The 212,743-nt window shown below is 40.8% G+C and overlaps 3 protein-coding genes across 11 annotated transcripts; 1 reads left to right on the forward strand and 2 right to left on the reverse strand.

Moving 5' to 3' along the window:
- Positions 1 to 1,760: 1,760 nt before the first annotated feature.
- On the reverse strand, positions 1,761 to 30,834 carry FAM20B (FAM20B glycosaminoglycan xylosylkinase). Of its 3 annotated transcripts, none has more exons than XM_037404219.1 (8): positions 30,735 to 30,834; positions 20,901 to 21,431; positions 18,068 to 18,154; positions 14,868 to 14,977; positions 12,461 to 12,632; positions 9,528 to 9,719; positions 7,150 to 7,209; positions 1,761 to 5,505 (listed from the first exon to the last, which is right to left on the reverse strand). In XM_037404219.1, exons 2-8 carry the CDS (start codon positions 21,275 to 21,277, stop codon positions 5,274 to 5,276), a joined length of 1,230 nt encoding a protein of 409 aa, XP_037260116.1. In that variant the 5' UTR covers positions 21,278 to 21,431; positions 30,735 to 30,834; the 3' UTR covers positions 1,761 to 5,273. The 3 variants fall into 3 exon arrangements, with proteins under 3 accessions (XP_037260116.1, XP_037260119.1, XP_037260117.1); XM_037404222.1 differs by lacking the exon at positions 30,735 to 30,834 and adding an exon at positions 29,453 to 29,669; XM_037404220.1 differs by lacking the exon at positions 30,735 to 30,834 and adding an exon at positions 21,534 to 21,885.
- A 27,254-nt stretch (positions 30,835 to 58,088) lies between these two features.
- Positions 58,089 to 192,327, reverse strand: RALGPS2 (Ral GEF with PH domain and SH3 binding motif 2). 7 transcript variants are annotated; one of them, XM_037403569.1, is made up of 21 exons: positions 192,040 to 192,327; positions 184,583 to 184,678; positions 164,567 to 164,698; positions 160,824 to 160,931; positions 150,667 to 150,717; positions 142,116 to 142,199; positions 133,280 to 133,369; positions 129,683 to 129,775; positions 123,269 to 123,395; positions 97,434 to 97,571; positions 96,424 to 96,514; positions 93,687 to 93,754; positions 92,880 to 93,015; positions 91,912 to 92,063; positions 80,971 to 81,025; positions 77,229 to 77,306; positions 75,554 to 75,659; positions 74,741 to 74,833; positions 67,993 to 68,098; positions 66,680 to 66,771; positions 58,089 to 64,481 (listed from the first exon to the last, which is right to left on the reverse strand). In XM_037403569.1, the coding sequence occupies exons 3-21, from the start codon at positions 164,621 to 164,623 to the stop codon at positions 64,452 to 64,454; spliced, it is 1,755 nt and encodes a 584-aa protein (XP_037259466.1). In that variant the 5' UTR covers positions 164,624 to 164,698; positions 184,583 to 184,678; positions 192,040 to 192,327; the 3' UTR covers positions 58,089 to 64,451. The 7 variants fall into 7 exon arrangements, with proteins under 7 accessions (XP_037259466.1, XP_037259464.1, XP_037259467.1 ...); XM_037403567.1 differs by lacking the exon at positions 192,040 to 192,327 and adding an exon at positions 191,492 to 191,782; XM_037403570.1 differs by lacking the exon at positions 192,040 to 192,327 and adding an exon at positions 191,204 to 191,221.
- ANGPTL1 (angiopoietin like 1) lies at positions 99,611 to 119,878 on the forward strand. The gene is made up of 5 exons (XM_037403574.1): positions 99,611 to 100,535; positions 107,209 to 108,066; positions 113,135 to 113,328; positions 115,602 to 115,872; positions 116,872 to 119,878. The coding sequence occupies exons 2-5, from the start codon at positions 107,241 to 107,243 to the stop codon at positions 117,057 to 117,059; spliced, it is 1,479 nt and encodes a 492-aa protein (XP_037259471.1). The 5' UTR covers positions 99,611 to 100,535; positions 107,209 to 107,240; the 3' UTR covers positions 117,060 to 119,878.
- Positions 192,328 to 212,743: the final 20,416 nt, after the last annotated feature.

Genomic DNA, 212,743 nt, shown 5'->3' on the forward strand with positions numbered 1-212,743 from the left:
CTTTACAGTGAAAGTGTCATCTAAAAAGGAAGGAAAAACAGCACCACAAAAACGGCGTTATGCCTGGCTTACTCAGCACCCCTAACACAACGTATTACAAGCAAACAGGCAGAGGGAACCTCGTAATCCACAATTTTATACTCCAGGGTGTATCTGCTGGACAGTCCAGAGATGCCATGTATCCATCCTTTTGTGTTTTTTTCCAGTTTCCACATAGCAATGCCTTCTGCACATCCACAGATGAACTCTGACAGAAGGCAGGAGGAGGAGGAAGAGGAGGAAGAGAGTCTCCTTCCAGAGCTCAGTACAACACAGCTACAGATTAGATCACTAAATAAAACGAAGATTGGGAATAAAGGATGTAGGGGCAGTCCTTTCCCCGCAACAAAGTCGTATCCCCAGTCTCCTAAAAGTATCAAGACTCCACAAAGAAAAAGCAACAGAGCACCAGTCCCAGACTTGGAATATAGGAACTAAGATCTTCTTTTAATTTCTAATTTTTAGAATCAATAAAAATTCGTAAGGAAAGATTTGAAAGAAATTCAGGGAAAAGGGCTAATTCTCAAAACCCTTCGGATCTCCACTGGCTCCAAGTTGTTCATAATCAGAAACACTCTTAACATCTTCCAGTTATCCGAATTCTCCCCCTGCTACTAAGACCAACCACTAGCAGTAACACAAGGGGCTTCTAAAAACAGCTGTCCAACTAGCAGTCTCAGCCTTTCAAAGCTTAAAAGCATCTGTAGTTTCTGCAAGTTGCTGAACTGTTTATACACAAAAGAATCCCGTCCTCCCCCCTGAGCAAACTGGCACCTCCGAAGCAGAGATGAAGAACATGAAAAATCATCACCACACAACGCCAAGAGACACCCCCCACCCCTCAGAACATCCTCCCCCCCAAACCAGTTCTTCCAAAATTCAGCTATGCAAAGTTTCAACTGAGAAACTCTAGTCGGGGAAATAAATAAAATAAAAAAAAATAATTAAAAAAAATAAAAGCAGGTCCCTTCGGTTGTTTGCCAACACGGAGCTGACGCCACAGAGCAGGTCACAGACACCCCCCCCCCCCCGCGCCTCCCGGAGCAGCACGGCTCCGTGGTGCCCTGTCCTCAGCAGCTCACCATCCTGAGCACACAGCAGCTCTCAGCACCTCCCGGATGCCCAACGTTCCCAACTGCGGGCATCGCCTCCTACCTCCGAACCACTCCTGCAGGGGGTTAAGAAAACCAGCCAGATTCAACCCTCGCACTCTGCGGGCACAGGTTCTGATGCCTGTTTACTTGGCCAGTCTCATACAAGGGCTTCAATAAAAGCTTGGAAAAGCCAGCCGTGAACACCTGCCGAGCCGACAGACGTCTCTTGCCGACTCTGTACACATCCCTCGCTCCACAGAACAAAGCCAACCTACTGGGGCACAACCAAGAAATCAGCCCAGGCGCTTGGGAGGTGCGGGGCCATGGGATGTGGTTTCAAAAAGTGTCGGAAGAGTCTCCTGTTCTTCTGCATCACTCTGGGACGCTCTTCTTACAACACATCTCTCCTCACCAACAAGGCTCTCGCACACAACCTGCACATTTGACCCCGTTCTCAGATATATGTGACCGGAATAAATGGCATTGATATTAGCAAATGAGTAACTATGGAACACCAGCAGCAAAACACTTTAAAAATTCAGTCCACCACATGTCAGAACAAGAGAGACAGACAGACAGGAGAGAGAGAGAGAGAGAGAGAGAGAGAGAGAGAGAGAGAGACTTAAACAATCTATCAATGTTGCTTTATTAAAATCTTTATTCACACAACGTTGCTTTATGCAGAATCTGACCCTGGGGGATACAAGTAGAACGTCATGATTGCGTTCCGTTTTCTTATTAGCAACCTCCATTTGTGCAGCTGCTCCCAGGGGCGATCCTCCGACAGCTCCAGGAGGGGTGTCTGTTTCGAGCATCTTGCTCCAGCGCCACAGCAAATAAATTACCTTCTTAATAAATTAGTATTTTTCAGCTGAAGTTTGTTTGGCAAGACACACTCCAGTTCATTAGCTGCTGGAAGAGGAGCAGACTTCAGTGCCTCCTCCAGCTTGACTGCTGACTTAGGAAGGAGGAGATAAATAGCAGATGGCTGATGATGCTCTCTTTTTAATTAGTTCTTGATTTCTGTGCTTCAAGCACTCCGATATTACTAATTTCCACAACACAACCATTTTGTAACATCTGGAGCCAGTGGATTACAGCGTGCGCAGTGAACGAGAATTAGAAGGTGTCACAAAAACCTCATCAGCAGAGCTCAGCACCTGCCTCACAAATGACGCTGTTTTTCAGAGATTCACGCAGACCCTGTTCGCATGTGGATGCTGCTTCTTATTTCTTTTGCAATGGTTACAATCTAAAATTTCTCAGGGCTCTGTATTCAAGCAAAACAACAATCGCTGCCAAAATGCCAGAGTTTATCACAAGGCCAAAATCAGATCTTCCTGATTTTGGGTAAGAGAGAAATTTATTCTTCTTTCCTGCTGCAGAACACCAAGCTCCAGTGGTGTTTACAATGACCAGAAGCATCAATATGAAGAAAAAAAAAAAAAAAAGGAAGAAAAAAGCAACTCTTCGTTCCTTACTTCCTTTTGCTAACAATGCTGGACTTCAACGCCCTTTGCTCACAAGTAAACCAATACACTGCTGTAAACCTCTGATGTTCGTACCGGGGAAGAACTTATCCCCAGGCTCCATCTGATGGCAAAACCTTCAGCTTAGAGCCCCGTGGACAAGCAATACTAAGTCCTGAACGCTCATTGAATTTCCTAAAGACAGAAAGACTTTTTTGGGAATCCATTATTAAACCAAACATAAATGGTCAAGTGATCGTATGGAAATCAAAACATCAAATTTTGGTAGATCCTTCCCAAAATATTAAGTGCTTATGATTAAGCTCAAAGAGAAGAACATGCTTTTAAAAATACTACAAGCTGCTACCATGTGCTTCGCCCTCTCGCCTTTCTGTAAATCATCTTAAATTTCCTGGGAAACAGTTTACGCCAAAATGCCTCAGTATGAGCCTATTCTGCTTTCGAATAAAAGCACTCACTAACCACCCAGCTGTGGCCCACAGTACTTCCCAAAACTGTCCTGCTCAAGCACCAGGCTGGCTCAGGCGGGGGCAACCCCTGCGCCGCTCCTGCCCATGCTCCCGCCGCCCCGGGGGAGCCCAGGCACAATCCACGGCGGTGGGCGAAGCTCACCGAAGGACCGTGGCTTCTAAAGCACGTGTTACATTATCAAGTGCAGCAATAAAGAGGCGCTAGCTTACCAGTGACCTAAAAGCTGGCTGCGCATTGCAGTTCTGACCAGTGACACCAGTAACTAACTCCAGATCCTATCCTGGCTCAGGGGTGGCTGTGTGACGTGGCCAAGTCCAGAAGAGGTCTAGCAGAACATAAAATTCAATTTCAGATAAACACTGGCTTTCAAGATACTCTGCTCATGCAATGACAAAAGGACTGCAACAAAATAAACCTGCGTTTTTAGAATAAGCTCTCACTAACTCCTCTTTGATCAGGTCCCTTTGAGCAGGCAGGTGCAACAACAGGAACAGCACTTTATCTGCCCACCACACTACAGCAGAGCTAGAAAGATTTTGACGGACAAATCACGGAAAAGGTCTTAAAGTGACATTTTGCTGCTCTTGCTCACAAGTCCAGTAATACACAATCGCTTTGGGAAGTCAGCTCTTATCCTGCTTCTAAGGACCACACCGTCCAAACCGAAAATTAATGCAAAGCTGTTCAATTTGGAAACGTAACCATGAAGCTGCTTCCCTTCTAGACATGGATTCAGACCAACAAGTGTGACAGGTCCTACGGCCACAAGCTCACCTGCAGCACAGGCAGACGGTGCCGAAGGGTGACAGGACTAGCACAAAATAAGTGCTACAAGTCTGCCCTGAAAAGCCAACTTACACCAACTCTCCCCTATCTATGGCAAAACCGCTAGGAGTGAGAACCCCGAATGCCCACCCCAGTCAGAACATGGCAGCGGGGGTTAGGGGAAGCAGCTGGGAAAGGCAGAAAACTTACTGGAAGCTCTGGCAGCAGCCAAGCTCAGCCACAAGCCACCAGGTAAACCCGTGGGACTGAATAACCTGCCGGTGCCCCACTAAGAGCAGCAGGGAGCTGCGGGGACAACAGCGTGCTCTCTGCGTACGAGATGAAGCCAGACCACAGCTCAGGGTTCCCTCCATTCCCCAGGGCCTGGCCCACAGCTGTGGGTTACTGGGAAGCCCAGCAATACACCTCTCCCCCCACAGTGCAATGCCCCCAGACCCCCCACCTTAAAGCAGGCCCACAGTAAGCAGCATGACTTCGCGAAACGGAACCTGCTTCCACGGACAGATTCTGTCCTCCTCCTCCTCAGCTACAAGATAATGAAAGTTTGGTTAATACGGACACAGGACTGCAAGGGTATTTTCTCTACTCAGACCTTGCCAGATTCCTTATAAATGGAAAACAGTAACGGGAACACATGGAAACATACTTTAACTCCTTAGATGCCAAGTGCTGTATAACCACCCTGTCCTCCCCTGAATCTCCAACCCTGTGGATCAATCTTTGATAGGCCTTCAGCAATAACTCTGAAGCATTACCACGTACAAGGCAAACCCCTTTCCCAGCCTTTTATCGAGGAAAAGACAACTGAGCAGCAGAGGTCCTCTCTCCCACCCCTAATGGCATTTAGAAGAACATCCCACCCCCAGGGGGGTGGCACAACTCTTCAGTCTAATAATTGTTTTATTCACCACTTCCTCTCTCTCTAAAGAAGCAGTAAAATGCCTAACCAGCTCACAGCTGATTATGCACAGCCCTGAATCAGACAAAAACTCGCCAGAGTGTATGTGGGGAAGAGAAGGGGAGAGGATCGTACTGTTCGTCAACATTTGTCCCCTCTAGATTCAGTCCACAAATTGGCGTCTACGTTCCGCACGCTTCCACCGACACCAAGAGCCGTTTTTATCCAGTGCAACGTCCACTGCCGGCAATGGACACAGCACAACGGCCAAGATGCCATTACGGGTACTGAGCCGCCCGAGGCTCCAACTTGCCACCTCTCACCGCTGTCAGCCCAAGGTAAAAGCCAGTGCCACCTCTGTTTCTCCGGCTCGGAAGCTTTCCTGTTCATTTCAGTCCATCTTGGCCACAGCCTTTCTGAACCGATTGTGCTGTTTTTCTATCACTTTGTTTTGTTTGTTTTTAAAAAGGGAGTTTCATCTGTGTTCCACTACAATTACAAATGAGACAGAGTCATCCTGTCTTCCACCAGCACAACATCTGGCCCAAATTGGTCTGTGCACTGCTTCACTGTGGCCAGAATGCTGAGAAGCCGCTGGTCTAGGGCATCCAGATGCGGGTCAGAAAGCACTGGTGAGATGGGGTCATGCGACATAGCAGTTTTTAAGGCAGACTTCAGTACTCCATTCTTCAGGTAATTAAGTCTGTTCCAGGTAGAAACCCGGATGCTGCAAAAGAAAGACAAACACAGTCATCATACCACTGTCCAGCTGAATTCTCACCAGCAAACCCAGAGCCAGCCTGTCAAGGGAGCCTGCTACATCAGGATCGCAGTATTATTCCCTGGCAGTTTGGGGATGAGATGTCCAGGTACAACTGCATTATATGCAAGACCTAAGTGAAGCCTGAGAACTGAAGGTGAAGAGGAGGAATCTAGTATGACATAATTCCTGTGTTATACAGGGCCACTTCCAACTGCTAGCAAGGAAGTTCTTCGGTCCTGAAGATTTTCAGTTTGAAAAGGAAAGGAAATTGACAGTCTGGCTGTTAATTCAAACACAAAACTGGCGTCACCTCAGAAAGAGCATCGCTGACCAACAACTGATCACAAAGGACCAAAGTCAGAGGACTGAACTTCCAAGAAGGTGAACGCAGCAGCGATCTTCCCGCTTCACTGGTCACCGAACTTGTTCGTGTCAGCTCATCTGAGCTGTCTTGTTCCGTGAAGTCTCTTGGGATTCTCCCTCAAATTTTTGTGGTTTAGCACCACTGGTCTACACTCTTGGCTTTTGATGATCTCTAAGGAAACCAGAAATATAAGCAAGTGTCGTAACAAACCTATAGTTAAAACAATTATGCATAAGAATCGGTATGTGGCATTTGCCTGGTATCAGAAACAAAGATGAGAAAGACTCCAAAAGATCCTCATAAAGCAGGAAATTAAATATGCATTTAAAATTAATGCAGGAAAACTAAAGAACTGGAAAGTAACTTTAGTTTAACTGTTCTCCACATGGTTTCTAAGGGAATCTGGTAGAATGTAGGCCAGGTATACCACAGCACGCATAGAGCCTTGCTTAGTTCAAGCAGGAAGTGACAGCTCAGGCTTTCCGCATAGTTCCCAGGTTCCCTGAAGAATTTGGGAGACAGAACCTTCCAAGCACAGGCTCCAGGAACTCTCAACTAAATGGTTATTTTGGAAGCCTTAAAGGAGTTAATGTTATTTTGAAATAACAGAGGCAGGAAATATATACCAGCATTTTTCTCCCTGGAACTTTTATCTATTTGTTAGCGAGAAGAAGCAACGGCCTGGTGAGGGAGCGAACATGGAGAACAGATAGCAAGTCACAGTCTCGAAAAATAAAACGAACACAGCTCAAAAGGCCCAAGTCGAAATGAAATCCTGCAAGAAAACTACAAACTTCCTTTTGAAAGGAGCACGCTGAGCAGTGCTGCGGTCTTGTTTAGAAAGACCCTTTGGAAATGAAGGTAGTTAAGTTGCCAGACACGTTGAGTCCTTAGCTTCTGTCAGGGAGAACTCAAACTGTGATGTGAACTTTTATTCAGCAGGAGCTGGATGGAGACAGCTGCAGAGGCAAAGGACCTGTCATACTGACTAAGGAGAGAGCTGAACCAGTGACCTGGAGGCGAGACTACTTCCTACAGCCTACCGTCTGATTTACTACCTTAATGAAAATTTATTTCTCGGCTTCTTAAGCAGTGATAACACATCAAACGAACGTCGTGCCTCAAAAAAATAAAGCACTATGTGCCCAAGTGAACATTTTCAGGTTGCCAGAAGGCTTCAAAACTTAATTATATTGCAAACCTAAGGATCGCATAAGTGAACAGCATCCCTGCGTTTCACTTACATGCAGCACTGATAAAGAGGAGCCAAGATGCTTCTTTCATCCAGGGCAGGGTTTCCAAAGCTGAAAAACAAAATTAAAACCAAGTGAACCAGCTGAACTCCTAATGTTGTTCTCAACATCAATGGCATTTGTGAATAATTAAACAAATAAAAATAAAAATCAATACTAGGCAATTTCACGCTCCAACAGATCAAATAATTTACATTAAAATGTAAACAGGCCATGCCCAATTACAGATATAACTCTCAACAGCATCAGCTAACATACCAAGTAAACGGAAGCAACAACAGTGTACCTAGTTCTTTATCAGACCAAGGCACCTTAGAAATGAACTTCAGAGTAGTTTAGAAATTGAGCTCATCTTGCAAAGCCAGGGAAAAGAGTAATTGGTATTCTGGACACAGAGAGTGGGAGCTTTGCCTGCCTGACACAGCTGGACAGGGAATGAAGGAAACAGCAGCCACGTGCTGTTTTAGATGGCCAGGCTTAGATCAACAGTTCAACTAACAAGGTGATCAACTTTAACATTTCACGATCATGCTCTCTAAGGAAGGCCTGTCAAAAGGGTTTCATAGTATTTCAAGCCTCACCTAAATATTTCTTTAAAAAAAAAAAAAAGTTTCAACCTGCTCATAATGCTGTTTTCAACAAAAAGCTTTCCCCTCAATGAAGATAACTTATTCTAGGAGTCTGGCATTACGCTGCTCAAATAGCTATTAGTAGCCTTAAAACTGGAACAGGGTCCCCAGATCATGGCACCAAGGAGTGTCTGGACAATGCTCTTAGTCATATGGTTGAGTTTTAGGTAGTCCTGTGAGGAGCAGGGAGTTGGACTTGATGATCCTTATGGGTCCCTTCCAACTTGAGATCTGTGATTCTATGAAAAAAAAGTCCCCCTGCCCTTTATCTCAAAGCAGCTAAAAGCACTTAACTTAAGCTTTCAAAAAAACAATTAACTTCTGGGCCTGCAAAGCTCCATCAGAAATGTTTTCATACCGTCATAAGCACGTACCATAATGAAAGGTATTATGACATTATGACAAAAGCAAATGAATGACCTTCAACTACCACAGTCACTTCCAGTGACTTAACACATCAACTTCCTCCTAGCCCATTGCCAGAGCATTACAGAAAGACAATTTTTGCCAAATTCATCTAAAACGGTCTGAAAGCAGCAATAATTAAGCAGCCCCAAGGTGGAACACATCCTGCTGACATAACTGAAGGTGCGTTACTGAACAGGCTGATGCATAAAGACAAAACAACTCAGCCACTGCAGGCAAATTAGAAACAAAGGAAAGAAGGAAGGAAGGAATCCACTATAGGAAAGGCAAAAGGGGGAAGAAATCCTAACTCCAAGCCTTGCAAGGATCTGTCTAGAGGTCTCAACTGCTGTGCAGGCTTCGTACAAGTGGTACGCAGAACCGCAGCAGAACAGAGCCCTGCGCAGGAGCTGCCAGCGCTACCCACCAGAGGCTGCCCCATCTGCAGCAGGGGAAATTCACTGACGCTGCAGATGGCAGCACCCGTCAGGGAAACAAACTGGCGTCTCTGGACTAAATTGTGAGGAAGTGGAATAGGTTATCTGTGTCTTTAAGAAAAATTCAGCAAATTGTTGTGATTTAAACAAGGCTGCATATTCAATAGGATTTTTAACTTAAACTATTCCAGCCACTGTACAAAAAACATAGCAAAGACAGAACAGCTTACTTTTAAAACACATACACATCCTAGTCTGGCCACAAGAAGGACTTCTCATCAGTTCCTCCCAGTTACTACATGCTCCATTTTTGTTTTGGTAATAGTTAATATCCACGCTCAGGACATCATCATATTTTCCTCTCATATCAGTTTTATCTCCATTTTAAACTTCTAACCTTTTAAAGTCAGAGCAGACATATCCAGAAGGCAGGGAATGCCAAATCATTCAGAGACACTTTTCGAAAAGATCTGCTTTCACTACGGCACTCACTAATACTTACTGGGAAATAAGAAACCGTAAGTTTCTAATCTTCCATTAATTAAAAGCATAAAAGTGAGGGGCTTTTCTGGGGATAGGAGGAAAGACACAAGCAAACTCTTGAAAGTTGCCTGGGGGGAAAAAAGGTCATACTGTGCTAATTTGTGGGTTTCTGTAGTTGGGGTACGACTTTGCCGAAAGCAGCCACGGTATCTAGAGCACAGACTGAGCACCACAGCCTTTGAAGGACCCCAGCACTTGGCGAGGTAATTTCTGGTAAGAAGGAAAGCTTTAGGTTTTTAGCACAAAAGGTAATAATGAAAAAATCAGAGAGAAAGAAAACAGAGACACAGAAAGCAGATAAACGTGTGCCCTTGTGCTCGCCACTACCTGGCCACCAGATTTCCCTCACCCTCACCTTTTGGCGTTATCCAGGAGGATGAGCATACTGGCTCCTTCATCATCCTGGAAACTCTCGTAGTGATGCCGGTCAGCATTCCCAATCAAATAGTCAAAGACGGCGGTGTCAATGATGTCAAGGAGACGAGGGCCCGAGTCATATGGTGAAGTCTTTTTCACAGCATCACAATAGCTTTCGTCATACTCCCACCTGTGGGCCGTCAAGAGAAACCAAATCAGATCCTCAAGGAACGCTCCATCATCGCACACCAACACTATTTATAGCTGTCCCTTTATTCCCTTATGAGTGCATAAGGAAAAGGTGAGTGCAGCAGTCAAGGCTATATAAAGAAGAAAGAGTTAAACAAAAGTGTTTTCTTGAAAGAGTAAGCCCTGTACTAGCACCCTAGCGTAAGGGGCAAGCTGTAGTTTCAGTGCAAGGTTACACACCACCTTCCTACAGAAAACAAGGTCAGAGATTGCTTCCTCGCTGCTCACAATGCAGCAGTGGCTGGGCTGCCTCATGGCATGGTTACTGTCACGACTTGCCTGCCTTAACTTCCTAACTAAGGACTCCAAGGCCGGTCTCTATTTCTATTGCACTGACCTGCTTCCATCAGTCTTGCCTTCCAGCGACCCTCTTCATTTTGTCTAATGCAAATAGCCTCATCACGGTTACTAATGACCTCCCGTGCCCTGAACAGAAGGGCCTCACGTACATTCGTTCTCTTTCACTCGCAGTTGTCCTTTCCTCCCTACTTTCCTTTCAGGGTATCTCACCTTCTTCTCCACCGGCAGGATTCCAGCTTCCCTTTTCTCTCCTCTCCTTCTACAGGTAACCTAGGCATGTACTTCTGGTCTTTAACATGGATGTCATGTCTCAGTTCTCCAAAGCTGGAGAAATTTCTCATTTTCTTCTTTACAGTTTTCAAAGCTATTCAACACCACCACCGAAACAGCCAAATCTCTGGTGGATATCCATTCCATCTGTCAACCTAGATAACAAGTACATCTATAACATCTTCCATGCAAGGACTGAAACGATCCTTCACAAAATAGCAGTTAAGTTGGAAATGCCTTAAACCATCTGTGACTTGGAAACAGAAATGGAGGAAACACAAGCTGGAGAGGCTCACTGACATACTCCAAATTACAAAGTTGTAAAAGCGTGGAGAAGATCAGAATTTAACTATCAGAACAGCCACATACCCCACGCCATCTTCTGGAGGTCTGGAGCCTAAGCTCTCGATATCCCATCTTTGCTCCAGTTATCCAAATCAGAGCAGCCAAAAATTTATCTTCTCGATGCTTCTGTTAACACATCACACACACTCCCTCAAATGCTGTCACTAGTTCCCTTTTGCATCAAGGTCCAACTCACATTCAACTTATAGCACAAATCCACAAAGCTACATTATCAGAATGTACCCCTCCTTGTACTGGATACATTTCTTTTATGCTACATCCCTCTCTCCCTCAAGTCTTTCCCTTTCCCTCATTTTACTTTAGATCAGTATTTGAACTCCTTCCAACAATTTTTCAGACATACTATGCTCTCTCCTCTCATTTTCCATTCAGTCTTTCAAGGCAGACCTTTCTCCCACATTTATTTCTGATAATTTATATTGTACTAGCACACGACTTCGAAGGTCGGGGATTTTATCTATTACACGTCCATTAAAAATCATGTACACTAATGTGACTATATGGATTACGTTCCAAAGGTTAACTCAGGACAGAGTAGAAGCAGCTAGATCAGGAAAAAAAAAAAAAAAATCCCACAAGAGTTATTTTTCCATAATTACCAGACACAGAAAAAGGAGAGCACGACATCTAGAACGTTTAATCACCCTGCTGCTCTCAAAGTGAAAAGCGCGACATGACAAAGTGCAAAAGAACAGAACCACGTAACCCCATCTGAACCAGGCAGGAGCAAGCAAGTTTTAAATACAGTGAATGTCAAATTAGCATAAGTATCAGGGTAAACTCCAGTGTAAGCAGGCAGTTTATGGCGCAAAAGTCTCCCCAAAAAACCCCACACCTCCAAGAAAGAGTCCATTCATTACTGCAATTCACCAGGCACTAAATACAGCTGATGTTGACCTGTTGGAAAGGAGATAACATCTGCTGCTAAAAAAATCAGACTTTGTACTTAATACTCTAAAACAATTCAATGAAGCCTTTGGATGAGATTCTTTCTGAGAACAATCACATCATTGGAAATCAACGGGTATTTTAGATCAAGAGCTAAAAAAGAAAATAAAATAAAAAAATCTTTTTAATGACTTGTTCAGGGGACAGACTTGGAAAAATTTGCTAAGAAAAAAACATTTGCTCTGGTCATGGCAAAAATATCTCCAACCCAAATACTCAGACATGTTACATCTATCGTACAAGACTACCAGATCCCATGTTTGCTCTTCTCTAAAAGCATTCTTTAGATGCTGAGCATGGTCACCAAACGCTGACGGTATTCAAAGCAAAGAACTTTTCAGCGCCTACCTACTTAAGCTAAAACAGCTCCACAACTCCTGAAGCCAACTACAAGGACCATGAAATCAGGTCTGGCAGAAAATAGCACAGCGCTACCGTATTTTAGTGGGCCACAGAGAGGTGCAGGGTCAAAAGAAGGTCTAGTGGCACAAGAGAAGAGTCTCTGCTTGCCCAGAGCCGGGACTTTCAGAGCCTGGAGCGACTGCATGGGGGAGTTTTGTTCCAGCCAAGAAGCAGGAAAAGGACAGCACTTAGTATCGTGGAAAACCAGATTTCTTTCTTGTTCGTTTTAATTTAAATCTCATCCTAGAATTCTTGACTTTTATTGTCATATCAAGAAAGCTGTCAGGAAAACTCTAGGTTTTGAAAGCACATGCTCCTTAATTAGCCACTGTACTGCAAGGGTATTTCTAGTACAAATTACCATGTGTAAAGAACAACCTTATCATGCTCTCATACCTGGCCAGTTTGCCTTCACGGTAAGTCCTACCCCATGGGTGCCGATGTTTCTGAAGAGGCCAGACATCGGGCAGCCACAGAGTCACCGACCCCTCCATGATGTCCCCATCTGCACAAGCTGGTTCTGTTTCCCGACAATAGTAGCACTTCCCATAGAAGCAAGTGTTATTACCTTAAAAAATAAATAATACATATCAAAAGAGCAGAACTTAATGCAAGGGATGCCAACTGAAATTCAGGAGCATATTGTTGCAGCAGAGCCTTCCTTGCAACAGGATTTCCTTGCACTTGACGTCATGCTTCCCATCGCTGAGAGGGAGAGGCTCAAAGGAGGTTAAACAGACATCTATTAATTCAAAGGAACATGAAGGATTAATATTCAAAAGACAGTAAATCTATTTTCTAATGTTTCTGTCACTCAGAGTTAATACAACACTGCACAATCAACAAGGTTTTGTGACCCCTCCCTAGTCTTTAGGACCTTGACTTCGCAACCTTAGCACTGCTTGCTTTTTAAACTTCACGCTTCGTGTGTCAGTTTTCCCACTTTTTTGAAAAAGTTGACCAAAAAGAGACAAGTGAAAAAAATACTAAGCAGAACTCAGATGGATTTGGAGCCCTGACACCTGCCACACGCCTCAGTTACTTGAGCTGACTTAGCAGGGGAAATTCAAACAAGCTGTCATCCCTATATGATCTAGGAATGCAGAGCTGTCAACATTTTCATGAGTGTCTTCTGACAAGGGAGGAACAATGAAATCCTGCCACCTTTAGTCCGTTAAGGCCTACATAGCCTGCAGCGTAAAGTAACCTACGTAGCCTAGATTAACATTTTCAGCTTTTCTGTTTCACCCTTCTAACCTGCCTTGGCTTGACGCTTGCCAAGTTAATTCCGGTTCCATATTCACAGATGTTCCTACAAAGTTCAACTGTGTCTCACTTCCTTGTCATTCCTCTTATTCCCTGCCCTTTCTTCCTTTGCCTCTGCATCCAACACCCTCCTCAAACCAGGCCCAGCTCACTGAAAAAATAAAAGCATTTCTCACTTTCCACCCTTACACACCACAATCCCTCAGCCAGCCAGCACTCCTTTGCTGTCCTCCATCCAGCCCCGGCTCCTGTGCTCCCACTAGCCCCGTCAGACAACTTGAGGGCATCAGAGAGATCATTACCATCGACATGGAGCTTGCAGCAGACCAGACCTCTTACCTGTGTGGAAAGCCCTGCAAGCCTCTCTTCCTACCCGCAGCCTGCAGCAGGTCTAGCCAGAGGCAGAATTCTTTGAGATTCTAGCTGCAACTCAAGCAAATCTGCACCGAGTACGCACGAATCATCTTTTCTTCAAAAAACTCAGAAACCTGGTCAAACGGGGGTTGACAAGAGATCACAACCTTGTCCCCAGATCCACCCGTTTCTTTGGTTCATGCTCTATACAGCAGGCGGTTCCAAGGAATCTATCTATGGGAAGGCACTGAAGTTTTGTGGAGCCATACTTTTCCAGTCAGCATTTCTGCTAGAAAACTGCTTAGTTATCTTGGCTGAAATTTGAAAAAGTAAAGTCTGCCTGAGGCAGACACCCAATCTGAATGCAAAAAGAGTTTGGCAAGGCAGAGCTACTCTCATCTGAAAGTTACACCTTATAACTGAAAGTGTTAGGCAAACTTAGTAGGTGAGAGTACCAACAGTGCTTGTAATAGAAATAAACACAGGCACGCATATTTACCAGCTGTAATGAACAACCACCTCTATGGTCTTCTTATTAGGGGGGGGGGAAAAAAAAAAAAGAAAAAAGTAGTAACTGGGTATTTTATAAAAGCCTGAAGAACTTAAAGGCTGCTGCATAAGTCATTTCTTGGTGCTTAATGACCACCTGGTAGGAGTTCACATTAAGAATTCCCATTAGGTGCCCTTCACAGCATTACTGCTGCAAACAACGTACGGAAGTTCTGACACATGTAGTTACAAATTCTCAGCAGACTCTGATGGAGCACAAACAACATCTAATACCAACCAACGCATCAGCCCTAAAAATCATCCCAAATCACCACTGTGTTTGTCTTACCTACAATTCCGTATTTTTTTTTCCTTTCAGGTCTCATCACAGACTTTTCTAACCACCTCTGACAGCAGAGAGAAAATTCTTACTCAGAAAAATTCCCACCCATAACAGCAGCATGAGGGAACACAGAGAAGTTACAGAGGAAAAACTATCTGGAGAAAATGGAGCCCTCCTTCCCCACCAAATGGGGTTATACAAGCGTTAAGATCACTCTTGGCAGAGGAAGAGACTCAGCAGCTTCCAGCATCACAGTTAACTGTTCTGTCGCTGTACCAGAGTCCCACAGCTCCTTCTCCCCATTAAACAAATTTGTCTTACTGGGCTGCACAATCCACAGCCTCCACTTACCCACAGTCATGAAGGTGCCCAGAAGCTGCTCCGTGGCTACCGGTTTGATCTCCGTACGTAGATTCACAAACCTCCCAACCACCAGCGGAGCTCGTCGGAAACCCAGAATTCTGATTTGGGGGGAAAAAAAACCACATCATGAGAATGTGCAACATAGGCAGCAGTTCTAAATTCAAACAAAACCAAACCACAGTCTCTGTGCTGTTGTCTGACATCGAGATGACAGACCAAAGAATGAAGTTGGAGAAGGGAGGAGGTTGCTGCAGGGCTCCAAGGTGAAGTAAGGAAACTAATTTTTCTTAAGTGCCTGGATGTTAAACTTGCTTTATAAGCCATCAGTGACACTATTAAAGCATTTGCAGCAGAGCAACAGAGGATGCACCATGCTCCAACTCAGAAATCAGACCCCATACCAGAAATATCCATCATCTGTCTTGGGTGCAGGCTGAAGCAGTAACCATATGGCCTCTGAGCCGGTCACCTGGAAAGATCATTTATAATTTGTGGGAATTACCATCTATTACAATGTTATGTTTAAGCCCAGTTCAATTACACTTGAATGTAAACAATCAAGGAGTTATCTCATTTGACATGAGGGGAGAGAAGGGAAGAGAGAATGGTAGAACAAAACTGAATGCCTGAAAAACGTCTGGAAAAAAAAGAGGTGGGAAGAATAATTATAAAACTTGCAGACACAAGATCCAGGTTCCACTCCCACGTCTGCCACAGCCTTTGGTCTGTGACCACAAATGACTTGAGTATTTGTAATGGTATTTTAAAAGTGCTTAAAGGAGGAGTACAAACATCAGTGTATCAGCCCCAACTCTCCCAACGTACTTTTGACATCCTTTTGGTAGCCTTTGCATCTCAGAAAAAGAGCCTGAAAAGGGAATGATCCGCATTCCACAGACATACTGGGACAGCCACTCTAATAGCAGGGGTTTTAGATATTCAACAAGTCCACTCCCTTCCATAAGTATAAAATACCTCAAAGAAAGGGCAACACCAAACATCTGCCTGAACAAATCAGGTATGCATAAAGACAAAACTCATAGCAAATACAGAGTTACGTACAGCTTGAGGAAAACACAAGTGTTCCAAGTAAACAGGCACAGAGCTTAGATCTGAAAAACTTGTCCCTGTATTTTCAGACCCACAGCTGAAAGGCCACTATCCCGGCTAGCACAGCCTCCCCGTTAGCTGTGAACATACAACAGGATTCAGATCCTTCTTGAAACTACGGCATCCTTGGACAAAATGTGTCACTGTCACCATTCAAACCAAAGGTACATGCTGAAGTTCTGAGGGCAGGTGTTGCTAGGTGTTCTTGAAGAATACAGAGGTGCAGACCCACAAAGCGAGGAGAACGGCCAAAGAAACAAGCACAAACCCACAACTGAACAGACAGCAAGGAAGAGCTAAGAACAAGGGGGCTGGACACCACGAAGAGTTTGAGTTGGTGCTTTACCATGTTTGATTGCTGCTTTTTCAGGGGAAGTGAAGTCTAGGTGTTTCTTGACAGACAAATGGACAACAGCCATCTGGCTACATCACCTTTGTCTGGGCTTAAAATAACCTGATTCTGGCCAACCGCCTCAAGACTGCAACAGCAGCAGTGGCTATTACACAAGTAGTTAGCACCAAACCTCCCTACAAATACTAATGTCCACTGCCTGTGCAATCCCACAGATGAACCAGGACTAACAAACCTACCCTTTACCACCTATGAATTCTGTCACAGTGATGAGCCTCTTATTTGTGTGCTGAGAAACCTCACTTTAAGGGCAGCCATTCTATTCTTTATTGTATTTGTCCCTCCTTACTCCTTTCCCCAAGATTTTAAGTCTCTTCCTGTAAAATTTTTTTGCATCTTCAATTCTCTACTGAAATCTTCTCCCATGTGCCACCATAGTCCTCTTACCATGAGCAGACCAAGACTGCGCTCATTTATTCTAGATGATACTGCACCTCTAGCAGTATTGTTACCGAAATCTCAGAATGAAGAACTTATCAACACCAACGTGATGCAGATAAGCAGACACTTCTTTATTGATGGCTGGGTGCGTGAGTGAGTCCTCTCACGATCAATGCACACCAAGCTTCAAAATCATACACCATATATAGAACTTATTCATGCATATTCATTAAATATTTGTGCAGAATCATAGTATTTCCCAAAAATCATTAACATACCCTCCTCCCAAATCCGATTCTGCACAGTAAAGGTTAGAAAAGTCTAGAAATGGGTCTGGGGTACGATTTGGGTAGGTGGTACATGAGTCGGTGGTCGCGATCTCCCCCCTGCCGGAATTACCTTTTACTAAAGCTCACGGTTTCTTGGCAGGTAACTACAAGCTGTTCCAGTCGACTCTTCTCCCCAGTTCCCATTAATTCTACATTCTGACATTTCAAAGCATTCTCCCAGTCTACTGTAAATACTGTATCCAATTATCTTCAATCATCTTGAATCTTAAGTCTATTGTCTAAGTATTAATCATTCCTACTAGGTGATTCTGACCTATTCTTCTGGCCTTGGTACAGGGCTGTACAGAGGATTTCATAGCAGCTTTTGCTGTGCAACTACAAGTTTCATTAAAATATATTTCTTATTCCAAATGATTTTATAAAATCAAATAAAATCAATTAACTCTAACTTATTAGCAGATCTGTAACAGTATTTCACAGCTATCAACATGCAGTGTTTGTATTTTCAGTCCCATTCTTTGTACTCCCTGTAACTTTGTTTTTTCTTCTGGTAATTGCACCTCCAGCTCAGGCCCACACACCCACCTGGGTACCTGTATATGAAGAGCTGTTTCTCCTCTAGGATGCACCGATTCATAGTCAGTCTAGACATTAGGCTTAACTTCTTAGTGTACTGGACATTAACTCAGCACATATGTGCAGCATTTCACACTCTTCCACAGCATTTGGCCAAGTTATTTCTTCCAGATAACGTGTCAGTCCTTTCAGTGCTCACTCTCCTTTTCAAAATTTTCACAAAAATCTCAAATGTTAGAATCTCACACAGATCTCTGAAAAGAAGTTTCACGAAAAAGCTGATCCTTGGCCTCAGTGTGGTATATCGGCAGGTTAGAAACAGCTCGCATCTGAGAAGTATTCAAGGAGCTCCTTTTTCCCCAACTCCGATAAAGCATTTACCCGACACAATAAAACCCGGTAACCCAGTAATTCCATACCTGTCCAAGTGAAAGGCTGCCACTTCTGCGTTGTGTCTGTCATAGCCAGCGTATGGTTCTCCTTCCACTACATAATCCCTGGCATATCTGTAATTGAAATAAGTCAAACAAAGTGATTCACGCAGGATTTCCATCAGTTTCGCTGTTCAGAGTAACAAACGCAATAGCAGCGCTACATTAAATAGACTCTGGGTCACTTTGAAAATGATTGCCAGTAGGAGAGGGAAAAAATATTAATGAGATTAAATAGTGTACCAACTGTTGAAGTAGTAAATAAGGAGGAAAGGTCAGCAATGTACTCAAGAGTTTGGGAAGCGCTGCCCATTCAGACTAACGGGTTTTAATTCAACCATATGCCAAGTCACATCTAAGAACAAAGAGCACAGACCCAGCTACAGAACAGAGGGCTATTTATACTGGAAAGCAGCAACTGCGCAAACGATTTTGGGGTTAGAATGGATCGTAGATTAACATGAAAATACAATCTGATATTGTGGAAGAAATGCCAAATGCAATCTTTAGTAGCTAGATGATCAGCAAACATGAACCCGAGGACAATACTGGATATAAAAAGACCCTTTATTCTGGTGGAGAAAAGACATAATGGACAGCAAGAAACAGAAAGTTGACACTCATTACAACAACCGTGGTATATTTTGGTGAAGTGTTGGGCTTTTTTTCCCCCCCTTTTTAAAAAAAAATAAAATGTTACATAAATAGTCAAGGCAAACACAAATTTCCAAGATTCATGACATTTGAATCAGGTGTAGATACTGTTGAAGAAGCGTGCTTCAGATGAGCATGAAATACCACAATCAATACCAAGCAAATGCGTGACATGCAATAACATTTTCAAATAAAGGAAGGCCAAATTAGATTACCTATTTTCTTATTTTTATCTGTGTCTCAAACTGTGTCAACCGGATTATTTCCAACAGGCCTGCGGTTCAAGCAGTAGCACCAACAGTGTAAGAGAAGCCGCAGTACTCTGATGTTTTAACCCTGCTCAGAGAAGATGTGGGGCAAGATGACAGTCCATTTCATTAGTCTGAGCAAATGCTTTAGCTTCTCTGCACGGCAGCTCAAAATGGCATTAACCAGTGGCAGGACGGTATGGAGTTTTTGGGTAGAGCATCTGACAGACTCCTGCCAAACTGGAACTTTACACCAAACCAGCAACTTATTTCACATACACCACTGGCATGCGATGGTAGCAACTGTTAATCATCAGCGATTTCGGCTGGATTTTAAGTCACTTTGAAATGAGACAGCTAAACCTCAGAGCATGCCCTCCAAGGCAGGTCTTTTGTACATACTTAGAGCAGGCTTTGGAGAACACGGCCACATGCTGAAAGCTGCAGAGCTAAAACTTAGTGGTAAAAGAACCAAATTCTTGCTTCCATGCACAGTAGGCACCTAGTCCTTTCTAAAGCAAAGGCAACAAGAGAATTCGTTCTTCCCCAACCAGTAAGTTTTCTCAGAACGTTTTTTAGTAGTAACTTCGATATACCGTTCAGGTCAAAACCGAGTTCAATAGACTATCTTTCAATGCCAGAACAAGTCTCTACCTACAAGCCTAACTATTTAGCAGTCACAAACACAACACTGGTCTACCAGTATGGCTAGGGCCATACTGCCTAGCACTCCCATAAACTCCTAGCACTCCTATAAACACTCCCCGCTGCACACGTCCTTGATGGAGCATAGTCACTGTGTTCGCCTGCACAGACATTCTATTATGGGAATGTAATTTAATGCTTGGTGAAACGCTTTATGGCACTCAGTTATACAGAAAACACTACAGAAATGCCATGTCTTGTTCCTGCATTTACTGGACGCACCAACTGTCACGCTGCTGAGACCACTGCCTGAAAGGTTCACACTGTTCAAACACAGCCCAGCCCCACAGCAAAGCTCCAGCCAGACCAGTAATTGACCATACAGAAAAGGACTGTGAATTCAAGAAGTGGAGAGCAGATTATTTTTCCTCATTCTCTGATCATTTATTAACATGACAGGAAAAGTTCATGCTTGCTCAACCCAATATCCTTCGGAGAGAGATGTACTCATCCTGTGATGACACCACTTACATCTGTACTCCAGTAAAACACACCTGCCTTACTTCTTTCCCATCTTTCTTTCTTCTACTTTTCCCTGAAGGCAAACAGTTCAAAAAACTTGCAGGCATGCACAAGATTCTTCATAAATGTTCAATCATACCAGATTTCCCGGTGGATCACTGTAAGCAGAGGCAGTATCACTACTCACCCGTCCTTACATTGCTCCTTCAGTATTCACTACCGCCAGAGAGAAAAATCAGGGGCTTTCACTCACCTACCAAGCCATCTTTACAGCCTTTATGCAGCTACACCAGACACCCAGGTCTACGTTTACGACTACTGTCAACTTTCACTCCTTCCCTGTTCTCCAACTGCATCCCCTCGTGGCAGTTTGACACGACCCTTTCTCGGAAAGGGTACCGAGACTTGCCTCCACACTGCCAGAACCTGCACTTCCACAGTGCTTCCGCAGTGCTTCCAAACATCAGGTTGCACCAACACTCCCTCAGGACTAAACACGGTGATTATTCTTTTAACCTAAAGGCAGGCAGTTCCACACATCAAAGCTATACAGCCTGAGCGGCAGCTGGCACAGCAACCTAATGTTACTAGAGCACCAGCAAGGCTCTATCCTGTCCGCCTCACAAATAACAGAACAGACTTTCTATTTGCATGTAAATTTGTAGCTTAAATATTAATGCAACAACACGGAGATAAAAAAGAAAAGTATACACAAAACAGTTATTGATCCAGTCACCGAAAGCAGTATTTACCTCTTGGGTTTGAAGACAACCTTCTGTCCTCCTTCAAGTATTAGCAAAGCTTTCAGTTGGGTCCCTTTGTATCCCACATCAGCTTTTATTATTTTCTTTGTTGTCATGGCATGCATAACAGCCCCCAACTCGGGGGTCTCCTCGGGATACACCTCCCGCGGCACCACCCACTGGGCTGCAATCTCCCAAGGGGACTGCAGCGTATGGTCGAGCCGGGGGTCCAGTTCCACGTGGAGGCTCGCCATCATACGGTGAAAGGCGCGCTGGTCCTCCCGGTTGGCAGCTGAGGTGTCCAAGTTGTCAATGAGGAAAACTTTTGTGAAAATGAAGATGACAAGGAGGATGGCCAACAGCACAACTCGCTGCTTTAGCTTCATGGTGACCTTCAACCCTTCTCCCCTGACCCTTTCTTCCAAGCGTTACAGGAAGTCTATGGGAGATCAGGGTGAGGAAGGGGACGTTAGTTAATGGATTTCATTCATAACTTGCATTGTGAAAGAGGTATGACCACTGAAGCATCTTCTGGCACCCCTAAAAATAAACAAAACACAAACTTACAAAACTGCATTCCTGCAGATCCCACCAAACTCAAAGTCCAGTTTATGCTTGGAACATAAGTCTGCATTTACGTACACTTGTATCCTAAAGCCCAAACATTTCTGCTAAAGCACATGGGGTTTGCTGTCTTCCTGTAGCCTTTCAGTGATCTGCACAAAAGGGGAAATCGTCTGACAGCATCTCTATACAGCTGGAATCACAACAGCTGCAACTACCCCAGGCAAGACTTTTGCAGAGAATTGTAGTACGAGCTGATGGCTCCAACTTCACAAACACTTTTCCATTAGTAAGAGAACCCACGAAACTCTGGTTTTCCCTAAAGATCTGTCCCTCAAGAGAAAGCTCCCAGGTAGATTCTCTGGCATCCAACAACCAGCGACAACAGCTGCAGCCTAGTTTCCTGAAGGTATAAGACAGAAGGAAAGAACATGCTTAATGTGTTTATTGTCTTTCATTTGCCGCCACTAGAATTTACTCAGCTTTTTCTCCCATTTAAAAAAGGAAAAAAAAAAAAAAGAGGGGGATGAGAACATCTTTGCTTCCTTGCAGTTAACCACATATCTTCTGCAGTCAACTGTAAAACCAATAACCACAAAACCCATACAAAATATCTGCAATCTCAACACCAAATTAACAACAACAAAACCCCCCAAAACCCAGAATACTAATAGTGCCTCTTCTCAGAAACCTCACCTCTACCACAGTGCCATGGTTTAGCCCCAGCCAGCAGCTAATCCCCACGCAGCCGCTCGCTCGCTCCCCCCTGGCGGGATGGGGAGAGGATGGGAAGGGTAAAAGCAAGAGAACTCGTGGGTTGAGATAAAGGCAGCGTGACGGGTACAGAGAAAGTCACATGCACAAGCAAAGCAAACCCAGGAGCTCATTCACAACTGCCCATGGCAGGCAGGTGTTCGGCCATCCCCAGGGGAGCAGGGATCCAGCACGTGGAACGGCGACTTGGGAAGACCAATGCCATAAGGCTGAATGTCCCCCCCTTCCTTCTTCTTCCCCCAACTTGAAATACAGAGCATGACACCATATGGTATGGAATATCCCTCCGGCAGTCGGGGTCACCTGTCCCAGCTGTGTCCCCTCAGCTTCTTGTGCCCCTGCTCGCTGGCAGAGCATGGGAAACTTGAACAGTCCTTGATTTAGAGTAAGCACTACTTAACAACAACTAAAACATCAGTGTGTTATCAACATCATTCTCATACCAAATCCAAAACACAGCATCGTACCAGCTACTGAGAAGAAAGTTAACTCTGTCCCAGCCAAAATCAGGACACAGAGTTAAAAGCCACATCTGTGTTTCTGCCTTTCTGTACAGGTGGCAAGACGTGTCTCACCCCTCAAGCCTTGGCTGGTACAGGTTCAGCAACGTGCTCGCAGCCCGGAGAGCCACCCGTGCCCTGGGCTGCGTCCCCTGCAGCGTGGCCGGCAGGGCGAGGGGGGGGATTCTCCCCCTCTGCTCCGCTCCGGTGAGACCCCCCTGCAGCGCTGCCTTCAGCTCTGGGGCCACCAACGCGAGAAGGGCACGGACCTGTCGGAGCGCATCTGGGGGAGGCCACGAAGATGCTCGGGGGGCTGGAGCCCCCCTGCTATGGAGACGGGCTGGGAGAGCTGGGGTTGCTCGGCCCGGGGAAGGGAAGGCTCCGGGGAGACCTTCCGGCAGCACCAGTGCCTGGTGGGGCCGGCGGGGCAGCTGGGGACGGGCTTTTACACGGGCACGGAGTGATGGGACACGGGGCATGGTTTTAAGCTGAAGGAGGGTAGAGGTAGAACAGTTATTATACTGTGAGGGTGGGGGGACACTGGCAGAGGTTGCCCAGAGCAGCTGTGGGTGCCCCATCCCTGGCAGTGCTCAAGGCCAGGCTGGACGGGGCTTGGATCAGCCTGGTCTGGTGGGAGGTGTCCCTGCCCAGGGCAGGGGGGTGGAACTAGGGGATCGGGGAGCTCCCTTCCAACCCAAACCATTCTGTGAGTCTATGCTGTAAGGACCACATTAAGACACAAACAATTGTATTTCAGTTATGAGGACAGAAATTATCTTTGCAGTATTAGCTGAACATAGTCAAAACCCAAATGGAAACTGATACTAAGGCAGATCCGAGGAACACTCAGAGGCAACAGATTTCTCTCTGCACAAGTGACGTTAATCATGAAACCCACAAAAGGCATCCTGAGCTGTGGCAGGACCAATATAGAAAAGCCTTCTCATGCAATTTAATATTGAGCGTATAAACCGGTCATTATTAATCATGACACTGGAAAAACAAGCTGCTAAGCTAATTTACCAGCAGCACCCAAAGGACAGCCAGACTATGCCTGACTAGCCAAACGCAGACCACAGCCACCTTCAGCGTCTGTGTGGATGCGGTGCCTGCAGAGGTCACGGCTGGTATGATGGATACAAGGAGCACATTGTTGAGGTCCATCTCCACCAAAGACTAAGGCTGCAGCAAACAGCAGATGACAGTAAGGCACATTCTTTGAGCAAGTCGTGAGTGCAGAACCAGGTTTGGTGCAGTATAAGAGTACTAGTACAGTAGGACACGCAAGCCCATTTACATTAAGCGTACAGCAGACCCACCCTACCTCCCGGCTCCATGGCTCTCCCACCTTCCCGTGCATTGGGGCAGCATTCATACAACCCAGCTGCAAGGTAGCTCAACGATCCAGGCTGCCAACCCACCCAAACATTAACCACTTTCTCCAATTTGTGTGTGAACCACCTATTAGTAGCAGTTCTTTGAGCCAACAGCACAGGTTTCATCTGACCACAAAACACCACTACCCGTGCAAGCCAGAGCCAAGGGAGGGTGGCACAGCAGCTCCGACAGTGGGAGATGACCCGTCATGTACCCACCTACAGAGGGGCACCTTAACTTACTCAGGTCAGCACTGCCACCCAAAGAACGGCCCTGCCCTCCACGTACTTCTTACCCTCATGGAATGAACTCCATGAAAGACCTGATCAGTGCTAAAGCTTGACTGTTTTTCTTAATTTATTTCTTCCCTCAGCCCTCCTCCCCCCAATCTGGTGTCCAACACAGTTTCAAAAGCATCTGAGGGCACGCAACCAGGCCAAGAACAAGTGTTTCTCCTGGCAGCAGCACGAGTGTTTATACATGTAGGTAAAACCATGGCCCAGGCCAGCCCAACAAATAAGAAGCAGCTGAACCACTTGGGAACAGCCACAAAGAGCCCAACCAACAGGGATGAGGAAATCTGGTAACAAACTGCCACATCTTCCTGTTTTCAAAACCACTCTTTTCAGCATAGCGACAGAGCCAAGCACCACTCAACTCGCAGGTGACAACACTGTGACGACGCAGAAGCGTGCCTTTTAGCCCAGCTTAGCAGCTGAACTGTTTCGCTGTCATTGTCCCGCCTCAGGTGACAGCTCAGTTCAGCTTGGCCCTTCCCAAGCTATGCATTTTGCCTCTTAAATACCTCCTATAAAACCTGTTCACTGAAGCAGTAAAGAAAGTGAAAGTCTCCTAATGACAAGGAGTTAAAACTGAAATGCAAACCATTAATAGCAGCTACTTAACAACAATATAGAAATCTCCACGAAGGGTAGAGGGTAGGACAAAAGCAGGCTACCAAGTCCCAGAGATGCTTCAAAGTAGTATTATGGTCCCCTGTTAACTGCGTAATACTGATTTTAATCTACTGGAAAGTAAGTGCTTGTGCTAACAGCAAAAGAACAAATCACGTGTTTATATGGAAATTAAAACATATCATCGTTCATCTCAGTTCTGTTTAGGCAGCCTCCGTTTCTCCAAACAGCAGGTCAATCTGCCTATCACACACGGCAAGCGTGAGAATGAGAAGCACAGACAACCAAGATGCACCCCACCTGAAAGCCCTTGTCCTTGCAAATACAGACTCGCCCAGCAGGAGAGCCCTAAATAATAATATTATTCTTAAATTTAAGGAAGTGAGCAAAGGAGATCAGGCTGTAACTTCATAATTTCACTTCCTTAAAACTAGTAATTCTAAATCACTTTGAACATTGCTGTTATAAAGATCTGCTTTCATTCATTTTTAAAATCCATTAAGAGTTTGTAAGAAGTTACACAGAAGAACACAGTTCATTTCAGAACGGTTACTCCTCATTATGAGATAGGTATATAGGAGATACGTATACGTGTACACACATGTTTTAAGAAAGCCTCACAGCCCAGTGTTAGCCAGCTAAAGCACAGGACAGAAATGTTCCGTATCTCTGGAGCTCAGGCTGGGCACTCACTTTCCTAGACTGATTTTCAAGAACACGGAGTCTGTCTAGAGGTGTTCTTCCTAGGGGTGTGGGGTGGAGAATATAACCAGAGCCACTGCTGAAATTAAAGGTCATTTACTTAGTTTATCTTTTGCGACAGCTTTGAACCTAATTTTGGCTGAAAACCTCCAATGATACAGATAGAATTTGCCAAAAAAATTAAATATTTGCTATTAAGACATTTCAGCGATTCCCTTAACTGAACAACCTAGCCTCACCAAACATTTCTCAAGTCACACAATTCCTCCCGACATCCCAACTAACCCCCTACCCCGATTTTGCTCTCTCTAGCTTTCAGCAGGTGACTCGGCTCTGACTTTTTACTGACATCTGCTGAAATGAGTCATGAGCTGCTCTCCTCCAACAAACAACAAACCACCCCTGAGGTTGCCATGCCATCGATTTCACAGGCTACCTGCGGAGCCCGCACATCACGCCTTCGGTGCCAGCATTATGCTCACTGCTGTGCAAGCCACCAAAAATGAAGCCCCTCGTGAAGAAGTTTACTGTGGGAAGAACTTAAGCTTTATCGTTTTCAAATGAAGATGGCAAGAGTGACAGTGTTGAGGTGTAAGAAAATATTTACAGTTATGGAAGAAAGTAATTTGAAGAAAAGGACAAGTCTTTGGAAAAGTCTCAGATTGGAAAAGAGGACTGTGAAAGCTCAGGAAGCATGAAGCTGATCCTGGAACGAGGACAGAGATGGGAAAGGTGGCCACAGAAACAAATGAAATAATAATAAACCCCCAAAATTTTAAAAAACTGAAAACCAGGGTGAGCTGTGAATAGGACTCTGTGGAACAAAGGGCAAAAGGGTCTAGGACAACAACAAAAATAAACCCGGGGAAAATCTCAGAAGGAGACCCAAAAAGGAAACAGTTCCAGAAACTGGCAGGGGTGAGAGGATAGGGCAAGGGTCTTCACACTTGACCAAAAGAAGAAAAGGGACAGAGTAGCCGCTTACTTCTACATGAGTCATGGGAACATGGGATGTGCAAAATGACAGCAGATGCTCTTGGAACCAGAAGGCATCAGAGAAGGAAAAACCCTGACAAAGTTTTCAGAAGTACATTTTAAGTGTCTGACCAGAGCTAACACGACAGAATGACAGAGTAATCCCTGTGTACCTGCAGTCCCAGAACAACACACATTCCCTCCTGCTGCTCGACGGCAGCTGCTGATCTCTTACCAAGGTCAGGTAACTCCAAGCGTTTTGTTTGGTTGGGTTTTTCAGGTTTTATTTTATTCGTTTGGGTTTTTTTTTTTTTTTTCCTTTTTCCCAAGCTTCTGCTTAGCATTATCTCCAGCTACCATTACTAAATGGAAGGCATAGTCCAAAGAGTTTCGCTGCTCTACCACCCAAACTCCATCTCCATGTTACACAAGTACAGAAAACCTAAATTCCCTCTGTACCATTTTCTGATACTCCTGATCAACCAGGAAAAGAAAATAGTCAAGAAATAAACAACCACACCAGCTTTTTAATAGTGGAGTCAACTGGCCGGTTTGCATAAGAAATGCTTCCTGTTTTTCACTACCTCTTCGGGATATTTCCTGATCAATTTTGCCTCTCATTACCACCAGGTCTGTATTCTCAGCAAGTAAAAAGTCTTCCAAGTCAATATCCAAATAACAGCATCTTTTATATAGCACAGTGGGGTCACTGTGCACACAAACGTCCGAACTAAAGCATGCCTACTGGCATTATATACCAACATCATACCACTTTATGCCCAGATCAAAAAACAGCATGAAACTCGCCTGTTACAAACAACAGTAAAATCACAGCTCCTGTAAGCAGCCTGCAAAGTTAGCAGAGGACCACACCCCAGAAAACCATTTTTATTGGAGTCACAAGATCAAGGCTATGCCACGAACCATGAAGCTCGAAAACTACTATCTCAAAAACACTTGTGTACAATTTGCAAGGATTTTGCCATGCTCCAAGTAACAAATAAGGTATGAGGGCAGGCAAAGGTTTGGTTTGTCAGCACAAGTACACAAAAAATCATCGCTCAGACAGATGCCAATGTGAAATAAATATGATTAAGTATGCTCTAATTCCTGTTTAAACGCACGTTTTCTCTTTCCAAATACACTGTGCCTTTTGGGATCTCCTATCAAAAGGTCTTTAAAAGTCCTCCAGTAAATCCTGGAAAATGCCTTGCAGAAACAGTGTATACAGTAGTGCCATTTTCCTCTTCCCAAAGTGTACTTCAGTCTCACCAGATCAATCTTTCTCCCTATCCTCCCCTCTCTGGCCAACTCGTCGGTAGCTCATGCTTTCCCTCTCTGTGTAAGCCTCGCTATTTGAGTTTTCACAGGCAGGCTCCTACAGACCTTTGTTTAGATTTTTCAGACTCATTCTGTCACTTCCACTCTCCGTATGCTGCCTGGTTTGTGTACGAGTTCAGTAATCCAGTGCATGAGGCTTCACACGTATTTCCTTGTCTGCTATTCCTCCATCTCTCTTTCTGTTAAAACCCCTGCTATCTATAGGCAAAATCTTTGCGACACTCTCTGCTCAAACTTTCCGCACACACAACTGCATCCCCGGTTGAGACCCAGACTATAGATAAATATAAAAGCTCACAAGCATTTTAACCACTGCATTATCTATACTTGCAACTGCAAACGTCAGTGACTGCCTGATATATTCTCCCACGTCTCCTGAGAGAAATGAAAGAATTTCGTCCATCTGTCTGTCCGCCTTGCCCCGTTATATTCCTTAGTAACTTTAGAATCCGTTACCGACATTTCTGCCAGATTCAGCAGAGGAATACTTGCACGGCCTTAACAACCACCACCGCCAGATGGAGGGCAGAAGCGTCAAGAAGCCAAGGACAACTGGATATATATCCTCAGCCCTTCCCCGCGGCCGGCTGGCCACTCGGCAAACAGGAACACCTGACTCAGCCGGCTGCACAAATACAGATGGGGCACATCAGGACACAGGCAGCACCTGGGCGCAGGCCTGGGGGAAGAGAAGCTACAGGGGGGACGGAGGGCGGTAGAAGACAGACAAGAGTTACTACAGTAGGAGGTGGCAAAACAAGTCCTCAGGAAACCAGGTTTCATTTTCTCCTCGCAGAAAAACTTTCTTTCAAGCACAGTTTCCTATGGAAACAAAGTTTATATAATCACACTTTTCACTAGTAAGCTTCTGGATCCATCCGAGGGAACAGTAGATGTTTTGAAGACAGGGTTTCTGAGTTTATTGGAAATTGGCAGCTGGGGAGCGCTGTGGGAAAGGCTGCAGCATTAGCTCAACAGTTGTCTGTTCGCCTTGGCCATCTGGGCAACCAGCGTGCGCACAGCTGGTACGAGGAGGGAGCTGGAAACGCTGCACGGGAAGGAAGGAACGGAAAGTACTGTGAAGTGGAACGGTATGAGACGCGGGCAGGAGCCAGGGGTACCGAAGCTGGAGGGAACCTGGTCAAAAACAACCAAAACCGTGCTAGTTGAGCTATGAGAACAACTGCCCCTTGTTCCTATCCCAGTTAACGAAGCTCCACCTGACCATCCCAGGCAGATAAGCCACAACAACAAAGCGAGCTGGAAATGTTTTAGGGGGCCTTGTTCAACTTGGAAGCGAAGCCAAAGCGGTAAAAAAAATCAGTAGTTTTCCTTCTGAACCTGACATTTCTATGTTAGTTCAGCTCAGCCATAAAAAGGGCACCAAATATTTAAGCAGGGCCCATATAGCTACCTGACATTTAGCAGCGACGAGCCTGTCTCTGCCGCAAAATAGTGCCAATCAGCCTCCCCTGCTCCCAAGAAATGAGGCTGTGGACCACAAGGCAAAGGACGAAAAATCTGGGGGAATCAGAATTGAGCTGCCAACTTTGTTACTGTGTGAGGCAACAAAACCCGCCTTGCCCTCCCGAGATGCTGTACTGCCAACGGAGAAAGATGTAGGTCAGGCTTAAGGACATAAGGAGTACAGGGAGTAATTTTCGAATTAAAGTAAGACCAGGGTATTAACTTGCTGTTGCGTGGTAAGTACCAAGTGGAATCTATTCATACGGTATTTGCTGCAAGACTAGAATGTACGTGTTGCAGTTTTCCCTGCTTGCTCAGCCCCTAAAGCCTGTACGTGTATGGTGGGGCCCGGGCCGCTGCTCGCAGACAGCAAAGCAGCCGCACTGCTTACGGGCAGCTGCATCGAGAAGGGTTTAAAGACAGATGGCAACTAGAAACGATTAAACCCACGGTAAACCCGCGGCTTTTGACGATGGCGGCGGCACTCCCGCCGCACGGCGAACACCCCATGGCTCCCGGGCGGGCAGTGCCCTGAGCCGCGCTGCCGGCGGGGCCGGGGGGGGCAGCCCGGCCTGCGGGGGGGCCTGGCTGGCAGAGGGGCACCGCGCACCCCGGCTACGGGCACCCCGGCTGGCAGGGGGGCACCGGGCACCCCGGCTGCAACACGGGGCCGGAGGGAGCAGACGGGAGAGCGCCGGTAACCGGCCAGGTCTGCCCCAGCCAGGCCCAAAGCGCCCGCCCGGGCGGGGCACCGGGCCTCCCGCACACCGACACGGCGGCGGGACCCGCAGCGCGGCCGCCCCGTTCCCGCCCGGCGCAGCACAGGACCGCCCCCCCCGCCCCGGCAGGCCCGGGCCCGAGCCCGGCGGAGCCGCTGCGCACCTGCGCGGCGCGCCCCGGCCAACGGCCGTAACGGTTCTAACGGCTCCTCCCCCCCCGCGCCGCGGGGCTCCTCAGCCGGTACCCGGCAGCCAGCCCCCGCCGCGGGACCCCCGCCGCCCCCCCAGAAGCGGGCCCGATGCCCCGCCGGCGGGCTGGCCCCGGCACCCCCCGCTCCCGGGCCGCTGCCCCGGGCAGGGCGAGGCGGCAGGGGCGTGCCCGCCCCTCAGGTGCCGCCGCCCCGCCGAGCCACGCAGGCAGGCGCGGGAGCGGCCTCCCCCCGGCCCCGCGGGCCCCCCCGCGCTTCCCCGCGGCCGCCGCCGCCGCCCCCCGCGCCGCACCGCACTCACCGCGCCCGGCGGCCCCGCTCCATGCCCCCGGCCGGCGCCGCCGCCGGCCCCCGCCAGCTCCCCAACATGGTGCCGCCCGGCCGCCGGCCCCCGCCCCGCCGCCAATGGGCGCCCGCCCCGCGCCGCCGGCCGCCCGCCAGCCGGCCAATGAGCCGCCCGCCTGCCGCTCGCCGACGGGCCGCGGCGCGCCCTGCCATAGGCCGGCTGCCAGCGCCCCCGGCCGGCCGCCTCCAATAGGAGCGGCGGAGAGAGCGGCGCCGCCGGGCGGCCAATGGGGGCGGAGCGCGGGTTAACCCCGTCCTGCCCGGCGGGGCCCGCGGAGCGCTGGCGCGGCGGGGGCGGCTTTGGGGTGAAATCACGGGAAAGCGGCTCTTCCGACGGGGCAGTAAAACTCCTCAGGCCTGACTGCGCGCCGCAGCGCAACGCCTGCTGTCGCGACACGCAGCACCCCCGAGGAATGCGGGTATCCCAGCACCACCGTTACCTGCGCTGTACGCCGCGGCGATGCTGCGCAGCCCCCGCTACTCCGGGTATTAGCACCACATTACAGCCCTAAACAATACATGTCCCCCCCCCCGCACGAGCAGACTTTGGGCACCTATGCGCAGGCGATTGCAAACAACATTAAATTTCATTTCCCCCCCGCTGCTCACAGGGCGGTAGCAGCCGCTGTGATCCGGCAGGCGTTACTCGGAGCGTGGCAGCTGGTGCGACACACCAAGCTGCCCCGGCGGGAGGCACCATGGAAGGGCACGGAAACGTCCCCGGAACAATATTACGGCAGGGAGGGCGGCGGAAAGGGGGGAGACAAGGTCCCGCTGTTCTGGCCACACGCACCCCCGGGCACACCGGCACGGCACGCGCTCCCACCCTGCAGCCTGCCCGTCCCGTTCCTCCAGGGTTCCTCACTGCCCAGAACATTTTCTCCATCGTTTCCACTTCCCGTGCTGATCCTGCGCGGTTTTTTCTCCCTTTTGCCGACCCGGTTTCCACCTCCTCCGGGACTCAGTCCGTCAAACGATGGAAGGTCGCTTCCCTCCCTTTCTTCAGACCTCCTGAGGGCACCTCCTGTAGTTCTTCACCAACCCAGCACCCTCCATCCACCTCCTCCCCGCCTGCACCTTGCATTTTATCACCCAAAGCCAAGACATCACATGTTTTTCTTTCATTTAGGTGGGGAAAAGGGAGAAGTCCTATCAGCTGGGAAGATGGTCTCCTACACAAACCACTCCCAGACCCTTGGATGAGAGGTGCCAAGGAAGCAGGCCTGAAAGCCGAGCCAGGAACAGGGAGCACCAGCTCTCACCTAGGGAACAGGGGGAAGGAGCACACTGCCACTGCCAGGACACGGTGGCATCGGCCATCAGGAAAGTTGCATCCTGATCCATCTGGCTTCCACCACCTCCTTCCAAGCCAAAGAAAGTTTCTTTCTCTGGTGCTGGAAAGCAATCCCTTGTGGAGAGACAGGCAGAATGGGGTGGGGAATGTTTCATCTTGCATGTGGATCTAACATGTCCTGCGCAGAGCATCCCCAGCGTGTTTGGTACCACGCATCCCAACACCACTATCTTCATTACCATGGCCTTGCCCTGACTTTACAAACAGTTGAATGCAGTATCTTTGGTTACTTCAATACTGCAACAAATACTGCCGTTGCAGACTGGCCTGTCTGAAATGGAAAATAAATAAATATCTTTCCAGGAATTTTCCCTTCCCCTCCTCCATTTTTAAGCCTCAGAATGAAAACCTTTTTTAACAGGACTTTTTAAAACCCCTTTGAAAAAAAATCCTACCTAGTGCTTTATGACTTCCTGCTCCAAGCTTCCAAGCGTTGCAAGCAAACATCTTCACAGCCATCCAGAGGCAGGATACTTGTGCAATGTTATTACTAGAGCAAAAGATACTTTAAAAAAAAAATAATCTATATATATTAATAGCGCAGTTTCATTGTTATGGACTGCATCTCTGCTAAGTCCTCACCGAATTAAAATTTTATACCTAACTACAATTACTGTTTTCATTATTAATTAGAATGTTAATATTTAATATTTAAGTGCCAAGCACTTGACTACAGCTAAAGAAACATCAGGAGCTGGAAGCAGCCAGCTGGATTAGGTTATGGACAAGCCAAGGAGATGGGGATGGTGGATGGCAGAGGGACCAGGAGGAGGCAGGGTAGTCATGATGGGCCAGTATCTTCCAAAGCTGACAGGCAGAGGAGCTCCATTATCCCTTGCCAAGGAGACAGAGGACTCCAGGAAAATCAAGGAAAAGCTGATAGAGCTGCCTACAAAAACCTGTAGGTCATGGGAACAAGGACTGTCTCAGGCTGGAGAACAAGGTCTGACTGGGGGAACAGCAGTCAAAGAGCCGTCTCAAAGGCTGGGGCTGGTGTGGGAAGGAAGCCAGAAAGGCTGTTAAATAATTCTATCTGCTCCAGGAAAATCTCTGCGTGCTCAGAAGGAGAAAGCTTTAAATCAACATACGCACTGTCACCAGATGCTGCACAGATCTTCCTATTCAAAGAGGTGTATGGTCCTGGCAACAGACCGAAATCGGATTATGCAACACAAAAGAAATTCCTGAGTCAAGAACAGCACTTAGACCCAGCGAGCGATGAGAAGTGTTGCTTTGCAGAAGATATCTACATAAAATAAAATCATGTGCCAATGGAAACAATAGGCTGAAGTTACAGAAATCAATTCAGACAGGGTGACGCTGAGGTCAGGTATCAAGCACAGGCTCTCGGATAGAAACTCCAACTAAATAGCTGCTACCCCCAACCCCATCCATTTCTCCCTGCTAGGTGGTGGTGAGAAGAGCAGGTACTGATGCCTTCACTTACCTCTGAAGATGAGTTCTTGGATACTGTGAACCGGGAATGGTGAAAGAACCTGAAACAGTGGGACCAGCAGAGATGAGACAGAGCCTGGGGAAGGATGGGGCAGGTGGGCTGAGGAGCACTTAGGTGCATGGGGTCTTCTTCACCTTGCCAGGCTTGGCTGCATCCCACCACGTTACTATGGTGCTTAGTGCGACCCAGCAGCCACCCTCTTGCCTTCCCTGGGGTGCTACCTTTAGGCAAAAGGAAGGGCCACAAGGTCACTGCTCAGTGGAAAGGTGCCACAAGAAAGCGTTCACCGTGACTAGGAAGCAGCAAAGGGCTCTCTCAGTATACGGTCAAAAAGGTCAGATCCTTAGCACTGGGATTAGGGGGATGGGATCTGGGCTTCGGGCAACGTGTAGACACGCAGGAGTCTCCCAGGCGAGCAGGAAAAGCAAGCGTGATGCATGATGACTCAGTCAAGGTGACCTGATCAGTTGACAGCAGGTTTGCTGGCACCTGAGGGGCAGACGGGCCAGGCAGGGCTTGCTCTCCTCGCCTGGACCCATCCAGAGGGAAGGATGGCACCAGACCTCCCTTTCCAGCCCCAGGCCCCACCACCGCACCCTCTGGCTGCTGGTCACCACCAGCAGGTGAAGTCACTAGCACCAAATTTCTGCCCGCAGAGAAGTTCTGCATCATCACCCCCTGATCTCCTCCAGGGAAAAAATCAGCCGGGTTCATTTGTACCAGCACTTTGAGCCACCTCGGGTGATTCTGCCTGCAGCAGATTCGGGAACGCACACCCCAACTGCTCCCCAGACAACGCTGGGTAGAAGCGTTACAGTAAGAAACTACACATGGTAGTATTTTAATGGAGTACTGCACCCTGAAGCGTGAAGTTAAAGCACTTATACAAGAGATTAAAAATCTTTTTATAGTGGTGTCAGACTTATTTCTACAATTAGAATGTAATTTTTGTAATTAAATACTTGGGCTGTTTGGTGGTGTTTGTTTTTTTTTTTTTTCTCTCCAAACCGGTGTTTAACTGGAAAGACAAAAGCATACGTTTAACATTTAAACTTCCTTAATTGCTTTTAAATGTCACTACAAATTAAACAGTGTTTATCTGCAGCGTAACTGACAGGCAGTGCTAAGATGTCACCCCTCCACCTGAGCTGGAAGGCTGGCAAGGGAATAGCGCAGCAATGCAATCATGCATCGCACAGGCTGATTTTATACCCCCTGCCTCCCCACTGGCCCCTCCGCGCATGTGTGTGCCTACCTCCGACGGACCCGTCCCCAGTTCTCCCAGTTTTCCTGCCAAATCCCAGCCTCGTCCCCCCTGTGCAGCAGCAGCCAGCTCAATACAGATCGAACCTGCTCGTGGCGAGGGGGAAGAGGCTTGGGTCCTGGGGAAGAAGAAAACAAAGAGCAGTCAAACGAAGGGCAGGCATCGGCTGGCGTGGGCTTCCCGTGGAGCACAACGGCATCCTTCCCACCGGAGGCTGTGCTGGGAGAAGAAAGAGAACTTGAGGATCAGTAAAAATCTCATCAGAGCTGCACGCACACAGAAAACCTGGTTGCAGCACTGGAGAGGCCATTTCAAATCGGTCAGTCCAGTCACAGCAAAAACACAGTCCAGGGAGTTCAAGGCAGTTTTCTAGGGTTTCATGTTTTGCATGAAAGAAGTGAAAGATTAATTAATTTTTATTTTTTTTTTTTAAACTCAGAGTATTTTTAAATTACACTGCAAGTCCACTTTGCTCGTTTCGTGAAGCATCGGTGGCCAAAATCAATTTTTGGAAGGTGGAATCCAGTGAATAAAAGCTGTGCACGTCATTCTGAACCTTTTAAGAATTTAAGAGATTAGTGTTCAGCACAGCCTGGGAAAAAGCAAGGGAGAAGCAGGGCTGCCTTGCTTGGAAAACAAACTCCACAGAGCAAGGCAGTGCCAAAGGAAAGAAGTAATACCTACAGCATGGAGATTTTTCCCTTTCTCACTAGAAATAATGGAAGTGTTAGAGGTATTGGAATAAAATGGTATTCTCAAGCTTCTCATAGCAAGTGAAGAGGCTGGAACAAGTCCCTGTGCCATGACAACACGCCAGTCAGGCTTTTGTATACCTTTCTTCTTCTCTTGTGTGCCTGTTACCCTGAAATCATGCAAAATGATTTCAATCATACCTAGCTGACTTCAAAGCAAGCCAAGCCAGCCGTGCAGGGGATCTTAGGGTTCTCCCCATCACTTTTTCAGGCTGTCAGCAGCGTCACGTGGGTGTTTCTCCTCTGCGTGACTGTTTTACCCGACCCCCAGGATGGAAGCCCTCCATTCCTCACGTGAGCCTTCTGAAAGCGCGCTCAGCTGTTTTGAGAGAGGTCAGGGCAAGGATCCTAAGCGCAGGCTTGAGAATCAGCTGGGGAAACTTGTCTTTCTCAGTTACTTAATCTTGACCCCAACTTGGCTTGCTTACCCGACAGCCACGGTTCCAGGGCTGAGAGAGTTGCTTTCATGAAAAAGGTTTCCACAATTCCTCTCCTGGTGAGACGGGACGCCACCCAAACTTACCCAACCTTTATTTAAAAGGAGCGATTGATGCCGTTTGTCCCCCAGGGCTACAAGCTGACCCCCTTCCTTACAGATCACCCCCTTGATGGTTTCCCTTCAGGGCTGTAGGCAGCTGCGGCAGAACACAGAGTGAATTCCTCTCTCCCCTGTGGTTCAGAAGGTGGCCGTGACACTGTTTGGTGGCCGTAAATTCAGGAGACCACCAAAAGGAGGAACATCTCCGCGACTGGCAGCCCTCATCACCCCACCTGCAGCTGGCAGGGCCATGGGTGTTGCAGCTGGAGCACAACCAGGAGGGGTTTTGGGTGCATGGGGATGGGGGGGAGAGAGCAAGCCCAGCCATTTCGGGGCTAAGCTATTCACATGTTGAGTCTAATCCTATTTCCATGAGCGTTTCCAGTCTTGGAAGCTGGATCAGTCCCTAAGATTTTATTTTTTTTTTAAGTGTCTATAAATACTTTTCATCTCAAAGCGTTTTACAGACAGACACGCTGGATCTGCGCAGAAATCCCTTCCCGATGGCTGAGATAGGGCTCAACTGCTTGGCCAGCTTACTGCTCCCCCACACAGCGGCTTTGCACAGCATATTAAATATTGATCTCGGCAGGGATGGAAGTATGGAGCTCATGGGAGGGTTGACAGAGCTAGTAAGTTAAGTAAAACCATACTGTAATTTGGCCACAGTCCTCAAGGATCCGTTATTTTGAGAAGTGAGACTGTATCTTTAAAGCCTTCGACACGCTAGAGCTTGAACCTCCTCCAGGATGGAAGGCATCTCCAAAGACGGAGTGAGGGTCTAGCGCTATGGCCGACTGACCAACGTCATTCCTGCAGTGGGGAAGTGATTCCTGGACACGGCGTAGCGCTAAGTGTATCCAGCCTCGCTTACCCACAGAACCAAAGATCAACTTCTCGCAAACAGCTCTAGCAGCCGTCGAGTTTATACCACAACTCATTTCTCCCGCATATTCTGTCCTCACTCAGCGCCGTCTAGCTCACTCTTCCCTTCTGCAGATGATGTAAACACGAGAGAATTAAACACATTATCATCCTCGGAGGAAATTACTTAGACCAGGCAATTCTCGAGGTGAATAATGCACTTCCAGCGCTCAGGTTCACTGCGTTTCAGACAGCGTAGGAGAAAAGGGAAACGCTCTCAGACTGCCAGCAGCTCCCGTGCAACGCCTGGCTGCACTCACATCACCAGGAGCCTCCTCGATAACCGTCCTCCTATTTCTGATCTTTAGCCCTGCACGTAAATGGGGGTCCTGTGCTCAACTAGAGTGAAAAGGGAAACTCACCCTTTTATTTCGGATGCCCTCTGCCCAGATGTAAACACAAAACGGCACCTCAAGAGCCAGACAGTCAACCCAGCGACTTGCAGCAAGAACATGCGAAACACAAAGCTGTTGCTCTGCTTATTCGAAATGCGCGTTTACAATCAGACAAACCTTACTCGCTCCTGTGTTTTTAAATAGCAGTCCAGGCTGGGAGGAAAATTCTTAGCATCCTGACTTCACCTAGGCATGGAATTCCCTCCAATGCTTCTCGCTGTGCAGAAGAAAGTCCTTTGGGAAACAACCCATTACAGGTAACTTCTTCAGAACTTGTAGAATATTCCTCATCCTCCTCCTCCTTGGCAAATGAGCTTTTGTGGGTTTAGCTACAAGATTAAAGAAAAATTAATGAATTAGTTCTAATAGAAAAGATAGAAAGGATTTTTATTTTTTTAATTGGACTTAGAAAAAGAGGAAACTTTCCACTGGAAAGTAATTAAAGTTTTCTCTAAGAGAGGACACAAAGGAATCCAATTACTGGCCTAAGGAACAAGGATCAGCAAGACCTGCAGGACTCTCCTCACATCTCCACAGGGTGTCAGTCTTATTTCAAATTTGGGTCATTTTACACTGGAATCAGACTAATTTTCTCACCACATTATTTTTATGAGTCTGCTCCTCAGAGAGCTGCTGCCACCACAGCCTGCTTGTTAGAGAGCTCCCCCTTTCCTCCCACAGCCAGCATTAAAATGAAACCTCTTAAAATGGGGGGACAGAAAAGCGTAGTCACGGTGGTCTGGGGACCACGGGAGGATTTCAGAGGGATTTGAGACAGGGTTGACATTCACCACTCCAAACCTACCACCAGCTTGCTGGTGGGATTCCCAGCTCCTGCTGGGGGATGATCTTCCAGCAGGTGATCCAGGGCTCTCTCCCATGCACCCAGCCAGGGCTGCGTGCCCTTTCCCTGACGGACCCATAGCCACAACGAGCATCTCTGGCACTCCACGCGACTGCTGCAACCCATTCTGTGTTTTAAAGCTGTTGGAGAGCTGACTCCGAGGCAGAATAAAGCTGTTTAAGTTGACCCTTGCCAAAAATTATTTTCCAGACACGTTACTAATATGGCTGTGCTGAAACAAGGTCCCACTGTACTCTGGCAGCTGTGGCAGATGTGTGGTGCGACACACAATATCCCCACCGACGGGCGAACTCCAAGGGACTGCACAAGCCGGCTTCAGTCCTTCCGCGGGGGCTCTGCGAGGATGGACACCCCCTGAACCAACGCTCCCCCTCTCAGCAGCTGCCTTCGGTTCCCCTTGGGCCAGCCTACCTTCTACAGTACTTCTAGTCCTACAATAGCTCCCCTCCGAACCTGTAATTTTGGGAATTATTGTAGGCACGCCACTGTTGAACGTGCAACAGGGATGAATCCCGGGTCACGAAGTTTCAACAATTATTAACTACTCAGCATTTCAGTTCTTCATCATATTCTTCTTCAGTGGGCCGGTTCTCATCAATATTAAGGTCACCATCCCAAAGAAGCTTTCCTGAAAGCAATGCTCGAGCACGTGCTTGTACAGGGACAGGCAGCAAACAGGCAGCATGTTGTGTGCTTAGTCCTGCGGAGGACATGCTCTGCCTTAGGTATCAGGCACAGTTTGACGGGCAGCAGTATTTTTTCAGCAGAAGCACCAGTTTAAGTTGCCCATGCCATGCTTCTCACCATTTATCCTCCCACCCCTACGCTAGCCCTCTGCTTGCACCGACACAGTAGCCTGCACGGCCGTGCAGTAAACTGAACTGCAGAATTGACCTCGATTAAAAGTGATCTGGCAACAAAGTCAGTAAGCATATGTTTAACCCAGATTAATTATCCCATCTCATTCACCAGCTGGCTGCACAGTAGCTGTGCCACCAGGAACAAGCACAGGCAGAGCGGCGGGTGGGAAGGACTTGCCGGACACCCCCATCAGCACTGCTGACCCCAGCCACATTCAATCCATACAGCCTTGGAGTTTGAGCTGCATTAGAGTAACAAAGACATGTAACCCTGGGTCTCCAAAAATACCTAGGGGTCCGGTTTCCTATAGGTTTCAAGGTTTTCATGATCCTCCTACACCAGCAACCAGCTTGCTTTCTCCAAGGAATCTGCCCCAAGCTCTGCAAGCAGCCAGGCTCGGAGGTCGGGATGGGGTGGGAGGACTCCTCATCTTCACCCGACACTCGCTTCCAAAGCTCAGCTGCTCCAGACGGTCCTTCGCCAGGTTACGGTTAGTCAGAAGCTGGTCAGTGGCCCCTCCACTCAGTGGCCAACCCTCCTTGCCATGGCCCTTTGCAAAGACTGTTCTACACGATGACCACTACCTCTACCAAGTTACAACAACTTTTTCGGTTTGAAGGAAGCTGGAGGAGTTGGGATGTTACGGTGGCAGGTCACGCAAGGGGATAAGGCCCTCGTGTTGGACAGGTGACCCGCTGGAAGGTCAGGCTCTGGGATCAATGCCAACACTTCCAGCACAGAGACAGCAGAGGAGGACATCTCCTCTAGCTGCAGTTCTCAAGGGGAAAGCAAGGATGATCACACGCCCCAAAGAAACTCTGAAACAAAAAGTTATTTTGTTTTGGTTGCAGACCTTTGCCAAGACTCCAGAGCAGCCATCGCACTGTGGGTTTGTCCCCCGGACTGGGAGAGCTGGTCCTTGCCACCCGCCCCCAGCACAGCCCAGCAGGGCACCAGGCAGGCTACCAGCCACACAGCGAGCCCTGCTCCAGCTCCAACCCACCTGGTGGTCTGCAGAACATCAAAGGAGTTTGGAACAGCTGCACTACATGATGGTAGAGAAGGAATATTGACTGGGACTGCTGTGGTGATTTCTTAAGTCTTTAAAAAAGAAACATCATGGCAGCTATTTAGTACGGGGTTTGAAAATTCAAATATTGACAGAAGGAAGTTTTCCAAAGGATGCCAGCAGCTTTTGCAGCAACCCCAGTAGTAGAAACACACTGCGGCGTCAGATGTGGGCTGTAGCATGGACCAAACCCACAAGCTCCACGCGGCGGGCGGCAGAGCTACCGGCGGAGCAAGAGCAGCGCTTCACCCCTCCGCAAGAGTGTGCGCTGGAGCAGGGGTGCTGGCGGTGGAGGGTGGAAGGGAGAAGCTCAAATGCCCCGAGGAACTACAGTCGCACTTGCCAAATTCTGCATTTTACTGGGAAAGGGAGAGAGTGACTTCACTTCTTACCTCCCCTTCCCCACTTCCCCTGCCCCAAACAGACAGATGTGGCTTTGCAAGAAATTAATTACAGATGGAGGCTGAAAAAAGCATGTGTGTGTGTGGGGAAACCTCAACCACAAGGCTTTTTCCTCTGCAGACTTGAGGATGGATGGGGCGACCTGGGAAAACTGGCAGATGGAAAACCCATTACAGACGTGAGGTTTGGAGAATAAGGCCGAGGGACAATTTGAGAGTTGTAAATTTTAAGTTTGAGGGTATAAATGCATTGCTTAGCAACAAAAAACAAATAGGAAACAAGAAGCCTCACGAGAGAGACGCTTAAATATTTTAGAATCCCTATTTGAGATGAAGACTACATTACCAGAGACCTGAGGGGCTGCTATTCTCAACAGTTAGAGTCAAGATAGAAAGAAAATTAGGACTTTAATCTCATTTCCACACAGAAATGTATATAACTTATTTTGGGCAAAAAAACCCCAGTTATTTGTTTGTTCCCATACGTGTTTTGCACGGTGCGTACCTGGTAAGATCAGAATACACTGTGTATCTGCAAGCAGTTTTCTACCTGGGAAAGATTTCTCATAATGTGTTCAAATAAATGCAGGAAAGCTGCTTTACTGGGATGTGCAATCATTGCTACCATATGTCTGACCCTCGCTACGTGGTCCAATGCCTTTTTATGCTGCTGCATAAATCTTCTAAAATTCCTGACATCTCAAAGGATGGCAGGGGCCTCCATCTCCAGGGAGAGAAGGAGAAGGGTGAAAAAGAACAGATCACCTGGAAACAAATGCTGAATGTTTTACAGTTTCTTTGCCGTGAAAAGACAAGGATAAAGGGGAAGGGGGGGTGGGGGGGGAAGACATTACCGGCTTTGGAAGGTCAAATGTTAACTGCTTTTGCTTTTTTTGATCCATTGAAACACTAGACATACAAAGTAAAGCAAAGCACAAAGCTTCCAAACAAGCCTGTGACCAAAGCCTCACCTTCTGCAGCAAAACACAAAGGGAACTTATTAAAGATTAAAGAAGAAATCAACAAGGAAGCAAAACTCCCTTTTAAAATTCTTTTCTTCTAAGACCCCGTAAGAGCAGCTCCTCAAATACATATACACACACATATATGCATGCACACACTGAAATACAAAAAAAAAAATATGTAAGCACCAGGTAGTTCTTTGCCTTATTATGGGGTATTAGCCCACCGTGTTACCTCTGGGATATGCTGAATCAGTGGCAGCACGCTCCAGTTCTCTCTTACACTGCTGCACATGACATCATTCTGTTTCCTTCATGAAGGAGGTCCGTCCACATGAGTGGAGTTCAGAAATAACCCAGACATTCCCATTTGGTTTTGCTGCTTGAGCTAAAAGGGATGCTCCAGACCTACTTTTTATTTTCCTTTACTTTTTTTTTTTTTTTTTTTTCCTATCTGAAAAAAACCCCAAGCAGACAAGCCCAACCGACTAACAACTCTGGAAATATCTAAAGCTTGCAAGAGTTAAAATCAATAGGAAAGTTCCTCGGCAGCTTCGAACTTCAGGTCAGTAAAACCAGCTGTTCGTTTTTAAAAATTAATGAAAAAAAACCCAGAAGCATCACGGACACATCTTGTTTAATCTACTTAGTACTTAAGTACTTTAAGTACTTAGAGAAAAGGCACTCTGACAAGAGGCAAAAAGTTTGTCACTCTCACACTTCTCCTAATTTGGAGAACTAGAAGAGTTTTATAATTCTCTAGAAAGAGAAGACAGAGTCCAGTATCAAAGGCAACTGATATTTTTGCCTAGAAATGCATTCAACTGCAGTCTTTGGTATACTAACGAAACCAGTTCAGAGTTTTGGCTTGTTTTGTTGCTGGTTTGGCTGGTGGTTTTTGTGTTGGTTTTTTTTTTCTAAAAAAGGTAGGAGGTTTAGATACTGATTTTTCTTTACCTCAATACAAGATAGAACGCCTGGAAGGGCTACCCTGGATCAGTGCCTCCTGTCCTCTTGCCTGCCTTGGGATCACATCATTCTTCTAAGGGGTGCGTTTGGTTTTGTTGTTAATAAAACAGTGAAGTAACACCACACAGGCCACCTGAAAATGAAAATGTGATGAGCTTACATGACAAACATCAATAAATGTTGAAGAGCTATCAGAATATTACAGGCCAGGGTTACCTTTAAAGACAAGGGAAGTAAGTATTACTATATAGATCCTCAACAGTTTTATGAGTAACACTACGTCAGCTGAAACTACCAGATGCAAATACCATGGACAAGAATCAAAGAACCAACTCCAACTGTGGTTATTCTCCCAGCATTAAGAGATGTTCAAAAGACCAATCTGCAGGCGTGCTATGAAGACAGTGTAAGTCAGAAAACAGTGTCTGCGGCTCAGTATCCGTACACCTGCCCGAAAGCCAACATTGAGCCATTCCTGGAAGGCAGCCTTTTGGGAAACGGCTTGATCTTTGGCCAAAATTGTCATGTAAGAAAAGCTCATACAGGGAAGATCTCAGATAGGTGGTTTTAGCTTGGCCTGGGACAGCAGCAGAGACCATAAGCAGGCTGATGGTGGGAACACAGCGTGCTGAAGGCACACAAGCTCATGTTCCCCTTTCCCATCTCCTTGGCTAAACCCACGCCGGCAGGACTATCAAGACTTCTTTCCTCCCCTGCCCTTGCAAGATGTTTTTTTGCTTTGCGGACCAAAGAAATGAAGAAGCATCCTTCCAGTCCCTGAATTAAAGACTAAGTTATTAAATTACCCACATATTTCATTTACCAGACTCAATTTGAGAAAACGCCTGCTGCAGCAATCACTGGGTAGATCAGCACGAGCAGATGACCTTCACAAACAAGCACCTTCACCTTCACAAGCAGCTCCCAGTAGAATTTTTTCTACAATTGGTTAAAACTATTTGACAAGATGGTAAATACACCCCAGAAACTGATGGTCTCATCTAAGCACAGGCTCCCCACTGCTGCTAATGCTTAATAACGCCACTAACCCAGGGTAATGTTAGCTGGAAAGTTTTACAGAGTTCCCTCAGATAGCCAGGGGTCTCTATTTCTGGGATTAAAAAGGCAAGAAAGCCTGGGATATTACACACACACACACAGACACAAAGCCCCTATAATTTCCTCTGTTTTCCTCTCTCCAAAATTCATACGGATCCTCACTGCACAATGCAAGAAAGCAAAATAAAACACAAACTCATTATTCCACCTTTGCCAGCTGCTTTTCCTCACAAGGAAGCTTTTTCCATAATGTTCCCATCACAGACGTGTCGTGAGACTGGGCTGCTGCAGCACTGCTTCCCAGCCTGGCTCGCATTTTTTTTTTTTTTGGAAGAGAGTGGCATAGTGAGAAACAAGCCTCGCTTAGTTGGATTCTTTCCTGGATAAAGGTAGGAGCTCCTACCAAACCCCACGTGCTGGCGGCCAAAAGCGTTGCCCGGGCCGATGATGTGACACCAGGTCACTTGACACAGGGAGCTTAACAAAGGGAGAAAAAAAAAACCCAAACAACAAACCCTTAGAGTTGAATCGTGCTCTTGAGTGAAAACAGGCTGCTAAAAATTGCACTCAAATTAAAGAGCATTATAGTGTGGAAACTGAAATCTCATCAGATATTCCACTGGAAAAGAGCAGGAGTGGCTTCTCCAAGCGCGAGACAGCACTGCTGCTCTTGGAGAGCCAGAGGCAGCGAGCAGCCAAGGGGCCGGGCAGGCTCGCCCAGCTGAACAAGCCTCGGTTTTTTGGATGCTGCTGAAACTTGCCACTGTTGCTGAAACCCTGGCTTTGATATGCGCTTCACGCAGAGGAGATAGATGTGGGGCAGGAGAGACGACGGGGAAAAGGGCACACAGAGAGATAGGAAGGGAAAGGGGCTGCTCTGTTCCCGAAACCCCTGCCTGCCCCATCCCTCGTGAAAAGGCTCCTTCAGCCAGACCTATCTGTCAGTCTCCAATCCGCCTTTCAAGATTATGATGCTCTTTGATTTTATTCATTCCTGCTGGAGGCTTTGCTTAAACATAAACAGCAGAGCATTTCAGCAGGAATCAAAAAAAAAATAATACAAATAAAAGAAATAAGAAATTCCCCAAACCTCCAGGCGCATTTTAAAACACATTAAAAAAGACACAACAGTAACAGCTTCATACATAGCACAGCTGCAGTGATCTGGAGCAAAAGTAAGGGACGCTGAATGCGCTAGTGTTTTGTTTTAAAATACGGCCTATAGACCTCACACTCGTGCAGGAGCTCTCTACCACGCTGGAATCTCCCCTTCTTTCCCCTGAAGGAGCGAGAAATCCAGCGATTCCCACTTTTCCCACCTTCATTTCTGCTCCTCCACGTGCCGGGCAGGCTGGACTCCAGGAGAGCAGAGGCTTTCGTGCGGTCCCCCGGACTCCGGGAAACACAGGCAGCTTTACACTAGGATTTACAACCAGTAGGTAAAGAACAACTCAAGAGGTGTTTTATTACTTGTGATGAGGGACTATCAAAGAAGCCACAGGGTACTTTGCCAACCGTTTGGTGGTGTTTCTTCAGTTCTTATTGGCAGCGCTCTTGGTTACTGCTCTGTTTTTCTTTCCCCTCCTGCTTGCTTATCTTTCATCTTGCTGGCCCCAATGTTGACTTCATTGCAACGCACCATATCTTGGAAATAAATCCACACAAACGCTGAAGAAATTTCGGCTGCTAAGAAGCAAAAAAAAAAAAAAAAGACAGCAGCTCAAGCTCCTGACACACACAGGGCAAGATACCACTCCAGAAAACAGAAAATAAAATATTGGCCTTGAACTTCAGGGCTCCCAGTAATCCTGAGCCCAGGACGCTCAGCTCAGCAGCACCTCTTTTCAATTCTGCCCTGCCAGCACCAGGGCTACAGTGAGACGAAAGAGGAACCAGAGACATGACCCTTTGGTTGACCAACCCCATCAAGAAACTCCCCCTGTAAGAGACGAGGAATGACCACAAACCTATGAGCTGTTTTCCTTTCCAACCTTACCCCAGATCCTTTTCTGCTTCCCCTGTTCAGAAAGGAAAGCGTACTGCCTTTGCCTGAAGTCAGCTCTGCCAGTCCCCCGGGCTACCAGTAAAGGCAGAAGGGTCTTTTGCCCAGATTTTGACATTTTGACATTTCTATTTTCTAGCGTGAAACACGGCTGAAGGATGAACAGCTTCTCCTTCAGCAAGCGCAGGGCTTTAACAATGTGTCCCACCTTGCAATTAACAGTCACGTCTTGGTTTCTCGACTCCTTTGACATGAAGAACGGAACTAGATAACCAGCCAAACACCATGTGGAAACAATAAGCATTTACCATATTCGTTTAGCCTTTCTCAAAGACTGCCCCAAATAAAAGCTCAGCCTTGCGCTGCGAGTGGCCCATGTACGACTGCTGTGACAGACAAAGCAATCTGCCAGGTTAAGAAATACAGGTGAATATCTACTGACACTCATTTGCACTGTGTGCAAATAAAAGGGCCCACACCAGGGCAGTTATGTTTTATAGCATCACAAATGTCAATTGAGATGGACTAGCTGCCGGTGCAACTTAAACAAAAACGATGAGAGAGGTGGCGTACGCTGGGAATCTATGCTGGCGGATTTAGAAGCAAATAAACCTCTATCAATCTTTTCTGGCTCGTATGTACAGATGTTTTGCTTTTTGTAACACTATTTCAAGTTGGACGCAGATGTTGTAAATCAAACTGTAATACTCATTAAATATATATATAAGAGAACATGAATTCCATCTCTCCAGCATGCCGGGCAGTTTGGCAGGGCAGAGCACCTACCCTCCGCAGGGAGCGCAGAGGGCATACGTGACCCTGGCAATGAAAGCAGTTCAAGCAGCAGATCCTTTTGTAAACTGCTCCTCCTCGAGCCAAGACTGAGCCTTCCAGACCAGTGCCTCTCTGGAACAGAAGGCACTGGTTTATAAAATGCACCTACTTTCTCAGCTGACAATAAACACAAGTATTGGACTGTGTATGCAGTTCTTTTTAGAACCAGATTTATTTATTTATTTTTCTCTCTCGAGAGCTACAAGGCATCTTCAATACCAAAACTGAATTTAAAGAGTGCTAACAATTTTTCTTTAATTTTTTGTAAATTCTGCCTTTGCCGAGAGCCCTACACGTTCATGAAATTCCCTATTCACCTTTTTCGCAGATCGCACTGTTTGGTGGCGACTGTTCAATTCTATACAGACCGCTGTGTAAATGGCCAGCTGAGCCCAAGCAAACATTCACCTTCTTTTTCCAATCCCACCATTACTTTTGTATTTACTCCTCTTTGTTTTCTGTTTTGCGGTTCCTTTTCTTGGCCTTGCAACCATACTTACTCACTACTACAATCCTTTCTATTACCAAATTGTTTAAAAGCAACATCTATGCTTTTATGTAATAAAACATTAAAAAAACCCCAAAAATAGAAAACTGCAGTCCAAAGTAAATCACAATGGGACACTGATAATAAACGAACCTTATTCATGCCAGATAAAGCAACACATCCTCATTTAACACACCAAATAATTTATCCTTAGCCAGAAAGACACTCGGTCCGACATTCAAACAGCCGTCTTTGTACATACAGAGAAGCTGCCAAGTCTCCATACTGGAATGATCTCATAGACTCCGGGGGGGGGGGGGGGGGGGGGGGGGAAGAAAACCAAAACATTTTACCATACAAGTTGAATACACAGGGGCATAAAAGGATCAACTTTAAAGCATTTTAGTGGTTTGGGTCCTAGTACAGATCTGCAGACAAGCTTTGGGAAAAATTATGACCACAAAGTCACAGAAAAATAAAAAATTAAGCAAAACCTCCTTTAAGTTTTCTCGCCTACGACAGTGCTATCAATGAAGAACAACCACTTCTAAATACCTGTTGCTGTTCTCTCCCCTACTCACACCAAGCCCAACTCATCCTGGTTTTGCAAACAAGGGAAATGTATGCAACAAATGATAACCCCTGTGGGAGAAGTTAAAGGCAGTAATGTTTTTCTCAGAATCACCAGAAAAAGGTGATCAGTTTTCATCTACGATGCCTTTTTGCCTTCTGGTGCCAGTGAGGCATCGCTTGGTTGAGAGGGAAAGGAGAAGGGGGGAAGACATGGATACAAGCGAACAAGAGGACATTGATCCGTGCTGCTACCTGGGAGAAATACCTGCGTGCAGCCCAGCTGGCTTGGGCTTAGGACGGAGCACAGATCGCTGCTGAGCTCAGCTTGGTGCCCAGCTGTGTACACTGGACCCGACTCCCTACTTGGGTAAATTTCCGTAGTTCAATTAGGCTGTGAACGATGACAATTTTACCAGCTGGAGACTGGCTACATTTGGGGTTTCTAACAACACTGCGGTGCCTTTCATCGTGCGGCTGCACATGTGAAACCGGCTCTGAAAGAGCACACGAGGTACACCTTACCCTGCCCAGATGAGACAAAGGCAAGCAGAAATCTCAGGTTTAAATAACAACCCATAGGGTTTGGATTTCTCCTTTGCCAATTGCTGGGTCAGGATGGGCTGAATTTCCAAATGTGCCGCATACTCAAACTCCCAGTTGACAAGAGAGACTCAAACAGTCCATTATACCACGGAATATTACGTCCCTTGAAGTGTTAAGCCAAATATGCATAACCAATCTTAAAAAAAAAACCCCAATAAACAGGAGTAAGTCACTTTGCCTGATGTAGCGCACCAACTGCACATGAAAAAATAACAGGGAACCTTTCGGAGGGAGCACGTGGATTTCCTTCACGCCTTACCTACTGGTAGCTAGTGTTTAACTCAGCATTTCACCGTGCTGTTTCGCTGCTGCTCACACATGAGGAAAGTGACATCAGATGCGAGAATCAACTCTGTCTCAGCATCCCTCACTCCACCTTAGCCTCTCCGTGCTGCTCCCACGCAGCCAGGTCTCCAGCGTTCCACCAGATTCATTTGCACGACCGAAACGGCACCAACGCTGCTGGGTTTTGTGCATTTGAAGATGCGGGGTGTAACCTCAGTGCTGCTTGCCTGCGAGCAGGGCCAGCCAGCTTTTAGCCGCGTAGGCACGGACGGAGCTGCGCTGGGCTATCGCGCCCTGCTGCACACCTGCAGGTAGTTCACACTCAGCATCCAGCTCTGGAATCTCTCTCTCTAGTCCTTTCTGCATAAATCAAGCAGCAGGGAGGCTCAGCAACATGACGAATACGTTGGCTAGAATATCTCCTGCTGTAAAGACACAGGGAGGAAGGGGGATACTAAACTAACCTTGCCTTGGATGGAAAAGCAGCTGGAATTTAATGTTCTTGGAAGCTGGCCCTGGCTGTTCAGACATGGATCTGCCAGGGAAGTCCCCAGCGGAGGCATTGCTCATTCCCCAAAACTCAAATGTCAAAAGAAAGCACTGGAAATCATTAAGCACTCCGTTCAGCATTACTTGAACAATCTCAGGCGGGGTGGGGGGAAGGAAAAAAGGCTTCTCAACCAGAAACAAAACAGAAACAAATTCTTAGTGTTCATGCAAAACGGGGGTGCGTGTGTGCGTGTGGGTGTCTCATCAGGAATCTGAAGTGGGATTTCGCTTAATTGTGTCAATCTGATACAACATCAAGCCAGCCTTTAAAAAAAAAAGAAAAAAAAAGGCAAGAAGGAAGAGAGCAGCAAGCAGAAAAAGCAGGAAAGATAACCAGCACTGTGTTTGGTCTGGGTTTTCAGGGACATCACTGTTCCAGCCCACCTTGTGCCACTGCCCTGCACCAGCTACGCCACCCGCACACAGCAAGCTCCGCTCCGGCACCAGGAACTCACCGTGGGACAGAAATGGTGCTCACATAGAAGGCAGCAAAGTCAGCTTTCCCCCGGGAAGGGCAAGCAGATCCCCCAAAAGTTTTATCTCACTGACAGAAACCCCGTTTGGAAGTACGTCACCACTTTTCCTAGAGTTCAAATTAAGAAAAACCAGGAGGTGACTTTGCCATCTGCCACAAAAGTGCAGCTCTAGAGAAAGCACATGTGAGTTTTAATCCTACACCAATTTAGACACCAGTACCAACTGGCTATTACGGAAATACGTTCCCAGAGTTCGTACCTCCCAGCCCTTCCAGGGTGAGGGATGATTTTCTTACAGATGTTGCCTCTTCTCCAAACACTTTGCTAGGGAGGTACCTTCTAAATCACCGGCAGAAAGGCATAATCAGCACTGAATTTTGATGCCGTGCTATGGAAATACGCACCATGGGAACCACCACCTTTCAGTAGGAATATAAATAACACAGTCGTGCCCGCTGAAATAGCTAAAAACCCACTGGCCATTTTTGCAAAAACAGAGGCAAACTTGGTAAGTGGCAGGTTAAACTGAATAGGTCTTTTTGTTTGATGTCAGAAAGATTTGTATGTTCTAACAAAATAAGGTTCTGTATTTTATGAGTGGGGTAAACCGGTTGCTTACTTGATTGGCTGATCCAATCGGTGCCAGAAACTATTTCCCTTTTTCTGTACGATCTGTAAAGCATTTGGCAATCCCTTTTGGAAGAAAGCTGTATCAAGGAAAAAAAATATAAATAAATCACACTATTGTATGCAACTGAAGTGTTAAATTCTCAGGAATCGACTGAGAAAGTACTCCACATTAGCTAAACTTTATTATTGTTTTCCAGTTAGGATTACTAACATTTCTTACAATGCTGGAAAACACAGGGAACAACTTTTTTTGGAATGGTCTTACTGAGGACCGCTGCAGATTGATGAAGCATCTAGTCTTACAGCAATGGAAATTAATGGAATAAATGGGAAAAAAAATATGGAAAAACGGACTTTATCCTATTCCCTGAATGCCTGGTGAGGTTCTGGCTCAAGCCGTGCTCTGGGGCAGTGGAAGGGGCAGGTTTTGAAGCATGCTAGAAGAAGGGTGCTTCTGCTTAACACGGTGGAAAAACTCATAAAGACAGAGCACAAGGTATAGGTGAATCCAGGAGCTGCTCATATGGAGCAGCTGACGGGGACCAAAAAGGATCCCCCCAAAGCAGCCCCGAGGGGAGCCTGGCACTGCCGCGCAACTTCTTTGAGGGCTGGAGAAGGAAACAAGAAAAGCAGAAATCTGAGGTACATGGGAGGATTTCTCAGATTTGTTTATATACATGTATTAATGGACACATTCCAGCAGAAAAGACAGATATTGCTTAAAAAAATAAATAATAAAAATCAACAAAATGAGAAACAGCCTTTGTGCATTGGGATGAGACATGCCTTCCCAGAACAGGCTTCCAAGCAGAAATAAACCACATTTATTCCAATATCTAGCAGCGTACATTGGATTTAAATTGACAGGGGTGGGGAAAAAAAGCAAAAGAAGTTTTATCCTCCCACAAGCTGGCTGGTATAGCAATTTTCATCTAAAGCTGCAGCAGATCACCAAGACAAACATATTCATAGGGATTTCCTGTCAAAAGTCACTCTAATGCAAACATATTTTAGTGGGAGAAAATAAAGCTCACTAGTGACACCAGCAGAACGCTATTTCCATTTAAAATGAGGAGCGTGGCAACTTCAGTTTTAATGGAAATTAAAGCATGCTGGCACCGTCAACTAACTGTAAAGCCACTTGCGGGTTTTCTTTAATTTTTAATTTCAAAAAAATAATACTTCTGAATAGGACATAGTGTCAATACTTTTACAGCTCCGATCCCACTTTCCACGTGTGCTAATGGAACACTTACAGTTCTCAGCTCACATGACTTAAATTTGAGAAACCACAAGAAACGTCTTATGACTCAAACCTTTAGCCTGATCTTTTAGGGAAAATTAAAAGAATATTTTTCCATAGCTTGTAATTACTTATGTACAAAATATGTTTATCCTTTGTTCCAATTAATCTTCTAATACTAACAAAGGAACCAGAGTCCATCTGCAGAGAAGTTGCATCAGTTAAACTCATATTTTTCAAGTAGCTGAGACCCCCACCATTTAAATTAGGACAGTCAGAGGCTCAAAGGTATTTGAAACCTCAAGTTCTTTGATGTTCAGATATAAGAACTTGAAAATGTTCATCTTAGAAACCTGAATTTCGATAGAAGGCATAATCTCAGGAAATTCTGGGCTACCCTGTGAGCTCCCAGAAAGTGGCAGATTTTAGTAAGAGTTGCGCCATTCCAGCCAGGGATACTTGTCCCTGCAGTACAATTGGGCTCAAATTAATATTTTGTACTGCCTACAAACTAGAAATAATACGGTATTTTAAAAAGTACCTTTAGAAGATGACATCTCCTTCACCACTGAGAATATTCGTAAGAGACCCCAGCCCAGAAGAGGCCTCCTAAATCACTGCGTGCTGTCTCGTGGTGCTGCAGACATCTAACAGTAGTACAATTTCTTTCATGATCTGATTAAGCCCCACAAAAAAACCCCACAGGTAGGGACCTGCTCCCCACGGTTCCTTTGAGAAGCTGCAACAGAAACTTTCCCTCCTTGACGGTGTGAAACCTATCAGTTATTTACTGCAAGTTTATGCACATTTGTTCATGTGAGCATCTTCTCTTACTTTAGATGTTTCTTTCCTATTTCTTGGGTTCCAGGATAAGGGTAAAGAGCCTCTTCAGGTTTCACAAGTGTAGGAATAATACATTTTTAAAGTAGTAAAGTGAATTCTGAACTAGATTTAAAACAGCAACATAACTTTAAAATATGGAGTGTTGGGTGCCTGAATAGCTCTTTAAAACAAACCATGAGAAATTAAAATTCATCCAGCTACCAACATTCAAAACAGCATTGACTTAATCCAGTTTGTTATTTCCTTGCCAGCAGCAGAGTTTTGCTTTAATCTAACCGCCTATTACATTTTCATTGCATATCCTTGACACTGAAGGCACAAATACTGGGTTGATATCATCAGAGCATTCAATGTCATTATCTAACTCGAAATGACAGGCAGAACAGTGTATTAAAGAACTCATGCTTAACTGAAGGACTTGATGAGCTCAAGGTGAACCAGCCTGATGCATCACAAAAGCCTGCTTTGGAAGCTCTTCATACATGCACAGCAGGAGGAAAAAAATCCCACTGTATTTGCTGGTTTACATTCAGCACTGAAAAAAGCAGCACTTCAAGGATCAAAAGGCAACACAAAGCACCGAGTTACAGAAAATAATGAATGTGTAAGCCTTGCAGGATTTTTTTACCTCCTCTTACTCTTGAAAAGGACCCTAATATGGGGGTGAATTAAGATGTTTGCGTACTTTCCTTTTTATACTTGGACCTAATTAATATTTTTTTCATTACCTTTTTAATTTGAAGGTACTGTTTTACTCATGTTTTCCCTGGTCACTTTTTGCAAACCAAATGGCAAAAGGGCCGGTGGCTTACCCATCCTGAGACCGGCAGAAGGCTGAACAGGAGCAGCATCCAAATCCATTACTAATCTTAAGTAACCACTTCTTGGGAGCATTGCTTGACACGCTATTGGAAAGTCTTCAGCTCAGTAAGCTTTGTCTAGAGACTATTTTCTTATAGCGGTTTTGATATTATGAGCTTCTTCGAGTGCAAGAGATCATTCTGTCTGCATGGAGCCCCACTGAAATCCCTGAGGCTGCACTTCCACGTACACCCACCTACAGCCCTGGCAGTACCAGGATTTAAATGATTTAGCTTGCCCAACGTTTTTCTTGGTCTGACTGCCTGGGAGACACCGCCAGCCCACTGATGGGCTTTACCTCCACACATCATCAGTGTCAAAAATAATGATTTAAATCAGGATAAGGGATATACTTTTGCCAGAAACACTGGAGCAGATGTGCTCTGACAAGTTCTTGCTTGATTCTTTTATGTGTTTAAGACCCATCGGAAAATGCACTGGATATAATCTCAGCAGAGCTGGCTTAATCTCCAGCCTGGCACTATTACTGCTGCATACCGAAAACAACACTTACTACTATTACTCTGCTGTGCCTCAGTTTCTCCATCTGTAGCACAAGGACAGTACGATACCAGTTTCCTCTGCAAGGCATTCCGAGACCAACTGATGAATCCCATGGGAAGAGCAGACATAGTGACCGCTTCCCGATATTAAGATTCGGGCAGTGAGGCATCACCACACTCTTGAGGAACGGCTTTCCCTGAAATCTTAAAACCACCGGGTCACTTAATTTGACAGCTTTCATTCAGCCGAAAGTGAGTGGAAGAACAGCAGCACAAGGAATACGATTTAAGCAAGATGGTGTTTAGTAAATATTTACTAGACACCATAGTAGCGAGCACGATACGTCTCTACAGAATGGCTAGCAGGTACTCTCAGATAACCAAATGGCTAATGCATTTATCCTGAAATAGTTTCCTTATTCCAACACCTCACAAATTCAATGCAAAGCTGTGCACAAGAATCTTATGCGGAGACATTACATGAAGTATTTTGACTCCTAAAAATAAGTAATACTATACAGATGTCTCTGTCAGGATGTAAACCAAGATTTAACACAAAGCCTCAGGCGTATTTCATATTGGCTTTCAGCTGGTGCATTCATGCCACACTGGTTCTGCTCTTTATCATCTTACATGCACAGCTTCAATCCCTTTTTGAAAAACATTCTTTCTAGAACAGAGGCTCAATGCACCACCTCTCCCCTCGCCCTATCCACTCCCCAAACACACTGTGGGATTTATAAAAAAAAGTAGGCTTCATTTACAACCTTGCTTCCAGCTGACAGTCAGAAACCTCTCGCACAGCTGCAGTGGTGCACAGCGCTGCAGGCAAGAGGTGTCAGGAACGGATTCTCCTTTCTCTATAGCTGTGGTACTCAGAGACTACTAGAAGCAAGAGTCGAGGCTAACTTCCAACTGAGCAAGTCTATGGAGAACACGAGTGTCAAAAACATAAAACAAAAGAATGCCAAACGTGCTGTGAACGTGCTCTCTCCAAGCCATTATGCCTGACGCGTTTCAGGGATGCTATACAACAGCCATGAAGCATCTCTGTGTGTGTGACTCCTCACAAACATGCAAAGACTGGATCCTTCCTGGAAGGACCAAGACGATTCCTGAGCCTTTCAATTGCTACCCAGTCTTTTAAGAGATCCATTCTGCAATGGAAGGTGGGGCTGTTGTACGCTCCCATGTAATCCCTTGTGCTGTCAAAACTCAAGGTTTTGGTGCTGGTATAAGCTACTTTTTTAATTATTATTTAATCTTACCTGAGAAGTCCCTACAGCTCTCAACTGTGCTGGCTGTGAGTCTGTTCGGTAATCCAGATTACTGAAATAGTCCAACATTTAAAAGTAAACTTCTAGAGAGGGGTTATTTTCAACATAGAGCTCAAGTATTTTTATTATCAGAAGTGTTTTCTGAATCTTCATTAACATACATTTTGATGGATTACACCAAGGAAACAGAGATTAGCAGAAACATTTTCATTATTGCAGCCATCATCATATTGGATGAAATTAAGAAAATGAAAGTATTAAGTTTTCAATACATAAGTCAGTCATTAAGTGTTAGAAGTTGCTTACCTTGCTAAAAGTTCATTCCTCATCTGCGCGCTGTAGGTTTATTCTTTCCTGCGGGCCTCTGATACAGGTATTGGAACAAAAGCAGCGCTGGTGTAACGTTATGGATTTCATACTGTTGGGAACTGATTACTGCGGCAAGAGCAACCCAGGTTTAGGAACTGCCCACACACAGTATTTGGGATATGCAGCAGAAGTCAAGAATTCATAAAATGCTTGCCAATAGCAAATATCCCCAAGAAATATAACAGATCACAATTATCCCATTGAGACCGTCTTGTTTTGGATAAATCTTAGATACATGTTTATACTCATTAATGAGCATACTGCTGTTTCAGCATTGGGAACTCAATTTGCATACACTTTCCCCAGTTCTATCATATAACGCGACTGAGCTATTCACAATACCATAAATTCTTCTCTAAGCCACTGCTTTGGGATTGCTCCTGTATGAGGCAATGGCTCCCTCTTCTCATGTTTGCTCGCTGTATTTCTATATATCTTCGCCTACAGAATAAGCTGCTTTCTATATTCCAGACAGTTGTTCTAAAACATTAAAGAAAATCTGCAGTCAGGTAGTGAGCCACACAAGCCGCAGTTTAACCTTGGCTGTAATCTTCAACAAGAAATGAATTATTTAAATGTTTAGCTGTATTATTTGACCTTAAAACAGTTCAGCTCCTTATCCCTTTTCCATAAGGAAAGTGAAACATTTTCCTACCTGAAAAGAAAACGAAAGACACATTAGCACTTTGTTGCTGGCTGTATTCTTGTACAAGGTCAGTCTTTAACTTAAAAAACTGGCTTGGAGTCATTTTGTGTTTTGCTACAGACAAAAAGACCCCAGTTTTTTAATCTGGAAAAACCGTGCTTTCACTTTTCCCTCTGCAGGTTTCCTTTGAGCAGACCCTTTTAAATGTTTCAGAATAAACACTGCAACATCTTACATGCCAGAACTTTTTGTCAAGTCAGTCCCTGACATGCTCGGTTCATGTTATACACATCACATACAAACTGCGTCTGTTAAAGAGCGAGGCAGAAATGTTCAGTAAAGACTAATTTTGCACAGCAGCAACTGACAGTCTCCTGTACTGGTTCAGGGAGGCAAGCAGGCAGTTTTCCTTTGGGATCTGTGTTTTGTCCTCAAGTACCAAACTGAATTAAAAATGTGGAACTGAAAGAGGCAAGTACCAGTGCAAAGGTAAATATTACCTATGTAAGGAAGTATGTTTCAGTAATACTGCTCAGTTTAGGTGAAAGCTAATAAAACTACTACTTACAAGTTAGAGCACGGATTTGGTCTTCTGTATTCAATTTATCTGCTATTATAAAAAAGCACATCTCCCCACTGTTCAATCAAGACATACAGTTCATGCCAAAATGGTACCATCTGCTTACAACTGGATATCATCCACCTACCTTTTTGTTACCCAACATTCTCACTTCCAAAAACTAAGCTTAATACAAAAAGAGGGAGAAGACCACCGCCTCTTTGCAGCTTATTTCATGCCTCTGTGGTTTGGATTCTGTTTCTCCCCCAGATACGAAGCCCCCTCTTCTCCCACTGCGGTTCCTTCACACGCAAAAAGACAAAAAGCCAAACCAAAGACGAAGTTACAAAACCAAGGCAGTAGTTTGTATTTTTTTTACAGTTTCAAAAGGAACATTTGTTGATGGACTCAGTAGCGTATGCACCTGGTGAAAGACAGCAGGAAGCATACCCACAACAAAAAGCATTCCAGTTGGGAAGCAAGGAAGGGGTTTGGTGCCCTTTAACAGGCACTGCAGAAAGGTGCTGTAGCCCTGAAGTATTTAACGGCAAGAAAGCATATGAAAGACAGAACTCACAGATAAAATGATGGAGGTAACAGCAGAGAGGGCCAGACTTGGAATCACTAGCATTGTTGTATAGACAGAGATGCAGTTGAAACAGGGGAGGAAAAAAAAAAAAAAAAAAAAATCTCTTCTGAGAAGAGGCATTTGACCCCAGAATCACTTCACTCTGCTTGTGCCTCTCCACTCGCAACCTCAGGCTCCCACCTGAGAGCAGGCAGTCAGCATTCAAATTAGTAAAGCAGCTCATCAGAAAAACTGTTTGCCAGAAACTGATGAGTAACAAAAAGAGCTTTGAAAAGGAACAAATATAAAAAAAAACAAGAAGAGAAAAACAGAAATCACCAGCTAATTAATTCTGTGTTTCTTTTTACACTATCGAGCACAAAGCATTTCCTCCAACAGTAATCTGGAACTAAGAAAAAGGGGGTTTACCAAAATCTACTTTATTTCCCTCTCTGTAAATCCATTTGCAATGAATTCTTCCATTAAGAGGGGGAAAAAAAACGCCAAAACAAAGGAGGAAAAAAGAGAAGGACCCCAAGGCTTACAATCTGACAGGCATTTCCCAGCCTGACCCCACAGCATTTCCCACAGAGGGCTACATGACCCCGTTCAGTAAGGCTTACCAGATTTTAAAAGGCACAGAAAGTAGAGGAGCACCACCAAACAAAAAGCCAGTGCAGTACAAAGCTTTGCAAGCTATTAATTCATTCTTTGGTTTTACTTCATCTTCCATGCAGTCGCTTCTTAAGTTTAGAACCAATCTGCCTGATGACTGCTTTCAGTGAGTTTAAATTTATTACATCTATAAGTGTAGTGACGGCAGACAAAAAACAACTGGTAAACTACCATGGAGAGAAAAACCCCACATCATTTAACAGAATATCTGCAACCAAATATAAATCTCGTCTGATTTGAAAAACGAACTGTATTTTCCAGCTAGTTTTTGCATTTCTTTTGTACCAACAGACAATGGTATGTTTACGTACCACATTTCAGAGGTTCATTGAAAAAAGCTACTAAAATTCCAGCTGATGTCAGCATCATTCTGACAGACAGTCACAGACTGTGTTTCAAAACCTGGATGCAGTATCAATGCAGCTTTCTGACGAGAAATCAAAACTTCAGACACAGGCCATCTTTTAAATCATTTATTTCAGTAGGAAAGATTTTTGAAACCTGTACTTAAATTCATTTAAACTAGCTTATGCAAACACACAATTTTCACACACACACACAGAATAAAGTATTAAAAAAGTTGAAGAAAAAGGCTAGAGGACAGCCAAATTGCACATCACTCAACGAGATCATGGTGCAATCCCTCTATCTCTAGAACGCCTCACGCCAGCAGGGAATATTAAAAATGGCTTGTTTACTGCATGACAACTTTGATCCCCCCTTCCAGTGATGGTTGGTCCTCACAGGATTATTATAAAACACTGTCTACGATTTCCTGGTGCTTTTCACACTTCAGTACAGTAGTAATTGAATGGATATGCTCCTGTACCCGAGGAGCTAGAAGTGCCTGTAAACAAGGCACCCTAGAAACCTTTATTTCAACATTTAATCCATTTATACTGCTTTTCAGTTTCATCCATGAACAGCTTTGGAATGGTAAGAAATACCTTCAGGAAACACGTGTGAAGGCCAGAACCTACCCAAATAAAGAGAAATAATATGCTAATCAAACACACAAAGGAAGCAGAATATTTACGATGCTTTTAGTCACTGGAGCAAGATCAGGTTAACAGCCACAACCTGCATTTCATTACATTTCATACACCTTTTTTCTTAGCAACGTAACTTCAAGAAAACTTGTCAGCTCTGTTCTGCAACAGGCACGGCTAAACTAAGTAACTGGTCTTTCCCCCTCTGACCTAACCCTTCTATTGTCTTTCAAGATTCTTAAAAAGAATAAGATGAATTTTCAACCTATCCTTCCCATTCTGACACCTGGATTTATAAGAACTACAGTAAAACCGCTATGTTTTTATAAGGATGTGTTCCAGGAAAACAGATGTTTAATTGCTGAAGAACAACACATTCCTTCTCTCATTTCCCCATGCGAAGCTTATAAAGTCTTGCTACTAAAACTATCTCTAGGAGTTGTTTCAGTGAAGGACAGTACTCTCTACAGTGTTGGCACGAGAAATACAATATACATAACTGAGCTTATGGGATATTAAGAAAGAATAAGATTTATCCAAGCCTTCTCTTTCCCCGAACAGTTTTTTCCTGTAGTATTTATTTTACGTTAACAAAAAGCTTGTAAGAAATAAATCTCCTAAGAATGGTCTCCAATGTTTAAATCAAAAAGGGAGAGAGGAAAGCAAGCTCCTTTCTAATAATGTGAGGTCTTAAGTTCATGTGGTCTAGACCATGACTTGGACTAACCTCTTCAATTTTTCTCTCCTACTAAATCCATTTAGAGACATACCAGAATAGAAATAAATTAATTTTGAAGAAGTCTGAGCTAGGTCTGATAAAAGCTGAGCAAGCCCAAGCTACCAAATACCTCTGCATTTTTCCTAAAAAGAGGCTATTCAAACAGAAAAAAAGCCACAAACAACTAAAGCAACTCAAGCCACAACTATTTCACATTGACCAAAACAACCAACTGCCGCAGAAATGCAACGACTGCAAGGAACACTGCCCCTTGGTACATCAAGGACATGGTACGCAGGTCTGCCACCGTGGTACTCTCAGCACTGAAATAAAGGAATTGGTCTTCAAGTTAATAATAAGGCACTGACAAAAGCCTCCTTAAATCCAAGCACTCACTCTCTCTTGATGCATTACAAATTCGAATGATGGTTTTAAAAATAGGATAACGGTCTACAGACAAATTCAATGTCCACTCGTACAGATTCTTTTAATGACACCTGTCCCAAGCCAAATCACCTTATGCACAAGCCACTTTTAGAGAAAAAATGAAAGAAAAAGCACAATACTTAAGTAATAACAGAACTTTTAAAACTTGTCCTTGTAGGGAGAATGAGGAATTAACTGATGTGATTTAGTACCAGCCCTGGTGTCCTTGCAACAGGCAGCATACTGCAGCCAGCCGTGGAAAAGATTGGAACTAGTAATGCTGTTGAGTTAGCATACCGAAAAAAAGGACAAAGAATGAAGAAAAATGCCACTGAAAGAGCCAGAAGCAGCAACATCCCACGATTTATCTTATCTTGATTTAGACAGGATTTGCTAGAGTTAACCAAGACCACAAAATCAATTTGCCTTTTATCAAAAGGGACCTCACCTCCTCCAGTGCCTTAGCAGCACAAAAACCTGCAATTACTTCTGCTGGAAAGCAAAGCATTTCCTTTTAACATTTGTTATGTCTGATGCCAAAAGAGGAAGACTTATTGTTGAAATTGTATAAACGCAAATACAGGAGGCTGATATTGCATGCAAAATTAGATTAGATGCATTTACTTCTAGTGAGGAAAAAACAACTAATAGAATCCTGCTGGTTTTTTTATGCTTCCTTTTGTTCCCAAGATGTTTTCAAATATGCATGCTTCTAGAAACGCTTTTCTTGGTAGAAGTTCAAGTGCTCTGTAGTAGCGTTTTGAGGAGGAAAGTTAATCAACTGATTCCCCAAAAGAGGCACCGATTCCTCGGGCAGTGGGCTAAAACATCTGCGTAACTAGGGGGCTGCTTAATGCAGCTGCAGAGCTGACAATAAGGTCTGCCACTGCAGTATTCTCCTTTTCAGATCTTTCTTAAGTAGGATATGCTTTTCACAGTAATTTAAAAGAACTAACTAACACAATTTAAAGCTGGGTGCTAAAGCTCATTCATGTAAGTATTTATGAGCATTCATTTATTAGTATTTGTCATTTTAATACCTGTAACTTGCACCTAAATATTTAATGAATCATAATATCCTGAGTAATATCCCTCTAGCATGAAATGTCTGCAAAATGAAATACGTGTCTGGGATGAGCTGTGTTTACTCAAATTATCAGAATTTTTCAAAAATAAATCTCCTTACTTGCTTTCTGAGAACACTGGAAGGGAAGTCAGGTTTTGAAAAACCTAGCCAAAAGCAGCATGGAGTAAGTTAGAAAGATAAAAGTTAGCAGTAAGTAATCAATAATCAGTGCAATGTTACGTATTTCCAATGCGCTGCACCAGTTCCATAAACCAGACATTCCCTGGTGTCCAGTCTTTCCCAAGACTGCTTGGCTAACAAAAAGGTTAGCAGGCAGCAGACGATTAACATTTGCACGTGAAGTCTTGCTAGGAAGATCTACTCTGAATACTTTTTGCTCACACGCCTCCAAAACAGGGAACTGTAAAGGGGCATCTTTAGTTTAAATATCAAAACTTTAAGAAATGAAAGTGACAAACATAAGCTGAAGTATTTCAGCAATTATTAACAAGGTAAAGAATTCGAGCAATATATTAAAAATAAAAGTCAAAAGAGAAACTGCCAACTATCTGAAGTAGTCTGGATGACAGTCTTACCTGAAATACGAGAGCTTGTTGCTGTCCTTGTTTTCTCAGCACTGGTTTTAATTATTTCAGTCTTTTGCTTGTTTGTTTGTTTTTTGCATTTTTTTGAAAGAGCATTACTATGTTCTTTACAGTGTATTTGACTTGTCAGTCTTTCCAAGGTTAGCTGAGGCAGCTTTCCCTCGGGGAACAAATCCACCACCTCTTCCTGAGCACCAATTATCTCAAAATATGTAACATTTCAGTCTTTCTGTGTTGCCTTGTAGGACTAGGTGGCTAAATAGGAGATCAACAACAGGAAAGTAGGGAACTACTCATTGTAACAAGTGCCAATAATGTTTTCCACATTGTCATTACTCACTCCAGTTACACTGGCTACACATTTTAAGAAACTCCTCCCACAACACTCAATTTCTCCCACGAAAAACAGCATATCTGTGGGCAGAAAAACAGCATTATCTGTGGGTAGAAAACCAAGGAAGAGTGGAGGCCGAAGAACAATGAAAGCTGGTAAGAGCAACAATTCACTAAATGATGATTTGTGAGCTGTTTCCCTCACCATCTTCCTACCATAAAAACCTAACTCAAAACAGCTGGAAAAATAAAAATAATAATAAAAAAATATAAATGACACCTTGTGACCTGGCTCTGTCTTTAGCAAAGCTGGGTGATGTCAGGCTGTGGCTCCCAGGTGCACGTTTCCTTTCACTAACAGAAGAACAAATACAGTTACACTGCAATAAACCTATAATAGCTTATTTAAAAATTCAAAATCCACAGGCTATTATCCACAACGCTTAAAAAAAGTACACACACTGTTAAAAAAACACTTAGTCATTGAGAAGAAACACACGTTAAGTCATTTTTAACATAAAAAACCCCAAAACTAAAGTTGTGCAAAGTCTACTCCAGTAACACCGCTGGCTATGAAGATGTTGCCTTTGCTACACACCCAACATGGGTAAACTTGGGAGATACGTGAATTGCAGAGGGATCCAGCACCAGTAACCCCTTCCCAAAATACATGACTTCAGGATCAGAACAGACTATTCATTCCCCATCAAAACAACAACAAAGAAAAATTGCAAAGGGACACAAATTCCCATGGTGCTTGTGGTGCAGTTCTGACAGAAGCATCCTTCTACTGTTTTCTTTCTACCAAGTGCCAATTTGCAAGAACAATTCTTGGAAACATAAACCAGCCTATTACCCTTTACATCACCAAGAAGGGGTTGGGGGTTTTGTGTTTTGTTTTTTTACTGTGAGATTGGATTATTCTTCTTTTTTTGCCCCCCCCAGTCATCAGAAATCAATCATTTCCATTAAGAGATTAATTTGACTCTGGAAAACAACCAAAACATGAATTTATAGGCTTCTACTTCGGTGCAATAAACAAACTGTACATTTTCAAACTAGTAACTGCTAGTAGAAACCTTTATTAGATAGTCAGAGAACTCTGCCACAGACTGGTAGGTAGCTTGTTTGTTTTTTAAAAAAGGAGTATTCATGGTGGAATCTGCAAGCGTATTTACGGCCACTAAACCACAATGTCATGGAACAGTTACTACTTTTTCACAGACTTCAAAGTTTTGATATCGGAGTCATATTTTGGACAATGTTTCCTTGCTTTACAAAGATAATATTTTTGAAGATTAAAGAAAGACTAATCAACCAGGAAACTATATCTAGGTGACGTCAAAGAAATCCAAATAAAGCAAGAATCAAAGTCTTAAGCATAAAACACGCACAGAAAGCATGGCTCCCTTTTTACAACCATAATGTTTTTCTCCGTGAGTAACTTCAGTGACCAAGAATTACTCCTGTCAAGGATGGAATTTTGGTAGTCCCACACCTTTTCTCTCCTTAGGTTATCCTACTTATCCTACCTTTAATGAATTAATTATTTGTCTGAAGATCAAAAGAGCTTCTGTACGTAAGGTCTGCTTTAGGCCGTGTTATCAATACCACACAACGTCAACTATTTTGACCAAGACAGATACTAAAATCAATTATTGCCAAATAAGAACATGAAAGCTTGAAACTGTGCCTCTATCTTTTTAAATGCAGATCTTCAGTGATAATACGAAACACCATACACTGTCAGTGGTCCCTAACTGATAATTAACAGATACCCAGAGAAGTAAAACGTCTCCGTGAGCTATACCCCCATGTTGGGTTTTCTGCCTTCGTACGCAGGAGAATAACACGTGTAGAATCACATGGGAAGAAAACACTCAGTTCTGACCCGACAGTGCTTTCAGTTTTCTCTTCCACACACAGTCCCTGACCACCCAAACCCATGTGAACTATGTTTTTTAACCAGGAATTAGGTAACAACATACCAAAAAATTTTTTGGCGTCTAAGTGCTCGGCCTTTGTGCCACTCATAGGGAATACGGCTCCCATACAGTACTAAGGTTTGCAAGCTTACTGCTATTTTAAACTTGCAGTTGTTAACATTTCTTATACTCGTAGGTCTGAGAGAAATAACATTGCTCCAGGCTAAGCGTGCCTGGGATAAGCTTCCATCAAGAATTCCTGGTATAGTATAGTCTAAACAACATCTTTCAAACGCGTAGTACCTCTTTTACCCGGTCCATACATAGCTTTTATACAACTCTCAAATACCAGGTTCACTTGTTTTCTTAAGAATGCCTAAAAAGGTGAGTTATATTCAAAATTAGTATAAAGTTAAAAGAAACTCAAACTAGCTACAATCTATTTTACTCAAGCACAGCACCGCCAGAAGTTTCACACACACTGTTTGGTGTCTCATGTTGTTTTTCCTTTCATTCTTTAAGGCAGTGGTTTCCACAGGTCAGTTCAGAGAATATAACGAAGCATGGTCCATGGCAATTCATGTTGCAACTCCATTTTTAATTTGGGGGACTCTGCTCCCCAATCATTAGTGGTTTTGTTCAGGGCTCCAGAGTTCAGATATCGAGTTGATGGGCTCTGTTCTGGCACAGAATACAGCTGGCACATTTTTCATCAGGACCTCGTTCTCAGTTATGAGATGGTTCTTTTGAATTCGCCTATTATTCAAATGTCATCAAGTTGGCAGGAACCTGAAAACAAAAATATAAACAATAACAGATTTTACTTCAGGTAGTAGCTACTTACACTCCACTGTTTCACAGACTAGCCACCTGTTTAAACGCACATCGTTTAACTCATTCTGTTTCAAAAAACAGGGAGGAGGATTGCAACTAGTGCTCAACAAATAAACTTAAGAGCTGTAGAATCTGCTATCGTTTCTGTAGAAGACACAGGTATAACCAAAATATTAAGCCGCTGGATCTCATTAATTCTGATGAGATTTACGTTGTCAGCCAAACAACCTTAACATGATAAATCTCAGCACCAAACTACACAAGCAGAAGCTTCTCACTTCAGTCCCAGCTAGAGAATTCTTGACACACAGGTCAGTGATTGATGTAGGCCCTCTAGTATTTTTAAGACTAATTTAAAAAAAATGAGGCATAAACACTTGCCTGGGCTTTTCCCATAGGAAACCTGAATGCCTGCTGCAGACGTCACTCCCTTTTATGAAGATTAAAGCTAATTTGCATTACATTAGTTTATACCCCCATTTTCTCCCCATCAGGAATTTGCCTGACAACAACATCTCTTGTTTACTCAGATTATTAAAAAGCCCCCACATTCCTGATGACTGTCAATAAATACCCAGTTTGGACAGACTGGAAACAAGCATTTCTTGCTTTGCATTTACCAGCGGCTTGTAGAAGCAAGAATAATGAACTGGGCTAAAGTTCCACCATTACAATTAAAAATAGTATCTATTATAATACTTCCCAATATTATTGACACCTACCCAGTTGAATATTCTATTGAAAATACATTTAAACATCCAGTCTTTCTTAGGCAGTCATACTGTTAACAAACAAGATCTTCCATTTTGAACAGTACCATAAGGCATCTCTCTACTGAAAGCACTGTTCAGGAGTCAAATCACAATCAAAAGAAAAATTTTAGAGGATTTTCTTGCAACTCATTTGGTAAACCAACCTTTGTAACCCAACGTTTGCGTAAAGCACTGCTTCTTCTGTGGCAGCAGCTATGCTGCAAGAACCCATATAGTACGACTACGCAACATGCCAGGAAACAGAAAATATGCAACAAATTATGGTAGCAGGGTTTTGGCCTTTCAGTGGTAGGGTTTTTTTCATTAATGCTCCCCTCCTTTTTTTCTTTTAAAGTCTCCTACACGTATCTTCACTTTGCTGTCATATTTTCCACAGAAGGCCCTGCCAAGCTCCTTATGCCTGCTGCTTTTGCACAAGCAAGGGGCTGAACGCTTTAAACAAGTTTGCATTAAATAGTATTGTTAAGCATAATTGAATAAAGGCTGTCCTCAGAGGGCAGTTTACAGGCTTGCCTGGAAGTCACCACTTTCTTGCAAACTCTTCGCTGCTATTCCCACATTCTCCAGCCAGGAACACAAATTTCGTCTCTTTTGCACTGTCTCAAACCCTTGCGAGGGAGCTTCTGCAACCCTCCTTACTCCTTAGATTTCTCTCAGAAGCAGAACTGAACAAGAAAGCACAGAAGGATCTGGAAAGGTCCTTGAAATTCAGCAGTACTTTTGCTCTGGGAACACCATAAACAAGTGTGCAAAGTAAAAGGGAGAGTTCAGGAAGACAAAGTGGTTAATTAAACAAGATTTTACTGATGGAAAAGGTCAGTAAGAATTTATATGGGAACAGAATTTAACAGGGGTTGGAGTAGTCTTATCTTCCTTTTTGGGTCATGGAAAATTCTACTTCTGCTTTCAAAGTCTGCCAAATGTTACCCAGGACAAAAATATTTTGTTATACATTTTAGAAATAGGTACAAACAACAGAAAACATGCATGCCCAAGACCTGACAAAATGGCACTGTGGGAGTTATCTGGAATCGATGCTGAATGCTACAGTTTACAGCTTTTTATGTAACTGTACAATAGCCTTTTGAAAATGGAGAATGACAAAAATACTGCCGCTTGGACAGATCTTCTAGAGCATTCCTTCCATTTTCCCAATTGCTTTGAATTGGCCCCAAATTAGCCCCAAATCTTTGTTCATTACCACAGAAGCTCTGAGGACTTGTTTGCAAAGGAACAAACAGAAAAGCTAAGGCAAATCAATAAGCATGTGAAATTGATGTGCCTTCATAGAAAGCCATCAGTTACAGCTCAGTTGTCTTGAAGATCTATCAGTTCTGAGCTCTTAACAGCTCATACACCTTTTCAACATTTTGTTCTCACCTGTTGTCTGTTGCTTTGGCAGGCAGCACTCAGGTGTTTAAACCACAGCATTGCATTCATTCTGTTTCCAGCTTGAAATTTATATGAATTTCCTAAGTGAGAAGGGTAGAGAAAAAACTGATAAATCCCCATCAAAAATACTATACACTTAAATCCTACCCATATTCAAATAACACTAGATTAAAACATTATGAAAATGTTTAATAGCAGAAGGTTCATGTAACTTTACACTTTGGCACAGGTGCAACTTAATTATTTGACCTAGTGCGAGAGAAGTTTCAGCTTGCCCGTCTTCCTTTCCAGCATTCTAGATTTCAGCTGACACCAGCATCAACCAGGGAAAAACAAAATATTTGTCAGAACCATACAACAACTTTTTTGTTCGTTGCTATTACTGCGATTTGTTTATAAGATCGTTTCATAATTTTTAATGAAGTGCAAGATAGCACTGAAATGCACTCTAAAAATCTACATTTGAAAATATTTGAAAGTTGTTCCTTAACATATTGATACATTTCAGACTAGTATTGTCAGCGTTTGGTGTTATACCAGCACTTGCTTGGGTTCAGAAAGGCCAAGTATTACAAAAACATTTCAGGCTGATTTTGCTGAGTTTAAGCTAACAAGCATTCATAATGTACACCACATATCGGTGGTGCTACAATAGATGCTTGGAAATAAAACGTACTAAGACTCGAAGAAGACAAAGTAATAAATAACATTAAGCTCCTTTATCAGAACTTCTAATGATGCTTTTTCTGCATAGTTTGAAGTGCTATGGAAAAGTAACAATTCCTTCACAGTTTAATCTGAAACCAGGGCGCTATGTTGGAGTAACAGAAATCAAGGCTTCTCTGCAAAACAGTCCAGAGCTCTTAGGGTTTGGTTTTTTTCCCCTGGTAACATTTGAACACGTGGTTTGGGTTTTTTTGGAGAGGAGAGAGGACTGGTCAAGCACCTAATATTACCTGACTATTGAAATTTTTTTATGTATTGTTACTTACATTTTCACATACGTGAAATGTATAGCCTCTGATGGGCTAAATATAGTTTAAAAGAATGCAGATGAACACTTCCAATAAAAATCAGAACTGGAGTTGTTGAAGTTTGGAGAGTTCTAAAAACTTAGTGAAGATTCTCCACAGACAATTGTTCCCATAGCATTCAAAAGGCAAACATGACATGTTAAAGAGCAACTGAGTAAGTGACAAGTAACAACATCCTTCCAATTTCATTTAGTTGCTTATGAATACCTCAGCAAAGCAAATGTTTATTCTGGGAATCACCGCACTCATGGTGCTAGCATTGCTTACCCTTCTCAGAATCAGTCAGTAAGAAGAGATCCGGATGCTCAGGGTCATCTGCCATCATCACCATCCAGCCCACCACTGACACATTCTTACTCGGCGTGGATTTGAACTGAAAATACAAGCAGAGATGTAAACTAACATAGAACAAGAAGCTTCGGCCAGACTGACAGCACTACGCAGAACAAGTCATCAAAAGGGCAGTTCTCAGTGACACTGTTAAAGACACAGAATAGCTTCAAAGGAAGCATGGCACTTCATAAGGCTAAGAAAGTTTATGAATTTTATACGGAATTAGTGCAAGCAGAACTTACCATAATGAATGATATTCAAAACAAATTAAAAGGAATATCACAATCCCCCCAAACATGTCAACAGACACCTAAACTGCACTGTATGAATACAACAGCATTTCTCACCACATTATTGCACACTTGTATGCATAATATAGTTCAAAAACGGTGCATTAACAAATGGCAAAGCTAATCCCTCCACTGTTAACACAGAAGAACTGAACTTGTCTGTGCCACAATTTTCAAAGTTAACATGCATTAATTATTGTAATAGTCTGCAATTACACCTAACATTAATCCTGTGGACAAGATAACTTCCAAACAGAAATGAAAATTTCTTTGAATATTCCAGTCAGTATTGAAAAATGTTAAAATAATTTTATCTGAAAGAAGGAATAAAGACAGGGAAAGGAAATAAAGTAAGGATATAGCTCATGAGTTCTTAAAAAAAAAAGTAAAACATATATATTCAGGACTTGTTATGGACCCACTGAAGACACTGCCTCGAAAAATAAGATTGACAATTTACACTTAAAAGGTACCTGCAAAATGCAAATTTCCAAATAGTCCCACAATGTATTAATAGGCCATCTTCATAGAGGTGGAAATTTGAGTCACAAAGCAGTTTTAAGAAGTTACAGATCAACAATGTTACCTCTTGAACTGCACTAATTTCCAGAGTTTCATGAAAACGGCACACTTGCACTTTCCTGTCTTAGTTATATATCATAACAGCAGGTACCCAGTGCGTGAAATCACCAGGCAATCCAAACTCCTAGATCTCACTTGTTTTTTCCTTCTACTCAAAACAATTAGTTAATCATCGTACTTCTCCAAAAAGTAAAAAAGCTCCACCACAAAAGGAAAATGTTTCCTGCCGGCATCAATCCATCATCACTTGAAACACATGTCAGTTTTCCATCCCTGCGCATGGCTGGATTTGTATTCCGTGTTTACACAGTCCCCCAAGGCAGTTCATTCTCCACTGATGCACAGAGCCTTGCTAACAGCAAGTCTGCTTTGTTAACATGAAGGGAATGAAAGCTTCATTGTAATTTAATGTTCCTGGTTCCTCTTTGCCTTTTTTTTTTTATATATATACAGACCACTGGAATGATAGTTATTACACATAGAGAACTACACAGCTCTGCTGCTACGCTTCACATAACTAATTACGTTGTTGTTCTGAGTTCAAAGGCATTTATACATAAATCTTTGAATCAAAAACTCCGAATTAATCTGTGAACAGACTTTTCACTCCAATCTTTTGGCACTTACAAATCTCCCGCTCATCACCTCTTGTTGAGATTTCATAGCCTTCTAATAGTCAATTATTTTCTCTGGCTGAACACACTTGCTAGAACGACCGCATTCTTTATCAGGGTATTTCAGTGGAAGTGCTTGAGCAACAACTACCAAGTTTACTAGGGTGCCAATAAATGGGTTGAATTTTGAACATAACATGCAGTGAAAGGCTTGGAATGAAGACGGGTTCACGTTCGAGCACGAAGCCTCAAAAAGTCTCTGTTGCTTTTCCAAGGACCTACAAACATGGAAAAAAACTCTGCATGCTATGTTGTCACAGAAATCGGCAAGACTCTTCCAGCCTGATCACTATAAAGTGGTTTTTTGGGTGTATGCACATTTTACAGGGTGAATGCTTTCTTTAAGACTGATTTTAAGTTGGCTGGTTTTACTAATTGCCTTTTCTAAAGGCGCACAAGTGCTATAGTGCTATCACAGGAGCATGTTTGTGGGCACCATTTCAGCATACGAGATAAAACACCTTAAGCATTCTACACACATTCCTCCTAGATTCTCCTGCTTCACATCTCTGGGCTCTGAAGTTCACATTCTCTTTATAAACAATCTTCCATTACTGTAGTAGTAACTGAAACCTGTTCACTACTTAAAACACAAAACTCATTATATTTAGTAGTCTTTCTGAGTAGATGCAGCACAATAAAGTTTGTCACATCCACCTAGATATAACATCCTCTTCCTTTTGACTAGATTCATATCTAGAATACATACTATACTGGATGCACTCCTTTGTCTTTGCTCACGGGCATGAGAAGAGCAGCTGGCTTGCCCGTGTCTAAAAGGGAGGGGGGGGGGGATTTCTTGCCCTTTTTGCTGGATTACACTGGGATTTTAATGAGGTAATTTTCCAAAGAGATTGGCTATTATAAGCCTGGAAGAGCTTTGAGTGTCAGCGCACTCCAAGTCCTCAGTCTCAGCTGCCTGAAGCAACAGCAGCAGCAGCAGAATAGTCAAAAGCATGCCTGTAATCAAGACACATTTACCACAACAGCCCCAGCCAGGAAACTTTACATAGCAGACTGACTTTTTCATTGCCAGTGTTCCTTTCCATGTCACAGAGGTCTTGAGAAAGGAAGCTAAAAAGACAGATGTTCAGATGGACCCAGAAGATGCTTGGAATATTCTACCTAGTAAATCTCAAACGTATCAACTTTTGAAAAAGAAACCTGCTTCAAATAGACCACATCATGCTTTTCATGCATTTAATCTGGACAGTAATAAAACAAAACCTAGATCTAACCTCAAGTCTCTTTACTTTGCAGAACTGACCCCTTAGGTATATCACTGGACAGTATTGGTAAAGTGAACATATAGCCATGCACTAGCTGTCTACGGATGGTTGACTATCCAAACCCACAGTTTATTCTCTCTTGATTAACTTTTTTTCTGAAAATGCAACCAAATGTGAATTGAAGCATGACACTTGACAAGTCATCTTCACGGATCCCAGAACAAAAGCTGAGGCTTTGTACAATAACCCTGTGGTGAAACGGATGGAAATCTACGCCATCAAGGCTCAGTGACAGGTTTTGCACTTGGGTCACAACAACCCCAAGCAACCCTGCAGGCTTGGAGCAGTGACTGGAAAGCTGCCCGGCTGATAAGGACCTGGGGGGTGCTGGGCGACCACTGGCCAAACGTGAGCCAGCAGTGTGCCCAGGTGGCCAAGAAGGCCAACAGCATCCTGGCTTGTACCAGAAACAGCGTGGCCAGCAGGAGCAGGGCTGTGACCGGCCCCCCGCACTCGGCACTGGGGAGGCGGCACCTCGAACCCTGGGGTCAGTGTCGGGCCCCTCACGACAAGAGGGACATTGAGGGGCTGGAGCGTCTCCAGAGCCGGGCAGGGGCTGGGGAAGGGGCCGGGGCACCAGGCTGGGGGGGGGGGTGTGGGGGAGCTGGGGGGGTTCAGCCTGGAGAGGAGGGGGCTCAGGGGGGACCTGATCGCTCCCTACAGCTGCCTGACAGGAGGGTGTAGCCAGGTGGGGGTCGGTCTCTTCTCCCATTTAACGAGTACCAGGACAACAGAAAACAGCCTCAAGCTGTGCCAGAGCAGGTTTAGATGGGGTATTAGGAAAAATGTCTGCACTGAAAGGGTGGTCAGGCACTGGAACAGGCTGCCCAGGGACGTGGCAGAGTCATCACCTCTGGAGATATCTAAAAGATGTGCAGATGTGGCACCTGGGGACATGGGTTAGTGGTAGGCTTGGCAGTGCTGGGTTGACAATTGGACTTGATCATCTTAAAGGTCTTTTCCAACCAAAACAATTCTATGATCCTAAAATAGCTAGGCTAAAAGCACAACACAGGTAGGCTAGCTGAACAAAGTTATAACCAACTACTATTAGGCTGTTTAATAAACCGGAGGCTCTCCCCCTAATCCCCCAACCTCAGTCTTCCACAGCAGTTACCAGTTTATTTTCCACTTGAATTTCAGTATAAAGATTAAAACTCTGTCCAGAAGAATGAATGTATCCACTGTGAACTACCTGTTTAAATAAAAGATAATCCAAACTATAGCTAAGAGGTATTTGCGTTATTTTAACTGTGACTGCACCTGGGAAACCAAATCAGAGACCTGAGCTTTATAACATGCTTTACATCCAGAAACAGAACAAAATACGTTTGTTGCCCTCAAAAGCTAAAAGCAAGACACCAGCTGTGTACAGCCAAACCCAAGGTTGCACTGCATAGTTCAGTCCAATTTCAGAGAGTTAACTCAAAAGAAATAAACCTGCTTTAACAGTCATTGCTTTTTACTACTGGTCCGCCACCTCCCCTTCCTGGGAACCTCATTGCTCAAATTCTGCTCAGAATTTGCAAGCCATAAGGCTGGCGGGCTTCTGATGGGTAATGCTGCCAGCATTATGGACTTGAATGTCTCCTAGCCTCTATCTGCAAACTTTGTTATTGGTCTGCTGGCACATCCGTGGACAAATAAACACAAGAACATAAGGATGCGAGACAGATTATAGCTTTGTAAGCACTAGTCTCTGTTCACTAGTAGCTTAGTTATTGTAGGTATCTCAACACATCGGTGACTTGGGGAATTTTAAGTCATTTCAATATGTTCAGAAAAGAATTTCTGAAAGAGCATTCTAAATGGATATGACTGCATTGCAAGATAAAAGTGAAGGCTTTTGCAGAAACAGAGACTCAAGAGGATCAGACACCAGACTTGAATGTTTACATTTGTTACTTTTTTACTTCATTTACTTTCCCTAAAGAAAGGGCAAGGCTATTTAAATGATTAAAACTGTGATTCTGCAGGAAACATATAAGCAAGTGGATCACATAAGAATTCCATATATTTCATTTCAAAGAATAAAATTACCAGCTATGCAATTCTTCCAAGTTCTCTAAACCTGTAGGCTATTTAGATTGTTTTGAAATATTTATATACAATACTGAAAAAGCTTCTGATTGAATAGGTACAAGTATGGTAAACTCCTCCATCATTCAGTACTTTGACAGCAGACAAGAGGGACTTACAAATGCATATTCTACTCTTAAAAGACAACAAAATGCAATTTTGGCATAAAGCCTAAAAGCATCACATCACTAATAGGAGCACAAAGTCTGACATTACAAAAAATTTTTTTCCCATTTCTCAACATTTCCAGAGAAAACGAAAAGCTAACCATTAGTGACATAAGGGCAGCACAACTTCTCTCTTGGTCCTTTCTTTTTCCTTTGCTTTAATACTTTGCATTTCTGCCTGTAATAGTTTATACGTCTGCTCTTTCCAGCTACCTTTACTTCTATTGGAACAGACTCCTTCTGTAAGGGCTTCACTGACAGGGGAGGCAAATACATCCAGACACATACACTTCGCTAAAGACACCAGGACACAGATGCCTGGCTAACAGGCCTTTGGTCTGGGCTAGTATTGTCTTAACTGGCAAGCCAAACTAAGTGAGATCAGTTTCAGTTTCACCTAAGCAATCAAAGCTAGTAGGGGTGAGGTAGAGGGATGATGACAAAAAAAAATATGCAAATATTTCTACAAGCAATTAGCTATTATTAAACTACTTTGAGTATTAGAATACCATTTCCTAATGAGCTACTTTCAATAAAAGTGGAAAATACACCATTTTTTGCAGATTAAGACAATATTACACGCAAACTTCTCACACAGGAAGTTCAAAGAGTCCGGGAGTCTATTAATCAGAAATCTTAAGCTTCAAGCCTCTACCCTCTGAACATAATAGGACAAGAACACACTATTTTGTACCAGAAAGAAATAAAGATAGTCCCCTTACAAAAATTCTAGAAGCACATCTCGGTTCGTAAAATTACATAAGCTTTGCTTTATGCAAAATAAATGTTTTTCAGTGACAGTTGTCATAAATTAAACTGAAACGCTGGCCAATGCAACTATAAGTAACAGTTCTGCGTAGGGAATGCACTCACATAAAGATCCAAGTACCTCAAATTTTAGCTGGTTTCTTAACAGAATTTCTGGCAGCATCCTTTTCCATTATAATTAACCAGTGAAAACAGGAACTACACACCTCATAACATCTCTGGAACACCTACAGAAAATCCTTTTACTACTTCCTCACATAAGCAAAGTATTTTTAGCTTCTTTCAAATAAAGCTGTGGCACAAGGAAAGCCAGCATCATACGATATGTTAGCTTTCTGCTTAACATACGAAGTGTTCCGTACTCTGGTGTAGTTAAGGGATTACATGATTTAACAGGAAAAGACAGTAGTCTAATTTTACCACATATGTGGAATCAGTACACGCTTAATGTCATATGTAGTGACTTCTCAGTCTTTCCACATCAATGCTTGTTTGGATTTTAAGTAGCCACCAACTGTTGCAAGACTCAGAGATCATCAAAAGCTATGATTTCTACCTTAGAAAAGCAAATGGACCCAAGACATAGTTCCCTTCCTTACAAGGCCAACCAACGCAATGAGATGCATGGCATATGCACAGCAGATGTTCTTGGGGTAGCACATAAACGTGCACGATATTTCCGTTAGGGCATATCCATATGAGGTGAGTGACTGACTGGAAGACAGAACAGCGCTGATTCGAAATCATACAAGTCCTGAACCACACAGTGTTTACATCAGGGAATCACATTTTAATTTTGGCAGATGATACTAGAATATGCCTGTTTTACATACATGTTTTCTCTCCGTAGCCTTCAGAGATTTTGCAGCGTAGTAAAAGAGTTGGGTTCCACACAGTGCTACCCAGTATTTCGTCCAAGATGCTACCTAGAGAGAAAAGAGAAAAAAAACGAGAAGCGCAACAGATAGGTGAAATGTTCTGTAATACTGCGCTGTAAAATAGCAAGCATCACTCTGCAAAAACGTGACAGCACTAACTGCCAGCTAAACAATCAGCCATGTTTCCAAAGCTGCTGTTTCTAGTTATTCGTGGAGGCCTATGAATGCACTAAAAATCTAGAGAGCGGAAAGAACACATGCCTTTCCTCACTATTCTGAGAAAAAACGTCTGCGCCTTACTCTATACATTCTGCAACCCTTATTGAACACTTCATTGGGTTAGAGTACATTTGTCCCTTTTTTTTTTTTCCAATTCATGTACGCCATAAGGTATCTCTTAGGCATCCGATAAGGTATTTTCGCTTACAATTCAAAATCAAGCATCTGCAATGCAATGCTAAGGGTTATTACCTATTGGTAAGTTGTTAGGATCCACATACCGTTCCGGAAGACAAAACATGCTCCTCTTTTTTGAATTGTAATTGAAAAAAATTTTTGTAGTCTCTTCCACTCCCTAGAATGTGGATGTAGTTATATAAACTGAATAAATCCACCAAACAGAAGAATGCAAACTCTAGCAGTGACCCTAAACCTTAACCAGCAAGGCAGAGGAGATCTCAGACACTTGAATTAGTTGTACAATGGCCATTTTATTGTATTTATAACTGGACAAAGGAAGAAGGTGAGAAAATGAATTAAAAATCTTACTGTAGGTTTTTTGCCTTCTTTCAACAGTGTCTTCCTCCTGAGAACACCTTGAATAGTAACTGCTCCTGGATACAAATGAACAGCCAAATCTTCAGATTCTAGAGAGCTGAAAGGAGCATATGAAGATTTGTGTGAAAAACTATTTTTCCTAAAGTAGTTTTCCAGTCATTACCACAAACTAACGCAAACATCTGCATTTTAATTTAGAAATGTCAACTTTTTTGTTTATTGGACTTCATTGTGGAAAAAGACTTTGGCTGTGACAAGGAATTGCTGTTGTGAATTTACACTCACAAGCAGAAGTGATCAGAAAAATTAATTAGCCAAGCAGGTAATCCTTAATTAAAAAAAATTAAACTCAAGACAACTGAAATACAAGAACAATTAATTTTGAAAAGCAAACATTTGAAGTACATTCATACAGCTGCTCTATGTGTTAAAACCTCTCCTTCAGCCCTTGCAAGAAAGATTTGAGTATTTTTTTTGTTAGAAACACTGGAATCATTAGCACACCAAAACCAAAGCATAGCTCAAACATGCACAATCTTTAAAATATCTGAAGGCAAGAAGAGTGGGAAGGAGGAGTAATAAAGAGTAGAAACCGGAACCACAGCTTTAAGGTGTTTTAACACATCTGGTGCTGTACTAATCATCTACTCTACGTAGGATCTAAAAGCAATGGGCCAAAACAAATGCCAGGTACGGCACTGTGAAAAGAAAACTTAGTTTTATTAAAATTACAAAGCTGACTGGCTTACAAAACATTTTCAGTCAGAAAAAAAGATAACAGGAATCATTTCAGTAAACGTCAATCACAGTAGCTAACAAAATCGCTGACCCCAGCAGCTTTCTAGAAAAGCCAAGAAATTGAACAGCACCTGAAATTCATTTCGAAGCAAGCCAGGAGTTGCTGTTTCATCCATCCTAACATTCATGAACGTTCAAAGCAAACTAGAAATCTAGCAAACATTTTCATTGCTGCGCCTAGTGAGGATGATGATATGGAGACGATTTTTGACACTGATAGATGTGAACATGAGTTTAATTCAGTGAGACAATGCTTGCTTCTTAACACGGGAAAAGTTTCACAGTTAACGGCCATCTCTTTCCCAACTGCAGTGCCGAACAGCTGGAGACAGAATTTGCATTTTAATTAATCAGAATAATCAGTTATACTCTTGTCAGCTTGCAAATGATATTATATGTAATAAATTTGGGCTGATTTTAATGCGTTACTCATTTTAGGCGTATCTCTGACTTCAGGGAATGGGGGAAAAGAAATTCAATACAGAACTGCCAGCAAAGAAAACATCTCGAATGCCATCCATTAGTGCAAGCAGCAGCTTTGTTGTCCACATGAGAAATACCAACACTGCTACGCAGTGGCAAGCAGTAAAAAAGCTACCTCTGGTAAAACATCTTTAAGCCTTGATATAAAGATCCAATGGTTCAGAATTTGGATTTGCAGACCAGAATGAACAAAAGCCCTTACGGTGAAACAGATTAAGTCATAGAAGAGGAAAGCTTTAAGTCTGAAGGAAAAGGTCTCTACCTTTATTTTCACATGTAAGTTAGAAAGATAACATCAGAAAACACCCACTTAATTATTAAACCAAACCAAATCACCAACACCAGAGGGAAAGTCTGACACCTCTGTGTGCCGTGGGGATTGTACCTGCTGGCCTTCATGTGGCCTCGATAGCCATTTCGTGACACTCTTGTCCCCGGACCGAGAGAATGGTACAACCTGTTCCTGTTGGATTCCATTATAAATTGTATGTATTACATATACTTTTATTCACACAAACAGCACGACTGCTAAAACAGCACAGTATTTTTTTGTGTGTGTGCATATCACAAAGCACCTTCTTTCACACACAAAACAGGGTAATTTTATTTAGAAAAAAGCATGCAGAGGTAGATACCATGGGTTTGTTATTTCATCAGATGTTCTCTTCGTCAGAACTCATCATACAGAAGTGTTTTATTGACACTGAAGAACAATACACTTTGACAGCAAATTCTGCGTTTAGATCTTAGAGATTAAATCAGTGTAAAGGATCCACATTAATAAAACTTGTCTTTCAATTCTGACTTCAGCTGTTACTACAAAAAATGGTTTCAACTTCTATGATTATGCACACACACAAGCTGCTGGGCTGAAAGAAATCAAAGGCACTGTCAAAACATGCCTGACACCATTTAGAATATTGTTGTATTAAGTAACATTGAAATAAGTGAAGCAATATTTCAGTTCCGCAGTTCACACAAGCTTTAAAACTTCACCTATAAGCTTCACATTTTAGAGTCCTTAACCTGATCTATACCATTATCCCTAACCAGAGCTGTGTTCTCCATCTGCCTTTTGAATGCTGCTTTGCTTCATTGAACCTTGTTTTTCTGGAACAGATCCCTTTGTCGACTGAATTCCATTTAAGTCAATAGAAACACAGGCACTTTGTCCTCACCCCCTATTTTCAATCCATTTTTCTAGTTGCTTGTGTTATGCTGAAAGATTGGAAAGCAGCTCTAACTCTGCAAAGCAGGCAGTTAAATACAAGCCTATGAGAATTTTACAAGCATAATCGCCTACACAGTAAAAATCTAACAATCTGTCACCTGTGAGAGGGGTTTTGCATTAGCTGGAAAGCTGCTTATGCACGGACAGGGCAATATTTCTCAGAATGGGAAACCTAAACAAGTAGCACTGTCATGTTTCAATCTGAACTCAGAATAGCACAGAGCAGGCAAGCGAGACGGGCTTGAAGATGGGATACAGTAAAGACCAGCAGCGTTAAACAAGAAGAACAGGGAGGGGGGTTGTTTGCTTTTGTTGTTTTGTTTTTTGAAACCAGATCAAACTATTGCCTTCGCTACAAGAAGAGTTATCAAAAAGATACTAATTAATTACCATCTACTAATCTATCCCAGAATTTGCCAGAATATGTCTTTCAACATAACCGCTACCTTTGAATTCATAAGTGATTTTTTTTAAATACGTTCAAGATATAGACGAGTAAAAGAATAATTAAGATGAAGGAAAGAAAACTGTAATTTGAGCTGTGTATTTGTGCATACATATATTTTACATGCAAATGAAATACATTCTCTTCTTACCTTTAAGCTTGGGGTTTTTTGCATAACAAGGAGGCTATATCACTCTTGGATTCGTGCTATTTCAGGGAAATCTATTCAGAGACACTCAGGATGACAACCAATGAGACTGAAGAGCTGTTACGTATACTGCCCTTAACGTGATATAACTGTCAGGACTTGGAATTAAATTGTCCTTCAAGTAATTTTGATTAGCCTAAATGGACACCCCAATGCTGAAAGCTATTTCTCAAGTTTCAGACTGTGTCTCTGTTGCACTTGAAAGCAATCAGTGAGTCCAATTCTCAGCCCTTCTGCATTTCCCACTTACAAACAACGGGAGGGTCAGGAAAACTGGGAATATTTGTTAGAATTCCTTCTGTTACCTGGGGAATCTGTGTGTGGAGTATCTCATTTCTTTCTCTTAGGCATATGATGCAGATTCAAGCCCCCTACCCAAAGATCCAGTTTCTAAATCACTGGGAAATACTGAATTCCCACTCACACTGCATAGGAAGTAATCGTTAATAACACTGAATGTATTCCAATTTTGCCAGTAGCTGTTAATTCCAGACAAACACTCCTCTGTCACTTGAAGACTCTTAGAAGAATGGACACCCACTGTAGAGATCAAAATTAGAGTCACACCCTTCTCTAGTTATCTTAAATGTTGACATTTGCATGTCAGTGTATTACCTATTGAATTACAAAACGTGCTTCACCATCTTACAAACCAAAGAACAGACACAGGGTTGCTGGTGTGTCTCTAGGAATTTCACACATGACGTTTTGAATGTCTGTAAGGAACCAATCCCTCTCCCTGGGAGCAGGCAAAAGAACTCACCCTGAAAAACGGGCAACTTCAGAGTTCTCAAAGAGCTCTCTCAGGAGAGAAGAAAGTACTGAAGGCAAGCGGAATTTGCAGGAGGTATCTTCTGACAAAATTGTTTGACGTGGAGCAAAGCTTCCAACTGGGAAGAGTCTGGACCAGCCAGTTCTCATTAGGACAGGGATGAAAAAACTCCACCTCAGAAGTCCACACAACGATCTGGAGTGTTACCATGAACTTAAGCCTGAGGCTTACTAAAACTATTCAGTTTCTTTTGCTGCTCTGAGTAAAAGCACTTAGTTCACCATTTTGTCTAAGGCTTTCCATATAACTTTTTAGCTTTGAGAAATAACCTGAAAATGATTAATTCCATAAAGCAACAGGGAAGAAAAAGCAAGAAAACCTTGTGAATCTTGCAGGTTGCATCAAAAAGCACATACAAGAGATTTTCTTTCTGTCGCAATTTTCTTTCTATGATTATGTGGACTGTTCTTATAGCTTACATGATAGAATCATAAGGGCATTTCTTCATGCATCTGTAATCATATTTATAGGATGAGGTATCAAAGAATTCACCTTTGGCACATAGAGATTTTCAAAGATTTCTTTCAAAATTAACACAGAACTTGAACTGCTTCAATGAATTCAAGCAATATAGGTTTGTGGTAAAAAATCCTGGCTATAAAGTTCTTTGACAAAAAAAAAATAAATCTACAAAACATGTCATCAAAGCATGGTAGAAAAAGTCACCCATGGCAACTCTGAAGCTGATGGATTACCTGAAACTAAGTTATAGAAGCAAACTGCACACTGTATTGTGCACCTTACTCAGCTGTGGGAAGATGAAATTTCCACCTTTTATTATATTAAATTACAGCTGTTAGTCTTTTTCCACATTCTCAAACACAACACGGGAAAGGACTGAAGTGGTCAATGTCACCTGAGCACTTGCAGTATCGGATAAGGGGCAAGATGTTAATTCTGGACCACAAAGCCAGACATTAGCAAAGGGCATTTCTGCATTTTTCCCGTGTAACACAAGGGCAAGTAACAAGTGAAGAGCAGGTGAGAGAGAGTGAACCAGGTGACTGTGTCAATGACAAGAACAAAGGGACTAAGAATGGATGAAATATCTCAGGGAAAGTGAAAATGAAAAACAGATGGGTCACATAAATAGCATACACAGGACATACAAATATAGAAAACCAGAAAAATCATTTGAGGTTTAATGGTACTCTGGTTGAACTATTTAAAAGAATGGGTGCAATGAGTAAGCACCCAATGAGACAAAAGCCCTATTAACTACCACTGAGCAGAAGGTACTTCTCTGCTGCTTTAACAGAGCCCATGAACTTACTACAGTTTATTAATATTCTTACACACAGAAGATCTCTAGATCATTAAAATCAAGCACCATTTTCAGGACTGAGTTAAAGATTGTAAGTAGCAATGTCTGAATAGAGAAATGCAGGTTCTGAGCAGCAGTTTTTCTTACCTTTCAAATGCTGGCCATGAAGTCTCTTCACTGAGTTCAGAACCATCACTGCTGCCTTGAAAAAGATAAGAATGAATGATACTTTTATTTCATCATCCACAATCCATCTATTTCAATTATGTCTGCTTCTCCTCAAAATATTCAAGTTTAAATGTATAAAAACCACTTCACTAAAATACTACAATGAAAATACTTTGTGATTCGCTTCAGGAACTCCACAAACTGAGGCAGAGATTTGAAGGGACAGGGTCTAGGTGCACATTAAGTTGAAGAAAAGGAGCACTAATAATAATAAATACAAAGGCATTTTCCAAATGTGAAGAACACCCTAAATGCAGATTTTTCTGATTAACACAACAAGCATTTAAAAAGAAAGGTCACTTTTTAAGTAATTCCTTATGAAGTCATATGTGGTCATAACACAGAGGTGCCAATTCACAGTACTGCAAACTCACTGCTGAATCTCCAATGTATCAGAAGGCTTTGCTGATGTGAGAAGCCTCGAACAACCTTTTAAAGCTATCTCCTGCTTACTGCATCAGACCACAACAGTATTTTTTCCTCCTGTGCTTCACAAAGTAATCCAATATTACTGCAAGTATTTTATTTTAAACACTGAAAGTTGAGGAAAAACGCAAAATCCCAAATATCTGATGCATCCACTTAGGGCAGGCCCATAAATAACATACTAACTTTACAATTCTAGTAAATCCCATCAGCCTGAAAATTCGTGTTTAAATATGCACAATAACACAAGGTAGCGTTATCTGTAATGTTGTTAAAAATCAGTAAATATGTCAGTATAGAAATGCTGTTAAAAACTCAGTATCTTCAGTTACTAACTGTCCTACAACCAATGTTTCAGCTGTTGCCTTGCTAGCTCTCCACCTTTCAGAGCAGACCAACTTCCCATGCCTGCTGCCATCCTTGCCCCCCATTTCAAGCCAACATGTGGGTTTGGCTCCTCAGTTTCAGCCTAATTCCATGTCAGCTACTGCTAAAAGCTCACCTTTCGGCACACTAACTTGACAGCTTGTTGGCTCTGCCTCCTGAATACCCGGCTATAAAAGAACGAACTGATTCACAATGATTTTCAGACACACACACACAAGCCCGAATCAGTGCGCCTGACTTAAGGTTTTCCACCCAGAAACAAAGACTGAAAACGGGAACAAGTTCGCTGTAGTTTTACACAGAAAATCAGCAGGGAACAGTGGTGTCCTAAAGAACAAAGCTAATCTGTACAAAGGTGAGTCTGGATACCCACTGAGTAAACACAGGGTAAAGATGGAGGCAATAAAAATTCACACACAGCAGGGGTAATTCCAGCCAAGAGCTGAACTGAAGCTCTCTCTGTGCAAAATCCAAGAGCAAATACAGGCGAGCAAATGCAACTTAGATGCTTCTTTTGCAAACATTAACTCAACATCCTCTTATTAACATGATCTCTAAGGGACAGTAGATAATTTGGTCTTGGTTTACCCTGAATTTTTCCCTAAAGGAAGGTCCTAACCTAGGTCACTCTAACATTACAATATAAGAGACTTGTATAGTAAAGAAGCTAAGGGACATACATAAAAGTGATGTTCCAGTGGAGATACTCGCTCCTATGCTAGGCATAAAGGTCTGCAAGAATGGGAGTACAATACTCTGCTGGTGACTAATTATTTTCTAGAAGTGCCTACGATTTTAGTAGTTACATTCTCAGATCATCGATCCTCAAGCATTCAACTGCTTAAAAGGTTACAGTAGCAGGTAGCTTGTCCATAAAATAAAAGAACAGTCACTTATACTTCTGTGACTTATACTTCCTCTGTAGCTGTGACAACAATGTATCAAAGAGCACAGTTACTACAGTTGAGTAAGTATTTTTACTTCACATGACTGCACAAATCTAATCTATCAGCAGTCATTCTGGTGCCACAAGACAGGTGAGCAAAAAGTGACTAAAAAAATAATCAGAAGTTCTGTTCAGCACAGTTTACAGCTGACTTGCCTCACGGAAAATTAAGAGAATCTGTAGACTGAATGCCGTAGTCCTACATGCTTCTAAACAAGAATACCACCAGACAGATCATGAAGTATCCCAGGCAAAACTGGAGTAACTAGTTGGAGTAACCTGTCTAGATAGAGCCTGCTGTTACGGTAGAAGTCTTTTCAAAATCCTAGAACAAACATTGGAATTTTCTGGAAGAAACAACTGCCACTTAATGTTTTCAGCAAATCCTACATTAAATCACAGTGAAAAGCTCAATGACTGATTATTTTTTTTTTTTCATCCAAACAAAAACACAGCTGCACTCTCTGTAAGGCAATATACTAAGTCTTTTCAAATAAATAAGTAACATGGTTTGGGGTCCAAGAGACACAATCAGATATAACAGAATTCAGAGACAACTTTAAGCAGGTATTTTTGTAAGACCTCGCAGCTGTCTGTCTTTGAGGAAGACTGTAGTAGAGTATCTTGTAGTAAGATCTTAAAGTACTGTAATCCTTTTAGCAGATGGAATGATGATTAGGAAGGTAGGTTTCAAGTATGATGATATCTCAGGAAAGGGAATCCAGCATCCTGGACAGTTGTGAAGACAAGAGTGAGTTTCTTGAGCCATCTAAACACCAAGGAGCACAAGTGAGGGAATGGCATGACTAGGAAGTGATTAACTGATGCTACTATCAGGTGCACTCGTGTCACCGTAAAGCACAGACTGCATGACTAAGCAAATGTAATAGCCCAGTATGGCAGCTCCTAAACTGTGTCTAAGAAGGCCTGATCCAGACCTGTCCAAACAGAGGGTCTCTCCTATTTGTTTCTATAGGTTATGAATCTACTTATATATTTTGTAATAACTCTGGCTCAAAGGGACCTTAGGAAGTCATCTGGTCCAACATTCTAGTGAGAACAAGCCTAACTTGGTGATCAGATTGCTGAGGGCTTCATCTAGTCATGTTCCTCAAGGAGTCTTGAAAATATAGTCTACAGTCTCTCTGAGCAGCCTGTTACTGTGTTTCACCACCTGCATGTGAAAAATGTTTTCCTTGCAGGTTAATTGAAATTTTCCATGTTGCTACTTGAAGCAGTCTGTGCTGCAAAATGCAGCAGTAATTCCTGTTTACCCTAGTCATCCAGCCAACACTGAAGTTATTAGGGACACTTAGAATCTGATTTATTTCTTTATTACTGCATAAATTTAGCTTTATATTAACAAAAAGTGCAACTTTAGTATGACTGCGGCTCTACTTGAGGCCCACTTGATTGAAACCCACATTAGAATCTCCGAACAGTCCTGTATTAAAGTCATTTTTTAATATTTAAAGTAGGCTGATACATTAAAATTTTATATGAAATGACATTTTGATGGCAACTGAATTAGCTTTGCTAAAAAAGTTATATTTCAAACCCTGTACTAAGTACTCTACAGAAAGATTTAAAAGCTAGTGTTGCTTTCTAAAAATGCAAAACAATCTAGAGCAAAAGAGCTGAAATCTCACATTTCAGAAAGTGATAATCCTTGTTACAGTACCAGTACAGTTACAAAAATTAAATTAACTTGAGGGATTTATAAACAAAGTTTCATTTAAAGAGTTCAAGCTATATAGAAATTGCCAATTACACTTTTAAAAGCAATGTTAATTTGGAAAAAAGTGGGCCAAACATCACAGCTATTGATTTAACATCTATATTGATGCCTACACATGTTTTAAGAAATAGTAACAAAAACCTGGAAAAGGTTGAATTTTAGCATTTGACTAGCCCTCTAACATCTATATAGTGCATCTTGTAATAGGATTTTTTAGATTCTAACAAACTTTAGAAGATTTTTTTTCACAACAAACGTTCTGATACTAAAAAAACCCTCTTTCCCCAAAAGCAAAAGGATATACATTACATCCCTCTCTCCCAAAACAAAACAGAGGTGAAAGGAACTGGTTTTACCTTAATAAAAGTTAGATGTCTAGCCAAATTCTGTTTAAACATTAAGTGCACTATTTGACTATCACCTCAACTGGAAATATTTCATTCAGTCAGTCCTTTAAAAATATATCACCTTCTTAAATTCTTCTCAAGTATGTACTCAATATTTGAGTTTTTCCAACAACCTCAAGTAGGTCTTCAGGTTAAACTTAATAACAAATCCTAAGCAGTATAAGCCTTCTCTATTAAGCAATGTTATACACAAGTTTTGGCTTTATATAAGGAGACACTTGACACAAACCACTATCCTCCTGGTTTTCTGTGCTGCTAATAAAATTTAAAATTTCTTGTACAGGATTAAAACAAAAACAAAACAAAAAAACCCCCAGAGTTGTGTTTATCTTTACTAGATAACATGAAGGCTTTTTCCTATCTTGGGGATAACAGCAATTGGCAATTACTTCTTGTTCGCTGTGCTGATGATTATCTGAGAAGCTTCAGGATTGTTTACATACAACTGTAGTGTTGCAGCTGAATACAGATATGAATTTTCTGGTTTCGTTTGTAGGTGTGCATATACGTATGTCTATGCTACAGCCACACAAGCAGCGTGAGGCTGCGTTCCTAGTTATGTGATAGGGAATGCCTACACCATTGCATACCCATTCCCCCCTGGTCACGGCATCTACTCATTTCTGAAAGTCTGAGGATATTGAACATTTAACACAGGCTTCCTTTATCCAGAAGTTAGTCCCCAAAGTTAAACAGGTGTTAATATAAACAAACCAACCCCAAAGAGTTTAAAAAGTATTCAGACTCAAAATTCTTTCCCCTTCTCAAATCTGTAGCTGACACTCTCTTGGCTCCAGTCACACAGCCTGACCTGACAGAGCTCGAAATTCTAACGTGAAAACACAAAAAATTGCTCAAGAGGCCTGAACACCAATTGCTGTAGTACAAAAAACCAAACTAACATCATGGAGATGGACTCCATGCCCTGAAAGTTATGTTCTGCCTTGTTGAGTCTATGACCACACTGAAAAACCTCATACGTATTTTAACTAGTTCACTACCATTTAACTATTGTACAGTAAAGTTTAAATAGCTCAACTTTGACTAGCTAGTTAACCAAATAAGAACAGTGTGAAGGCTGGCAAATGAGTCGAGCAATATGATGCCAGAGAACAGGCATTAATTTTTAATACCATCACTGATAATGAGTTCCATTGTGAAAAACTAACCCAAGCAAACAACCAAATGGATAAAGATGAGGAAGAAACAGGGAGGTTGTACAACAGCATTAATCACAAAATACCCATAGTACATGCCTTGGACTGAGCAATACTAATAAGGACTGGGGAAGAAATGGGGTACTAGAATTCCTGTATACCCCTCTCCTCCTCTCAAATGGAGGCCCCTACATGTGCATTTTCAACCTGAAATATTATACAGCTTTTGTATTAACCCTATCACTAATAAAGCAGTAGTTCACAACAGCAAAACAGGGTACCCACATTTAGGGCAGGAGACAGGCATCTATATACCCATTTAAATGGAATATTAAAAAAAGAACCACCAACATATTTCTTCTGCCCGAAACCCTACCATAACTTTGATCTTCTGATGCAGACTGCTGATGACTCAGAGTCCTAAACACCCAAACAACATACTATAGGGTAAGGAATCAAATAAACATTGGCTGTGTATAGTTCTTCCCTACTGTATGGGCTGCCAAAAACCTGAAAGTAAATGCATATACTGTATACCTACACCTATACTTCATTTATTTAAAGAGAAATATAATCCCTTGTAGAATTCAAGTACTTCAAGATGGTGACTTAATAGAGGAATTCATTAAAATGCTGATATTCTTATACGCATTTTATGCCAGTTCAGGTTTGAAAACATACTGTTCTTACAAAGGCACTTTCTTACATTAATCCACAATGATTCAAAATACCCTTCTTTGACTCTGCAGTATTAATTTCTCTGACTGCATTAGAATAAAGGCTCAAGTTATTCTCAAGCAATTGGAGCACACAAATGAAGGCAAATGTTCAAGAGCCATAGTTTTTCCACAGCTTTCATCCATATCATTGTAGGTTTGGAAAAATAAGTGGAAAAAAAGAAATAGTTTGAGAAAGAAAACACTGCAAGTTAGAACAGAAATTGCATCCAACACCACAACAAACATAATCCATTAACATGTTTTCTTTGAGTTTTTAAACACCTAAAATTACATTCTCAATTTCAGCCCAGTATTTCTGTGTTCATACCTCAACATCTATTCTTAAGTGCACCCTTAAAAAGAAAAGCCTCCTAAGCAAACATACTTTGCATCCCATACATTAAGTGCTGTAAGAGGAGAAAGGCCAAATATATGAAACGAGGTGTCTATTTTACACTGTTCTATTACCTCTAGGATTATTTGGACAATTAGCCATTGTGAACAAATTCAACTTCAGAAAAGAAATTCAGTAACGCAGCTGAGCCAAATTATAAAAAATGTTGGAAATCCCAAACTTCTGAAAACATCAATGAAGCAAGCTGAACATTGCTGCAAAGATACTTAGGAGTACACTTAAGCAAGAAAAGAATACTTTAAAAGTATAAGGATATCAAGGAGTATTAGAAAACCATGCATTCTTAAGAAAAATCTTACGAATAAAAAGGAAGTTTCATGCTATTTGAGTGGAACCACGATCTAGTAAAAACATCTTAATTTATGCTAGTTTTAGGTGAGGAGGTGACAGCAGGGAAATACATGCAGGAGAACAGCTGGTAAGAGTGTGCAGGTGGTTCCTCCAACTCAGCCAAGAGCAATGCTTGGACCCCAGAAGGGCAAACTCACTCTTCTTCTTGAGAGAGTACATACAGTGACCTCACCAAAACAGAGGGACTGCAGAACAAGATGATCTTGTAGCTTTAGGACTTACTGATAGCAAGCACTTGAGGTTCTCAATGAACTTGCACTGCAAAGTAAAAGCATCTGTCCCAGTTTACTTAAAGCAGATATTCTGGATTGTCTGCACAAAACATTTTCAGCAGTATTAATCTGCCTGTATCTTTAGGTATTATCTGTCAAAAGTCTCTCTGCAGTCAACAGAAATAAAGTGGGGTTTTAAGGACACAGGTCATATAACTTCTTTTTAGCCACCCACCTAAGAATGAAGTCAATCATATCCTTGATGATCTTAATTCTCTGTGTAATTATAAAGACCTCCAAATGACTAATTCAAATGCAGCTGTCTAAACTATGAATGTTTAAAACTTAGAAGAGACTATTTCCTCTTGTTACATTCCTGAATTCAAGAAAACATTTCCCATCTGATATTGTATATACGACTGGTCAAGTGTTTCTTTCTTCTAATTAGGATAGCCTTGGCACTGCTGGAGAAACATTTCTCACTTTTGTTCAGATAACAAGCACCTATGTTATAAAGCAAAATGGCAACAGAACCAGATGTACATGTCCCTTACTCCAGCAGAATATACGACCGTCTGCTGAACAGAGTCTCATACTTCTAGGAACCAGAACTGTTTTGGCCCAAGTACAAGAACTTTATATAACAGGGGTTATATCTCTAATTTTTTATTGTATTTTAGTTCCAGGTCTTTGCAGAATGCATTGAATGGACACAGTCAGCCTCCAGACCCTGAAATTAAGAAAAGAATCTGATAAAGATCACTGACCATGGCTGTTATGTTACAGACAGGCCTGTTTTCAGGAAATCCCATACCTGGCTCACTTTCTGCCTTGCTGCTGCTTTACAAATCGTTCATTGGAAGGAAAAATACCCACTTAATATATCCTTCTTATCTGAAAGATTAATTACATTGATGTAAAAGTTTTGGTACACTATGCACCATTGCCAGAATGGATCATCAGTCTTTCCCAGCACAACACAATCAAAATTATCCATCATCACCTGAACGTGTGTTTTTAGTTTAGATACACACGCACTGGCTGGATTAACTGCTCAGTGTTAACATGCTTACAGGCAGAACGGTTTCCTCCAGTCATGAATCTCACACCTAGTGATGATGCTCTGACTGACCTCTATCACAGCCTGAAAGCTTCTATCACAGGGGTAACTGAAGAAATCCAAGTGGAAGAGTCCTGATGTATCTGAAGCAGTTGGTGTGTTCAGTGGAAAAAGAAACACTATTCCTCATGAGGAAAGGCTGCCAGAGCTGAGCCTGTTCAGTGTGGGAAAGAGAAGACTGAGAGGGGATCTCATCAACATCTGCAAATATCTTTAGGGCGAGTGTCAAGAGGACGGGCCGGGCTCTTTTCAGTGGTGCCCAGCGACAGGACAAGCGGCAGCAGGCACAAACTGAAACACAGCAAGTTCCTTCTGAATAGGAGGAAGAACTTCTTTATTTGAAGGGTGACAGAGCACTGGAACAGGCTGCCCAGAGAGGCTGCGGAGCTTCCAATGGAGGCACTCAAAACCTGCCTGGATGTGACCCTGTGCAACCTGCTCTGGGTGTACCTGCTTTAGCGGAGGATTGGACTAGATGGTCTCCAGAGGTCCCTTCCAACCCCGACCAGTCTGTGAACTCAGACATGAGGCCTGATAAAAAAATGCATAAATTCACACGCTCTAACGATTCAGATAAGGCATCATAACGATACACCACTACATACAAACATCCTGTAGACCCTCACTACTGTTACATTGCTGCTTTTTGATATTTGATGTAGAGGTGGATTATACCCAGTCCTCCACTATGAAAGGATTGGGAAGGTGTGAACACCTCTGAGCCCTCAAAACCCAAGAGTGATTTTAAGTAGTATTACAGTCATCTTGAAGGTCATATTCAAGGTGCTGACATACCAGAAACACTGTGTATGTTTTGAAGAAGGGTCATTTATCCAAAAAGTTAAGTCCCATATAGGCTTATATCTAAGAAAAGGTAGTCCTGTTTCTAGAGTTACAGGTTTAAATCCACTTTTATGGGCAAGGTAAGGAATAACACTCTTTTCAGTACACACATTCAGAAGAAGTTTTCTTGACCGTCTTTTGAAGTTGTGTTGTAGAATACTGTAAACCTCCTCTCTGCTGCAGTGACTGTACTATTTCCAAATCCTGAGTAAACAGACTACTTCAAACATTATGGAGGAACTTAGCAACTTCAATCAACTTCCCTAAATCCTGCTGAAGCAGCAGTACAGAATGCCAGACAACTTAAATTTCCAAGAATTCTTCAGTAATAGATACTGCAAGCCTCCAGAATTTACTCTCTTCCTCCATATGTACTTCTAGCACCTCTTTTACATCTTTTGTGTAATTGCAAATTTCATAATCAAGAAGTAGCAAAAATAATAATGGTGCTAGACTGTCAAAACAGTGATAAAACTGAAGTATTTGAGTATGGGGAGGCTGGAGGTGGAAAAGAATGGGAGAGGGAAAGTTCTAGCCACAATTGCTGATCTTACACAGATTGCATAAGGTTGTTGTTTTACAAGTGATTTATAAAAGTCTTCTAAAGTGGCAATTCTGTTCCAGCTTGTAAGGATGACTACATCAAGTCCATAAGGTCATGCCTGAGCTAAGCAAGAGAACAGAGTTGAAAAATTCAGAGATGAGACGAAGCAGGAAAAACCCTGTATTCTCCAAAATGTCTAGATGGTGACTGGTTCTTAATTGTACCTCATGAAAAATTGCTTGTCAGCTCTGGCAAACCTTCCCTGCTAGGCTCTAATGGAGGTAAATAAATAATTTACCCTGGAAAAAAGGACCAACTGCAGAGAAGCTTCTTAGATATATAGATAGAAAACATCAGTAAAAAAATTGCACTAGGAAAAGGGTAATGCTACGTCTCAACAAAGGTGACAAAAATTTGATTCTCCTGTACTGTGCAATCCATGAGAAAGCAGTCTGTCTGTATGCTGATGAGAAGTATCACTCCTGCTGGATAATTTGGAAACAGCAAACTTTGCTATAGCAGAGAACTTGTAGAAACAGAGACAAGGCAACGCACATTTAACAGTGGAAGCTGTCTGATGTGAAGAAGTTCAAACTACTTTGGACTAAGCTACTTCCACAGCTTTACTTATTAACGTTGGGGTTTTTTTTAATTATTGCCTCCACATATTTGACTTTTTCCACATCAAAAATATATTTAACTTTTGCTCAGAATATAGCCTTCTCCTCAAGAAAATACATGAGCAGCTCCCGAAAACAGAGTAACTTGAAACTGTGTGACCTTGTTTCTCTCCGCGAGGGCTAAAAAAGAAAACTTCTTTTAAAATTAAGTTATCCAAAGAAATGCATAGCACTACAGAAATCTTTCATTACCATAAATGCATAAAAACTGAACACTGTTCAGTTCCATCAAGCTAGTAACTCTGAGAAAAAGGACTGTGATAGAGGTTCCATATTGCAATCCTGGCTGCAGTTAGGGGGATCTGAGAGGCACTGGCCCTGCCCTCCCTTCTCTCCAAGGATCTGTGCACAACAGGGAACAAGAGCAACTGCCATCACATAAGGAACTCAGGAAGCAGAAGTTCTCAAAAGAAGAATACCCTAAATATTTGAAAATAAATAACTTAACAGTATGAAGTAGATTCTGACATTACGTAGTATATGAATGTTAAATTGCTATCTAGCCCTGACTAAAGTGAGGAGTATTTAGAAATTATGCTCTTAAAGATTGTCAGCAATTTACAGTTCTCACTGTCAATTCAATATGGCATTTTAAATCTAAATCCTACCACAAGACATTTTTAATTTGGATTGATCTAGGGGGGGGAGACTAGGAAGAAAAAAAAAAAAAAAAAAAAAGAAGAAGAGTATCATCAGAGGTTGTATTGGTAAAGAGGGTAAAAATAAATCTTTTTTTTATTATTTATCAGTTCATACTGCATAAATTATGCTGCCCTTCACCTAGATTTCTCGAATTTGTTCTAAAATAGAATTAGTATTTCAGAACAGTACTGCTGCTTGTACAATCACCAACTAATCGTGTTAAAATCTTTATTAAAAGACCATGTACTGCCTGGGTACGTTTACATTTCCTACCTATTGAAATTCCACTAGAAAGGGTGGAGCTCTCCGCCTGCCCTCGGGATGGGACATGAGGCTCCATGACGCTGTCATCCAGTAGGTGCCTTGGTCCTGCGTTGGGGAATGTTGCACTTTTAAATTCAGCCGTATTCATTTTGTGTATGAAACTAGAAATGAACAAGGATAAAACCATTACAATGTTATCTTTGATACATTTCATGAACTGTTGCTTTAACATCCTGAACGACTGCAGTGTATTCCAAATACCAAACTAAATCACAGCTCATCACAAGCAAGTGTGCACAAACTATATTATCGATAGGAACTGCTAGTCTTAAAACTGCACAGCACTCTTGGAGCGAAGTCAGCAGTACTTTATAAAGTACTTTCAACATCAAAAGGTATTTTTGTCTTACGGTAACGCAACCGAACTTCAGAATTGCATTCTAGCTCATTAAAGGTAAACTTACACAACGTAAGGTAAGAGATTAATTACTGAATAGCTACAACTGTGCATTTTGAAAAGACGACAAGGGAACTGATGATATAATGATCAAGATATTAATTAAGAGTACACCTTTAAAGAAAAAAACCTGAAGCCACTGCTATACAAAGTTACGTGAAAGTCTACAAAGGAGGTCTCACTATAAAAATACCAATAAAGTAATTATTTCAGTTTGAATTTGAAAAAATTACACTGGCATTGAGTTGCTGTATGTGATAGTTTTGTAATTCAAAAAGCCTATTTTAGCTAATTCATTAGCTATTCTTATCATGTTAACAGCTGCACAGTCTTCCTACTTTGACTAACTCTCTTTGCTTGGGATACTACCGTTATAGTTCTGAGCTTGCTCTCTTGCCACAAATCGGTCTCCAAGTGAAGTACCATGCACAAATCATGCTACTTTTTAAAAGCAAAGCTTTTGTATTGAAAGATAATACATCACAAAGCTTAGGGCTTTCAGGTTAAATAAAATGCTGACTTGTATCCCAGACTGTGACACTTCCTATGTCCATGTGGTATCAGGTTCCTAGGCGAAGGGGGTGTTGGTGGTAGCAAGGCTCCTTCAGCCCCAACATTTTTCCGTCCACTTTGTGGAGACGCTCCAACTTCAGAGCCTGGGAACAAAAAAGACATTACGCCCAAGTAATTTTAGAATTACCTTCAGGGTTACCTGCCAGAAAATTGTGGAGGAGTTGCACAAAACTTCCTAACTCAGTTTGTGAGAGAGGGCCTGTAATAAAACTCATTGATGTACTCATATTGATAATTTAAAAACCCATACTTTATGGGTTTTGCACAGGATTAAAAATAAAGATACTTATTTCAAATAGATCAAGTAGTTAAAAGTATTTTGTAAGTCCTAAAGTTTGCTGCATTAGCTATATTGGCATTAAACAGGTCCCACTGATTCTACATTTTGAAACTCCTGCCTTCAACCACTTTTGGCATTGATCAAAAATAATCTACGTTTTTGGAAGCATATTATACCATGAAAAGTTTAGATGAAGGCCCTTCTGTCTAGACGCAACAAAGAATGAATATTTAATAGCTTTTCACCCCAAATGACACTACAAGTTAGTGCCACAATACATACAAGAAACTAAAAAACCAACTCAATTCCTTGGAAGAATTTCTTAACAGATCACCTTTAGACTTTTTATTACAAATACACAGTGTTTATACTTCACACTTCTTTATTAGCCTCAGGCAAATATTTTCCATGCTTGCAACTGAAAAATAATGCATTTGACAACCTCAAGTCTTTGCACATTTATTAAGCATTTACCTACTAAATCTTCTCTGGAAGCAGCAGAGTGGGGGGTGCTGGTCCCTGGTTCTATCTTTAACGAAAGTCTGCATTAAAGAAGCATTAAAAATTACTTTATCAGGAAACAGAAACATATAAAAGTTTTTGAAAGATTATTTTTTTAAAATTTACAATTGAAGGCTGCCTGTTTCTATAATTGCAAGAAACACTACAAAGTTAATACAAACTGTGCATAGTTATCTTTAGCACGCGTTATTTTCAAACTCTTTATTAAAAAAAAAAGTGGAAAACCCCCTACTACTGCAACAGGGCCCAATATTCAAAAAGTGACATGCTAGGGCATAATGCAGCAAATGAGTTTTTTGCTTTGGTTCATATAGACAGGACAGGTTTGTAATACCATGCTGAAAGAGGACCATACTCAACACCAAAACCTTGGCTACAATACAGAGCCTCTTCTGCACCAGGCACAGCCAGCCACCAGCAGCCAAACAGCTGGTTTGTAAGTCCTAAAGGTCGCTGCATTAGCTATGTTGGCATTGAACAGGTCCCACTGATTCTAGAGGCTGCCATCTTCACCCTCTGTGAGCAAAAGCTCGATGTGACAAAGTCACACTGTGGAAGGAGCAGGGGAAGAGGCCATTGCTCTGCCTTGGCACCACCTTCCAGAGCAAACATCAGCCACACGTAAGCCAGGACCTACACAGCCCGGGGACGGCTAGCAGGTATCAGACACTCAGCAAGAATACCGCCAGCATGAAAAATAGCAAGAATAAAAAGCATACAACTGCTCCCCCTACCTTTACTCAAATAGTTACACTTACTACACTTCACCATTTACATTTTCCTACGAAGTGTACTGGTGTTCCAGGCCAAGTCTTTTGTATTTACTGGTCTAAAAGTCAAAAGCCTTCTTTGGCATTTTGGAAAATACATTATCAACTTGACTGCATCCATAATTCAAGCTTCTTCTACAACAGGCATTTCCAACAGTACCACTAAGATGGCAGACTCCAGGAGCAGAGAACTCCAGGAAGATCAAGCATATCTTGTCCACACAGTTTGCAGAACTGGAATCTTTGAAATTAGCAGAGTTGGAAAAGCATCTACATCATTTTGGGGAGAAAAAGTTTGAAGTTTGACAGCTCTTCTCCCTCCCATCCCCAGACAACTTAGCAATGATTTATTAAATTTTTAAGATTTAATTTTTTAAAATGAAATAAAATCCACTAGGAAGAAAAACATGTATCCAGGTCACAATGGCTGTTCTCTAAATCTTTAGAGATTTAGAGAAGAACCTCCCCTTCTTAGTGGATAAAAAGTAAAATAGTTATTTATAGTAAGAATAGTTCTTCAAAATACACTCCTCCCTCATAAAAAAAACCTAACCAGTTTGGAGACATATAAAATAAATGGGCGTAAAACCAGACTTTCTGAATGGCAGTTATGCTGCTGCATTATGTGCGATTGTCTCCATTCACTTCCCTGCTGTCAAACCAGGGCTTGTACAGGATGAAGACAACGGAGCTCCTTCAGCAATAAAATTTCCACTAGTAGTTTAGTCCTATCTAGTGAAAGCAGAGTAAAGTGGAGCATGGAATTCATGAAAACAATATGTCACTAAGAAGCAGGCACTGCAGTTAATAAACCTAGGTTTGTTTGAGGGGTTTGGGGTTGTTTTTTTTTAACTCAAACGTTTAACTGCAAAGCTTTTACTCTCAGTGATAAGCAAGCAGTATTTTCAAAATCAAGCTATAGTACATTTCAGCAAAAAAGGTAAGCTGGATGCTTGCATATGAACAGGCAGAGAACAATTTACAAATCTTAGAAGGGAAGCCGAGTGTCGAAGCTCTTGTTAACTGTTCTTTGACATAAATGGAAGGGTCCCCATTTGCTGCCTTTTAGTAAATCCCAAGTTAGGGTTATTAAATGGTAAAGTGTATCCATTCCTCTATGTGCATACCCTGCCCACCATTCGAACATAGCTACACAAGCAACCAATACAACACAACCGACCTGACAAACTTCCCGGGTGGGCAGGATGGGAACGGGTGGGGAACGTCCTCAAGCGCACCAGCCAATGGACAAAAACTTTCTTCATATGCAACAGATTTGCTTGAGGTTTTTTTCCTATCCTCAGGGCTTGTTCCTGTCTCTTGCCAGAGATTTCCATTCCCTAGTTTTGCTGGATGCCAAGTCACTTAATACAGTAACAATCTTTTAATTAAGGAAGTCAAACCCTCTGTTTCAAATGGGCGGGGACATAGGTGGACAGTAACTCCCAAAAATCAAGTGTTTACATTTTACACTGTATATAACCTAATCAAAAATATAAATGAAAGTAAAAAATATACATGAAAGTAAAAGCCTTAAGTCACCCTCAGTGAGAATTTGGGACTAGACTCACAGATGACTTAATTCCCATGAAAAATGACATAAGCTATCTTCAATTATGGGATACATCTTATTGACTAAACAGTACTATGTGTGAACCAAAAGTACGGAGCCTTCATTAATGAACACCTGAAGAGGTGTGCAGATCAAATCAGCAGACCTGAAAGCTAGGAGATAAGCCCTCCAGCATGCTGAAAATTGTCTTGAGTACAGGACCTTGCCGGAACCTTACTACTTGCAACTAGTGCATCTGAGATGCATAGTCCCCCGATACAAATGCAATCTTAAAAGCAACAGGCTCTGTATTACAAAAGTTATTTTGTAATGAGCTACAGCCAGTTACAGCATTTCACATACTTACTTGTAATTGTCATCTTCTACAAACTTTTGTAGTTCTTCTATGTACTGAACTGAGTTTAAATATTTTTGGACATGAGGCAACAGAGGAATATCTGGAGAACAGACGACATTCATTATCACTGTACCATTCATTGCTAAGCCAAGTTATTTTCCAGAATCTATTTAAACAGAATCAGATCTCTTGCCTTTTTACATGAGATGGAGGTACAAACTACAGTCCCTACTGATGCTGAGATTTTTGTCCTTCATAGCAATTCCCATGCGTTGAGCTGACACTCCCCACATCATGAAGCCAGGTATGTATCCCCCTAAAACAGCTCTGCTTATCAGAGCACATGTAAGGGAAAAGTGAGAGAGCATCCCTGGCCAAACCGAGGGTCCAAACCTGGAACCTGGAGGTTTGTACCTGAGGACTCCTTCACAGCCCACTTTCTCATTACATTGAGCTTTCAGTGAAGCCACAATCCCATGCTAATTCACATTCCACCATCAAAAACACAGCCTTATGACTTCACTAGAACTTGAAGAGGACTGTGAGGGAGACCATCTTTGAAGAAAAAATACATTATCTGATCTATGAACAGAACTATAAACGTCCAAAAGCCAAGCTGAGCGTATTTTATTATCTCTGGTAAAACTACTACTCCAAAAGTAAGCCTACTATTTGTAGAATTCATAGTCATAAAATTATGAAACACAGGGATACAAGTTTATATCGTACTAGTAAAACTACTCAAGTACAATGTATTCCATATTTTTCATCAGAAAATACATACTGCAAAAATGTGTGCAATGTAAGAAAAGGGCAATTTTACTCCATCTTCTCACACTGCCGCTCTGTCATAACCAACAATACCAGAAGGAACTCAGACTTTTGGGCTGAGAGGGTGAGAGAGCGCACTAATGGCATTCAAATGGGTCAGGCCTTACTTACGTTGCATTACAGAAGACAAATATTAAAGCTTTTAAAGTTGTTCCATTTAATACTGCAGTATTTACACACCAGCTTACCATATTCACATGACTGCTGTAAATCTGAGATAATCCGAAGAATGTTGTTCATTAAATTTGTTCTTTGCTCGCTTTCCAGAATGCTCCCTGTTGATGGGTAGGCAGAGTCAATATACGTCAGGTCGGACAGATAAATACCTGAATAAGATTAGAATGAAATGTTTCTTTATTTAGTGTCTCACATTTAGCAGAAAACACTCACAAACAGTTTTGAGGAATTTTGGCTTTCATTGACTAATGTGCATGCAGAATGAGTACAGCATTGACTCTGAAATTTTGTATTTACTTCAGAAATTGCTTTGACAAGACCTCTGAGAGCCTTCGGAGTAAAACAGTAATAATGCTTGGACTTACAGGAAAATAGACCACCATGCCACCCTTGTCTGGGTTTGCACTCTCCCCAGTCACTTAATCCTTAGTGTTGTCAGTCGCCTCTCAGCTGGATTTGCAGGTGCTGAGGGTACGAGTACAGCCAGTTTCTGCGAGCAAGCTTTCCTTCTCTGTATGGCAAGTTACAACAGGGGGCAGAGAGGATCCCTTCCTCCCACCGCCCACTAGGCACGCTCTGCCTGGCTTTGTGTTTAACAGTGTCATCACTTCTAAATCTAGAAATAACTACAAGGACATGCACAACCACTCATGAACCTAATCTTCTTCCATATGACCAATTAATTATTCCCTTGTCAAATATGAAGCATACTAAATGCACAACGCTAAGATACACGATCAAAATTACTAATGATTTTAGGAAGTTACTACTTCATTCCTCCAATTCAGCAACTAAAAAGCATAACAGAAGGAAAAGTCATGTCATCGGTAACTCTTGAAGCTGAGAAGTTAACTAGGCAAAAAGCACACTCAGATTGAAATGTGGTACAAATCCTGCCATTGGTATTAAATGCAACTCCAAAGATCCAACAGACTTACAGATAAGTCTCTTCAAGTCTTCTACCTGTTTTCTTCCTCACCGTCATTGTAACCTCACTACTCTTTCAATCCCTTGATCATGTAGAGGGAAATCTTTCTCCTTACATACTAATGCTGTAGATAAGCTACTTATTTTAATTCTAAATGCAATTCTACTTCCTGAACTTCACCCAAAGACTAATCATTTTTGTCTCAGCTAAATGAAATATATCCTGACCAACTCCGCTCTTAAAAGTAATTGCTCTTCATCCCCTGCATCTTCCACAAAAACTCCAAATTAAAAAAACACCAACAAACCACCACCAAAGTTAAATACTATTTTCTAAGAAACTGATTTCAGTAACTGGGAATTTCTAAAATTACATTTTGCTTCACCTCTCAGCATTGTATAACAAAAATCATAACAAGACATTTGGCTTTACAGGTGGAAGACTATTGATACAACCTCACAAGAACAGCAGTTGTGTTTGTATAGCACCTAACCAGTACAGACCTCAAATGTGAGTTGGGAAACTGGGCTTCACTCCAAAATCAACACATACACGCGCGTGTGTGCACACACACAGAAACAAATTAAAATACTTGTGGTTGAAAGGTGACATATAAAAAAGTGAATAAAAAGGTATTACACATGACCTGATACACTACTAAATTTCTCATTTTTTCTATTCTGCTAGAATCAGTTTATTAAAAAACAGAAAGGATAATCAGAAACATCAGATAGTCACATTTAATTGCTACGCTATCTAGACTGCATAAGCTGTCCTGAACCTAAATTTGCTAAGCAATATCCAAACAGGCCTGAAAAATCCAAAACTTGCTCAGTCTTCCACAGAAAGTAGTAAATCATGCTTACTAATAATAATTAAGGAAATTCACTGTGAACACGCACCTGCGATATTATGCAGGATTTTATAAACCAATGTAGGATTATCCTTCTGAACGACTTGCTCAATTAAGCACTGTTTTTTTTTTTCTTTTAGCTAAATCAAGACCTCTTCTGTAAAGACCTGTTCTCTAAACTTATTCGATGCATTTCTATGAAGTCTAAAATAATTTTGAAACCACACTAGGGTAATTCTCTTTCAAATATAATCAAAATACCCTTTGTGAAGAAACCAAAGATCAATGAAATCAAACTGAACGCACTGAAGTGCTGGCTGACTACTGACAGCACTAAAAACTGCATTCCTTACAGAGCATAATCTCTGTGGCTTTTGCTACTTCTAACACCAGTCAGATGTTATCAAATACTCTGATACCTACCCAAAACCATCACACACACAGTTTTAACATTTTCCACATGTTATCGGAGACTTCATGCATTTAACAACTGGAACTGTTTCTTATTAAGTGAACGTCAAGAATTGAATGCGACATTCTGTTGAACATTCTTCTGGACTATAAATGGTTCATTTTTCCTGTTGTATCCAGCCAGGCTGCCCCTTTTATTCCCAGCAACACAAATCGAGTTTTATCAGCCTGAAAGAATCTTTCTTCTAAATGAAGCCCAGTACTGTAATAACTTGAAAGGCATCTTTAGGCAGCGTAGTAAAAATGTTTGATTTGTAATTGCCTGCTGAACTCTTGCACAGTCTGTTGCCATATGGTACCCTCCCTTCTACTGGCAAACAATCTTTCCTTGTTCCTAACTTCTCAGCCTCCCTACCCCCTCCTTTTCTGGAGGGTATGGATAGGAAATCCGAAGGAGGAGTTTCTTCTGCTCTCAGTGTGTTCGCGGTGACATCATAGGTGGGCTGAACGTCTAAGTCGAGTGTGTGTTTGTTTAAAAAAACACTGTCCAAAAGTGATGTATATGGAATCTGGGTCAGCTGTAGCTGGTTAGTGCACTTCTGCATGTGAGAGTAAAGCACTGCAGTTTCAAAAAACATTTCCTTCTCTCTTCTGGAATAACCCATACTGGAACATTACTTTTTTTTTTTTTCTTTTTTCTTTTTTTTTTTTTTTTAAATGATTAGTTAGCTTGGTTATCGTATGGAGAAACCCAATTCCTCAACACAGCTTGGATCTAACAGAGAAAGACAAAAGCACTTTTCAACTCCAACTGCAGATTAACAATCCACAGCATCGGGTAATATAGGAGGAAAAAGCAACTTGGCCTCTGGATTTTATATCTACCACAGGAGCAAAAGAGCCGGAAGATTTTTTTGCTTGGTAAGTTTTAAAGTTATTCTTACTTACAAGTTTAATTTTGAGCTATTTGTGAACTATACATGCATCTCCCTCAACACAAGATTGTGATGAAACAGATCTGTCTCAGTCTGAAAAGCGTTTGACAACTAAAATATAAAACTCACTTTTGTGGCATTTGGTAGACTTTGGAAACTTGGAAAGAATTAAAAAGGACTCTGCATAAGAGCAGAGACTAACTTATTCCAGTTGTAAGGATGAACAAGTTTCAGTTGTTTAACTGTACTGTAGATTTTGTTATCTATAGTTACAGAAAATTAGTACTACCAGATTCTTTGCTAAGCATGTGATTTGGGTATTGTGAACATATTAATGTGAAATTCTGATCCTACCAGAAAGAAAAAGCCAAAAATCCTATTGATTTCAGGGAAGCTGGATTTCACCCAACAGCACAACGTAGACCTAGCATTACTAGAACTAGAAAATGGATACCTCAATAAAACCACTGTAAAAAGTCCCAAGTAAATCAATGCACATCTGTAAGTAGCAATCATTGTATATAATTTCAACAGAACTTCTATTTATGGTACTTCTGAGCAGTAGAAGTAGATCGAGTTGTACAACCAACCAAGAAACCCAAGTCATACATTGATTCAGAATATAATAAAGTTTGTAGCATTAACAATTGTGCAGCTGAAAATCCAAAGGCATTGCTGCACCAGGCACTAATCCCCTTAACGATTTGTGGAATGATAGGGAAGTTAATTGTACCTCAGCAGTCTGTTTCTAAATAAAGATTCATTTCATAAACATGAAATGTAATGTACATACAAGGCAACACTATATTAAGTGAAAAATAGAGGGGTTTGTTACCATTCTTCTTGGGGGGGGGGGGGGGGGGGAGGTGGGGGTAAGGATGCAGTTGCAAGTTGACAATTAAAAGAGTTGTTTACAAACAGAAGACAAAAGTACAGACAAAACTCCAAAAAAGTTTCCAATACATAATTTTCTACTTTTTTACTTTCTTTGTGTTGATTTGCAAGTTAAAATACAATAAATAATGCAAAACAATGGAAAAGAATTCAAGTTACGTATTTGCATTGACAAACTCTCAGAAATGCTTGACGCATTCAGAGAGAATGAAGAGGGTGATGCTAAAAGAAGAGACAGTGTTACAGAAAGCAAACTTAATTAAGATTTAGCAGCTATGGGAGAAAAAAGCTCTGAAGCAGTCTTCACAAACAAGAAAGATGGATCCTTTCCAAGTTCTCAAGCCCTTTTTCTTACTATCCTTTTGTGCTTTTTTACATATTGAAGAAAACAATCTAAACAACAAGAAACCCCATTTGAAGCCTACGTAGCGTGCTTTGGACACCAGTCTCCATTCATTCATGATTCGCCAAGGTTTTGATTTACACAGCTTAGAACAATTCCTAAATCTTTCACAAACGAAAACAGCTGAGTCAATTTTAAATACACTGGCTATGTCCAAGGTTTTAACCCTCTCTCCTTTGCTGCCTTCCAACTTTAGAGTTCAAATTTTGAAATGCTTATTTTAAAACAAATAAAGAAATACCAATATTATGCTGTTGCCACAAGAATCATCTGAAGTATGATGGAAAAATATGGCATTTAAAGTTTTACAGGAATTTACTTCAAAGAATGGAAATTCTGAACCTTTGAACTTTTGCCAGTAACTACATGGCTTTATCAGGTCTTAATTATTGCTTTACTGGGCATAGTGTGTTTTTCATAATGAGCCCTATTAGTCTGGTCCTTAATATTTATACACCAATGGATGGATGAAGCAAAATTTCCTATAGCAAACATCACTAAATGCTAGTCTTCACTATCTGTTTTACAGACAATTCTAGAGTCCCTAAAGAACATATTTCCAAAGGCAAAATGCACCACTCCATCGTACCTGCCTGTTAAAATGGTGCCAACACACACAATGGCTGCAAACAAACATAAAGGAACCCTTACACCAAAAAAAGTCACCAAAAAAAAAAATCTAGAAGTGTTATGATATCTTGCTGTGTTTTCAGAATATCTAGTACGACAAGATTATACAAATCTCTTCTGCAAAGAATTTCAAACAATCCATGATTTTTAACTGTGACACATTTTCAATGACTACTTTAAAAACCCCTGAAGATTTTTAGCTTGCCTTTCCTAAACGGAATGAGATTCCTGTTAATCTCAGAGAAGCAGAATTCTGTGACTCAATACATCACGTATCTGACTAACAAAACCCGAGAACGTATTATTCCTGGATCTCAGTCAATACAATTGAAAGTAATCCTGTTTTTTCAGTAGAGGCAGAGTGACTTACCGGAAAAGCACTTGTTTATATAGGGGGAAAGGAACTTATTGAAGCACACGGATACATCAAAAATCGATGTGAACATTTCTCCTATAATAAAAGCGACTTCCCCACATAAGTATTACTTTTAACGTTATGGACAAAGTTTTAAGCCAAAAAAAAATCCACAAAAATCTCCACTTACTCCGTGTAGAGACAGGAACATAGATTGTTCTATTGATTTTAGCTGCTTAGACAAAGCTTAACAGAAAATGAAGCACATGTAACATCAATAACAGAGCTTTCAGATTAACTGGTATCATGTTCAGAAAATCTTTATTCTCAGTATTATAACTTAGTTTCTAAAAGAACCCCATCTCTTTCTTTTCCCATTTTACACGTTTATATATGGAGGTTTATAAAAGAGGGCACTGCTGGTACTTATCATTTGACCATATTCTTTTAATAAATACTCAGAATAAAGATACATACTGATGCTACACTTTCTTTACAAAGAGAATCTTATATTCACATTTACCTCCAACACTTCTGCTACATTCAGTCGTAACAACCTACAGTGCCCAGGGAGAAGCAGTCTGTCAGCTCTGAAAAAACAGATTCCAATTTGTGTTGTAGGTCTCCAAATTCTACATCCTGCTGAACATGAGAGTCACAGCAGTACAACAAAGAACAAATAGTTTGTTGTGTAGAAAGGTAAAAAATGCCAAATATATACTAGTTTCCACACTTCCTCACCCCGGCAACTCTAATACTTGTAAGTGATATAATGTTTTTTGTGATAACACAGCCCACATTAGTTTCTCAGTGAACATTAAAAATAGTAGTTAATGGTCTATTTTGCTCTTTTCAACTGGAATTTTGTTCTTTCAAACACTTTAAAAAGTAATAAATCAAGGACTAATTCTGGAGAGAAGTTGGGGGTTTTTTGCATAGGCATCAGTCTGGAAAAAGAAAGAAACCAGAAGAAAAGGAATGGCATTTAATGTGAAATGGTATTGAAGCCCTATCCACAGCTCTGTGTATTTCTGACAAGATGATGATGAAGTTTGTGCTGCTATGAAGAGTTCCACATTTCCTCCTGCAGAAGCAATAAAACATTGGCATGCCAGAACATACGTAATGCAACTTCTGCAGAAATCTGAGACCCAAACCCGGGTGATACAGAAACACAACAGAACCAAGTGAAGTGACATTCTATTTGAATTAAAAAACCATGACAGCTCATGAAGAGTTAAAGAATGTATTTTAAAGCAACAGTGTCTGTAACCACAATCTCTCTTGCTTATTTTCCAAGGTCTGCATTCAGGTCAGCAGCCCCTCTCATTACAAGCAACCCTGGACTTGCAGGGAGGGTTTGAGACTGTGGTTCTGTCTAAACTGATCCCTAAGCCTCAACTGCTTTATCTCATAACAGTTATGACACTACCTAAACATCTAAACCTAGGAACCCATGACAAAATGTGTCTGATTAAAAAGCCCTAAAACTATTACCCAACTCTAATATTTGTCATTTTTATGTCTTACATATTAGGTTATCATTCTGTGATATTTTGGATAAACAGTTTTATTTTTTCAAGCTGCTTGCCCAGAACATCAGAAAATTTCTGAAATGGTATTTTAATTTCCTTCTAAGCTGATTAAAACTCCAGGTAAATATCTTACTCGGAACCTATTCTTGTTTAACAAGTTAGGCATTAAGCTGCTCAATCATGCCAAGCAACATCCTAAGATGTTTAGTTTTTTCAACATCAACATTACCATGGAAGCATAAAAGTTCCCTACCAGGCAGATTCTCAGAAGGAACTCATCCCTGCTTAACTGAATATCTCAGTTTAATACATGATGCTTAAATTATTACAAGTTCTAGAGCATAATCTTATGCAGCTGTTGTATTTGGTTGTGCTCTAATAGATCATTTAATTCATTTTATGGTCTGACAGCACATACACAGACGTGAAAATCCTAACTTCTAACACATAAGTGTAAAAGTTCAAAATGAACACATATAATATTACAAGAAATGCAGAAAGCAGACTGCAGCAGAATACATGACCAGAAAGTGGGGCTGCATTGCAAAATGTTTGGTTTTGAAAGATTCATTTAGGTTTTAATGTATTTCAGGGGGAAAATGTGCTGCAATGGGGAAGACCCCCAGCCATTCATTATTTAACTAACTGTATAGGGTCTTTAAAAACTACCAAGAACTAAAGTGTTATTCACTTTCTTTGGACTATGAAGCAGCTATTATATACCGTGAAAACAGTAAAATACTGGACTTGTACTATGGCTTCATTCTGAACCATATGCCATGAAGTCAATTGCCCTGCATCTGCAAACACTGAACGTAAAAATATGGAAAAATAGTTCAGATGTGAAGAGTTCTCGAACTTCAGACAATTAGTTCAGTTCATCCATGTCAAGTTAGAAACCACACACAGACCCGATTCCCATGTGTTTCCCATGATTCATGTGACTATTTAATCTAATGAACAGTACTCAGAGTTGGAAGTTCAAGTGATTAATATTTTAAATATCTGGAATTACCACAGAAAAATACATAATTAGCTACAGGGAAAAGTGATATTTTCCTACTTTTTTTTTTTTTAACAGAAGTCAACACTTTCAGCAGAGAAATATTAACAAAACTTTTAACCAAGTTCTGGTTTTGATAAAAAAATTTACTAGTAGACACCAAAAATACTTATTAGTACATACTAGCAGTAAACCATACTGAAATACATTTTTAAATATGAAATTTCTCAAACATCTATGTATTACTGTCATTTACACAGGGTAAGAAATTATTTTCAGTATGTGTTAAAAGCACGTGTTCTCTTCTCCTCCCAGAAGCAGGGCTTGCAATACAACTGTCAGCCATAGAAAAAGTTGTTTTTTAGGCAACAGTGGAACATTTGATCAGGATTCCTAGATATAATTCCTGACTGCATGTAACGCATGGTTTGAAGTTTATAATCACTGCTCTTAGTGAAACCAAAAAATAAAGACTCAATACGTTTACTCTGAGGTTGAGCAGGCATCACTTGTAGCAATAACATTAAAGCCAGAACTGGGGAAAGTGACCTGACACAAAAGTCACCTTATCATTTGTAAAGGTGAACGTAAAGGAAGCAGAACAGGTCTGCTTCTCCTTCAGGGTGACTGTTTCAGGACTGCCAAATGCACTTAAACTTGAACCTGGCAAGAACTGCATGAAAATTAGCTTTCTCTGGCTTTACTCTGTTTTTCTTCTTAACTGTACAATGGCCACTGTACAAAGCCTTGTATGACCACTAATAGTAATCTGGAAAGGAAAGCCAGATCAACAGCTGAGATAAGAAGAGTGATCTGCTTGACAAAGCAAATAAAACATGAAAAATGAGGGTTCCCCGCCCTGCCATTTAAGTGCTACCTTTATTTATCATCTCAAAATATTTTAAAAATAAAGTTAAAACCCAGGTGTCTCAACATTCTTCAGTCTATTATCACTTCATTTTAATTCTTTACACAGAGCTAAAAAGAAACACATTATTTTCTTTTAAAGGTGAATTTAATATTTCAGTAAAGTATTTATAGTGATAAGACATCTAATACTTCACTTATTTGGATTAAAATGTTCTCAAAGGTTCAAATATAGTTGAAAACAATTTTAAACTTTCATCTCAAAAGGCAACTAAGCTGAGACACACATGCAGAGCGTTATAGACTTTCCTTAGAAATAGAAAGTTATTTGAATATATAATTTTCAATGTTTAAGATAACTATCTTATGCTAATCTCCTGCTTAACACTAATGTCCAAAAATAGTGTTAGATATGTGTATATTTTTCAAGTCTACCATATGTGTGTGTATATAAATTTGAAAAATGTATGTGTATATGAATAGGTATGTATATAGTATTAAAAACCCTATACATCTCTCTCTATATATACAAAGCTAAAAGAGGACCAGAAAGGCTTACATAATCCAAGTTCCAAAATTTATATAAACATTTTTGAAAATACTACCACTCTGTCTCCCTACTTCCATTCCAGGAAGACACTCTGCAGGCACTCTGTATGTTCTGTAATCATGTGCATTCAGTTGCAGTGAGTACAGATCTAAGCAGTCCAATTCATAATGAAAGCATAGCACATCATCCAAGCACAACATTGTTTCTGAGAATATACCTATTGCAGCGACTTCTCTACTAAATCCAATATCTAAACTTCAGGGTTTGCTGCTCAAAATAGAAAGCTATTCTTTGAAGCTAATCTAATGGAATCTATGTCTACATGTAAGCATGGCAAACGCATCAGTTCAGGCAGTTTAAGTAGTACAGGAGCCTTCGTTATGGCTCTAATTTAATTATTTTACCTTTCATATATTCAACAGCCGCTTCTGACAGTCATCATACTTGCTTTAAAATGAAGATATTTAAATGGACCTTGGGCGTACTGTTGTTCCTGCTGTTGTCTATCGGGCGGTGTACAGAACAATCTACGCCTAATAACACATCCCAGCGGAGGCACCCTCGTTCAGCAGATGGTGGAGAGGAAGGGAAGAAATGCGGTTACACATTCTTGGTCCCAGAACAAAAAATCACAGGGCCAATTTGCGTGAATACTAATGGACCAGGTACTGGTAACAGAAAAGATGAAGTCACAAGAATGGACATCGAGAACTTGAAGGACGTGCTGTCCAAGCAGAAGCGGGAGATTGACATTTTGCAGTTGGTGGTGGATGTGGATGGAAACATTGTGAATGAAGTAAAATTACTGAGGAAAGAAAGTCGTAATATGAACTCTCGGGTCACCCAACTCTATATGCAACTCTTGCATGAGATCATTCGAAAGCGTGATAACTCGCTTGAGCTTTCCCAACTAGAAAACAAAGTCCTTAACGTTACAACGGAAATGTTGAAGATGGCAACAAAATACAAGGAGCTTGAAGTAAAATACGCAGCACTAACTGATCTTGTAAATAATCAGTCTGTGACTATCTCACTGCTGGAAGAGCAGTGCTTGAGAATCTTCTCACGACAGGACCCCCATGGGTCTCCACCTCTCGTTCAAGTCGTGCCACAGCACATTCCCAACAGCCAGCCTTACACTCCGGTTCTTCTGGGAGGTAACGAGATACAGCGAGACCCCGGCTACCCTAGAGACAGAGATGTAAGGCCACCACCTGACCCAGCTACTTCTCCTACAAAGAGTCCTTTCAGAGTACCACCACTGGCTTTAATTAATGAGGGTGAGTTACCTATCGCTGTTTATCTAACCTGAGATTTCTCTGTTTCAGAGGGAAACTGTCCTGGCTATAGAAATAGAACGAAGAATTTAAAGAATCTGGTATAGCTAGCCCTTGCTCCCGACTCTGATTTTCTCTTCCTCCCCCACCCCCTAAGGAAAGCTTTGGTTTGCCAAATAGTCTAATTCTTAAGCTATAGCTGCCTAAGAAGAATTCATTGAATTTCTGGGTATCAGCTATTTCAATCTGAAGAACCCGCACCTTTAAGTCACAAACTATTGGGGTTTCTGTCTCCAGCTGGGTCCGAGTTATGGAAATGAAACTTAAATATGAGCAAATACTTTCTAGTATTTAGCCCTGTATCTTTGAAGATTGCCTGCTAGCTACATGTTGCAGTACATGGCAATGGTGAATAAGAGAAACTAGTTAATCTTAAATAAATCAAGTAATTATAAGTAGTTGTCCTTTATACGCACACATACAACGTTTGCCAGAAGTTTATCCTGCTAGAAGAATTTTACTCCTATTCTGAGCTGCTTTAAAATTAGCATCTAAATCCACCAACACAGCCGTGCAATAAGTCTCTTAAGTGTTTGGTGGAAATATTCAAGAGAGTAATATAAGTTTGAAAGGGTAATTGAATCAAGGCTGGATCCAATTAGACGCACTCAGCTTTGAAAATTTAAAATGAGTAACTACATTCCCAGTAATGTGATGTCAGTAGGTGATGGCAAGTTAAATTAATATCATAAATATTATGAAAATACATCCAGGAGGCGGTATCAAATCTTCATGTGTTACATTCTTCAGGTCATCAGATAAATTCATTTCTCACTACAAACAAAACTAGTGACAAGAAAATTAAGCTGCCCTGAACTCTGTGATGTTTCTCACTTTACTAAAATTTTGACAGAATTGTGATTAAAAAAAATTAAGGATTGAGAAAAACAAGCTTTTCTCAGACATCCATTCAAGTGCTTGGTCTTGGCTTCTGTTAGCTTGCACAAAAAAAGGATTTGGTTGGGGTTCTATTTGTGTTTGGATTTGGGTTTTTTTTTTTTTTGCTTTTGCGAACATATTGCCTTTAGTCACAGTTGGAAGTTCAACTTCATTCCTAAGATGAAGACAAACATTTATTTGTGACTGTTCTACAAACAACTAGCTGCTGATGTAAAGAACAACTATTTTTATTCAGGGTCTGCAGAAAATTCAGGCACAAACCCAAGTAAAATGCCAGATGTCATGAGAATTTAAATCACACATCATGACACAAAATAAACAATATAAAAGCACTATGTTAATGTCTGGTCAGACAGCAAAAGTACCATTCTAAAAGCCAGCAACTTCCTGTTTCCCAGAAAACCCATGCTTCAAGGTTTTGTTATAAATGCATCTTTTTCTTTCTCAGTGTATGCCTGCTGTACATAAAAAATTTAGTGTTGTTGAAAACAACACTAAATGTTTTCCTCTGAATTATGTACCACGGTTTTCACTAACCTCTACCCCTAAGAGTTCAGAGTTTGAATCCATTTTTACAAGGGAACACAAAGAAATCTTAGGAAATGTATTTTTGCATTATTCAACTTCCTTTATTTAATACTAGTTTCTCGAGTTTGAAAGTTTAAGTGTTTCTTGCAATGCCTTGGGAAAATGAGGGCTGAGAACTGCTACAGCTTGTTGAGCATCAAACATCAAACCCAAAACTTTGAAATTGAAACACAGTGCCCAGTTATTATCTTTGATATTTTAAATTAAGGTTACCATATTTAACAGTGTACAGAACCAAAACTGTCTATGTGATAGAAAAATGAACTTAGCAGTTGAAAGACGATGACTATTTATAATGTATAAAGATGTCAAAAGAGACCAATGAAAACTAAATGGTCCCATTTAGAAACAGGCCTGTCAAAGACTTGGTTACAACAGAACAAACAACTGGACAAACAAGTTGGGAGTTTTCTCCTACTGTATCTTACTGTATAAGATAGATCTATGTATATATCATATATATATATATATATATATATGAAAAAATATATAGTGGTACCTAACAAATACTTGCATGCAGCAGAAGTTTACAGAAGGGTCCACGTGCATCTTAGTATTTTGGGTGGAGAGTAAAACTCAAAATACATGGGGAACAGAAGGATGAGATATTTTTTAAAGAGTTTTTTGCTTAATTTACATAAAAATTGCTCTAAAAAATGAGAAAGAATAATCATAAAATCATAGAATGGTTTGGGTTGGAAGGGACCTTAAAGACCATCTAGTTCCAAACCCCTGCCCTGGGCAGGGACACCTCCCACCAGACCAGGTTGCTCCAAGCCCCGTCCAGCCTGGCCTTGAGCACTGCCGGGGGGATAGGGCACCCACAGCTGCTCTGAACAACCCGTTCCTGTGAATTATGGTTTTCACAATTATCTTAGTCCTTGGAATAACCACCCACGTCCCCAAATTTTACTGTCACTATGTTGTAAAAAGTACCTTCAAGTAGACAGCGTACTTGACAATTTCACACACAGACACCTCACTCTGCTGCTAACACCTGTCAGTTAACAATATAACTTTTTTATTTTTAATACACATCCAATTTTATTTGGGCATTTTCCTCCGCTATTGCTCAAAAAATCTTCTGTATGAAGCTTTCACAAGCACAGCTCCTTTATCATCCACTCAAGGTAACATCTGGCATCTTAAAGCAGGATTCAGCCATCATTTTATGAACCTTCCAAACTTACAATATTTCATCATTTCTGTTCTCTACTACATATAATTTACAATAGAATATGATCTGTACTAAACCATAAATTTAAAACAATTTTAGAAGTGAAATATTTAAGAGATCATCTTCTTGGAGTATTCCTAACATAACTAGTTGTCTCAGCAACTTAAGTGTACACAGACTGTTACAAAACAGTAAATATGCACGAGATACTTGCTACATAGATAACAAGATTTTGAACAGAATAATTATGCTTTTTTCATCAGCCAGAGCCTCCACTCACACCAGCACTGTGTATAACCTTACACTGTTTCACCAGTCTCAGTATTACCACTGAACAAGAAATGGATCAGTTCTTATACTCTGAATTTAAAATTATTACGTATAACAAAGAATTTACTTCTCAAAAGAGATTCAAGACAATACACCAAAAGTTACAGGATTTCTTGGATTTCCTTACACTACAAGTAGAAATCTGTTACCTCTACTACAGCAATAATTTATGATAAGCACGTACACAGATCTCAGCATCAAAAAGCAGACAAGTTGCATCTTGAGACCCTAATGATAACTGACAATCAGAAGTGATCAAAGTGTATTATATAAGGAGGCTAGTACCATTCTGTCTGCCTTAAAAGCTACTTAAAATCACTGCAAGCATCTGCTTGGGTGTCTCACGGAAAAATAAGTCTTCAATTCCTCCTCCAGTAGAAATCACGGGAAATAATACATAGGATATCTGAGCTATTCTTAATATTTAGTTAACATTACAAAAAAACCTACTTGTCTGTAGTAGTTCATTTTAACCATGTACAAGAAAAAAGCACTCATATACCAAAGCTACTGGATTTCCTGCCTAAGCTAGTACTGCATGCACTGCAAGAATGACAAAAACATCATTAAATACTGGTAGTACAGTACGCAGTAGTACTTACAACAGTGACTCAATGTCTGCGGCATCGTTGGTAACACCGTTACAGCCAGAAGCTTCAAGTCATCACCTTCATTAGATATAACACCTTTCTGCATTCTAATTAATATGAAACGCGTTATGGATTTCTTGCTAATTACACACTTACCCAACTGGCAACCTACTACTTGAAAATCTAAAAAAAAGCATGACTTTCAATTTGCTTTTGTCACACGACCTCAATCTGCAATGAAGGTCACTTTCACTCGACCTCTACTTTTGATTAAAGAATAACTTCAGTCACTGTCTGCTATGCTTCTTTGCACATTAGCTGCTTCTGTGACTGATGAGTTTTCTCTGAAGTTCCATTTCATTTGAGAAAATGAAAAAGTGTATTTGAGAAAATGAGTCTTCTAAAATGAGAGGAAAGCTGTAGGTAATTTATTTTCAGATTTACTGAGTATGAGTTTTCAAATCCATTTAGGGTATCTGCCACTAACTAGTCATAAGAACGTATTCTGCTTTTTCATTAGTAAATAACCAGTTTCTCTAAATTAACTGAAGTAATGATACATGAACATAAATCCTTTAGTATAAAGTCGAAAATAGAAATATTACCAAAAATTGAAAGGCAAATTAGGCAAAGCTTTCAGAGATATATAAGCTGCGCACTTCTTATGGAATAACCAGATGCTCTTCTGTAAGTGGTATTGGTGAAACCACTATTCACGTGGTCTAAAATAGAGCTTTCAAGCAGCACTGTCAACAGCATTTTTTGTAGAATCACAGCCCTGAAAACAAGTATGTGAGCCCTTTTAGCTGCTCAAAAAGTCCCTTCTCCATTGCTCACATCTTTTCTTCATCAGTATCCATCTACATGTATCACACCAGCATGACAAATGAAACAGAAATTCTTATCCACAGTTAACTGGCTAATCCTAGAATGGGTAAGTACATAAAGGCAAAAAAGTTATGCAGTACAAGAATACTCTTTCACTAAATTCCATGTCTGTAGACTGTGGCAGTAAACACTTTTAACAGCTACTCTCAAATTAGATAGGGGAGGGAGGGGGGGAGATATCTGGGGGTCTTGGCTTTGTTTTGTTTTAAACTTCCACCAGTTTCAAACAGGTGCACCAGTACAATGAAGTAAATTGATGTGTACATGTCAAGAGTTGGAGTATAAACCTTCGACACAGTAGGCAAAGTTAAAAAATGGGTGTTGGTAACCGAAGTCTGTATCTGTTTAGCAAAATGAAGTTTTTCTTTAAAAAAACCCAACATGTTTGTTTATATATACACAAATAATCAAAGACAGTTTTCCACAGTAGTTGTACCTTAACTGAATTACTGACTTTCCATTACCATCACAAAATATTCTTGAACAATGTGCACCGCACAGCCAAGCTTGAACACTTACAGTATTTCTTTTTAAAAAGGTCCATTCAAAGACTGCCAACAAGCCAAGGAAGCTGGGCATTCCAACAGTGGGATTTATATGATCAAACCTGAAAACAGTAATGAGCCAATGCAACTATGGTGTGAGAACAGCCTGGACCCTGGAGGATGGGCAGTTATTCAGAAGAGGACAGATGGATCTGTCAACTTTTTCAGGAACTGGGACAGTTACAAGGTAAGTTCTGAAATGCAGAAAATCAGCTGCTTCATTTCAGTGCAGCAGTGACATTATCTATAATGATCAAGATGGTGCAAACACTTTCAGTGCAATTCTCCATTGCAAACAGTTGTACAGAGTGATAAACACTGAGGAGCTGGAAATAGATAGCTGCTTCAGTCAAACAGTGAAATTAACTTTATGAACAAAGATAACTGAAAAGAGTGGTCATCCCTCAGAGGCAAACATATTTCAGTGGGACTGTCCTATTTCACTCAACGCAATACTTAACTTTGTATGAACTAATTTATTGTCTGAAATAGCTTGCATTTATGATGCACAACACAACTGGGGATACATGTGTTATTCTAGACAGTGACTGGGAAGTCATTTATTACAAAGACTCGACTAAACACATGATTTTTATTAACACAGAGAGAACTACAGTAAGTACTTGCAAAGCTTAATTGTCTCCCTTATTCATAAGCCAGTGGAACTGTTCATTTTAGCATGTTCACAGATCTGCAGGATCAGGGCCTTAACTGAAAAACATTCCCAACAGTAAATTAAAAAGGAAATAATTTCTATTTTTAAAATTAGGTTAGAAATCTGAAGATTGGTGAAGGGAAGCACATTTTTGCATGTTACTGTGCTATTATGCACTAGCAAGCATAATGCCTAGGACGACAAACGCATGCTGCTTTGGAGTAATTACACGCTAGACAGGAAATCTGAAAATCCATTTGGTTGGATTTTTCAAATAATAATAGTGTGCTGCCTTCATACATATAGGACACAGTTCTCCCCTACGATGCTGTGCCCACTTCACATGGATCTACAATTGCCATGTGCATTTTATCTGAAGAGAGAACTGAGCCACATTTAACTAAAAGCAATATCCTAAGTTAGTAATAACCACTAACTAAAAGTAGTACCATACAAAGGAAATGACAAAAAAATTACTATGAGGATTTTCACTTTTTGCATTCTTGGAATTTAAGGATTCAAATGTTAATCATTCCATATTAGCAGTTATTCAAAGTCTTTACTTCTCAGTACGTGGTTGGTTTTGAGGTTAGCTTTTTTGTTTTTTTTAATGTTGTAAGGCAGTTATGGACTGCCTGATAAAGTAACCATAAACATTTTGAATATAATGCAAAGAAAATGTAGAAGAGTATATAACCGGTACCTAATACGGCTCAAACTTGGGCAGATTTGCCTCCGAGAAAACTTCTTGTTAAATTGCAGTGGCTGAACATGGTATTCCTATTACCTAACTTCAAGTAATTGAAGGTGCACCTCTGTGACTGGCTTTAAACTAAAGCTTGCACCGCTGACAACACAGGTGTCTCCCACACCCACATTTCTACATCTGTCCCTACCTCTGTGTGGCTGCACGGCTACAGCGTTGGCACAAGGGAAGTACTGCAAACGTGGCCGTGAGCCCAGAGCAAAGCACCGCTACCATTTTTGGTGGTAGCATGATGCTATATCAACTTAAGCCACTTGTGAAACTGCAGCTTGAGGTCAGAGCCTCGACTGTTCATCTGCTGGAGAGAGACTTCCCCAGAAAGTGAAAAGAAGCAGGAAATCAACTGTAGGTCCTACGTAGCCAGAAAGAGAGGGGTAGCCAGACTTCAGAAACTCGAAGTGTAACAGATAGCTACAGACCCTAGCAGCAACACCAAACATTACCAACACTGCTTTACCCAGGGACAAGGAAACAGCAAATATGAAATATCACTTTACAGCTACTGTGCTGGCAGTCTGTGATTTGAAAGGAAAGGTATCTTTATATTTGATTTCTGAGCACAGTTGAATTACGTGATTAAATTTACAGTCAACAACGAAACCAGTTGCATTGAAAAGGCAATAAAAAGTTACTCACCTTTAATACTGAGTGCTGACCCATAAATACCTTTCTCAACCTCGAAATAGACCCCCTCAAATGTCATTATTCTTACAGATCCCTTTAGTTTTGTCCAGAAATATACTGTTTCAGTTTCCCTGATCTCTCTCCCTTTACATTAAAAAAGAAGAGGGCATCACAGAAAACAGAGTTTTGCCACCTTTACTGACTCTGGTAGTACCACAAGCCGCTGGCAGTCCAACTGAGTAAATGGCCAAGTGCAGTAAAATAAAGCATTTAAAAGCATAGGTTGAGCAGTCACCCAGAAGCTTAAAGGCTTTCACTACCCAAGTCCCAGTGGTTTATAACACTCCTGCTGATGAGTGTTTTGACAAACAAGAAAAGCTAAGCTAACATCACCTTCTGCTCTTCTTTTGTACAGAAAGGATTTGGAAACATTGACGGAGAGTACTGGCTGGGACTAGAAAATATTTACATGCTTACCAATCAGGATAATTACAGACTATTGATTGAGTTAGAGGACTGGAGCAATAAGAAAGTCTATGCTGAATACAGCAGTTTCCGCCTGGAGCCCGAAAGTGAATTCTACAGGCTACGCTTAGGAACATACCAAGGAAACGCAGGCGATTCCATGATATGGCATAATGGAAAGCAATTTACAACACTGGACAGAGACAGGGATATGTATTCAGGTAAGGAAACTAGTATACATGTGAAAAGTGAATACAGTAGATTCCATTAGTGATACCACCTTTAAAAAAAGAATAGTGCAAAAAAAGTAAACAAACTCTGATAAAACAACTACATCGAAAGATGCTTCAAATTGATAATGATAAAAAACCATGCTGACAGGGTCCCCTTCAAGGCCCTGCACCATTCAGAAATTGAAATTCTATTACCCTCACTGCAGACGCACTAGAGCAAGCTTTATATTTAGCTCAATGACATCCTTATCACTTGCACATATGTCTGTGCAGTCAGAATACCTGTCCAGGTGATCTCCAAGAGTAATGCTGTGACCACAGAACAATAATCACTGTGAACTAAAGCCTCTGAACAGCATGAAAGGAACTGCCGTTGTGCACAGGCTTAGTTATGTACCAGCACTTGAGAAATGGGCAGATCACTTCGTTTTGCTCTCCTTAAAGGACACTTTCTTGTTCATTTCCACGCTCTTCCTCCAGCTTCCCCCTTAAAGCCTTAGCAGTAAAAGCAAGCTTGGGGAGCTTCAACTACTTCCAAGTGCTTTTTCTCAGCTGTCAGTAACCATAAAACTGGACAAATCTTGCAAACGCTTAAACAAGCCTGTAACAGTAAATACACAAGTTACAAGCAACTCTTTGTGGAACTGTGGCCCTGCATGCTGCTTGGTACTGTATCAACTCACATTGCTTCCACTGAAGTATTTCTTAACAGCATATAATCCGAGTTCCTCAAATGTTAGTACTGCTGGTAGTCTGACAAGAGTTCATCTCCTTGGTTTTCAGCTGTCATATTAAATCCCACATCAATAATCCCCCCTCCAGGCAATGGTTGCTGTTACAATAGAATTTATAATTTAGGTAGAAGCAGCAATTGATATGAAGTACTTCAAAGCTCCCTCTAAGAATAAGGCAGAAGCTGAAACCGTTTGCTAATCTCCATTTCTCCTCTTTAATGTCAAAGTTCACCGTTTTCTTTCTGTCCCACAGGAAACTGTGCTCATTTTCACAAAGGCGGCTGGTGGTATAACGCCTGTGCCCACTCTAACCTTAACGGGGTGTGGTACAGAGGAGGCCACTACAGGAGCAAGTACCAGGATGGAATATTTTGGGCTGAGTACCGGGGAGGTTCCTACTCCTTGAAAGCAGTTCAAATGATGATCAGACCTATAGACTGAGGAGGAAAAATCCCACAGTGCTCAAGTGATCACATATAAACTTCTCAGCGCTTGAGTTCCAGAAAAATAAAATATTACTTTTTAATCATTATTTTGCACAATCTGCCCCTGCAAAAAGCAGGTCTACAGTTTTCCTGCCTTTTTTCCCCTGTTGTGTTCCCCTCTCCTTTTGTTAGAAACCTTTTCTACTGTGACAGACGGTGTTTTTTTAAACACACATTCACAAAAGCAGATGTTTGTGCTTGCAAAGCATATTTATCTTTGTTCAAGTCCAACACACTTTATGTCAACAATCATTAGAACTGGTAAAAAAATCCAGATATATGACAAGATATAAGCTTTTTCACTTAAAAAGCTTATGCTTTTTCAGGTTAGCTCAACCCTTAAATGTAAATATGTGAAATGACATTGTCTTGCTTTAATGTGAAAATTGATTAGTTATTTAACAATTTATTTAAAAACGTTGCTATTGCTTTCAATGAAAATCTGACTTCACATTACTGTTTAAGATTTAGTCCAAGAAGCTACAAAAAAATTGAAGACTTTCTAGCTTTGCCAGCAGAGAAAGATCTTTGCAACAAATAATTATTTCAAAATGAAGCAGTGAATTAAAATAAAATATTAAATTTATTAGTGGTGTAGAGAACTCCTTAAGCTCTGCATATCTTACCTTCTGTAAAACACCTAGGCAAAATGTTCCTAACGAACAGAACAATTGTATGACATTATTGATAAACTTAAGACAACCAAAGTGCTCGGCAGGCTTTTTTACTTTCAACCTCCGTATTCAAACATCCCCATTAAACAGAAATTTTATTTCTTGATACTTTGAACTTAAATGGCAAACCAGAAAGTCCTCATATTACAATCATGACTTGACACTTGGAGACCCCTCATGTGCTCCCATTAGGAGAGATGAGGTCTGAACAAGCGCTTAAGCATACTAATTTAAAGAAGGACCAAGTCTCTACTGAGTATTAGTTTTCCTCCAACACAGCTTTCTGCTGACATAGTAAAACAAAGATTAGAAATCACCTCTAAGTATATTCTCCCTGCCACCCCAAAACTGGACTGCTCCTGTGACACAGATATTTCCCTTCCCCTACTTGTATACAACTTTTGATACTGTCTGTATTAAATTTTCTATGTTCTAGATAACAGATTTCCACTAAAATTAATAAATTAGAAATACTTTTCCAACCATTAACAAAAGTCATACAACATACTGCATCAAAACAAGATACTTCCAAAATCTGAAACATGTTCAAGTGCTAGAGTCTCTGAAACGAAAGCTTTCTTCCTAGTATATAAAATTATGTAATAATGGTACTTAGCCACACAGCTTACCTAATTTAATTCGACAGAACAAAAGCTAAATATATTTTTCTGAATGGTAAGCAATGTATTTATTTGGCATGTGCCTCCAGGATTTTAAGGAACTTTACTGCTATTTAACATAAGAAACCTTAATAGCTAAAAGAATAATCTAATATTATTGTTACGTTAAATCAGTTGATATCAATTGCTATGCAAATTCAGAGGACAAAATAGCATTCTCCTTTCAAAACACATTCTCTGGGGTACATAAAACTTCACTGATAATATATGGCTGCAAGGGGTGTAATTAAATCTTTGGCCAGAGATCAAAGCCAACAAGTTTCAACAGTATTTAACTGGGGTTGGCAGGGGTAGGTGGAATCAGTCCCATATTCTGTTCCCCAATTCTAAGAATTTAAACTGACACAAATGTTTAAGATTACAATTCTGAAATTGGTCTTCATATAAGGAATATTTGTTTGTTACAAATATCATACAGACCTCATTGATTGAGTGTTCTATAAAATGCTTTTTAATTGCAAATACTTAAAACTCAGACTATCTATAGTCTATTCTTTTTTTTTTTTTTCTATGGTAGCTGAATAGAAGAGCAGTTCAGGTAATTGAAAAGCTGAAAATGCCCTCCAAAACATTCCTTTAATGAACACTTCTGACAGCTTTAGTTCATTCAACCAACAGATTTCCTCTCCTTGGAAGAGATCTTGTTTTACCAGAAAACCCGCTACAAAAACAGTGTTTGTTTATTCAGTGCAGTCAGTGAAAGGTGTACTTTGCAGAAATCCCTAAGTAAAATTAGCTGCCACTCAGCCTTTAAATTAAATCTTATATATTAGCCATCTAAAAAGTGAGTCTTCCCCAATTTAAAGCTGCAGAATGACGTTAATTAAACATTATTACAAAATATATCCAGGAAGGCTCAGACTGTACAAATGCTGTGCTCTGAAAGGAAAGACTTAATTTTAAACCGCGCATTTAAGATTATAAGAAGGGAAAGCACAGCACCTCTTTTTCAGGTTGGTTCATACTCTGTACAATAATTTACTGTTTTCAAATGCTTGTAACTCTTTCAGCTCTTAGCTTTTGGGTTGAATTTTCTAAGCAGAGCAAACGACTTGGAAATTAAGTGTCTTCTCTCTCACATTTTTTTAGAAAGTTTTTCAAAAGAGGTTTTAGCATCCCTCAAGCTTATGACACTGGACATTCAGAAGCAGTCTGTCTGTGAAGGGTATAGCTTTCACCGCTCCTGTACGATCAATTCAAATTTAACCAAGCAGACCTTGAGAAAGTTCAACCTGTACTAAACCTGAAACATGGTTTTCACATATATTTCCAAAGTCTATTGCAAGCATTATCACTGGAGTAGCTGAATATTCATCAGATGAATACTTCAATAACCTGTTTTCAGCTTTTCTGTTTCTGGATATAATTCCTGAAAGACAGCTGTAAGAAAATATTTCACAAGGTAGTACTGTCTAGTTAAATAAAACTCTTACTTCTCAAGATATGGCTCCATTGTTTCATTGTGCAATCTCAAATTAATCAAACTCCATAAGACTCCCTTTGAGAATGGGTTTTTATTTTAAGGCAAAATATAGCATCATAAATACAACTCCCATTTATTTTGGCTACTTCTGTTGGCTGGGTAATGCAATAGTGATGGCATATCCCACGTGATGTAATAAGGGCCTAATGCTGAACATTTTTATTGGTGTTGCATGGCTCTGAGCACTCACATTTAAGTTAGTGCATCCACATTGATAATGCGCTGCTCTCACTTGCATTTCTAGAACTCTGGATCACATCACACTTATCGTTGCAAGAAACTGAAAAAGGTTTTTATACACACACAAAAAAATGTGGAAGGACATCTTTACTTTGTACACAGTAAATGAGCTGTGATAATAAGAAATCAATCTGTATTTCTGTGGCTCCATTCTCATTCCAAAGACTACACCAAAAAAAAAAGCATTTCAGCTTTACCTTATAATGCTAAGATGGTCATGAAAAAAACTACACACACTGGATATTTGGTTGTATAAGGGTAAACCTAGTAACCTCTAAAGGGTAGAACGTTCATCCTTGAAACTGCAGCTGAAACTCCTCTGTATGCTCACTTTCCCTATGACCTTCCAAACAGGGTCTCTCATGACCAGTGCCAATGTTTCTCCGGAGGAGATTTGCAATGGCAAATGGAACTGTGTGGCACATTCGATTCTCTGCACTCTTCTGAAGAGCATTTTAGGGGAGCATGGCAACTGCAGGATCTCTGCACCAAGAGTGAGAAAGCCTCACCCCACCCCACCCCTTCTTTTACTCGAAGAGGAAACTGACCTTACGATTAATCCCCCTCCCCAGCACATCACATGATCACAATTTTTAACTGCAGACTTTTAGGCAGACTTTTCTACACATTTTAAACCAGGAGCAGCACTTCCCCCATATACAACTGTATACCAGAATTAACAACAGAAAAAGATCCTTTCAGGAATTAAAACCTATAGTTTGTAAGCTTAAAACAGTAAGTAAAACAAGCAACTTAAGTTACTTCTGTTCCATATGACCCTTATATTAGTAAAAATGCCTTGGGAAGGAAATTATAGAAATAATACTCTGGCAAATCTACTCAGGTCTTAATGGCAATTAAAGCTTTGATCAAATGAGAAAAACTGAACTCAACAGCCAATCTTCCAAGATAGATCCAGATTTATCACAACTATAGTTTCATGACACTTCTGTTCTTTTTGCCACTTACTTAAACCTTACAAAATTAATTTCGGAGGGGATGCACTAGTGGGCATTTGCTGTTCCTTTGGAGAATTAAAAAGGCTTGAGAACGTAGTTTATGTCAGTAAGAATTGGTACCGTATGAAACCAGGTCACAACATATTCTTTAACTACAGAGGGTTACAGCAAAGAACATTTCTTTCTTTCTAAGTAGAAAAGAAACATACATTTCACTTCAACGAACTATCAAGTCAAGTCCAAAGCTTATTCAGATGCAAAAGTTAGACAAGAAGTTGCTAATGTACTATGGAAAACATCTGTAACTAAACAAGACTTAAAACATTCTTTTCCAACATTTCACCTTTTTTTTTTAACTATGCATTTGCAGGTAGAAAGGCAGTATTTTTAAAGGGTCAGACAAATACACCAAAGCGTACAGATTTCTCTGTACAGCAGTAAGTGTCAGAAGACCTTAACTGCAAGGGTCAGAGAACCACTGACATCTTAAAAAAAAATAAAAATCTGTCACCAGGTTAGCTTAGAACTTTTATAACCAGCCAGAAAATATTTCAAGCCTGCCTTTATGTTTCAAAAACCTTAGCAGATAGGTAAAAAGCGTCTGAAAACTAAACCCCACATTTCAGACCCACATAGAGCGTGTATATACTATATACATGTATACACATGATGGGATAGCTGCAGAATGACATGTTTAATCACATTACATTATGCTTGCCTCCTTTTTTTGCCTCTTTTAATTCAGGCCTAGTTTTAACAGCAACAAACAGGGTAGCATGTGGCAGTATGCCACACCAGCAATTTTCACACCTGAACTTCAGACAAAACACACTTTGATTCTCCCATTCTAGGCACAAAGAATTACCATCTGAATACTTAAAAATACAGGAAATCAACAGCTGTTAAGATCATGTTGGAACTGATGGATATTTCTGGGAGGGATGTAAGAGGGAAGTAAAAAATGAAGACAGAAGAAGGATCTTTATAAGACTACTTGTCATTAAAATTATTATTGGTTCTCCACAGTGAAGTATTTTTTTCTATTTAAGTGTGAAGCATCTAAAATCCATCCAGTTTTGCAAAACCTGAATATATGGATTTTAGAGGCATCATCCTAGATTCTAACATCAATGATAGCATTGCTGCTCATATCGAGCTATGAAGCAACTGCTGAAGTAATATTGTGATGGACACACAGATCACAGCATAAAGATAACTGTTAAGTTAGTAATCTTGAAAAAGTTAATAGCTCAGCTGAATAAAGGAAGTATCAAACTTCAGGAACAAAAAAAAAATTATAGCTTAATAAGCCTTACTGACCACAAGAGGTCATCTTGAATTTAAGTGTAAGAGCAACTTGTATCTACAAATGTATCAACTATTTTTTCTGGAAAAGGGAAAAACTTGTAAACATTTCCTTAATTTTATGTGACTACTAACATCTTACGATAATAGAGAAAAGCTACATCAAAAAAACCAAAACATACCAATTACTTTAAACAAACTAAAGACATTAAATCACACTACACTAGCTTGGCAACAAAACCGATACATATTAAACACATTTATCTAGTTTTCAGATACACGGAAATACCATTTATTCATAATTACTCCACAAAGCTGAGTGTCACAACAACCTAGTTTTTCTTGTCACCTTAATATAATTAAATGCAGCAATATCTCTAGATTTTAGCATGTTCCAAACCCTACTATATATGTTTGTCTCAGATGTTGGTGATTTATATATAGCTTCTCATAAATGAAAAGCCATCGTTACTGTAACAGTCAAGTATTTAGCTCTGAGAGTGCTAGCAGGCATAACAATTTAAGTACTTCCCCAGAAGTCAATCAGTGCATCTATACAACATATGGGAAAGTAATTTCCTAGAAAACCGATACTGTATGTAAAACCTGAAATGTTTGTGAGGTTTAATAAGCATTTTTTTCTGAAGCTAGTGAAGTTATTTGTTGCTATATACAGAGTATCCAGAATCAACTAGATGTTACAGATTCATTACTGAAGTACTGAAATAGTTTCATGAAGGCTTAAAAGATGGTGTTTACTTTGTGTAATCACTGGAGAAGTATATTTGTCATTAGTGTTTCATGCTAGAAATACTTCAACTTACCTAAATAGGGAATACAAGGAGTCATTTTCAAGCTGCTGATATAGTCTCTAAGCCTTTTGTAATTATCTTCTTTACTCATAACATACTCCAGCTTTTCAAAGGTGGCTTTATCCTTTCGACTCAATAACTAGGAGGGAGGAAAAAAAAAAAGGCAAAACTAGATGAGCTTAAGTTTGATCATTATGATTTCTTTCTTACCCTTATAAGCACAGATTTCCACCCGCACACACACCCCCATTGTTGTTATTGGTTTGGTTTTTAAATAGAACTGCTTCAAAATTACAGCATTTACTCCTTAATAACAAGTACTTGGAGAGTTTACAAAGAAAAGTAGCTATTTTGGCTGGTAAATTTAAATGATCCTTTTAAAAAATTCACCAGGTAAAACTCCAGTTTTCTGGAGGATTCTTCTGAAATAATAAAAGTTATCAAAAGACTAATTTAGCTAACACACATCACAATTTCAGGTGCCGTCCAATCTACGTATTTCAAACCAGTAATTTGTTCACTCTTGATTATCGGTAAGTGTGCTGGTTGTAACTGGGATAGAGTTAACTTTCTTCACGACAGCCAGTATAGGCACATTTTGAATTTGTGCTGACAACAGTGTTGTAACACAGGGATGTCTTCATCACACCTGAGCAGCCCTTACACAGAGCCAAGGTCTTTTCTGCCTCTCACACCACCCCACCAGCGAGCAGGCTTGGGGTGGGGGGCACAAGAAGCTGGGATGGGACACAGCTGGGACAGCTGACCCCCACTGCCAAATGGATACTCCATACCATATGACATCGTGCTCAGCATATAGACCTGGGGGAAGGAGGAGGAAGGGGGGACATTCGGAGTGAAGGTGTTTGTCTTCCCAAGTCACCATGACACGTGATGGATCCCTTCTGTCCTGGGGATGGCTGAACCTGCCTGCCCGTGGGCAGTTGTGAATGAATTCCTGGTTTGCTTTGCCTGTGCACGTGACTTTCACTTTACCTGTTAAACTGTCTTTATCTCAACCCACAAGTTTTCTCACTTCTACCCTTCCAGTCCTCTCCCCATCCCACTGGTGGGGGGAGTGAGCGAGCAGCTGTGTGGTGCCGAGTTGCCAGCTGGGTTTAAACCACAACAGCCCTTTCTTGGCACCCAACATGGTGCTCAAAAGGTTTGAGACAATGACAGATTTGACTGGAATGTGCTAGATCCATTTATAGCTGTTATTGCTGTGTAGCTATTAATTGGCAGGCTCCTGCGCTTGCCGTGGGGTTTCCTTGTCTTATTGTAAATTAGAGTCCAGTGCTCATTAGTAGCTGTTTTTTCACTTTTGCTGCTTTCTGTACCACTTATCATCTTACTCTGCTCTGCCTGGGAACATTTTAATAACAGCAATGGCAATGTGCCTGGGCTGGCAGAGGGCCAGGGCATCACTGCTGAGGCTGTGCTGCTGCACTGGACGGGCTGGAACTCCAGGGGGAAGGACTGTGACCTGTGGACAAGTCTACACAGCAGCAGGACAAGCCAAAGCATCTGCGTCTGTAGTTATGTCTGTGCTGCAGCACGTATACCTCCGAAGGGATTGTGGCCCAAGGATAAGTCCATGCTGCAGAAGGTACACCTTGAAGGATCTGTGGCTGGGGATAGGTCCGTGTTGCAGCAGATACACCCTGAAGCATCAGTGGCTGTGCATGAGGTCACGCTGGAGCACCTCGAAGCATGTGGCCACAGAAAAGCCCACGACAGAGCAGGTACAGGCCTGGAGGGACTGCAGCCATGGGTAAGGCCATGTTGGAGTAGGTTTACTTCTGAACAGACTGTGGCTCATACATAAGGTTCCACCTGGTGCAGGTACACCCCCCTAAGGGACTGCAGTCTGTGGGTAAGTTCAAGCTGGCACTGGAGCAAGGGGAGGAGTTCACTGCAAGGTTAAACACTATAGTCTGGTCTAAAAGGGACTGGGGTGGAGACTGTAATGGAAATAATTGTTGTAATGTAATAGAAATTAAATTGTTGTAACCTGGGAATTGAATTGCAGGTTACAGAAATTACTACAGCAGAAACCACGTGAACCAGTGGAGGATGAGCCTTACAAGAAGCAGTGCGAGTGCAGCAGTGACCTGACCTGAGCTGGCTTTGGTGTCCAGTAACTCCACACAACACACCACCCTCTCCTGTCCCGAGTGACCACCATAACAGATGTCCAAAGTCATGGACTACACCAACATTCTGTGGACATTTGACAGACATTTTACAGGTATGGTCCCTGTAAAACTAGGGGAGACTAAGACTAGGGGAACGATATTTATGTATTGTATCAAAGGACGGGAAGGTGGGTGATGGTTAATAAGGATGTATTGAATAGTGTGGGACCTGAGCATGACGCAAATGGTATGAAATAAGGGGTGGAGAATGGGCAGGTTAATTATCTTCCTAGTAGGTAGTACAAGGCTATGTTTTGGATTTGTGCTGAGAACTGTTAAAGATGCAGAGATGCTTCCGTTACTGCTGAGCAGCGCTCGCACAGTCAAGGCCTTTCCTACTCTTCATACTGTCCCATGGCTGGGATTTAAAGCATGACGTAAGCTAACATTTCTCCATCAGATATACTGAGAAATTTTATACTAATTCAGCTTCACAAAAACCCAAATTGCAAAGTATGCTCTTATTCTTGATTTGAGAGCTATCTCAATAATTTTCCAAAGAGCAAAAAACCACCATTAGAATCTGATAAATACCTTTCAACTACAACTTTAAAAAACAATGAATTCAGATATACACATATCCATGTACTTGAAGGTCTGGAAAAGAATAAGGATGTCATCCATTTTTCCTGACAGCAGGTATTATGGACTTCATTACAGGTTGTACATATTGCTCTGCCAACTAGCAATTTTACTGACTCTTAATATTACAGGAATATCCACTTTGAATACAAAAGTTAAAAGTCACGAACAGTCTTCATTGCCCATTCCTGCTCCCCCACACCTCTTCCTCTGGTGAAACTAACAGCAACTACACTCTCCTTGCAAGATTAGGGAAGTAAGTTATTTAAAAAAAAAACCTAGATTAACTACTGCTGCAAAACCACCTTAAAGGCTTCATTTCAATTCAGAGTCACAATTTAAAGAAGGGTGTAAGATGTTCCCACTGAGCATTCTGGCAGAAGACTCAGTGTCTTCTGTCCCAGTCACAATTATCCCCCTATAAGACATGCAATAATGCAAAAATTACAAGGGCCATATTGCTAAAATTTTGTGCATATTCCCTTTTCTCCTTCAGTTAAAGATCAACCTATGTGAACATGACAAAAGTGTCTCTATTGTAAATGTACTATTGAAATAAGCATTCTTTTTACTTATATTTTTTATAATCTAGTCTTCATTAGGATAGCTAACACACCACCAAACTAAACACTGGCTTTCAGAAGAAAGCAACTTTTCAAAAGTCAATTGTTCCCCAAGACAAACTGATCTCTGACATTTCCAGCAATTAATTGACTTTAGCTTTGGTTCCAATATTTGGATGAGCAGCATCTAATGTTCATTAAAACTGCAGACATCTGCCAATTCCAGGACAAGGAAACAGTAGACAGGCATGACTTCTTTCCAACCACCAGAACACGACATTTATCTTTTGAAGTTTATCTCCTCAAAGATGGTTCCAGTTTAATCAGACTAGATTAGCTTCCCTTTAATAATATTCTAAAATACTCTGCCACCATTTGGTCCCTGGAAGACTTTTATAGTTTCGTAGACTGGAAGGTAAGACAAGACTAACAGATATAATTAATGGCATAAACTCAGACTTGATGAGATTAATTGTATTTTCCTCAAAACATGCTGATCTGCACAATCTTGTGCAAGTCTGATACACCATTTCAGGATTTTTGAATAACAACGTCTAAACAAGTTGATGCTGTTTGACTTCCCCTTGTGCTCAATGCACAATTTATACCATGCCTCCACTTCCTGCATTAATATGGAAAAGTACAGAGAAGTCAGTAACATTAAAAGTGTTTCTGTGAGGGCAAGTAAGGACCCAGCTGTTATTTCTTCAGTTTTAGAGCTGCTACTTTTTCTGAATAATTTTTCTTCCTCTGTCTCTTAGGCTCAAAGGATGCAAAGAACAGTAAAGAGATGTACATATGCAGAGACAATAAAAGCTAAGGCTGATGATTGTTTACAGTAGCAGGGAAGGACTCTGCTTCCAGGCTGCTCTTCACTTTGTAATTATAGTGTGCCAGCACTGAAGACAACCCTTCTGGAATACAAGAAAGGAGAGATGAGGTTTTGGGATGCTAGCAGAGTGGGGCAGGATTCACTCACCTAACTTCAGATGTCTAATGATTATTTGCTTATATTGCCCAGGTGCTTGCTGGTCTTCTAGACCTCCTTTACACTCAATTGAGAGAAGCAGAGCATTCTATTCTATTAACTTCCTTGGAAAGGTTCATAATTCTTTTCAAGTTTTGAACGGGGCAAATCATGCATTAGAAGCATTTATTATTCTCCAGAGTTCAGAGGGCGTGCAGGCAATAAGCGAGACAAATTTCAGACATATTCAGACATACCGTCAGAAGACATGAATTTCATCTTTTTTAGGAACATTAGATTACCAAGCAAATATTTAATGGTTCTTTTCAACTCTAGATTTCAACCATATAAGCTGACTTTTGTTGTTGTTGTTGTTAGGGAGAGAATATACTTGCAGCTATTTTCCTGAATTTCTAAGTTGAGTTGATTGCGGGTTGCTACACACTATCTCAGAAACGGAGAAGAAATCCTTCCTTACTGAAGGTTTTGGCAGGTTACTGCATAACTTAAATGACTTGGTGACTCAAATAATGGCTTGGTGTGCCTCTTCATAAGTCTTTTCTTGCTTTTAATATACAGAAAGCCAAAGGCTTAGAATTACTCCAAGAATTTATAAGCTAAACTTCCAAGAAAAAGACAACTAAATCAGTTTGCAACGCACATGGCTAGGAGCTACCCACAACTTGAATTTGCAAAGGCTTACATAAGATGATGAAAAGCATAAACTTGCTTGGGATTATATGAGAAATTAAACAACTGCAGAAACGTGGGAAAAGCTACGGGACATTTCAGAGGCTGGAAGAGAGGCAAACTTTAAAAACTGATACGTATGTCAACAGCACACGAATAATCCTCCTAAGTTCAAACTAGGACCTCTGGTTGACCAAGAACGAAAAGAAACTGGGGACTGCCAGTTCTGAATGGCATGATCATGCCAGTTACTAATATGGTTATAGCTGACATTTGTTTCGAGTCATACACACACACAAATCAATTGGCACAGTTATCTAAAACTGTTGAGGCATCAATTCATTGACATGACAAAACCAGAGAAACCGAAGTTCTCCTTGAGATCATTTTGAAGTGTTAACTTCATTAAGATTTTCTTGGAGATAATATTTGTATTTTTGAAAAACCAAATTGAAATTACTTCATTGTGCCCTTCCAAAATGCACCCAGAATTCTAGAAGAGTATCTCAGCAAGAGTGAATTACATTTAATTTTGGGAATGTTTATCAACTGAACAGCATTATCCTTCAGTTATCAGACAAACACTTTTTGTAACATGCAAGGATGTGTTGACATGTCTTCAGTGAAAATTTTTAGCTCTTTTCAATGACCTATTTATATGGATCCCTCACACAGGAGAATTTCAGTCACCTGATTATTTCTATCACACTTGAAAACATCACAGTTCGTCTGTTTATACAGCTGGGTAACTACACAATGTATGGCTGAATCAAGCACGGTGTTTTCTCAGCTCTGAGGTAACAATGAGCAAAATGTCTTCTGATCAAGGACACAACTACACAAAAATAATACTAATTACAGTCAAAAGACAGTTGTCAAATAAAAATGTTTCCAAAGAACGTCATTTTGTAACTCTACAAAAGCAGACCTACAAATATACTGTGTAATGCAGTTGTTCCAACTATGAGAACAATTCTGAAAACTCTTAAGGAAAATTGCCAGATTTAGTTGTCAGTCAGAGAAACTACAAATCTCTTTAAGCAAACTGAATCAAGAGTTTCTGGACATCTGCTCTCCACAGCAAAAAAAATTCCAACAGTTTCAACCCCTAAACTATTAAAGTATGACCCACTTTGGCATTCATAATTTTCCAGTAACTAAATACAAAATAGCTTCTGGCCAAATTAGAAGCCTCTGCATTTAGCAGAATCTGCAGGGAACTGTTTTTCAAAGGAAAATATTTCTATGCCAGAATGAAAAAAAAATTCAACAGGAAACCATAGACTTAAGAGGCACTATTATATATACAGTACAAGATGATTAAAAGTATCTGTAATAATTATTGCATCTTTGAAAACAAGCTACAGAATGTTGCGTTTCCCTAAGAACACATTCAAACCCCTCCATTGTCCTGCCGTTCACTTACCGCCCACGTTTTAGTCAGCCTGAAAATTGGAGCACTCTGTAGGCCTGACACAACTGCCATAAGAGCATGCAGATTATTCAGTTCGTACAGTTTCTGAGGACAAAAAAGTATATACAATAAGAATAAACAACGTCCAAATGCAGTCAATTATGAATACAGAATAAGTAACAACCTAAAAACGAAGAAATCTGGCATGTTCTGGAGTTCATTACAGTGAACTGCTGTGCACCCACACCACTTTTATGTGGCCTCCTAATTTTTCATTACTGCATCTGCACAGTTTTGGATTAGACTATACTAACTGTTTCATAGTCCACAGAAGCCTTAAATTTTTTTTTAAAAAAATCTATATAGGCATACATCTTGGGACGTATATCAGGAGTTGCAGAAATTTTCTAACATTCAAACCCAACAAATTCCTTTCATAGCATTCAAGAGAATTTTAAAATGTAACATGCCAAAAAGGATAACCCAGTTGTGAATGATGTAATCGTGGCAGTACTTAATACTGTAAATTCATTTGGTACCACAGATTTAGCAGCTACCAAGGCTGCACCAAAGCACCCAAAAAATATTGTTGCAGGATGAAATCAAGCAGGTATATTTCAAAAGTCATGTACCTGAAGTATTTTTCTGACTGAAAGACAATTTTGGGGGTACAACAAACTAAAACTAGCCAGTGGAAAGGAACAATGAAATCAACGCTGAACACAGAAAATACCAGGGTAAAAGAATTTTCTTTAAAACTCTCTACAAAACACTGAGTGTATGTGCATTTCTTGGAATTTCCCTTCCCCCATTTTTCCTTTTCCTCTTTCTCCAAAACCACCAATCTGCCTTAGCTAATTAATTAAGTACTACTATCACAAAGGCTTAAAAATGGTCCAAAAGAAAATGCTGTTTCTTAAGCCCTTCTGCAATATCAATTATTCCGATAGCTATGAGCACCCAGAGATCTGAGTGAATGAACTACATTTGGGGATTTTTGGTGGAGTGAGCACAAACTGAGGTTTTACCACCAACAAAAAGACTTTGATAAAGAGAAACGGATACTCTATCACAGTATTGCAAATACTGGATAACCCATTTGGAAAATGCACCAAGGTAGGTTAGGATTTCAGCTAGAAATTATATAATAGAAAGAACCCTTGCTATTCAAGAAATGGTGGAAGTCTTTTTTTTTCTTCCTGGAAACTCAGCTTACCCAAATTCCCTTGATTAGGAGGCCTTTTGTGGGATTACAGGACAAAAAAAGCTAGACTAGCTTGATTCTGAATAAATGTTGGTTATCAGAGGATACCTTATATTCAGAAGGCTAAAAGCAACACTGCAAGGATGGCTTTCTGGCTAATCATTTTGCAGCAGGGCAAATTATCCTCTCTCCACCTAACGCACTGGCAGAAAACTATCGGTATTTTACAGAACATGAGGACCAAAGTCCTCATAGGTATTACTCAGAAATGTCACATTTAATGCTGATTGCTTACTGTCAGGTCACCCTAGTAGCAACCTCAGTCTGGGTGCACAAATCCCTAATGATTCCAGGATGTCTAGTGACAAACACGAGTCTGTCCACACCTACTAAAGGAGCATTTCCCTCTCCTAATCCTCTTTTGGGAGGATTCTTTGGTAACTGTGTGTAAGGACAGCCAGTATTTTGTGGGGTGAGGTGTACAGGTGGCTATTTGTCTCATACCATAGTCCTACTACTCTTCCAAATAGTACTGCTGGTGTTGCTCCCTCCACTTACACAATAACCCTTTTTGCCCCAGACACACATCCCCAAACAAGGTAACGAAGTTCCCTGTTGCAAAGGATAGTGTAGCTGATTAAAAATTAAAAAAGGGCTTTCCTAGCTGCTGCCAGCATTGAAACAGAAGTCATAACCAATCAGGATAGTCTGGGAACTTCAGGGGAATGCAACCCCTAAATCAAATTAGTTCATGCATAAAGCAATATAATATGAGATGTCATTAAAGGACTGCTAGCTATACAATAGAGTTGTCAGCACAAAGAATTCACTGTATTCACTGTGAATTTAAACCTTCTCTGAAGAAAGGATAATTACTGTGACCTCTGGCACCAAGCTGCTTTCTTAATAGTTTTGATGTAAACAGAAAATCCTTCAAATGGGACTCAGTGCAGTAACTTCATGTTAGTAGCCATACGTAAGCAAATCCAAGATAACAGATACAGAAAGTGAATGAACAGATATAAGAAACACGCCATCTATAGTTTCTTGCTTTTTGTAATTGTGATTTTTATAACTCACGGTAAGCAAAGCTCAACTAATTATTAGACAACATAACTGTCTCAAAACCAGAAGCATTTCAGCAGACACTACTGTCTGCAGTCCACTGATGAAATCAGGCACGTTCAGAGTGCTGTGCCCAAGGCAGAGCCTACAACACCCAGTGCTGGCAAGTTCCATCCAAGTACTAACCAAACCTGACCCCACTTACTTCCAGGGTCAGTCCTGCACTATGACCACACAGGTGAACCTCCCCCCTTCTGTGGAGGAACACGGATAATGAGGCATATTTTTGTATGTTTGTATTTCAAACAAAAAAAGAAGAACGGATTTTTAAAAAATACATGAGATGAAGATACATTAACTCACCAGGTATCATAGAATCACAGAATCAATATCAAAGGATATTTAAAAGAGATCTTAAACAGTTTATGACCACAGCATGATTATTGAGCAAAAACTGTGGAATTTTACAGAACTAGCTTGCTTAGCCCAAAATCAGTAGTCAAATCCCATAGAAGTAAACCACTACTTCATTAGAAATGTGCCTATCAGGGCAAAGAATGCATCTGCAAATACCAAGGTAATTGACAAAATTATTTTTTTTTGCAGGTAACCTGAAGTGGTCACAGAAGTTAGGGGTAGTAATAGCCAGCTGCCATCTGACAGCAAAAACTTGAAAAACATCCCTCTCTTCACACCACATTGAAGAAGTTTCACGGTATTTGAAGGGCCAGGACTCTGGTTCATCTACACGTAAGAAAAGGGTCAGCAAATCTTGACTGACAAATGTCAACAACCCTAAGGCTTTAAAAAAGATATCACAGGATGAGAGCTCTAAACTCTTTTCTGAAGTCAGGTATATTTTTGGAACAGTATTTATTAAGTTGATATTATTGATGTCACAATTGGAATAAGAGATAACAGACCCTTTCCTTTCAACAGTAAAAGCAAACAAACAATGCCTGTTCTGACTGATGCCGTTTGAACAGATTCTACGCACAGCGGGTTTTTTTGGTTTAACCAACATTAGAAAACACATCCGGTAAACTACATTATCTAATAAATAACATTTAAACTAAGGCATCTTTGCATTTCCTTAGTTAAGCTTTTTTTTTTTTTTAAACAAAGGCTTCCATTTCAGGATTTTGGTCTGTCACTATTTCTGACAACTTTGTTACATGCAGAAGCCAAACAGCTATTCATGTAAACAGATACAACCACAGCTAAATCAGGTATCAGATAAATATTTACCCATGTGTATTTTTGAACTGACCAACTTAAGTATAAGAACTTTCATCACTGTGAATCCCACAACCCACCCACCCCAAAATCCAAATTCTTACCTTTGCAGTTTTAATATAGTGGCTCAAAACCTCAGCTCTTATTTTTAAAGTTTGTGCATGTAGAATCTCTCTAACAACCCAGAAGCTTACCTAAAAAGAAAAAAAATACCTTTTAAAAATAGAACTTTGACGTTTTATTTTTAATTTCATGAGTAATACATTAGAAGTCACACAGCATTCAATTCCATCTAAGTTGAATACATACTAGAAGATGCAAATGCTTATACTACAAAATCCCAACCAATGCAACCCAAATACTAATAAAAAGCTTTCTTCAAAGTGTTTTTGTTCTGGTAGCCTGCTCATTCTTATCCAAGATACCTTCTACTATCACATGGTCAAGCAAGTGCTTAAATCAAATTAATAAACCCAACTTATATTTAGAACTGAACCTTTTATCTTGTCACTCTCTCTCCACCTTCCCAATGTCAGAACTGGTAGCCATGCACTCCAGTATTTTGCTGGAAAGCACATGTTCTGATGCCTGCTTTTCTCAGTGTGTGGGTGGCTAGAACTTGTCTTTATAAAATCTGTCACATCAGTTAGCTGTGCAGAGAGCCATTGGGATCTGTTTTTCTAATAAGGAAAATCCTTCTGCCACCAGCACATGTCAAAAAACCCTCAGTTATCTACAATCTATGCAAACAGACTCATTTTCAGGCTAAAAGACTGAGGGCGAGATCTCAGACACAAAGCAAATGGCCAAACTCTCAAACTTCAAACAGTGTTCTCTCGAGAAAATACAATCATGAAGAAATTTTATTAAGAGCGTGTACAAAATGAAGGAATATAAACACTAAAACTGAGTTATATCCTTTGTGTTTGCTTTTCCATATCTTCAACTCATCTGAGAGTTGAATAGCGCAGCTTTGAACAGCTTCAACTACAGTTCACCGATATTTTCAAATTCTCAACACCACATTAAAAAAAAAAAAAAAGATAAAGCGCTATCACCCGAACAGAACTGGAACATAAAGTAGGATGTCTCTGCTACAACCTGAAGTTTATAGTTTGTACTCTTATTGCTGGCTAAGTCAATTACCTCTTAATATACAGCACGCTACCACACTCATTTGTTAAGTTTTATAGGACTAACTTCAATGCTGTATAAAAATCAGTGCTATATTCAGAGCGGTATGAAGAATGGTTGCTGCATTTCATAGTTCCACAAATGCCTCATAAAAATTATACTTTGAAAATTATTATTTGTTAACACATCTAAATTCTAATCTTTTCTCTCCTCTGCTCCCCCCACACATACTGTCCTCATACACTTCAGCACAAAGAAGAATGATAGAAAATACATAAATACAATAAAACAGTAGCAAAAAATCAGCAAATGGTAACAATTACTGTAGCTTTTATTCATGGATTGACTAGAATTCAGGAAGAAATGAATGATCAGCAAGATACAGCATGACAGGTATTTACAAAACTACTGAATAACAGTGTTATGAAGAAACATAAACATACATAAACATCTTTCAACCAGTCATGCTGCTTTGATTTTTAAGAGTGATGCTAAACTACTTGTAAACTAACACTGTGTACATATCCAGGTTCCTGCCTAAAATTTTAATTTAAAAAATGAAATATCCTGTTTATCCTCTTTCACTTTGTACAGTATTAGAGCTCTTTATACAGAATAGCACAAGAATATCCACACCTCCAAAATTATTACATTTTCAGTGAAGTTACAGGGATCTGATGAGAACTGGGATGTCAAAATACAACAGCTCTTTAGAACTAGAAAATGGAAGAATTATAAAAAACATTTCAAAACCCATGAACGTCTTGCATAACAACTGCTTTCCTTTGGTTTGTTTGTCTAAGGCTGTATTAGCCAGCAAAGAATTAGCCAAGAAGCTCAGCTTTCTTTTTCCTTTCTTTTTTCTTTCTTCTTTCTTTTCTGTTTTTTTTTTTAAAGCAAAGTACCTGCAGAGAAACTATTACTTTGACAAATACAAAAAACAGTGCTGTGCAAACAGCATTACTACAAAATAAGTGAGTACTAAATACTGAAGTATTTCACGGTACTTCAAAATATTGTCAAAAAAGTTAAATCTCAGTTTGATGTTCTGCTGTAGTTACAGTTTGAGAAAACCAACTTTTCCCTTGATTGATGAATGAGTTTCTAAGCAGATGCTTTCCCTTGGAAGATCAGGGGAATTTAAGTTTGTAACATAGATTTTCGTATTGTAAGGAATCAGGCTGAGACAACACACTACACTATGCCTTAAAAATCCCAGATCTCTTCAGTCTCAAGCTGACAGAGCATCAATGTAACGGGAGACTGCTTGCAACAGGCCAGACTATGAAATGCTTACTCAAAATACAGAGCAATGCTCAAACATTTTCAGAAGGGTAAAAAAAACAGTTTACTACATTGGCCCTGACTTCTATGAAAGTTCATTAGTATCACAGTGTCATAAGCACTGTGCCACACAAGTACTCCGGTTTACTCAAGGAGGCCTGGTTTCCATCCCAGTCCCAACCAGCCCCAGCTCCAACACTTCCAAGTTCTTGCAGGAAAAACAAACCAGAACAAAATGCAAAACTTTCTTCAAAGTTGAGGGCCATCCAGTTTCTTCTGTGACAAGAGTCAGCAGAAGATGAAGAATTAAACACATTTAATCATTTCCACTCCATCCTCCACTCCTCTTTGATGCGTTTTTACTGGCATTGACATTGGGTTTTGCCCAGTCTCATCTATCCACTGGTATCTTTAGACAGCACCATAATCTAATGCATTCCAAATATTGAAAATTAAACAATTTAAATAAACCCGTTTGTTTCAATAGGCCACTTTCTTATTTTAACCAGACTCATTCTTCATGTAAGTCACACATATTTGTTCCACACATATTTTGTGGTTATTTTGCTTCAAATCCTCTCTCACTGCATTTAAATGTTACTACTTCTCACACTCTCCTGCCAATATTAATCATATGACCCCACAGCCTTTAGGCATCAATGGCTTTGATACCAGTCCAAGACAGCATTTAACCCTTAACATCTATTTGTGTATTTATATTCTTACCTATTAAGGTCAAAAAACATGCTTAACTTTTGAACATATCTTTTCTTGAATCACACTTTAAGCTTTTTAAATTATCCCATGTTTGCCTTTTCTGAAATACTATTTTTGTTATATAGGTGCTTCTAAGTTCAGAGTTGCTGGTTCCAAAACCAATTATGCTTTCTGTGCTAATTAGTAGACAGGCAAATTTGAGCATTTCTCTTTAAAAGAGTTTCTGGATTGTTTTTCCAAATATCTGTTAAAAACATTCTGATATGCTACACAAAAAGCATGTAATGTAAAACAGACAGCGTTGACCTTGTATCGTTACAGCTAAGGTAGAATCCCTGTCTTTGTTTTGTTCAGTTTCCAAAGGAAGCACACTAACCTCTTCCCTTCTTCAAGCATTGCAGCAGCAGGGAGGTGGTGGAATCACCATCCCTGGGAGCACTTCAAAAACGTGCAGATGTGGTGCTCAGGGACATGGCTTAGTGGTGGGCTTGGTGGCCCTGGGTTAACGGTTGGACTTGATGGTCTTAAAAGGTCTTTTCCAACCCAGCTGACTATGATTCAATGATTCTCCACCCCATTTTTTAGTTTCTGATAACCCTAGTAAAACTTCACTATCACACTTCACTGCAACTGAGCAACACTACGACATTCAAGACAAAATTCTCCCATGTAATGTTTGCATTTGGTTTAAAAAACAAAAAAAAACCCCAGTTTCACAGTTAGTAGAATATAAAATTTTCTTTTTTCAAGTGGGATTTTGTGCTTTAAAATTGTTCCAAATGTGTTGAAACTAGTCGACAAGTTTCTCTAGTATTTCAAGCTCTGTGGCAGAACAGTTCCACTCCCATTTAAATGAAAACCTCAAGAAAGAGCTTTTTAAATCTTATAACCAGGATAGCAAGTTACCTTCACATAAACTACAAAATGTTTTCATATCAATTCCTAACAGCAATCTTCAAAAAACACAGGCCTCTTGTTTATTTGAAATTTATGATAAACGCTTATTTTCAAAAGATAGAGCGCAATGATTTAGTAAGGAGGCAAACTTGACAATTCTGCACTGACAGATTTACCAGTAACAACAGTAACATTGCAAGTATAGAACTAACTTTCAGAAGAAAGCTGAAAAAGGCAGAGATCAGAGGTTTAAAAAAAAAATTATGTAAAGAAATCACATATTTAAAAACAATACTTAATAGCAGACAGGTAGATCTATACAGTACCACATAGCAACGTATTCTTCAAGAATAAGAGTTCTGGCATGGAATGATTCAATTGATTTCTCTTCCCTGAACTCACTCCGTTTTTACAGGCACCACCAAATAATTATCACATAACTAATGCTGGAAATACACTACTTCATTCTCAGTGGACTGCAATCAACTACATATAATCATTTCTGTTTCCAAAACGTTATCAGCAAATCAATTTGCTGTGAAGCAGCTGTTAGTGATTTAATATTCTCTTTACTCACAAAGTGAAAGCTGCTCATCATTTTCTTTTGGAAAATTGAGGGGAAAAGGAAAGAGACAGATGCATAATTTAAACCCAGTGAAATTTCAAAGGTTAACAACAGTTTGATTAAATGTATTCATGCCTGATAAAGCCAAAAGTCAAAATAATTTTCCTGATTACTTACTTTAGGTCTAAACATTAGAAACCCCCAGCTCAGTGGGGCAGGTGCCCAACAGAACTGAGCAAGCACCTGGGGTGAGAACTGAATGCCAAGGCAAACCAGACAAGGAAGATGAAAATTGCTTACTCCACCATGCTTTCTTATTCCCAGCTGCCACTGTCTATATCCCATAGGAGTTCTGGGACTTTACCACTCCCAAAAGGATGGTGAATCGAAATATGACATCACTATTGGAATGAATGAGTCCTCTGCAATGATGCATCTGGAACTGTAGGCCCACACCACATCAAAAAGTATCTAAAGCACTGTCTCACTAAGTCACAAGTTGAGGTACTAACTCGAATAGGAACCTGTGACTGAAACAGTACTTGCCCTTTTTCCCTTCCCTCTCCAGTCCTCCTGTATTACAGTAAGAATGGTGACTTTCCTGGTGCCAGAATAAAGGCTGATGCAAAGTTCTTGGAAGAGCTTTTTGCAAATGGTACGTCCTTTTGCCACTAAAGCTGCATGGAGCAATTTCTCAGAAAATCGGTTAGAGGCAAACTAACCCAGCATCTGAGAAGACACTAAATAGCTGGACTTGTTTCCTCTTTGTTACCTACTCCTCAACCCTTCAAGGCAGAGTTTCTCCTGCAGGCTACTATGACTCCTGTATCGAAGTTTTTCAAGTAACACCTTAAAGAGAGCAGAAACAAATGAGAAAAAAAGAAATAGGAAAGACCATCCAGAAACGCCTTCAAATCTGGCTTTAAATACAGTCCAAGAGACAGCCTAAGTATTGCAACATCCGAATGTCATGGTGCTGAAAGCGTGAGAAAGAAAAGCTACTTGTCTTGTTCCTGGAAATTTAATGGTGAATTGCAACGGCTTCAAGTACTTATGGGCTGCCTATTAAAAAAAAAGACCTTTTTTCATTTCTTGGGAGATAATCAATGGAACAGAGCCTCCAAGTGGCTTGTCTCAATTATACTAGTGACTCCACAAAAACTCACTCACGCAAAGATGCTTCTAGATTTCACCCGTTCTTGTTTCATGGGTGTCCCAAGGACAATTCAGATTACTGGCAATGTATTTCATTTAGACATTACAAGCATCAATAACAGGCACCTAAGTAAGGGACTCTTCTGTAGCAGCCAACACATCTGAAACCCTGTAAGGAAATGAAAGCCAGGGACAGATCCTGTCAGGATAGGTCTTTGCTGGAGCTTAAAAGAAGATAGAAAACAAAATTTTCAAGATATTAAGAAGGCTCTTAAGAAATTATTAGCAAAGATATTCTCAGTGAAGGAACGTGTCACTTAGAGGGGCACATCCGACTTTTATGGGTGTAAGAAAGCACAGAAGTGGAGTGAGACAACTATAAACCTAAACCTTACGACAAGAAAATTTGCAGCTATATTTGTGTATATACCACTATATGGAATGCCTATACAATGACACCCACAGAGGACCACAGATCACCTGTCATGGCACCAAGCTTTAAGTTAATATAACCTGGATTTATGTTTATTGCTCTTGTGGTGTTCCCCAAAAATAAGCTACAGAAAGGGAGAGTCTTAGACCCTCTTTCTGACTGCATCATTTCTAGTGAGGCTTTCAGATGAAAAGTCAAAGGGAAGAGAGCGGGAAGAGAAACAGTACAAGAAATTCTACAGACTACTCCTCGAAGCCAGAGTGCTGCATTTTATACAAGGTTCTCCTTTACCATGCAGAAAAAATGTAAACAGTGAGGTAGGTCTTTTAAGTCCATTGAAACATACTGAACAAGCTCAACTACAGACCTTTAAGAGCCACCCAGTTTTATAATTTCTTTCAGATTGACCAGTCTTTCAATCAAAAATAACTGTTCCTTGAAACAAATGAAGCATAGTAGAAAAAGAAAATTAAGACAGATAAAATAGCCAGTGACTATTAACAACTATCCAACATGCACTTCAAGGTATCTAAGGTTCCCTTTAGCAACTAGCGATGCTTTCCAGGGAAACAAGATTAGCTATTATGAAGAATGTATTACTAAAAAGGCAGATATTTCTAGCATCTTATTCTTATTGCCTTTGTTGTATGCACATAGCCAGCTTTGTATGGATTTTTATAAAAACTAAGACTGAACAAAAAAAAAAACCACCACCCCCCATCAATCTAATAATCCAGTAAAGAGATTTGATAAAAGTTCCACAGAGTAAAATACAGAAACATCCTTTAAAAAAATTAAAATCTAAAATGGCCACAAAACCAGAAAGTCATTAGGACGAATAAGAAGGGGAGACTTAAGAGAAGTTTACAATAATAAACTAATAGGATGGTATGATGGAATTCCTATATATTAAACTAAAAACACTGTATTTAGAATTTGTCAAAATACTATTTAACAATAGAGTTAGCATTTTAGCAACATGTAAGAACTTTAACAGCTACTTTTAAAGCACAGGTATCTCCTCCTGGTTCTACCCTGTGATACAAGGCAAACCTGCCTTCCCTCCGTCCTTAACTTATTTCACAGGTTTAATATTTTTAAACAGTGACTCTGTAATGACAAATGGTCAGTTTGCAGACAGCTGATTGCTCATTCCCATGATAAGGTTTCTTTCCTCTCCTTCCTTCTTGCTTCTAAAAGCATGCTTTACCAGTTCCTTAATATGTCCCAAGCTGACTTTCTGTTTAGCCAGTTTCTGCAGTTCTTTAGTACATTATACAACAAATGAGAAGTGAGATCCTTGATGAGGTAGACTGTTTAACATAGCCCTTACTACAAAAACATTTCAGAATATTCAGGAAAATAAAATCTTTGAAGAAATTACATGAATAAGCAAGACAGCAGATATTGGAATCACTGGCATATCAGTGAGATTAATGTAAAAAGTATTAATTTTTACACTAGCCTGAGGCTGGATATATGGTTCAATAAAGGAGCAACTTCAAAAACTGTGTCAGGAAAATGTCAACTAAATGCAACCTAAACAAAAAAAAACACAAAACCAAACAAAAAAACCCTAACCAACACACCACCACCACCCAAAACAGCAAAATTCCACTCAAACCCCCCAGATTTCAATAGATGGTACAACTACAAGATGTTTGTGGTGTTAACATTGTCTCTTCAGTTAAGAGAAGAATCAGGCAAGTGTCCAAAAACCATGCCCAGACAAGCATTTCAGTCATTAGAAGGTTAAGAAATATTTTAAGTGTTGTTGATGAGAAGTAATACAATTTGGTCATATCCTGAACATGAGCAATAATGAAAAGTGAGACAGTAAACAACTGATAGAAAAAAACCCCACATGATAGAGTTTTGGTCTTAGTTTTAGATGATTAACAAAGATATCTGTAGATCTCAGACTGGGTACAGAAGATAGGTCTGGAATAGAGCGTGTAAGTTTGAGACATTATTAAACATTTACAAGAGGAAAGATGACTAACAAAATTACTTCATCTGAAATACAAAATATGGCATTACATTAAAAAAACATTACACTTCTGAGACTTGGTTCCTTAACTACACAGGTGGACTCCTACAGCTTTAACTGCTGAGAAAGCTAAAATTCTGATCATATTTTAGAAGTTGATTTTACACAGTGAAATTTTTAAATGAGAAAGCCATGAATCTCAAATACACTACCTGAAAAGTTATGTCAGATAAAGAGTTAAAGAACAAGTTTTGTACAGTAAAATTGTTTGGAATTTTTAAAGTTTGCCCAGAATCACCTTAAAAAGGTAACCATACTGACAAAAGGCTTATATTTCTAGGTACAAAAAGATCTACATGGAACAAAAGACACACAACTAACACAGAAAGAAATTACATCAAATTACTACTCCAAAAATCCTGTATGGTAAGGCTTTAATCTGCAATTATGATTCTGTATTTATGTAAAGGACAGCCAGCATTTATGGGGAAATAAGAAAGCCAAACACTTAATATTGCCCCTAATATTAATTAGGCAATATTGCACTTAATATTCATCAGTGACTGCTATTTAAAACACAGCTATTTCTTCAGTACTGTTCTGATCTTTCTGTATGTCTTGAGGATAAGAAACTCCTTACAGCAGATACTTTAAGTTTTCAGGTAAACAGCTGTGATCAGTAATAAAAGTGATGTGCCAGAACACACAATTCCGCAGACTTTTTAAACATGCACGCGTAACAACACTGGAAAAAAAATAACTCACGTGATTGAATCTTCTGGTGAAAGCGACAGCATTTGGTGCAGAACTGTATTTCTCTTTTTTATTCCAGCCACAGCTTGCCAGCTCCTGCGAGAACAAGGATGAAAATCCTTTTTTTTTCTTTTCTTTTTTTTTTTTTTTTTTAATTAGCACATAACACATGTTCAGAGCCAAAAGCATATAGAGAGACAAATCCTACAAGTTTCAAAATAGCTAACAGGGTAATAATACATTGAAGTAATAAATATAGTTACACTTTTCAGGTTTCTTCTGTAAATTGAGATTTCACAAGTGTCATTTCTGAATTGTTGCGAATTATTAGATTTTCACAATCATCCTTTGTTGACTTAGGGACTTTCTTTTTAATTCAGCTCTTATTAGAAACCAGTTAAATAATTAGAGATCCACTTTGTTACCATGGAAAATCCTGCTTTAAATGTGCATCTGAGCTAGGGAAAAGGCATCTTCTTTTGGCTTTAATTGTTTCCTGAAGATACTTAAAAGTCTATTGAGAAGATACACCTTTACTAACTCAATCTAAGACATGTCCCATTATTTTAGTTTGGCATGTTGCATTAAAGAACTACCAAAATTGTCATTCTGTGCAGCAACAATAAAAAAAAACCCCTATTTCCCATCTTCCCTTCCAAAGGAGCCCATTTTATTTTAAGTTGAACAACACCCAGCATTTAAATAATTTTCTGGAGTAGAAGGGAGCCAGGAGGCCTGCTTAAAAGTTAAAAAATAAACCACATAATTCATGTACTTAAGTCACCCTAAAAACTACAGGTCTCAACAACTTAACAAATTACTCATAAAGGCTGAAAAAGCATTACTTTATCTACAAAGCTACAATGCCTCTTACTTGTCCATAAAACTTAGCAGATGGGCAACTATATCAATCTTCCCTGTTATCTACTACCACTTGATTCCAATAAAGCAGTTTTAATGAAAAACAAACTAAACACACCAAAATAAGCTCTTCTATTCGTATACAACAGCATACAGATGTAAATACATAGAGCATATAGCACACACCTATTCCACAGTGCTACCAAGAAAAATAATCAAGACAGTTTAATAATTGAAGTGGCATAATAGCAAAGTACAGCCTTTCATTTTCATTTATTCATGCTTTCTTTCCACATCTCCCACTCTGAAGCACTCTCAGTTTTATTATCACATTAAAAACTACTCTGTTTAAACTTTTACACTATACATCCAGCTACCACAGAACATAGGTAAGATGATTCAACAACGTATAACCAATAATTGTGCCATTTAAGACAGTTAAGAAGAATTTTCTGTCTGGATATTGTAGGCTTTAAAGTTTGGGTTGGGGTTTTTTTTTTTGTTTGTTTGGTTGGTTTTGGTTGTGGGGGTTTTGGAGGGTTTTTTTGTTTAAAAAAAAAGTTTGATTTTTTTTTTTTTAAATCAGAAACTTCTTAACATCTTTTTAACCAACGTCCCAAAACTATTAAGGAGTCTCATGCCAGTTAAGAGAGAACACAAATTCTTCCATTTGTTGGACATGCTGGTATTTGTTAGAGAAGACTGAGATGCTCCTGTCCAGAGGCACTGGGAAGAATATGGAGTCTCCAGCTTTGTATTTAGGGCCATTCCTTCAAATTTCACTAGGAAGTTCTGCCACCAAAAACCATCCTGGAAAGCACCGGCATGTTTGGTACAGGAATGTACATGCCCATCTCCTTATACCTGCACTGCAACGGCTGTGCACAGACAACCACCCAGCCCTTAGCTGCTCCTGCCGCAAAGGAGAGCGGGCTGCTGAAGAAGGAAGCCATCCGAGAGACTCTTGGTCACATCCTCTATCCCTCAGCATCTGCTAATGCTGCAGTTCCTATTGGAGTAACAATCACAGCTCTGCACCTGGGAGAATATAAGGCGATTCATCCTTATTGGCATCCGATGATTGCACTTCCTTAACAGCAGACAAAAATCAGTTGCTGTCTCAGGTTTAGGGAAAGCATGATAATTTCTTAATCATCCAGAACCTGTCCTTGTACTATTTAAATTCTCATCACCAACTAAGAAAACAATGATGATTCCAGGCAGAAGTGACTCATTGCCCTGGCACTGTACATCTAAGGGCTTACATGGTACAGACACCAGAAGCAGGCCTGACCTAGCTAGCAGCCTGCTACCACTGAGGTTTGTGGCACTGATGGGATTAGCAACAGAAATGATATAATTTTCAAGAGAAAACATTACCAAGAATCTTTAGACAATATGTAAATAACAGTATTAATGTTAAGGTCAAATTTATATTTACACACTCCAAATTAGAGGTCTAGTATCTATTGGGCACAGATGCAAGACCTGACTCTCGGACCACAGACCACATATATATGTGTATTATATACATTTATCATTATTATTTCAAAGAGGAGGTCTCCCTGCTTTGACAGAAGACTTAGACAACTGAAGCCTCTGCTCCAGAAAAACCTTGTTGAGATTTTCACTGTCGCACCGGAAAGAGAAAACAATGACTGCCAGGGAATAAACTTCTCACTACACACTGAAATCTAAACAGCAGAAACAGCTCCCAGAAAACATTCCTAGCAGATTCTTTTGGCTACGTAAGATTGTTACTGGATTCCTGGGCCTGAGGCTGGCTATAAGGTTGTACAAAGATACAACCTTATCATCCTTAACTTGGAAGGAAAGGTGTTTTCACGCAGTCTCACAAGAAAAGGTAAAGACTTAATTGGACATTATTGACCATATCACATACTGTCTAAAACTCTGAAACGCTAGTTCAGTCAAGAATACAGAATAACCCACCAGGGCTGACTGAAATTATAAGTTTTCCAAGTTAAAAAGAAAAAAACCAGACAAAAAATATTCTTCAACATTACTGCAGGTTTTTTAGCATCTTTCCTCACCATTAAAGCTAAACAGATGAAATCTTTTAGAAAGGCAATGTTCTGTGATCTTGCACTCAAAGGGTATAACAGGGTCACCACATTTTGCTCCAAACCAGAGATTCCTCAACACTTCTACACATGCTGCTGGTCTACACAAACACTTCACAGGCACAGCAGCTCCCAGCTCCACCTGCATGGAGCACTTGCTTCAACCAGTCTTCTAACGGTCCTTTCCCTGCCTCCCCCAAAAGCTTTCAACTCTGTAGTAAGACCACAAGCTGAAATAGTCATTTGTGAAGGGTACCATAGGACACAAAGGCACAGGGATGAGGTATACGAGATGTGAGAGTTACAGGTGGATTTGGACTCCTAGAGTGGGGTGGGTGGGTGGGTGTGCGCGGGTGTGTGTGCAGAGGAGGGGAATATTATGAACTCTGACTACAGGAGGTAGAAAGGAGGCAGACTGTCAACTGGAGACAGGTAGAAAAACCACATTGTAACAGACTTAGGCTTAAGATAATTTGAAAAGACACAGGTGCAGCTGAGAGAAGACAGGTATGGGATTGAGATGGTTGCAGAGTATATGGGGTCCCGATAAAATGACAGAGCCAAAGGCACATTCTCTCCTACACACGCCTGAAGCTCAGCACAGAAGCAGAACAGACAAAGCAGTCCCGATAACTGCTAGTGGTAACAAATTTGGGAATCCTTTGGCCCTATCGACGTTCTTGAGTGAAAGCACACAGCACTAGATACTGCAAGGCAAAAGATTCTGCTCCTGACCTGAAAGGTACACATCAGAATCCTCTTATTGAGGTGCTGGGGCACCGTTACAGAGGCCCTCAGGACCTGGGCTATCAGTTCAGCTTCTTCAACAGCTTAAGCCAACATCTACACTGCTGTTTAGGGACAGACACAGGAGAGGCATACACTTCTGAGAGTTCACAAAGCCCTTCTTGCCCTCCCTTTAGGAAATGCTCCTCCATCTCATTTGCAAGACCCCTCTCCCCTGTACAGCCAGCTTTCTTTTCTTGTGGCTATAAACTAAAAGTACTTTCCCATTGCTGCCTGTGCACAGTTTCTCGGTATTGTTACCTGACCACTCTGCTCAGAAGAAACTCTGTTGTTCAGAACCCTCTTATCCCTCACTAGAACCTGCTTGCCTAAATTCACTGCCCTTGACACTGCTCACCCCGCTGTCCTCAGGTGCCACTAACAGGAGAAACCACCAAGGTTTTTGCCTTCACTGCATTTGGTCTGGGAGAAGTAATACAGTCCTAAAGAGCATGGACCTGACTCTGCACACACTCCTGCAGTAAAGCATGCTAATTTGCTGAATTGGAATTCAGAAACCATTCTTCTATAAAAATACTCATATTTTCGCTAAAGAGACTGTGCTATCTATTCCATTACTTGACTTCAGGCATGTTTCTTTGATCTTCCTCTAGAATTGCACTTTTTCCACCACAAGTTTCAAACCTGAGGTATTCACAAGGATTATTTCCTTTGTCTGCCAGTCAACTCGAGCACAGAAGCCACCCCACCACAACTACCAACATCTTGTTACATGTAATTTCTTTAAAATGAGGGAAAGACTGAAAGATTCAGGATCAAGAATACAAAAGCTGAACTTCCTCTGTAACTCGTTTTGGTTTTCATTCCTTTTTGAATCTGTAAAATTTTGGTTTTCTTACAAACTAGTACAGCGACACAAATTATAACCTGTACCACATGGCAGAGAGACTGTGCTTCTCATTAAAAACTTTATAGATGGATCAAAGTGAAAGTTTCAAAAATAGGAGGAGAGAAAAAGCAAGGATTAACAGCGGAACCATTATACAGTTCACAACAAGCAGAGACGCATATTCAATAAGCAAACGTTGTCTTTTTTTCGTGGCCTAGACTAGTTAAGCAAAGGGGATAAAGGATTTAAAAACAATAGCCCAGTAAAGATTTTCAATGTGAGTACATATGGATAAGTAATTTTGGGGGATGTATTAAAATATGAAAAATAAGTAATAAGATTTTCCAATAAAAGCGAGCTAATGTGTTCTGCAAGGGGACATCTGGCATTTAGTTAATGCTAACATAGCTACCAGCAGCACAACTGAGCAAGTCTGTGACTACCTTTTTACTTTACAGTCACTGCTCTCTAGAAAGCCACCACCACTGCAACAGAAAGAAACCAAAAACCAACATACCGTTTGTCATTCACAGCGAATAGAGGGAAATCATGTGATTGACTTGGGAAACTCCTATCTTCTTTTGTTTCCCAAAAATGAAAATGCAAATTCACTGCATTCATACAGACGTTTACGCAGCAGAAGCGTGTTCTTTATCACCTTAATTTCTTATACTGCAGCCCACTAATTATTTAATTAACAAAGAAACAGCAATTCCTTCTATTTTCTTTTCTCCTAAGTAACTTGCAGGCATTTCTCATAATTAGGAAAGGTGGTTTCCAGTATCACTTGAAGCGATACAGTCTGCTTAAAGCTCAGGCAGAGGATCATGTCACTATATACTGTGACATGCTAACTGTTCAAGTCCATGCCTCCAGCTCACCCTAAACGTAAAGTGATCCACTCTACCTTAATCCTGAGTTAGGTGGGCTACACATTTCTTCCTAAAAGCATAAACCACAAAGTTGTAATGGGTGATGTGCAGGAACCGTGGCACACACATGAACCCATGATATCTGTAGGCAATTTGAATATAGACAGAAAGAATTATATTTATTTGCTACAGATAGAGGCAAAAAGCTGTAGAAGCGTGTAAGTGTGTGCTATAAGTATGTTCATTGATTTTGACGCTAAAAGAAAAATTACTATATATTGCTTTAAAAAGTGGTTCAGCTCTGGTTTTTGTTAAGGTAACCAAGATGAAATTCTGAAGGTTTTTTTTTTTAAAAAAAAAACATACCTACAATACTTTAAGAAAAGATTTTAGCATAATGAAGAAAATGCAACACAACAGACAGCTAAGAAAAACTATGATATTTAAAGAATATTGCTCACAAACCCTTAAAGATGGTAAAAATCCATCTCCAGTTATTTTAAAAATTATGCATCTTTGAATAGATCTTTCAGAATGCTTATTTGGGAAAACAAAACACATTAAAAGCTAAAAATATTACTTCTATACCATTCTACAGAGTCTAGGAAGCAGATGAGGATTCACAGCCTGTACAACAAAGATTTGTTGGTGAGTTACAGCCATCTGTAATAAGCACCCAGTTTTTGTATCTTGGCACACTGGGAAAGATGTTGCTTATCTCCCACCATGCATGCAGATGATAGCTGTGAAAACTGGTATCAGTGCTAGTAGATACTCTATTTAGAATCAAAAAACCAAATTCTATCAATGCCTTTTAGTCACTCATTAAAGCCTAAGTTTAGAAAGTCCTTTTATACAGATGAATTCACCTCAATATTGTTCTGTTTTCTAATTAAAAATTCAACAATGTTCAAGTGCACATGTAAAAGCGTTATGTAAAGATCTACAAGCCAAATCAAGACACAGACACAGACCACAGCCTGATAGATACTTCAAAGAAACTCAGGTATCTACAACACTTCATTAATCTGCGTCAAGACATCTTTAGGCAAACTAAGTGTTCCATGTCGGTTTTCCCCATCTGCAAAACAGAGAGGAAAGCATTTCATGTGTCTAGCTTCTTCTGACCTGAGAGTTAATCTGTATTCCCTTTTCCATAGAGGATTAAGACAATTCAGAGGCACATCAGATACAAGACGACAGACCTCTGTCTACCTGTTAAGCAGCACTGATGGACAGGTAATACTTGCAGGCTGCCTGTGCTGTCAACTGTTTTTGTACAAACACTTGAAGTGTCAAAACAGCTACTCTTCCTCCTCATATGGATATTTTCCAGTGGAGACATCGCATAAATTCTACTTATGCAGTAAATACAGATTTCTTAAAAGGAATTACTTTATAGAGATAGTCACCTGTTCTCTCACAGCTGGGTTTTTTTGGGATACGGTTCATTATTTTATTCTGCTTTCCTCTTTTACAGTTTACAATAATGGGTTAGAACAGCCAACAAAATTACATGTACTTTCTTGGCATTTCTTCTCATCTCTCAGAGACTTACTGTAGGTCTGCTCACACAACAGAATCTGAGATACAAGAGGCAGCATAAGAAGAACAATAAATTATGAGGTATGGAGTACTGGATCACTGCCACTATGTCTAACTTCCTTGCTTGCTTGCTTCCTTGTGGTTGTTACACAGCTGACTGCTCATCCTGTGCAGTGCTGGAAGCAGACTGCAAAGAGTAAACTACCATCAAGTTCAAGCAGCGGACTTTCTTTATTAACAGATCATTACACAAAGTTCTAACTAGTTAAATCAGTGTTCTGATTTTTCACTACTCAGTACCTTGAAGCTCAGACTAGCTAGATATGAGGCACTGCATAAGAACACTCAAGAGTGTATTCAACATTCGGGAGGAGGGTGAACCCGACAGAGCAGTAACGTTTAACATTAGAAAAAGTTGACAAACACGTATCAGGAAAATGTTTAGAAGAATCAGATAAAAGGGTAAAATGCTTTAAAGTTTTCAAACAGCTTTTTTTTTAAAAAAAGAAATGGAACCTATTAGAAGATCAGGATAAATGTATTCCATCAAAAAAACTCTAAGGATACCTGGGAGGGCGGGGGGGGGGGGGGGGAGGGCAGGGGGAAGCCAGAGAGATCAAATGGGAGCCTCTTTGAAGGATTTTAGAGAAAAAAAAACAACCAAAAGACCCACACAAATCCACATGGGTTGGGAAATAGCTTGCTGAAATCATGAAAGCTAAATCATCACAACATTTTCAAGTACAGATCAAAAGGAAGCCTTCAAAAAATTTGTGGGTACACAAATGATGAAATCAACAATCACAGCCAAGAGATTCAGCAGGTTTCTCCACTGGATACAAAATATTCTTCAGTGTGCCACAACAGGGACACAACAAATGCCTGCTACCAATAAAGTAGCATATGATAGCCTAAAGGTGACTGATGAGCTGAAAAAGACTTACACACTATTGATGAAGTGGACAATAAACCTTCAAAGTGCAAAACAACGCCCACAGGAAAATGCTAATCATGCAGAAATAAGAATAAACAAATTAATCATCTATTATCATCACAGAAGATTCTAAAAACATCAGTTCAAGTCAGGTTGCAATCAGAAAGTAATATGGCATTTTACGTAAAATAAAACAGAAGACACAAATCATCAATATATTATCCCAATATATCCACAGATCACACTCATTTTAAATACACGATGTCATTACAGCCATTTTTCTTTTTTCAAAAAAGATATGAATCAGTTAGGGAAACTGAAGACAGTACGAGGTATGGCATGAGGTATCAGGAGCTGAAACCTAAAACGTTATGATCAGAGTAATCAAATCAAGATGTTTATAATTCAGAAACATTAAAACCCAGATAATTCATCTCTGGCACTAGCTGAACATATTTAAATACCAATACTTCAATCCCCAAACTAACCATTAGTTCCAGATAGTTTTGCGTAACAAAAACCATCTGCTTTGGAGCTATATGAACTGGGACAACGTTGCAATTCCAGAAAAGTTATGCCACTGTATAAATTCTTCATGTAAATCTGAAAACAAACCCAATAAACCACTTACCTCTGGCTGAATTGCTTTGAATACGGGGACATCCATTAGTGTTATCTGACCCTGAAATTAGAAAAAAAAAAATCATAAATTACGTTTTAAATTAAACTTGTATTCCATTAAGTTGCTATGCTGCATGAGAACTGTATTTGTTCTGATTTCTTTTCATTATTTGACTTTCATTTTGTAGCTAATTTCAGAGGTTTCGGCTCCTACCACAAAACTGTTCTGCAAAAACGGAGGACAAAGCGCTCTAAACTTCACATTTAGTAAAATAAACGAATTATGATAGATTATTCTCGGGAGCATAATCCTGCAGTTACATATGCAAGTCAGAGCTTGAACTCAGAAACACAATATAAGAAGCTATCCAAGAATATAAGAAACTAACTTTAGTTGCTCAAGGACAGTTTCTCTTCAAACTGAGTCTCAGTCTAGGTGTTACACAATTCTATTGAAACACCCCTAAAATTTTTCAATCAACACTTGAACCACATTTGAATAATTAAGCTAAGTAATTGTTCAGTTGCACAGCAACACTTAAAATTAAATACAGGCCATCTCACGGCCAGCAAGTCAGAATCAGGAAGTACATTCTCGTGTCTGGGATATCTGTTTAGCTTTGGAAAAGATAAAGGGGAAACCACAGAGCCAAACACCACGTTTTGCATTTCGAAACACATTCACAGAGCCCTATTTTAAGTGTACAATTTAGGATTGCTGCCTGGCTATGAATAAAAAAAAAAAAAAAAAAAAGACCATCTCTTTCAAAGAGTATGTAGGTAGCCCAGAAATACCAGTGTCATCTGAGTTAGGTATCACAAATACCCTTTTAACAATGAATCCAAGGACCTCGTTTGATTTTCTCAGATGTGAGCTGCACAGCTTTATTCCCATTTCCTTGAAAACAGTGTTTCCGCCATTTATACACTCTGCTGTATATATACACTGACATGTTTGTGACTCTCACAAATTGCAACTGCCATCGAATGCCATTGCTGGCTAGCAGAATAGCTTCTCAGATAAAGACAACCTTGCAGAAAAAATTTAACTAGGATGATCTACTTTCAAGAAAGCATCTCTTTGCACCTGCTCTAACAAGAAGTGATGTGTCTTGCCAAAGACGATCAAATCTACATTTTGTTGCACATCTCCTTGACCTCCACATCTATTTTCAGATGGGTATTTTGGCAATCAAGCATGACCACAAAAAACCTGTATAAATCAGTCCCAGTTTCTGTAACCAACATACTGGACACAATCATCTGGTATTTTGTAGTACAACGTCATTGAAGCGACAAGCCTTTTATGTGTTTCCTTTTTACAAACTTTCTTTCCTGGGCTCTGCTTTAATTGGTTGCTCCTTCTTCCAAACAATGATGTTTGCAGACAACACCAAGCTGGGCAGAAGTGTTGATCTGCTTGAGGGCAGGAGGCTCTGCAGAGGGACCCGGAGAGGCTGAATCGATGGGCCCAGGCCAGCTGGATGAGGTTCAACAGGGCTCAGTGCCGGGTCCTGCAGGTGGGTCACACCAGCCCCACGCAGCGCTACGGGCTGGGGGCAGAGGGGCTGGGAAACCGCCTGGGGGGAAAGGGGCTGGGGGTGCTGGGCGACCACCAGCTGAACGTGAGCCAGCAGTGTGCCCAGGTGGCCAAGAAGGCCAACAGCATCCTGGCTTGTACCAGAAACAGCGTGGCCAGCAGGAGCGGGGCTGTGACCGGCCCCCCGCACTCGGCACTGGGGAGGCGGCACCTCGAACCCTGGGGTCAGTGTCGGGCCCCTCACGACAAGAGGGACATTGAGGGGCTGGAGCGTGTCCAGAGCCGGGCAGGGGCTGGGGAAGGGGCCGGGGCACCAGGCTGGGGGGGGAGGGTGGCTGGGGGAGCTGGGGGGGTTCAGCCTGGAGAGGAGGGGGCTCAGGGGGGACCTGATCGCTCCCTACAGCTGCCTGACAGGAGGGTGTAGCCAGGTGGGGGTCGGTCTCTTCTCCCATTTAACAAGTACCAGGACAACAGAAAACAGCCTCAAGCTGTGCCAGAGCAGGTTTAGATGGGGTATTAGGAAAAATGTCTGCACTGAAAGGGTGGTCAGGCACTGGAACAGGCTGCCCAGGGAGGTGGCAGAGTCACCACCCCTGGAGATATCTAAAAGATGTGCAGATGTGGCACCTGGGGACATGGGTTAGTGGTAGGCTTGGCAGTGCTGGGCTAATGGCTGGACTCCATGGTCTTAAACTTTTTTCCAACCTAAATGATTCTATGATTCTATGTTTTAAAGTTTTATTAGATTTTTCTAGTCTGATTTCTACAGTTAGAATGGTCTTGAAGCTAATAATCGAGACACTTTCAGAAAACATTTATCCTAAAAGGAGTTGAGGAACAATTTCATATACTTGTTTCTAAATCTTCCTTAAAACTTTAAGATTATAAATTCAGAATGCCCAAGAAAAGGGCTTCCCTATGAAGGCAGCACTTACCTAAGTACTGCACAGAAAGTGTGTACTACTGTGTGGGACAAACTTGCCTGATACTTAGGTGTGTGCATTATTTCTTCCCGCTCACTAAGAAAGAGCGGATACATCCCAGTTCTGTAAATCATCTAACCACGTACCCATGGCTGTGCAGGCGCAAACATCAAGGAATTACACTTTCTTACCTGCAGAGAACACTCAGGAGACAAAGGGACAGAAGGAAAGCATGGATTCATTTTTCTAACCTGATCAAATCCTGACCATAGAACAGCCACGCATTACAGCAAGAGTTAATTCTTCCTTTTGATTTCCAAGGTAAAGAACCTAGTCCTGAAAAACCAGCCATAGAACTCAATCTCTAGTCTCCTGTTTCTCTGCTAAATATGTGGCTGATTGAATGTATCACTATGCTTCTCAATAAGGGAAATGAATTAGAGAATTGGTTGGGTTGGGGAAGGTGAAAACAGAGGAATGGGCACTTGAATAGAATTTGAATATAGGGTATATGAAAACATCTTAACAAAAGACCCAGGCTTTTAAATGGTTATTCACATTTCATTGCATATACTACAAGATTACAACAGTACAATAAAAGTGAGCCAGAGAATGGATTCATTGTTCGCAAAGAAGAGAGAATGCTTAAAAATATGTTGCCTTTCTTCCCATCCCTCCAGAATTGTCCTCTTAATCAACCTGAACTGCCTTGGCTACATTAGACTATTAATTGCTTCAGTAGTGACTCCTAAGCAAATAATTACTTTAAGACAAGATCAACACCCAACACCGATGAAACAAAGACCATTATAACTTCACAACAGAATTCATTTAAAATCATGCATTGATTTTGATAAACGGTGACATTAAATGGGTAAATTAACATTTGAAAAACACATGAATCCTGAAGTTAGAGATTAATGTTTATTACTAAAAAGATTTGAAATTGCTATTAAGTACCTTACAGTATTTGAAAAAGCAAGTTTGGAACAAAAAAAAAATTCAACAGAGAAAATTCTTTCTTCTAGTATCACATTGATATTAGGCTGATTTTTCTTTTTTTTTTTTTTGCTTGTTTGGTTTATGCCTCTTGCTGCTTTCACTAAAATCTCCAGTAACACTGTATCACATTACCTCTTGTTCAAGAAACATCCCTTATGGAGGTTCCTTTCTTAAAAGAGCTTGCAATTTCCATTAAGAGTTCCAAGCACTTAAAAAATTGTTCACAATTCAAGCGGCAAGTAACTGACAGCTGAATACCTAAACTGATGGATAAAAAGCCATTTGAGTTTGCAGTACCTCACATAAGAGTTTAAAAATAACTTTTGACAAAACAGAACTTTTTAAACATTCACTTACTCATATTTTAAGTCTAACACGTAAGTGAATTTTTACCCTTAAAAGGTAAAAAAAGGTGCTTGCTCACTGCTAAGGCAAAAATAAAGCAAACTGGAAAGGCTGGCATTCTAATTAGTAGCACTTGAAATGATAAAGCTTCGAAAATTATTATGTTACATGCCATTGCTCAACTTTAACAACAAAGAACTTCTATCATGACCAAATCAAGGGGAATTTAAACCCCAATAAACAAAGCCACTAGTTTGATTTCTGCCATGGAAGATACAACACACCAACTTTTCTCATTCCAGCTCCTTAGCCCAGCCAATACAAATTCCTGGATAGCACCTTCTCCTAAATGTAGTTTAACATTCAATATTCAAACAAAAAATTGTAAGTGTGCACATCAATTTGTTACATGAACCATAACCCATCTTGTTTTTGAGTTGTCAGCTGCACAGATACTTAAAAAAAAATGGAATTACATGTGTAATACAAAAGCGTAAACTTATTCCTACTTATCAGTTAAATAAGCATTCTGATTACACAAAGATAGGAAAACTCAGTATCTTCTGCCTTTCCACAAGCGATATGTCTATCAAGTTCATTTATATATTAAAGTACTTCACTGGTGAATGGAAGTTTTGTGTTTATGTTTGCCTTAGATCTCCTACATAACAATTCTAGAATATGATTAGAAGAGGTATGTTTTTAATGTATGACTAATATATTTCCCAATTATCAACCACCTGAAGAACGTTACAAGAGAAAACCTACTTTTAAGCACAGCAAATGATCACCTTGCAGTTCACACACAGGCAGTGCGGTTGGAAGGTAATTCTGCTGCCCCTGCACAGCCGTGGCAGCTTTTGCATGTAGTAGAAAGACCCTGCCTGGGGAAAGTCCCCAACAGGCAAGTTTAAAAATACTTTAGCTCTCCTGGCTGCTGAGATGTTGGACTTGTTAACAATTAAGTACTTCAAAACCCTAAAATTATTACCACACCGCCTCGTATACATATAAAGAGATTTACCCCTCTCTCGAGGAGATCTGTCAGGCCAAAAATTTTACATCCAGATGATGAAGAACTACATTTCAGTATGTTGCTTCTTTGAGGAATATGGAGCAGCTCAATGAAATTAAATTGTAAAATATTCTCTAATTCTTTCTGGTTTCTGTGAATACATACGGATTACCCTTCTTCCATAAAAACCTGAACTTAGGAACGCCTAGCTGCAGTTAACACCACTGCATCGAGTCCTCCCCACACTCCTATGTGAAACTTCACATTTGATATGGGGTACAATCCCACCTTTCTAGCCTCTAGACCTCCCCAAGCACGAGTTCTTTCTATCAGGCTACTTGCTGTACTACAAATTTTCCTGCCATCCATGTACCTACTGTAAGGACACTGTACTTCCCATATTGCTCCTGGACAGAGACCATCAGTGTGAAAGGAAAAACTAAGTTTCTGTCTGAGATGAAAAAAAAAATATCAAACGTCTACATTTTGGTTGTTGAAGAACACTGCCATAATCTGATTTTCCTTGAAGCCATGTTGGTTCAAGCAGCACTTCATAAATTGTTCCTTAATCTGAATTTTTAGAAGGAATTATATTTAAGCCTTCCAACTTGGCTTAGCACTGTCTCTCTGGGCTGCCAGAATACTTTTCCTCACTGAAAAAATAGCTAAGTCTCTGTTAAGCACTGCATCAGTAGGAGAATAATTCTGCTGTCCAAAACGAACGCTGGGGGATTAAAGTTCCTGTGTTGAAACTCTACTTTTTTCTCGCAAACTCCACTCCAAAATTTTTATCATTAATAGTGCCTCCACACGCTATAATAAAGTTGCTTCTTCTTGCTCTCATTGAGAACATACTTGTTCTGTAATATTCTTCTGTAAAATAAAGTGAACAGGAACACATACAAGCAGAAGTCCTTTTTCATCAAAAGCTCCCAGGGCCCAGTACTTCACTTTATTCAAACTGCTCTCAGATGCAGCAGACAGACTTGCCTCAAACTCCCTAAATCCACTGACAACCAGCCTCTGGAGAGGCCAAAACCAACATTACTGCCAGGAACCGCGTAGCACAGCTCACACCAGTAGCCACGCAGGAACTCGCAGAGGGGACTGTGAATCTGCCAGAGTCCCACACAAGAGAAAGTTCTCCTGGGGGGAACCCTGGGCCAGTTAAAGTTATTTTTGTTCTATTTGAAGGGGCAAAAAAATGAGTTGTTTGAACCCCACACACCTCAAAACCTATTTCTGCACTTTTATTGCACACACAATGTGGTTCCAAAACTCTTGGGACCTGCTTCCTTTACAAAACACACTTCTCATGCTCTTTCTTCAGATATAGATAGCTTGATATTTAACTGTCCTAAGAATGCAGCTGAGAAAAATTCCTTGTTTTGTCTGAATGTTTTTATAATAAGCTTTATTTGTGTATTGTTTCCAAAATAAGCAATATTCTTTTTTCCAACATCCATTTGACAAAGCTTAACTGGAATAAAAAAGAAATAAACATACATGTAAAGTGTGAGCTTACTTCATAGCACTTTCAGAGACTAGGGCAAAGAATAAAGAATCCTTCTTAGATAACCTGGTGGAAAAAAAAGCAATGGATTTATACAGCTGCGCTTCCCTTAATTCTACCTCAAATATTTACACCACTGTGGCTTAGTTGAAATATAAAATGGAAAAGCAAGTCAAAAAGTAATAAACAGTCAAATAATTAAACAGTAGCAGTCTAAGGAATAAGAATTTACTGTAAAGCAGAAAATAAATATTTCTTCAACCTGAGGTTCGCCAACATCTTAATTTGGACCTCATGTCCCCAAGCATTTTCCTTTTTTCTTTCAGTCTCAGCAGCCCCCACTTTCTACTGCCACTGCACCATTAACATATCCCTCCCCCACAAATTGTGCCCTGTACGCTTGAAACCACACTTCTCCCTTCGACGAAAATGGACAGCATTCACTGCCGCGGTGCCTACCCTGCACACACACGACGGCTCCATCGGCAGGGCCAGACACCAGTGGGTAATCCTGGCACCGACTTGTTTTGTGGCTTTTAGCCGTTTAATAAAGAACCAAGCAGTGATCAGCCTAAAAGCAGATATTTAAAACAGAGACAGTCTCCTTACTAGTTACAGCTAGAAAGCAGCCTGTAGAACCCTTAGGAGAAAACAAACATGTCCTACTTCATACTCATTGAACGGGATTCTTTTTCCCCAAAATCTATGAAATGTTCAGGCATTCAATAAATCCCCTGGAAACCATTTCTGTAAGCTGCAGAGGGATAAAGCGAACTATAAATTTGCAACAGCAGCAACTACACCTGAAGATCTCACCTATTTCAGCTGTAACTTGACCCTTTCTAAAGCAGCCTTCAACCTTACAAAGAGCACCTGGCTGGTAACAACAGTATAACTGGACTATTACATGTCTATTGCAATAATAATTTCCATCACTGCTCAAGCTAGACCCCTTGAAGGGCTAGCATACTTTGGCTAGAAAGTTAGTACAAGACTGAACAAAGGACCATTCCATGAAATGGCACACCAGCTGAGTATTCAGGACAGTGCTAGATGACTGCCAAAGGGAAGAACATGGAAATAAAATCACCGAAAATATTTACACTTGGGCTTCTCTTTGGCCTGGTAAACAGCTTCTTGAAAATACAGGATTACAAGCAATAGATTTTGTAGTCCAACTTGTCTCTTACCCACTAACTGACTAAACAGACTTTTTAAATAACAGTATCTCTAACACAGTGAGAACTCAAAACACATCTGTGTGTTTCATACTGGTACTGAAACCACTAGTATTAATCTTATTTCCAGTGATCTCTCAAACTTAATTATCTTTCAGAGTTTTGCTCTTCTTCCTGCAGCATAATTGTAATTGTTACAATTATGTACACAGATGTGCAGTGACCCATTTTTGATCAAAATGCAACTTATCGTACAAGGTACAGGATAAAACTTACCAATGACAATGTTGACTTTATCAGTTAACTCCCACCTTTGTGCTACTTATGACTGGAATCCTTTTTCATTCAAGCCAAAGTTTCCTATTAATTAGACAACTGTCTAACTAGCTCTTGTGTAGCAACTTGCATTTATTGCTGTTTTACTGGCTTCATCACATTATTTTTTCTCTCCATGAATAAGGTACACAGCCCACAAATTATTTCCTCAGTTTCCCACATAAAAAAAAAATAAAGCACAGTACTGATTCACTCAGCCTTCACTACATCACAGATGTCTGCAGTCTGCACTGCATATATTTCACAAGAGCTATCACTAAACTAGAAGTGTTCTCATACTTTGAAATAGCAGTTTGTAGCATATCCATGCCCAGTGGCAGCAGTGCATACCCTGTATTATAATGAAAACCTTACCAACATCACTTTGCATTCTCATCTGTGCCAGTATGCTCAAGAGCCTGGCCATACTGCATCACTCTGGTAGTCTTCACATTAAAACTGAAATCCAAATTAAGATTTTATACTTCTCTGTAATGGCAGGACTAAAACCAGGAAGAAAAGGAAATGGACAATAAAATAAAAACAAGCATAAGGCTTAAAGGTATTTTCTCCTCCAAGGTACCTACGTATTCAGTAAATCTACTTATTTCTATAACCTTCAGCAAGAATGGAAGAAGACAGCATTCAAAGCAAGCAAGCCCTACTATAAAAGCAGATAAACTTGCCTGGGGAAACAAACATTAATGACAAACTTAAAGCTGTGTATATGAACTTTGAAAAAGAAATGAAATTAATTATAACCTTGCCAAAGGGCTGAACACTGACTACTAGTAATTTTGCTCAATTGTTCAGAATTCTATCTGTAAGCCACTTTAGTCCATTTACAGTAAATGAAGCCCAATTTGAAGAACTGGATACTTTAAAAGGGAGAAGGCTAAGAGTAAAAGGTGCTTTCTTTTGGGGAATTGAGAAAACTGCAAAATTATACCAGGTAGTATAAACCAAAAATACAACCACACATTTGTAATCCTAATGTGAGATGTTTAACTAAATGATTCCTCTTTGTGAGTGGAACTCCACACAGTTTGAAGCATAATATGAAAACAGTACAAACACCAGATTTTAATAAAGATTTTTATCTAACCAAGGTTTAAGTAGGCAACATCCACGAAAGTAAAAGGTTTCCACACATGAGAGATGAAGGATTAGACAACAGAGGACAGCAGAGAAAAAGGGTTATGAAATGCGATACAAGACCAAGCACCTTTGTGTATTTTGCTGTCCAAGTGAGTGACAGCAACTCCACAGAGACCAAGTGATCTACTCTGCTGCTCAACAGCATCCACAACTGGCTAAAAAGCAGAGCCATTCAAAGGAATTCCTTCTGGCCTATGTGCTTAACTCCGCTTCAATTCATGCCCCTAGCCCCAAACTCCTAACCATTTATATTTCCTTTATGTACAGAAATCGTTAGGATAAAATTGAAAGGATAGCCAGCTTCAAAAACGTCTTCCCATGAAAAGTCGTGATTCATTGCCCAGCTGTTCCCGACAGAGCCAGTAAGAGGCCTGAACCTCAGTCAGAAATAAATCCCATTAACTATTCAAGAAGAATTTAATGTCTAAGTACCACTTCATACTCCAGATGCTTTAAATTTTCAGTGTCCTCATTAAAATCAATTTATCCATTAACAATTCACTGAAAAAGTTAATGATTAAAAAATAGAACAAACTTAATGGGAATATTTTGTGATGCATCCTACCACGTATTGATCATCTCCCCAGGACAACTCATCACAAATCTTGTAACTTGAATTATAGCTTGCTAGCAATCTTTCTAGTAACATATCTGAATCACTTAGAAGGACCATCTGTCATCTTAACCTCTAAAAGTAGCGTAAAAATAAATAAATAAATCACTCAATGTTTTGGTTAAACATCTTTACTCCTTTGGTTTTGGTTCTGCAGGATATCCAACTCATTTTTCTGTACCATTGCACCCAAAAGAAGAAAAAACTTCCTAGACATAAGAATTAACAGAGTGAACAACTAAAACACCCCCAGAAAAAAACAAGTAGAGATCTAATACATTCTTGCAACTAATACACGCATGTCAGAATTAAGCTTCATCATATGGATTTAAGAATCCTTGGTCTATGTTACATATAACGGTGTGAAAAATGCCTGGATGGCATAGCTCAAAAAAGATCACATAGCATTAAAAAGAACATAGACAATGAAGAACTATAGCGCAATATCCATTTTTGAAATCCATGGATGACAGAAGTTAGGCTAAAAACATATAGAAATGGAGAAGCAGAGGAAAAGTTGCCAAGAAGATTCACACACAGGTAAAAAATTACTGGAATTGCTTACCGCATATTCTTCTGGTGTAACCTTTAGGACATCAAATACCACTGCATCAAAGCTCTTCTTCAGTTCAGCTGAACCTTTGTCACTCAAGGATTCAGAGCTGCTACTCTTCTGCAGAAACAAACAGAACCAGTAATAACATTTTGGTTCTCTCCTCTTCTGTTCTGTTTCTGCACTCCCAAAAGCAAAATTTCTGTTCAAACATCACTGTTCACACAATTTTTCTATCGGGCAAATTATCCATTAAAAGTCACTCGGAGGACATACCTTCTCCTGACAAAGACAGCTAAAACCAGAGACTCTCAAATTGACTTCAATGGATTTCAGAGGTGTTCCTCAAAACAGAACAGTTACATTTCAACACATAATTCAATTCCAATTTTGTTGATGGGAAAGTTAATAATAACAATACAATCACACTGAATTTGAAACAGGAAAAATACCACTATGGTGAGGAAAAAGTCAAGGTCAATCCCAAAGGAATAGTTAACAAAGAACAGTATCGATCTCCTCCTGTTTCTCTCAGAAGTATTAAAACTTAAAAATTACATTGTGAGCTAAAGATCTGTTCCTGTTGAAGACACTTGGTATAAACCATTTTAGTTGCTTTTTTTGGTAAATGCTAGTAATTCACATTTGCAAATACTGGATATTAGAACATTATTCTCTGAATCTTTATCTGCAACATAAAGATTTAGATTCCCTGCAAAACACAAATAGGATTCAAAAAATTAACACTTTGTATGAAATTAACACTACCTACTGGTTTCGTATGTTTCATGTATTGTTTTCACATGAAACAAATGAAAACAATGTATCTGTGTTAGGTGTAATCACTTCCTCTAGTGTATGGATGCAAAACTAGATTCTGGTCCACCATCACAAGCAAGAAGGGTTTTACCCAACGGAGACTGAGATGTCACATCTAGATGTATGCTTCACACCTGAACCACGGGCACACCTATTCCAGAAACATTCATACAGCATGCAATGACTTTGCTGCCCCACACTCTCCTCTGAAGACCCAAAAGGCTATGCATGTTTCTTGCTTGGTTTCTTCTCACTTTCAGAAACCTGGTACAAAGCAAACTCTCAACTAAAAAGTAAGAAATAAGACAAGACACGTGGGCAAAATCATGAAGAACCACAGATACTACAGCCAGTGACTGCACCAAATTCAGATGTTTGCTTCTTCATCAAACAGTACATTTACCTGAAGCACAGAGTGGCACCTGCACGCTTCAGCAAGAGCATAGCCTTGACCTAAGTGCCAACAGAGCTCCCGTAACAGTCCTGCGAATGCTTTGTTCGGAGACTTGAGAGAAAGAAAATGAGTATTGGTGCACGGAGCTTGTTCTCACCATGGCTGGGAGCTCCAGCTCAGCTATGGCAAAACACAGTGAAGACAAACCAAGACCTGCCTAGTCTTTATGTCGATCACCAATGTATCCTCAAGCTCTGTCCTCATCACCGTCACGGGGGATGGCTCTTAGAAAGCTGAAAAGATTAGACTTTGGCCCACATAAAGGCAGTTGCTGACAGTCTGTGTAATTTTACTGCTAATGTTGAAAGTTTTCAAGACCATGGGTATGGGTCACAAACACAACACCTTCAGGAGTGATTGCTTCACCAGATTGCTTCTGGTGGAAGCCAGATTTCAGCACTGTTAGACTGCACTTTTCAACTAACATCTGCATCATGTCTGCTGATGCCAGCGCAGGAGGAAAGACAGCACATGGTCACTGATGTTAATAGCTCTACTGTGCTAATGTCTTCTCCTAAAAAGCTACCCAAGGCAGTATTTTAGGGCTACACTATGTATTTTGCCTTCAGCTTCCCACTCACCGAAACAAGAACACTCAAACTCCTTAAGAATTCAGCCAGCTGAAATAAACTCTTGTCCATTTTTAAGCACTTTTGTTATGAAGACACATAAATAACATACATGCTAATTTGATAATCATGTCTGGTTTAGTTAAGTTCTTCTAACAGTACCATCTCTCTCTGAAAAACCTGATTTTGAAAACACCACCCACCAAAATCTCCAAACCAGGCTGGCATTTTCAGTAACCAACATAGTGAAACATTTCAGTTACGAGTCCTTCCTCCTCCCAGTCAAGAAAGAAACAAAAAAGTACCACTTTTACTCAAATTTATCAGACATCATGTAAACATTCAAGACTATCTTGCTGAGTAAAAAAAAAAAAAAAAGAAAAAGAAAAGAAAAAAAAAAAAGAGAGCTTTCTTCCAAGAAATCTTTTCAGTTGTATGCCAACAAATGGTCAGTCAATGATTCATAATACAACAATCAATAAGGGAAGTACAAGCATCTGTATAAAAACAAATAATAGTCTTGTGATGTCAGCTTTCTTGTTTAAATCTTGACAATACTTGTGAAATTATGCTGGAAATTATTTTTACCCTTTTGATAACACAACACTCCAATTTTCCTTTCACCTTGTTTGTGGTACTTTCCATTTCCATATGCACATGCAAGTGCACAGCACACATGCAGCTCTGCTATTGAAATACTTGTGTAAATATGTAAGTAAAACAACTATCTTTGGTAAGGTTCAAAGATTCATTTACAAAGGCAACTGTGTTCAGGATGTTGTGGCTCTCATCACTACCACCTTTGTAGGGTTCTTGAATACCATGTCTTTTTTTTTAAAAAAAAAAAAACAAACTGAAATCCACCTTGCTAAAAAAAACATGTTTCACACTGTAACAAAAGCAATAAAAATAATATGCATCAGCAATAAAGTAACTGTCTCCCATTGTACATCTGTACAAGCCAAAGCATATATTCAGTCACCCTAATGACAACACACAATGCATCTGGGAAGATCACTCAACATACACTGAAGGCAGATTTTCAGTTCCCTTCACCTCAGTACTATGAGGCATTAACAGGAAAAAAACCAACCCAAACCCAACAAAAAACTTGAAGAGGGAGTGATCTCCAAGAGTTCTGGAAAAAAAAACCTCCAAACCAAAGAGGTCCTGCAAACTCTCCAACATTGCTAAGAATTTAGGAATCAGTCACAACTCTCAACAGCTCCTCACATGATCCTAGCAAAAAGAGCTCAAAAACTCTGGTACCAACTTCACCCTGCCCCTTCTTTTTCTTTAAGTAGTAAGATGAAAAATGGTTAACCAGATTAACTTCAAAATAAGAGGCATGAGCATAGGAGACCAATCCCCATTGCTCGGCTGATACACATTCTCTTAACTCACAAGCTGCTCACTTCTGGAGGGCAGCAGCTTTGCTGGGCCAGAGGGGACCCATACCAATGCTTCAGCACAGTCCGAGAGACAACGGGAACAACCTTACTCCTGTGCTACTGTGTCAGACCGCCCCTCACCACACAGGCACACAAGTACCTGTCAACGAAAAGAACATTTCCCACAGGCTTTGCCAGCCCAGCTTATCGCACTAAGAGCGTCTATTATTGTTAAAACTTAAAAGAAAAGCTGCCTTGTCTAAATGCGATGGAAGAGAACACAAAAAAAGGCAGCTTTGGCAATGGCAAGGCTGTAAAAGCTAGCTCACGCTTTATTTTGGTATGCAAAGGTCAGAACTTTTAAGTTATTCACATCTGAACTGGGGCATATGAAACCAACACACAAAACAAGAACCTGCCGCACTAGATCTGTTAAAAGAAAAACTTACATTTCGGTGCATTTTAAATAATGTGAGTACTTAGAGTCTTAAGTATGCAATAACTGAGTTTTGTAATCCTTACCTCTGAAGCAGTAGCTGCAATATTAACACTGCTTGACTGTCCGTTCATTAGGTCCATACTGCCCACACCATTAATCTTCACCCCTACATTTACAGCAGCAGGATCATCTCCAAGGCAACTGAATAACCATTCCTACAAAGAGCAAAAAGTAATCACAAACCATTTTTTTCAAGTTTTAAGTAAAATTCAGTATCTAAAATCTGTGACAAAAAAAAAATTACTTCCAAAATGGCTACACTTCTTTGAGGTCCAAAATTTAAGTTCAAACATATATTCTGAAATTACCAGCTCTAAAATGACATAAAGAACTGAAAGTTCCATTGCAATCCAATACTTACTGGCAGTATAGATTTTCATATGCTTTCCCCTGCTATTTTCCATATACCAGGTATCAATATGTAAATGTATGCATTAACCCTAACTTGAAGTTAGGCCTGCACATCAGTACACATATGATTCTTTTCCTGATTACCAACTTTAAAAAAATATAGTGCAGATGTTAACTATCAGTAACTTTTATAAGAAGTTATTCAATGATTTCCTCTTATATGTCTATTCACCAGCTTCAAGAGAAAATTACCGCATTAAAAGCAATTTAAGAGTACAAGCGGAACTTGGGCTTTTCTCCACAAATTACCCAAATTATTGTTTAGCAAAAAAACCCCAAAACACCACCAAAAAACAAACTGCAAAACAAACCACACAAGGGAAAACTCCACACACTAGGTTTATTCTTGAAAGAATACTATTACTCCTCATTTCTACAGAGAAAATACTGCAAAAGAAATTGAAAGCTTTGGCATCCACTACAACAACAGTAAGACTACCCAATACCTCAGTGTTAGAGGGAGAGTAAAAATTGTTTTGGACTTAAATTTCATGAGATCTTAGTGCCCTCTAGTGTGAAAATTATTATAAATCAGTTTTCACAGGTCTATGTTTATAACAAGTGTGACTATTTCCGAAGTTGCTATTATTTATGAGATTCACTTTAGGTTTGTAATTTTAACTCAGAACTATTACAGACTGTGCAAATAAATGGAGAAGGTAAGTGACAGGAAACTGAGTAATGCCACATAACAAAACAGCATTACAGCATCTCATATTTAAGACCTCTAAGTAATGAAATAAAATCAGTAATCCAAAAATTTCTATCTCCAAGTGACATAAGCCAGATATGTCAGGTAAACAAGCCTGGAAGGCAAGAAACTGCAATATCTAAATAAAAAAATATCATTTAAAAAAAAAGCAGTAACTTTCAAGTGTCCTTGTAGGAATGCAATACAGAAAGGATGCAACTGAAAGGGCCACACTGCAAATTTCAGTCAAACACTATAGCTGCTAGATATTTTGGGGTATTAATAGTCCCCACCTGAACCATGTTCAGTCATACTTCTGCAGTTCAGAACAACCATTCACATTTGACCTTATCTTGTTTTGTTTTGGTTTTGGTTTTTTTTTTTTTAAATGATAGGCTCATTCACAGGACAGAAGACACTACATTTCACTTAAACATTATAGTCCCAGCCCACATGCTATAATTAAGATTGTTTCCTCCACTAAAAATACACTTAACTGCACTTAGATTTATTTTTTTTATAATAAGTATTACACTAATAGAACATACAAAGGAGGAAAAAATACCTCATCTTTGGCTTGTGAGTGTCACTGCTGCCCTGTCCTTTCCTATCTCAATTACCCTTCAGACTGTCTCATGTGGAGTATTTCCAAATGCTCAGCTCCCCAGTGCCTCCTCCCTATAGCCTTCTTATTTACTGAACTGAAAAGCAAGGAAATAAAGCTAACTGACGTGTCATAATTTTCATTTATGTAGTGACAGTGGAGGACAGAGACATCACATCTCCAAAATCAGTTTCAGGCCTTCCTCGTGTTCAAGAAGGTACACTTGTCCTAATTTAATCCTCTTTTCTGCTGAAGAAAACCCTTTACCCTTTAAAAATTTGTACTTTTTGTAACCAATGTAATCATAGGAATTTTCACACTTTGAACAATTTCATCATACCACCTGGCCTGTAATTGCATCATACAAAGCCAACCTTAAACTCAAGGTTATGTATTTGACCCTCTTCTCACAAATACTTCAGTCCTTCCCCTTCCCCATACTACTGGAGGTGAGAAGGGGGAGAATTGGGGACAAAGTGTTTCTGGTCAAAGAAAAGTGAAAGTTCAAGTTTGTTTCCGTGTTTCTTTGGTTTTTGGAGGGATTTGGATGGTGCTATTTAAAAGAAATTATACATATCATAGAAGCCTATGGAGTTGGCAGCGCAGCCTCCAATGACAAGAGTGAACCGATTTCTCTATAAACAGGGTTAAAGCCCCGCTTCCTAATGACTAGTCCCACATAACCCACAGGCACCCAGACAAGTCCTAGCAATTTCCCTGCCTGCCCCGTGTTCCCTAATGCACTATCTTAAGCCTTATCCTTGGTCCCTTAACGTAACAGCTCCAGTCTGCTGCTACCTGTTTCCTAAGCTATTATGAGTTTTGTTTGTATCTGCCCACCCACCTGAGCGGCAGCCAGGCAGGCACTTACGCCTGGCACTGTCTGCATTCAGAGCCTGATGACTATGTGATAGACTTTCCACCTCAGAGGACTGTACCTGGAGGGTACAGTGGTGGTTCACACTGATCCGAGTTTTCCTTTTCTACCCACTTACTGGGATAAGAATTGTGAGAATTCTGCCCCTTAGTCAAGTAGGGCTGAAATTCACCACTGTGCGGAAAAGAGACTCCCATGAAGCACATAAAAGTTGGATTTATTTTTTTTACTAAGTGGAAAATCACTTAGAAAAACCCTGCATGCAAAGAAAAAGAGAGATTACAAAATATAACATCTGCCAGTCAGCTTGTATTATAACAAAGCTGTCTAAACAATGTTAAATTTGTACACATTGCTGCATTACAAGAGTATATATATGAATACATTTATACTTTTTCCCACTTTGTGGAGATACAGTAGGGAGCAGAATTAGTACTGAACTGCTATAAACTAGCATTTATCAACTTGAAAGCTCCAGAACTTGCAATATTTAAAACGTACTTTTGAAAGCTGCATTACGCACGAGATCACCACCACTCCCGTAACAATGAAAAGTCGCAGCAACAATTTTGACCTATGTATCCTTTTAAGATGAATACTGAAAAAATCCTAACACTGGAATAATTAAATAATTTGCTTGCTATACTACCCTTCTGCTTAACACCACAATGATTAGTAAACAGCAATATCAGAAAGTGATCAACAGCAGAGCTGTTCAGAGCAGCATAGCTGGAGATGTGAAATGACTGTCACCACACTGCAACAGTGAGTCAGTTTTCACTGCATGCCCTGTATATCCAATTACAAAAACTGAATTACACTGAGTAATTTGAACTTCCAGTCTGTTTCTCCCCTTCAATAAATGCCTTTGTGCTCAGAAATGCATTAGATGTGAAATTGAAAGTGTTTTATATGATGCATAAAATACTTAAGCCAGCATTTATGCCAACCTGAAGCACAGACACGCTATGCAGTATCTTCCTACCTCTTCATGCCACGCATACCGTACAGTAAAAAGCAAACTAAAAATGCTGGTAAGCAGATTCACCATACCCAAAGAATAAAAACGTCCAACATCATGGTTTAACCCCAGCCAGCAACTAAGCTCCACACAGCCACTCATTCGCTCCCCACCACCACCCCACGGTGGGACAGGGGAGAGGACTGGAAGGGTAAATGTGAGAAAACTCATCGATTGAAATAAGGACAGTTTAATACATACAGCAAGAGCCATGCAGACAAGTATAGCAAAACAAGGAGTTCATTCACAGCTGCCCATGGGCAGGCAGGTGTTCAGCCATCCCCAGGAAAGCCGGGCTCCATCACGCGTAATGGTTACTTGGGCACGCAAACACCATCATTCCAAATGTCCTCCCTTCCTCCTCCTTCCCCCAGGTCTATATGCTGAGCATGATGTCATATGGTAGGGAATATCGCTTTGGCAGTCAGGGTCAGCTGTCCCAGCTGTGTCGTGTGTGTCCCCCTCCCCAGCCAACCCGCTGGTGGGGTGCTGCGAGATGCAGAAAAGGCCTTGGCTCTGTGTAAGCACTGCCCAGCAGTAACAAAAACACCCCTGTGTTATCAGCACTGTTCTCAGCACAAATCCAAAACATAGCCTCACAGTAGCTGCTATGAAGAAAATTAACTCTACCCCAGCCAAAACCAGCACAACTAAGCAGAGCCTGCTATCTTCAGGGAGTCTGAGTTTTTCTGCAAATTCACCCACGGCTGTATGAGATGATCATTCCACTACAGTGACTGACCTATAAAACCCCCAAATGGAAGGCAGCTTGGTGAAGACAAGCAAGGGCAATGTGCCCATGAAGCTCAGGGAATAATGCAGGGTGCAACTGACCGCAGCTGTTGCAAAGAAGCTGACTTTATTTCAGCACAAAGGGGACCACAGAGTGGTCTTTGTTTTAGATAAACAGCTATGTCAGTTCAGCGGATCAACTGACTATATTACAGTTGACTGAATCAACTAGTGGTGTAAATGGTTCTCCCTGAGCTCATTAAACAAAGTGAATGTCTCCCCGAGTTAGCTAAACCACGACAGGGGACTGAATACATGGCTCAGCCCAACAGAGTACAGAAACTAACTAACAACGGAATTCCAAAGAGATCATCAGGCTTGAGCCGGCTTCAACCCGCATGCTCCTTCCTGGTGACTGGGGATGCCCAACATCATGACAGCAAGCATATTCTAGCAACCAGTAATGCGGATCACATTGGTACTTGTTGGAACTGTATGTTGCAGTTGCTATATTGTGCCAAGTTTAACTTGCATTTGTATTGTGATTTCAGTATATTTTATATTGCTCTGTTAAATCAGAAATCCTCTTCAACATCAACTGTCTTCAAATAGTAAGTTTAATATTAAACATTATAACCTCCACATGCGGAATATTTAAAAAGAACCTAGCTGGAGAGTATTGGAATCTGACAGGTGTCTAACAGGACACCTAAGCCTGACTCCCTTCCACAGCAGAATCCAGGGATATTCTTGTCTCAGCTTGGGTCAAACACTATCCCAAAAATACACTGAACAAACACTAAAGACTACCATAAAATTAATTAAAAACTTACTGTCCAGAACAGCACAAAAGCTTTGGGGAAACACGGCCACAGTACATTTTTATGAATAGCTCAAGAGTCATGATGACCAATATCCTCTTTGTTCTTATTCATAATGTCAGTACAAAATGTCATTTGATTTGGTCACAGATCCCCATGAAGAAAACAGCAATGACTTGCATGGATTATAATCAACTACAAATGCAGAGTCACTACCAAAGACTTTGGGGACCAAAGACCAGTAGAAAAAAAAAAAACCACCAAAAAACCACAAACCACCAGTGCCAGACACAATCAACATGAGTTCCTGATCTTGTGCAAATTCTCAGTAGTATTTTGACAAACAGTACAGAAAAAGATATTTCTTTCTGAATGAGGAACAGAAACATACTGGCTTTCACTGAATCTTCACTCCACCATGAATCAACCAGCTAGAATCAACTAATTCCATACCAGGACCTCAAGACACTTCAGTGAAATCTTGGAACCACTGACCAAATGCTAATTCTGGATCTGAGCCCTTTGATTCTTAGTTAGCAGTGTACTTTTTCCAGCGCTGCTTGGCACTTTCTAAATTAAGATTTCTTTCAAACAATGAACACAAGGTAGAAGCTTCAATAAAACACAAATTCAAGTTCTTCAAGCAACTATCACATTTGCATAGTATGCACAAAATTGGATCCTTCCGTCTGGAAGTACTTTGTGTAACCACTTCAGTTCCTTGACTAGAACTTCTTAAATACAAAACAGGCCAATTAATCTATAGCTCCTTACCACACAGGGCTACAAGAGCAAGCCTCTATTACAATTACTCATTTTGCACACAATAATCCCTGCCTTACTTGAAGAACATCCAGAAATGGTTGTGCTTTTGTGTACTGGGTTCCTGTGCACCTCCCCCTCTCACAAGTTTGAAGTAAAGTGTCTCTGCTAAAGAGTCACAACAATATGGCCAAAATGAACCGAACAATACTAAAAATATGGCAATGTTAGGGTGCTGCCACTTTACTCTATTTTCCAGGTACTTTTTCCTTAATCTTCATAAGACATACAGTTATGAAATACCTTTTAGTCTGATTTTTTGTGTTTTTGGAAGAATAGAATATGGATTATACTTCCCATAGGATCACTACGCTGACGTTGTGAGACTCACTTAGGTAACATACTGCCCCTTGAGCAAGTAGGGGCACAGGAAATCCTGCTGACCCAACCCCCAGCACAGATGCTTCTCACTGGTCTGCATCAAGTTGGCAGGTGGAAGTTCTGGACGTTCTGCCATACAGCAGCACTGTATGACCCTACTAGCTGCACACAAGCTGCTGCTCACTGAAGTTAATTCTTTGGAAGTGGTTCAAGGTGCCCCAGGGGCATGCAGGCACCAAGGAAGGTTAAGGAAGGAAGACCAAGTACCCTGGCATGCAGGCACTACAACTACCACCATATACAAGTATTCATGCCACCTGCCATCAGAGCAAGGGCTGATAATACAGTTCTTCCCTGCAGTTCGGTGCACCCCGACATGCCTCGAAGTTCTGTGTGCACCAGGACTGTGTTAGCAAAGGCACATACTACTCAATACTAAAGACAAATCACTCATTTGCCAGGCAGTGTGTTGTCCCTCCTGCAACAGGAAGATCTGGGAAGCAGCACAAGGCTGCACTGTGATAACACGGGTCATGACATGTACTGGGGCAGGGTGGGGGGGGAAGGTAGTCAGAGCAGACTGCCAGACTTTTAATGCTCCTGACAAAGAGAAATGCATGGCCTCCTCCTCTTGGCCCCAGAAACTACTGTTCTTTATTACTTACTTCACATTAGAAGTTCTCGAAGTCCGTAGGAGCTACGTATAGATACGTAACAGCTTGAAACATATCTAAAGACGGTAAGAAAGCTTATAGCTTAAAAAGGCAAATGCAGAGATAACTGCTAAAATATACCAAACCAAAAAAAACCTAGAAAAAAAAAAAGTATTAAAAGAAATACAAACCACACACTCCACACCAAAACAAAAACCAACACACACAAAAGCCCCACAACTAAGCAGAAAGTCAGCAAGGAACAGGTGACAGGACAAAGAATGTTCATCCAACTATAAAAGAAAACTTCATCAAGTCAAACCAAACTGCACTTTCCAAACTATATTCTTCCTTTTTACACTTGACCTACTGAAACAAACCAACTACGTTACTGCCCTGTAAGAATAAAGATAGTATGTACACAGCAATAAAAAAATAAAAATTAAAGCCACGTTAACACATACTTTAATTCAGTTTTCAGTAAGCATGATAATATTAAAAGGTAATGTAGAGACAGAAAAGCTGATAAAAATAGAAACTTCCACAATAGAGATAAATAGAAGCTCAAGCAACTTAATATAACCCCATCCTCCTGCAGGAAATTTATCACTGAAGATAATCAAATCCCAGATCTAAAATTTCACATACTACGAAATCTCCAGTCAGACATATGAATCTTGGCAAAGCATTTGATAAGCTGCCACTAGTGAAGCCTGAGATAAGAGACACTAGAAGGTGACATGCATGGGGTAGAGACATGACAAAAACAGAGATCGAGGAATTAGAGTAGCAAGAGTTTAATAACAGTTATTAACTATGCAACACCAGTACAAATATTAGAAACAAACCATTTGGAAATACAGGAAAACACAGGACAAATAAAACTATCTGATGGACAGAAGAATGAAAAATGAAAGTCAGTCATTAAAGGATTATTTGGGTTGATCCCTGTAAAACTTCTGCCGTGAATTTCAGCACATCAGTTGGAAGTGACTGCCAGTACTGTAAGCATGAAGTAGCCACGTGAGATCAAGATATTTGCATTAGTTACAAACAAATACTACCTGCAAGACATTTCAAGAGACTGGAATGCTGTACTCTATGCAGTTCTGGTCACCTGGCTTCCAAAAGATTTTTGAACAAAATATATGCAGAGAAGGGCTTCCAGGTTCTCTGAAGACTCCACTGCAAAAGTGGAAACCAGGAGACCTCAGCTTGGTTATGCCGACAAACTGAAATTTGCATGAAACACTTGCCATGTTTAAATATCAGGAGAACAAACCAGAAGTATGAATACGATGTAAAATTATGCTCAAAAGCAGAATACAGCAATTGGGTTCTTGAACAGTTTCCAGAAAACAGTATTTCAAGCAAAAAAACATAGCTGCTTAAATTGATACTGGACTCCTTCCTGAAAGAAATTGTGTCATATAGTACCTGCATCAGCAGTATAGCTAACCCGGTACACAGACTCCTTTTTTCATTGGTTTTATTAATCCTGCTGCAAACTCAAAGCACTTCTATACTCATGGAACTCAACCACTCAAAGTTATGTCACACATCCGCTCTTTCCCTAAGCATCTGTTGCACAACAGTCTCAGTAGTATCAGCTATTTAAGCTCAAAGACAGATGAAGTAAGAATCCACAGAACAGTAACAAATGGAACACACAAAACAAAACTATTAGGTTTGACAGTGAAGTTTTAAATAATAAAAAAAATCTATAAAAGCTTCATTTAAATATGGTCCTTAGATTCTCTCCTCTTACCCTAGAAAAGGCTTTACCTGGATAACAATTAAGTGAAATTATTATTCTTTTTTTTAAGATTGCATTACCCACTGAGCACTTTCACAATCATGTGTGTGCTTGCATTCTGAACCAATAAAATAATCTTATTTCTGCTTTTACGCACCTCAGTCTCCGACTTGGGGCTGAGGGAGAGAAAAGAAAGAGAGGTAATGTTGAGGTAATGCATAGTCAGGCTCTGTCTCATTCATATCTTACTCAGTTTCCAGCTACCAAGAACCCTTCTTTGTGGTGCTCCAGTACCCGTGCTCTCCTTTTAATCTCAAGGCCTGGTACAACTCGTAGCTTAGTTTTCCTCAGATGAGATAAAAACCCTCAAAAATCCAAGAGAATATCCTTCTCCAGGGCACAAGCTACTTGTTTACCAAATCCTATTACAAAAAATTAAACTATTAGCTCAGTTTGTCATCCACTTGCAACAACAGCAAAGAAGTTTAGCTCAAATGAAAGGTTTTAAATGAGTTACACACAAATAGGAAGGAGATCCTTACCGTTCTCACTTCAACCATTCAAAGCCAGCTATGCTCAGTGGACTGACTCATAGCCCAGAGTTAAGTAGTGGATACTGTAACACAAGAACTTTTTTAGCGCTAGCATTGGTACACAGCTGCAAGCAGTAGCAGACCCTGGCCCTGACACCAAGCAGGCATGAATCAAGCTGAAAGAAAATATTATTGCAGGCAACAAATGGAATAAGCCAAAAATGTGAACATGTGTACATGCTATTTAAGTTTAGCCTGGGGTTGTAAGAGGTTCTGTTTTTTCTAACAAAAGGTCTCTCCACCAGAGTTTGAGCATTAAAAGGCAAAATGTAGGTTCACAAAGTAACCAACCACACAAGAACTTAAAAATTGTTTCTGTTCACATACTGCTTACAAATTATCAGGTTCCCAGAGTTTCTTTCTTCAGAGATTGCCTACAAGCTTCTATGCTGTTTTGTAGTTCTTTGGAAACAACACTGTACAGCAGAACATTTTATTCCTTTGGATCTGGCTATTATTTTACAATTGCTGTTAGAACAGACAACATTTGAAGTTACTATGCACAGTTTGTTTTTCCTCCCATACACCAAAAGGGTAAGCGTTAGAGAACCAAATTATTTTAGTAAAGAAAGCACATTAAGTATAATAAGGTCTTGCCCTCCTCTGTCTCCTTCTCCAGAATTCAAGCCTACCAACAGTTCAGCCTGTTTGAGCAGCATTTCTTCAAATAGCTGAACAAGAAATCCAGGCTTGCTCTGTCAGGAACCGGAGGAGGAACCTACTCACTCCAAACACACAAAACAGGAGAAAACATAACCTAGAGACATTTTTGAAAAACAGGACCTAGTGCTATTTATCTCCATGAATAAGCAGTAAAAGAGGGCAAAGAAAATAAACAGAAATTCTTTAAATTACAACCAGATACTTTTAATTAATTGGGCAGTTCTAGAAGATTATAACCTTTCCAAAATGGGCTTTTTCAAGTCCCCCACCACATGGCCATGTCTCTATCAGTTCTGTTTGCAAACAAGAGGAGCAGTAAATGATTAATATCATGTTGATTAACTGATGCTGAATTTGCAAAATATTTTTGTTATGGGTGACATGTGCAGGCATGATACCAGTGGAACTAACAAAGCCAGAATACACCCATGGGCAACGTTCTGAAGAGCATGCAATAGCTGAGCACTGAAAGCTGCTAGCACGAACTGCAGGATCCAAATAATCTTTTCAGAGGTACTCGGATCCACAGTTTTGCTGCATTTCTGGATAACGCAAGAGACAGACGGACAGGGAAGAATTATTATAGACTGAGCATCAGCAAAAGTATCACAACACAATCACTATGAAAAGTTTCTAGACGCTGCCTTTTTTACTCTTAGTTTCAAGTTTTTTCAGTTATTTTTTTATTTTAAAATCAGGCAACACTAAGAATTCCAGCCAAGGACAAACTTGAAGAAAATCATGATAACAATCTATAAATGGACACATGAGCACGGCATACCTTCTCTCAGAATAGAAAAAGTACTTCACAAGAAAGAGATTTGGAAAAAATATTTAAATAGAATTTTATGTGCAACTGCACACTTGCAAGTTCTGAAACAGATGACAACTGACAGCATGAGCCTTGTTACTGTCAATAGGCTACAGGAACTCTGTCACCAACAATCACCGCAACCCAGATGCCAAAAGCACATATAGGAAAAAACAGGCATGAAAACTGAGACTGAGGGTCTAGACTGGATATTCTGTGTAAACCTACATATCACATGCGGATATGAAGAAAACTCAAATATCCATGCAAGTCATTGCATAAGCTTCTATAGGCATTAAGTGCTAGAATCAAAACTGTGAACAGCCAAATACAAAACAAGATGACCAAACCATCCTAGGAGGGATTTTTAACAAGTGAGAGATGACAACATACTCACTGTTGCTGAGTAACAGCCTCCAAATCCACAGAATTAAAGACTCAGTACATACACCTGCCTCAAATGCACACTTTCTCTGTGCAGTAAGACAAAAAAGATTTACTTTTAGGGAAAAGGCAGCAGAACTCCTCTGACATCGAATGCCTGACTTCCTCCTTCAGGAAGGAGAAAATACCATGAGAGATTATTTTACCATATTTTTTGTAAAGCCATTAATAAACAATGAGGATCTTTCTTGAACAAGACACACTACCTTCGTCTGGTTTAAAATGTAGCTTTCAGAGAGGTGGGTACAGTATTTATCAATAAAACCTGTGGTGCCAACATTTCAATTATGTTCTCTATAATTATTCTTCTTTTAACATCATGCATTGATGTGGAAGTTAGTACCATTTCTATAGCAACGGTGCAAACAGCGAAAAAAATCCAAAACTAACAGCCTATAAATTGCCTATATTTGGTACAGTGACTTATGTGCAACTACAATAGGCATTTGGCAGACAGCTGGATTTTCTGACTGTGCCACTATCCCCTGCATTCCTTTATGAAAGCATGTCAAGCTCAGAGTATCCAACTTCTACAAGTAAACAATACATAAATCAGTTATCCATCCAAGCATTCACATCTTTCCCACATTTCTAACTCCCTTTGGAAGAACGTCAGTAAATCAGGCAACTAATGAGACAGCAGGTAAAGACCCAAATAACAACAGTGTAATATTAAATATTTTTCTTAACCCAAGACCAGTCAGTAACTGCTGACCATCAAAGCATCTACCTAATAAATAAATCACGATAAAGTGAGCAAACCCAAATTCATTCACACAAATCCATGATTTCAACAAACCAAATGCATGTTGGAACCTTGTTTTAAATGTTCAAGAATGACCAGATAAATCCATGGAGGATTTGTCAGCTGGCCCAACCAGATGTCAACAACCTACTCCAAATGCCTGAAATTGGAGACCAAGCATATGTTTGCTTCAACCAAAATAATTTAGAGTGAACATTTTCATGAAGGAGGATAGTGGATTTTGAAGCATGTATCATTTTTTTCTTGTTATCAAAACAGAAATTGACAGTAGATTGCAGGGAAATCTTGTCTCTTTAGATACCCAAGGCAGACACGCATATATTTGGAGGCCTCAAATTCCGGTATACCACCTTACCACTTCTCTGCACTAACAACAACAGTTGAATCTGCAGAAAAACTAAATGCAACTTCGGGTAAATGGACAGTATAAATGAGAGCCCTGCTGGAGCTATTTCTAAGCCATCTATCGACATTATTGATGAAAGGATCTGCTCTAAAGAAGGAATGACATAATAAATATCCACAGAGTTTGCAGAACTTGTATAACTGATGTAGAATACAGTATTTTCCAGAAGACATCAAAAAGATACTGAGGTGTAGCATAAGCATTAATTTGAAGAGCATAGCTGGCAAAGCACGAGAACCAACTAAGCAAAAATATTTGTATACCTCTAATGGTAGTGAAGACAAGCCTCAAAATCTTGTTACAAAACAGGGAAAAAGAAACTGCAGGGGCAAAGTTAATGATAAAGTTCTTTCCAGCACACATGACAAGTTTAACCAGGAACCAAGGAAATCAAGTAATTTCTCAAATTACTTTCTAAGGAGGTAGAGTTAAGCTATTCTGCTTGAGAGCCATGCTTCAAATGAGGAACGTAAAAATCATTAACTGCTAAAGAGGTGCACATATCCTTTAGCTCTACACTGGATTTAGTGGCAATATGATCAGCAAACCAGGAAAAGAGAACACAAACCTGGACATAGTTTACTGGCATTAAAGAAGTAAAGGCACAAGATGAACACATACACACAACGTTGATGGGCCTGCCTGGTTTGACAGACATAGAAAGGCTGCAGACACTTAAGCCAAGTGAGAACAGTTAAATATGTTCCAAGTAGGGGCAAGAGTTTTCTTCCAGATCTCACAGAAAGCATGGGGAATCCTGCAATTTTTATATGCCTTTAAGAGCGTGGCAACTGCTGAAACAACAGCAGCATTTGCTGGTCTTTTCAGTATTTGCGAGTCAAGTGCAGCTCATTCACCCCACATACAAAGATTCCAGTATGCCTTCGATACAGTCTGTCAAACAGGATTTTTAAGATTATTCCAGCACTATGAACTCAGCACAGTAAGTTCACAAGTGAAATCCTATCCAAATTCTACTTGGATATTTGAGATATTCGGAGGATGACTGGATAGTTGTTACTCAAACATATCCCTCAGCTTATGAAATGCAGCTGTGTCCACTTCTGCCAAATCAATGGATGCATGCATTAAAAATTACATGCAAGCTGAAAACTTGGGTCCAAGAGCAAAGACAGAGAGAGAACCTGTACTCAACATAGTTTTGATAGGAATTTGGAGGAGAATGGTGTTTTGAATGTAAATCTGTTTTACAGCAGATAACACTATTTCTTCTTAAGGAAATCATGCAGTTTAACAGTTTATGTAACTAAAAAGAAAGTTATATTCATCTTTGTGTTAATCTTTTAACTGATAAAAAGTAAATGCAGAATGCTATAATGCAAGGAAGTCCACACCATGACACGGCAGGATATCACAATTAGGAATGCAAAAACCACTATTGTGTGACTATTCAGTGATGTTAACAGTATCTTTAAAAAGCACACAGACTAGCACCTTCCAAAAAAATCCACTATAAACTGCTACTTCAGTTAGTAGTACTAACAGCTGAAATCTCTGCTCTTAGCACACTGATTAGAAAATTCTTTGCTTTCCTTTCTAGGATCACCAAAATCATCACAGTGCTATAACAAAGGGGTAGTGCAGATCTTGGGAAAATCACAATTAGAACAAAAGCAAAGATCCTTGGATCCTAGCACACCTACCAGGTAAGCTTTTCTGTTCTCTAGCAACTTCTGGCAGGAAACCTTGCAAGAGTTCTACCCTAAATTTTGCACAACAATCTTTTGCCCCCCTTCTGCAGAGAGAGGGAATCTTCTGGCCCAAACTGGCTTACTCTCAAGCAACGGAGATTATCCATACAGGACAAACCAATGAAAGCTAATTCTTCACCTCATCTAAATGAAAGCACAACACTTCTTTGAGACTCTGTCAAGCCCTGTATTGGTGTCTTACGAGTTATAGTGAAAAAAAAAAAATAAATTCAGCCACCCAAATAAATACACAGCTTGGCCAAGATGACCATTTTTGCCGTCATGCAAGATCCACCTTCAGTACGAAGAAAACCACTAGGAAAGGCCATGACTAACACAGAGAACCAAAAGGTTCTGAGGAACAGTTTCTCAGTATTTGGAACCAGTAGCCTAAGTTACAACTTGTACAAGGATTTGATACTGCTTCATCGTTACATCATTACTGACATTAAACTGTCCTTGTTGTACAAGGAAATCCATCAACATAAGAAATATAAATGGACACTGCCCACCAAACCGTGAGTAGCCTTGTTTGATTCGCCACAAGAGCCCCACAAAGAGAAAACTGTGCAGGGAAACAGACTGAGTTGGGAGAGCTGCACAGGGAACCCAAGCTGCCAGCCAGACATTTCGTTGCCCTGCAGAGGCAGAGCAGAGCCCGTGGGCTGGCCAGCTGGAGAACCTCGTCCTGCAGAATCATCTACTTCTGAAAATTCTGCAACATTTAAGCACTTTTAATGCCCTATTATTCTGAGTTTAAGACAAATTACCTTAACACTGCAATTATTGTGGCAAGGACTGAATTTGATTCCCAGTTCAGAAATCATATAAATTTGCAATTCCAGAAGACATTATTTGATGACATACAAGAGACATTAGATTACTTTATATTGCAGTATTTCCAAATAGTTCTACTAATAAACTGTTTGCCATGCCCTGAGCAACAGTATGGACTAGACGACCCTCAGGTGTCCTCCCTAAAGTGTTCTGATTCTCTAAAGAAAACACAAAAGCATTAATGATCTAACTAGACGCGTGTAGGTTCAGAAAGAGGTATATCCAAATATACTGACCAAGCATAATCAAACCACACAATCTACTTCATTTCTCATCTCACACATCTCATGATTATGTGAATTTTTACATTTATTTTTTAGATTCCAAAAACAGTGGATAAACATTATTCAAGAAATCTTGAGGTCTGTTTGAACATGTTGGTACCTCCCCTTATCTCCTTCTAGGAAGATCTGGTAAAAGTTGGCTTCAAGCCTCCAACAAAAACATTCTACTTCATAATAAATACAAAGATGATCTCCAAAAAAGTCACAGGAAGCTATTTTTAAATGCATCACTTCAAGTAATCAACTTGTGGCATGACTATATTCTCCTAGCTAGGAAAAGCAGCACTACAATGGATACTCAGATAGCCCAGACAAAGGTTATTCGTGTGGCCTCTCCCCTCAAACATTAAGGAGCACCACAGGTTGATCACAGTCCATTTTGTCCTTCCTGAAAAAACATTAGAGAAAAGCAAGACTCCCAAACATACATACACAGGTTCAGAGGTGAGAAAGCCCATGGACCCCAGAACGAGAAATAAAACCCACTGACGAGGGAAGGCCATAACCCAGGAACAAGAAAGAAAAGCTGTGACCTCTCATGCTGTGAGCTAGACCCATAAGCAAGTAACAGCAAATCAGCTGGGTATCATGGAGGGACACACAAGCCCTATCCAGGCCCACTTCTCCTAACCCTGATATGTGTTTGACTCAAGTTTTCACTGTGTTTTGATACTTGGTGATACCGCAGCACTTCATGGTGTCTCCACTATGAGTGATTCAACTGCTACTGCCCATGAGGGTTTGGAAAATCTGAACTACAAATAATTTGGTTAAAGAGATGAATACAGGGATGAATTTTTCTACAGTTAAAAAAAGTAGATATTATAACTAAATAAATTCAGGTCTTTCAGTGTTGTCACAAAGCCAAGATTATTCATATCAGTGAATTATTTTTTTAATAAAAAAACAAACAACACACAAATTAGTAATTCATTTCCTCATTCTACACTACCAGGATCTGAGTTGCCTCTTGCCTGCTAAATGAATGGCCGAAAGCAACAGTACCTCAGCTGCACTTTGAAAATACTTTGATTTTTTTTTTTAGTTAGTTTCATGTTCCAACTTGCCAAGCTGGAAGGCTCATTTTGGTCATGAATGTTATTTAAACATAAATGAGAGCCCACCACATCATAAATACAGTATTGGTACCTTACTGTTGAAATACCACTGAAGTCATGCCACAACAGGGTTAGCGAGGTTTTGGCAGGTGGTATACTTTTGAAACAGCTTTATCACTTAAAAGCTAAGGCATTTTAGCAAGCTACACAAACTTTTCTTCCACTGCCTCCAAGACAACAGAGAAAAACAACCTCAGCAAAAACAGCAAACACAGCTACCAATTTAAAAGCAATATTCATATAGTGATTTACAGGATCTTTCCAATCTAAGAATCTGGTTGGGTTTTTTTCACAAACAACAGAATAGCATTTTCCAGCCGAGTTGCATGTGGCTAATAAACACCGTAAATCTGACAAAGCTATCAACTAGCAGGCAGCAGCGCTGTTCTACAACAGAGACTGCTGCATAAGCCAGCTCCCTCACAGAGGAGTGAAGCAAACAACATCAATTCTCTCTGGGGCACAACTGCATGCTCTATCCAGCCCCAGCCCCCAAAAAGAACACAATTCACAAATGGCACCTCTAGCTTAGGCAAGACCCCTTTTTCTCTTCTGAGATATGTTTTTTGACTTTGAGGATTGTTACATTAAAAAACCATTGGCCTCCTCTGCATTAGAAGTGATGCCAAATATGAATTCCCCAAAATTGCAGTTTTCTTCTTGTAAGAAAGCACTTTTACCAACACTCAGAGAATCATAAACACAGAAAAAGCCACAAAGCAATGCTGATCGGCTAGTCTAATGACAAGATCATAGAAACACACCATATTGCCCTAGGGAAAAAAAAGATATCAGATTCCATTAATGACCTGGAATGTAATAGGGAAAGATGACACCAGCAACAAGAACTTAAGTTGCTAAAGCCCATCACTTGTCCTCATCTTCCCTACCTCACTCTGACAAGTAAAATCAAGAAGATATCTATGACATTCAGTACCAGTCTACACAGCAATCTGACACCTAAAAGCAACACAGAAACTCCAGCACATCCCAAGACAGCAAGGGAAGCCTTTTTTCCTGCTCCCTGAAGAGATGTCACTTCTGTCCCTGTCCTTTAACTCCATTACTGCCCAATTCTGCTTTCCACTTAAGACTATCACTTCATAGAAAGAGGGGAAGAAAAAGAATGTAAAACCATGGAAATTTTTTTTCTGTGATGAAAATAAGAGCTAGCTTTTCCTAAAAGAATAGGTACAGCTGACGTAATTAAAGCTCTCAACTTTTCTAGAATATACCTTTGTTTACAAATAAATGAGGGATTTAAAGTTTTGTAGGTGCAACAGCTTAGCAAAACATCTTTCACACTAGCTACTTGCATTATTTATCAAACAAGCTTCCCTTTTTAGCAGTATCACTTAACACAGGCTAACTGGATTTCTGTGTCTATCTAACTTAGCATAACACAAATACAACACACCTCTGAGTTACATTACTACATCGATATGCACAACAGATTTCACCTTTTCCTAAGCTATCCTTTATAAAAAGCTTTTTGGCCTCAGCAATACCCTTTCAATTAATGTCTTCATTATCTTTTAAGTAAGATATGAAATTCAGATCAAGAATTACTTCTCAGCAAAGCTGTGTCAGCCCCAAATCATTAGCACATATACCTTTGATACTCTCAAGTCTAGATTTGTTTAAGAAGTCATACCCATTTGGCACATACTCTCTTTGGACTTAGAACAAGCATGTGCTGTAAGTGCACAACCCTGCTTCCACACCCACAGGCGTTTCAGTTTTCAACTATAAATTCATCAAATAGAACAGGAAAGGCACACCATTTCACAGGACAAAAAAAACACCAACAAATTTTTAGTAAGCTACTCTGGATGCCCTGGCATAACATCACCTTAAATATTTTTAAAACTTTCCACTGTACATATAAAAAATAATTTGGGATCATGTAACAATAAATACATGGATACTTCTATTCCCTCTCCTAATCACACAGCATTTGTTACCAAAAGGAGAAGAAACTAAAGGAGTTCTGATTGCTGGAATTTTTAGACGTCTCTAACAAACCAAAATACCTGAATGCTAGCTTATACACAGATTTGTATGAATACTTCTTTTAAGAGAAGTTAATTACCTTATCTGAAATATGAACTAAGTCCTAACGAAGAAGCCTCTCCACAACTAAGCTGCAGAAGAGTCAAGATTAACTTTTCAGAAGTATTAAACACAAGTCAAAGCATGAAATACAGTTTGAGTTCTGTCGTCACACAGACCCTACCCATATTAAAAAAAAAAAGTCAGCAAGTTGATTAAGCGCAAGGGCAAGCCATTACATGCAGACATTGAGGAAGTGCTATCTGAAAGCAGGTCTTGAAGCACACTATCTGCTTATGAATAGAAATGCTGTTCTTCAAAGGTAAAGAAATACTGTACCTCAAAAGCTGTTTTTCTACTTCCTTAGTATCACTTTAACATGCCCTCAGCTTTATAAAACAACCTACATCTGGCACCCACCTCAAGTGAAAACAGTTATCAAGCTTGCCTTTTTGTTTGATCTCCTGACTACAATTTGGTTAACAACTTTCTAAAAGTTTGGAGAGAGAAGTATTCTGGGTGGACACTTTGAACACTTTAATAGTTACTGCCAGTATTGCTGAACAACTTCCACAAATGAAGTAACTTTCTGCCAGCATAGTTAGATCTATACACATGTGTTAAAAAAACAAAACCAAAAAGAACCCCAACCACCAAAGAATCACAGTTTCATACTGCAATTAGATTTGGTACTACTGCCTTTGGTACATTTGTTATGAAGACCTTGTCCAGCACAACAAAATACTTGTTTAAAGCACCATTAAAAATTATTACCATGACTGGAAATGCCATAAACTAGGCTGCATCAGAAAGAAAGTTACCATCCACTAGTAAGGAGAAAAGCACTTTTAGCAAGGTGTATCACTAAGAACATCAAAATCTATTATCAAAGAGTTATCTGACAAAATCTGTTCAAAATAAACTCAAAATAGGCCCAGACTGGGACGAAAAAAACAGAACACCACAAACAAGGACTAGAAGAAATTACGTATCATCAATAGGGCAATCAATCAGCAAAGGGTGGCTAGCCAAGCAACTTTCAAAGAGGGAGCAGCAAAACCATTTCTACTACAGAGGTACACTTCCTATTATTATATAAATAAAATGGAAACCAGTTGCATTAGAAACGGCACACCTGACACCATCCACGTACGACATATTAAAAAGTAATAATAAAGCCTTATACCTAGGTAATGATTGTTCATCCTCATCCTATCTTAAGGCAGACCTGCAAGGGCCAGGTTTTATCTGCCTGAACAAACATCTCAAGTTTCAGGCTGCTCACTGCTCACCACACTGTCCTCAGAAGCACAGTAGTAGCGTGGCGCAAAGAAGAAATCTTGCTAAGCCTTCAGTAATTTTGCACTCTGAGCTCCAGAAGATACCTGAAGATCACCTCAGCTGCATGGAAGGACTGAACTCAAGAGATTCTACTCTTTGTATACATTATTCCTTTCCAAAATCCCTGTTGGTATTTATAACCCTCAAGGTTACATAGAAAAGTTTGATCAATACCAAAATTATTTAAAGGTACTTACCAGACAAGTCTGACAACTAACACCCAAACAGATTAGTCAGTCTAAAAGCACTTGACTGTTATTCTAAAAATAAATGAGATAGCTGCCCCTATTCAGGTATACTTACCAATAAAGCACATGGGAAAACTGGCTGGTAATCAAAGACAAGGCTGTTGGCAGAGTGGTCTGGACTTGCTAGCAACGGCAGCACAGTTCAGGCGCCCTTTAACCACAGAGAAAGTCAGTTGTGTGACAGAGCAGGAGAGGAAATACAATGATGATAAGTCATCTGCTTAACCATATGCATTATCAATACACCTCATTATATTAGAGTTACTAATTAGTGACAGGACAACACAGTGACGCTTTAATGGGGGAGCTCATAGCCCAATTCTTGGGGCCATTTTTTCTTTTATTGATTTAGCACTTCAAACAATTTATGTGTGCTTAATGTGAAATGTACACCTAAGAAACTATGCGATGCTACCAGCATTCTAACACTTCACACAAGTAAGGTGATTGCAGATGATTTTGAAATCCCCAAAATACTTTACAGGCTTCTGGATTAGCTTTTGCTTGATCAGAGAAACAGCTGTATTACCAGCTTTCCAGTAGCACCACCATCATTCCCAACTCACTCCACCAGCCTATGCTAAAAGGTGCAAACACTTAAGTTTAGCTCTGCGCAAAGGAGTTTCCAGAAATGTCACCAGGATCTTATAATGCCTCAAATATTTCTGCATGAAATCTGAAACTAAGAAGTTTTATCCCAAGTTCCCAGGCTAGCAAACCCAGCTAGGGATTCAGAGTAGAACTGAGCTCGTACACTAGTACCAGAAATCAACACTCCACAAGCTCAACTATAACCAAAAGGACTACTGATCCACTTAATTGATTTCAGCTGGTTTATGGGAACTCTTGATTTTGTACTTGCCAGTCATGTCCACCACTAATTGCTTTTGTTCATTCTTTTCTCTAACATGACATCAGCACAAGATTTTGTATGGCTGGAAAATAAAGTCAATAAATAAGCCGCCTCACTGCATGTGGGGTCACAACCTAACTCAATTACAAACAAATTTAGTCACAGCTGTGGAGGACCCCAATGTTATCAACCCAGTAACAAGAGAAATTAGAAGATTAAACAAACAACTTGGTGCTAAAACAAGTGAACTAGAAACACAACCTTTTAAAGAGTTTATAAATTTGAGTTTGACGTGGAACTAAGTCACAGCTCCACCTGTGCTTACAGGTCTATTCAGGTACAAATTCAGACACGAAGCTTACAAAGAAACAAAAAAAAAATAATCAGTAAACAGACTTTCAGATTTTTATTGGAGGCTTTTGCCTGCCTAGACATTAATCTGAAAAGGTTGTATCACAGCAGAAAGAACTCTGTACTAGTCCTGTTTATTCACTTACTGGTCCAACTCCAGTCACTCTAAATGAAAATGTAATACCATAGTTTAGACAATTATCCCAAACCCTGGGCACCTTAATCATGTGATAAAAGCAATCCAATTTACAAACTGCATTAAGATCACTTTTTCAGGATCTCCGCCAGTTTTATCTAGCCACCATTATCCAAGAAATACACCTCTGACTTGAAAAAAAGATCAATATTCTTCTTCCCTAGTTCGATCAATCTGAGCCTGTCTCAATGAGGAAAGCAAATTCCATAGCCTCAAAGTTGTCCCTTAATGAATAATGAGGGAGGCACAAATCAAACAGCTTTTAATGCCACATTACTACAACAATGATCAGAGAGTTGATAGCCAGTCCTTGGTCACTTCAAACTTAATTGATTGCTGCCAATACCACAGCACCATTAAAGAGAAAAAGAGGTAACACATACATATCCCATAGTATCAGTGCCACAGAGTCCTACGTAGACAGCTCCAAAGCAAGCAAAGCCTTCTGCATCCCATTTTGCCTCCAAATCGCTTTAAAATGGAGTTACAGCATGAAAACTAGCATTAGCTCAAGCTTCTCTGCAACACCCATTACACATTTCTTCTCTGCCACTCTGAGTGCTTCAGCCCCTGGACAGCCTACGGACATACAGCACAAGCAGTGTAAATGAGGAGATTCACAAGCTCCAACAAATTACTAAATGGGGCCGACCACTTTTCGGCAAAGGATCCTATAGCAAGCTTAACAACTGGTCTCCCTCTCTGACATTTCTGCTTTTCTTTCTTCCTTAACTGGCCCAGTCTCTCCCCAAGTGATATTTCATTCCTTGCACTATGAGCTACTGCGATGATCTAAAACCAATGGGAGGAGGAAGGGCACAGGCAACTTCCAGCCAAATTCTAGTCAGCTCTAGTCAGGTGAGGAGGTCTCAATCTTCTAGTCAAAGATTTAAAAAACTGATTTTACTGCTTCAATATCATTGCTAAGAATGACAACTAATAAACTCGAGTCACCAGAGGGCACTAACACGTCTACCTAATGGCAAATGCACTCCTTCAATCAGGAAGGCTGATAATTACATCCACATCATCATGTATATTTTATCTCGATTGAACTTCAGCCAGCTTGTTCTAATCCATGTTCAAATCTCAACTACATGCTGATGAGGCACTGAGCTACATCAACTGTTGTGGTCACACTTACAATATATGGGGAAGACTTACAGTCTCCCCAGACAGACCAGAGAAAACAGGGCAGGCACATGCATCTCCCAGTTCACTTGCAATCTAATACTGCCTATGAGATGTATTCGTATGTATACATATAAACGTAATTCTGAAACAAGCATGGAGAAGAGGTCACAAGTTCGACACCTCAGAGAAACAGAATAAATTACTACACTTACGAGTTTGCACCAAGATGAATCCTACCATAGCGGACTGCAAGCAATACCTGCCTCCAAGAGAAAAAAGGGGAGGGCTTCCATTTGACCACCAAACAGCAACAGATGCATTGCTCTCTCAAATTTGGCATCAAGTCAACTGCTATGTTACATGCTCAATCTTTAACAAAGGAGGCTGCTCTTTACCACTGAGAAATAAGCAGGTTTTTAAATCACAAAAATGATGCATAAGAGGGGCTGACAAGAGCGTTTCTTGATATTCTGACCAAGCAGCTCTTGAGCCTCTCTGTTTCAGGCACTGCAGCACAGCCAGAGATTTTCTGGGGCAGGAAACCTTGACTTGTTGATGTGCTTGATACAGTCACAAAGAGCCAAAACGCAGCCTGACTGGTACAGCCCTATGGAAACGAGGGCAAAGCTGCCAGGACCAGCAAGGTATGCAGCTTCTTTTTTCCCCAGCATTACTGCCCTGCAGTTCTACCTACACACTGTTGTTCTCATAGTCAGGACTATAAGAGAACACAGACTGGGGAAGGAAAAGGGAATCCTATCCTCACTTACAGAAAGGCACACAATAAGCATGGATGTCATCACTTCTCTACGCTGAAGTTACAGCCATGGAAAAAGTTACACTGAAAATAAAGCTGGGACAGCAAGGATTCTGAGACCATACTCAAGGCATCTCCTTGAGTTCAAGGAAGACACCATTTGTGCCACATGACAGCCTACAACCCACCTGGAAGCCTGTAAGGAGTTCTGAAAAGACCAGCTGTGGGCGTACTAGAGAGCAGCACACCTCACAACAGTCAACTCAAGAGAGTAATCTTTTATGCATGTCAGGAACATTGTATTTTAAAATACTTAGTACTGGTCCACTAGATTTCCAAGGTTTTTTTATTTTGCTATACTATAAGATTCAGTGAACAGGTCAGTTTTTGTAGATAAACTGCTCTATGAACTGAAACACAGACAGGAGTCTCCACCTTCCTCAGCCATCATCAACACCATACTGACTTTTTAAAGTCACAGCAAGAAGCTCCTACGTTCAGAACATACCCTGCTGCTGAATACATCCTCCCATTCTGCAACTTTGGGCCACTCTCTCCTTTCCCTGCCACCACCACCACCTTCTCTGCTTTATACAGCTCCTCCAGACTGCACAAAGCTGCTGCCACCAGCTTAGCCCAGTGACTGCTGCTGCAGCAGCAGGGTAGCAAGCTCTCTACCTGACACCCCACATCTGCCTTGCTCAAGCTCTGATTTCTGAAGTCGTGTTTCTGCTCAGCAGACTACTGGGTGGTACCACCTTGCCCACGAGAAGGACTCCAATGCCATTTTTCCTGGAGTCCTATAAGGCCTTTAAGGATCTTTGTAAAGTAAAAAGAGTTGCAGTCACACATCCATGTGTTCTAGGGGACTAACCATACAGAATATCTACTTAAAACACTCAACTGTAACATTACGACTCTCACTTCAGCAGTCTTTTAAGTTGATTAGTTCATAAATAGACAAAACATGAAGCCCACAAAGCTTCTGTTCATGCAATAAATATTACACATGCAAAACTTAAAAGATGATTTCTACTGCAGCAGTTCCGGGTATTTAAATGTAAAGGTTATGAAAATAAATGTTTACTCATTATTTTGAAAATGCATTTTTAAGTACCTTTTCTAACACGGGCTGTAAAACACTTGACTCAGAAATATACCGTGCCTTTGATGTCTTATACTTTGACAAAAATGCAACCAATTACACTCCCCACCCCTAAAGGAAGTTTTCAACTCAGCTTTATTTATTGAATAAAAGGAGGAATTGAAATGACTCAGCTCAAAGCAAATACAAAGGAAAAGATTAATCCCTAACCTCAATGAAGAAAAAAAAATTGGGGGGGAACTGTTTTAACATCGAGCTGTGTCCTCATAAATTCAAATCTTTTATTATTCAAAGACTTGTCAAGCAGAACATTAGCACACTAAGACTTTTATTAGCTTTCTGAAATGTTAAAAGACATTTATTACAAACCACAGAGAATTTAAAATCAAAGTTTACACAAGAAACTGAAGTTAAAAAGTTAGCCCTGTATCTTCATTCTTCACTGGTGCTGCGCACCATCAAGAACAATAAAATATCTAAACATTGGGATTTTCAGTCTACACAGTCACTAGCAAGATACAGGTGTGCAAGGAAAAAATCTCTCCAAAACCTCTGCGAAGGCAGGTTTCAGAAAAAAAACCAAACCCACAAACTGACAGCAAACAGGACAGCCTCATGAAAAGGTTCGGGGAGTTGGGGGTGTCCCTCCATTAAACTGAGGAATCAAACATTTCTCAGCAAAATCCAGTCCTGCCCTTTTGCTGGCTGAGGCCAGGATTTGCTCCTGCTCCCCAACACAACTCATCCACAAAGGCTACAAATTACAAGGTAGAATATTTCACCAGTGGGGTAACAGACTCCAAGCAGCTGCTGTGAATTTTCCACGTGTATTTGCAAGTTACTGCTCGTCCCTACCTCAGACATGCCACATGAACATTTCAGTGCAGAATACACCTCCAGCCTTGCTGGGAGGAATATTTAATTTCAGACTGGCAGGAGTGCTTCTTTACATCAGTCCAAACGCTAAGTACAGATGTCACCAGAGGGCACTCTTTCAATTCAAGTGACCTAGCTTTAGCAAACTTCTGAGCAAAACTGCAGACAATCCACATGCAGGGATGCAGAGGCTGTGCAAAGCAGTAATAGTTTTCCCTTAAAAACAAACAAACAAACAAAACCATGAAACATGAAAGAAATTTCATTATTTATCCCAGAAACGTGAAATGTTTTTCAGAGTAACCAGAGGCACTGCTAGTAAAGAACACAAGCAATTACCAACTTCTGTACTATGTTACACTGTGGTACCAATTCACTCAAGCAGCTTTGGCACCCATGTGGATCATGTTTATTTACAGCAGCAGAGCCTAAGCCAGTACAGCTCATGTAGAAGCGCCTATGGAAATCCTCTGGCTGTATTATCACAGATACTAAACCTGACAGCAAGACATGAAAAAACGCATTGATGTTGTGAAGAGAAAGCTCTGGGAAACAACGTATTTTTCTACGCCTCGCTGTTCTGTATTTGATGTTGTTTAAAAGGGCCACAAATTAAGCTATTATCATGAGGATAATATAAAAGTATCAGCAGTATCCAACCTGTGGTCCATGTGTTATTTCTAATGGCCTGCTGAGACCTAATGAAGATTTTAAAAAAACAGACTGGTGAGTTGAAGTTCATTAAACAAAGATGTGCACAACCACTAAAAAACACAGTAGGGCTATATACTAAAAAAGGTCACAAACTACAGTTTTATGTAAATAGAAAGTTAAACCCATTTTGCTTTGAAACAAAACATCACCGCAATGCTACTAAAATCAAGTCAGCTGCAGGCAGGCAGCTGTAAGAAAATCATCACTGTGCATCCTATGACATTTTCCAGCTTTGAGAGAAACTCCAACACTGGAGGCCTACAAAACATGGATCGCCTGCTTATTCACCTATTCCAGTTGAAAACAAATTGCCTCCATCTCTTCTAGCTACCTCTGATAGCCAAGCCCATTAGTTTAGCATAGGAACAGAAAGGGAGGAGTATAAGACCTGTGCAAAGGCACCTTTTGCCAGCATAGGGATCTCGCACATAGATAAACATACCCACAGAATTTTACAAGGTTGGTAACTGCTATTAAACACACAGGGACAAGTTACTTCAAACTACTACCTATCACCACCACTCATCTCGATTTAAAATATCTCTACAGAATTGTTTTTCCAGCATCTGCTGCCAGGAAAGAAATACGCCAGACATTCCTGATGTCAAATAAACAGCATCTGTTCGCCCACCCTCCAAAGCAGATCCCCGTTTACTGCAAGGCAACACGCTCTGGGCGCGCTGAACTCACCCCGTTTTACAGACCGCAAACGCCATGTCGTGCGGCGGGACCCCCCGTCCGCACCCCCCCGTGCGCCCGGACCCAGCGCGGGCCGGAGCGCGGTATCGCCCCGCCGCAGCCGCCAGCCCGCTCCGCCCCGGCCTCCGCCAGGCCCCGCCGCGGCGCAGGGCCCGGGGACCCCCGGGGGAACGCGGCTCTGCCCACCCGCACAACCACCCGCTCGCCCGGGCTGCGGCTGCTCCCGCGGGGCCTCTCCAGACAGCGTCCCGTCCCCCCCGCCCCGAGCCGGTCCACAACCTGCTCTCCGGCCCCTCACGCAGGTAGCGGCGGGGGGAAATAAATGACCGGAGGCGCGCTGCGGGCTCGCTCCACGGCCACGCATCCCTCCATCTTGCAGCGAGGCCGGGGGGCGGCCCGGGCAGCGCCGTCGCCTTACAGGCGCACGCACCGGCGGGGGAGGGGGCGCTGCCGGGCCCCCGGGACTTGGGGGTCGGCGCCGGGGGGGGGGGGACGCACGGCGCCCCGTTCCCCGCCGCCCCCCGCGGCGCCCGTGTGAGGAGGCGGGCGACAGGTGGGCGGCGGAGCGCGGGGCGCCGCGAGGAGCCGGCCCGCGGCGGGGTGGCGGGTGGGGGCCGGGACCCTCCCCGGATCTGGGAGGGGACGGCGCGCCTCCAATCCCCGGCCGGCAGCCGCTCCGGGCCCGCCGTGCCAGCCGGGGTTAAGCCTCCCTTCTCTCCTCCTCCTGCGAGGAGCCGGACAATAAGCCTCGCCGCGGCTCCCCGCGGAGGCGGGCGCCGGCCGTGCGGCTCCCTCCTTCTCCTCCTCCCCGCGACAGCCCAGCTCACCTGCGAGAGCGGGGATGGATGAGCGGGGCCGGGCGAGGACGGGGAAGCCGCTCCGGCTGCTGAAGGGGCTGCCGGGCTCCCCGCCGCCCGTGGTGGCTCAGCGCTGCTCGCCGCCTCCGGGCCGCGCTGGTGCGGGGGAGCCGGCGGCGCCGCCACACGCACTCACACACTCACACACACACTTTCTCTCACACACACACTCACACACACGCGGGGGGGCGGGGGTGCCCGCCGCCACCCGCGCATGCGCACCGAGCCCCGCCGGGCCCGCCTCCTCCCGTGTGGCGGAGCGACAGCGCCGGGCGCGCGGGCTGCGCAAGCGCCGCCTCCGCGGTGCGCTGGGCCCCGGGGGCGCGCGCCTGGCCCCCTCACCCGCCGCCGCGCAGCGCCCGCCTCAACGGCCGCCGGGGCGCGCGCCCCACGCCCGCGCGGGTTGCCGTAGCGACGGGGGCGGGGGGGGGGGCGGCCTCGCTCTGAGGAGCGCCCCGCCTTCCCGCCTTCCCGCCCCTCAGGCCGCCGCTGCCCGGCGGCCCCGCACGCCGCTCCCCAGCCTCTCCGCCGCCCCTCGCGGGGCCTCCGGGCCCTGCCGCTCTCTCCACGGGGCCGCCGGCAGCCCCGCACCCTCCGCCGCCGGGGGGAGGGAGCGGGATGCGGAGGTACGGGACAGCGGCCCGGGAGGCGTCGCTCCCTTAGGAAAGACAATTGCGGCAAGGAAAGGAACAGGCTGAAAAAATCATTTAAAAAAACCAAACCAAAACATTACATTGCAAAGAAATCCATTCATTCAGAAGGAGCGCTGTGCAGGGACTTTCTAGATTCTTCTTTGCTCCCACAATCGTTAGGAAATGACTAGCTCGCAAGAAGAAAGCAAGGCCTTCAAGCTGTTTGCATCACTTCAGGAGCGTGAGCTCCCAGAAACCCACTGGCTTGTGCAAGAATTGCCCTCAAGTCGCAAGAGCTGGTGGTGCTGCTGTGGTGTGACAGGCCTTGCGGTGTGACAGGCCTTGCGTGGCCGCTTGCCCCTTGCACCCCCTGCCAGGGAGGCTCCAGCCCCAGTGAGTTACTGCAATAATTAATAGCTAGCATGTATACATACTCAGTATGCTTTGCAAACGATACCTCATCTCGTTAACTTGTGAACTGACTTGTTTCCATCCTGTTGTGGAATTAAGATAGCAACTGCTTCCTTCACGTCCTTGGGAGACAGTCATTTGTTTGTATGCTGGATAACCCGTTGCTGCCATCCAGTATATAGCCACCTGCTATATGTGGTGCCTGATTTTTAATAGAGTTGTAAACTGGTGAGAATACAGGTACCAGGCTCCAGAGCATATTGGACAGACCTAGATTAAACGAGTACGGCAGGCTGGAAAGACAATACTGGCTTTTAAAACCGTGACAGGGAAATAAGGCAGGAAGGATCTGAGAAAATGTAGGCACCAAGTTTGACTGTAAAGCAGAAAGGCATTATTCTGAGGTACAGTGCTGTTTTTCCAGTTTTAAGAAAGCTTTCCACCTAGAAAGAGCACATTTTTTCCTCTTGTTTTTGTTTTGTTTTGTTTTTTACCACAGTAATCTGGCATAGGGTCAAACTCATTCTGAACCCGGATAAATGAAAGGAAAATAAAATTGCCAAATGCCACCCTTCTGCAAGGTTTTCAGCAGGTGGGTCAGTGAATGGAAAGAATGTTTCACTAGGTTTGGAACCACAACTTTTAATACAGAAATAAGAAAATATTATAGGAAGAAGGAGGGGGGGGGAGAAAGGAAGTAAAGACACCTCAGAAGGAGGTGTAAATGTAAAGTTTTTGTAAGCTATTCTTCACTAAAGCAGGAGACAAGCTATTTCATAAAAACAAGCTTCTTGGCATTAGTTAAGTGTTGGATCTAGGGGTTAGGTGACAAATTATGAAAGACATTTTACAGTTCTCTCATTAAATGCTTCCAGAAAAATTATGTAGTGGGTTGTGAGGAAGAAGCAATGTCATGGACCGAAAACTAAGAGAAATGAAACAGGAGAACGTATAGTCATTCATAATCATGGTAACAAGCTGAGAGAGTAAGGTGTTTTTAAGGTTTTGTTTTAAATACCCTTGAAAATAGTCTAGAAAAATGGCTGTGGGGAAGGATACGACATTTGTGGAGGACGCAAAACTACTCACAATTTTGGGCAGACTGTGATGATACTCAGAGTGACCCAACTATGTAGGAGGACAATATAGTGACATTCAATATTAATAAATAGCCATCAGTACAACACACTACATACTGGAGGAAAAATCTGGTTACATATTGTAGAGGGGGTCTAAACCAATGCTAATAGTTTAAGAAATGCGCAGGCATCCTAGGCAGGAGTTCAGTAGAAGTCTCTCCTCAGTATGTGAACAGTCATGCACACAACACATCGAGATATGAAATGGAGAAAACCAGAAAACGTTGGCTGTCTTGCCATCATTTCATATCAAAGTGTTTTAAAAGAATGAGTGGGAAGGAGAATGTATGTCAGACTGTGGAACTGAAATGCCCAATTCCACTTAAGTGATGAAATGCCACAGATCTACACTAGAGCTCCATGTTTAGTTGCTTTTCCCCTATGATTCCAAAATCTTTTCCAAGATACCACCTTCCAATATGCAGTTGCCCACTCTATACACATAGCTGATGTTCCTTATTATTTGATAGGTACCAATTTTCCCCTTTATACTAAATACTCCATTTAAAATTCATTATTAGTTGAATATTGCAGCTGTGCTGTTAAATATTCAAATCACAGGAAGCATCAAAAAGAGAGGAAATGACTAGATGAAAATATGTGGCAAAATAGTTGGTTATAATGAAGAAAGCTGCTGTCAAAAGTAACAGGAAACCACTGTCGCTTGTGACTGGCAGGCTGTGAGGGAATGGGTGCAGAGGGCCAAACCTGAACAAACACAGTTAGGTGAATCATCCCAAAGGAACGTGGCTGAAAATCTTACAGCCCACAGGACATCACACTTGCCATCACCACTTTCACCCAAGACAATAAATTTAGAAGTGGTGTGTGTGTAGCCATCCTGCAGATCAGTATTCTTCTGAATAATTATTTACTATGGATCTCAGAAGTTATTTTTCAGACATACTTATCCCAAATTTTATTAGCAACCATTATTTGTATAATTCACTGCCCAATAAAGAAGCTACACTGCAAGAGTGTAACTAGGTTCACTGTACGTAGAAACCACTCAAACTATATCAGATACAACATTTTCTTTTGAAAGCAACAGCTTGAATCTTCAACATTGTCTACCAACTGAGAGGATGGAAATTTATCCGTGTATTTCTAATTTCACAGATCAAACCCATTTTTCCATTAGACAACATAAAATGTGTATGCTTCCATACACAAACTGCAATATGTTTGCAGGAGCAACTGCAATCCAAAGCACTTGCTATTGTAAAATCCAAGTCTATAAAAATGCCAGCAGAGTACAGTCACTTTATTATACTTTCATTAACAGAAGATAGCATAAGCATTTTAGATTTTAAAATTTATAACACAAGTTACTTCAGTGTGATCAGCTTTGCTTGTATAGATTACAATACAAATTATTTTGAAAAATGTAAGAAAAAAAGAGAAACTATTTGATTATGACTGGGTATATCATGCTGCATACGAAGATCTGGGATTAAAACTATACATCAATATAACATCACATTAATCTTGTTGCCTTTCAGCCAAGCTTCCTGAGTACTGCAGAAAAGGTACTTCTTAATCTTGTTTTGGTAACTAATGATTTGAAAGAGTATAGCTTACATCTTGGCACCTAGGTAGCACTTCATTAATTACTAATTACTTGGCACTAAGTAAAGTTTTTCTAACATTGCCTGAATCTAGAAACAGTTGTTATCATAGAAAATCATTAGTTAAAATAAGTTTGATATGAGATGACCCAACCAGATAACTGCTAAAGATTATAGTTCCCTAAGGAATGAGAACATAGTAGAAAATATTTCGTTTATGTAACCCGTAAGTGCTATTTTCTGTCCTTACTTTTTCCCTAAGTTATTCCATGAGTCTAGCTGCGCTTAATTCACACAGTACATCAGGATGAGGGACACTAAAGAAATGCAAAATACTGCTAAATTGTCAATTTGTGAGAATGAAGTTGTATAATTTTTTGTTGAAACTTTGTAATCGTATCTCAAGACAGCATCACAGTGCTGAAGCACACTTGTGGTACCTGTTGCCTTAATTTTTTTATTTCCTGATTTTGGAGTGCTTACCTATACAGGTCTGACTTTATAAATGCAGTACTTTTACATTGTGCAATTAGTATTTGAGTCCTTGTAAGGGTATATAGTCTGTGACATTTACATTACATATGCCTGCTTTTTTGGTCTGTGATTCTCTGTGGTGTCATTTCCCTTGTTATAGGTAAAATAGGAGTCAGACCCAGATTGCTCTAAGTCAGAACACTGCTGTAACTATCACCATCTCCCTCTTTCCTTTTGGAGGATGTTTATGCTTAATACATAACACACACATACTATCTTCCACCCTCTAATACGGAGGATGAGCTTCCTGCTGTAGTCATAACAAAATGGAATTTTCAGTTGGTTCAGTTAAACTTGAAACTAAGCATTAAAAATATTCTAATGGATAGAAGTGCCTGTATTTCTCTAGAAATCTGGTTCAAACAGACACTAGACACCCTACATGTTTAGAGTTTACAGTTTGAGGATGAAAACCATGCCAAGAATGCTGTACTGCAGAGTGGATGTATGCTTCACAGCTGCTCGAACTCAGTATGTTCAACTGATGTGCTAAATATTTGCTCCTAAAGGTTTTGTGATTAATAGTAGAACACCTCCTTAGGTATAGATGCTTACTTGTTTTTCATTCCAGCAATGAGGGGACGGGTTGGAATTATAACAACAAAACAGTAGTCTGAACTGGTTCTGGGGTTTCCTTGATATTTTTAAGATCACAACTTTTTAAAGAGCGTATCCAAGGAGCAGGTTCTGCATTCACTCAAACTTACATGTAAAAACATTTTTTTTAAAAATTATATTTTTATATGTATATCAGAAGAGTGTGCATACACACAGACGCTTTCAGAGGACTTCCTGTTTACATCTGCAAAGCATTTTTTTCCCAAGGTCAGCAAAGGTTCTTCCACATGTCTTGGCAGCGAGGAAGCTGCACACAGATAACGTGTTATTTCCTCACTGTCTCTCACACAACCTACGGATTTTTCCACAGGAAGAGAATACTGTTCTTTACTGTGCTGCCTTCCTACACTCCAGATGTACCAAAGTCAGAACCGTGCTTTATGTTAGGGGCCCTAAGAGGCGCCGTTTGCACCGGGGAGGGAGCTAGAAGCAAAGAACGGACTGGCAGCACAGAAGCTGAATACAGATATCCTTCTTTTTCTGCTTTCCTCCTGCCCCTGTACATCGCAGGAGACAGGAAACAGTCATTAGAGACTGCTTAAGAGAAAGCAAGCACCATTTTTTATGTTGTATAAATATCTATCTACACGTTTTCCATAAAGAATGGAGATGCTGGGATGCCTACATGATTTATGCACAGTACGGAAGTAGCACAAACATGATGATTTACAACAGGTTTTAATGACCATCTGAAGAGGAAAGATCCCAAATAATGGACAACAGCAACTGTTAATTGAAACTAGTAATATTTCATCTATGTAAACAAAGTAATGATCATGTCTGCCACAAGACTTCAGGAGATTTATCTTCCAGACTCCCTAATATGGTTACATCTGTCCCCTGCTTAAATCCTATGTTCTTGCCATCTGCTTCAACACACTTTTTTCAACCTCAAGCAGAGATTAAACAGCTATTTGGAGAAGAAAAAAAGGCTTTTTAAATTTTTGAGCAAAATGTTTAACAACTGGGAAAAAAGTTAAAAAAACCAAAATCACACACACACTCCCCAGCTCTCTATTGTTTCTGTGATACGAAATGTTATTAGTGAGATACTCAACTTAAATTTCTAGGAATCTTTACATTTGACCATACAACAGGAAACATTGCACCCACAGATTCAATGTAGTTTAATTATAGAGTGTGATAAATTGGGAGGAGATTAAGTTAATACCATTCAGTTAATCAGTCAAATTGTCATTAAGAGGTAACGTTATATGGGCAAATCAGGAAGTGTTCTGCTTTAAAAAGAAGGAAACTTCCTAGCATTCTTTAGCTGCACTGTGGGAAGCCTAGCCAGTTATACTCCTTTGAGATGTGCTGTGTGCTTACCTCTCCATGTCCAGACATGGAGGTGGGGGAAGGACAGAGCTATAGTTCGCTCTCTTCTTCTGTAGGAGGAGACCCAAAGAAGAGCAATTTCACAGATCCTGTGCTCCTGCCTTCTGGGCAAGACTACAGCCTGCCTGGTCCTCACGTGTGTCACGTTAATTAGGAAAGAGCTTTACCAGGCATCCATCATCCACTGTAGTCACAGAATGGTCAGTCACAATCCACCTCTTGGTAGCCTTGAAAATTCTGGAAAGGGATTAGAGATGGACTGAGCATCTTGTTATGGTAGAGGTACAATGCAACGGTAATAGTCATAAATACACTAAAAAATCACCTCATCCCTTCTCTAGAAGTTCCCTCAGAAAAAAAATTTTTAGACCGTTTCTTCCTCCTATAGAGAAGAAATCGTGGATTTCACCTCATCATTCACCTGTGCTTCATAGGAATTAACTGGGCTCAGTACCTGCGCTTTTTAGTCTCCGCTCTTTTGGCTGCTTTACTACGCTTCTGCTTTCCCCTGCAATTATAATTCCTACTGCTTGCAAATATCAGAAAAAAATTTTTGCACTGTTTGTAAAACACTGTGAAGTATTTTCAGAAATAATGCAGAACAAAGCAAATCTATCATGTCTTTTTTATTCACAGTTAACAATCCTTGTCCGAAAATCTAAGCATGTAATGTTACTAGTATAAATAGGCGCAGCTCCACTGAAGGCCTTGCTATCCATTACTGAAGAGCTTTGCCATGAAGTAGGTTGATAGAGAGTTCAGCTTTAGATTTAATAAATACCATTGCTTAAATTGCTAAAATAGATAAAATACACTGTTTTATAGCCAGTATTTTCAGAATTATTTATATAAATCTCTTGGGAATACTTTTGGGATAAGCAGAGCAGCAAGCCATCATCTGTTGTAGTCTATGTGTCTTGCTAAGTCTTTATCTGCTGGTAATCTCTTTGGTATCATGCTCCTGCATGTAAAGTGGCTTGTCAGGAGCTGGAGTTAGACTGAGTAAGTACTCTGATGTTATGCTCTACACCTGCTCAAAGGAAAATTAAGAAGCCAAATTATAATACAGTTGTTGTAACTCATTTTCAAATAAACAAATGTCTCAGGTACTCCACGTTTTCCAGGTACTACATTTTTTCCTGTTTATCTCAAACATTATCAGTATGATCAAGTTCAGTTACAGAGACAGGACACGTAGAAAATGCTGATGTTAGGACTTAGCAAACACTCTTCAAGATCATTTACATTGAAAGAAAAAAGACAAAACAACATTTAGAACAACATCTACATCAGGTTTCAGTATCCTTTACTAGAACTGAAAAACCCATGTGTGAAATTAATTCAGCTTTCTAGATCCAAATTATCTTTTGAGCTGTGAAACACTTTTCATACCAATATAAATATTATGGGGAATGTAGAGACTTCCAAAAATTTCATTTTAAACAGAAAAGGTAATAATGACATTTTCACAGCCTCATAATATCCATGCTGGAAAATCACTTTAGCTTTCATCAGAATAGTTTCTTGAAAAAAGAAAAAAACACAACCAGTAACTATATTTTTTAAAGTAAATAAGAAGTCATTCTGTATGGAGGCAAGGCTTGTTTCTTGAGAAAAATCATCTGACGTGGAGCACTTGGACTGGAAGGTCTAGTGTTTACAAATGTGTCTCAGCTGGAGACGGCTGCTGAACTTCTGAAATTTTGAAGAGATTTTTCCTGTATACTCTGGAAGGGCCTCAAAGTACCCTCAGCAAGCAAATTCCAAAAATACAATGGGTGTATTCTAGCTAGTGTTCACCTAAACTTTTACTGCACCCTGATTGATTCTGTGGCTAAAACTGACATCTGTAAGCTAATTTTCATTTGCGTATCATCCTTTCCCACTGATATTCTTGGGAATTTGTCATTTGAAGATTGAAACCTGAGTCTTACAAATCTAAACCAGATGCATGCTAAATACATGAAAGGATGAATTCTCCGTTTCCACAGTTTTCTTTTAATTTTAAAAAGGGGACCATATATCATGAGGACAAGGAACTCAATCCATGGAATTATTTTATAAAGAGAGCTTCTGACTGTTAGGTTTAATTTTGTGGTTAATACTTTCTATAAATACACAGTGGTAAATTCTAAAGAGGTAAAAACATTAGAAGTAGTCATTCAACACTGCTAAAATGTATGTTGCTTTACAGTGTCCTCTCCACCTATTGCTATATACCACGATACCTGAAAAAAACACACCTGTGACTCAGAGGAGTATTACAACCTGAATAATTACTTATCCATTATAAATTATCCTTTGAGAGCTGCATGAAAAAACACTTTGCCACCTATAATTCTAACAATGTAGAATTGGAGTATTTTAGTCTATGCTACAGCTCATGATATCATTTTTGCCAACACACTGTAACAGCAACAAAAATTGGACAGATTTGTTGTCTTGTTCTCTCCCTGGAAGAGAAGTGTAAATAAGCTACGTTGTTTTGCTACACTTTGTGTCTTAGATATACCTACACTTCACTTTTACTTTTCACTAGAGAAGATAAAATTGAAGAGGTACATACTGAGCTTGAGTCAGAAATTACAGAATTTCCCAATGGTCCTTAATTCTTACAGGGGTCCTTTCTAAGGTCTCACCCTGGCCGTCTCTGTCTCCTGCATAAATAAAATGTACCTATATAGCAGAAAGTTCCTTTGTGTCTAATAAGCATGGTACATTTTGCTTCCAGGACTCAGGTTTTCCTATAGAAATACTGATCTTGGATCGCAGAGTGACCTCACCTAAGGACTAACACTTTGAACATGATGTAATACTCTGCAGAAAGGCAATGCAGAGAAAGTTTGATGTGCTCCTTATTGCTTACTTTGTCCATGACACGTTTTCTTTTTTTTTAATAGTTGGCATTTAAGAGCCACTAGCTTACAACATTACCTGTCATAATTAACAGTCCCCGTTCTCTCAGCCTGATAATTTCTTCCTTTCATGAAGGCTGCCAGAACTGAATGCATGTTATACTTGGGATTCCCAAAAAGTTACACATGTATGATAATTTGTGAACCCTGGATAGCATTCGGATACCAATTAGCCAATGGGGCTAGATACAGTAAAGGGATGAGGTTTGGGACTGTCCATGCAGGTCAAGGCACGATGCTGAGAACAAAAAGAGGTGTCAGAAAACAGCGCAAAAGCCAAGACAGGGATAGTGCTTCAGTAAGTGTGTTTGTATAACAATGGGGGGATAAAGATGAAGGAACAGGAGGTGCCTTTGCCCACATGGAAACTAGTACAGCTGCTCAGAGCAGCCCAATCGTGACTTCTGCATACAATCCAAGCAAACTGAATTTGGGAACCCCTGTCAAGCAATCTTCTCAATTATGGGCATACTCCAATAAAAATGGAATAGGATACTAGCACTGTACAACTAAACAAAACATATGGAAAACACAGAAAAGATGATAGCATTTTCAGCAATAGATGCTTTGCTTAAAATACTAATCTTAAAATCTAAAATATTTTTTATTTTTTAAATATTTATTTAAAAGTAAAATTTTGAATATTTATTAATAAATTTAAAAATTGCATTTTCGCTTCTAGCTTAAAGAAAATATAAAAAATTAATGAGGATTAGGAAGAACCACAGAATGGTTAGGGTTGGAAAGGACCTCTGAAGATGATCTAGTCCAAAACCCTGCTAAAGCAGCTTTATTTAGAGCAGGTTGCCTAAAAGAACCACAAGAGAAAACTGTAAACCAAGAGAAACTAAAAATAGTGTGTTTAAGTGCTTTGATCTACAGACTAGAATTACAGACAAACTTCTTATCTGCATTATCATCATCATCCAGTGAAACCAGCAGGCCAATGCACTTGTAGGTACATAGATTCATAGAGCATGACAGTTTCTACACCAAAGATGAAAAGAGCACACAGGATTACTGATCTCCTGTAGCAGCGTGGTGGGCTTGCTGAGGGAAGAGGGGGCACCAAGGCCTTCAGGCAGCACTTGCTCCCCAGCCTGGCACACCATCACAATTCCCTCAGTCAGGGCCGTGTTCTCCCAGATCTGCTCTCCACAGGTGAGCGAAATACAGCTCCCAGCACAACTGCTGCTGCTGTGGCAGCTTCCCAGCTTGACTGAGGCTGAAGTGAAGATCTGTCCCACCTCTTGGGAAGGGAGGGCTGGCAGCAGAGCCCTGGAGGAAACTTCTTGACATCTTTACACAGCAGGGAGGCTTAGGTGAAGCTGGGAAGCAAATGAAACACATCTAACACCCTGTCACATGCTATGAGAAAGAGAAAACACCTTGTCAAATGAAGAGACAACAGGAGCTGGCATTAACTCTCTTTAGATGCATATTAATGCAGTGTACTGCTTCAGCTCTGGAACTCTATGCTAGAGAACAGGTAGTTTAGCAAATGAAACAAAAGATTTTTTTAAGGAGCAGACACATACATGTACAATAGCAACATGCTGACAGGGAGAACAACTGCAAGCATTAGTGTCAGTGATGCTTCACAGGATAAATTGATCACTGACTGGAGAAATTTCTTTCTCTTACCTATTTTGCATACAGTTCAGGTACATTATACCTTCTGCTGTAGCATTTAATATAGGCTACTGTTGGACACAGAGAAGATCCTCAAGACTGACAGTCCTTGGTTCTAGTCTTTGGGGGGCTTATTACCAGTTATTTATAATATTATGAATAAGTCAGACTGTATCAATTTTGTTTTGAAGCAGAGGGTGTAAGCATGTGCATATATGAAATTTATGTTACTGTGTATTTGGTAAAAGAACATTAAGAAAGGATCTTAAGAAAAACTTCTTCTGTTTCTCCCTTGTAACCTCTAATCCCATTTGAGTTAAGTGCTTATGGTTTAGATTCATACAGGTAGCAGACAACTTTCAAGACTTTTCCATCTCAATTTAATCAATTTTATTTCTGTTGGTTTATTTCTATTAAGGAACTGGAGACAGGTATTTAAACCTATTGCTGCACAATGAGCCATGAGAAAAGGGAGCAGGTTGGATGGATACTTATAAAGCAGGAGGTTTGAAGCGTACTGACAAGATATTACCCCATTTACAGCTCTTATCTGTCAAAAGCAGCCAGAACAGAATGAGGGCAATTAGTCTTACTAGCTGGTCTACTGACCTGTAAGAATAAAAGGAATAAAAATGCCAGTGTGTGATAAAGCAGGCAACACTTGCAAACCAGTAACAGAATATGCATAATAGCTCAAGAAACATCCTTAGGGGAAAAAAATAAAATTAACTTTATACTTCTGTTTTCATTATGAAAAACGTAAAGGGAGAGAACCACCAGCAGCTGTGTGGAATAGAGCTTGGCTTTTCAGGAAAATACACAGGGCCAGATCTTGCCTCCTAGTTCTTCACATGTTTTCTGCTCTTCAGGCCCATGGAAACAGGCCAGGAAAAATTAATCGGCGGAGAACCGTATTATCTCTTCTGCATAGTTCCCATGTAGTGTCTCAGAGAAAGACCATGCAGCTAGGGAGCTGGCTGGAAGAGCTGTCTGCCTGGGGAAAACTGTCCTTGACTCCCACAGATCCCAGAGGACATGCTAGATTTCAGTAGGACATCTCTTTTTTGTTGATCTGAGACGATCTGAGGAATTCCGTTGCTGAGATTTCCTTCCGTAGATGCAAAGCAGGGGCTGATTTGGGTGTCAGGGTTTTTACATACCGTCGAAGTTCTGGGCAGAAAGATGAACACCAATATAATGACAGCTTTCCTAAACCGAGAAGTACTGGCGGGTCACTGATCGAATGCTAGGTCATTGAGTCTGCAGCTGCCTCAGAAATATTGTAGAAGAGGATTTGATCTTGGAAACGGGGACAGTATAAAGTCCTGGCTTGCTCCCACACAACCCACTCCCTCCCCTATCTTTCACTGTAGGAGTTTCCAGGTGCCCAGGGAGGAGGAATAATGTCTTTAAAAGTAGGTGATCCCCTGCTTTAATATATTATGAATATAAAGCTATGATCCAGCCTGCTGATTTACATAAGACATATCAACCGACCAACCTTCATTTCAGTTTCCCATTAAGCAATACACGTCCTTCTGCTTCCTTTCCAGTGGAAAAATCCCATGAAGTAGGAGAAAAACATTCTGGAATTCGCATTGATAAATTACTTAAAGTGTCTCTCCAGTTGGGGTCTGGGAGGCATGTGAAAGGGTCATCGCCTTCCTGTCCTCAGCCCCTTGGGGAACTCTGCATGGCTTCCATGAAGTGTCACTGGGGCCTCTCCCCTCCTGCATCATTTCCTGCTCCCTCTGCCAGGGCTCACCGAGACACTGCGCTGCCCTTAGCTCCCCCCCATTTGGCTACACACGAATCCCCCCTCCCACAACATTCATGCAAAGCGGAGAGGAACTATGGATGCGGTAGAAATGCTTCACTGAGCAGCACTGTCTGCTATCAAGATTACGTCTGGCAATTAAAGGGTGCAAAAGAATCATGCTAAACAGTGTGGCTGTTTTCCTCTCCACTCTGCAACATCTGCAGAGCTCCCAAGTGCATGAATTTGCAAAGAAAGATTTTTTTTTTGGGGGGGGGGGTAGTCTTAGTATTGGGAGACAGCTTGCAAATTACCCCTTTCCTCTCCACTTACAATAAGAAGGTGTTTTCCACAGGATTTTTAATTATTCTTTTTGCTTCCTTGTTTATTCTGTTTGGTCAAAAGAAAAATCCACCCTGGAACTTACAGAAGAGCAGGGGAGTTAGGGGAAAAAATATAATTGAAATTGAATGAGATTTAGGAGACTTAACTTTTTGAAAAAGCTCTGCTTCTATTTGTATTGAAGTTTTTGTTGTTGTTGTTGTTTGCATCCTAAGAAAGAACGTCAGGAATCTGTCAGGTGCTTGCCATAGCGAGCTGCCAGCTCACTGCCTAGCAACTCACACTGCGCAGGGATATCCTGGCATTACATACGCTGTCACCTCTCATCGTCTAATACTTGCCTTGATGCCGTCTCACTGGCTGACAGCATGTTGTTACATCAGGTTCCTCACTTGGGAAATACTGAGCTGCCCTTCTGTGTCATCTGGCCCAGTGAGGGCACCTAATGACACCAATATGATAAGCAATATAATGGTTTATCTAGGTAGCAGATTTGCTATACTACAGAAGTCACAACGTATTTACACAGAATTTTATGTTAAGTAGAAAAGTCACCATCAGCGTAAAACAAACATCAGGCTCCCTGAAATGTCAATAGGTATTTTAAAACTTATTTCTCAAAACTAGTTAGTGATTACCTGTGAAAGAAAGCTATAAAGTAGAAAAAGACCCCATGCGTATAAATAAAACCCTTTTGCTTTACTCACACAACAGCAGCTTGGTAGTGTGATTTGGTGATTAAATGGGGTAGGAAATCTGAGGTTCCAGCCTCATCAGTGACAGCAAGTCACATAGGGGATCTGGGGCCTCAAACGGCTGTCAGATGCTATTGATTGTCATCTTGCAGGTCATGGCTTCCCCCTCCCAGGGCATTCTGTTTCTCTGTTGTGATACAGTGGAACAGGAGGAACAAAACCGAGGCTCAGAATCCTATATTATTTAAATCCTTTAAGAGCACATAAAAACCCCCTTGACTTGAACTCAGTAAATAACAACCAGATCTCAGAGGGCACAAGAAAGTCAGTTTTGAGGTGAAGGTCTTTGAAAAACCCACTGTGGTGTTTTCAACACAGCTGTGTTAGGGCCTTTTATTCCCAGAATACAAGCATCTCAGTAAGACTTGTAACTGTGACAAACAGCTAATGCTTTTTTACTTAGGTCAAGAGTTTCGAAACACAGCCTTTAATGTAACACTGAAGAGATGACTTAAGTAAAAAGCATGCTAAATGAAACAGAGGCCTTCTTCCAGCTGCCTCTTTTACCAAACAAAAATCAAGAAATATACTCTAAGCTTGTGAATTTTATGTACATATACAGCTTGGAATTGTTTCGGTGCACGTACATTTTTAATTGTCTACACATTTCTAGACAACTGTATGGGAAACGGGCAAGAATACAGAACCTTTCAAAAATGCAAGTCTTAAAGCAGACTGTACCCAGGGGTGGTACTGTGTGCAAAAAATGGAGAACAAAATCTCCAGTTAACTAAGTTTGACGAAAAAAAAGCATCACAGAGTTAAAAATGATAAATGATTACGGAGATTGAGCAGCCCTGACACAGAGGAGGTGAGTTCGTTCAGAGCCAAAGAGCCTAGCAGTCCCTGAAACCTCTCTGCTGTTCAGCTCAGTCACAGGCACAGTGGTTTTGCTGTTACGGCACAACTGGCTCCACACACACGCCAGACAAAAGAGGCAAACTGATTTAGTTAATGCCTGCGGAGTTCTATACAGGACCGTCAGACCTGATCAATAACTTTTCATCGATGAAAACCCTAAAACTCCTCCCAAAGAACACATGAAATCACTCTCAATGATTTTTTTGCTAGTTTGTGCATTGGGAACGGTATCAGTAGTGGTGAGGACCAAGAAACAAGTCTTGCACATCAGAGCAGAAGACCGTCTGAAATAAGTTCCTCCATTCTTGCTAACATACTGTATGCTCCAATGGGGCATGGAAAGCTAGGTAATTTTTAGGAAGCCAAAATCTATAGAATCCTAATTAGAAGGAATCGTCCTCCCCACTAATTATTTTGGAATTACTCACATATGTGCATAAATTATTTCTCAATAAGATGTCTTTAATACTGTTATTCTGATGAATGTCATGTGCACAAATAGATTTTCCATGGAAAAATTACATTATAGTCATAACTTCTGTATTAATTAATACAGTAACACAAATTTGTCAGTGATTGTGGTTTAATCTGATCCATTTTATTTAAGTTTGTAACCAGGCAAGTGCATGCACTTGGCTAGTTATCATGTCTTAGCTGAGGCTATGGTAAAAGTTTAAAGAAAATACTAACAGGACCCTTGTGAGTATAACTCTGGAAATCAATACCCTAGTTCTGTTAGAAAATGTACCTAAATACCCTCTAATCAAAAAATAAAGCCAGATAATAAAAGAATTTTCATTTTTAAACAAAGCAGAAACATGCTGTGATGCTATTTTTATCAGCATGTTCCTTCATTTGCTTCAGGAAGGTTTCAATGAGAACCCAAACCCTGTCAGAAATGCATACTGTACAGCATTTGATGTACTTGGCACATCAGCAGCTCTGTAAACTCTGCATCACTTTCCTGAAGCCTACTTACCCCAGAGTACGCTAAAAGCATTTGAAGGGGTGCAGGAAATCATTATAGGAAGCGCAATTCTTATGCTTAACTACATACAAATGTGGGTAGTTCATGTTTCATAGTCTTTGGAGTGTGCTGCATTTAATACCTCAGGTACTTACCTGTTTTTTTATTGCAGTACTTCTAGTTCTAGACAGAAACTGATGTTAATCAGTGCGTCTTTCAGTATGTTGTAAGTACATTCATATAGATGGCCGTTGTATGGTATATATTGTGGCATTTCTGGGAGACACATGTGGACATACACATCACCATTTGCAGTTCAGTTTGTAACCCATCACCAACATATTATTTTTTTATCAGCCTTGTTTTCAACCAGGGACTTGGTGGTACAAATAAGGGAGGCAGACATACTTGAAACACATAAAGGCTGTAAGAATTATCCATGTAAATGTATAACATTTGCCAGAAAATAAATGCAGACGGTACTTGGACTCCAAATGACAAATGTGTCTCAGGGATTGTTCATCATTGTGCTGACTCAATTAACCTTCCAGTTCCATAGAAGTTGGTTGGTTTTGAGGTTGTTAGTTAGAGAGGCCATCAGAGTTGGTACATCTCAAACCTGACCCAGCCACTGCATTTCAGCAGGCAGCCCACCATACCACCTTTCAGTCTCCCTCTCCTCTCCGCTCACAGGAGCGGGCTGGGCATTGAAGAAGAATTTTCCGCCTCAGAACCCTTTGGCATCACAGTGCCTTGCTGATGAGCTAAATCAGAGCACAGTGAAGTCCAGCGGCGGCTTGGCACTTGTCTAGACCCCCCAGGCTCCTCACCCAGACCCTGCCACGCCGCCCGGTCTATCCCCACAGAGAACAGATAGGCCTCTCCACGATTACTTGATTCCTTGTGTCCCAGACAGCAGATGGGACCCAAGGAACAAATTAAAGTTGTTTTAGCTGCAGCGGCCCCACGGGATCTGCAGAATGCAGCAGCGCTCCAGCCATGCCCTTTTCACTGCCTGCCCTTTCCTGGGTCAGAGAGACGAGGGTAATTCCCAGCTGTCTGCTCAGGCTGTACGCTTTCCAGGGCTCTCCTGACACCTGGGAAACCTGCCTACAGCCAAACGGCTTTAGAACCGCTTGGCTTTGTCCCGTAATACAGAGGGTCTCGGGGCAGGATTACCCCTGCCGAGCTCTGCTTCCCACATGGCGTCTTCGCCTGTGGCTAGCTGCTAGCCTGGCTGAAGGGGGAAAACGTCTACACACGCCGACGAAGAATCGAGGCTGGGATGTCTGCTGTGCTCTGGACAGCAGGGTGACTCTGCTTATGACTGGCAGAGGAGTGACAGCCCAGGCCGGCACTAAAATGCTGTGCTAGTGCATTAATAGATCAGCCACAGCCGAGCGCAGGCTGAGGTGTAAGTGCCAAGCTTCGGAGGCGAGTCAGCGCCTAAACGCAGGCTCAGACCTGCGCTTGGCAGAGCCTAAACCCGGCTACGTGGCTTCAGCAGGGACAGAACGTGGCCATTAAGTCTACCAAAAAATCCTGTAAAAATACCTGGCAACCTCTTGCTTCTTAGTTTAGTGTTAACCAGAAGAGAAAGAGGTAGTACATGTCTCTGTTGGCTTTTGCAGCTTTTGTTTTGTGCAGCTATAAAATTTTCCAACACTTCCACAAAATGGTATGAGGAGAGAGGAATACAAATATTCTTAAGCCATGCAACAGTAAGGACGCTCGTATGTTTATGTAGCTTTATGTATGACTCCTTGCAGTTTTACCGAGTAAGCTCAGTTGAAGTCCAGTGCCCTTGGCTACTCCAATTGCTAACAGAGCTAACAGTTCGAATTCGGAAGCAATTTCCTACTGATTTTATCTTCCAAACTCTAAGTCCTCACATAGGTTACTGTGCTTCACCTAGCTCAGGTTTCAGAGATAAGATTTCCCAGGGTCCTTTCAGTTCTTGAAGAATCCACACAATTGGGACTACACCATGTTTAACTTGGAACAGTACAGAGCAGATTTTATACTATGTGGGTCACTCCTGTGATTTTTCCAGTTTGGGTTAACCCAGTTTTCAATGATTGCTTGCTTATTATAGAGAAAAATGCCGTATCATGAATAACAGTAACAAAAAGTTCCTTTATGTAATTTCTACTGCACTTTTAAATACAACTAAAAGCTTCACAAAGTTCAGGTTCAAATAGCTAGTATCTGTAAAAACAGAAAAACGGGTTTTTTTTCTGTTGATCTTTTTTTCAAGCTGATCCAGAAGTGGTCATCCCTGGCATTTCGTCCATGACTGCTTGGCTCAGAATCATGACAGGTGGTGGATCTGATGGCTTCTGACAGTGGATAATCTCTAACTCTTAGAAGCACAAGGATTTCTTAATTGCATAAATCCTTTTTTGAAAAATAAACTATAAATATTTTAAACAAAAGTTAAATGAAACAAAGCAACAAATAAGGAAATACAGAATAATAACACAGTAAGATTAGGCCTTCAGATGATCTTAAAGCTGTATGGTAATACAAGGGCTTTAACTGAGCTGTATCATATTAGCCCCCTTTTAACTCTGCTATGCAATTGCAATTACAAATAGTCTTAGAAGATGCGCAGATGCTCCAGGAACAAACTGGATTTTTGACTTGCAAAAAAGGATATTTCTTTGGCTAGTTCTGTATTTGCCATGCACTCTAATCTGGACCCGTAGCTGACAGGAGATAAAAATAATTTCAAATGAAAACTGCATAGCTCAAAAAAGTCTTTTTCTGTATAGAGGAATCATCAGTTCGCTAACGTGAAGTGAAATTAACAATTTGTCTTAATTATTTGATAGGGTTTTTACACTGTAAAACACATGACCAGAGCATGCTTGTTTATCCAACCTGAGGTAATGCCAGCAGGCACCTCCTCAATAGAAGAGGTCTACACCGCTGGCTGCACGCCCTTTATGTGACAGGGAGAAGGCTGACATCTGAAAAATATCACTGGAGAGATCAAAGAGGAATTTGGTAAGATACGTTATCTAGAACTAATGAGACTCCAAGACAGATAATACCTCAGTCCAATATTCTCGCTTGTAGAAGTTATTGAGCAATTTTAAAAGCATACATTCATGTTCCTTATACATCACAGCCATTCACTTTTTCACCTTTCTTAATAAAAAGGGTTAAAGTTGCCAGGGATGTTTAAAGTACCACGTACAATGCCACATTTCCTGTTGATTCAGATCCTGCCTCAGACAGGCATAAGGACAAACTGGACACAGCTAAGAACAGAGCACATTAGGTGGCTGCAGCAATTCCATAAAAAGTATTTAACAAGAACCAAGAGAACAACAGTGTTTCTCGTTAAAAACACATAAGTGTGTGAAGGCAGAACCCAAGTGTAGCTAAACAGAGGGGAGAAGTTTTATTTTGCAATGCAAGTGAAAAAAAAAACCAAACCAACAAAAAACCACCACACATGGAAAGGGATGATTACAAGAGGTTCAGTGCCACGCCTGCAAAAAGCAAGCAATTTGCAGTGATGCATTGCACTCACTACAAATTAGAAAAGAATTTAAAACCAAAACAAATGCATGAACATAGCATTTTCATAGTCAGAAAATGCTCTGTTTACGGTAGGTAGTATTTCTTCTTGGGTATCCTAAAATGTTTACAAAGTAGAAGAGGGGAAAAAAAAGCTTTAGAACCATGTAAGTAAATGAATGGGAATGAACTGAAATACAGCTACTCTCATGAAATGCAGAGTAATTATATTAAGGGTATAAAAATATTACCAGGGGCCCTACTTTAAAACTAAAGAAGCTCTAATACCCTTTCAAATGTGAGCATGTGGCGAGCCACACTCCCAAGAGCAGATGTACCTCCACAGGATTTGTAACGGCAGAACAAAAAGTCCCACATGTGCTGAGGTTAAAAAGCACTCCCCAGATAAAAATGATCAAATTGGTATACAAACCTGCCTACAGAAGAGGATGCAGAAGATAATCCTAAGGAATTTGATTATGTGCTTAAGAGCCTGTAATGCATTCAGGAAGTAGTACACTACATTATTACAGGTACCAGTGTATTTATGTATTACGCAAACCCTCTTGGCACTGAAAGTTAACTTAAGGAGTGAGGTTGACCAAATGCTAAAATGAGGCTTTATTGAAACAGTATTGATATTGACCAGATAAATTAACTGTTTGGTTCCTGTAATAAAACGTATAAAAAAAATGTTCATAGTTCCACTACAATAAAACCAGCTGGCACCGAGTATTTCTTCACAGGGCCAACTGAGAATACTGGTATTTTAAAGAGTCATTCTGGTGCAGCCTTTTTGACAGAGAAGCTATGAAAGTTGCGCTCACAACTCACTTTCTCAGAACCTAGAAAAAAAGCATCTCAATTATATATTGCATACAGTGGTACTAAAATAACAGTATGGTTTAAAAAATAAAAACATCCCTAAGATCTCTATCAATCAACACACATATGTTTGGGGAACCATCCAGCAGGATTCCTGCCCACCAGCATCTGTATAAAACTGAGGTTTCTATAAAGTAGAGGAATACTTCCTGCTGTTGAGAAGAACCAAGGCTGTAAAAGCACATATCAGCTGTGAAATACAGGAGCTTCTAATGGCTTATACTTCCCCATAGCAAAATCCAAAAGCTGCAGGAAAAGATTATTTTTTTTTTAGAAATATGACTCAATACTATTATATCTTTCCTGAACACAAAGTGGTATGATAAACTCAAACACGAAATATAAAATGACTCAAGCTTATCAAAGCCTGGGAAAATAACTCCTGATGCAGTTACAGATTGCACTGGTTTAGGTGATGGGGTAGAGGGAAAAACTCTCCGTGATGTGCTCTTTTACCGCAGGAAAAATGCCCCCTCACCTATAAGGGAAAGATGATAGGAGTTGGCCTACCTACTTAACTTGGTCTGTCTCCACACACCATTTGCATTTTAGATCTCTAGTTACAGTCATTGTGCCATCCTCTTTTTATTTAAAGAATCAAAACCTCACTACACTAGTACCGCTCCCAGCACCAGCCTTTGTCTGGCTGAATACCCACCCTGCACGCACTTGAATACATACAAACTTCACATTGCTGGGATGCTTTGGGATTAAAAAAATATGTGACTCGTCAACACCTAATGTCCACAGAAACAAATCCAACTGATCAGAAGATGAGTCTATTGTGTCCTGT

This window comes from Falco rusticolus, chromosome 11 (assembly GCF_015220075.1).
Source record: "Falco rusticolus isolate bFalRus1 chromosome 11, bFalRus1.pri, whole genome shotgun sequence".
Classification (NCBI taxonomy): domain Eukaryota; kingdom Metazoa; phylum Chordata; class Aves; order Falconiformes; family Falconidae; genus Falco; species Falco rusticolus.

Coding starts and splice junctions, on each gene's coding strand:
- FAM20B (XM_037404219.1), bottom strand. CDS start 21,277: ATGAAGCTAAAGCAGCGAGTTGTGCTGTTGGCCATCCTCCTTGTCATC. Junction 18,155..20,900: donor GTTGTCTTCAAACCCAAGAG/GTAAATACTGCT, acceptor TTTCAATTACAG/ATATGCCAGGGATTATGTAG. Junction 5,506..7,149: donor CCTCTTTATCAGTGCTGCAT/GTAAGTGAAACG, acceptor TTTCTTTTGCAG/CATCCGGGTTTCTACCTGGA.
- ANGPTL1 (XM_037403574.1), top strand. CDS start 107,241: ATGAAGATATTTAAATGGACCTTGGGCGTACTGTTGTTCCTGCTGTTG. Junction 108,067..113,134: donor ACTGGCTTTAATTAATGAGG/GTGAGTTACCTA, acceptor CTTTTTAAAAAG/GTCCATTCAAAGACTGCCAA. Junction 115,873..116,871: donor AGACAGGGATATGTATTCAG/GTAAGGAAACTA, acceptor TCTGTCCCACAG/GAAACTGTGCTCATTTTCAC.
- RALGPS2 (XM_037403568.1), bottom strand. CDS start 164,623: ATGGACCTAATGAACGGACAGTCAAGCAGTGTTAATATTGCAGCTACT. Junction 142,200..150,666: donor TCAAAGCAATTCAGCCAGAG/GTAAGTGGTTTA, acceptor TTGTTCTCGCAG/GAGCTGGCAAGCTGTGGCTG. Junction 133,370..142,115: donor TCACCAGAAGATTCAATCAC/GTGAGTTATTTT, acceptor TTTTCTTTTTAG/GTAAGCTTCTGGGTTGTTAG.